The 288,358-nt window shown below is 47.8% G+C and overlaps 3 protein-coding genes across 7 annotated transcripts in view; 2 read left to right on the top strand and 1 right to left on the bottom strand.

The window, feature by feature from the left end:
• Positions 1-6,934, top strand: part of CALCB (calcitonin related polypeptide beta) — a 14,336-nt gene extending 7,402 nt beyond the window's left edge. The window contains exons 4-5 of one of the 2 annotated variants that reach the window (XM_089662059.1): positions 3,425-3,609; positions 6,686-6,934. In XM_089662059.1, the coding sequence (XP_089518185.1) occupies positions 3,425-3,584 (160 nt within the window). In that variant the 3' untranslated portion in view covers positions 3,585-3,609; positions 6,686-6,934. Of the gene's footprint in view, positions 1-979; positions 1,510-3,424; positions 3,610-6,685 lie in introns of those variants that run through there. The other variant, XM_089662058.1, reaches the window with a different exon arrangement.
• Positions 6,935-47,138: 40,204 nt separating this feature from the next.
• Positions 47,139-279,586, top strand: INSC (INSC spindle orientation adaptor protein). 4 transcript variants are annotated; one of them, XM_089662061.1, is made up of 13 exons: positions 47,139-47,288; positions 121,067-121,155; positions 159,914-160,259; positions 172,852-172,904; positions 174,053-174,176; positions 189,220-189,333; positions 197,857-197,982; positions 250,647-250,818; positions 256,411-256,589; positions 262,607-262,673; positions 269,619-269,774; positions 273,259-273,335; positions 279,145-279,586. In XM_089662061.1, exons 2-13 carry the CDS (start codon positions 121,109-121,111, stop codon positions 279,271-279,273), a joined length of 1,590 nt encoding a protein of 529 aa, XP_089518187.1. In that variant the 5' UTR covers positions 47,139-47,288; positions 121,067-121,108; the 3' UTR covers positions 279,274-279,586. The 4 variants fall into 4 exon arrangements, with proteins under 4 accessions (XP_089518187.1, XP_089518190.1, XP_089518186.1 ...); XM_089662060.1 differs by lacking the exon at positions 47,139-47,288 and adding an exon at positions 76,177-76,649; XM_089662062.1 differs by lacking the exon at positions 47,139-47,288 and adding an exon at positions 85,338-85,481.
• LOC149436093 (uncharacterized) lies at positions 165,152-172,529 on the bottom strand. Its single transcript, XM_089662057.1, has 3 exons — positions 172,400-172,529; positions 168,234-168,944; positions 165,152-165,444 (listed from the first exon to the last, which is right to left on the bottom strand). The coding sequence occupies exons 1-3, from the start codon at positions 172,527-172,529 to the stop codon at positions 165,152-165,154; spliced, it is 1,134 nt and encodes a 377-aa protein (XP_089518183.1).
• Positions 279,587-288,358: the final 8,772 nt, after the last annotated feature.

Genomic DNA, 288,358 nt, shown 5'->3' with positions numbered 1-288,358 from the left:
CCCCCAGCACAGGTTCCCCCAGCACATCTTCCCCCAGCACACCTTCCCCCAGCACAGGTTCCCCCAGCACAGGTTCCCCCAGCACATCTTCCCCCAGCACATCTTCCCCCAGCACAGGTTCCCCCAGCACATCTTCCCCCAGCACAGCTCCCCCAGCACAGCTTCCCCCAGCCCAGGTTCCCCCAGCACAGGTTCCCCCAGCACAGCTTCTCCCAGCACATCTTCCCCCAGCACAGGTTCCCCCAGCACCACGATGGACTGACATCAGATCAGTAAATGATTCATTCTGATTGGTTGCTGCACTTGGTCCTTATCCTGTCTGTCAGTTGCGGCCTCCTGCAGATCCATTAACTCATTCCCTGCCACAGGTGTGTATCGGGGGGTTCATTGTGTTTTAGAAAGGGAGCGAGTGACACCCGCCACCTCCCGCCACCCCCGGGAGGACAGATTGGATGATGTAAGGGTGAGGTAGGAAGGCCTGGGGATGGGGATGGGGGGTGTGGGGAGGGATGGGGGGATGGGGAGGGATGGGGGGTTCTTGTGGGGTCCTATACTGTGTTTTGCATGATGGCCGGTGTGTCTGCAGTAAGAGCATCACTAGGAGCTGGGCGTTCACACTGAGCGGTGACTTCATTCTCTGAGCGCACTGATCAATGGATGCATGCCCTGCATTAAAATACCCCTCCCCCCCCCCTGCAGCCAGCACTACCGCATGACGAAGCCAGAGCAGCATGCCAGCAGCTCTGGACCGCTCCCCCCCCCCCCCAGCAAGGCATGGGCACCACTCACTGTGAGCAGCATGACACACTAACAGGGCGAGGTGGTGGTGGATGGGCCAGCACGGGCTGAGATTGTCGGGGGATGCAAGCTGCATGAAGGCGCATGCGTGTGACGATCTCGTTTCATTTAGTTTTTTTGGGGTTTTTTTGGTCTGGTTTTGGTTGTTGGCATGTTCTTCTCTTCTGTCTCCCCCTTGCAGCTTGGATAACAGGCCCGTGTCCAAACGTTGCTCGGGCCTCAGCACGTGCACGCTGTGGAAACTGTCTCAGGACTTGCACAAATTAAGCTCCTACCCTCGCACCGACGTGGGCGCCGGGACCCCCGGCAAGAAGAGGAGCGCCCTGGGGGCCCTGGACAATGAACACTACTATGGCGACCAGCTTGACATTAATAACTAGGAGTCTCCAGCGGCGCCATGCATGCGGGGCTCATGTGTAGACAAGTGACTTCTAGCCAATGGGCAGGGTACCCCAGCTGGATCTGAAATGCCCAAGACCCCCCCACCCCCACCCCCTAAGATAGATAGACGCAACAAGCAGCCCCCCCCCCTCCTTCCCCTTATCCCCTTCCCCCCCAAACATAAGCACAATGATTTATTTTACCAAAAATATCACAAAAAAAGAATAAAAAAATAGCGATTTTGTCCCTTTTTTTTCCATCATTGCTTCTACAATGTACAATAAAGTCGTCTTCTCTCCCGGCCTAATTAATAAACCTATTTTTCTACGAGGTTAAGCATTGTCTTTAATTAAATTGCTGGAAGGAGTCCCCATTAATGGACTCCCGCGGTGTCACTGACACCAGTCTGCCGTGTAACCGCATTCGGTGATTTCCTGCGCTAATCTCTGCATGACTTCATTGCTAGAAATGCTGACTTGCATGTGACTTTGCATGTGACCGGTCCAGGTAAGAAAAACCTTTTTGTTTTAAATTCCCGCACTTTAGAGACAGCGAGATTCATTTTCCAGATCCGAAGTATTGGCAGTTAGGAAAGATTTTAGATTTGTATCATTTATTTTTTTTTCTAAACAAAAAAAATTTATATTTTATTTATTTTCTAATTAGAGGTGGAAACAGTTTAAGCAATTTTTGGGGCCACAAAATTAGTATTTATGTATTATATCATTGTGTTATTATTATTTTTTTTTTTTAGATGTAACCGAGATGCAGCAGCTTATGCTATAGAGTTCAAATTAGTTTTAGTATGAATTTGTATAACAGTATTTTTTAATATTTAATTTTTTCTTGCAAGCAGTTATGTGCAAAAAGTCAAATTCAAAGTTAGGGAGGTGAGTTTAGGAAGGTGAAGCTCATATTATGAAAAAAATATAAATGGTAATACTACTACTACTGCTACTAATAATAATAATTTATTAGTATTATTATTTCATTATTCAATTATTATTGTTATATTTTATAAATAATAAGAAAAATGATAATATTTGTTATAATTTTTTGTTCTTATTCTTATTTTTATTGTTGAAAATATAAATTATTATTATTATTATTATTATTATTAATAATACATAATATAATGATAGTAATAATAATGATAATATTTGTTATAATTTTTTGTTCTTATTCTTATTTTTATTGTTGAAAATATAAATTATTATTATTAATAATACATAATATAATGATAGTAATAATAATGATAATATTTGTTATAATTTTTTGTTCTTATTCTTATTTTTATTGTTGAAAATATAAATTATTATTATTAATAATAATACATAATATAATGATAGTAATAATAATGATAATATTTGTTATAATTTTTTGTTCTTATTCTTATTTTTATTGTTGAAAATATGAAATATTATTATTAATAATAATACATAATATTATAATAATGATAATATTTGTTATATTTTTTTTGTTCTTATTATTATTTTTATTGTTGAAAATATGAAATATTATTATTATTATTAATAATACATAATATTATAATAATGATAATATTTGTTATATTGTTCTTATTCTTATGTGTATTGTTGAAAAGATGAAATATTATTATTATTATTATTATTATTATTGTTAATACATAATATGAAATAATATTTTTTTGTTATTATTATCATTAATAATAATATAATATTAATATGTCATATTTTCAACAATAAAAATAAGACTAAGAACAAAAAATATAACAAATATTATTATTCATTATTCATATAATATAAAATATAAATATAATAATAATTAAATAACTGTTATTATAATAATAATATTTGTTATAATTTTTTGTTCTTATTCTTATTTGTATTGTTGGAAATATGAAATATCATTATTTTATTAATATTATTATTATTAATAATATTAATAGTAATAATACATAATATATTAATAATAATAACAATAATAATAATAAATAATAATTCATATTTCCAACAATAAAAATAAGACTAAGAACAAAAATTATAACAAATATTATCATTATTATTATTTATAAAAATATAATAATAATTGAATAACTGTTATAATAATAATAATTGTTAATATTTTTATTAGTAATAATATTATAATCATCTTTATTATTATTATTATCAATATTACTCTTTGTCATTTTTATTGTATTAGGTATTTGATAGTCATTGCGTGTCAATGTTAGTTCTATCCTGTAATTATTGTTTTGCACCTCCAGCGTGACCACCCAGAAACGAGCGTGCAACACAGCCACTTGCGTCACCCACCGCCTGGCCGACTTTCTCAGCAGGTCAGGAGGAATGGCGAAGAACAATTTTGTACCCACCAATGTCGGCTCCAAGGCTTTTGGCAGGCGAAGACGAAGCGTTCACGTCTAAACTTAGCGATGACATCAGGAATATGGTAATTGTCTCGCAGCCTACGGCACCTCTCCCCCCCTCTCCCACCATCTCTCCCCCTCTCCCCTTCCTCCCCCCCTCTCCCCCCTCTACCCTTCCTCACCCCCCTCTCTCCCCCTCTCTCCCCCCCATTCTCACAAACCTTTTTTCGGGTCCCTGGTATCTCCTTGTGATATTTGTGATCTTTGGGATCAGCAGCAATCTTTTACTATCAGCCCTTAATACAACAGCAAAAAAAAAAAAAAAAAAAAGCAACAATGTAACAAATCTAGTTATTATTTATTTATTTTGTAGCCGTTGTCTGTCCTTCAGTGGAGATCCAGCACTTAGGAATGAGTGTAGTTATTACCAGATTGCCCGCCGTGGAGTCTGAATCCCCCAGAGAGATGGCTGTAGATCCCAGACGGGAAAACGATTTGTGTTCGCCGGGTGCAGCTCAGCTTCACTGCCGCGTGAAGCATCCAGCAGGTCTAAGTGCTGCGCTTCCATTACAGCAGAACACGGAATAGAATTGCATCACCGAGGAATAGAATAGTTTCAGTATATATCTTTTTTTTTGCTATAATAAAATATTTAACTGTTAATATTATACTATTTAAATATTATTAATATTAATTGTAATTAATGTATTACTCTTTAATATTTATACAGATATTAATTATTAATATTAATAATATTTTCTTCGGGCATCAGCCTGGCAATATAATTATATATTGTGGGAAACTGTAGAAAAATTAATTTATCGCTGGGAAAAAAAGAATGAAATTGACCCCAAATGGTCATCATCTACGAGGCGGAACAATGAGTTGCAACATTGAAACTGATTCCTCTTTGAGCGCATCGAACTTTTGAGCGAATAATAAGGATCCCATTGCTTCTGCTGCATTTAAAAGGAGACTAAGGGGCTCAGAATAATAAAAGATTATGTTGAAAAGAAAAATATGAATATTAAATAATAATAACAATAAGTAATATTATTAATAATAAAAATTAATATGAATAGAAGGCGGAGTATCCTCAGAATAATAAAAGATTGTTTTGAAAAGAAAAATATGAATATTAAATAATAATAACAATAAGTATTATTATTAATAATAAACATTAATATGAATAGAAGGCAAAGTATCCTCAGAATAATAAAAGATTGTTTTGAAAAGAAAAATATGAATATTAAATAATAACAACAACAATAAGTATTATTATTAATAATAAAAATTAATATGAACAGAAGGCGGAGTATCCTCAGAATAATAAAAGATTGTTTTGAAAAGAAAAATATGAATATTAAATAATAATAACAATAAGTATTATTATTAATAATAAAAATTAATATGAACAGAAGGCGGAGTATCCTCAGAATAATAAAAGATTGTTTTGAAAAGAAAAATATGAATATTAAATAACAACAACAATAAGCATTATTATTAATAATGGACATTAATATGAATAGAAGGCGGAGTATCAGGAAGCCACCACAACAGCTGCGTGGATATGAATGGAGAAGAATGTAGCAGGGTCTGCTAAGAGATTAATTAATTAATCTGAAAAGAAAAATATTAATATTAAATAATAGTCCTATTAATATTAAATTATATTCTTCTTGTTTTTGCTATACGTAAAAGGAGGGGCTCAGGATAATAAAATATTTTTTCAAAAAGAAAAATATTAATATTAAAAATTGTTGTTTTTGTTATTATTATTATAATATAAAAATCAATATTAACAGAAGGTTGTACTTTATTGTGGAGGATTAGAAAGCCATCACAGTATCTGAGGAAAAAAATAGTAAGAAAAAATATTAATATTAAATAATAATAATTATTATTATTATTGTTATTAATATTACTATTTTTCCTTTTGAAATAATCTTTTATTATCCTGAGCCCCTTTTACATGTAACAGAAACAATGTGTTAATAATGTAATATTAATGGGACTATTATTTTAGTAATTCTATTTTTATTATTATATAAAAATCAATATTAACAGAAGGTTGTACTTTTTTGTGGAGGATTAGAAAGCCATCACAGTATCTGAGAAAAAAAAATGTAAGAAAAAATATTAATATTAAATAATAATTATTATTGTTTTTATTATTATTATTAGTAATATTACTATTTTTATTTTTGAAATAATGTTTTAATATTCTGAGCCCATTAGTTTCCTTTTACATGTAGCAGAAACAATGTGTTTATAATGTAATATTAATGGGACTATTATTATTATTTTAATAAAATTATTATTATTATATAAAAATCAATATTAACAGAAGGTTGTACTTTTTTGTGGAGGATTAGAAAGCCATCACAGTATCTGAGAAAAAAAATAGTAAGAAAAAATATTAATATTAAATAATAATTATTATTTTTATTATTAATATTTTTTTTTTTTTTAAATAATCTTTTAATATTCTGAGCCCGTTAGTCTCCTTTTACATGTAGCAGAAACAATGTGTTTATAATGTAATATTAATGGGACTATTATTATTATTTTACTAATGTTGTTATTATTATTATTATTATTATATAAAAATCAATATTAACAGAAGGTTGTAGTTTTTTGTGGAGGATTAGAAAGCCATCACAGTATCTGAGAAAGAAAAGAGTAAGAAAAAATATTAATATTAAATAATAATATTTATTATTTTTATTATTATTAATATTACTATTTTTATTTTTGAAATAATCTTTTAATATTCTGAGCCCGTTAGTCTCCTTTTACATGTAGCAGAAACAATGTGTTTAGAATTTAATATGAATGGGACTATTATTATTATTTTACTAATGTTATTATTATTATTATTATTATTATATGAAAATTCATATTAATAGAAGGTTGTATATTTTCTTGGGGGGTGAAGGATTAGGAAGCCAGCAGCTGTATGGCTATGAATGGAGGAGCATGTAGGAGGGTCCACTGAGAAATGTAATTAATTAATTTGTAACCTATAAAAAAGGGGCAGGACTCTGACACCCCAGACAACTTATAGGCTATAGGCTGAAAACAGGAGGGCAAAAATTTTTTTTACACCCACAGTGACCTATACAAATAAATTAATGATTTTTACATTTTTTTTTTCAGATTGCCATGAAAATGACGTCAACTTTCTTCCAGACACATCAAGAAGGCCAAACTTAAACCTTTTGCATCTTAGAAGACCGATCCATGTTTATTTATTTATTTATTTAAAATGATTAACGTATTATTTTTTCATTTAACATTGCTATTGCACTTCTGTTTTTTATTTATTGTAAAAAAAAAAAGAGGTATTTATTACAATAAAAAGATCTATTCTTTTTATATTATATTTCAAAATAAAATGTGACGGCATCCCCTGATTCTTTATATTCCTCGCACCGCGTGACTCATGGCGCTTGTCATAGCGACTTTGCAGTTCTTGGGGTGCAATGTAAGAGGGACGCCTCAGGTATTGGGGGGGAGGGGGTTAGGGAAGGGGGGTTGATGATGAGCTGGAGTTTGGTGTGCCGTGCCTTGTTGTAAAACTGTTGGACTGACATGATTGTACAGTATGTTATAGAAAAAAAAAAAAAAAAAAGAAACCAAAAAAAAAAAAAAAACATAAAAATTTAACATTGTATCAATTGTGAATTTCAGCAAGATTAAAAAAAGTATTTTAGATACACCCTGATTTTTCACGGCTTTTCTTTGCTTTTGCCTGTAGTTGTTTTTTTAATTATGTTTTACATTGTACATAAAATTCACATCATTCACAGGTAAAGGATACATTTTCTAGGAAAAGTGAGGCGTCATTAAAAATCGAAGCTATCGATATGATATTCATTTTTTTTATATATAGATAGATATACACACATATATTAATTTTATTTTAATTATATATATATATATATATAAAAGACAATTAAAAAAATAAAATGCATATATGTGTGTATATCTATCTATATATAAAAAAATTGTTTTTTATTTTATATATATATATATATATATATATACATTTATATATATATATATATATATATATATAATGTACAGCGCTGAGCAAAGGTGTTGGCACTATATAAATACTGTATAATAATATTTATATATATATATAATGAAACAGAAAAAATTCAGGGGACAACTTTAAAAATAATGGCACCCCTTACAATTTGATTAAACAAATTAAATAAGTGAGATATTTTTATATTAGCTGTCTTGCCTAATTGGTTAAATGTGTGAGCGCGCCGCACTTCGCAGCTCTGACGGTGTCACATTTCAGGTTCTGGAGTTGGCGGTGAGTAAGGGATGTTGTGGGACACTAAGTAGAGGACATTTTTTGGAGTTCTGAACACGTCGTCCCGTCAATCAGAAGGTTCTTGTACCCCCAACCATCGACTCAATCAAATTATCCGTGATGCAAAATAAATTAAAATCTACATTTGTATCCCTGAATTAAGAAATCTTAAAAAAAAAAAAAAAAGAAAATCAAGGATTTTATTTTCACATCCATAAGCCCCTGTTCACACTGGGGCGACGGTTCCAAATCGCATAACAAGTCGAACCCAATTTCCGGCACTAGAACCGATCGTATCCCCGCGTGTCACGTTGCAGCGGTTATGGAAGCGGCTCCTGCGCTGCTTTCTGCAGATTCCATCGCGACTCGCACAGATCTCTGTTATATGAAGTCACAAAGAAATAGGTAGAGAAGTTCCACTGATATTTGTGCTGAAATAACGCGACTTCAACGCCGCGCCATTGTGAACTGGGGCTCAAGGAAACTATGTGCCTGTGTGTGCCCCTCCCCCTTCATCCGTTTATTACTCGTGCCGCAGATAACATTTGTTAAAGAAAAAACCCAAAAGAGCGAAATTGTTACAGTGACCAGAGATCATGGAAACTTCCGAAATCTGCGTTCCCCGAAGCAGAGGGAGGAGACGGGCCGAGGAACGCCGGATTCACAGAGACGAGACGCTGCAACACCAGACACTAACGGGGGGCAGAGACTATTGTATATACACTGTATACTATCTGTTATCAATACATCCATCCATCATCCATCCATCCATCTATCATCCACCTATCATCCATCCATCCATCTATCATCCATCTATCATCCATCTATCATCCATCTATCTATCTATCTATTATCTATCTATCTATCTATTATCTATCTATTATCTATCTATCTATTATTTATCTATCTATTATCTATCTATTATCTATCTATTATCTATCTATCTATCTATCTATCTATCTATTATCTATCTATCTATTATCTATCTATCTATTATCTATCTATTATCTATTATCTATCTATTATCTATCTATCTATTATCTATCTATCTATCTATCTATCTATCTATCTATCTATCTATCTATCTATCTATCTATCTATTATCTATCTATCTATTATCTATCTATTATCTATCTATCTATCTATCTATTATCTATCTATCTATTATCTATCTATCTATCTATCTATTATCTATCTATCTATTATCTATCTATCTATCTATCTATTATCTATCTATCTATCTATCTATCTATCTATCTATCTATTATCTATCTATCTATTATCTATCTATTATCTATCTATCTATCTATCTATCTATCTATCTATCTATCTATCTATTATCTATCTATTATCTATCTATTATCTATCTATTATTTATCTATCTATCTATCTATCTATTATCGATCTATTATCTATCTATCTATCTATCTATCTATCTATCTATCTATCTATCTATTATCTATCTATTATCTATCTATCTATTATCTATCTATCTATCTATCTATCTATCTATTATCTATCTATCTATTATCTATCTATCTATTATCTATCTATTATCTATCTATCTATCTATCTATCTATCTATCTATCTATCTATCTATTATCTATCTATCTATTATCTATCTATCTATTATCTATCTATCTATTATCTATCTATCTATCTATCTATTATCTATCTATCTATTATCTATCTATCTATCTATCTATCTATCTATCTATCTATCTATCATCTATCTATTATCTATCTATCTATTATCTATCTATCTATCTATTATCTATCAGTCTATCTATCTATTATCTATCTATCTATCTATCTATCTATCTATCTATCTATCTATCTATCTATCTATTATCTATCTATCTATTTATCTATTATCTATCTATCTATCTATCTATCTATCTATTATTTATCTATCTATCTATCTATCTATCTATCTATCTATCTATCTATCTATTATCTATCTATTATCTATCTATCTATTATCTATCTATCTATCTATCTATCTATCTATCTATCTATCTATTATCTATCTATCTATTATCTATCTACAATCTATCTATCTATCTATCTATCTATCTATTATCTATCTATCTATCTATCTATCTATCTATCTATCTATTATCTATCTATCTATTATCTATCTATCTATCTATCTATCTATCTATCTATCTATCTATCTATCTATCTATTATCTATCTATCTATTATCTATCTATTATCTATCTATCTATCTATCTATCTATCTATCTATCTATCTATCTATCTATCTATTATCTATCTATCTATCTATCTATTATCTATCTATTTATCTATCTATAATCTATCACCAAAACGTAAGCGTGATCATCGCACTATGAAGAGATTTGTGGCTGATTCAGAGCACAGACGGGTTGGTGCAGATAAAGGCACATTGAGGAAGATTTCTGCCAGATCCATGCATCGGATCAAGAGAGCAGCTGCTAAAATCCCATTACATAGCAGCAAACATATTTGAAGCTGCTGGTGCCTCTGGAGTCCCACGGACATCAAGGTGTAGAGTCCTCCAGAGTCCTGCAACTGTGCAGAAACCTTCTATTCGGCCACCACTAACCAATGCTCACAGGCAGAAACGGCTGCATTGGGCAGAAAAATACATGAAGACTCATTTTCAAACAGTCCTGTTCACTGATGAGTGCCGTGCAACCCTGGATGGTCCAGATGGATGGAGTAGTGGATGGTTGGTGGACGGCCACCCTGTTCCAACAAGGCTGCGACGTCAGCAAGGCGGTGGTGGAGTCATGTTTTGGGCCGGAATCATGGGAACAGAGCTGGTCGGCCCCTTTAGGGTCCCCGAAGGTGTAAAGATGACCTCTGCAAAGTATGTGGAGTTTATGACTGACCACTTTCTTCCCTGGTACAGAAGGAAGAACTATGCTTTCCGTAATAAAATCATCTTCATGCATGACAATGCACCATCTCATGCTGCAAAGAATACCTCTGCATCAATGGCTGCTATGAGGATAAAAGGAGAGAAAGTCATGGTGTGGCCTCCATCCTCCCCTGACCTCCATCCTATTGAGAACCTTTGGAGCATCCTCAAGCAAAAGATCTATGAGGGTGGGAGGCAGTTTACATCCAAACAGCAGCTCCGGGAGGCGATTCTGACATCTTGTAAACAAATTCAAGCAGAAACTGTCCAAAAACTCCCAAGTTCAATGGATGCCAGACTTGTGATCTGCTATCAGATAAGGGCTCCTATGTTACAATGTAACGTGACCGCTTCAAATGTTTACAAAGTTACAATGTTGGGAAAAGTTGGATTGAAATAGCTTTTGATTTCAGTAAATTTGCTGCAAACACAACAAATGACGATTTTCAGTTCTTTACAACCTAGAAAGTGTTTGGAAACTTCCTGTGCGGAATAATCCGGAACACAAATCCTGTTATCATTAGGAGGTTTGTTCAATAAAATGTGAATTGTCCTCTTCTAGTTGTCACCTGAGAATTCTGCCGACTGATATTTACATCAATTATTGAGGGAAATGAGAAAAATATAATTTGCAGAATCATTTGTAACACGGTGTAGTTACATAGTTATATAGTTACATAGTTATATAGTTATAAAGTTACATAGTTATATAGTTACATAGTTATATAGTTATATAGTTACATAGTTACATAGTTATATAGTTACACAGTCACATAAATACATAGTTAGTCTGGCTGAAAAGAGACAAAAGTCCATCCAGTTCAACCAATAGAAATAAATAATTAGAATAACCAGGGCTTTTTTTTCCGGGGGGACACATTTCTGGCACTTGACCCCTTGTGTCATGGCAAGGGGTGCAGGGGAGTGCTGGAGGATCTATTATCACTGGGGCTATCTTCTGTTGCTGGGAGGGATCTACTGTTGATGGAGGGGTCTATTGTTACTGGCTGCTGGGAGATCTATTGTTGCTGGGAGGAGAACTATGTTGCTGGGGTGGAGCTATTGTTGCGGGGGGGGGGATTTTGTTGTGAGGGGTCTATCTTTGCTGTGTGATCTATTGTTGCTGGGAGGAGAACTTTGTTGCTGGGGTGGAGCTATTGTTGCTGGGGGGGGGGGAATTTTGTTGCTGGGTGATCTATTGTTGCAGGGGGGGTATTTTGTTGTGAGGGGTCTATCTTTGCTGGGTGATCTATTGTTGCGGGGGGGGGTATTTTGTTGTGAGGGGTCTATCTTTGCTGGGTGATCTATTGTTGCGGGTGGTATTTTGTTGTGAGGGGTCTATCTTTGCTGTGTGATCTATTGTTGCTGGGGGGGGGGTTGTGGGGATCTATTGTTGCTGGCTGCAGGGGATCTAATTTACTGCTTTATTGTTATCATTAACAGATTCCATACAAATTTCTTGGCACCTCAAAACGATACTTTGTTGTGTATTCTCTAATCGGTACCGAGAGATGAGTAGGGAGAGGAACCATGAGACAGTGCTCACAGGTGCATAGGGGAGGAACCAAGGGACAGTGCTCACAGGTGCATAGGGGAGGAACCAAGGGACAGTGCTCACAGGTGCATAGGGGAGGAACCAAGGGACAGTGCTCACAGGTGCATAGGGGAGGAACCAAGGGACAGTGCTTGGAGGTGGGTAGGGTGAGGAACCAAGTGACAGTGTTCAGACGTGGGTAGGGGGAGGAACCAAGGGACAGTGCTCAGGGGTGGGTAGGGGGAGGAATCAAGTGACAGTGCTCAGAGGTGGGTAGGGTGAGGAACCAAGGGACAGTGCTCAGGGGTGGGTAGGGGGAGGAACCAAGTGACAGTTCTCGGAGGTAGGTAGGGGGAGGAACCAAGAGACAGTTCTCGGAGGTGGGTAGGGGGAGGAACCAAGGGACAGTGCTCAGGGGTGGGTAGGGTGAGGAACCAAGTGACAGTTCTCGGAGGTGGGTAGGGGGAGGAACCAAGGGACAGTGCTCAGAGGTGGGTAGGGTGAGGAACCAAGGGACAGTTCTCGGTGGTGGTTAGGGTGAGGAACCAAGGGACAGTGCTCAAAGGTGGGTAGGGTGAGGAACCAAAGGACAGTTCTCGGAGGTGGGTAGGGTGAGGAACCATGCAACAGTTCTCAGAGGTGGGTAGGGGGTGGGGACAAGGGGTGACTTGGAAGGAGGAGTTTCTGCACCTATTCTCTGAGAATAAATAGATAGAAAACCTCCATACAGAATCCTAAATCCACAAATGGTCTGGAGGATGGCAACAGAACCAATCTATAAAGCATTATTGGATAAGCAATTGGGAGAAAATAAAATGTGAATTTTACTGACGCGTTTCATACCTCTCTAAATGTGAAATGCGTAGGAATTTGCATTTCGTTTGCCGCGTTGTAAAACAATAGATTGCATAGAAATTGCACCGGTTGTGCAGTAATCCTTCTGTGGTGTTGTAATTCTGGCAGGAATCGGACCAGCACCAACGAGGAGCAGATAGCATGGACCAAGTCGGAGTTGTGTTGTTTCCTCATAAAAAACGTTTTTACTGAACTTTAGAATCCGGTGACAGTTTTGTGCTCGAGGCAGACAAATGGGACCTATACATCGGCCTTGTCAGGTAACGATGTCCACATAGAAGAGCCAGCTCTGCAGCAGATCTATAGATGACTTCTATCTTGCCCACCAAGATTGGCCCTTTATAAATACCGCACAATTTTGCAGGTACCTAAAGGGATCCTTCACCCCCACAGAGCTACGAGTGTCTATGGACACCTGACCATCACACCTATATGAGCTTAGTGAACATCTCATTTCAAAACCATGGGCAATAATATGGAATCCCCCCCCCCCCCCCCGCCATGGCCATTAATATAGAGTAGCTCCACTTTTGCATCTATATCATCCTTTACAAGATTTTGGAGGGTGTCTGTGGGAATTTGTAAAATTTTGGAGGTCAGGTACTAATGGATGAAAAGGGTGGCTCCAACCTTGGGCTCTATGTTGGGTGCCAAAACATAAGGCCTGACTCACAATTTCCATTCCATTTCACTCCAAAGGTGTTCAATAGGGTTGAGGTCAGGGCTCTGTGTTCTTCCAAATTGGTCAACCCATGTCTTTATGGAGTTGGTCCAATCTGGTCAACCCACGTCTTTATGGAATTGGTCCAGACTGGTCAACCCATGTCTTTATGGAGCTGGTCCAAACTGGTCAACCCATGTCTTTATGGAATTGGTCCTGACTGGTCAACCCATGTCTTTATGGAGCTGGTCTAAACTGGTCAACCCATGTCTTTATGGAACTGGTTCACACTGGTCCACCCATGCCTTTATGGAGCCGGTCCAGACTGGTCAACCCATGTGTTTATGGACCTGGTCCAAACTGATCAACTCATGTGTTTATGGAGCTGGTCCAGACTGGTCAACCCATGTCTTTATGGAGCTGGTCTAAACTGGTCAACCCATATCTTTATGGAGCTGGTTCACACTGGCCAACCCATGTCTCTATGGAGCTTGCCCATACTGGTCAACTCATGTCATTACGAATCTGGTCCAAACTGGTCAACCCATGTCTTTATGGAACTGGTCCAAACTGGGCAACCCATCTCTTTATGAAGTTATGGAGTTGGTCCAAACTGGTCAACCCATGTCATTATTGAGCTGGTCTAACCTGGTCAACCCATGTCTTCATGGATCTGGTCCAAACTGGTCAACCCATGTGTTTATGGAGCTGGTTCAAACTGGCTAACCCATGTCCTTATGGAACCGGTTTAAACTGGTCAACCCATGTATTTTTGGAGCCGGTCCAAACTGGCTAACCCATGTCTTTATGGAGCTGGTTTAAACTTATCAACCCATGTCTTTATGGAGCTGGTTCACACTGGTCCACCCATGCCTTTATGGAGCCGGTCCAGACTAGTCAACCCATGTGTTTATGGATCTGGTCCAAACTGGTCAACCCTTGTCTGAAGGGAGCTGATTCAAACTGGGCAACCCACGTCTTTATGGAGATGGTCCAGACTGGTCAACCCATGTCTTTATATAGTTGGCTTTGTACACAGGGGACAGTCATGCTGGGACAGAAAAGAATCTTTACTAAACTGTTACCACACGGTTGGAAGAGCACAATTGCCTACAATGTCTTTGTATGATGGAGTATTACCGGGACCCTTCACTGGAGACTCCTGGACAGTCATTTAGAGGAGGTTAATCCAACCATACAATGTACGTCCATGCATGGCAAAGCACATTCGCTTGACACTTGACAACACATGCGCTTTGATGTCAATGAGCCCTCATCAGAAGAATCTGTATGATTTTCATCCTATCACCTTTATCTTTGAGCATGGTCATGTGATAAAAACAAATTTGTGCATCCAACAACAGGGCACCATGAGAAGAAATAGAATGGTGGCCTTGTCGGTTCATCTGCTTTATCCTCTTGCTGGCCAGTCATGACCAGGAGCGGACTGACAACTCATGGGGCCCCGGGCAATAGGGGATCATGGGGCCCCTGTGTCCTTGCCCAAACTCAAAAAAGCCTATGAAAAAGGTACCAGGGGCATCTCATGGGGCCCCCTACGGACCCCGGGCCCTCGGGCAGTGCCCAAGTTTCCAAATGGTCAGTCCGCCCCTGGTCATGACTGTAAGTTTTTCTGTCATGAGAACTTCTTGACAGAGATCTGTGAAGTGATTCCTTCCATGGAGCCGTTACTTCATGTCAGCATCCGGAATTCTGCTTTTTGTATCATTGGCTGGATAATGGCAAACACAACAAATCCCGGATGGATGATTACAATTACCGCCGTTTATATACATTTAGGCTGCAGCAGAGTGGCCAGTGCTCATGGTATAGTTGCATCCATATGACTGTAAAGTGATTATGGGACCCGTCATGTGCCCAGCGCTCCGCTCTATTAGTTTATGTCTGATTTCAGGAAGGGGAAAAGTTTTGGTTCTTGGAAATGTAACGATGTTACTCTGCAATCTCATCGGATATTCGGAGGCAGCAAAACGCAGCAAAGAGGTCTGGAGGTTCCATAACCAGATTCCCAGAGGCCTGATTTTATTTCAAGGAAAGCTGAATGTTTTCTCCTCCAGTCACTGTCAGCAACAGATGAGAGACGCAGCACTGCAAACGCCTTCCCCAAATCACTCCGTCACATTTCTATATTGTGTACTGAAAAATATCAGTGTATTATTATTATTATTCATTTATATAGCTCTGACATATACCACAGCGCTGTACAGAGAACACTGAGCCAGTCACATCAGTCTCTGTACCAGAGGAGCTTACACTCTAATGTCCCCTCCCCCCACAGTCACATCAGTCTCTGTACCAGAGGAGCTTACACTCTAATGTCCCCTCCCCCCACAGTCACATCAGTCTCTGTACCAGAGGAGCTTACACTCTAATGCCCCCCCCCCACAGTCACATCAGTCTCTGTACCAGAGGAGCTTACACTCTAATGTCCCCTCCCCCCACAGTCACATCAGTCTCTGTACCAGAGGAGCTTACACTCTAATGTCCCCTCCCCCCACAGTCACATCAGTCTCTGTACCAGAGGAGCTTACACTCTAATGCCCCCCCCCCCCACAGTCACATCAGTCACTGTACAGAGGAGCTTACACTCTAATGTCCCCTCCCCCACAGTCACATCAGTCTCTGTACAGAGGAGCTTATACTCTAATGTCCCCTCCCCCACAGTCACATCAGTCACTGTACAGAGGAGCTTACACTCTAATGTCCCCTCCCCCACAGTCCCATCAGTCTCTGTACAGAGGAGCTTACACTCTAATGTCCCCTCCCCCACAGTCCCATCAGTCTCTGTACAGAGGAGCTTACACTCTAATGTCCCCTCCCCCCCACAGTCCCATCAGTCTCTGTACCAGAGGAGCTTACGCTCTAATGCCCCCTCCCCCACAGTCACATCAGTCTCTGTACCGGAGGAGCTTACACTCTAATGTCCCCTCCCCCACAGTCCCATCAGTCTCTGTACTAGAGGAACTTACACTCTAATGTCCCCTCTCAACAGTCCCATCAGTCTCTGTGCCAGAGGAGCTTACACTCTAATGTCCCTTCCCCCACAATCACATCAGTCTCTGTACAGAGGAGCTTACACTTTAATGTCCCCTCCCCCACAGTCCCATCTGTCTCTGTGCCAGAGGAGCTTACACTCTAATGTCCCCTCCCCCACAGTCCCATCAGTCTCTGTACAGAGGAGCTTACGCTCTAATGTCCCCTCCCCCACAGTCCCATCACTCTCTGTACCAGAGGAGCTGACACTCTAATGTCCCCTCCCCCGCAGTCCCATCAGTCTCTGTACCAGAGGAGCTTACACTCTAATGTCCCCTCCCCCACAGTCCCATCAGTCTCTGTACAGAGGAGCTCACACTCTGATGTCGCCTCCCCCACAGTCCCATCACTCTCTGTACCAGAGGAGCTGACACTCTAATGTCCCCTCCCCCCAGTCCCATCACTCTCTGTACCAGAGGAGCTTACACTCTAATGTCCCCTCCCCCACAGTCCCATCAGTCTCTGTACAGAGGAGCTCACACTCTGATGTCGCCTCCCCCACAGTCCCATCACTCTCTGTACCAGAGGAGCTTACACTCTAATGTCCCCTCAAAGGCCCCCAGCACACATTCTATGAGGATATCTTGTATACAGGACAGTGTGATGCTTTGTGGGGATTTGTTAGTTCAGTAAATAGAACTTCTGTATAATAATAACATTTTCAGCCGCTCTCATAACATTCAAAGCTGATAGGATTACCGGGAGCCGAGGACTGCGGCGGAGAGGAAAATTTGGGTCTTTTTCTTAGAAAAAGAAAATCTCAGCTGCTAATCCTGTGTCCCTGAGTGAGATATTACAATATTTCTCATAAAAGCTGCTGGATTCAGATATTGTTATTGTTGCAGGAAAAATATTGGGACACCACCTGCCCCACCAGGATCTAGAAGTACACTATATTGCCAAAAGTATTGGCCCCGCCCTCCAAATCATGTGATTCAGGTGTTCCAATCCCCTCCATATCATGTGATTCAGGTGTTCCAATCTCCTCCCAATCATGTGATTCAGGTGTTACAATCCCCTCCATATCATGTGATTCAGGTGTTCCAATCTCCTCCATATCATGTGATTCAGGTGTCCCAATCCCCTCCATATCATATGATTCAGGTGTTCCAATCCCCTCCATATCATGTGATTCAGGTGTTCCAATCCCCTCCATATCATGTGATTCAGGTATTCCAATCCCCTCCATATCATGTGATTCAGGTGTTCCAATCCCCTCCCAATCATGTGATTCAGGTGTTCCAATCCCCTCCATGGACACAGGTGTATACAATCAAGCCCCTAGGCATGCAGACGGCTTCTACAAACATTGGTGAAAGAATGGGTCGCTCTCAGGAGCTCAGTGACTCCAAGCGTGGTCCCGTGATAGGTGGCCACCTGGGCAATAAGTCCATCCGTGACATTTCCTGGCTACTAAATATTCCACGCTCAACTGTTAGTGGGATTATAACAAAGTGGAAGCCACTGGGAACAACAGCCACTCAGCCACCAAGTGGTAGGCCACGTCACATGACAGGGCGGGGTCAGCGCATGCTGAAGCGCACAGTGCGCAGAAGTCACCAACTGTCTGCAGAGTCAATAGCTAAAGACCTCCAAACTTGGTGTGGCCTTCAGATGAGCCCAACAACAGTGCGTAGAGAGCTTCATGGAATGGGTTTCCATGGCCGAGCAGCTGCATCCAAGCCTTCCATCACCAAGTGCAGTGCAAAGCATCGGATGCCGTGGTGTAAAGCACGCCGCCACTGGACTCTAGAGTGGTGGAGATGTGTTCTCTGGAGCGACCAATCACGCTTCTCTGTCTGGCAATCCAATGGATGGGTCTGGGTTTGGCGGGTGCCAGGAGAACGGTACTTGCCTGACTGCATTGTGCCAAGTGTCTTCCTACCCAATGAATCTCTGATGGTGCCTAAATTCCAGACAGGGTCCCTGGACTGAGGAACTCATCGATGGAATTGTCTCAGTTTTTGGTTTTTGTCTAATGTTACAATTTCCTGCATTAGATTCCATTCTTCTTCTTTCCTATGGAAGTGTTTCCATTCCTGAACACACCTCAACGTTTTGGACATCTTGAGGAGCATTGCACTCAGAAACGATCGGTAGGACATCACCCGCCTGTCATTGTATCAGGAACTCCGGAGTCCTATGTCAGGGGGGAGTACAGCGAGTCCTTTCTGATCTGATGGCTGGCTGACCCTTGGTGAGTCTATCGTTGGTAGGTTGGACCTCGCTCTGACAATTTTCTGGAAGATTCTTTCTTCTACCCCCTCATACCAGCTCACCTCCCACCAGTGATGTATTTAGGTTTTTTGCTACCCTAGGTAAGGCCCCCCCCGGCAGAGAGAGCCTGACACCGACCAACACCAGACCCCCTATGGGGTCCAGAGACCCCAACAACCACTAGCCAGGGTTCCCCTCATCAACATGGGGACAATGTGCTTTGCTGGGTGGTCCCCCATACCACGCCCATTTTCTGTTGCAGTCCCTCCACCAAAAATATTCGAGAAATGCCCCCTTAGCTAATACCCTTAGTTAATGTGCATGATGCCGGGACACAACACCATCAGGACGGAGGTCGGAGAGGTGGGACTGTGCCGAGAATTCCGGGACACAACACCATCAGAACGGAGGTCGGAGAGGTGGGACCGTCCCGGGAATTCCGGGACACACCACCATCAGGACAGAGTCTGGAGAGGTGGGACCGTGCCGTGAATTGCGGGACACAACACCATCAGGACGGAGGTCGGAGAGGTGGGACTGTGCCGAGAATTCCGGGACACAACACCATCAGAACGGAGGTCGGAGAGGTGGGACTGTGCCGGGAATTCCGGGACACACCACCATCAGGACGGAGGCCGGAGAGGTGGGACCGTGCCGGGAATTGCGGGACACACCACCATCAGGACAGAGTCTGGAGAGGTGGGACCGTGCCGTGAATTGCGGGACACAACACCATCAGGACGGAGGCCGGAGAGGTGGGACTGTGCCGGGAATTCCGGGACACACCACCATCAGGACGGAGGTCGGAGAGGTGGGACCGTGCCGGGAATTGCGGGACACAACACCATCAGGACGGAGGCCGGAGAGGTGGGACCGTGCCGGGAATTCTGGGACACACCACCATCAGGACGGAGGCCGGAGAGGTGGGACCGTGCCGGGAATTCCGGGACACACCACCAGCAGGACGGAGGCCGGAGAGGTGGGACCGTGCCGGGAATTCCGGGACACACCACCATCAGGACGGAGGTCGGAGAGGTGGGACCGTGCCGGGAATTCCGGGACACACCCCCATCAGGACGGAGGCCGGAGAGGTGGGACCGTGTTGGGATTTCCGGGACACACCACCATCAGGACGGAGGCCGGAGAGGTGGGACCGTGCCGGGAATTCCGGGACACACCCCCATCAGGACGGAGGCCGGAGAGGTGGGACTGTGTTGGGATTTCCGGGACACACCCCCATCAGGACGGAGGTCGGAGAGGTGGGACTGTGTTGGGATTTCCGGGACACACCACCATCAGGACGGAGGCCGGAGAGGTGGGACCGTGCCGGGAATTTCGGGACACACCCCCATCAGGACGGAGGCCGGAGAGGTGGGACTGTGTTGGGATTTCCGGGACACACCACCATCAGGACGGAGGCTGGAGAGGTGGGACTGTGTTGGGAATTCCGGGACAAGCTATGCGATTGGTTGTGACACAATACACAGAGCAGAAGACATTTCATCCATTTAGGTTTTCATTTATAAATCATCCATCTGAGGCTCGGAAGGGAGACTCACTGTGCCTCATAGGAGTCCCCCAGGGGGCCCCCAGTTCAGACTGCCCTCCCCGGAGCCCCGTCTAGTACCTATTGGCTGTAGCTCTTCACCCTCTGGCCAGCACAGAGAATCTTCTAGAAGAGACGGAAGGTAAGGTTCCCCGCGGACGCCCCTCCATATAAATCATCGGCTTACATTACATCATACAATAAAACCGCAGGAATCCACAAATGGCGGCTCAATCAATATTGCCTCCTGATCTCCAACCAAGATTTGGCATCAGCGGGTGAATGAATCACTCCACAAGGAAAATATGAAAGTCGCTAGAGATTGGGCCGTGTCTCCAGGGGGAGGGGGGATGGGGCGGGGGGGGACAAGAAATTCTGCTTCCCCCCCTGAATTGTCAGGCAGCATTCATGTTGCAGATTGCAGGACATTGAGCAGACAGGATTTGTGAGTATTGAACATTCCCCCATGATTCCCTCATCAGGGAGGGTGACAACGCGCCTGCAGAGTTCTTGCAGCTGCCCCTCCCACAGCCTCCTACTGGTGATGCTGATTCTTTCCCCTCCCTATAAGCTTTCAAAGCCCCTCCCAGTCCATTCGCTTACAGAGGAAGCAGTCCTAACGCAAGCCTGATTTTAACTTTCAGCTGATGTGTAGCAACCTAATATATAGATAGAAGACATGGAATGATAGCAGCTGACTTGAGAAATGATTTCCTGAAACATCGAGAGATTAATATATTGACTACCATAAGCGTGCGCACAGTGAAGGCAAGTCCTCGATCACCGTCTACCGGTTCATCAGGGGCAGGTGACAGGTAGAATGTGATCCTTCCTTGAAGATGCCTGGAACCTGAAAGCTGGAACCTGAAAGCTGGCACCTGGAAGCTGGCACCTGGAAGCTGGAACCTGGAAGCTGGCACCTGGAAGCTGGCACCTGGAAACTGGAAGATGGAACCAGGAACCTGGAAGCTGGAAAATGGAACCTGGAAGCTGGAAGCAGGAACCTGGCACCTGGAACCTGGAAGCTTGAAGCTGGAACCTGGAAGCTTGAAGAAGGAACCTGGAAGCTTAAGCTGGCACCTGGAAGCTGGCACCTGGAAGCTTGAAGCTGGAACCTGAAAGCTGTTGGGGGCGCTCTTATCATCATGATCACATAACCAGTAAGACCCCTCAGCCACGTCACCTTCCCCATCCCACTTCCCTCTCTCCCTTTTCTTTACCCCCAATCAGCTGGAAGCCTTCCAAGTCCTCAGAAGACGCCCATCTCCATGTAAATGGCGAGAGATTAAATTACTCGGGCTATTCACAACATAGCAGTACATTGGAGTCGGCAGATTCCTAGAGTGCCATCTGCTGGCCACAAGTGGCAAATATGGAATATTTGTACACCAAATTTTCTATATACTTGACCGAAAATAAAATGAATATTTTAAAATGTTTTAGTCCTTTGAATAAAGGACATATACACAAAAAAAACGCAATTTGTTCCCACGAATCCTCAGATGGTTCAGGAGGACCACAGAAGTCACAGCGCCCTCAAAGCCTCTTTAAAGACAGGAAATTGTCTCGTGTGTTCAAAGATTTTTCCCTGCAGACAGATCACATAATCAATAATTACAGCTTGTCGTGAAATTTTACCGCGTTAAATTCTACGTCTTAAAAAAATAAATCGCCAATAAAACTCCGCGGTGTCGGGTTATGGGCACCGGAGGACCTGCTCAGGACAGGGAAGACTGGAAATCTGATGGGGTTTTTTTCATGAGAATTTCTGTTTCTTATTATTTTTTTAAAAATCTGCTTGTTTTCTGATTAAACTTTAGCAAAGCGATCAAACAGAAAAAAACCCCCTGAAATCGGGTAGGTGGATGGAGCCTTGGAAAAATATTTATCAGCAATTGGGTCCATCCGAAATCTGGAGTCCTCTGCTGAATTTGATGGAGAGACACTGGAGACGAGACTGGCCTCTGGGAATCATTTTTAACCTTTTTATATCAACTTGTTTCAGTATTTTAGCTTTATTTTGACCCAATAAAGGGGGTGCCCAATTTTAGTCTTGCCTAGGGATGTCCACGATGTATGGGATATACTGGATGGATGGGATGTGCGGGGTGTATGGGATGTACGGGATTTACAGGATGTATGGGGATGTATGGGATGTACAGGGTGTACGGGATGTACAGGATGTTCGGGGTATACGGGATGTATGGGATGTACAGGGTGTACGGGATGTATAAGATGTTCGGGGTATACGGGATGTATGGGATGTACAGGGTGTACGGGATGTACAGGATGTTCGGGGTATACGGGATGTATGGGATGTACAGGGTGTACGGGATGTATAGGATGTTCAGGGTGTACGGGATGTACGGGATGTATAGGATGTTCAGGGTGTACGGGATGTACAGGATGTATGGGATGTACAGGATGTATGGGATGTATGGGGTATATTGGATGTATGAGATATGAGGGATGTACGGGGTGTACAGGATGTTAGGGATGTATGGGGATGTACGGGATCTATGGGATGTACTGGATGTATGGGGTGTACGGGATGTACAGGATGTATGGGGATGTACGGAGATGTATGGGGTGTACAGGGTGTACAAGATGTATGGGGTGTAGGGGATGAATAGGGTCTACAGGATGTATGAAGTGTATGGGATGTATGGGGTGTACAGGATGTACAGGATGTTCGGGGTGTATGGGATGTATGGGGTATATTGGATATATGTGATATACATTATATGAGGGATGTACGGGATGTACAGGGTGTACTGGATGTACAGGAATGTATGGGGATGTACGGGATGTACGGGAATGTACGGGATGTATGGGATGTACTGGAAGTACAGGATGTACGGGATGTACGGGGTGTACGGGATGTACAGGGTGTACAGGATGTACGGGATGTACAGGATGTACGGGATGTACAGGATGTACGGGATGTATGGGGTGTACGGGATGTATGGAGTGTATGGGATGTACAGGATGTACGAGATGTATGGGGTGTACGGGATGTATGGGGTGTACGGGATTTATGGAGTGTATGGGATGTACAGGATGTACGAGATGTATGGGGTGTACGGGATGTATGGGGTGTACGGGATGTACAGGATGTACGGGATGTATGGGGTGTACGGGATGTATGGGGTGTATGGGATGTACAGGGTGTATAGGATGTATGAGATATACGGGGTGTACGGCCATTGAGAAATACTGTGTGAGCTGTGATTGGTCACAGCCTATCACATGGTACAAGGATTCTGTGAATGGCCCTTTACCATGTGATCTCTGTGATCATTCACAGATTTCAAAAGTAGTAAGCAATGATGAGTTGGTGGTTGAACTGGATGGATTTTTGTCTTTTTTCAGCCAGACTAACTATGTCAGGAAGTGACATCTTGTTTACTACTATTCATTACTACTGATTGGCCAAACCACTGATCACATGAATCGGGACCTCACACAGCGGTCCAGTATATCGAACTGTGATTGCGGCGTCCGCAGTCTCTGGTCATCTCCTGTACTGTGTCTGCAGTCTCTGGTCATCTCCTGTACTATGTCCGCAGTCTCTGGTCATCTCCTGTACTGTATCCGCAGTCTCTGGTCATCCCTGTACTATGTCCGCAGTCTCTGGTCATCCCCTGTACTGTGTCCGCAGTCTCTGATCATCTCCTGTCCGCAGTCTCCGGTCATCTCATGTCCGCAGTCTCTGGTCATCCCCTGTACTGTGTCCGCAGTCTCTGGTCATCTCCTGTCCGCAGTCTCTGGTCATCCCCTGTACTGGGTCCGCAGTCTCTGATCATCTCCTGTCCGCAGTCTCTCATCATCTCATGTCCGCAGTCTCTGGTCATCTCCTGTACTATGTTCGCAGTCTCTGGTCATCTCCTGTACCGTGTCTGCAGTCTCCGGTCATCTCCTGTACCGTGTCTGCAGTCTCCGGTCATCTCCTGTACCGTGTCCGCAGTCTCTGGTCATCCCCTGTAATGTGTCCGCAGTCTCTGGTCATCTCCTGTACTGTGTCTGCAGTCTCTGGTCATCCCTGTACTATGTCCGCAGTCTCTGGTCATCTCCTGTACTGTGTCCGCAGTCTCTGGTCATCTCCTGTACTGTGTCTGCAGTCTCTGGTCATCTCCTGTACTGTGTCCGCAGTCTCTGGTCATCTCCTGTGCTGTGTCCGCAGTCTCTGGTCATCTCCTGTACTATGTCCGCAGTCTCTGGTCATCTCCTGTACTGTGTCTGCAGTCTCTGGTCATCTCCTGTACTGTGTCCGCAGTCTCTGGTCATCTCCTGTACTGTGTCTGCAGTCTCTGGTCATCTCCTGTACTGTGTCCGCAGTCTCTGGTCATCTCCTGTACTGTGTCCGCAGTCTCTGGTCATCCCCTGTACTGTCCGCAGTCTCTGGTCATCTCCTGTACTGTGTCCGCAGTCTCTGGTCATCTCCTGTACTGTGTCTGCAGTCTCTGGTCATCTCCTGTACTGTGTCCGCAGTCTCTGGTCATCTCCTGTACTATGTCCGCAGTCTCTGGTCATCTCCTGTACTGTGTCTGCAGTCTCTGGTCATCTCCTGTACTGTCCGCAGTCTCCGGTCATCTCCTGTACTGTGTCTGCAGTCTCTGGTCATCTCCTGTACTGTGTCTGCAGTCTCTGGTCATCTCCTGTACTGTCCGCAGTCTCCGGTCATCTCCTGTACTGTGTCCGCAGTCTCTGGTCATCTCCTGTACTATGTCTGCAGTCTCTGGTCATCTCCTGTACTGTCCGCAGTCTCTGGTCATCTCCTGTACTATGTCTGCAGTCTCTGGTCATCTCCTGTACTGTGTCCGCAGTCTCTGGTCATCTCCTGTACTATGTCCGCAGTCTCTGGTCATCTCCTGTACTGTGTCCGCAGTCTCTGGTCATCTCCTGTACTGTGTCCGCAGTCTCTGGTCATCTCCTGTACTGTGTCCGCAGTCTCTGGTCATCTCCTGTACTGTGTCTGCAGTCTCTGGTCATCTCCTGTACTATGTCCGCAGTCTCTGGTCATCTCCTGTACTGTGTCCGCAGTCTCTGGTCATCTCCTGTACTGTCCGCAGTCTCTGGTCATCTCCTGTACTATGTCCGCAGTCTCTGGTCATCTCCTGTACTGTGTCTGCAGTCTCTGGTCATCTCCTGTACTGTGTCTGCAGTCTCTGGTCATCTCCTGTACTGTGTCTGCAGTCTATTGGTTCAGAATATTTTTTTCTTGTTTTCCTCCTCTAAAACCTAGGTGCGTCTTATGAAGCGAAAAATACGGTAAATCAGTTTTGGCGAACCCACCCGGCTACTCCCGATCCTGGAACCTCCTCAGCACATCGTTGTACAAGTCCTCACTCCTGCATGTCCGACATTTTGTCATCATTTTGTCATCATTTTGTCATTATTTTGTCATCATTTTGTCATCATTTTGTCATCATTTTGTCATCATTTTGTCATTATTTTGTCATTCTCCTTTACGTATTTATTTTTTTTTTAATTCTATTTCATTCTGATGAAGAAAAGTAACGGCCTCTGCTGGTGGTGAAGGTGCAGAAAGTTTATTTAAAAAAGAGATACAAAGGAACTAACGTGTGGGGGCAGGGGCAGACTGACAACTCCTGGGGCCCCCAGGCAATAGGGGATCATGGGGCCCCTGTGTCCTCTCCCACTCCCAAAAAAGCCTATGAAAGGTACCAGGGGCATCTCATGGGGCCCCCTACTGACCCCGGGCCCTCGGGCAGTGCCCGAGTACCCGAATGGTCAGTCCAGCCCTGGTGTGGAGATCCCCAGACACAGCAATCATCAGGGAATATCTGCTAGCCGGTTGCAAACATGTGTAACACCCTCCTAGTTAGCTAGGGGGAGCTCTAGTTCAATTCTTAGCTAGGAGGGCTGAGTAGCGGCCTGGGTGTAATATCCAGGTGGGTCAAATTTAGGTCAGGGGTTGAGAGGCTCTGCAGAACAGCTCTCTGAGACTTCCCCATGCATTAGATCTTTGGAGAAAGTTCTAGCAGCAGTGGGAGGAGGTAAGCTGTGGCTAGTCTGTACTCTTAGAGGATCCTGGCCAATCCCCAACAGGAGGCTTGGAAAGGGTCCAGGACAGCCTTTAAGAGTAGCCGAGCCTGCTTGCTCAGTAAGGGGGGGTGGGGGGAGGAGGAGAGTTCGGGTGGAAGATGAGGAAGTGAGGCTGAAGAGCAGGAGCCTGGGAGGGGCCCAGGTGGAAGAAGGGCTCACCTCCAGGCAGGAACCTTGGAAGGAGGAAAGCTTGGGACTTCACCGGCTGCCTGAGAGGACCACCTGTGTGATAGAGAAGGAGCCACTCAGCTGGAAGGCCTGGTAGCAGCCACCAACCCATCAGCAACACGGGAGAAGGACTAATTGAGTAGACCTGCACCCCCTGGGCTAGATAGGGGAGGAACTACTCTGGTGGGAAACTAGGTTAGCAACTACCTGGGACTGTTTTACTTTAACCCCTCGCCTACCCGGCACTTCTACCCCCTTCCTTACCAGGCCAATTTTCAGCTTTCAGCGCTGCCGCACTTTGATTGACAATTGCGCGGTCATGCAACATTGTACCCATATGAAATTTTGATCATTTTTTTCTCACAAATAGAGCTTTCTTTTGGTGGTATTTAATCGCCGCTGGGCGCTTTACTTTTTGCGCTATAAATTAAAAAAAGTGCAAAAAATTTGAAAAAAAAAAAAAAGTTTATTTGTTTCTTTTATAAAATTTTTCAAACAGGTATTTTTTCTCCTTCACTGATTTGCGTTGATGAGGCGGCACTGATGGGCACTGATAGGCGGCACTGATAGGCAGCACTAAAGGGCACTGATAGGCAGTACTAATGAGGTGGCACGGATAGGCGGCACTGATAGACAGCACTAATTAGGGGTCACGGATAGGCGGCACTGATATGCAGCACTGATAGGCGGCACTGATAGGTGACACTGATGATGGGTACTGATAGACGGCACTGACTGGCATCACTTCTGGGCACTGACTGGCGGCACTGACTGGCACAACCCCTGGGCACTGACTGGTGGCACTGACTGGCAGCACTGCTGGGCTGCACTGGTGGGTGGCACTGGTGGGCAGCACTGGTGGGTGGGCACAGGTGGGTGGCACTGGGGGGCACAGGTGGGTGGCACTGGTGGGTGGGCACAGGTGGGTGGCACTGCTGGGCACATGTAGGTGGCACTTCTGGGCACAGGTAGGTGGCACTTCTGGGCACAGGTAGGTGGCACTGCAGAGTGGCACAGGTGGGGGCACTGCTGGGCACAGGTGGGGGCACTGCTGGGCACAGGTGGGGGCACTGCTGGGAACGGGTGGGCGGGGCTAGTGGGCGCACTGCTGGGCGGAACTTGCGGGTGTCACTGCTGGGCACCGATCATCAGGGCACTGATCATCAGTGCCCTGATGATCGGTGCCGATCCCGGCTCTGACAACTGCCGGTTCTCGGCAGTACTTTCCTCACGATCTGACAGCGTGAGGAAAGTGCAGCCGAGAACCGGCACTTGCATTTCCCTGTGATCAGCGTGTCATTGGACACCGCTGATCACGTGGTAAAAGGCCGGTGGGATCGGCCTTTCACCACATCACGTGATCAGCTGTGTCCGTAGGACACAGCGATCACGGAGATCGCCGGGTGCGCGCCCCCTGGGGCGCGCAGGAGAGCGCGTTCTGGGAGGACGTCATATGACGTCCACTTAGAACTGGCCAGCCGCGGTGAAGCCGTCATTCGGCTATGCGCGGTCGGCAAGAAGTTAAAGTGGCAGGCACTGGATCCCCTCCTCGGGGATTCCCCCAGAACAGCTGGATTAAGAGAGTCTGGGGTCCGGGGTGGTACTACTGAAGGCTAGCTTTCCAAAAGAGACTGTTTGCTGTAAAGACTTGTATATAGTTCCAGGAAGTTGTCCTCGGTTTCACAGTTTTATTGGGCATTCCATACAACCCCTTACCCCATCCAAGGTCAAGTCCCCTAATAAAACGTCAAAAAACAAGCTCAAGGACTGGTTACTATCTCCTGGATGCAAGCCTGTGTGAAGGAATTGCGTGTTGCCTGGCTGTCCTGGACTATAGGGGGACCCAAATCTCTAGAGATTTCTAAGGGGGTGGTCCTACACATGCATATACGTTTGCTCACGGCTCATCACATAGAAGGATGGACGCACACGGCTACGCACACCCATGGCCATTATTAGTGCCAGACAGTCTAAAGGATTCCCTAACTCGCTGTCAGTGCTGAGTGGTCCTCAGCTTGTTCTTTGTGTCCTGACCTGGATCCTGCTTATGATTCCCCTGACCTGATTTTGGATTCTGCTCTGTAACGCTGCCTACTAGTTCCTGACCCGGCTTTATCCACCACCTTCATTCGGCTGGTGATTTTGTACCGCATTGCCCACTCGTTGCAACGCCTCCACTGTCTCTGATTCTATTCCATTCAATCAGCTCCTTCCAGCTCTGGTCTAAACTAGAATCAGCTAAAGTTTTCTATGAGTATTTCTGCTGCCTACTGGGATTACTAGTAGGCTCTATTATCCTGAACCGGCGGCCCAACCAGAGTTCCACTTTAACTTCTGCTGTTTTCCTCTGTTGTCCTGATGATCATTCAGCTGACACTTCTGGCTCTGCCAGATTGTCCTAGCCGCCATCTCCAGTCCAGGGTTCTGCAAGCAGCATCTTCCAGCACTTATGTTCCCCTCGTCCCTGTCTGTTCCATTTCCAGAGGTTGCTGGACAGGAGATACTAGAGAGGCCCCCCTCATCATTTTAGCCTCCTATCAAGTACGTGACCACAAATGTATGTGGACCTGATCTCTTGATCAAAATGGGAGGACAGTTGCCATGTAGGACCTCCCAATGTACCACGGGCCTGATCTCTTGATCAAAATAGGAGGACTGTTGCCATGTAGGACTTCCCAATGTACCATGGACCTGATCTTTTGAACAAAATGGGAGGAGAGTTGCCATGTAGGACCTCCCAATGTACCATAGACCTAATCTCTTGATCAGAATGGGAGGACAATTGCCACGTAGGGCCTTCTAATGTACCATGGACCTGATCTCTTGATCAAAATGGGAGTACAGTTGATGTGTATGACCTTCCAATGCGCCACAGTCCTGATCTCGTGATCAAAATTGGAGGACAGTTGCCATATAGGACCTCCCAATGTACCTAATCTCTTGATCAAAATGGGAGGACAGTTGCCATGTAGAACCTCCAAATGTATCATGGACCTGATCTCTTGGTCAAAATGGGAGAAAAATTGTCATGTAGGGCCTTTCAGTGTACCATGGACATTATTATTATTATTACTACGAGTTTATATAGCGCCAAAGGGTTTGCTCAGCGCTGTACAATCTCTTGATCAAAATGGGAGGGGAGTTGCCATGTAGGACCTCCCAATGTACCACAGACCTGATCTCTTGATCAAAATGGGAGAACAGTTGCCATGTAGGACCTCCCAATGTACCATGGACCTGATTGGGAGGACAGTTGCCATGTATGACCTCCCAATGTACAATGGACTTCATCTCTTGATCAAAATGGGGGGATGGTTTCCATGTAGGACCTCCCAATGTACCACAGACCTGATCTCTTGATCAAAATGGGAGAACAGTTGCCATGTAGGACCTCCCAATGTACCATGGACCTGGTCTCTTGATCAAAATGGGAGGACTGTTGCCATGGACCTATCTCTTGATGACAATATGAAGACAGTTACCATATAGGACCTCCTAACGTACTATGGAACTGAGCTTTTGGTCAAAATGAGAGGACAATTGCCATGTAGGGCCTTCTAATGTGCCACGGACCTAATCTCTTGATCAGAATGGGAGGATGGTTGTCATGTATGACCTCCCAATGCTCTATGAACCTGTTTGGAGGTCAATTCCCATGTAGTACCTCCCAATGTACCATGGACATGATCTCTTGGTCAAATTGGGAGGACAATTGCCATGTAGGGCCTTTCAATGTGCCATGGACCTAATTTCTGGATCAAAATGGGAGGACAGTTGCCATGTAGGGCCTCCCAATGCTCCATGACCTGTTTGGAGGACAATTCCCTTGTAGAATCTCCCAATGTACCATGGACCTGATCTCTTGATCAAAAAAGGAGGACAGTTACCATGTAGGACCTCCCAATGTATTATGGACCTAATCTCATGATCAAAATTGGAAGAAAGTTGCCTTGTAGGACTTCCCAAACATAAACATTTTGCATCATTCACTTAAGAATTTGCACAAGCAGCACGGAATTAATTACAAGATATACTCATACCTGTTAAATCAGAACAACGAAGCAGCCAACCTCCAGACCTCTAAGTACCTCATTGTAGAGCAAGGGGACCAGCTGCCTCAACCACAAGACATTCCAAGAACATGGAGGAGAACAATTTGTCCCAATAACATCTTTCTTCAAAGTCATTCTAGCAGATGACTCTCTTACTATATGAAGAACCTGACATAGCCATACACTGTACATGTGCAATATTGTCATGAAATCATTAGTAATATGAATTATAATCATTATTTTCTTTATTACTTCAAAATTCCACTTTGATAACATTTGGTAGGAAACTTCAGAGCCCTCGGTTCAGGTTTGAAATTTCTGGGATTTCTTGTTGAGAAGGAGGATGACCGAGTTTGACGTCACGGAAGGTGAGATGGAGACAACCTGTGGAAGAACAGAAATCGCATCTGACATCTCATTTTATACAGTTCCCGACCGCCAGAACCGGCAGCCTGAAGTGCGGGGGTGTCAGACATGGGGGTGGGGGGGGGGGGAGATTAATTGGACTTCTGCAAACAAAAATAACTTTTGTTTCAGAACTTTTAAACGCATCCATCAGCGGTTCTCCTGAAACACCGAGGAATGTGTCAGGGCCGGGAACGTAATCCGATATATGGGTGACAACGTATCACATACTCCATGCATCCGTGTATGATACGTGACATGGCAATACACCTAATTATATCCCCGTAGACATCGCTACATTCCCAAACTGACACATCGGCATCAACAAGGAAAGGATCTGCGAAAACACCTTTTGCTTTTCTTTCTTTTTGGCATTCCATTTAAAGTACATGAAAGCAAAACTACGGGCAAAAGCAAAAAAATACCAATTATGTTTTTATTAACCCCCCCCCCCAAAAAAAAAACCACAGAAAATTATGTGTTTAAAATACTACCACTGTACCATAATCAGTTTTTGTATTACCTGATCCTCTTCAGAAATCAGACTCAAAACCAGATCAAATGATTTCTTATCTCCGCCCCCTACCCACCTCTGAGCACCGTCCCTTGATTCCAACACCTACCTACCTCTGAGCACCGTCTCTTGGTTCCACCCTCTACCCACCTCTGAGCACCATCCCTTGGTTTCAACTCCTATCCACCTCTGAGCACCATCCCTTGATTCCAACACCTACCTACCTCTGAGCACCTACCTCTTGGTTCCACCCTTTACCCACCTATGAGCACCGTCCCTTGGTTCCACCCCTCACCCACTTCTGAGCACCGTCCCTTGGTTCCACCCCCTACCCACCTCTGAGCACTGTCCCTTGGTTCTATCCCCCCACCCACCTCCGAGCACTGTCCCTTGGTTCTATCCCCCCACCCACCTCCGAGCACTGTCCCTTGGTTCCACCCCCTACCCACCTCTGAGCACTGTCCCTTGGTTCTATCCCCCCACCCACCTCCGAGCACTGTCCCTTGGTTCCACTCCCTACCCACCTCTGAGCACTGTCCCTTGGTTCTATCCCCCCACCCACCTCCGAGCACTGTCCCTTGGTTCCACCCACTACCCACCTCTGAGCACCGTCCCTTGCTTCCACCCCCTACCCACCTCTGAGCACCGTCCCTTGGTTCTACCCCCCACCCACCTCCGAGCACTGTCCCTTGGTTCTACCCCCCACCCACCTCCGAGCACTGTCCCTTGGTTCCAACTCCTACCCACCTCTGAGCACCGTCCCTTGGTTCCACCCTCTACCCACCTCTGAGCCTCATCCCTTGGTTCCACCCCCTACCCACCTCTGAGCACTGTCCCTTGGTTCCAACTCCTACCCACCTCTGAGCACCGTCCCTTGGTTCCACCCTCTACCCACCTCTGAGCACCGTCCCTTGGTTCCACCCTCTACCCACCTCTGAGCACCGTCCCTTGGTTCCACCCTCTACCCACCTCTGAGCACCGTCCCTTGGTTCCACCCCCTACCCACCTCTGAGCACCGTCCCTTGGTTCCACCCCCTACCCACCTCTGAGCACCGTCCCTTGGTTCCACCCCCTACCCACCTCTGAGCACCGTCCCTTGGTTCCACCCCCTACCTATTGCTTCTTATAGAGAATACACAGCCAAGTATCATTATTAGTATAGAATTTGTTAATGATAACAAGAAAAGCAGTAAAATAGATCCCCCACAGTCAGTAGCAATAGACCCCCCCCCCAACAATAATAGATTCCCCCAACAACAATGTACCCCAGTGTGACGGGAGCCACTTTGGGTGGGGGGCCCATGGAACACAGCTCACTTTGGAGAGGTGGGGAGACCCCTGTCTCAGCTCCCCATATCCCTCTTATGTGTAAGTCACCCTGTGCCTGTTAGGGGTACAATAGGCCGTACCGCAGAAGTAATAGATTCCCCCAGCAACAATGGACCCCAGTAACAAAATACCACCGCAGTAACATTAGACCCCCAGCAGCAACAACAGATCTCCCAGCAGCCAGCATCAATAGACTCTCCAGAAGCCAGCAACAATAAATCCCTTTCTCAACAGTAGATCCCTTCCAGTAATGACGATAAATACCCCATTAGCAACAATAGACCTCCATGGAAGAAATAGATCCCCTCCAATGCCAATAGATCCCCCAGCAGCCAGCATCAATAGACCTTTCCAGCGCACCGCAGCACCCCTTGCCATTACATACATTCAGTGCTGGAGGTGCCAGAACTGTGCCCCCCCCCCCCGTGTTCCCGCTGAGAAAATCCCTGGAGCCTGGATTCTGGAGAGCTGTGTTGGGGAGTCTCTCCCGGGTGGGGGGTGGGGGGTGCGGGTGGTTGCCTGGGCCAACATAAAAATCCTAAATACAGCGTTGACTTTTACCCAGTTTGCACAGAATGAATGTAAATGCAGATTCACGGCTTTGGCGATTTATTTTCTAAATAGACCCCTTGGAGTTGGTTGGGTTATGTTTAGCAATGTATCGAACGCACGGCAGAAGAGAACTACAAACTTCGACCTTCCCTGTGCCGTCCCGGCTCTGGGGAACCTGGGAAATGTTTTTGTTTCCTTTCTGGTCAGCGGGAGAACATTGGGGCCATTATGTGCAGAAAGTGCGGAATGACGAGATTACAATTACGAGACAACGCCGAGCTCTTCCTGCACACGGCTGGGACGAATTTTGCTTTTCTCACCAGACGCCGTCTGTGTCTCGCCGCTCCTCCCTCTGCGGTTACAATGTTTTCTTGGCTCCTGTAATGTTTGGATACAAATGAGACTCTTTGGCTGAAACAGACGAGACCTCGAACGGTCTGCAGTGGCCCGGCGCGGCCCGGAGTGGCTCAGTACATTCTACCAACCTTTTAAGATTATTAAGTTAAAACATAAAATGTAGTCTGACCTCAGTGTGTATACGGCGTACGCTGATCCCGGCCCCCATCCCGCCTGACAAACATCTCCCAGCGCCGGTCCCGTGTACCGCGCTCAACGGAATAAATCAGGACGCCAAATCTGCCCAACTAAACGTGGAGAAGAGTCACCCCGCTGACAGAAGCTCTGAATTCAGGGGAAACAGTGCTAGTGGGGGGACCTCAGGTCACGGCTTTGTAGGGAAGACGTGGCATGGCTTGCAGTGGTGTCGCTTCTGTTGGTGTCACCTGGTGCGGTAAAACATGGTGTCACCCCCCCCTCCGGAGGACAGACAGTAGGGCACTGAGCAGACTAGTGCATTGGTGTGGCTCTCCCCCCATTAATGTCCTCAGCAACCCAATTAATGTCTTCATTCCCCCCTGACAATGTCCTCAGTTACCCCACTACTGTCCTCAGACCCCCACTACTGTCCTCAGACCCCCACTACTGTCCTCAGACCCCCATTACTGTCCTCAGACCCCCATTACTGTCCTTATGCCCTTAATTACTGTCCTCAGGTCCCTTTCTGTACCCGGTCCCCAATTACTGTGCTCAATATCCCTGCATTAATGTCCTCAGCCCCCCATTTTTTCCCTCAGTCTCCCCATCACTATCCCCCCCACAGCACCCCAATTACTGTCAGCTCCCTCCCACAGCACCCCATTACTGTCCTTAGCTCCTCCCCCCACAGCACCCTGTTACTTTCCTCATCTCCCCCCCCACAGTACCCCACTACTGTCCTCCTCGCCCCCCCTAACAGAGCCCCATTACTGTCCTCAGTGCCCTCTCTCAGCACCCCATTACTGTCCTCAGCTCCCCCCCCCTAACAAGCCCCATTACAAATCCTTAGCTCCCCCCATAGAGCCCCATTTCTGTCCTCAGCTACCCCCACAGCACCCCATTAATGTCCTCAGCTTCCCCCCCAACAGCACCCTATTACTGTCCTCAGCTCCCCCCACAGCACCCCATTACTGTCCTCAGCTCCCCCCCCCCCCACAGCGCCCATTACTCACCCCCCCCCACAGCGCCACATTACTGTCCTCAGATCTCCCCCCCACCGCACCTCCCCCCACAGTGCCACATTACTGTCCTCAGCTTCCCCCCCCCACAGTACCCCATTACTGTCCTCGGTTCCTCCCCCCACAGCACCCTATTACTGTTCTCAGCTCCCCCCCACAGTGCCCCATTACTGTTCTCAGCTCCCCCCCACAGCGCCCTATTACTGTTCTCAGCTCCCCCCCACAGTGCCCCATTACTGTTCTCAGATCCCCCCCACAGCACCCCATTACTGGTCTCAGCTCCCCCCCACAGTGCCCCATTACTGTCCTCGGTTCCTCCCCCCACAGCGCCCTATTACTGTTCTCAGCTCCCCCCCACAGTGCCCCATTACTGTTCTCAGATCCCGCCCACAGCACCCCATTACTGTTCTCAGCTCCCCCCCACAGTGCCCCATTACTGTCCTCAGTTCCTCCCCCCACAGCACCCCATTACTGTTCTCAGCTCCCCCCCCACAGCACCCCATTACTGTCCTCAGATCCCCCCCCACAGTGCACCACTACTGTCCTTAGCTCCCCCCCCATAGCGCCCCATTACTATCTTCAGCTCCTACCTCCACAGTGCCCCATTACTGTCCTCAACCCCCCCCCCACTCACACACAGTGCCCTATTACTGTCCTCAGATATCCCCTCCCACACCGCCACAGCACCCCATTACTGTTCTCAGCTCCCCCCCACAGTGCCCCATTACTGTCCTCAGTTCCTCCCCCCACAGCACCCCATTACTGTTCTCAGCTCCCCCCCCACAGCACCCCATTACTGTCCTCAGATCCCCCCCCACAGTGCACCACTACTGTCCTTAGCTCCCCCCCCATAGCGCCCCATTACTATCTTCAGCTCCTACCTCCACAGTGCCCCATTACTGTCCTCAACCCCCCCCCCCCACTCACACACAGTGCCCTATTACTGTCCTCAGATATCCCCTCCCACACCGCCCCTCCTCCTATTTTACCTTACAGTGTGGAGGGCTGGAGACACCGTGGGTCTGGACGGAGGGTGGGAGCTGCAAGCTGGTGATTGGTTGCTAGGACCACTCTGCATCCTAACAACCAATCACCTGCTGTTAACTTGGGTAGCTCCACCCTCTATCCAGAGCTCCCACAGATGGCTCTCTGAGACAATGACAACAGTGGCTCGTCAATGGCTGAACTGGTGTCACCCCTCTGGCGCACCCCGTGTACCCCCATAGTGACGCTACTGATCTTTTGGCGCCAATGCCAATATGAAGATCTTTTGGCTTTTTCTTAGATTAAAGGTCAATTTAGGGATGTGGTATACTTTGACAGAGGGGTGGCGGTGAACGTGGTATACTTGGACAGAGGGGTGGCTGTGGACGTGGTATACTTGAACAGAGGGGTGGCTGTGGATGTGGTATACTTGGACAGAGGGGTGGTGGTGGAAGTGGTATACTTGGAAAGAGGGGTGGCTGTGGACGTGGTATACTTGGACAGAGGGGTGGCTGTGGATGTGGTATACTTGGACAGAGGGGTGGCTGTGGACGTGGTATACTTGAACAGAGGGGTGGCTGTGGATGTGGTATACTTGGACAGAGGGGTGGTGGTGGACATGGTATACTTGGACAGAGGGGTGGTGGTGGAAGTGGTATACTTGGAAAGAGGGGTGGCTGTGGACGTGGTATACTTGGACAGAGGGGTGGCTGTGGATGTGGTATACTTGGACAGAGGGGTGGCTGTGGACGTGGTATACTTGGACAGAGGGGTGGCTGTGGACATGGTATACTTGGACAGAGGGGTGGTGGTGGAAGTGGTATACTTGGACAGAGAGGTGGTGGTGGAAGTGGTATACTTGGACAGAGGGGTGGCTGTGGACGTGGTATACTTGGACAGAGGGGTGGCTGTGGATGTGGTATACTTGGACAGAGGGGTGGCTGTGGACGTGGTATACTTGGACAGAGGGGTGGCTGTGGACGTGGTATACTTTGACAGAGGGGTGGCGGTGAACGTGGTATACTTGGACAGAGGGGTGGCTGTGGACGTGGTATACTTGGACAGAGGGGTGGCTGTGGACGTGGTATACTTGAACAGAGGGGTGGCTGTGGATGTGGTATACTTGGACAGAGGGGTGGCGGTGAACGTGGTATACTTGGACAGAGGGGTGGCTGTGGACGTGGTATACTTGAACAGAGGGGTGGCTGTGGATGTGGTATACTTGGACAGAGGGGTGGTGGTGGACATGGTATACTTGGACAGAGGGGTGGTGGTGGAAGTGGTATACTTGGAAAGAGGGGTGGCTGTGGACGTGGTATACTTGGACAGAGGGGTGGCTGTGGATGTGGTATACTTGGACAGAGGGGTGGCTGTGGACGTGGTATACTTGGACAGAGGGGTGGCTGTGGACATGGTATACTTGGACAGAGGGGTGGTGGTGGAAGTGGTATACTTGGACAGAGGGGTGGTGGTGGAAGTGGTATACTTGGACAGAGGGGTGGCTGTGGACGTGGTATACTTGGACAGAGGGGTGGCTGTGGATGTGGTATACTTGGACAGAGGGGTGGCGGTGGACGTGGTATACTTGGACAGAGGGGTGGCTGTGGACGTGGTATACTTGGACAGAGGGGTGGCTGTGGACGTGGTATACTTGGACAGAGGGGTGGCTGTGGACGTGGTATACTTGGACAGAGGGGTGGCTGTGGACGTGGTATACTTGGACAGAGGGGTGGTGGTGGACGTGGTATACTTGGACAGAGGAGTGGCGGTGGACGTGGTATACTTGGACAGAGGGGTGGCTGTGGACGTGGTATACTTGGACAGAGGGGTGGTGGTGGACGTGGTATACTTGGACAGAGGAGTGGCGGTGGACGTGGTATACTTGGACAGAGGGGTGGCGGTGGACGTGGTATACTTGGACACAGTTCCCCACACACGGCTGTGTAAGGTAAAGTCTATGGGCTGGAAAAATCTGAATGTAAATGGATAGAAAACTGGCTAAAATATTGTATTCAAAGAGTAGTGGTTAATGATTCATACTCTTAATGGTCCACGGGTGTCATTGTGGTACCCCAAGGTTCAGTGTTGGGACCCTTGCTTTGTAATCTATATATACGATATAGGGTCTGAGATTATAAATCCCATTTCAGTCTTTGCAGATGACACCAAGCTGTGCCGGGGAATAACGTCCTTACAGGATGTCTCCAACTGCAGGAGCAAATTAGATCGTGCCTTCCTCTGGATCTACTGTGGGTTTCAGATTATAATTGTTTTTATGGTTGAACTGGGTGGATGGCCCTTTGCTTGTCCTTGGGGCACTATTTCTCCTTCTGATTAGACGCGCTATTCCTCCCACTGACACCGATGATGGGGCACTAGTCCTCCCACTGACACTGATGTTGGGGCACTATTCCTCCCACTGACACCAATGATGGGGCACTATTCCTCCCGCTGACACCAATGATGGGGCACTATTCCTCCCACTGACACCAGTGATGGGGCACTATTCCTCCCACTGACACCGATGATGGGGCACTATTCCTCCCACTGACACCGATGATGGAGCACTATTCCTCCCACTGACACCGATGTTGGGGCACTATTCCTCCCACTGACACTGATGTTGGGGCACTATTCCTCCCACTGACACTGATGTTGGGGCACTATTCCTCCCACTGACACCGATGTTGGGGCACTATTCCTCCCACTGACACCAATGATGGGGCACTATTCCTCCCACTGACACCAATGATGGGGCACTATTCCTCCCACTGACACCAATGCTGGGGCACTATTCCTCCCACTGACACCAATGATGGGGCACTATTCCTCCCACTGACACCAATGATGGGGCACTATTCCTCCCACTGACACCAATGATGGGGCACTATTCCTCCCACTGACACCAATGATGGGGCACTATTCCTCCCACTGACACCAATGATGGGACACTATTCCTCCCACTGACACCAATGATGGGGCACTATTCCTCCCACTGACACCAATGATGGGGCACTATTCCTCCCACTGACACCAATGATGGGGCACTATTCCTCCCACTGACAAGAATGATGGGGCACTATTCCTACCTCTGACACCAATGATGGGGCGCTATTCCTCCCACTGATACCAATGATGGGGCGCTATTCCTCCCACTGACACCAACAATGGGGCACTATTCCTCCTACTGACACCAATGATGGGGCACTATTCCTTCCACTGACACCAATGATGGGGCACTATTCCTCCTACTGACACCAATGATGGAGCACTATTCCTCCCACTGACATGAATGATGGGGCACTATTCCTCCCACTGACACCAATGATGGGGCACTATTCCTTCCACTGTCACCAATGATGGGGCACTATTCCTCCCACTGACACCAATGATGGGGCACTATTCCTCCCACTGACACCAATGATGGGGCACTATTCCCTCCACTGACACCAATGATGGGGCACTATTCCTCCCACTGACAAGAATGATGGGGCACTATTCCTACCACTGACACCAATGATGGGGCGCTATTCCTCCCACTGATACCAATGATGGGGCGCTATTCCTCCCACTGACACCAACGATGGGGCACTATTCCTCCTACTGACACCAATGATGGGGCACTATTCCTTCCACTGACACCAATGATGGGGCACTATTCCTCCTACTGACACCAATGATGGGGCACTATTCCTCCCACTGACACGAATGATGGGGCACTATTCCTTCCACTGACACCAATGATGGGGCACTATTCCTCCCACTGACACGAATGATGGGGCACTATTCCTCCTACTGACACCAATGATGGGGCACTATTCCTCCCACTGACACCAATGATGGGGCGCTATTCCTCCCACTGACACCAATGATGGGGCACTATTCCTCCACTGATACCAATGATGGGGCGCTATTCCTCCCACTGACACCAATGATGGGGCACTATTCCTCCTACTGACAACAATGATGGGGCACTATTCCTCCCACTGACACCAATGATGGGGCACTATTCCTCCCACTGACACCAATGATGGGGCACTATTCCTCCTACTGACACCAATGATGGGGCACTATTCCTCTCACTGACACCAATGATGGGGCACTATTCCTCCCACTGACACCAATGATGGGGCACTATTCCTCCCACTGACAAGAATGATGGGGCACTATTCCTACCACTGACACCAATGATGGGGCGCTATTCCTCCCACTGATACCAATGATGGGGCACTATTCCTCCCACTGACACCAATGATGGGGCACTATTCCTCCACTGACACCAATGATGGGGCACTATTCCTCCACTGATACCAATGATGGGGCGCTATTCCTCCCACTGACACCAATGATGGGACACTATTCCTCCTACTGACACCAATGATGGGGCACTATTCCTCCCACTGACACCAATGATGGGGCACTATTCCTCCTACTGACACCAATGATGGGCCACTATTCCTCCCACTGACACGAATGATGTGGCGCTATTCCTCCCACTGACACCAATGATGGGGCACTATTCCTCTCACTGACACCAATGATGGGGCACTATTACTCCCACTGACACCTATGATGGGGCACTATTCCTCCCACTGACAAGAATGATGGGGCACTATTCCTACCACTGACACCAATGATGGGGCGCTATTCCTCCCACTGATACCAATGATGGGGCGCTATTCCTCCCACTGACACCAACGATGGGGCACTATTCCTCCTACTGACACCAATGATGGGGCACTATTCCTTCCACTGACACCAATGATGGGGCACTATTCCTCCTACTGACACCAATGATGGGGCACTATTCCTCCCACTGACACGAATGATGCGGCGCTATTCCTCCCACTGACACCAATGATAGGGCACTATTCCTCCACTGATACCAATGATGGGGCGCTATTCCTCCCACTGACACCAATGATGGGGCACTATTCCTCCTACTGACAACAATGATGGGGCACTATTCCTCCCACAGACACCAATGATGGGACACTATTCCTCCTACTGACACCAATGATGAGGCACTATTCCTCCTACTGACACCAATGATGGGGCACTATTCCTCTCACTGACACCAATGATGGGGCACTATTCCTCCCACTGACACCAATGATGGGGCACTATTCCTCCCACTGACAAGAATGATGGGGCACTATTCCTACCACTGACACCAATGATGGGGCGCTATTCCTCCCACTGATACCAATGATGGGACACTATTCCTCCCACTGACACCAACAATGGGGCACTATTCCTCCTACTGACACCAATGATGGGGCACTATTCCTCCCACTGACACCAATGATGGGGCACTATTCCTCCTACTGACACCAATGATGGGCCACTATTCCTCCCACTGACACGAATGATGTGGCGCTATTCCTCCCACTGACACCAATGATGGGGCACTATTCCTCTCACTGACACCAATGATGGGGCACTATTCCTCCCACTGACACCTATGATGGGGCACTATTCCTCCCACTGACACCAATGATGGGGCACTATTCCTCCCAATGAATGAAATCTGGTATGGATTTTTGGAGGGAAACCCCATACAAAATGACATTGGGTTGAACGACAAGTGTACAGAATCTTGTCAGGGAGGCTGGAGGAGGGGGTGGAGGGATCCTATCAGAGTCCTGTTGAAAGCTAGGTGTAAATCCAGATCTACGATGTCTCTTTGGATGACACCACAATTGTCCAACCACCGAACCCTGTGGATGGCTCTCAATATGGCGGAAGCTGATTAGGGGATGTTATTGGCAGAAGAACAGATCCAAGATACCAGAGCTGGAGCTTCCATAACCCCCCAGGAGAAATTTACAAGCCCAGTGTACCCAGAAACCACCAAACACCATCCTAATTGCACCTCCCCCATGGACTCCGATGTATTTCACCAAAATGGCAAAAATTTGTCTCAAATTTTATACAAAATTTTAGAAAAATAAAAATTCACAATTTTTCTCCCCATTAATAAATATACAGTCAGGTCCATAAATATTGGGACATGGACACAATTCTAACATTTTTGGCTCTATACACCACAATGGATTTGAAATGAAACGAACAAGATGTGCTTTAACTGCAGACTGTCAGCTTTAATTTGAGGGTATTTACATCCAAATCAGGTGAACGGTGTAGGAATTACAACAGTTTGCATATGTGCCTCCCACTTGTTAAGGGACCAAAAGTAATGGGACAATTGGCTTCTCAGCTGTTCCATGGCCAGGTGTGTGTTATTTCCTCATTATCCCAATTACAATGAGCAGATAAAAGGTCCAGAGTTCATTTCAAGGGTGCTATTTGCATTTGGAATCTGTTGCTGTCAACTCTCAAGATGAGACCCAAAGAGCTGTCACTATCAGTGAAGCCATCATTAGGCTGAAAAAACAAAACAAACCCATCAGAGAGATAGCAAAAACATTAGGCGTGGCCAAAACAACTGTTTGGAACATTCTTAAAAAGAAGGAACGCACCGGTGAGCTCAGCAACACCAAAAGACCCGGAAGACCACGGAAAACAACTGTGGTGGATGAGCGAAGAATTCTTTCCCTGGTGAAGAAAACACCCTTCACAACAGTTGGCCGGATCAAGAACACCCTCCAGGAGGTAGGTGTATGTGTGTCAAAGTCACCAATCAAGAGAAGACTTCACCAGAGTGAATACAGAGGGTTCACCACAAGATGGAAACCATTGGTGAGCCTCAAACACAGGAAGGCCAGATTAGAGTTTGCCAAACGACATGTAAAAAAGCCTTCACAGTTCTGGAACAACATCCTATGGACAGATGAGACCGACATCAACTTGTACCAGAGTGATGGGAAGAGAAGAGTATGGAGAAGGAACTGCTCATGGTCCTCAGCATACCACCTCATCAGTGATCATGGTGGTGGTAGTGTCATGGCGTGGGCATGTATGGCTGCCGATGGAACTGCTTCTCTTGTATTTATTGATGATGTGACGGCTGACAGAAGCAGCCGGATGAATTGTGAAGTGTTTCGGGAATATTATCGGCTCATATTCAGCCAAATGCTTCACAACTCATTGGACGCTTCACAGTGCAGATGGACAATGACCCAAAGCAGACTGCAAAAGACACCAAAGAAGTGGAATGTTCTGCAATGGCCAATCACCTGACCTGAATCCGATGGAGCATTTCACTTGCTGAAGACAAAACTGAAGGGAAAATGCCCCAAGAACAAGCAGGAACTGAAGACAGTTGCAGTAAAGGCCTGGCAGAGCATCACCAGGGATGACACCCAGTGTCTGCTGATGTCTATGCGTTCCACACTTCAGGCTGTCATTGACTGCAAAGGATTTGTAACCAAGTATTAAAAAGTGAAAGTTTGATTTATGATTATTATTCTGTCCCATTACTTTTGGTCCCTTAACAAGTGGGAGGCACCTATGCAAACTGTTGTCATTCCTACACCGTTCACCTGATTTGGATGTAAATACCCTCAAATTAAAGCTGACAGTCTGCAGTTAAAGCTCATCTTGTTCATTTCATTTCAAATCCATTGTGGTGTATAGAGCCAAAAATGTTAGAATCGTGTCCATGTCCCAATATTTATGGATCTGACTGTATGTCTGTCCTCCGTTATATGGATTTAAAAAAACTGAACACGGGGTGTCTGCGTTACACTATTCACGCAATAACGACACGTACACTGACACCGTCATATTCACTACAATAAAGATCGGGATATTTCCAGACATAGCAAAAGAGAAATAATAAAAAGACACACGAAGAAGAAACACGTCACAAGAGGAACTCAATATATTTTGTGTTTGTTTTTTCTCAGAGATAATTGAATGTAGACGGGATATTCGTAGGACTGCGGTCCAGTCCATGGAGCTGGCGTCGATGTGTACACAATGAGCGTCCGTCATACCGATCCCCTCATATACAGGAGCGCAGGAATACCCACCTCTGCTTTATTTCCAGAGACGGCATTATGGAACAACCGGCCCAGAAACAAGTGTGGGGGCTTTCCACACCGCCCGTCTTCACAAATATTGAAGTTTTACCATCTCTACCCCCTGGTGATCTGACAACAATTCACACCTTTGGCCACGTAAATCAAAGGATTAACACCTATGCAGACTCGCTGACACCAAGGATGAGGTTATGTACCTAGAACAGAGGGGTTCCGTGACTTTCTCATCCTGATCTTGGACAATCAACATCTGCCTTGACACGTTTTCCGTGGTGATTGGAGGAAGGTGTCGGTGCTTCCTGTGCGTTTATAAATGTATCTTCCTGACACTCATTAGAACTGAAGAAGAGATTTGGAGGATCTATGAACTGTGACCACCTACTGCGAGACCTACCGTGACCCAGAGAAATGAAGACCTCCACAGACAATGAAGGTTTTCTGTATTCTGGGGTTGGACTCAGAAGTCATATGCAGAATATATTCGGGGGGGGGGGTGGATTATTTTAAATTGCTTCTGTCTTGCTTTGATTTACACCCCTGACCAACTGTAATCCAACATTTTTCCTTTTTTTTTTCATACAGTATAACTAAACCTTAAAGAGGAACTTTTGAAGCAGTTATTTGGCTAATTTTGGTTTCATTTTACCATGGAAGGATGAGAGGGATTTCGTATGATTTAATTCAAGCCTGAAAAAGCCTTGTCCGGAAAACTGCCATTTTCTTGAGTACGAACTGCCATTTCCTAAAATTGCAAGATAGAATGGGGGGGGGGGGGGCGTAAGGTCCCACACTATTTTTCTGCTGGTAGCCATATCAGTTGTTCATCCAGGGTGGCTGTCCTGCCCTTCTTCAATGCAGATGTCCTGTCTTTAGTGGCTCCTCCCCCTTCTAGCACCACTATTATAGTGTGTGCACCAGGGGCAGACTGACAACTCATGGGGCCCCCCGGCGATAGGGGATCATGGGACCCCTGTGTCCTTGCCCAAACTCAAAAAAGCCTATGAAAAAGGTACCAGGGGCATCTCATGGGGCCCCCTACTGACCCCGGGCCCTCGGGCAGTGCCTGAGTTTCCAAATGGTCACTCCGCCCCTGGTGTGCACCGATGTGCTGAAGGATCCTGCCTGGCCTTTGGGTCCTCCCAGAGCCCTGCGGCACATGTGCGGGAGATTTTCTGCACATGTGCAAAGATGGCAAAGGTTCAGGACTGGCACCATAGCCATCTTTGCGCATACTTGGGGAACATGGCCGGATCTAGGTGGTTGCTGGGGTGGGCTATGCCCCCCATTTTTTAGTTGAGCCCCCCCAAAGCCAACCCTAATCTGCCACTATACTGCCCTAAATTGACACAATACCACCCTAATCTGATACTTTACCGCCCCTGTTTGACATTATACCGCCCTTGCCTCACACTGTACTGATCTCAGGTATGCGCTGTGTGGGGGGAGGAGCTCTGCTGCCTGTGCTCAGGCTGTGTGCAGTGCAGGGATAGGGGAAGGAGCTGTGCCCTTGTATTCTGCCCAGCTGACCTCCCATCCACTGCCCCCCGACATTTTTACTGCACCCCCACATTAGACAGGGTGGGGATGGGTCATAACCCCTGTCAGGTATTTTTTTACCATCTGTGTCCCTTTGAAGAGGTTTCTTTTCACTTCCTGTCCCATAGCCATGACCAGGGGTCTAATGATGGTTTGTAAGTCACCGACTCGGAGACACCACTGCAGACACCCCCACCAGAACAACTGGCAGCCGTACCTCAGACGGGTCCCTACAAAGGGCCTTTTCTTGTGCCCACCTTAACCAACAAGGACCTTGCACCCCGCCGGTCGTTCCTTAACACCAATATGGCACAACCACCACCCAGACAAACCATCAAACAACGGGCGGGTGGGAGAGAAGATTGCCTTGTGAAAACTCTCTCCAGACTGAAAACCCGCCCCCTGCCACACCCTGTAAGACCCCCCCTGCCACACCCTGTAAGACCACCCCTGCCACACCCTGTAAGACCACCCCTGCCACACCGTGTAAGACCACCCCTGCCACGCCCTGTAAGACCACCCATGCCATGCCCTGTAAGACCACCCCTGCCACGCCCTGTAAGACCACCTCTGCCACACCCTGTAAGACCACCCCTCGTTGCCCCCCCACTCCTTCCTTAACTATCTTGACTCCCCCTTATGCTAATAGGACTCTGCCTCTCCCAACCCCCGTCATGCCGGCCCTTCCATCAGGTCTTTCTTCTTACCCCAGGCCTTCCTAAACAGGCAGTTCTGCATCCTTGCCCCGGGCACTACAAGAACTTGCCCCGGTACTGGTTGCACTACTGGCAGAATTCCATCCAAAAGGAGGTTCGGCAGACATGGCCCCTATGAAAGGGAGTTTGGTTGCCCCGAAACGCGTTAGTTGTTTTTCTGCGATGGCATTATGAACAGTTGAGGTGCTGTGAACAGTTAAAGGCACTTTGGACTCTTTCACTTTGTGGTTTGAACCCTTTAAGTTGTCTCCAGGTGCTCATTGAGGGAGATCTGCGTGTTTGGGGGCCGCCTCACTGGAGCCAGTGAGCTGCTGTGAAGATCTCGCCATGTCAGTACCATTGGAATACCATGGAAATCCCAACACCTCATGTTATTTCTGGAGTGCCATGTTTCAGGCACTGGGCGAGGGTGGGAGAGGTATTTAGGCAGCACAAAGGGGGCTGGTGCAGAATGATTTCGGTGGGGGGGATTCTTCAGACAGTGATATAGTCAGGAGGACACTAAGGGAAGTAAGGAAACAAAAGGCCGAGAGCGGCAGAGATACCTGCCTGGAATGGCTGAACTGACAATATATGAAACATAAGAAATGAGCGATGAGAAGAGGAGATGAGGACAAGGTGGTCGGCCCGTTTCCCCCCATTGGTGTCTTTTAGGAGGAAATGGAAATGTGATCCAGGCTGCCTCTTCAAAGGCTGGAAACTTCTGCAGCAGATGTCTGGAAATCCATCTGGAGGGATGAGAGCCGGCCGGACCCAACTTTCCAGACCGATGGAAGACGAGCGAAGGATGGCGGAGAGGAGATCCGGGCCAATCACCAGACGGGAGGAATCCAGTAAGAGAAATCATTTCATTGTCAGATGATTAGGAGGTGCAAACATCTACAAATATATATATATATACAGTCTATAGGAATATATATACACAGTCTATAGGAATATATATATATACAGTCTATAGGAATATATATATATACAGTCTATAGGAATATATATATACAGTCTATAGGAATATATATATATACAGTCTATAGGAATATATATATATACACAGTCTATAGGAATATATATACACAGTCTATAGGAATATATATATATATACAGTCTATAGGAATATATATATATACAGTCTATAGGAATATATATATACAGTCTATAGGAATATATATATATACAGTCTATAGGAATATATATACACAGTCTATAGGAATATATATATACAGTCTATAGGAATATATATATATACAGTCTATAGGAATACATATATATACAGTCTATAGGAATATATATACACAGTCTATAGGAATACATATATATACAGTCTATAGGAATACATATATACACAGTCTATAGGAATATATATATATATATACAGTCTATAGGAATATATATATACAGTCTATAGGAATATATATATACAGTCTATAGGAATATATATACACAGTCTATAGGAATACATATATATACAGTCTATAGGAATACATATATACACAGTCTATAGGAATACATATATATACAGTCTATAGGAATACATATATACACAGTCTATAGGAATATATATATATATATACAGTCTATAGGAATATATATATACAGTCTATAGGAATATATATATACAGTCTATAGGAATATATATACACAGTCTATAGGAATACATATATATACAGTCTATAGGAATACATATATACAGTCTATAGGAATATATATATATACAGTCTATAGGAATACATATATACAGTCTATAGGAATATATATACACAGTCTATAGGAATATATATATATATATACAGTCTATAGGAATATATATATACAGTCTATAGGAATATATATATACAGTCTATAGGAATATATATACACAGTCTATAGGAATACATATATATACAGTCTATAGGAATACATATATACAGTCTATAGGAATACATATATATACAGTCTATAGGAATACATATATATATACAGTCTATAGGAATATATATATACAGTCTATAGGAATACATATATATATACAGTCTATAGGAATATATATACACAGTCTATAGGAATATATATATATACAGTCTATAGGAATACATATATACAGTCTATAGGAATATATATACACAGTCTATAGGAATACATATATATATACAGTCTATAGGAATATATATACACAGTCTATAGGAATATATATACACAGTCTATAGGAATACATATATATATACACAGTCTATAGGAATATATATACACAGTCTATAGCAGTGATGGCGAACCCGTGGCACGCCGAGCCTTATCTGTGGGCACGCCAGGAGAATCCAGCGGCGCGCTGTCTTCCCGGCTGTAGTGTGCGTGACAGCCGGGTCCCAAGTGCGCATGCACAAGAAGCAGTGCTCTTTGTGAATGGTAAGGCGGTACCTGGGACACATGACAGATCCCAGAAGCCGCCGGACCAATCACAAAGCGCAGCGCTTCTCGCGCATGCGCACTTGGGACCCGGCTGTCCGACGAGCGCCCACACTACAGAAGCCGGGAAGACAGCGCGCGGCTGGATAAAGGAACAGGTAAGATAAAAAAAAAACTCTGCGGAAGTAAGAGCGGGTATCTGTCAAATTCAGGTACCCGCTCCCCCCCCCCTCCCCAAAGGTCAGCAGTCATCTCTGTACTGTCCGCAGTCTCTGGTCATCCCTGTACTGTCCGCAGTCTCTGGTCATCCCTGTACTGTCCGCAGTCTCTGGTCATCCCTGTACTGTCCGCAGTCTCTGGTCATCCCTGTACTGTGTCCGCAGTCACTGGTCATCCCTGTACTGTCCGCAGTCTCTGGTCATCCCCTGTACTGTCCGCAGTCTCTGGTCATCCCTGTACTGTCCGCAGTCTCTGGTCATCCCTGTACTGTCCGCAGTCTCTGGTCATCCCTGTACTGTCCGCAGTCTCTGGTCATCCCTGTACTGTCCGCAGTCTCTGGTCATCCCTGTACTGTGTCCGCAGTCTCTGGTCATCCCCTGTACTATGTCCGCAGTCTCTGGTCATCCCTGTACTGTCCGCAGTCTCTGGTCATCTCCTGTACTGTGTCCGCAGTCACTGGTCATCCCTGTACTGTCCGCAGTCTCTGGTCATCCCCTGTACTGTCCGCAGTCTCTGGTCATCCCTGTACTGTCCGCAGTCTCTGGTCATCCCTGTACTGTCCGCAGTCTCTGGTCATCCCTGTACTGTCCGCAGTCTCTGGTCATCCCTGTACTGTGTCCGCAGTCTCTGGTCATCCCTGTACTGTCCGCAGTCTCTGGTCATCCCTGTACTGTGTCCGCAGTCTCTGGTCATCCCTGTACTGTCCGCAGTCTCTGGTCATCCCTGTACTGTGTCTGCAGTCTCTGGTCATCCCTGTACTGTGTCTGCAGTCTCTGGTCATCCCTGTACTGTGTCTGCAGTCTCTGGTCATCTCCTGTACTATGTCCGCAGTCTCTGGTCATCCCTGTACTGTCCGCAGTCTCTGGTCATCCCTGTACTGTCCGCAGTCTCTGGTCATCTCCTGTACTGTTCGCAGTCTCTGGTCATCTCCTGTACTGTGTCCGCAGTCTCTGGTCATCTCCTGTACTGTGTCCGCAGTCTCTGGTCATCTCCTGTACCGTGTCCGCAGTCTCTGGTCATCTCCTGTACCGTGTCCGCAGTCTCTGGTCATCTCCTGTACCGTGTCCGCAGTCTCTGGTCATCTCCTGTACCGTGTCCGCAGTCTCTGGTCATCTCCTGTACCGTGTCCGCAGTCTCTGGTCATCTCCTGTACCGTGTCCGCAGTCTCTGGTCATCTCCTGTACCGTGTCCGCAGTCTCTGGTCATCTCCTGTACTGTGTCCGCAGTCTCTGGTCATCTCCTGTACTGTCCGCAGTCTCTGGTCATCCCTGTACTGTGTCCGCAGTCTCTGGTCATCCCTGTACTGTGTCCGCAGTCTCTGGTCATCCCTGTACTGTGTCCGCAGTCTCTGGTCATCCCTGTACTGTGTCCGCAGTCTCTGGTCATCCCTGTACTGTGTCCGCAGTCTCTGGTCATCTCCTGTACTGTGTCCGCAGTCTCTGGTCATCCCTGTACTGTCCGAAGTCTCTGGTCATCTCCTGTACTGTGTCAGCAGTCTCTGGTCATCTCCTGTACTGTGTCCGCAGTCTCTGGTCATCCCTGTACTGTGTCCGCAGTCCCTGGTCATCTCCTGTACTGTGTCCGCAGTCTCTGGTCATCCCTGTACTGTCCGCAGTCTCTGGTCATCTCCTGTACTGTGTCCGCAGTCTCTGGTCATCTCCTGTACTGTCCGCAGTCTCTGGTCATCCCTGTACTGTGTCCGCAGTCTCTGGTCATCCCTGTACTGTCCGCAGTCTCTGGTCATCTCCTGTACTGTGTCCGCAGTCTCTGGTCATCCCTGTACTGTGTCCGCAGTCTCTGGTCATCCCTGTACTGTCCGCAGTCTCTGGTCATCTCCTGTACCGAGTCCGCAGTCTCTGGTCATCTCCTGTACTGTGTCCGCAGTCTCTGGTCATCTCCTGTACTGTCCGCAGTCTCTGGTCATCTCCTGTACTGTGTCCGCAGTCTCTGGTCATCTCCTGTACTGTCCGCAGTCTCTGGTCATCTCCTGTACTGTGTCCGCAGTCTCTGGTCATCTCCTGTACTGTCCGCAGTCTCTGGTCATCTCCTGTACTGTGTCCGCAGTCTCTGGTCATCTCCTGTACTGTGTCTGCAGTCTCTGGTCATCTCCTGTACTGTGTCTGCAGTCTCTGGTCATCTCCTGTACTATGTCCGCAGTCTCTGGTCATCCCTGTACTGTCCGCAGTCTCTGGTCATCTCCTGTACTGTGTCCGCAGTCTCTGGTCATCTCCTGTACTGTGTCCGCAGTCTCTGGTCATCTCCTGTACTGTGTCCGCAGTCTCTGGTCATCCCTGTACTGTGTCCGCAGTCTCTGGTCATCCCTGTACTATGTCCGCAGTCTCTGGTCATCCCTGTACTGTGTCCGCAGTCTCTGGTCATCCCTGTACTGTGTCCGCAGTCTCTGGTCATCCCTGTACTGTCCGAAGTCTCTGGTCATCTCCTGTACTGTGTCAGCAGTCTCTGGTCATCTCCTGTACTGTGTCCGCAGTCTCTGGTCATCCCTGTACTGTGTCCGCAGTCCCTGGTCATCTCCTGTACTGTGTCCGCAGTCTCTGGTCATCCCTGTACTGTTCGCAGTCTCTGGTCATCTCCTGTACTGTGTCCGCAGTCTCTAGTCATCCCTGTACTGTGTCCGCAGTCTCTGGTCATCTCCTGTACTGTCCGCAGTCTCTGGTCATCTCCTGTACTGTGTCCGCAGTCTCTGGTCATCCCTGTACTGTCCGCAGTCTCTGGTCATCTCCTGTACTGTGTCCGCAGTCTCTGGTCATCCCTGTACTGTCCGCAGTCTCTGGTCATCCCTGTACTGTCCGCAGTCTCTGGTCATCTCCTGTACTGTGTCCGCAGTCTCTGGTCATCTCCTGTACTGTGTCCGCAGTCTCTGGTCATCCCTGTACTGTCCGCAGTCTCTGGTCATCCCCTGTACTGTGTCCGCAGTCTCTGGTCATCTCCTGTACTGTGTCCGCAGTCTCTGGTCATCTCCTGTACTGTCCGCAGTCTCTGGTCATCTCCTGTACTGTGTCCGCAGTCTCTGGTCATCTCCTGTACTGTGTCCGCAGTCTCTGGTCATCTCCTGTACTGTGTCCGCAGTCTCTGGTCATCTCCTGTACTATGTCCGCAGTCTCTGGTCATCTCCTGTACTATGTCCGCAGTCTCTGGTCATCTCCTGTACTGTGTCCGCAGTCTCTGGTCATCTCCTGTACTGTGTCCGCAGTCTCTGGTCATCTCCTGTACTGTGTCCGCAGTCTCTGGTCATCCCTGTACTGTGTCCGCAGTCTCTGGTCATCCCTGTACTATGTCCGCAGTCTCTGGTCATCCCTGTACTGTGTCCGCAGTCTCTGGTCATCCCTGTACTGTGTCCGCAGTCTCTGGTCATCCCTGTACTGTCCGAAGTCTCTGGTCATCTCCTGTACTGTGTCAGCAGTCTCTGGTCATCTCCTGTACTGTGTCCGCAGTCTCTGGTCATCCCTGTACTGTGTCCGCAGTCCCTGGTCATCTCCTGTACTGTGTCCGCAGTCTCTGGTCATCCCTGTACTGTTCGCAGTCTCTGGTCATCTCCTGTACTGTGTCCGCAGTCTCTAGTCATCCCTGTACTGTGTCCGCAGTCTCTGGTCATCTCCTGTACTGTCCGCAGTCTCTGGTCATCTCCTGTACTGTGTCCGCAGTCTCTGGTCATCCCTGTACTGTCCGCAGTCTCTGGTCATCTCCTGTACTGTGTCCGCAGTCTCTGGTCATCCCTGTACTGTCCGCAGTCTCTGGTCATCCCTGTACTGTCCGCAGTCTCTGGTCATCTCCTGTACTGTGTCCGCAGTCTCTGGTCATCTCCTGTACTGTGTCCGCAGTCTCTGGTCATCCCTGTACTGTCCGCAGTCTCTGGTCATCCCCTGTACTGTGTCCGCAGTCTCTGGTCATCTCCTGTACTGTGTCCGCAGTCTCTGGTCATCTCCTGTACTGTGTCCGCAGTCTCTGGTCATCTCCTGTACTGTCCGCAGTCTCTGGTCATCTCCTGTACTGTGTCCGCAGTCTCTGGTCATCTCCTGTACTGTGTCCGCAGTCTCTGGTCATCTCCTGTACTGTGTCCGCAGTCTCTGGTCATCTCCTGTACTGTGTCCACAGTCTCTGGTCATCTCCTGTACTATGTCCGCAGTCTCTGGTCATCTCCTGTACTATGTCCGCAGTCTCTGGTCATCTCCTGTACTGTGTCCGCAGTCTCTGGTCATCTCCTGTACTGTGTCCGCAGTCTCTGGTCATCTCCTGTACTGTGTCCACAGTCTCTGGTCATCCCCTGTACTGTGTCCGCAGTCTCTGGTCATCCCTGTACTATGTCCGCAGTCTCTGGTCATCCCTGTACTGTGTCCGCAGTCTCTGGTCATCTCCTGTACTATGTTGGCAGTCTCTGGTCATCCCTGTACTGTGTCTGCAGTCTCTGGTCATCCCTGTACTGTGTCTGCAGTCTCTGGTCATCCCTGTACTATGTCCGCAGTCTCTGGTCATCCCTGTACTGTGTCTGCAGTCTCTGGTCATCTCCTGTACTGTGTCTGCAGTCTCTGGTCATCCCTGTACTGTTAATTAGTTTGCACTTCTGTACGAGTTGTTTTTTCTAAACCAAAAGCTCGATATTCAGGTTTCATTGCAGTGTTGGCACTTTGAAAGAAATAAGTTGGTTTTGGGTTGCAGTTTGGGCACTCGGGCTCAAAAAGGTTCGCCATCACTGGTATAGGAATACATATATATATATACACAGTCTATAGGAATACATATATATACAGTCTATAGGAATATATATATACAGCAGGGGGATCTCTCATGGGGCCCCTGTGTCCTTGCCCAAACTCAAAAAATCCTATGAAAAAGGTACCAGGGGCATCTCATGGGGCCCCCTACTGACCCCGGGCCCTCGGGCAGTGCCCGAGTTTCCAAATGGTCAGTCCGCCCCTGATATACAGTGTATAGGAATCAGCACTTGTACCTTACAGGCCAATAGTGTGTCCACCCAACAGGAGGATCACCAACCTCCACCTCCTGTATATAGGAATCCAAAACCAGCAGCCACAGCACATTCTGTATTTTATTTATTTATTTCAGGTACTTCTATATCGCCGTCAATGTACGCAGCGCCTTTACATATATATTGTACATTCACATCAGTCCCCACCCCCGAGGAGCGTACAATCTAAGGTCCCTAACTCACATTCATACACATACTGGGGCCAATTTAGACAGGAGACAATTCACCTCCCAGCATGTCTTTGGAGTGTGGGAGGAAACTGGAGTACCCGGAGGAAGTCCACGCAGGCACAGGGAGAACATGCAAACTCCAGGCAGGTGGTGCCGTGGTTGGGATTTGAATCGGTGACCCGAGTACCGCCAGGCGGAAGTGCCAACCACTGAGCCGCTGTGTATTTTATTTTATTCATCAGATACAAAGTAACAGAAACATACTTTGTCTTCATCAGACTCATCCTGGAAACTGTCTCTCTTACTTTGCATCTGCTGAAAAAAATGAAATACAGAATGTGATGTGTCTGCAGGTTTTGTATTCCAATATAAATATATGCTAACTACATATATATATACACAATATCTAATATCTGGTGATGTCACTCTGTATAATATATCTTATATCTGGAGGGAGGTGATGTCACTCTGTATAATATATCTTATATCCGGAGAGCGGTGATGTCACTCTGTATAATATATCTTATATCTGGAGTGAGGTGATGTCACTCTGTATAATATATCTTATATCTGGAGGGCGGTGATGTCACTCTGTATAATATATCTTATATCTGGAGGGCGGTGATGTCACTCTGTATAATATATCTTATATCTGGGGGGCGGTGATGTCACTCTGTATAATATATCTTATATCTGGAGGGCGGTGATGTCACTCTGTATAATATATCTTATATCTGGAGGGCGGTGATGTCACTCTGTATAATATATCTTATATCCGGAGGTCGGTGATGTCACTCTGTATAATATATCTTATATCTGGAGGGCGGTGAGGTCACTCCTTCATAATATATCTTATATCTGGGGGGCGGTGATGTCACTCTGTATAATATATCTTATATCCGGAGGGCGGTGATGTCACTCCTTCATAATATATCTTATATCTGGGGGGCGGTGATGTCACTCTGTATAATATATCTTATATCTGGAGGGCGGTGATGTCACTCTGTATAATATATCTTATATCCGGAGGGCGGTGATGTCACTCTGTATAATATATCTTATATCTGGAGGGCGGTGAGGTCACTCTGTATAATATATCTTATATCTGGAGGGCGGTGATGTCACTCTGTATAATATATCTTATATCTGGAGGGCGGTGATGTCACTCCTGTATAATATATCTTATATCTGGAGGGCGGTGATGTCACTCTGTATAATATATCTTATATCTGGGGGGCGGTGATGTCACTCTGTATAATATATCTTATATCTGGAGAGCGGTGATGTCACTCTGTATAATATATCTTATATCTGGAGGGCGGTGATGTCACTCTGTATAATATATCTTATATCTGGAGGGCGGTGATGTCACTCTGTATAATATATCTTATATCTGGAGGGCGGTGATGTCACTCTGTATAATATACCTTATATCTGGAGGGCGGTGATGTCACTCCTTCATAATATATCTTATATCTGGGGGGCGGTGATGTCACTCTGTATAATATATCTTATATCTGGAGGGCGGTGATGTCACTCTGTATAATATATCTTATATCTGGAGGGCGGTGATGTCACTCTGTATAATATATCTTATATCCGGAGGGCGGTGATGTCACTCTGTATAATATATCTTATATCCGGAGGGCGGTGATGTCACTCTGTATAATATATCTTATATCTGGAGGGCGGTGATGTCACTCTGTATAATATATCTTATATCTGGAGGGCGGTGATGTCACTCTGTATAATATATCTTATATCTGGGGGGCGGTGATGTCACTCTGCATAATATATCTTATATCTGGGGGGCGGTGATGTCACTCTGTATAATATATCTTATATCTGGAGAGCGGTGATGTCACTCTGTATAATATATCTTATATCTGGGGGGCGGTGATGTCACTCTGTATAATATATCTTATATCTGGAGGGCGGTGATGTCACTCTGTATAATATATCTTATATCTGGGGGGCGGTGATGTCACTCTGTATAATATATCTTATATCCGGAGGGCGGTGATGTCACTCTGTATAATATATCTTATATCTGGAGGGCGGTGATGTCACTCTGTATAATATATCTTATATCTGGAGGGCGGTGATGTCACTCCTGTATAATATATCTTATATCTGGAGGGCGGTGATGTCACTCCGTATAATATATCTTATATCTGGAGGGCGGTGATGTCACTCCTGCATAATATATCTTATATCTGGAGAGCGGTGATGTCACTCTGTATAATATATCTTATATCTGGAGGGCGGTGATGTCACTCTGTATAATATATCTTATATCCGGAGGGCGGTGATGTCACTCCTGTATAATATATCTTATATCCGGAGGGCGGTGATGTCACTCTGTATAATATATCTTATATCCGGAGGGCGGTGATGTCACTCTGTATAATATATCTTATATCTGGAGGGCGGTGATGTCACTCTGTATAATATATCTTATATCTGGAGGGCGGTGATGTCACTCTGTATAATATATCTTATATCCGGAGGGCGGTGATGTCACTCTGTATAATATATCTTATATCCGGAGGGCGGTGATGTCACTCTGTATAATATATCTTATATCTGGAGGGCGGTGATGTCACTCTGTGTAATATATCTTATATCTGGGGGGCGGTGATGTCACTCTGTATAATATATCTTATATCTGGAGGGCGGTGATGTCACTCTGTATAATATATCTTATATCTGGAGAGCGGTGATGTCACTCTGTATAATATATCTTATATCTGGAGGGCGGTGATGTCACTCTGTATAATATATCTTATATCTGGAGGGCGGTGATGTCACTCTGTATAATATATCTTATATCTGGAGGGCGGTGATGTCACTCTGTATAATATATATAATGCCTGGTGAGGCGTGTACCATGGTTTGTCTGTATTGGCGTATTTTTGGTTTTCTGGTTCAGCTTTTCACTGGTTGGAGGTCGTTGGATTTCCGCTCTGACATGCTGGACTTTATAGTTCTCTCGCATTCACAGATAATTGATCATTGATGAGTTTATCAACCATTTTCTTTTTTTTTCCTAAATGTGACCTGTAACAGGAACCTTCACTGAGCTCTGTCTTTATACTGCTGAATGTTGAAATCAGGCTTCCAGTAGGCGTGTTTGCTCTGAAGATTGAAATCAGGCTTGTAGTGGGAGTGGCTGATCTGTGAAATTGATGGGTGGGAAAGAGGTGGAGTTGCAGAGTGGGCGGTACTAGAGCATCCTCTAGAGCAGATAGGTTGACGTGGATGGACTTGTATGTCTGTATGTAACGATCAGGGGCAGACTGACCATTTGGGTACTCGGGCACTGCCCAAAGGCCCGGGGTCAGTAGGGGGCCCCATGAAATGCCCCTGGTACCTTTTATAGGCTTTTTTGAGTGTGCTTTGAGTGTGGGCAACCTCACAGGGGCCCCCAGATCCCCTATTGCCCGGGGGCCCCATGAGTTATCAGTCCGTCCCTGGTAACGATGTAAGAAAGGAGGGGTGGGGCAAGGGGTGGAGCCTGTACAACTGCAGTCTCTGAAAAGTGTTGTCACCCTCCCTGTATTAAGCAGCCTCACGGGAATCACACTGGAACAGAAAGGACTTTGCGGATCTTCTGGCAGGTTTAGCGCAGCTCATATTCCGGTCCCCCCCCCCCCCCCCCCAGCGTGGCGGCACCTCTCCCAGCACTCAATTAAAATTTCCGAAAAGTTTCTGAACTCCAATTTCTCCTCTGTGGCCCGTCAGAGCATCTGTTCTCTATTCCTCCGCGGCTGAATGTGCTCCATGTGGCGGGTCTGGCACGCGGCTCTCAATAAACCTCATCAAAGAGGAGACTTTCCTATATTAAATCTCACTAAGAATAGAGGATCCCCACCCCTCCTGCGGAGTTCCTCCGCAATAATCTGCAGGGGAGCAGAGACACGTGGCATTTGTACGTCAGAACGCGGAATTCTCTGACAAGTAGTCATGTGACCTCTTAGCGCCAACATTTGAATGTTGAACCAGCTCGGAGATGGCGGCTCATATAAAACAAGACTCCCCTCCAGTGGGTACCCCAAAAAGTTCAAAGCATAAGACGTACCACAGGAGCACCCGGCCAAATGGTGAGGGATCCAAACTGGTTTAATTGTTCTTCACGAGATCACATAGAACAAATGACGCGTTTCAGGGGGCCAACACTCCCCTTCATCAGGGAATAGAGGATTCCCGCCCCTCCTGCGGAGTTCCTCCGCAATAATCTGCAGGGGAGCAGAGACACGTGGCATTTGTACATCAGAACGCGGAATTCTCTGACAAGTAGTCATGTGACCTCTTAGCACCAACATTTGAATGCATAAGACACGCCCCTTCCACACCCACCCCAGCCACACCTTCATCATTAGAAGGCCATCTCTAGAAGAAGACTCCTTGGATTCAATGAAACTGACGGCGGGCTTAGACTGGGATTTATTACATTTGCGCAACCAGCTGACGCGCTCGGGAATGGTGGCTCTCTTAGATTGTAAACTCCCAGGATCAGCCCCTCCCTCTTAGATTGTAATCTCCCAGGATCAGCCCCTCCCTCTTAGATTGTAAGCTCCCAGGATCAGCCCCTCCCTCTTAGATTGTAAACTCCCAGGATCAGCCCCTCCTTCTTAGATTAAAATCTCCCAGGATCAGCCCCTCCCTCTTAGATTGTAATCTCCCAGGATCAGCCCCTCCCTCTTAGATTGTAAGCTCCCAGGATCAGCCCCTCCCTCTTAGATTGTAATCTCCCAGGATCAGGCCCTCCCTCTTAGATTGTAAGCTCCCAGGATCAGCCCCTCCCTCTTAGAGTGTAAACTCCCAGGATCAGCCCCTCCCTCCTAGATTGTAAGCTCCCAGGATCAGGCCCTCCCTCTTAGATTGTAAGCTCCCAGGATCAGCCCCTCCCTCTTAGATTGTATGCTCCCAGGATCGGGCCCTCCCTCTTAGATTGTAATCTCCCAGGATCAGGCCCTCCCTCTTAGATTGTAAGCTCCCAGGATCAGGCCCTCCCTCTTAGATTGTAAACTCCCAGGATCAGCCCCTCCCTCTTAGATTGTAAACTCCCAGGATCAGCCCCTCCCTCTTAGATTGTAATCTCCCAGGATCAGGCCCTCCCTCTTAGATTGTAAGCTCCCAGGATCAGCCCCTCCCTCTTACAGTGTAAGCTCCCAGGATCAGCCCCTCCCTCTTAGATTGTAATCTCCCAGGATCAGCCCCTCCCTCTTAGATTGTAATCTCCCAGGATCAGCCCCTCCCTCTTAGATTGTAATCTCCCAGGATCAGGCCCTCCCTCTTAGATTGTAATCTCCCAGGATCAGGCCCTCCCTCTTAGATTGTAATCTCCCAGGATCAGCCCCTCCCTCTTACAGTGTAAGCTCCCAGGATCAGCCCCTCCCTCTTAGATTGTAATCTCCCAGGATCAGCCCCTCCCTCTTAGAGTGTAATCTCCCAGGATCAGGCCCTCCCTCTTAGATTGTAAGCTCCCAGGATCAGCCCCTCCCTCTTAGAGTGTAAGCTCCCAGGATCAGGGCCCTCCTATCCCTCTTGTATTGATCTCTATTGTTTCTGTATTGTCTCCCTATATATTGTAAAGCGCTGAGCAAACTGTTGGCGCCATAAATCCTGTATAATAATAACCAGCTGACGCGCTCTGGAATGGCGGCTCATATAAAACAAGACTCCCCTCCAGTGGGTACCCCAAAAAGGTTCAAAGCATAAAACGTACCACAGGAGCACCCGGCCAAATGGTGAGGGATCCAAACTGGTTTAATTGTTCTTCACGAGATCACATAGAACAAACGACGCGTTTCGGGGGCCAACACTCCCCTTCATCAGGGCTCAGTGAACTATGATAAGTCCTGGATGGTAAAATGAAGAATTGAATAGACCTTCAGTATGACGGGAAACGATGAGAACAATTGTGCCGCATATGAGAGACAACACCTTACAGGCTTAGATATGACTTTGGCTCCAGTTTGTAACTTCTTTTTACCATCCCCCCTTTATTTGTCAGAAAGCTAACCATCTGAGAACACCAATGGCTGAGCTCTGTGAACGTGTCAATTGAGGCTCCTTGTTTGTAGTCAGTTAATACAATCATGTAAGCAATATGTTAATTACACTGTTCAACAAATTTTTATTTTTTGCCAGTTTTGGAAACAAAAGGATCCATTTCTTAATGAATTTCACATTCTGAGTTCAAATATAACAATGAAATTTGTCAATTGGCTGTAGTTTTTCTGTAAACGGAAAGTTTTCTACTATAGGCGTAATGACTACATAATGCACAATAATTCTATAGATAGATGTCTTTCCACAAATATAAAGCAAGTGATATGACTACATAACAAAGCCTAAATGGCAGAATATATTGCATAGGATTACCAAGAAAAATTATAGCCATAAGCTAAGTTGAATCATTTTAATACTTCGGATTCTCACTAGTTTTGTCTTCAGTTTGTGTCGGTTTTGCTTCTCTTGGCTTTTCTCTTGTATTCGAGGAAAGGGCTATCTCTTACAACTGCACGTGACGACACGCTTCAGGTTCTTCCTCACTTGACTCAACCACGAAGGATTCTGGTGCTTTAGGAATTGGTAGCCCCTCTCCATGAGGAACTGGACGTATTGCCGATGGAATATTTGGATAGCGCACAGATCACTTTTTCTTCTTATTTAGCCCTTTTACAATTGGAGGCACCATACAAAAGTAACAATTACTAACATGATCTGTTGGCTCTCTCCAAATCATTGGCACAGCGAAAGGCATAGATGCCTTTTTTCCATTCAACCATTGCTCCAGTGCCGTCCCACAAGAATTGCAGCATATATGTGGTGCCCAGCTCTTGTCCTGGTCTCCTATCTTGCAGCCAAAATACAAGTTGTAGGCTTTCTTAATCATTCCTGTTATCCTCCTTTTTTGTGAGATAAAAGTTATTTCACCGCAGATATAGCAGAAATTATCTGCTTTATTCACACAAGTTCGAGGCATTACTGAGTAGCCTATATAAGCAGAAAACCAAATGTAAAGACGAACTCCAAGCAGCTACAGATACTGCAGCTTTTATGCAGTGAAGTGATGCAATTAAAGGCTAATATTGCATCATCTCAGTATACATGACATTTTCTATTGGTCACCAGTATCAATTGCGCAATATGCAGCTGAAGTTGCATCATAATTTTGAATGGCTTACGTCATTAGATGGGTGAATATATCATGGAAACTAGAGCCAATCAACATTTTTTAGGGTCATTTTCGTTTTCAGCACCCCAAAATTATGTAAGATTAGCTAATTTTATGCCCAAAACTTTTTACCTGTTGAACAGTGTTATTGATGAGCCGATGGTTCAGTCTGCCGCTCAACCTAGCTTGAGACCCAATGTTTGCTTTTGCAGACTCCCTGCTTGGTGGGGGCCATATAGAGAAGCAATATTTCTACCACTTATATACTGTATATGATAGCTTCCCGTTGTCAATACTTCATAAGGAAGCAACGGGTGCAGGCGATCTCCGCGTCTCTAGCAACCACCGGTATCACTGGGAATCCCCGGCCATGCAAGCCTCACTGCCATTGACCAACTACGGCCAGATTGCCAAAAATCCTCTACCTCCAGACCCCCACAACCACCAGGCCAGGGTTGTGGAGATGACAACCTTGTCCTTATCGACATATAGGGACAAGGTGATGGCCATGGGGGTCCCCTTGGCAAGGTCTCCCCCTGTGTTGGGGGTATGTGGCTGTAACGGAATCGAACCCAGACTGCACTTGGGTTCTTCCGTTAGAATACCCATTCCCCGTCCGAACACCGACCACTGACACCACAGCTGACCATACGAGACTAGATGACACCAGACTTGAAGTAAACCAGGAAGTAGACTAGTTTATTTGAACACAGATACAAGATATATAAACTCAGGGGACAATCCCCCCTCCTTGCATAATGACACAGGGCGGGGCAATCCCCCCTCCCTGCATAATGACACAGGGCGGGGCAATCTACCTTTAGTAACAAGAGACACACCAGCAGACAGTCCCATCAGGAGGGAGGGCTGCTGGAGACACCCCCCACCAAGTTAATACACATAAACACATACATCCCATAATAGTTTGCTCCCAAGCAAGACACACAATAGAACAATGGGATGCAACCACATGGCATTAAACAATCAACAACCCCTCACCCCAATATTAGGACAGATCACCCGGTACCCCTAACAGGCACAGGGTGACTTACACATAAGAGGGATATGGGGAGCTGAGACAGGGGTCTCCCCACCTCTCCAAAGTGGGCTGTGTTCCATGGGCCCCCCACCCAAAGTCACTCCCGTCACAGTGGCATCCTATGGTTCAGAAGAAGGGTGGGGAGCACACGCCACTCTCCCCCTTTCCTGGATAGCCAAGCTACATAGTCAGATTAAAGTGATATTAAAAAACATCATACTTAGCTGCTCTGTGTAATGGTTTTGCACAGAGCAGCCCCGATCCTCCCATTCACGGGTCCCCCCACTGGGTTCTCGGGTCCCCCACTGACTTTTGGATTTTTCTCTCATTCTTGCTGTATTATACTATATTGCCAAAATTATTGTCCCAAATCATGTGATTCAGGTGTTCCAATCCCCTCCATATCATGTGATTCAGGTGTTCCAATCCCCTCCATATCATGTGATTCAGGTGTTCCAATCCCCTCCCAATCATGTGATTCAGGTGTTCCAATCCCCTCCCAATCATGTGATTCAGGTGTTCCAATCCCCTCCATATCATGTGATTCAGGTGTTCCAATCCCCTCCATATCATGTGATTCAGGTGTTCCAATCCCCTCCATATCATGTGATTCAGGTGTTCCAATCCCCTCCATATCATGTGATTCAGGTGTTCCAATCCCCTCCATGGACACAGGTGTATACAATCAAGCCCCTAGGCATGCAGACGGCTTCTACAAATATTGGTGAAAGAATGGGTCGCTCTCAGGAGCTCAGTGACTCCAAGCGTGGTCCCGTGATAGGTGGCCACCTGGGCAATAAGTCCATCCGTGACATTTCCTGGCTACTAAATATTCCACGCTCAACTGTTAGTGGGATTATAAGAAAGTGGAAGCAACTGGGAACAACAGCCACTCAGCCACCAAGTGGTAGGCCACGTCACATGACAGGGCGGGGTCAGCGCATGCTGAAGCGCACAGTGCGCAGAAGTCGCCAACTGTCTGCAGAGTCAATAGCTAAAGACCTCCAAACTTGGTGTGGCCTTCAGATGAGCCCAACAACAGTGCGTAGAGAGCTTCATGGAATGGGTTTCCATGGCCGAGCAGCTGCATCCAAGCCTTCCATCACCAAGTGCAATGCAAAGCGTCGGATACCGTGGTGTAATGCACGCTGCCACTGGACTCTAGAGCATGGAGACGTGTTCTCTGGAGTGACCAATCACGCTTCTCTGTCTGGCAATCCGATGGACGTGTCTGGGTTTGACGGTGGCCAAGAGAACGGTACTTGCCTGACTGCATTGTACCAAGTGTAAAGTTTGGTGGAGGGGGGATTATGGTGTGGGGTTGCTTTTCAGGGGTTGGGCTTGGCCCCCTAGTTTCAGTGAAGGGAACTCTGTGGGAAGAGTTTGGGGATGGCCCCTTCCTGTTCCAACATGACTGCCCACCAGTGCACAAAGCAAGGTCTATAAAGACATGGAGGAGCCAGTTTGGGGTGGAGGAACTTGACTGTCCTGCACAGAGTCCTGACCTCAACCCCATAGAACACCTTTGGGATGAATTAGAGCGGAGACTGCGAGCCAGGCCCCCTCCCCCGACATCAGTGCCTCCTCCCCCGACATCAGTGCCTGACCTGACAAATGTGCTTCTGGAAGAATGGTCCAACCTTCCCATAGACACCCTCCTAAACCTTGTGGACGGCCTTCCCAGAAGAATTGAAGCTGTTATAGCTGCAAAGGGCGGGGCCAACTCAATATTGAACCCTACGGACTAAGACTGGGGGGCCATTAAAGGTCATGTGCGTGGAAAGGGCGGGGCCAACTCAATATTGAACCCTACGGACCAAGACTGGGGGGCCATTAAAGGTCAGGTGCGTGGAAAGGGCGGGGCCAACTCAATATTGAACCCTACGGACTAAGACTGGGGGGCCATTAAAGGTCATGTGCGTGGAAAGGGCGGGGCCAACTCAATATTGAACCCTACGGACTAAGACTGGGGGGCCATTAAAGGTCATGTGTGTGGGAAGGGTGGGGCCAACTCAGTATTGAACCCTACGGACTAAGACTGGGGGGCCATTAAAGGTCATGTGTGTGGGAAGTCCAGCGGCCCAATACTTGGGGCAATATAGTGTATATATGGGGGGGGCGGGGACAATACTTGGGGCAATATAGTGTATATACAGGGGGGGTGGGGACAATACTTGGGGCAATATAGTGTATATACAGGGGGGGGCGGGGACAATACTTGGGGCAATATAGTGTATATACAGGGGGGGGCGGGGACAATACTTGGGGCAATATAGTGTATATACGGGGGGGGCGGGGACAATACTTGGGGCAATATAGTGTATATACAGGGGGGGCGGGGAAAATACTTGGGGCAATATAGTGTATATACAGGGGGGGCGGGGACAATACTTGGGGCAATATAGTGTATATACGGGGGGCGGGGACAATACTTGGGGCAATATAGTGTATATACGGGGGGGGGGTGGCGGGGGCAATACTTGGGGCAATATAGTGTATATACGGGGGAGGGGACAATACTTGGGGCAATATAGTGTATATACGGGGGGGCGGGGACAATACTTGGGGCAATATAGTGTATATACGGGGGGGGGGGACAATACTTGGGGCAATATAGTGTATATAAAGGGGGCGGGGACAATACTTGGGGCAATATAGTGTATATACGGGGGGGACGGACAATACTTGGGGCAATATAGTGTATATACAGGGGGGGCGAGGACAATACTTGGGGCAATATAGTGTATATACAGGGGGGGCGGGGACAATACTTGGGGCAATATAGTGTATATACAGGGGGGGCGGGGACAATACTTGGGGCAATATAGTGTATATACAGGGGGGGCGGGGACAATACTTGGGGCAATATAGTGTATATACGGGGGGGGGCGGGGACAATACTTGGGGCAATATAGTGTATGTACGGGGGGCGGGGACAATACTTGGGGCAATATAGTGTATATACGGTGGGGGTGGCGGGGGCAATACTTGGGGCAATATAGTGTATATACGGGGGAGGGGACAATACTTGGGGCAATATAGGGTATATACGGGGGGGCGGGGACAATACTTGGGGCAATATAGTGTATATACGGGGGGGCGGGGACAATACTTGGGGCAATATAGTGTATATACGGGGAGGGACAATACTTGGGGCAATATAGTGTATATACAGGGGGGCGGGGACAATACTTGGGGCAATATAGTGTATATAAAGGGGGCGGGGACAATACTTGGGGCAATATAGTGTATATAAAGGGGGCGGGGACCATACTTGGGGCAATATAGTGTATATACAGGGGGGGCGGGGACAATACTTGGGGCAATATAGTGTATATACAGGCGGGGGGCGGGGACAATACTTGGGGCAATACAGTGTATATACAGGGGGGGGGCGGGGACAATACTTGGGGCAATATAGTGTATATACAGGGGGGGGGGCGGGGACAACACTGGGGGCAATATAGTGTATATACAGGGGGGGGCGGGGACAACACTTGGGGCAATATAGTGTATATACAGGGGGGGGGCGGGGACAACACTTGGGGCAATATAGTGTATATACAGGGGGGGGGGGACAACACTGGGGGCAATATAGTGTATATACAGGGGGGGGTGGGGGCGGGGACAACACTTGGGGCAATATAGTGTATATACAGGGGGGGGGGGCGGGGACAACACTTGGGGCAATATAGTGTATATACAGGGGGGGGGGGGACAACACTTGGGGCAATATAGTGTATATACGGGGGGGGCGGGGACAACACTTGGGGCAATATAGTGTATATACAGGGGGGGGGCGGGGACAATACTTGGGGCAATATAGTGTATATACAGGGGGGGGCGGGGACAACACTGGGGGCAATATAGTGTATATACAGGGGGGGGGCGGGGACAACACTTGGGGCAATATAGTGTATATACAGGGGGGGGCGGGGACAACACTTGGGGCAATATAGTGTATATACAGGGGGGGGGGACAACACTTGGGGCAATATAGTGTATATACAGGGGGGGGGGCGGGGACAATACTTGGGGCAATATAGTGTATATACAGGGGGGGGGGGGCGGGGACAACACTTGGGGCAATATAGTGTATATACAGGGGGGGGGCGGGGACAACACTGGGGGCAATATAGTGTATATACAGGGGGGGGGGCGGGGACAACACTGGGGGCAATATAGTGTATATACAGGGGGGGGGCGGGGACAACACTGGGGGCAATATAGTGTATATACAGGGGGGGGGCGGGGACAACACTGGGGGCAATATAGTGTATATACAGGGGGGGGGCGGGGACAACACTGGGGGCAATATAGTGTATATATGGGGGGGGGGCGGGGACAATACTTGGGGCAATATAGTGTATGTACAGGGGGGGGGGGGGGGACAACACTGGGGGCAATATAGTGTATATACAGGGGGGGGGGACAACACTGGGGGCAATATAGTGTATATATAAGGGGGGGGTGGGGACAATACTTGGGGCAATATAGTGTATATATAAGGGGGGGCGGGGACAACACTGGGGGCAATATTGTGTATATATAAGGGGGGGGTGGGGACAATACTTGGGGCAATATAGTGTATATATAAGGGGGGGCGGGGACAACACTGGTGGCAATATAGTGTATATATAAGGGGGGGCGGGGACAACACTGGGGGCAATATTGTGTATATATAAGGGGGGGGTGGGGACAATACTTGGGGCAATATAGTGTATATATAAGGGGGGGCGGGGACAACACTGGGGGCAATATAGTGTATGTAGAACAGCAAACATGAAATTTTAAAAGAAATAAAAATGTTAGTGTAAATTGCTGGCAAATGACATTTCTTGGGCAGTTTATTAGTTTTTAATGAAAAAATATTAAAATAATAATCATAAATAAATATAATAATACATGAAATAAAATGACCTTCGGAAGGGTCTGTGCGCCATTTTCTTTTTATAGAAGCAAGAAGAGAAATGTCATTTGCCGGCAATTTAAAACCACTTTTCCTGGAAATGTCTGCTTTACAAAAAAAAATAAAAAAAAAAATAAAAAAGAAATCCCCGCTGTCAGCCAAATGGAATATTTTTAACCACTTGTGGACTGCGGTCAGTCAACCCAAACGGGCGCATTCCTGTATGTCGCTGGTCTCCTCTGGGGCTCCTCTGTGCATGCTCCTGTTGGTGTACGCAGCGGGAGTTTTCCAGCACTTCCTGGCTCATGGTTCAAGGCCGGCACCAGCTGATCACAATCAACACGCAGCTCTGTAGGGGGGGAGGGGTGGGGGGGGGCAGAGAGATTTTTAGTAAAAAGGAGCACACATTAACACTTGTTGGGGACACACTTAACCCCTTGATTGCCCCTAGATGTTAACCCCTTCCCAGCCAGTGTCATTGGGATTATCACTGATCACTGTATGAGTGTCACTGGTGATGTCAGTTCCCACCCAGTGTCAGTTAGTGTCAGATTGCCTGCCACAATATCAAATGTAGTATAAAACAATCCATTATATATACTATAGTTCGAAGACTCTATACCTTTCAAGCCAACCAATCGATTGGAATTTTTTTTTAACCAAAAATATGTAGCAGAATATACTTTGGCCTAAACTTATGAAGAAATTTGTTTTTTCAAATGTTTTATAGCAGAAAGTAAAAAATATAGTTTTTTTTTTTTCAAAATGTTCTGTGTTTTTTTCGTTTATATATTAAATAGACCCGGTGGTGATCAAATACCTTTCAAATGTTTCTTTTTCATTTTAAACTTTTTAAATTTGTTGCAATTATTTCCACATCTCTAAGTGTTCTATGTGTTAAAACAGAACCATCTGTTACGTTGTGTCTTTGTATCCTCTGTAATCAGACGAGCAGCGACTGCACACGGGGTGGAGAGAGCTGCCCGAGGTGAAACCGGCTATTTCCCTTGATGAGGGGTTCAGTTTTCATCTCCATGCCGGCTACATATGTGCAGAATTTCTGTGGATTGGAGAGGATTTGGTTTTTCCTGGGCTGGATTCAGCCAACATTTTAAAGTGGACCTGTCATCAGATATTTTTTTTTTATGTTAAATCCTTCCTCTGGCCTTCCCCTCAGTCTTGCACAGGTGGACCGGCTCCTCCCCTTCAGTCTTGCACAGGTGTACCGGCTCCTCCCCTTCAGTCTTGCACAGGTGTACTGGCTCCTCCCCTTCAGTCTTGCACAGGTGTAGCGGCTCCTCCTTTCAGGTCTTGCACAGTTATACTGGCTCCTCCCCCTCAGTCTTGCACAAGTGTACTGGCTCCTCCCCTTCTGCCCTGCACAGGTGTAATGGCTCCTCCCCCTCAGTCTTGCACAAGTGTACTGGCTCCTCCCCTTCTGCCCTGCACAGGTGTTCCGGCTCCTCCCCTTTAGTCTTGCACAGGTGTACCGGCTCCTCCCCTTCAGTCTTGCACAGGTGTACCGGCTCCTCTCCTTCAGTCTTGCACAGGTGTGCCGGCTCCTCCCCTTCAGTCTTGCACAGGTGTACTGGCTCCTCCCCTTCAGTCTTGCACAGGTGTTCCAGCTCCTCCGCTTCAGTCTTGCACAGGTGTTCCGGCTCCTCCCCTTCAGTCTTGCACAGGTTTTCCAGCTCCTCCCCTTCAGTCTTGCACAGGTTTTCCAGCTCCTCCCCTTCAGTCTTGCACAGGTGTTCCGGCTCCCCTCCTTCAGTCTTGCACAGGTGTGGCGGCTCCTCCCCTTCAGTCTTGCACAGGTGTACCGGCTCCTCCCCTTCAGTCTTGCACAGGTGTATGGCTCCCCTCCTTCAGTCTTGCACAGGTGTGGCGGCTCCTCCCCTTCAGTCTTGCACAGGTGTACCGGCTCCTCCCCTTCAGTCTTGCACAGGTGTACCGGCTCCTCCCCTTCAGTCTTGCACAGGTGTTCCGGCTCCTCCCCTTCAGTCTTGCACAGGTGTACCGGCTCCTCCCCTTCAGTCTTGCACAGGTGTTCCGGCTCCTCCCCTTCAGTCTTGCACTGGTGTTCCGGCTCCTCCCCTTCAGTCTTGCACTGGTGTTCCGGCTCCCCCCCTTCAGTCTTGCACAGGTGTACCGGCTCCTCCCCTTCAGTCTTGCACAGGTGTTCCGGCTCCTCCCCTTCAGTCTTGCACAGGTGTTCCGGCTCCTCCCCTTCAGTCTTGCACTGGTGTTCTGGCTCCTCCCCTTCAGTCTTGCACTGGTGTTCTGGCTCCTCCCCTTCAGTCTTGCACAGGTGTTCCGGCTCCCCCCCTGGACTGAATTAGCTTAATCTGCTTTCATGGCACACTGGGATCTTGCATAGAAACCAATCAGCTTCCAGGTTTTATTGTGAACGTTTCAATGAAGAAACTGAAGCTAGAAGCTGATTGGCTCCCATGCACAGTTGCACCAGATTCTGCACTCTCCAGTTTTAGTAAATCCCCCCCAATGTATACTTCCCATAGATCTAATGATGCAATGGGATTTGTTTACTCAGACTGGAGAGTGCAGAATCTGGAGAAGCTGTGTATGGGAGCCAATCAGCTTCTAGCTTCAGCTTCTTCATTGAGGCTCTGACAATAAAACCTGGAAGCTGATTGGTTTCTATGCAGAGCTGCACCAGATGTTGCACTCTCTAGTCCCCAATGTATCCTTCCTCTAGATATAATGATACAATGTATCCTTCCTACATATGTGTTACTATGTATACTGCATCTCTGTCTGTTCTCAGCATGTTGGCTGTCGGTGGAGTTGTGTTCAAGCAGGGAGTTGGCGGGGAAGCCTCCCCACTGCCAGAATACAATGGCACAGCGGGAGGATTCCCCATCCACATTGAATGTGTTGATGGGGGAATTGGTTCTTTTTTTTTGTTGTTTAACCCGCAGGCTTAATACCAGAAACCCGGCGCTGTGTGTGTCCAGAGTAAGGGATTCCATACATTCTATTACTCCAGTAAGGAGGCTGAAGGTGGAGGCTGTGAGTGATGGTGGCACCCTGCTGGCTGTACAGTACGGTGGGGGAGGGGGTGTAAATCGCAAAGCTGGCTGAAGTTCTGATCAGAATTGGGAACATTTGGGCCGGTACCGGCGGATTCGTGTCTACAGATCCCATCCGTCTGCTGGGAAGTGAAAAGCATCAAATAAAAGGCAGCAAAGTCTCCTCCTGGATGATGTGGGAATGTTGGCAGCCATGTCGGTGACCCGCGGCTGACCTGAGCGCCGCTGGAAATGCTGGAAGCAGCAGAAAAGAAGATTCTAGTGTTTGCACGGAACTCCTGGCAGGAAACCACATGGGTTCACCTCTCCGAAAGAGGGGCCCACCGCCGGCCAGACATTTCCAGACACTCAGAGAGGAGGAATGAGCAGAAACATCGCAAGGAACCACCTGCGTGCTGAGGCACCGCCGAACGCTGCTCCACGCCGAATGCTGCTCCACGCCGAACGCTGCTCCACGCCGAACGCTGCTCCACGCCGAATGCTGCTCCACGCCGAACGCTGCTCCACGCCAGCCGCTGCTCCACGCCGAATGCTGCTCCACACCGAACGCTGCTCCACGCCGAACGCTGCTCCACGCCGAATGCTGCTCCACGCCGAACGCTGCTCCACGCCAGCCGCTGCTCCACGCCGAACGCTGCTCCACGCCGAATGCTGCTCCACGCCGAACGCTGCTCCACGCCAGCCGCTGCTCCACGCCGAACGCTGCTCCACGCCGAACGCTGCTCCACGCCGAACGCTGCTCCACGCCAGCCGCTGCTCCACGCCGAACGCTGCTCCACACCGAACGCTGCTCCACGCCGAACGCTGCTCCACGCCGAATGCTGCTCCACGCCGAACGCTGCTCCACGCCAGCCGCTGCTCCACGCCGAACGCTGCTCCACGCCAGCCGCTGCTCCACGCCGAACGCTGCTCCACGCCGAACGCTGCTCCACGCCGAATGCTGCTCCACGCCGAACGCTGCTCCACGCCAGCCGCTGCTCCACGCCGAACGCTGCTCCACGCCGAATGCTGCTCCACGCCGAACGCTGCTCCACGCCAGCCGCTGCTCCACGCCGAACGCTGCTCCACGCCGAACGCTGCTCCACGCCGAACGCTGCTCCACGCCGAATGCTGCTCCACGCCGAACGCTGCTCCACGCCAGCCGCTGCTCCACGCCGAATGCTGCTCCACGCCGAACGCTGCTCCACGCCGAATGCTGCTCCACGCCAGCCGCTGCTCCACGCCGAACACTGCTCCACGCCAGCCGCTGCTCCACGCCGAACGCTGCTCCACGCCGAATGCTGCTCCACGCCGAACGCTGCTCCACGCCGAATGCTGCTCCACGCCAGCCGCTGCTCCACGCCGAACACTGCTCCACGCCAGCCGCTGCTCCACGCCGAACACTGCTCCACGCCGAATGCTGCTCCACGCCGAACGCTGCTCCACGCCAGCTGCTGCTCCACGCCAGCTGCTGCTCCACGCCAGCCGCTGCTCCACGCCGAACGCTGCTCCACGCCGAACGCTGCTCCACGCCGAACGCTGCTCCACGCCAGCTGCTGCTCCACGCCAGCTGCTGCTCCACGCCAGCCGCTGCTCCACGCCGAACGCTGCTCCACGCCAGCTGCTGCTCCACGCCAGCTGCTGCTCCACGCCAGCCGCTGCTCCACGCCGAACGCTGCTCCACGCCGAACGCTGCTCCACGCCAGCTGCTGCTCCACGCCAGCTGCTGCTCCACGCCAGCCGCTGCTCCACGCCGAACGCTGCTCCACGCCAGCTGCTGCTCCACGCCAGCCGCTGCTCCACGCCAAACGCTGCTCCACGCCGAATGCTGCTCCACGCCAGCTGCTGCTCCACGCCAGCCGCTGCTCCACGCCGAACGCTGCTCCATGCCAGCCGCTGCTCCACGCCAGCCGCTGCTCCACGCCGAACGCTGCTCCACGCCAGCCGCTGCTCCACGCCGAACGCTGCTCCACGCCAGCCGCTGCTCCACGCCAGCCGCTGCTCCACGCCGAATGCTGCTCATCGCCAGCCGCTGCTCCACGCCAGCCGCTGCTCCACGCCGAACGCTGCTCCACGCCAGCCGCTGCTCCACGCCGAACGCTGCTCCACGCCAGCCGCTGCTCCACGCCGAACGCTGCTCCACGCCAGCCACTGCTCCACGCCAGCCGCTGCTCCACGCCAAACGCTGCTCCACGCCGAACGCTGCTCCACGCCAGCTGCTGCTCCACGCCAGCTGCTGCTCCACGCCAGCCGCTGCTCCACGCCGAACGCTGCTCCACACCAGCCACTGCTCCACGCCAGCCGCTGCTCCACGCCGAACGCTGCTCCACGCCGAATGCTGCTCCACGCCAGCCACTGCTCCACGCCGAACGCTGCTCCACGCCAGCCGCTGCTCCACGCCAGCCGCTGCTCCACGCCAGCCGCTGCTCCACGCCGAACGCTGCTCCACGCCAGCCGCTGCTCCACGCCAGCCGCTGCTCCACGCCAGCCGCTGCTCCACGCCGAATGCTGCTCCACGCCAGCCGCTGCTCCACGCCAGCCGCTGCTCCACGCCGAACGCTGCTCCACGCCAGCCGCTGCTCCACGCCAGCCGCTGCTCCACGCCGAACGTTGCTCCACGCCGAACGCTGCTCCACGCCGAACGCTGCTCCACGCCAGCCACTGCTCCACGCCAGCCACTGCTCCACGCCAGCCGCTGCTCCACGCCGAACGCTGCTCCACGCCAGCCGCTGCTCCACGCCGAACGTTGCTCCACGCCGAACGCTGCTCCACGCCGAACGCTGCTCCACGCCAGCCACTGCTCCACGCCAGCCACTGCTCCACGCCAGCCGCTGCTCCACGCCGAACGCTGCTCCACGCCAGCCGCTGCTCCACGCCGAACGCTGCTCCACGCCAGCCACTGCTCCACGCCGAACGCTGCTCCTCGCCAGCCGCTGCTCCACGCCAGCCGCTGCTCCACGCCGAACGCTGCTCCACGCCGATTGCTGCTCCACGCCAGCTGCTGCTCCACGCCAGCTGCTGCTCCACGCCAGCTGCTGCTCCACGCCAGCCGCTGCTCCACGCCGAACGCTGCTCCACGCCAGCTGCTGCTCCACGCCAGCCGCTGCTCCACGCCGAACGCTGCTCCACGCCGAATGCTGCTCCACGCCAGCCGCTGCTCCACGCCGAACGCTGCTCCACGCCAGCCGCTGCTCCACGCCGAACGCTGCTCCACGCCAGCCGCTGCTCCACGCCGAACGCTGCTCCACGCCAGCCGCTGCTCCACGCCAGCCGCTGCTCCACGCCGAACGCTGCTCCACGCCGAATGCTGCTCCACGCCAGCCGCTGCTCCACGCCAGCCGCTGCTCCACGCCGAACGCTGCTCCACGCCGAACGCTGCTCCACGCCGAACGCTGCTCCACGCCGAATGCTGCTCCACGCCAGCCGCTGCTCCACGCCGAACGCTGCTCCACGCCGAACGCTGCTCCACGCCGAACGCTGCTCCACGCCAGCCACTGCTCCACGCCAGCCGCTGTTTAGTCTGCAGAATGTCAAAATGTTCATATAGAAAGTTCCGGTCAGGGGCAGACTGACCATTAGAGCACTTGGGCACTGCCCGAGGGCCCGGGGTCAGTAGGGGGCCCCATGAAATGCCCCTGGTACCTTTTTATAGGCTTTTTTGAGTTTGGGCAAGGACACAGGGGCCCCATGATCCCCTATTGCCCGGGAGCCCCATGAGTTGTCAGTCCGCCCCTGGTTCGGGACATCGATATCAGACAGTTCACCTCTCACATCTGCACACCCCTCCCCCACAGAGCACATCTGCTGGGGGCCACCTGTACACCCCTCCCCCACAGAGCACATCTGCTGGAGGCCACCTGTACACCCCTCCCCCACAGAGCACATCTGCTGGGGGCCACCTGTACACCCCTCCCCCACAGAGCACATCTGCTGGGGGCCACCTGTACACCCCTCCCCCACACAGCACATCTGCTGGGGGCCACCTGTACACCCCTCCCCCACACAGCACATCTGCTGGGGGCCACCTGCACACCCCTCCCCCAAGGAGCACATCTGCTGAAGGCCACCTATACACCCCTCCCCCACGGAGCACATCTGCTGGGGGGCCACCTGTACACCCCTCCCCCACAGAGTACATCTGCTGGGGGCCACCTGTAAACCCTTCCCCCACGGAGCACATCTGCTGAAAGCCACCTGTACACCCCTCTACTTTGTATCTCTCCATCTCCCGTCTGATCGATGTTTATAAACAATGTTACTTTGTATCTCCATCTCCCGTCTGATCGATGTTTATAAACAATGTTACTTTGTATCTCTCTATCTCCCGTCTGATCGATGTTTATAAACAATGTTACTTTGTATCTCTCCATCTCCCGTCTGATCGATGTTTATAAACAATGTTACTTTGTATCTCTCTATCTCCCGTCTGATCGATGTTTATAAACAATGTTACTTTGTATCTCTCCATCTCCCGTCTGATCGATGTTTATAAACAATGTTACTTTGTATCTCTATCTCCCATCTGATCGATGTTTATAAACAATGTTACTTTGTATCTCTCCATCCCCCGTCTGATCGATGTTTATAAACAATGTTACTTTGTATCTCTCCATCCCCCGTCTGATCGATGTTTATAAACAATGTTACTTTGTATCTCTCCATCTCCCGTCTGATCGATGTTTATAAACAATGTTACTTTGTATCTCTCCATCTCCCGTCTGATCGATGTTTATAAACAATGTTACTTTGTATCTCTCTATCTCCCGTCTGATCGATGTTTATAAACAATGTTACTTTGTATCTCTCCATCTCCCGTCTGATCGATGTTTATAAACAATGTTACTTTGTATCTCTCTATCTCCCGTCTGATCGATGTTTATAAACAATGTTACTTTGTATCTCTATCTCCCGTCTGATCGATGTTTATAAACAATGTTACTTTGTATCTCTCCATCTCCCGTCTGATCGATGTTTATAAACAATGTTACTTTGTATCTCTCCATCTCCCGTCTGATCGATGTTTATAAACAATGTTACTTTGTATCTCTCTATCTCCCGTCTGATCGATGTTTATAAACAATGTTACTTTGCATCTCTCTATCTCCCGTCTGATCGATGTTTATAAACAATGTTACTTTGTATCTCTCCATCTCCCGTCTGATCGATGTTTATAAACAATGTTACTTTGTATCTCTCCATCTCCCGTCTGATCGATGTTTATAAACAATGTTACTTTGTATCTCTCCATGTCCCGTCTGATCGATGTTTATAAACAATGTTACTTTGTATCTCTCCATCTCCCGTCTGATCGATGTTTATAAACAATGTTACTTTGTATCTCTCTATTTCCATCTGTACAATGCTGAATTTTGGGTACAATAATACTTTTTTATGATTAGTTTCCTGATACTTTGATGTCTCCATGTTTTCAATCTTAGCCTCATGCTGAAATACCGCCTTCCTGAACCTTTCGTGTATTTAAAGGTTTCAGTCATGTCCATCCTTTCCCTCCTTTCCTTCATACTGTACATATTAAAGAAAACGGTTTTTCTTCATTTTGGATAGAGTAACGGAGGATTAATACCCCTGTCATTTTTTTTTGCCATCTGTGTCCCCTTTGAGGATATTTCCCTTCACTTCCTGACCCACAGCCAAAACAGGAAGTGAGAGGAAATCCCTCCAAAGAGGGAATCCCCGGTTGTCACCAGAACCAGCGTCCCAAGTGAAATATTTCCAATGGAGACGCTTCCAAAATGTGGGATTTTCTTTATTTTCAGTCTTGCTGATAACGGTCACCAGGACAAATTGGGGGATTCTCCCTAACGGGGCCACAGACAGCAATACAAACCTTCATTCTGGATGCGTCCCGTTCTGGAGACCTCACATCCAAGAATCTTGGGGGGAGGACGAGCCCCCCGGAGCCGGCACACAAACATTCGGCTCCTCTGTTATTTTCCCCGATGATTGCAGCTTTTCCCTCCCAGCCTCACGTTACCCTCCAAGTCTCTAATTACCGTCCTCAAAGTTTCACCGCCATGCCCGTCCCTGGGCCTCACCGCAAATCTGTGAAAATATTTCCTCTGAGATGGCAGACAAAAATAGACGGAGAGCCGAGCCCTGCGTGAAAGTATGCGAAGTCTGGCGGAGCCGAGCGAGGAGTCTTTTCATCCTCCAGAACCTCCAGGAGAAGAGGGAGAGAGGAGCGAGCTGCGTGTTCCCTCCACCATAGAGGCTCAGCTGATGAGACTGCGCTACTACCAGGTGAGTGACATAACTGTCCATGATCCCGCCAATGGCACTGCAAGCGGCCACACATGGCCAGATCTCTCTCCGATATTAGTGATGGCCAGGGGCGGGCTGACCATTTGGAAACTCAGGCACTGCCCGAGGGCCCGGGGTCAGTAGGGGGCCCCATGAGATGCCCCTGGTACCTTTTTCATAGGCTTTTTTGAGTTTGGGCAAGGACACAGGGGCCCCATGATCCAATATTGCCCCAGGGGCCCCATGAGTTGTCAGTCTGCCCCTGGTGATGGCGCTGAAATCTCCGACACCGCCGCGTCATTTCCCTCAGATTCATCGACCTGAGGATGCAGAGCAGCGCATTTGGGGACGCAATTGTTCCCTTGTCTGCGTCCCAGAAATCCAGAACTTCATACTTCCCAACTGTCACTTCTGGAACCCAATCCCTCCATCCACCAGACTTCCTGAAAGTGTACTCAGTGCCAGTTTTTTCTCTTGTTTTTGATGGAGCGTGGAAGATTGAAATTTTACTTTAGTTGGGTTTTTACTTCTGTCTGTGTCCCCTTTAGGGAGATTCCCCCTTTGTGTCCCCGCTGAGGAGATTCCCCCTCTGTGTTTCCGCTGAGGAGATTCCCCCTCTGTGACTCCGCTGAGGAGATTCCCCATCTCTGTCCCCGCTGAGGAGATTCCCCCTCTGTGTCCCCGCTGAGAAGATTCCCCATCTGTGCTCCTACTGAGGTGATTCCTCCTCTGTGTCTCCACTGAGGAGATTCCCCGTCTCTGTCCCCACTGAGGAGATTCCCCCTCTGTGTCTCCGCTGAGGAGATTCCCCGTCTCTGTCCCCACTGAGGAGATTCCCCCTCTGTGTCTCCGCTGAGGAGATTCCCCCATCTCTGTCCCCACTGAGGAGATTCCCCATCTGTGTCCCCGCTGAGGAGATTCCCCCTCTGTGTCTCCGCTGAGGAGATTCCCCATCTGTGCTCCTACTGAGGAGATTCCCCCTATGTGTCCCCGCTGAGGAGATTCCTCTTTCTGTGTCTCCACTGAGGAGATTCCCCCTCTGTGTCTCCGCTGAGGAGATTCCCCCTCTGTGTCTCCGCTGAGGAGATTCCCCATCTGTGCTCCTACTGAGGAGATTCCCCGTCTGTGTCCCCACTAAGGAGATTACATTTCTGTGTGCCAGCTGAGGAGATTCCCTGAGCCCACTTTAGGGAGATTCCCTGTCTGAGTTCCCACTAGGGAGATTCATTCTCTGTGTCCCCTCTGAGAAGATTCCACCTCTGTGTCCCTGCTGAGGAGATTCCCCCTTTGTATCTTTGCTGAGGAGATTCCACCTCTCTGCCCCTGCTGAGGAGATTCCCCCTCTGTGTCTCCGCTGAGGAGATTCCCCCTCTCTGCCCCTGCTGAGGAGATTCCCCCTCTCTGCCCCTGCTGAGGAGATTCCCCATCTCTGCCCCTGCTGAGGAGATTCCCCCTCTCTGCCTCTGCTGAGGAGATTCCCCCTTTGTGTCCCCGCTGACTAGATTCCATTTATGTGTGCCTGCTGAGGAGATTCCCCCTTTATGTGCCTGCTGGGGAAGATTCCCCCTTTGAATCACCACTTTACCACCATTTGAATGTTTCTGAATGGAATTCCCTCATATTGGTCATTCGAATGACTCCACAAAGACATTCGTCTGACAAATCCGCCCATCTAAATGCCGGGGGCGGGGGTAGGCTTTCTGATAGACTGTCACAGGGGTCACATGATTGGAAGCTACCAAGCACAGGTACGCATCAAAAGCTGCCCAATGGCAGCAGTGAGAAAAGTCGCTCCCATTGGCCCACTTGCCCAACCGCCACATATCTGGGTACGGCCAATGGGAATGTCTTTTCTAAATTCATTTTCCGCCTTTGTAAGCCTCTTATGAAAATAATACCCGGTGATCCTGCCATGAAGGTTCTTCCAGGCACTTCACGTTAGAGGGTGACAACGTCCTGTCCCTGCCTTTGCATCGTGCTCCTGCGTTGTCACCTTGTCACATAGGCTTCCAATGGAGACTACAACACGCATGACACAGACGTGGTCCACTATTGTCTCCATCAGGAAACCCGTCCTGAGAAATGCTGGGCCACCATTGCCGGATTGTCTGGAGACACAATGCAAAAGAGGCTGCATGAGATCCGCAGAACATAGATGGAAAAGGGGTGAAAAAAGGGGCATTGAAATGACAGTTGTAAATGACAGTTGAGGAAAGTGGAAAGATAGGGCTGGACCCACAGGGTTATCCTGATGGTATTGTTATGGCATTGATGTTGGTGTAAATGATCTGGTTCCTGGGCGGCTTCTACACCCCGAACTTCTCCAACGTTTCCTTGGCTTGGTAGAGTAATGTAACGAGAATCGAAATTAAAGTGCCACACCGCTGTTAAGGGGTCCAGATACAACTTTATTCCATGAAAAGTCAGAGGTGCGATCCGAAAAATATCCAATGCGTTTCGAGGGTCCAAGCACCCCCTGTAGCAATTGTGCCCACAGAGAAGGACGCAGTCCTCCATTTTGTTAAGAATTGTCCATGTTGTCCCATCATCCCCCCTTCCTCTCTGTTCATACACCGTGACATGTGGTCATGTGTGTTGGTAATGTCACAGGCAGGCCAGAACACAGCAGGAAGCTCCGAGCTATAACACCCCCAAGGGAGCTGGGGCCTCACTGTCTAAAGAACCTGTGCAAGCTGGCACATCGTAAAAAGATAACCCAAGCCTTCCCCGGAGTCCAAAGACATTCCAGAGGAGTAGGAGACTAGATAACACTTTTAAAATCCATTTTCCCCTATGTCTCATATCTTGGAATATGAGAGACTTACATAAAAACCAGGTATATCTTCGGATTGGTCACGATCAGACAAATCGTTTGATAGGTCACACTCCCAGACTGGAATACCTAGGAAAGCAGAAAATCACATCTCTTGAACCCTTCCAGTATGTATTTCATATTTCATATCTAACCGTTCCTCAGATCCGTCTGCCTACTAATCTACCTGCGGGTGGAATGTTACTTGTGCCTAGGAAAAGTTATGAACCAAAATATGAACTAGGAGAGATTTTGGTTCTAGTTTGGGTCTCCGCCCAGACAATCCCTCCCCAAAATGAGGCATTGGTCCTTGGCTTCAGAGACACCCCCTACTGGGGGACTACAAAATAGGCTGTCAGGCCTAAGAGTGTAAGTTGAAGAATTCTCCCGTCAGAACCAACCTGGGAGACCCTTTCGCTCTGAAACTTGATCTGCTTAACCCAAGGCTGATTGGCAAGTACTTTAACCCTTTACCCTCCTTTCTGTTACCTCTTTGCTGCGCTGTTGTTCTCTGTATATTTATATGTATATTGGTTACATCTTTTCTCTGTAAATATTTTATTGCACCCTTTTGACCTTTTAGTAATAAATCTTTCTTTCTGAAAGTGCTGAACTGTTTCTATAGCTCGTTAATGTAACTTACGATTCCTGCCTCTAAAAGAGCGCTACTGTGTTTGTTTAACCCTCTGTATAACCTGTCTGCGGTGACCGTGCTATACAGACGATTTTCGCAACCATCCTAGTGTTATCGCTGATATCGCCGAGTTTCCTCTTTCTCTGTACAAAAAGGAGGGGGTGGCAGTGTGAAGGGTTAATTGCGTAATTAACCTGACCCAGTAACAACCGCATTCAGGCTGCCGGTACATCGATTGGTGGTCCATTAGCTGGAAAATCGTTGTGCAGGGTGCAGCTGCAGCTGGGCATGGCATTGTTACGCACGTGACATCGCAGTTTCAGATCGGCTAGTCCTTCGGTCACGAGTTTGGTGAGAAGGTCTGACGCGCGATCGTCACACCCCCTTCATCAGGGCAAGAAATAACAGAAGATTTCCATATCAATCTGACATCGATATAATATCTCCTCCATGAGGTCAGAATGACAACCAAATAGACAATAGTAAAGGGAGTGTCCAAATGAACACATAAAAATGAGAACATGAAAGCTGAACTGTATCATTTATACAAAAAAGAGAGAAATACCAACAATAATAATAATAATTATGACTGTTAATAAAATGATACATTCTGGGCGATATATTCACCTAATCAGCATAAAAAGTGGGTAAAATATACCTGAAAACAGGTCCGTGTATAATTTGAATTTCTATGTCCCTGCTGAGGAGATTCCCCCTCTGTGTCTCTGTTGAGGAGATTCCCCCTCTGTGTCCCCGCTATGGATATTTCCCCTCTGTGTCCCCGCTAAGGTGATTCACTCTTTGTCACCCTGCTATGGAGATTCCCCATCTGTGTCCCTACTGAGGAGATTCCCCTTTCTGTTTCCCCGCTGAGGAGATTCTTCCTTTATGTCTCTGCTGGTGAGATTCCCTCCCTGCATCCTTCTTTTGGAGATTCCCTCCTTATGTCCCTGTTGAGGAGATTCCACCTCTGTGTCTCCACAGAGGAGATTCCCCTTCTGTGTCCCCACTGAGGAGATTCTTCCTTTATGTCTCTGCTGAGATTTCCCTTTCTGTGTCCCCACTGAGGAGATTCCCCCTCTGTGTCCTTGCTGAGGAGATTCCCCTTTCTGTGTCCTTGCTGTGGAGATTCCTCTTTCTGTGTCCTTGCTGTGGAGATTCCTCTTTCTGTGTCCTTGCTGTGGAGATTCCCCTTTCTGTGTCCTTGCTGTGGAGATTCCTCTTTCTGTGTCCTTGCTGAGGAGATTCCCCTTTCTGTGTCCTTGCTGAGGAGATTCCCCTTTCTGTGTCCTTGCTGTGGAGATTCCTCTTTCTGTGTCCTTGCTGTGGAGATTCCCCTTTCTGTGTCCTTGCTGTGGAGATTCCTCTTTCTGTGTCCTTGCTGAGGAGATTCCCCTTTCTGTGTCCTTGCTGTGGAGATTCCTCTTTCTGTGTCCTTGCTGAGGAGATTCCCCTTTCTGTGTCCTTGCTGTGGAGATTCCCCTTTCTGTGTCCTTGCTGTGGAGATTCCTCTTTCTGTGTCCATGCTGTGGAGATTCCCTCCCTATGTCCTTGCTGTGGAGATTCCCCTTTCTGTGTCCTTGCTGAGGAGATTCCCTCCCTGTGTCCCTGCTGAGGAGATTCCCTCCCTGTGTCCCTGCTGAGGAGATTCCATCTTTGTGTCTCCACAGAGGAGATTCCTCCTCTGTATAATTTGAACAAAGTGATTGTATGAGGGGAAAATAATAATAATAATAATAAATATTACAAAGTATAATTGTATAAAAAATGAAGTAACATGATATCTGTATAACTTGATCCCAACATCACACAATTGGAAAGTTTTGCAAAAAACCCCCCAAACAATTATATAATAATAATCACTATCGTTAAATAGATACATTCTGGATAAAAGTCGACCTAAAAGGCAGAAATGTATGAAAATATGAATAAAATGCGTACAAATTGAACCGCACAGTCCTGTGATTGGTAGGAAAACTTGCAATTCTGCATGCATTCCCAACACTCACAGATGTGAACCACGGGCAATTCCAAATGGCGCCCCCACCCATTGGCAAAGATGCACACCTGTGCGCAGCAAAGCACGTCATCCCGCAGCAAAGCACGTCATCCCGCAGCAAAGCACGTCATCCCGCAGCACCATGCGATTTGGTATTTCACAATTTTACAGAAGGGGGACTTCTTTTCCTTGTGTTTTTCATGGGTAGGGTAGCCCATTGAAAGGAATAGACTGCCACAATGGGAACATGCGAAAAGCGCATGGAACTGCACGGGAGCTGGGTGGCCCCATCCTGAGTGTGCGTCCGTGGTGGAAATTGCGCTTAGATTGGAAATAGCCATAAACAGGAATAAAATATTTATACATATAATAGAGAAATCCCAAAACTAGTTCTGCAGCCCAGATATCGTCACCAATCACCACAACCTGACACCGAGACATACATACAGCAATAAGACATGGGGGGGGGTCACTGTCAGAGGCGTAGCTGGGGGGGGGCAGGGGGGTACATATGTACCCGGGCGCCAAGGTACAGGGGCACCAAAATGAGGCTTACAACCAGGGGTGTATTTGCCATGAGGCAAACAAGGCGTTTGCCTAGGGCGGCCCTTTTTAAGGGGGGCGGCGCGGTGCCGCCACCCCCCCCTTCCAACGGAAGGGACACTTAGTACAGGGGCGGGCAGCGGGCTGCTGTGTCTTACCTGGCTCCGCATCCCAGTCCCACGATGATCCAGTCCAGGAGGCGCTGCTGGAGGAGGGTAGAGAGGTCCGCAGGTCCGGTGTCTTCTTTTCCCTGGACGCGATATGTGGGCGGGATGACATGCCGCCCCTGTCATCTGGCCACACCCTCGGGATCACTGGACAGCCTATGGCAGCTTGTACCTCCCTCTGCAAGCTCCCGGTGATTGGGCGCCAGAACTGTAGCTCAGGAAAGGCACACAGGCGGCCAATCACCTACGAGGAGGCGCAGCTTGTAGAGGACGAGCCGAGAGGCAGCGCGAAAATCGAGTGAGGGAGCGACCGGAGCAAGTGAAGAAGACAGCTGACCGGTAAGTGTGCCGTGCGGATGGTGCTGCTCCAACCAGGTATGCTGGCTGTGGATGGGAGAGGGAAGCAGCCTAGGCTGGTGCAGGGGTCAGCAAGGTAAGTGTCATTGGTGTCATTGGGAGGAATAGTGCCCCATCATTGGTGTCAGTGGGAGGAATAGTGCCCCATCATTGGTGTCAGTGGGAGGAATAGTGCCCCATCACTGGTATCAGTGGGAGGAATAGTGTCCCATCATTGGTGTCAGTGGGAGGAATAGTGCCCCATCGTTGGTGTCAGTGGGAGGAATAGTGCCCCATCATTGGTGTCAGTGGGGAGGAATAGTGCCACATCATTGGTGTCAGTGGGAGGAATAGTGCCCCATCATTGGTGTCAGTGAGAGGAATAGTGCCCCATCATTGGTGTCAGTGGGAGGAATAGTGCCCCATCATTGGTGTCAGTGGGAGGAATAGTGCCCCATCATTGGTGTCAGTGGGAGGAATAGTGCCCCATCATTGGTGTCAGTGGGAGGAATAGTGCCCCATCATTGGTGTCAGCGGGAGGAATAGTGCCCCATCACTGGTATCAGTGGGAGGAATAGTGTCCCATCATTGGTGTCAGTGGGAGGAATAGTGCCCCATCGTTGGTGTCAGTGGGAGGAATAGTGCCCCATCATTGGTGTCAGTGGGGAGGAATAGTGCCCCATCATTGGTGTCAGTGGGAGGAATAGTGTCCCATCATTGGTGTCAGTAGGAGGAATAGTGCCCCATCATTGGTATCAGTGGGAGGAATAGTGCCCCATCATTGGTGTCAGTGGAGGAATAGTGCCCCATCATTGGTGTCAGTGGGAGGAATAGTGTCCCATCATTGGTGTCGGTGGAGGAATAGTCCTCCATCATTGGTGTCAGTGGGAGGAATAGTGCCCCATCATTGGTATCAGTGGGAGGAATAGTGCCCCATCATTGGTGTCAGTGGGAGGAATAGTGTCCCATCATTGGTGTCGGTGGAGGAATAGTCCTCCATCATTGGTGTCAGTGGGAGGAATAGTGCCCCATCATTGGTGTCAGTGGGAGGAATAGTGCCCCATCATTGGTGTCAGTGGGAGGAATAGCACCCCATCATTGGTGTCAGTGGGAGGAATAGTGCCCCATCATTGGGGTCAGTGGGAGGAATAGTGCCCCATCGTTGGTGTCAGTGGGAGGAATAGTGCCCCATCATTGGTGTCAGTGGAGGAATAGTGCCTCATCATTGGTGTCAGTGGGAGGAATAGTTCCCCATCATTGGTGTCAGTGGGAGGAATAGTGCCCCATCATTGGGGTCAGAGGGAGGAATAGTGCCCCATCATTGGTGTCAGTGGGAGGAATAGTGCCCCATCATTGGTGTCAGTGGGAGGAATAGTGCCCCATCATTGGTGTCAGTGGGAGGAATAGTGTCCCATCATTGGTGTCAGTGCGAGGAATAGTGCCCCATCATTGGTGTCAGTGCGAGGAATAGTGCCCCATCATTGGTGTCAGTGGGAGGAATAGTGCCCCATCATTGGTGTCAGTGGGAGGAATAGTGCCCCATCATTGGTGTCAGTGGGAGGAATAGTGCCCCATCATTGGTATCAGTGGGAGGAATAGATGCCCCATCATTGGTGTCAGTGGGAGGAATAGTGCCCCATCATTGGTGTCAGTGGGAGGAATAGTGCCCCATCATTGGTGTCAGTGGGAGGAATAGTGCCCCATCATTGGTGTCAGTGGGAGGAATAGTGCCCCATCATTGGTGTCAGTGGGAGGAATAGATGCCCCATCATTGGTGTCACTGATGTTAATAAACGGGGAGGGGGGCCGGGGCACCAGTTTTATAGTTCATCCCCGGGTGTAAAATATCCTAGCTACGCCTCTGGTCACTGTCATGTACACTGATCACATGACAACCCTCCACTGCGACATCTGTGAATGCAGCGAGAATTCCAGAGCGACATTCCAGGCCATCGCCTGCGACAGCAGCGTCCCGTGAATGGGGCTGAGGAATGTGCGGTGACAATGGACCATTGTGCAGGACCGGCCGGGGACAAGGATGACTTGTCATTTATAAAATGTTTACAGCAAGTGTGACACAAGTGTGACGAATGTAAAGGAATCCCTCTGTGGAACTACAAGTTCCAGCAATGGGCCGCCAGTCTGCTGCGCCTTTCAGGGCACGTGATTTCAATCCCCCCAGACAGGTCCGCTGATGTGCGTTTACAAGGCATTTTTGAATTTAGGATTTGGAATGGAGAGAGTTACCAGCCCTGGACTGAGGGCATCGAAATGAATGTTACATGGATTGCCATTGACTGCTATGGGCCCCAAGGAAAGCTGTGCGCAGAGCCTTGATGAGGTCAGTAGGCGCTTCATATAGTTTGGTTCCTGTATTAGATGTGCAAAATCCTGAACAGTGCTCAGGGTGACCGAAAAATAGGATAACAGAACGTCCATCTGGAAAATGCAGGAGACAGGAAGAGGTCAGGGCAGGTGGTGTGCAGGCAGAGACAGGAAGAGGTCAGGGCAGGTGGTGTGCAGGCAGAGACAAGAAGAGGTCAGGGCAGGTGGTGTGCAGGCAGAGACAGGAAGAGGTCAGGGCAGGTGGTGTGCAGGTAGACACAGGAAGAGGTCAGGGCTGGGGGTGTGCAGGCAGAGACAGGAAGAGGTCAGGGCAGGTGGTGTGCAGGCAGAGACAAGAAGAGGTCAGGGCAGGTGGTGTGCAGGCAGAGACAGGAAGAGGTCAGGGCAGGTGGTGTGCAGGCAGAGACAAGAAGAGGTCAGGGCAGGTGGTGTGCAGGCAGAGACAGGAAGAGGTCAGGGCAGGTGGTGTGCAGGCAGAGACAAGAAGAGGTCAGGGCAGGTGGTGTGCAGGCAGAGGCAGGAAGAGGTCAGGGCAGGTGATGTGCAGGCAGAGACAGGAAGAGGTCAGGGCAGGTGGTGTGCAGGCAGAGACAGGAAGAGGTCAGGGCAGGTGGTGTGCAGGCAGAGAGAGGAAGAAGTCAGGGCAGGTGATGTGCAGGCAGAGACAGGAAGAGGTCAGGGCAGGTGGTGTGAAGGCAGAGGCAGGATGAGGTCAGGGCAGGTGGTGTGCAGGCAGAGACAAGAAGAGGTCAGGGCAGGTGATGTGCAGGCAGAGACAGGAAGAGGTCAGGGCAGGTGGTGTGAAGGCAGAGGCAGGATGAGGTCAGGGCAGGTGGTGTGAAGGCAGAGAGAGGAAGAAGTCAGGGCAGGTGATGTGCAGGCAGAGACAGGAAGAGGTCAGGGCAGGTGGTGTGCAGGCAGAGACAGGAAGAGATTAATGCAGGCTGTCTGGGCACAGAGCTCCTCTTCGGCAAGGTGGAGGTGGTGTGGAGGTGGTGTGGAGGTGGTGTGGAGGTGGGGTACTGATATGGGCTGCTATTAGGTAGATGAGCTAGTTGGAACTTTTCCGGTTGAAGATGGACTCAAAGTCAACTCCCAAACCTCCTGCCAGCTTTTGGAAGACACTTTCCCTTTCTTCAAGCGTTGGTACAGGAAAGTCTGCATCTTTCAAGGAGACCATGATATGTATGCAGGACAACGCTCCATCGCACGCATCAATGTCCTCCACTGCGCGGTCAGCCAGTGAAGGCCTTAAAGATGAAAGAATAATGACGTGGCCCCTTCCTCACCTGACCTAAACCCTATGCAGGACTTGTAGGCTCTTCATAAATGGGAGATTTACAGCCAAGGAAAGCAGTGTTCCTCTCTGATCAGTGTCTGGGAGGCTGTGGTTGCTGCTGCACAAAATGTTGCTAGTCAGCAAATCAATAAACTGACGGACTCCATGAATGGGAGGGTTGTGACTGTTACTGAAAAGAAGTCTGGCTGGACTGGTCACTGAATGTTTATTTGTACATTTTGAGTTGTTTGTTACTTATTGTCACTTTAACAGATGAAAATGAACAAATGAAATGGGAACACTTTTGTTTTTTGTTGCATAATAATTCTGCGCAAATAGTCGCCCAATACCTGAGAACACAGAAATATCAGAAACCTCACCTTTACTTTCCTAAATATTCAGGTTTGAGATTTATTAACCACTTCCAGTCCGGACACTTCCCCCCCCTTCCAGTCCGGACACTTCCCCCCCCTTCCAGTCCGGACACTTCCCCCCCTTCCAGTCCGGACACTTCCCCCCCTTCCAGTCCGGACACTTTCCCCCCTTCCAGTCCGGACACTTTCCCCCCTTCCAGTCCGGACGCTTTCCCCCCCTTCCAGTCCGGACGCTTTCCCCCCCTTCCAGTCCGGACACTTCCCCCCCTTCCAGTCCGGACACTTTCCCCCCTTCCAGTCCGGACACTTTCCCCCCCCCTTCCAGTCCAGACACTTTCCCCCCTTCCAGGACACTTTCCCCCCTTCCAGTCCGGACACTTTCCCCCCCCTTCCAGTCCAGACACTTTCCCCCCTTCCAGGACACTTTCCCCCCCTTCCAGTCCGGACACTTTCCCCCCCCTTCCAGTCCAGACACTTTCCCCCCTTCCAGGACACTTTCCCCCCCTTCCAGTCCGGACACTTCCCCCCCCTTCCAGTCTGGACACTTCCCCCCCCTACCAGTCCGGACACTTCCCCCCCCCCTTCCAGTCCGGACACTTCCCCCCCTTCCAGTCCGGACACTTCCCCCCTTCCAGTCCGGACACTTCCCCCCCCCTTCCAGTCCGGACACTTCCCCCCCCTTCCAGTCCGGACACTTTCCCCCCTTCCAGTCCGGACACTTTCCCCCCTTCCAGGACACTTTCCCCCCCTTCCAGTCCGGACACTTCCCCCCCCTTCCAGTCTGGACACTTCCCCCCCCTACCAGTCCGGACACTTCCCCCCCCCCTTCCAGTCCGGACACTTCCCCCCCTTCCAGTCCGGACACTTCCCCCCCTTCCAGTCCGGACACTTCCCCCCCCCTTCCAGTCCGGACACTTCCCCCCCCTTCCAGTCCGGACACTTTCCCCCCTTCCAGTCCGGACACTTTCCCCCCTTCCAGGACACTTTCCCCCCCTTCCAGTCCGGACACTCCCCCCCCTTCCAGTCCGGACACTCCCCCCCCTTCCTGTCTGGACTCTTCCCCCCTTCCAGTCCAGATACTTTCACCCCCTTCCAGTCCGGACACTTCCCCCTTCCAGGACACTTTCCCCCCTTCCAGTCCGGACACTTCCCCCTTCCAGGACACTTTCCCCCCCTTCCAGTCCGGACACTCCCCCCCTTCCAGTCCGGACACTTTCCCCCCTTCCTGTCTGGACTCTTCCCCCCTTCCAGTCCGGATACTTCCCCCCCCCCTTCCAGTCCGGACACTTCCCCCCCCTTCCAGTCCGGACATTTCTCCCCCCCCTTCCAGTCTGGACACTTTCACTTCCTTCCAGTCCGGACACTTTCCCCCCCCCCCTTCCAGTCCGGACGCTTTCCCCCCCTTCCAGTCCGGACGCTTTCCCCCCCTTCCAGTCCGGACACTTTCACCCCCTTCCAGTCCGGACACTTTCCCCCCTTCCAGTCCGGACACTCCCCCCCCTTCCAGTCCGGACACTTTCCCCCCCTTCCAGTCCGGACACTTTCCCCCCCTTCCAGTCCGGACACTTCCCCCCCTTCCAGTCCGGACACTTTCCCCCCCTTCCAGTCCGGACACTTTCCCCCCCTTCCAGTCCGGACGCTTTCCCCCCCTTCCAGTCCGGACGCTTTCCCCCCCTTCCAGTCCGGACACTTTCCCCCCCTTCCAGTCCGGACACTTTCCCCTCCTTCCAGTCTGGACATTTCCCCCCCCCTTCCAGTCCGGACACTTTCCCCCCCTTCTAGTCCGGACACTTTCCCCCTCTTCCAGTCCGGAAACTTTCCCCCCCCTTCCAGTCCGGACACTTTCACCCCCCTTCCAGTCCGGACACTTTCCCCCCTTCCAGTCCGGACGCTTTCCCCCCCCTTCCAGTCCGGACGCTTTCCCCCCCTTCCAGTCCGGATGCTTTCACCCCCTTCGAGTCTGGACACTTCCCCCCCTTCCAGTCCGGACACTTTCCCCCCCTTCCAGTCCGGACACTTTCCCCCCCTTCCAGTCCGGACACTTTCCCCCCTTCCCCCCAGGCCAATTTTCATCTTTCAGCGCTATCACACTCTGAAAGACAATTGCGCGGTCATGCAACACTGTACCCGTATGAATTTTTTAGCATTTTTTTGAGACAGATAAAGCTTTATTTTGGTGGTATTTATTCACCGCTGGGATTTTTATATTTTTTTTGCTATATAAATGAAACGTCCAAAAATTAAAAAAAAAGTGTTTTTCTTATACAATTTTGCAAATAAATAATCTTTCTTCATAAATCTCAGCCAAAATTTATTCTGTTATCTTTTTAGTAAAAAAAAAAAAATAACCCAAATTAGTTTATAAGCAAAATTTATAATTTTTCAAAAATAGTTTTTTTACATTTTTATTTTTATTTATATTAGTATTTATGTTTTTTTTTCTTTCTACATCCTGTCACCCTAGCAGTAGTGTCACCATGGTAACACTGTACTACTTGTGGGGGGTGATGAAGATTTTTTTTTACACTGATTGCTTTTACACCCATAAAGGCTGTAAAAGCAATCATTTCTCCTTCACTCTGGCTGCATTCCTGCAGCCATTGAGAACTACTGTGAGAGCTGTGATTGGTCACAGCTCGTCACATGGTACAGGGCTGTTGTGAATGGCCCTGTACCATGTGATCTGTGTGATAATTCACAGATTTCACATGTAGTAAGAGATGATGTCAGAAGTGACATCTTGCTTACTCCTATTCATGTGATCACTGATTGGCCAATCAGTGATCACATGATCGAGAGCTCACACAGACGTCCAGTACAGCGATCGGTGTCCGGACACAGGGGGCACCGGATCGCGGTGTTGCACGCTCCCAGGAAATGCGCACAATCCACAATGGCGTGCACCGTTTATGAACAGCAACCCGCCCTGCACTGCCACTGTCCTGCCGTTTCTATACATGGGGCGGACAGGAAGTGGTTAACATTTTGGATTGGCTGACAACACTGTAGCTCTTCAGTAGTGAAATGAATCTTCAAAAATACAACTTCCGTAATAATTGCGCACACAGCGCGGATGTGCTGGACGCCGGAGAGTCTTCCCACATTCATTTGTGTTCCTCTGACCGCCGTCTAAGTGGCCGCAGATATATTTTCGTCGCTCAGGGAGAAGATTTGGCGGATTTAGCGCCATGTTAATGAGCCCATTAGGTCGTCGCAGATGCGTTGATGATTATGGTCAGAATAATTATCAGAAGACGTGACAGTGATCATCGCCTTCCATCATCGTGTGCCTCAGGGGGGCGCCGTCTGCTTCTCAGAAACAAAACCTGGATTTCTGCCATCATGAATGTTGGCGACACAGAGATCTGGGATCGGATGGATTCGGGGCAACATCACTGAAGTTGGGGTACCGAATTCGAACCCCATTTAAGTCAGTGGGAGCCCAACATGAAAAATCAGTTCTAGCCATTTTGCGCACTGTGCGCTCTAGCATGCGCTGACGCCGCCCTGTCATGTGACGTGGCCTACCACTTGGTGGCTGAGTGGCTGTTGTTCCCAGTTGCTTCCACTTTGTTACAATCCCACTAACAGTTGAGCGTGGAATATTTAGTAGCCAGGAAATGTCACGGATGGACTTATTGCCCAGGTGGCCACCTATCACGGGACCACGCTTGGAGTCACTGAGCTCCTGAGAGCGACCCATTATTGCCCGGGTGACCACCAATCACAGGACCACGTTTGGAGTCTGAGCTCCTAAGTGCGACCCATTCTTTCACCAATGTTTGTAGAAGTAGTCTGCATGTCTAGGGGCTTGATTGTATACACCTGTGTCCATGGAGGGGATTGGAGCACCTGAATCACATGATATGGAGGGGATTGGGACACCTGAATCACATGATATGGAGGGGATTGGAACACCTGAATCACATGATTGGGAGGGCGGGGCCAATACTTGGGGCAATAGAGTGTACATGGTATCGCTGCGATCGTCAGGAGGAGGAGGATTTATTTTGGGATGCTCTTCGGTGATAGGTTATGGTAGTAACAAGAAATATACAGTGAAATCTGATTGAGCTAAATCATTTCGAGCTTAAAATAGATTGTTTCTTCTATTTTGGGACACTTTTCCTTTGATAATAAAAAAAAATCCAGAAATATCCATTTCCTTTTATCATTAATGAAGGTGAAATTTGTCCTGAACACAACGCAGTGCAGTCCACGTGGGTGCGCAATGAGGGTGCGATGATATGTACAGATCTGCAAAATTGTGTTCAGGCGATAATATCTGTTACCCTTAGTCACTAAGGGGTTAATGACCCTGCTGTGTGTGACGTCACCCCGTCCATTTTCTGCCTCCTCTGGGCTGTTGCACTTTGTGCTCTCTCATTATTGGAGGGTCACATTGTATCTGCTGAGTGTATGACGTCACCCCGTCCATTGTCCACTTTCCCTGGGCTGTTGCACTTTGCGCTCTCTCGTTATTGGAGGGTCACATTGTATCTGCTGTGTGTGTGACGTCACCCCATCTATTGTCCGCTTGCTCTGGGCTGTTGCACTTTGCGCTCTCTCATTATTGGAGGGTCACATTGTATCTGCTGTGTGTGTGACGTCACCCCGTCCATTGTCCGCTTGCTCTGGGCTGTTGCACTTTGCGCTCTCTCATTATTGGAGGGTCACATTGTATCTGCTGTGTGTGTGACGTCACCCCGTCCATTGTCCGCTTGCTCTGGGCTGTTGCACTTTGCGCTCTCTCGTTATTGGAGGGTCACATTGTATCTGCTGTGTGTGTGACGTCACCCCGTCCATTGTCCGCTTGCTCTGGGCTGTTGCACTTTGCGCTCTCTCATTATTGGAGGGTCACATTGTATCTGCTCTGTGTGTGACGTCACCCCGTTCATTGTCCACTTCCTCTGGGCTGTTGCACTTTGCGCTCTCTCATTATTGGAGGGTCACATTGTATCTACTGAGTGTGTGACGTCACCCCATCTATTGTCCGCTTGCTCTGGGCTGTTGCACTTTGCGCTCTCTCATTATTGGAGGGTCACATTGTATCTGCTGTGTGTGTGACGTCACCCCGTCCATTGTCTGCTGCGGGAGAGGCCCCAGTGACTCTGAACAGTGGCGATCTGGTTACACCTGATGGCTAATAAAAGTTTCATGAGACAACTCAGCCGCCCCGTCACATCTCTCCTCCTCGCCCGTCCATGACCACATCCTCCTCCTCTCTCCTCCATCTTCCGGGGCCTCAGTCACCGTCCGGTGAGAGATGACCGCCACCCCAATGGGTGCCACCGGCCCTGTCCACCGATGACCTCTCACTCCAGGTAAATCCATCGCGACACTTTCCCTGTAATGAGCACAGTGTCTGGAAGTCTGGCAATGACAGCTTCAGTCGGTGGCTTCTCACACAGGCACTTTGCTCTGTCACAGGTTCCCTTTAATCTGTTGCCAGCCATAATGTGATTGGGCATCGCTCTTCCGGCGTGGCCCCAAATCGTACGATCCGATGATTAGGTTTCCTGGGGACCGATCATTGGAACATATCAGCCGGATACAAGCAGAGAATCACACAGAACGTGGATTGGATGAGACATTCGTCCATCAGATTGTAGTGTGTGTGGTGCTTTTGTTCAATTTACGGTTGGGATGATTTTTCTGTATCGTGCGACACGGAAATTATTATCTTCTGAAGAAACAATGTGGTCAGAAATGAGATACAATTATAGATTGTGGGAGGAAAGAGTAACAATTGTAACATACACTGATCAGCCAGAACATTATGACCCCCCCGCTTTGGACCCCCAACCCTGCCATGGACCCCACTAGACCTCAGAGGGTACGCCGTGCCATTGGCCTCCGAGCCGCCAGTCATGTGATATTAACCCCTCGCCTACAGGGCACTGTCACCCCCTTCCTGCCTACAGGGCACTGTCACCCCCTTCCTTCCTACCGGACACTTCTACCCCCTTCCTGCCTACCAGACACTTCTACCCCCTTCCTGCCTACAGGGCACTGTCACCCCCTTCCTTCCTACCGGACACTTCTACCCCCTTCCTGCCTACCAGACACTTCTACCCCCTTCCTGCCTACCGGGCACTTCTACCCCCTTCCTGCCTACAGGACACTTCTACCCCCTTCCTGCCTACAGGACACTTCTACCCCCTTCCTGCCTACAGGACACTTCTACCCCCTTCCTGCCTACTGAGCACTTCTACCCCCTTCCTGCCTACCAGACACTTCTACCCCCTTCCTGCCTACAGGACACTTCTACCCCCTTCCTGCCTACAGGACACTTCTACCCCCTTCCTGCCTACCGGACACTTCTACCCCCTTCCTGCCTACCGGACACTTCTACCCCCTTCCTGCCTACTGAGCACTTCTACCCCCTTCCTTCCTACAGGACACTTCTACCCCCTTCCTGCCTACAGGGCACTTCTATCCCCTTCCTGCCTACCGGACACTTCTACCCCCTTCCTGCCTACAGGGCACTTCTACCCCCTTCCTGCCTACCGGGCACTTCTACCCCCTTCCTGCCTGCTGAGCACTTCTACCCCCTTCCTGCCCGCCGGGCACTTCTACCCCCTTCCTGCCTACAGGGCACATCTACCCCCTTCCTGCCTACAGGGCACTTCTACCCCCTTCCTGCCCGCCGGGCACTTCTACCCCCTTCCTGCCTACAGGGCACTTCTACCCCCTTCCTGCCTACCAGGAACTTCTACCCCCTTCCTGCCTACAGGACACTTCTACCCCCTTCCTGCCTACTGAGCACTTCTACCCCCTTCCTGCCTACAGGACACTTCTACCCCCTTCCTGCCTACAGGGCACTTCTACCCCCTTCCTGCCTACAGGGCACTTCTACCCCCTTCCTGCCTATTGGGCACTTCTACCCCCTTCCTGCCTATTGGGCACTTCTACCCCCTTCCTGCCTACCGTGCACTTCTACTCCCTTCCTGCCCACAGGGCACTTCTACCCCCTTCCTGCCTCCCGGGCACTTCTACCCCCTTCCTGCCTACCGAGCACTTCTACCCCCTTCCTGCCTACCGGGCACTTCTACCCCCTTCCTGCCTACCGGGCACTTCTACCCCCTTCCTGTCTACTGGACACTTCTACCCCCTTCCTGCCTACAGGGCACTTCTACCCCCTTCCTGCCTACCGGACACTTCTACCCCCTTCCTGCCTATTGGACACTTCTACCCCCTTCCTGCCTACAGGACACTTCTACCCCCTTCCTGCCTACCGGGCACTTCTACCCCCTTCCTGCCTACCGGACACTTCTACCCCCTTCCTGCCTACCGGGCACTTCTACCCCCTTCCTGCCTACAGGACACTTCTACCCCCTTCCTGCCTACAGGGCACTTCTACCCCCTTCCTGCCTACAGGACACTTCTACCCCCTTCCTGCCTACAGGACACTTCTACCCCCTTCCTGCCTACAGGGCACTTCTACCCCCTTCCTGCCTACAGGACACTTCTACCCCCTTCCTGCCCAGGCCAATTTTCTGCTTTCAGCACTGTCACACTTTGAATGACAATTGCGCGGTCATGCAACACTGCAACCGTATGACATTTTTATCTTTTTTTTAGACAGATAAAGATTTATTTTGGTGGTATTTATTCAACTCGGGGGGGATTTTATTTTTTGCGAAACAAACCAAAAACCACTGAAAATTTGTTATAAAATTTTGTAAATTAGTGATTTTTCTCCTTCACTGATGTGCGCTAATGATGGACACTGATAAGTGGCACTGATGAGCACTGATGAGGAGGAACTGGTAGGTGGCACTTATGGGCATTGACAATCATCACTAATGGGCACTGGCAGCACTGACTGGCACTGATGGGTGACACTGAAAGGCAGCTCAGATGGACACTGAAATGTGGCATTGATGGACACTGACAGGTGGCACTGCTGGGGCTACACTGATGATCAGTGTACATGACCCCTCTGAGGAATGCCGATCACCGGCTCTCCGCTCCTCTCCTCTGTCAGCGTGACGGCTCGTGAGGAGAGAAATGCCGATAACCGGCAATTCCTTGTTTACATGTGATCAGCTGTGATTGGACACAGCTGATCACATGACCGAGCCGACATCTTTGGCTCTTTCCATTGATCAGTGATCCGCTGCGTCCGAGGGACACAATGCACCACCGATGGCCGCGCTGTGCGCTCCCGGAGCCACGCATGCGCGGTGAGAATGGGAGACGTCATATGACTCCTCCCAGAACGAGAGAACCGCCTTGCGCCCGTCATTACTTTATATGGCGGGTGGGAGGCGGTTAAAGGTTTGCACAGAGTGGCCCGGATCCTCCTCTTCTTGGGTCCCCCACCGGCTCTTCTGGCTCCTCCCCCTTGACCAGTGCCCCCAATAGCAAGCTGCTGAGATAAGGCACCGAGAACCACACCTGCTTGCATAAGACCCCTCAGCCCTGCCCCCTTGCTCTCTCCTCATTGGCTCACTAGCTGTGATTGACAGTAGCGGGAGCCAATGCTTCCCACTGCTGTGTCTCAGTCAATGAGGAAATAGATACCTGGGACCACAGCAACTCCTGTGCACATCCCTGGATCGAGAGGGGGCCACACAGAAGGTTTTTTGTTGGTGTTGCCCCACAGCAGGGTTTTGGTTTTTCCCTCCGTTCTCTGTATCCTCTACAGCAGTGGTCTCCAAACTGCAGTCCAGGGGCCAGATGTGGCCCTTTCCTTGCTTTTGTCTTGAGACACTATTCCTCCCACTGACACCAATGATGGGGCACTATTCCTCCCACTGACACCAATGATGGGGCACTATTCCTCCCACTGACACCAATGATGGGACACTATTCCTCCCACTGATACCAATGATGGGGCACTATTCCTCCCACTGATACCAATGATGGGGCACTATTCCTCTCACTGACACCAATGATGGGGCACTATTCCTCCCACTGACACCAATGATGGGGCACTATTCCTCCCACTGACACCAATGATGGGGCGCTATTCCTCCCACTGACACCAATGATGGGGCGCTATTCCTCCCACTGACACCAATGATGGGGCACTATTCCTCCCACTAATACCAATGATGGGGCGCTACTCATCCCACTGATACCAATGATGAGGCACTATTCCTCCCACTGACACCAATGATGGGGCACTATTCCTCTCACTGACACCAATGATGGGGCACTATTCCTCCCACTGATACCAATGATGAGGCACTATTCCTCCCACTGACACCAATGATGGGGCACTATTCCTCTCACTGACACCAATGATGGGGCAATATTCCTTCACTGACACCAATGATGGGGCGCTATTCCTCCCACTGACACCAATGATGGGGCACTATTCCTCCCACTGACACCAATGATGGGGCACTATTCCTCCCACTGACACCAATGATGGGGCACTATTCCTCCCACTGACACCAATGATGGGGCACTATTCCTCCCACTGACACCAATGATGGGGCACTATTCCTCCCACTGACACCAATGATGGGGCACTATTCCTCCCACTGACACCAATGATGGGGCACTATTCCTCCCACTGACACCAATGATGGGGCACTATTCCTCCCACTGACACCAATGATGGGGCACTATTCCCCCCACTAACACCAATGATGGGGCACTATTCCTCCCACTGACACCAATGATGGGGCACTATTCCAACCACTGTAACTATACCACAGCACTGTACAGAGATCATTAAGCCAGTCACATCGGTCTCTGTACCAGAGGAGCTTACACTCTAATGTCCCCTCCCCCACAGTCCCATCAGTCTCTGTACCAGAGGAGCTTACACTCTAATGTCCCCTCCCCTACAGTCCCATCAGTCTCTGCACCAGAGGAGCTGACACTCTAATGTCCCCTCCCCCGCAGTCCCATCAGTCTCTGCACCGGAGGAGCTGACACTCTAATGTCCCCTCCCCCCCAGTCCCATCAGTCTCTGCACCGGAGGAGCTGACACTCTAATGTCCCCTCCCCCACAGTCACATCAGTCTCTGTATCGGAGGAGCTGACACTCTAATGTCCCCTCCCCCACAGTCCCATCAGTCTCTGTACCAGAGGAGCTGACACTCTAATGTCCCCTCCCCCACAGTCCCATCAGTCTCTGTACCAGAGGAGCTTACACTCTAATGTCCCCTCCCCCACAGTCCCATCAGTCTCTGTACCAGAGGAGCTTACACTCTAATGTCCCCTCCCCCACAGTCCCATCAGTCTCTGTACCAGAGGAGCTGACACTCTAATGTGTGCAGTGTAGTCACAGAGATGCAGAACTTGGTTGGTTGCTAAAGACAGTTTCGTGTGCCCTAATGCTGGGATGGGGGTGAGGGGGGGAGGGGCAGTCAGTTGTACATTTTGATTCCTGTATATACATCCAGTACCGGACGCGTGTCGTCCTCAGTGAATCGCTCGCGTCCCGCAGTAACGTCTTTGAACTCGGAACGAACGTCACAAGCGATGAACTCGTCTCGCAGCTTTCCCGATGTCTCAATTAGTTGCGCGGAGTTTCCTTCCGATTGTAACTTTATTTTTCTGTCCCCGAAGTCACATCCGTCATTAAAATCACTCCGCTCCAGCGCACGCATTACGCCATTTACATTTCGGATCGCAGTTCACCGTCCGCGACGTCAAAAGGATTTAAATAAATGCAGGAAGTAAAAATACATTTGAAGACTTGCTTGAACCTTCCGAGTTGACTGGCCTTCATAAATTTTAACGTGATATTTTATTACCGCCCCCCCCCCTTCCCACCACTTCCCCCGCTGACCCCTTTAAAATAAAATGGCTGCTGATAATGAGGAAATATTTTTAGTGAACAGTCCTTCATGTTGAAAGCTTTGGAGTCAGAGGGACGCGTCTGTCCGTGCAGGACACTGTCCTCTTAAAGGGGCACTACCCCGGAGGATGGCGATGACACCATGATAAATGTTCTTTGTGTCTATAGTAAGGCCCAGAAACATTAAGACGCATTTTTCTTTTTATTATTTTGTCTTCATAAACACCCCGACACTAAAAGGAGCAAATTGGATCATTCTTTGCTGGTTTTTTTGCCTTCCTCTGGATCAACTGTGGATATATTACTTTTTTTATAACTTTTTTTTTTTAATGGTTGAACTGGATGGACTTTTGTCCTTTTTTTTTTCAGCCATACTAACTATGTAATATGTTTATATGTAAACTGTACAAAATATTTTGTTTCCCTTGTATTTTATTTTTCTTGGTATTGTTTTTTTTTTTGCTTGATTTTTAGATATGGGGATATACAGTAATTATCCTCAAAAAAAAGTTAGGTTAATAATTTAAGCTTTTTTTTTTGTGAAAGGCAATTGTCATAATCTTAAAATGATACATTTTGTAAGTTCTCTAAAAGAAAATCATTAGTGACATCAGCCAGATATGACATATTAATGTGAGAATGGTCCTAATTAATGGCAGTTGTGCCTTTTTTCATCTTCTTCTATATTTTCTTTATATTTTGTTTTGCAAAATTTGTTTTGAAAAAGTTACATTTTACTAATTTACAAATTACAACCGTGGGTGGAGGATTATAACTTTTTATTTTTTTAGTGGTTGAACTGGATGGACTTTTGTTTTTTTTCAGCCAGACTAACTATGTAACTATGTAATATGTTTCTATGTAAACTATATCAAATATTTTGTTTTCCTTTTATTTTATTTTTCTTGGTATTTTTTTTTTTATGTTTTATTTTTTATTTTTTTGCTTGATTTATTAGATATGGGCATATACAGTCAGTCTCCTCAAAAATAAGATAGGTTAACAATTTAAGCATTTTTTTGTGAAAGGCAATTGTAATAATCTTAAAATGATACATTTTGTAAGTTCTCTAAAAAAAAATCATTAGTGACATCAGCCAGCTATGAAATATTAACCACTTGCCCCCCAGGCACTTATACCCCCTTATTTACCAGGCCAATTTTCAGCTTTCAGCACTGTCGCACTTTGATTGACAATTGCGCGGTCATGCAAGATTGTACCCATATGAAATTTTTATCATTTTTTTCTCACAAATAGAGCTTTCTTTTGGTGGTATTTAATCGCCACTGGGCGCTTTACTTTTTGTGCTATAAGCAAAAAAAGTGAAAAAAAAATTGAAAAAAAAAAAAAGTTTTTTTGTTTCTATTATAAAATTTTTCAAACAGGTAATTTTTCTCCTTCACTGATGTGCGTTGATGAGGCAGCACTGATGGGCACTGATAGGCGGCACTGATGGGCACTGATAGACAGCACTAAAGGGCACTGATAGGCGGCACTAATGAGGTGGCACGGATAGGTGGCACTGATAGGCAGCACTAATGAGGCGTCACTAATGAGGTGGCACTGATATGCGGCACTGATAGGCGACACTGATAATGGGTACTGATAGACAGCACTGATAGGTGGCACTGACTGGCACAACCGCTGGGCACTGACTGGTGGCACTGCTGGGCTGCACTGATGGGCACTGGTGGGTGGCACTGGTGGGCACAGGTGGGTGGCACTGGTGGGCACAGGTGGGTGGCACTACTGGGCACAGGTAGATGGCACTTCTGGACACAGGTAGTGACACTGCTGGGTGACACAGGTGGGCGCACTGCTGGGCACATGTGGGTGCATTGCTGGGCACAGGTGGGCGGAACTTGTGTGTGGCACTGCTGGGCACTGATCATCAGGGCACTGGTGATCAGTGACCCCGATGATCGGTGCCGATCCCCGCTCTGACAACTGCCGGTTTTCGGCAGTACTTTCCTCACGATCTGACAGCGTGAGGAAAGTGCAGCCGAGAACCGGCATTTGCATTTTCCCGGTGATCAGCGTGTCATTGGACACGTCTGATCACATGGTAAAAGGCCGCTGTGATTGGCCTTTTACCACGTCACGTGATCAGCTGTGTCCGTAGGACACAGCGATCACGGAGATCGCCGGGTGCGCGCCTCGGGGGGCACGCAGGAGAGCGTGTTCTGGGAGGACGTCATATGACGTCCACTCAGAACTGGCCGGCCGCAGTGCAGCCGTCATTCGGCTATCTGCGGTTGGCAATTAGTTAATGTGAGAATGGTCCTAATTAATGGCCGTTGTGCCTTTTTTCATCTTCTTCTTCTATATTTTCTTTATATTTTGTTTTGTAAAATTTGTTTTGTAAATTTAAATTTTACTAATTTACAAATTACAACCGTGGGTGGAGGATTATAACTTTTTTTTTTTTAATAGTTGCACTGGATGGATTTTTGTCTTTTTTCAGCCAGACTAACTATGTAACTATGTAATATGTTTAAATGTAAACTATACAAAATATTTAATTTCTCCTTTATTTTATTTTTCTTGGTATTGTTTTTTTTAATTAATTATTTATTGCTCGATTTATTAGATATGGGTATATACAGTAATTCTCCTCAAAAATAAGATTACTAATTTACAAATTACAACTGTGGGTGGAGGATTATAACTTTTTTTTAATAGTTGAACTGGATGGACTTTTGTCTTTTTTTTCAGCCAGACTAACTATGTAACATTGAAAATAATAGAAATTTATGAAAAAGAAAAGACTTTCTTTACAAGTTACCAGTTTAGAGCTACACGGGAAGTCTGGCGCTAGAATGTTTGTTTTTTGTGGGGGAGGGGTCTAGCGGGCGGTACATGAGGCGTGCAACATGGGAATGCTATAGTGCAAGGGTCTCCAAACTATGACCCTTCAGGTGTGGAGGAACTGCAAGTCCCATGAGGCCTTGCAAGACTCTGACAGCCACAGGCAAGACTCCCAGAGGCAGAGGCAGGATGGGTCTTGTAGTACTTTGACAGCTGGAGGGTCATAGTTTGGAGACCCCTGCTATAGTGGAAGGTGAGCGGGGACCAGAGAGAGAACAATGAGCAGCAGAGGATCAGCCAAGCTGGGGGACTGGAGCAGGAGAAAGTAGCACACATGGTGTGCAGCATGGCAGCAATATAGAGGTGTAAGAGGTGAGAGAGAAGGAACAGCAAACCAGAGGATAAGCAGAGCTGGGGTACAATTGAGAGGGGGATCAGCAGAGCTGGGGGTTACTACTGAATGGGAGATCAGCAGATCTGGGGGTTAGTACTGAGTGGAAGATTAGCAGGGCTGGGGGTTACTACTGAGCGGGGGATGAGCAGAGCTGGAGGTTACTACTGAGTGGGGGATCAGCAGAGCTGGGGGTTACTACTGAGTGGGGGATCAGCAGAGCTGGGGGTTACTACTGAGTGGGGTTCAGCAGTGCTGGGGGTTACTACTGAGCGGGGGATGAGCAGAGCTGGAGGTTACTACTGAGTGGGGGATCAGCAGAGCTGGATGTTACTACTGAGCTGGGGATCAGCAGAGTTGGGGGTTACTACTGAGTGGGGGAGCTGGGGGACTGGAGCAGGAGAAACTAGCATACATGGTGTGCAGCATGGGAGTAATATAGTAAGAGGTGAGCGAGAATCAGAGAGAGAGAAGGAACAGCAAACCAGAGGATAAGCAGAGCTGGGGTACAATTGAGAGGGGGATCAGCAGAGCTGGGGGTACTATTGATTGGGGGATCAGCAGAGCTGGGGGTTACTACTGAGTGGGAGATCAGCAGAGCTGGGGGTCACTACTGAGCGGGGGATCAGCAGAGCTGGGGGTTACTACTGAGTGGAAGATCAGCAGATCTGGGGGTTACTACTGAGCGGGGGATCAGCAGAGCTGGAGGTTACTACTGGGCAAGGGATCTGTTGAACGAGGGTACTGCTGAGCTGGGAATCAACACACACAGGACATCTGCCGAGCTTCATTGAAACTTCACGCTCCCCAAAGCATCACAAACGCATGTTGCAGTGGTAAACGTTTAATGTGTGTTATAGCTGAAGTGTAAATGATCCCCTAATGCATATATGGGGCCCCCAGGGAGGAAGCCCGCCTCCTATACAGCCTGTGTGATGGGGTCATAAAGAGGTCCATATTGTATGTTCATTGAAGAAGTTGGCTAGTGATTGGACGCTGACACGGGTTCCATACGGGCTCAGCTGAGGCGTCCCGCGGTACTGACCGGGGTGTGATCCTGCATCCCGCGCCAATGTATAACTTCCTCTGTCTTCAGTCAACCTGTGACCCGCCTCGGCCATGTCGCCAGGCCTCATTCCGCGCTCTGCACTCCGGGGTCCCACGCACCAGGCCTCATTCCTTGCGCTGCGCTCCGGGGTCCCACCATCCCTGTGCTGAGTTCCCGGGTCTGTACACCCGCTGTGCCCATTACAAGGGGTTTCCACCATCCCTGTGGTGAGTTCCCAGGTCTGTATGCACGCTGTGCCCATTATGAGGGGTTCCCACCATCCCTGTGCTGAGTTTCTGGGTCTGTATGCCCCCTGTGCCCATTATAAGAGGTTCCCACCATCCCTGTGCTGAGTTTCCGGGTCTGTACGCCCGTTGTGCCCATTATGAAGGGTTCCCACCATCCCTGTGCCGAGTTTCCGGGTCTGTACACCCAATGTGACCATTATGAGGGGTTCCCACCATCCCTGTGCTGATTTCCCGGGTCTGTACACCCGCTGTGCCCATTATGAGGGGTTCCCACCATCGCTGTGCTGAGGTGTGAATGATGTTGGGAGGTCCCACTGTATATCAGACTCCGGGGCCCCCTCTGCCCCCTCGGCCCCCCAGTGCCCATCTAGAACTAAATCATGACTTGTAAGTGGAGTTTCTCTTAAAAGTGATCTTGTACTTCAGTTCTGAAAGGTCCATTTGAATTTGTCAGAACTTTATTCAGCGCCGTTCTTGCTGCTGAATGTACAATAATGAGCGCAAAACTGCACTAATGACTAATTAACGGTCCCTGTGGGAGGAACCAAAGTGGGTTTAGATCCCATCCCCCCCCCCTCCCCCCTCCATCATTTTGAAGAAAGCAAATTCTTCGAAACACTTTGCGGTTGAGCGAACCTCCCATCAGATTATAGACTTTACTGGCAATGGTCTTATGTGCAAATCCGCACGGGCCCCTGGGACGGGCCCTAAGCCTTCATAAGCCCCAGGATAGGGAACAGTTAGAGCTCCAGGTGGAGAACAGAAGGAAGAGGAGGAAATGGAGCTGAAATAAATATTCTGATAAAAAAAACAAAAAGATGAAAAAGCCATTCGTGGTAAAGCTGAACTCCGGGCACAAAAAAGCCTATAAATCCACTTTGTACAGCAAGTTACTAGGCGTGTCACCACGAGCCCTAAAAACCCTGATATGTTGGCCCCAAATATGCCACCACGCGTGTACTCCATGTGCAGCATCTCAGGCCTACGAGAGTACAAACCTTCCTAGGTATGTATATAAGTTGCACTTTCCTATTGGACTAACCATCCCAAACCAAAGGTGGGGTGGGATTCACTTTGATACAGGAATTTGTTGCTGAGGTGTCCACGTGTGGTGAGAGTTTTTGGGTAGACCATCCGCAAGGTCAACCAAATAAAAATGACCACCCCATATATAGCTGGAGTGCAGGAAAAACCCAGAAGGATCTTGGACCGACATCCCGTTCTTGTGTACTTCAAGCCCAACAATACATTGAGACTAAAGCTTGGACCCAACAGACCCAACATAAAGACACAACCGAAATACCCATCATAGGATCAACACAAATACCCAACATAAAGATAAAGACCCAACACAAAGACCCAACACACAGACCCAACACACAGACCCAACACACAGACCCAACACACAGACCCAACACAAAGACCCAACACACAGACCAAACACAAAGACCCAACACAAAGACCCAACACAAAGACCCAACACACAGACCCAACACAAAGACCCAACACACAGACCAAACACAAAGACCCAACACAAAGACCCAATATCAAGACCCAACATAAAGACACAACTGAAATACCCATCATAAGATCAACACAAATACCCAACATAAAGATAAAGACCCAACACACAGACCCAACACACAGACCCAACACACAGACCCAACACACAGACCCAACACACAGACCCAACACAAAGACCCAACACACAGACCAAACACAAAGACCCAACACAAAGACCCAACACAAAGACCCAACACACAGACCCAACACAAAGACCCAACACACAGACCAAACACAAAGACCCAACACAAAGACCCAATATCAAGACCCAACATAAAGACACAACTGAAATACCCATCATAAGATCAACACAAATACCCAACATAAAGATAAAGACCCAACACACAGACCCAACACACAGACCCAACACACAGACCCAACACAAACACCCAACACACAGACCCAACACAAACACCCAACACACAGACCCAACACAAAGACCCAACACAAAGACCCAATATCAAGACCCAACATAAAGATCCAATATCAAGACCCAACATAAAAACCCAACACAAAGACCCAATATCAAGACCCAACACAAAGACCCAATATCAAGACCCAACATAAAGATCCAATATCAAGACCCAACACACAGACCCAACACAAAGACCCAACACACAGACCAAACACAAAGACCCAACACAAAGACCCAACATAAAGACCCAACACAAAGACCCAACACACAGACCAAACACAAAGACCCAACACAAAGACCCAACATAAAGACCCAACACAAAGACCCAACACAAAGACCCAACACACAGACCCAACACAAAGACCCAACACACAGACCAAACACAAAGACCCAACACAAAGACCCAATATCAAGACCCAACATAAAGACACAACTGAAATACCCATCATAAGATCAACACAAATACCCAACATAAAGATAAAGACCCAACACACAGACCCAACACACAGACCCAACACAAAGACCCAACACACAGACCCAACACAAAGACCCAACACAAAGACCCAACATAAAGACACAACTGAAATACCCATCATAAGATCAACACAAATACCCAACCTAAAGACCCAACCTAAAGACCCAACATAAAGACCCCAAATCAAGACCCAACACAAAGACCCAACATCAAGACCCAACATAAAGACCCCAAATCAAGACCCAACACAAAGACCCAATATCAAGACCCAACACAAAGACCCAACACAAAGACCCAACATAAATACCCAACCTTAAGACCCAACCTAAATACCCAACCTTAAGACCCAACACAAAGACACAACTTAAATACCCAACATAAAGACCCAAACTAAATACCCAACATAAAGACCCAACATAATGACCCAACACAATGGAAGGAACTTGGTATATGCAGTGCAGTCAGGAATACAAAGACCTGTACGTTGGACAGAAGAGGCAACCACTCATCAAACGAATGGCCCAACAAGGCAAGTTCTACAGGTTGGGACTCTACAGTGAGGTGATATTTAGGACAACTGGTGTCCAAGAAACAAAAAAGAGGCCATCTACATTACACTAGAGCCAGCATCATTGAACAGGTTTGTTGACCTCCAACACCATCTGTCTTCCACGTATAATGCCATTTGAACATACAGTATCTACTCTGGTTGTAGACAGGTGCAGTCCGTTTTCTGTAGGAGGCGCTCGACTCAGATGGTACCGCAGGCTGAAGAGGAAGTCCAAGGGAAACTTGGGTCAAATGAAGCATCATTCCGGTTGGCTACGTGTCATGTGTGTGGAAAGGCCAGCGGCCCAATACTTTTGACAATATAGTGTAGCTCATAATCTCAGAGAAAAGTGTGACCTACCTGGTACAGCCCCTTGGCTGACCTAAGTGTCACTGGCCTATCAGTAGTAAACTCTAAATAGTGAATCAAATCCCCCAAGAGGGTCCACCATTCACCGTTGGGCACCATCTATTGGAAGGAACTTCTTCCTCTTTGGCCTCACAATGGCCCACCCATGACCTCTGACTATCCCAATCGATCCATCACGGTCTCCAGCACAAACCAGAGATTGTCTCATGCTTGGAACCTTAGGGTAGAGTATTCCTCATCCTCACAGCCCATTGGCTGGCCTTGCTTTCACTCACATGCCAGGGATCGACTTCCAATACTGGCCCCTGTACTCCCCCGTTCCCCCTGGTGCTTCCATTATGTTGTGTTAAGCCGGCCATACATGGACCGAAATTTTGCTGGTTCAGCAGGGACTAAACAAATTTCGACCCATAGAGCAGTTCCCATTGTAATGTAATGAGAGCCCAGGGGCGGACTGACAACTCATGGGGCCCCCGGGCAATAGGGGATCATGGGGCCCCTGTGTCCTTGCCCAAACTCAAAAAAGCCTATGAAAAAGATAACAGGGGTATCGCATGGGGCCCCCTACTGACCCCGGGCCCTCGGGCAGTGCCCCAGTTTTCAAATGATCAGTCCACCCATGAGAGCCGCATGTTGGGTTGCATGTCCTCCACGTGTACAGCTAGCCATGTGGTGGGGGAGTCTCTTTAATTCACTCCTACCCAGGTATAGGTTGGTTCCCTAGACTCATCACGGTACTATGGGCATGGGATGCTCCAGGGTACCCACTGGAACTTGCCATTGTATGAGCACACCCTGGGAAGCTCCTGACCTGGCCTAACCAGCACCCCAGGTAGACCACCCCAAACCTTCTACATGCCTTATGGCAATGGACCCCCAGTATAAGCCTCGCCCAGCACCATCGTTATCCAGGGGACATCCCCATTTTGATGGGATGCCTTCAGTAGAGAGAACACAGATGAAAGGAGGAGCGGATGAAAGGAAAGTCGAGAGGCCAATACTAGAGATGAGCGAATTATTCAAAAATTCGATTCGGCTGATTCGCCGAATTTGCGGGAGAAATTCGATTCGATGCGAATTTATTCGCTGCGAATTTAACTTATTAAAAGGGTTTCTAGGCTTCAGAGAGCCTTTATATTAGTGCAGAACACTGTACCTTTAATTTAAATGCCCTTGGAGTCTGCTGGGGAAGAGAAATAATACTGTCAGTCAGTATGACATGCAGATGAGTGCCGTCCATCTTAGAATCACCGCACACTTCACTCATTTGGGCAGTCACGGGGCACGACGAAGAAGAAGAAGAAGAAGAAGATGAAGAAGAAGAAGAAGATGAAGAAGATGAAGAAGAAGAAGATGATGATGAAGAAGAAGATGATGAAGAATGAAAAGAAGAATGAAAAGAAGAAGAAGAATGAAAAGAAGAAGAAGAAGAATGAAAAGAAGAATGAAAAGAATGAAAAGAAGAAGAAAAAGAATGAAAAGAAGAAGAAGAAGAATGAAAAGAAGAAAAAGAAGAATGAAAAGAAGAATGAAAAGAAGAAGAAGAAGAATGAAAAGAAGAAGAAGAATGAAAAGAAGAATGAAAAGAAGAAGAAGAAGAATGAAAAGAAGAAGAAGAAGAATGAAAAGAAGAATGAAAAGAAGAAGAAGAATGAAAAGAAGAAGAAGAAGAATGAAAAGAAGAATGAAAAGAAGAAGAAGAAGAATGAAAAGAAGAATGAAAAGAAGAAGAAGAATGAAAAGAAGAATGAAAAGAAGAAGAAGAAGAATGAAAAGAAGAAGAAGAAAAAGAATGAAAAGAAGAATGAAAAGAAGAAGAAGAATGAAAAGAAGAAGAATGAAAAGAAGAATGAAAAGAAGAAGAAGAATGAAAAGAAGAAGAAGAAGAATGAAAAGAAGAAGAAGAAGAATGAAAAGAAGAATGAAAAGAAGAAGAAGAAGAATGAAAAGAAGAAGAAGAATGAAAAGAAGAAGAAGAAGAATGAAAAGAAGAATGAAAAGAAGAAGAAGAAGAATGAAAAGAAGAAGAAGAAGAATGAAAAGAAGAAGAAGAAGAATGAAAATAAGAATGAGAAGAAGAATGAAAATAAGAATGAAAAGAAGAATGAGAAGAATGAAAAGAAGAATGAAAAGAAGAAGAAGAAGAATGAAAAGAAGAATGAAAAGAAGAAGAAGAATGAAAAGAAGAAGAAGAAGAATGAAAAGAAGAATGAAAAGAAGAAGAAGAAGAATGAAAAGAAGAAGAATGAAAAGAAGAATGAGAAGAAGAATGAAAAGAAGAATGAAAAGAAGAAGAATGAAAAGAAGAAGAAGAAGAATGAAAAGAAGAATGAAAAGAAGAAGAAGAAGAATGAAAAGATGAAGAAGAAGAATGAAAAGAAGAAGAAGAATGAAAAGAAGAATGAGAAGAAGAATGAAAAGAAGAATGAAAAGAAGAATGAAAAGAAAAATGAAAAGAAGAAGAATGAAAAGAAGAAGAAGAATGAAAAGAAGAATGAAAAGAAGAAGAAAAAGAATGAAAAGAAGAAGAAGAAGAATGAAAAGAAGAAGAAGAAGAAGAATGAAAAGAAGAAGAAGAAGAATGAAAAGAAGAAGAAGAATGAAAAGAAGAAGAAGAAGAAGAAGAATGAAAAGAAGCAGAATTCCAGTACAGCAAAAAGTGTATCTGCAGAGAGCTCCGCTATTTCTGACAGTTCTCTGACAGTTCCTTCACATTTACAGCGGTTGAAACATTGTATCTATTTGTTTCCGAATAAAAACATCTGTATCCTAAATGGAAACAAATAGATACAATGTTTCAACCGCTGTAAATGTGAAGGAACTGTCAGAGAACTGTCAGAAATAGCGGAGCTCTCTGCAGTGACACTTTTTGCCGGCTGATCGGGGAAAATTCGATTCGTGCACCCGAAGTTTGCTAAAATTCGGATTCGGTGCGAATCAAATTTTTCCTAATATTCGAAACGAATTCCACTTCGCCAAGTTCGATTCGCTCATCTCTAGCCAATACCTTCAAGGGGGGGGGGGGGGTACTAGAGTCCAGCTTCCCGTGCAAAGGGGATGTGAATAGTCACAATAGATCCTGTCCCCCCCCCTCCTTCCCCAAGGGGAAAACCTCACAGACCACATCTTTGCCATGACTTGGTCTTCTAGACACTTCCCACGATGACCCCTGTGGACCCCCAAGACTATTTATATATCTTAGCTTCACTTCCCAAGATGCCCCAATCTGACAGGGGCAGGGCTGGCACTTCCTAGAGTCACACCCCACTGCCACTGCAGAGACCTCTAGTGGCTGTCTAGGAAACTACACCCAATGGGGTCCCTAGAGGTCATATATAAGACAGCTTTGAGCAGCTTAGAGGGAATGGTTACCCCTAGGAATGGTGGCTGATGGGCGGCACTTACCTGGTTCTGCTGCCGGGACACAGACAGCAAAAGGACCTTATGAAGGAAGATTTTTATAATTGCGTTTTCCTGTCCTGGTGACAACTGCTTCTCATTTCTTGCTTGGGGTCACTAGAAGTCAGAAAACCCTCCTCTATGTATAATAATAATAGTGTGTGACTGTGGGGGAGGGGACATTAGAGTGTCAGCTTCTCTGGTACTGAGACTGGTGGGACTGCGGGGGAGGGGACATTAGAGTGTCAGCTCCTCTGGTACTGAGACTGGTGGGACTGCGGGGGAGGGGACATTAGAGGGTCAGCTCCTCTGGTACAGAGACCGATGGGACTGTGGGGGAGGGGACATTAGAGCGTCAGCTGCTCTGGTACAGAGACCGATGGGACTGTGGGGGAGGGGACATTAGAGCGTCAGCTCCTCTGGTACAGAGACCGATGGGACTGTGGGGGAGGGGACATTAGAGTGTAAGCTCCTCTGTACAGAGACTGATGTGACTGTGGGGGAGGGGACATTAGAGCGTAAGCTCCTCTGGTAAAGAGACTGATGGGACTGTGGGGGAGGGGACATTAGAGTGTAAGCTCCTCTGGTAAAGAGACTGATGGGACTGTGGGGGAGGGGACATTAGAGCGTAAGCTCCTCTGGTAAAGAGACTGATGGGACTGTGGGGGAGGGGACATTAGAGTGTAAGCTCCTGTGCACAGAGACTGATGTGACTGTGGGGGAGGGGACATTAGAGCGTAAGCTCCTCTGGTACACAGACTGATGTGACGGTGGGGGAGGGGACATTAGAGCGTAAGCTCCTCTGGTACACAGACTGATGTGACTGTGGGGGAGGGGACATTAGAGCGTAAACTCCTCTGGTACAGAGACTGATGGGACTGTGGGGGAGGGGACATTAGAGTGTAAGCTCCTCTGGTACACAGACTGATGTGACTGCGGGGGAGGGGACATTAGAGCGTCAGCTCCTCTGGTACACAGACTGATGTGACTGCGGGGGAGGGGACATTAGAGCGTCAGCTCCTCTGGTACACAGACTGATGTGACTGCGGGGGAGGGGACATTAGAGCGTCAGCTCCTCTGGTACAGAGACTGATGTGACTGTGGGGGAGGGGACATTAGAGCGTAAGCTCCTCTGGTACACAGACTGATGTGACTGTGGGGGAGGGGACATTAGAGTGTAAGCTCCTCTGGTACACAGACTGATGTGACTGTGGGGGAGGGGACATTAGAGTGTAAGCTCCTCTGGTACACAGACTGATGGGACTGGCTCAGTGATCTCTGTACAGCGCTGCGGTATATGTCAGCCATATACATGTGTCTGTGGATATGCAGCGCTGGGTCCAGCACATGGAATTGATCTTCTTCTTGCTGACTCTATAATTTGTTGGCTTTCCTTCTCCTTGCGGTTTTCTGTCTCGGAAACATCACTTTGCGGAATGTGGCGCGGTGTAGCGCGGTGTCATCGGATTCGCTGTGTTTTCCCTCCGGTTGCTCGGCTCTGATTCGCAGGTTGTTATGATTACTCGCCGTGGATGGAAGTTTCACAGAAGCTTCTGCTGGGTTTTGCCGGAACCTCTTTCATCCGAAGTGTTCGCTCCTCTGCTGACCACAGAAGCCTGCGGCGGCGTGCTGGGAGGGGCTGGGAGGGGCTGGGAGATTTGTTTGGGACGAGTTGCATGTCCTCCATTATTGTGAAAGGTTTGTGGACAGCCGGGGCTCCGGTTATAGGATTCATTATTCATGTGTTTGGATTGTCAGCTCTTGGGATCACGGTGTCAGAGGGTCTTCTGGGTGCGGCTCGGGGAGAACAAGGAGGAATGAAGAAAATGTGTTTAATGACAAGAGGCCGGATGGAAGCCATAGATGTGATGAAAGGGCCGGACACAAAGGTGACGCTGAACGCGGCACATCGGAAATATATAGAAAATCACCTCTTCTGTCTATAAGAAGGACTCATATTTCATGTATTCGGTTAAAAAAAGGGGCCCCTAACCTTCTATACAAAGGGCCAGTTTATTGTCTTCTACACTTTCTGGGGGCCAGACTGTGCGCAGTGGGAATCGGTAATAGCTCAGTCCTGGTGGTCAGTGGGAGGAATAGTGACCCATCATTGGTGTCAGTGGGAGGAATAGTGTCCCATCATTGGTGTCAGTGGGAGGAATAGTGCCCCATCGTTGGTGTCAGTGGGAGGAATAGTGACCCATCGTTGGTGTCAGTGGGAGGAATAGTGTCCCATCATTGGTGTCAGTGGGAGGAATAGTGACCCATCGTTGGTGTCAGTGGGAGGAATAGTGACCCATCGTTGGTGTCAGTGGGAGGAATAGTGTCCCATCATTGGTGTCAGTGGGAGGAATAGTGCCCCATCATTGGTGTCAGTGGGAGGAATAGTGCCCCATCATTGGTGTCAGTGGGAGGAATAGCGCCCCATCATTGGTGTCAGTGGGAGGAATAGTGCCCCATCATTGGTGTCAGTGGGAGGAATAGCGCCCCATCATTGGTGTCATTGAGAGGAATAGTGCCCCATCATTGGTGTCAGTGGGAGGAATAGCGCCCCATCATTGGTGTCAGTGGGAGGAATAGTGCCCCATCATTGGTGTCAGTGGGAGGAATAGCGCCCCATCATTGGTGTCATTGAGAGGAATAGTACCCCATCATTGGTGTCAGTGGGGGGAATAGTGCCCCATCATTGGTGTCAGTGGCAGGAATAGTGCCCCATCATTGGTGTCAGTGGGAGGAATAGTGCCCCATCATTGGTGTCAGTGGGAGGAATAGTGCCCCATCATTGGTGTCAGTGGGGGGGATAGTGCCCCATCATTGGTGTCAGTGGGAGGAATATTGCATTTTTTGATGTTCAGTGATGTAAGGTTGTAACTCTTCTCCCTTCAAATCTCCCCTTCTAACACAAATCCCAGCTTCTAGCACCCCCCATCCCCCCTCCTAGAATATTCCCCCCCCCAAATCCCTCCTCTTATCACTAACCTCCCTGCCCCCAAATCCTCACTCCTAGTACAAACCTTGCCTCAACCCCCCCCCCCCATCCCCTCTCCCAGTACAACTCCTTCAAATGCTCCCTCCTAACACAAATCCCCCACCAAATCCTTTCTCCAAGCAACCCCCCCAAATTCCTCCTCCTAACATGAACCCCCCAAATCCCCACTCCTAGCACAAACTCCAGTCCAAACCCCCCAATCCCCTCTCTCAGCACTATCTCCTCAAATCCCCCACCCCCCAAATTTCTCCCTCCTAGCACAAATGTGGGCTGTGCTCATTTCCTGCAAATCCACCCCCTCAAATCGCCCCACTTAGCACAACACCCCCCACCCCCCAATAGGTAAGACACGGGTGGGGGGGGTACCTGTAGGTGCAAGGAGGAGAAAGCTGGGGGGGGGGGCTGTGATCTCTCTCCTCACAGAGTCGCAGTGCACGGGAGTTAACAAAGTAGCGTTCAGACCTGGATGTTGCCGCGTTACCCCTGAGGACTCTTTGCGGCACTCCTGAGGACTCTTTGCGGCACCCCGGAGGACTCTTTGCGGCACCCCGGAGGACTCTTTGCGGCACCCCGGAGGACTCTTTTCGGCACCCCTGAGGACTCTGCGGCACCCCAGAGGACTCTTTGCGGCACCCCTGAGGACTCTTTGCGGCACCCTGGAGGACTCTTTTCGGCACCCCTGAGGACTCTTTTCGGCACCCCTGAGGACTCTTTACGGCACCCCGGAGGACTCTTTGCGGCACTTCTGAGGACTCTTTGCGGCACCCCTGAGGACTCTGCGGCACCCCTGAGGACTCTTTGTGGCACCTCGGAGGACTCTTTGCGGCACCCCGGAGGACTCTTTGCGGCACCCCGGAGGACTCTTTGCGGCACCCCCGAGGACTCTTTGCGGCACCCCTGAGGACTCTGAGGCACTCCTGAGGACTCTTTGCGGCACCTCTGAGGACTCTGAGGCACTCCTGAGGACTCTTTTCGGCACCCCAGAGGACTCTTTGCGGCACCTCTGAGGACTCTTTGTGGCACCCCTGAGGACTCTTTGCGGCACCCCTGAGGACTCTTTGCGGCACTCCTGAGGACTCTTTGCGGCACCCCTGAGGACTCTTTGCGGCACCCCTGAGGACTCTTCGCGGCACTCCTGAGGACTCTTTGAGGCACCCCGGAGGACTCTTTGCGGCACCCCTGAGGACTCTTTGCGGCACCCCTGAGGACTCTTTGCGGCACCCCGGAGGACTCTTTGCGGCACCTCTGAGGACTCTTTGCGGCACCCCTGAGGACTCTTTGCGGCACCCCGGAGGACACTTTGCGGCACCCCTGAGGACACTTTGCGGCACCCCGGAGGACACTTTGCGGCACCCCTGAGGACTCTTCGCGGCTCCCCGGAGGACTCTTTGCGGCACCCTGGAGGACTCTTTGTGGCACCTTTGAGGACTCTTTGCGGCACCCCTGAGGACTCTGCGGCACCCCTGAGGACTCTTTGCGGCACCCCTGAGGACTCTTTGCGGCACCCCGGAGGACTCTTTGCGGCACCCCAGAGGACTCTTTGCGGCACCCCTGAGGACTCTGAGGCACTCCTGAGGACTCTTTGCGGCACCCCTGAGGACTCTTTTCGGCACCCCGGAGGACTCTTTGCGGCACCTCTGAGGACTCTTTGCGGCACCCCTGAGGACTCTTTGCGGCACCCCTGAGGACTCTTTGCGGCACCCCGGAGGACACTTTGCGGCACCCCTGAGGACTCTTCGTGGCACCCCTGAGGACTCTTCGCGGCACTCCTGAGGACTCTTTGCGGCACCCCTGAGGACTCTTTGCGGCACCCCTGAGGACTCTTTGCGGCACTCCTGAGGACTCTTTGCGGCACTCCTGAGGACTCTTTGCGGCACCCTGGAGGACTCTTTGTGGCACCTCTGAGGACTCTTTGCGGCACCCCTGAGGACTCTGCGGCACCCATGAGGACTCTGCGGCACCCCTGAGGACTCTTTGCGGCACCCCTGAGAACTCTTTGCGGCACCCCGGAGGAAGCACCATGCACTAGCGGCTGTTGTCACCTCCAAAGAAATCTGCTGAAGAAACATTCTTTTCTAGATGACTGCTGACTGGACCAATTGTTTACCGGAACGCTGCGCAGTATCTGAGTCTCAGCATTCCGGATGTCTGGAATGTCACCAATTCTGTGTTCTTTTTTAGGCATTTTGTCGCAGGGTGCCAAGTCAGGGAAATAAGGCGGTTGGCCAAGTTTCGGTGGTCAAGTGTGACGTGTCACGTGCAGGAGCATTGTCGCGGTGGAGAATCCACTTGTCAGGCCAGAGTTCCGGTCTTTTCCTCCAGATTCCCGGAACCTTTTCATTTTCCACATTTGCATCCTTCCTTTGCCTTTTTGGTCGCCCACTCCTTGCGCCATCGCTGCCTACGCCATTCAGAAACACAGGATTTCTTCATGGCCTGCTGTAACACAGCTAAAGTTTCCTAATTTTGTCAGTTTTCACACAAAATCCGATATTATTCCGCAGCTCCAGGTTCCTGTCCCTCATTTTCCAGCAACGGCGCAACGCACACGCCTGTTATTTCCTCTACTACTCCGTGAAGACCTAGTCCACCGATCTGCGACCCCGGAGAGCGTGAGTTAGAACGCGTCAGAACTCGCTCGAGTGCGAATGGCTGTGTGACACCATAGGGCTACGCCGGGGGCATTCCGGGAATTAAATTGTCACCTCGTACATAGGAAACATCACTAAATAAATCAATAAAACTGTTACAACTAAAACAAAATGGTCTCATTGGACTGGGGAGTGGATGGACCCCCATCATTGGCTGGCATGAGAGAAGCCGCAGCGGCACGTGACGCACAGGACCGTGCGAAAGTCCCAGATACGCCCTAAATAGAAAGATTCCCAGCATTCCAAAAATGTCAATTTCAGCCAATTAGCATCATCCTTCTTGAGTGGAGTACTGGGGCGGGGCGCTGTGGGCTATGTACACGCCCTGCCGGCCCCTCCCACCGGCCAAAGGGAACGCCCACTCCTCCAGACGGACCCATTAAGATGTATTGATATTTGCATAACTCCTCCCAGGGGCGTCCCTAGGGTTGGTGTCACCTGGAGCGGTACCACTTAGTGACACCCCCTCCGACGATCCCCGCAGGATGGATTGAGCATAGTAGATCGAACTCCGATCCATTATGCTCCTGATCCGCAGATCCGATCCATCCTGCGGGGATCGTCGGCTTTCTTTACAACTTACCTTTTCTTGGAGCGGGTCGGTGTCACCCGTATAGGTTGTTTGCCGATGATCCCCGCAGGATGGATCGGATCTGCGGATCAGGAGCATAATGGATCCGACTCCGGTCCATTATGCTCCCCAATCCGCAGATCTGATCCATCCTGCGGGGATCCTCGGCATGCAACCTATACGGGTGACACCGACCGCACTGGGTGACACCATTCACATGGGGTGACACCGGACCCGCTCCACGAAAAGGTAAATTGTAAAGAAAGCCGACGATCCCCGCAGGATGGATCGGATCTGCGGATTGAACATAATGGACCGGACTCAGTCTGCAGATCCGATCCATCCTGCGGGGATTGTCGGCTTTCTTTACAACTCACCTTTTCATGGAGCAGGTCCGGTGTCACCCCGTGTGGTTGGTGTCACCCAGTGCGGTCGGTGTCACCCAGTATAGGCTGCATGCTGATGATCCCCGCAGGATGGATCGGATCTGCGGATTGAACATAATGGACCAGACTCAGTCTGCAGATCCGATCCATCCTGCGGGGATTGTCGGCTTTCTTTACAACTCACCTTTTCATGGAGCAGGTCCGGTGTCACCCCGTGTGGTTGGTGTCACCCAGTGCGGTCGGTGTCACCCAGTATAGGCTGCATGCTGATGATCCCCGCAGGATGGATCGGATCTGCGGATTGAACATAATGGATTGGAGTCCGATCCCAACTTACCTTTTCGTGGAGCAGGTCCGGTGTCACCCTGTGTGGTCGGTGTCACCCAGCGCGGGCTGCACCCCCTGCACCTACCTCGGGTTGCCACTGACTCCTCCCACTGCTTGCATCAGGAATGAGGGCTCTCAAGAGGAGCACTGAGGCAGGGTGCTGTGATGTTTTCAGGAAGGTATGTACAGCCCCCTGCTGGCCCCTCCCAGCAGCCATGATATGCCTGCATTGCATAGAGAAGAATAGAGACCCAGCGATGACAAAACAAGATGTGTATTGAATATGGAATGGTTTTATTTAAAAATTCCAATAGCATGTTAATGAAGGGGGGGGGGGGGCAATAAAGGCTGGGCACCTGCACTGGTGAGTGCGGAGTAAATGCCCTTTGTGCCCCCTTCTGCCCCTCCATCAGATATATTCGAGCCCTAAAAACCAGCATCAATAAAGAAGCAAATGTAGAACGATCCTCTGCTGCCTCAGATAATAACGACACCATGAAATCATCTTCTGTTGTTTGTTTTCCCTCCGATATTAATAATTGTGTTCGATGTCGGGAAATCGCTCGCAGGCGAATCTCGCTAAATCTACGCCGGGAAATGTAAAAGATAATATTAAAGATTATTTGAATGGTAAAAATAAAGAAACATTGCGGAGCAGAGCTTTGTGGGCAGGGTGGGGGTGGGGGGGGCGGTATTGTTAAGCTGTCGGTGAGGATGACCTTCACAGCTAATAACGTCTCAGGGATGGGACCGCGAGTGGCGGACGCATTCCTGCGCTGAGACGACGGCGTTTTTCAAAGCAGATAACGTTCTCTTCAGCGGAGATGAGGAGCGAAGTTTGTGTCGTCTCTGTTCTTCGTAATCATTTATTGGACGCACACGGCACCCAGCTCGCCGCCAGCCTGTAGACGTATCAGTTGTGTGTGGAGACGGAGAACGAACGAATATTGTCATGTGACGCGTTCTATGGAAGGGAAATAAAATGGCGGATTGTTCAACTTTTCATCGTAACATTGATGATCCGCTTACTGGTGGAGAATAAATCATTTCCGGCAGAAAAAGGGAAAATAAGGAACTAAATACGACAAATTGAAACTTTATTTATAAAGTTTATAAACATCGATCAGACGGGAGATAGAGAGATACAAAGTAACATTGTTTATAAACATCGATCAGACGGGAGATAGAGAGATACAAAGTAACATTGTTTATAAACATCGATCAGACGGGAGATAGAGAGATACAAAGTAACATTGTTTATAAACATCGATCAGACGGGAGATAGAGAGATACAAAGTAACATTGTTTATAAACATCGATCAGACGGGGGATGGAGAGATACAAAGTAACATTGTTTATAAACATCGATCAGATGGGGGATGGAGAGATACAAAGTAACATTGTTTATAAACATCGATCAGATGGGGGATGGAGAGATACAAAGTAACATTGTTTATAAACATCGATCAGACGGGGGATAGAGAGATACAAAGTAACATTGTTTATAAACATCGATCAGATGGGGGATGGAGAGATACAAAGTAACATTGTTTATAAACATCGATCAGATGGGAGATAGAGGGATACAAAGTAACATTGTTTATAAACATCGATCAGATGGGGGATAGAGATACAAAGTAACATTGTTTATAAACATTGATCAGACGGAAGATGGAGAGATACAAAGTAACATTGTTTATAAACATCGATCAGACGGGGGATGGAGAGATACAAAGTAACATTGTTTATAAACATCGATCAGACGGGAGATAGAGATACAAAGTAACATTGTTTATAAACATTGATCAGACGGAAGATGGAGAGATACAAAGTAACATTGTTTATAAACATCGATCAGACGGAAGATGGAGAGATACAAAGTAACATTGTTTATAAACATCGATCAGACGGAAGACGGAGAGATACAAAGTAACATTGTTTATAAACATCGATCAGACGGGAGATAGATACAAAGTAACATTGTTTATAAACATCGATCAGACGGGGGATAGAGATACAAAGTAACATTGTTTATAAACATCGATCAGACGGGAGATAGAGATACAAAGTAACATTGTTTATAAACATCGATCAGACGGGAGATAGAGATACAAAGTAACATTGTTTATAAACATCGATCAGACGGGAGATAGAGAGATACAAAGTAACATTGTTTATAAACATCGATCAGACGGAAGACGGAGAGATACAAAGTAACATTGTTTATAAACATCGATCAGACGGGAGATAGATACAAAGTAACATTGTTTATAAACATCGATCAGACGGGGGATAGAGATACAAAGTAACATTGTTTATAAACATCGATCAGACGGGAGATAGAGATACAAAGTAACATTGTTTATAAACATCGATCAGACGGGAGATAGAGATACAAAGTAACATTGTTTATAAACATCGATCAGACGGGAGATAGAGAGATACAAAGTAACATTGTTTATAAACATCGATCAGACGGGAGATAGAGAGATACAAAGTAACATTGTTTATAAACATCGATCAGACGGGAGATAGAGAGATACAAAGTAACATTGTTTATAAACATCGATCAGACGGGAGATGGAGATACAAAGTAACATTGTTTATAATCCCAGCCTTGCTGGTTTGCTGTGATCTGTGATGATGAATGAGGGGAATTATCAGCGGAGATGGAATGCTGCGGAATGATTGGGGGGGGAGGAGCTTTGATGGGAGATGACTTCAGATTGGTATTTATGGGGAATAATTGTTGGGGGGTTAATGATTCGGCACTCTCCTTCCCAATGAAGATTTCAAGAGGAAAAATGAGAAATCTTCTTGATGGTTTTGTAATTGTTTGCAGAAAGCCATCTATGTATCATTTCTGGTCCTCAGGGTTGGATTTCTGATAACAGAGGTCATGGCCCAGCAGGGGGGGTCTCACCTTATCTGGGGGGGTGCATTATATAAAGTCGGGGGGCATAATGGGAACAGGGAGGCAGAGATGCCGGGAGCCAGCATTCCCCAACCACTCAGCCGGCTTCTGTACCAAGAGTCACGACCAGGAAATAACATCTGACAGACAGAGGTGCGCCGGGGTGAGCAGGGAACACTCGTATGTATTAGGTTGGGGGGGTATGTATTGGGCCAGGGGGGGTTATGTATCGGGTCGTCAAGGTATGTATTGGGCCGGGGGGGTATGTATTGGGTCGTCAGGGTATGTATTGGGCCAGGGGGGGTTATGTATCGGGTCGTCAAGGTATGTATTGGGCCGGGGGGGTATGTATCGGGTCGTCAAGGTATGTATTGGGCCGGGGGGGTATGTATTGGGTCGTCAGGGTATGTATTGGGCCGGGGGGGTTATGTATTGGGTCGTCAGGGTATGTATTGGGCCAGGGGGGGTTATGTATTGGGTCGTCAGGGTATGTATTGGGCCAGGGGGGGTTATGTATTGGGTCATCAGGGTATGTATTGGGCCGGGGGGGTATGTATTGGGTCGTCAGGGTATGTATTGGGCTGGGGGGGGGTTATGTATTGGGCCGGGGGGGTTATGTATTGGGTTGTCAGGGAATATATTGGGCCGGGGGGTATGTATTGGGCCGGGGGGGGGGGGGGTATGTATCGGGTCGTCTTTCTTTACTTCAGAATGATTAAACAAAACCCATAGCTGCTTATAGCAAGTGTCCCTGTCAGAGTCCCCTCTTTACAATACGTGTCCCCATCAGAGTGCCCCCTTGAATCAGAGTACCTCCTTACATCAACTATCCACATCGGAGATCCCTCTTACATTGACTGCTCCATTAGAATACCCCGTTACATTACTTGTCCCCATCAGAGTGCCCCCATACATCAGTTGTCCCTATCAAAGCCCCCCTTACATCAAATGTCCCCATCAGAGTCCCCCAATACATCAGTTGTCCCTATCAGAGTTCTCCTTGCATCAAGTGTCCCCATCAGAGCACCCCCATACATCATTTGTTCCTAACAAAGCCCCCCTTACATTAAATGTCCCCATCAGAGTGCCCCTATTCATCAGTTGTCGCTATAAAAGCCCCCCTTACATTAAATGTCCCCATCAGAGTGCCCCCATACATCACTTGTCCCTATAAAAGCCCCCCTTACATTAAATGTCCCCATCAGAGTGCCCCCATACATCACTTGTCCCTATAAAAGCCCCCCTTACATCAAATGTCCCCATCAGAGTGCCCCCATACATCACTTGTCCCTATAAAAGCCCCGGCATGAAGGGGGTAAACATGTTTCTATTGGTACGTGAGTCTCCCGGCGGCGGTGCCCCTCCCCCTATGCCCTTTGTTTGGCAGTCCCTTGCTTATTAAATTTGAAAATGGCCAAAACAGTTTTTTTCAATATTTGCCTCCCGATTACAGACGGGATCACATGAACAATGTCCTGGTTCCATTTTTAAAAAGGGGTAGAAATTGTTAGTCCATGGCATGCCGAATTCATGTGGACGGGCACTGCATGTGTTCTGTTGGTGCAAATGTTGGGGATGTGGGGGGGGGGGGGGACATCTTCCCTGGGCTCAATGGTTTACTCTAGGGAAGCTTGTGACTGGTGGATGTATGATCCCCTAAGCAGGGGCGGACTGTCAACTCATGGGGCCCCGGGCAATAGGGATCATGGAGCCCCCGGGCAATAGGGGATCATGGGGCCCCTGTGTGCTTGCCGAAACTCAAAAAAGCCTATGAAAAAGGTACCAGGGGCATCTCATGGGGCCCCCTACTGACCCCGGGCCCTCGGGCAGTGCCCGAGTTTTACAAATGATCAGTCCGCCCCTGCCCCTAAGCCTTCACATTATGAACGGGGGGGGGGGGGCACAGTTTGGCATCTTGGTCCCGGCACTGGGAGGGCAATATTTAGGCGGGGGTGTCACACGGTCACCGGCCCAGTAATCCAGAGTTACTTCCATGATTGGACGACGTGTAATAACTGTGTTGTATCTCTTACCTTTCTCTCTTCATTTTCCTTCTAGACGGAATCAGATGAATAATAGAAGAATCTGTTGCCAATACAAATGGCCGTCCACAATGGGAGCCTGCTGAACGTTCTGCCCTTCCATCGGTAAGACAACACGGGTTGTACGAAATATCTGAGGATTTCCTTCCCTCCTCCAACCTGTTCTCAGATCTCATTCATCTTTATTTGGGGGTTGTGACTCCATTTGCACAGCTTAATCCAACCATTATGGATGATGTCAAGGCAGATGCTGATTGTCCAAGAACAGGATGGGAGGTGTAAAGTTTGTAGAACCATCCCATCCTTGGTGTCATTGGAATCCGCATTGGTGTGGATCATTCAAGTCACATGACTGAAGGTGTGAATTGTGGGCAGATCCCTGGGGCAGGCGTGTTAAAGGACATCATATGTGTAGAACTGATGGTGTTGAAGGGCCACACCCTGTTCTATGGTTACATAGTTAGTCTGGCTGAAAAAAGACAAAAGTCCATCCAGTTCAACCATTAACCACCTCCCGTCCGGCCGTTGTATATAAACGGTGGCAGTGCAGGGTCGGGTGACCGTTTATAAATGGCCCCTCCTCCCCCTGCTTGTGCGCGGTCCCTGGGAGCGCGCAGCACCACGATCCGGTGGCCACTGCGTCCTCCGGACACAGTGGAACACTGATCGTCATACGGGACCTCTGTGTGAGGTACCGATCATGTGATCACTGATTGGCCAATCAGTGATCACATGCAGAGTAGTAAGCAAGATGTCACTTCTGACATCATTGCTTATTTCGTGTGAAATCTGTGACTGATCACAGAGGTCACATGGTACAGGGCCATTCACAACAGCTTTGTACCATGTGACAAGCTGTGACCAATCACAGCTCACACAGTATTTCTCAATGGCTGCAGGAATGCAGCCAGACAGAAGGAGAAATGATTCCTCTTACAGCCTTTATGGGTGTAAAAGCAATCAGTGTAAAAAAAAAAATCTTCATCACCCCCCACAAGTAGTACAGTGTCACCATGGTAACTGTACTGCTAGGGTGACAGTATGTAAAAAAAAAACACATAAATAATAATATAAAAAAAAAAGTTTAAACATTATAATTTTTGGTTATAAACTCATTTGGGTTATTTTTTTTTTTTTACTAAAAAGATAACGGAATAAATTTTGGCTGAGATTTATGATGAAATAATATTTATTTGCACAATTTTATAAGAAAAACACTTTTTTTCAAACTTTTTGGACGTTTTCATATACATAGCAAAAAAAATAAAAATCCCAGCGGTGAATAAATACCACCAAAATACAGCTTTATCTGTCTCAAAAAAATGGTATACAATTCATATGGGTACAATGTTGCATGACCGCGCAATTGTCATTCAAAGTGTGATAGCACTGAAAGCTGAAAATTGGCCTGGACAGGAAGGGGGGGAAAGTGTCCGGACTGGAAGGGGGGGAAAGTGTCCGAACTGGAAGGGGGAGAAAGTGTCCGGACTGGAAGGGGGTGACAGTGTCCGGACTGGAAGGGGGGGAAGTGTCCGGACTGGAAGGGGGTAAAAGTGTCCGGACTGGAAGGGGATGAAAGTGTCCGGACTGGAAGGGGGGAAAGTGTCCGGACTGGAAGAGGGGGAAAGTGTCCGGACTGGAAGGGGGGGAAACTGTCCGGACTGGAAGGGGGGGAAGTGTCCGGACTGGAAGGGGGGAAAGTGTCCGGACTGGAAGGGGGGGAAAGTGTCCGGACTGGAAGGGGGGGAAAGTGTCCGGACTGGAAGGGGGGGAAAGTGTCCGGACTGGAAGGGGGTGAAAGTGTCCGGACTGGAAGGGGGGAAAGTGTCCGGACTGGAAGGGGGGGAAAGTGTCCGGACTGGAAGGGGGGGAAAGTGTCCGGACTGGAAGGGGGTAAAAGTGTCCGGACTGGAAGGGGTGAAAGTGTCCGGACTGGAAGGGGGGAAAGTGTCCGGACTGGAAGAGGGGGAAAGTGTCCGGACTGGAAGGGGGGTGTCAGGGATCTCCTCGATCCCTGCCGCGATGGTCCCGGCGCAGGCGCAGTGCACCGCCCTGTGCAGGGACACGGGCACTAGGTCCGGGCCGGCCGCGGCGTTCGAGTTCGCGCATGCGCAGTAGAAGCCGCGGCCGCCCGCTGGGCACCAATGGCAGCGCAGGGCGGGATATTTAAATGGCCCTGAGCTGTCATTCAGTGCCTTCTGGTCTTCCCTGCATCCTGTGAACCTGTGATCCTGTACCCCTTGTAAGTTTTGACCCGGATTGAACCTGACCTTGCTGCTTTCTCCTGCTCTGACCCTTGCTTTGCCTGACCTCTCTCCTGGATGCCCCCTATTGGATTTGACCTGCTGTTGCTGACCTGGCGTGTGACCCGACCATTCTATGCCCACTGCCTTGTACCTTGCCGTCCTCTCTGTTACCGACCCGGCCCGTCTGACCTTGCTCATCCATCCATCCATCCCTTGCAGTGGGGTCTTCCGACCTCCTCACATCAGACTCTTCCCCGTGGGAGCCCCTTGCGCATACTACTACCACTGACGGGCGCACCCAGTAGTCACGACCTGGTCTCAGGGAGCTCCAAGTCCATCCCCACCATCAGGGGCCCTGGTGAACAAGCACCCTGGGACTTAGATGCGCTGGGGACGCCTACTCAGTGGAGTGCTAGTAGTACCGCCGGGCGGTCCCTTACAGTACCAGAAGGCCATGACTGAGTCTAGAGGAGGTCCCTCGCCGCTGGAGGAGATCTGCAGGCACCTGTCTAATTTGACACAGACCGTATCGGCCCTGCAGGATAGATGTCAGCAGATTGAAACCCAATTCCAGACCTGCACTATATCCGTTCCCGTCCCACAGGCCGCGGTCCCCGCACCTCCAGCCGTAGCAGCCCCTGTGCTGGTGTCTGGGGCATCCGCACCACTCCCGGCGGCCGACCCCCGAGTACCCTTACCGGAACGTTTCCACGGGGACCGCACACGGTTCAGATCATTCTGCGAGTCCTGCCTCCTCTATTTTGAGCTACAACCCCGAACCTTCGTGACTGAATCCGTGAAGGTGGGGTTCGTCATCTCCCTCCTGCAGGGTGAACCCCAAGACTGGGCCCATCGATTACGGGGAAAAAATGACCCTCACCTCAGTTCGGTTGACAGTTTTTTTGATGCAATGGCCATCCTTTATGATGATCCGCAGCGGGCAGCTTCTGCTGAAGCTACTCTGTACACACTCCGGCAAGGCCGCCGAGCGGCGGAGGAGTACGCAGCTGAGTTTAGGCGGTGGATGGGGGATACTCGCTGGAACAAGTTCGCACTCCTGCATCAGTTCCGTGTTGGCCTATCAGACGGCCTGAAAGACGAGCTCGCCCGGGTGGAGGTACCTGAGACTTTAGAGGACTTAATAGCACTGACCATTAAAATTGACCGTAGACTGCGGGAACGCAGGTTTGAGAGGTCCGGCCAGGGTCATGGAAATCCCTGGGGATCATTTCAAGGTCCCAGTCAAACACCTAGGCCAATCATCCAAAACCGGCCACCTGGAGATATCCCTGAACCTATGCAACTCGGCCTGGCACGGCCTAAACTATCCCCAGAGGAACATCTGCGCAGACGATCCCAGAACCTGTGCCTCTATTGTGGCGAAGCTGGTCATATGGTACGTTCCTGCCCGCAGAAACTGAGTAAGTGCACCTCTTCTTCCTTATCCATTGGCAATGTTGGTCCATCCCAATACTTAGTGGTACCCCTTTCCTTTCAGCTTCCAGAAAGGACCGTGGAAGTATCGGCCATAATTGACTCTGGGGCATGCAGCTGCTTCTTGGATATTAATTTTGCTCACCAGCAGGGTATTCCCCTTCAATTGAAACAGAAGGGGTTCAATATTTATTTGGCCGACGGTTCCCGAATAAAATCGGGGGTAGTGAACCAGGAAACCCCCTCCATCACCACTGTCATTGCCGGCCAGCACCAGGAACTCCTCCGCCTGGATGCTATAGCTTCACCCCTCTTCCCAGTCATTCTGGGGCTCCCATGGTTACGGGCCCATAACCCCCAGATTGACTGGGAAACCGGAGTAATCACGTTCCCTTCCCCATACTGTCGGGTATACTGCCGCACTTCGGGCCCGGGGGCCCCCCAAATCCTCCTGTGCTCTGAGGGGGAAGCTGAATTAAAACAAGTAATCCCTGCAGTCTACCATGGGTTTCTAGATGTGTTCAGCAAACGGGGAGCCGATACTCTACCCCCCCACCGCCCTTATGACTGTCCCATTGACCTGTTACCCGGCTCAGAAATTCCTTTTGGGCGAATCTTCCCCCTTTCAGAGCCCGAATTGGGGGCCCTAAAGGAATATATCGAGGACAGCCTCCAGAAGGGGTTCATCCGCCACTCCACTTCACCGGCGGGGGCGGGAATCTTCTTTGTTGAAAAGAAAGACAAAACCTTAAGGCCATGTATCGATTACAGGGAATTGAACAGGGTCACGATAAAGAACCGTTACCCACTACCGTTAGTACCAGAGCTGTTCCAAAGTTTAAAGTCAGCAGTAGTTTTTACCAAGCTGGATCTGAGGGGGGCGTACAACTTGATTCGCATAAGGGAGGGGGACGAGTGGAAGACGGCCTTCCGCACCCGCTTCGGTCATTTTGAATATCTGGTCATGCCGTTCGGGTTGTGCAATGCTCCGGCCACTTTTCAACACTTTGTGAATGATATTTTTAGGGACTTTCTGGATGTCTTTGTGATCGTTTATTTAGACGACATTCTGATTTTTTCCCCGTCTCTGGGGGAACACAGAATACATGTAGCAAAAGTATTGGGGCGGTTGCGGCAGCATGGGTTGTACGCCAAGGCAGAGAAATGTTGTTTTGAACAATCCAGCATTGCCTTCTTGGGCCTGATTATCTCCACCGCGGGGGTCGCGATGGATCCCCAGAAGGTCGCTGCAATACTGGATTGGCCTGAACCCACAGACAGGAAGGGCGTCCAACGATTCATCGGCTTTGCAAATTTTTACCGGAAGTTCATCAAGAACTTCTCGGGTCTGGTCTCCCCCATTACTCAGCTAACCAAGCTGGGAACCCGATTCAGATGGACACCAGAAGCGCAGGGAGCTTTCGAAGCCTTGAAGAAGCTGTTCACTTCGGCACCCATTTTGGGTCACCCAGACGCCGCCCTGCCCTATATCTTGGAGGTAGATGCATCGGAGAATGCGGTAGGCTCCATCCTCTCCCAACGAAAAGGCACCAAGGAACTGCTCCACCCTGTAGCGTTCTTCTCACGGAAGCTTACCCCAGCGGAGAGGAACTATGATATCAGTGATCGAGAGCTACTAGCGATCAAAACGGCGTTAGAGGAATGGAGGTACCTGCTGGAAGGTGCGGTGCACCCCATCTTAATATTTACTGACCACAAGAACTTAGAGTATCTGAGAACTGCCAAGCGCCTACGCCCGCGACAGGCGAGATGGGCACTATTCTTTTCAAGATTCAACTTCCACATTACGTACCGGCCGGGATCAAAGAACACTAAGCCGGATGCGTTATCACGGATGTACGAAGACGCCAAGGAGATCCCAGTACACGACACCATCCTATCCTCGGGTAACTTCTTGGTCCTTCAGTCGGACCTTCGTTCCAGGCTAATGGAGGCATCCACAAACTTCTCTACCTCAGGCGGAGGGCCGCTCCAGAACAAGGGGGGACTCCTATGGAGGGAAGATCGAATTGTGGTGCCGGAAGAAGCCCGAACCCTGGTCTTGGGGCATTGCCACGACCACCCGATGGCGGGGCACTTTGGCCCAGAAAAGACCCTGGAACTTCTCCGACGCTCATTCTAGTGGCCAGACATGGCTAAGGATTGTAAGGGCTATGTAAGGTCCTGTGTCACCTGCCAGAAGAACAAGCCATCAAGAAACAAGGTTTGGGGTCTGCTGCGACCCTTACCTATTCCTGAACGGCCTTGGCAAAAGATCTCATTAGACTTTATAGTCGAGCTTCCGCCATCCCTAGACCACACGGCAATCCTGGTGGTCGTGGACCGCTTGTCCAAGATGGCCCACTTCATCCCGTTGAAGAAAACCCCCTCGGCGGCCGAGACCACGCGAGTCTTCATTCGTGAGGTAGTCAGGTTGCATGGGGTCCCCGAAGACATTGTCTCGGACCGAGGGGTCCAGTTCACGTCCAGATTCTGGAGGGCACTGTGCAAAGCCCTGGACATCAAATTATCTCTCTCCTCTGCGTTCCACCCTCAAACTAACGGTCAAACCGAAAGGACCAATCAGACCTTAGAGCAATACTTAAGATGCTATACTTCGTTTACTCAAGATGACTGGCTGCCACTTCTACCTCTAGCGGAATTTGCGTATAACAACGCCCGCCACTCAGCAACAGGGCAGTCCCCGTTCTTTGCCAACTATGGCTTTCACCCAGTCTTCCTCCCGGATTTGGTTTTGGAATGCCCAGTACCAGCAACACAAGATGTGGTAACGTTCTTCGCTGCGAACAATAAGAAGCTTCAAGAGGCCATCAGTCGGGCCCAGGAAGACTACAGGAAAGCATTCAACAGGAAACGGAGAGGAGATCTGGTATTGCGGCCTGGGGAGAAGGTTTGGCTGGCGACGTCCAATTTAAAGATGCTTTGCCCGTCAAAGAAATTGGGACCCAAATTTATAGGCCCCTTCTGCATTAAACGGATGGCTAACGAAGTAGCCTACGAACTCGTCCTTCCTGACACACTCAAGATCCACCCGGTCTTCCATGTGTCCCTGCTGAAGCCAGTGGTCCCAGATGCCTTCCCTGACCGGGAATCAAGACCCCCGGAAGCGGTAACGGTCGAGGGAGAAGAAGAGTTTGAGGTTGAAACAATCCTGAAGTGTCGAAGGAGGGGAGGCCAGACCCAATTCCTTATCAAATGGAAGGGCTATGGCCCTGAGGACAATTCCTGGGAACCAGCCCATAATGTCCATGCACCCAGACTTGTCCGGAGGTTTTTTCGCGATCACCCGTGGTGGAGAGATCGGGTGGGCATCCGGAGGCTGCCCGTAGGGGGGGGCAATGTCAGGGATCTCCTCAATCCCTGCCGCGATGGTCCCGGCGCAGGCGCAGTGCACCGCCCTGTGCAGGGACACGGGCACTAGGTCCGGGCCGGCCACGGCGTTCGAGTTCGCGCATGCGCAGTAGAAGCCGCGGCCGCCCGCTGGGCACCAATGGCAGCGCAGGGCGGGATATTTAAATGGCCCTGAGCTGTCATTCAGTGCCTTCTGGTCTTCCCTGCATCCTGTGAACCTGTGATCCTGTACCCCTTGTAAGTTTTGACCCGGATTGAACCTGACCTTGCTGCTTTCTCCTGCTCTGACCCTTGCTTTGCCTGACCTCTCTCCTGGATGCCCCCTATTGGATTTGACCTGCTGTTGCTGACCTGGCGTGTGACCCGACCATTCTATGCCCACTGCCTTGTACCTTGCCGTCCTCTCTGTTACCGACCCGGCCCGTCTGACCTTGCTCATCCATCCATCCATCCCTTGCAGTGGGGTCTTCCGACCTCCTCACATCAGACTCTTCCCCGTGGGAGCCCCTTGCGCATACTACTACCACTGACGGGCGCACCCAGTAGTCACGACCTGGTCTCAGGGAGCTCCAAGTCCATCCCCACCATCAGGGGCCCTGGTGAACAAGCACCCTGGGACTTAGATTCCGTGCGCTGGGGATGCCTATTCAGTGGAGTGCTAGTAGTACCGCCGGGCGGTCCCTTACAGGGGGGAAAGTGTCCGGACTGGAAGGGGGGGGAAGTGTCCGGACTGGAAGGGGTGGGAAAGTGTCTGGACTGGAAGAGGGGGGAAGTGTCCGGACTGGAAGGGGGGGAAAGTGTCTGGACTGGAAGAGGGGGGAAGTGTCCGGACTGGAAGGGGGGGGAAGTGTCCGGACTGGAAGGGGGGGGAAAGTGTCCAGACTGGAAGGGGATGAAAGTGTCCAGACTGGAAGGGGGTGAAAGTGTCCGGAATGGAAGGGGGGGGAAGTGTCCGGACTGGAAGGGGGGGAAAGTGTCTGGACTGGAAGAGGGGGGAAGTGTCCGGACTGGAAGGGGGGGAAAGTGTCCGGACTGGAAGGGGGGAAAGTGTCCGGACTGGAAGGGGGTGAAAGTGTCCGGACTGGAAGGGGGTGAAAGTGTCCGGACTGGAAGGGGGGGAAAGTGTCCGGACTGGAAGGGGGTGAAAGTGTCCGGACTGGAAGGGGGGGAAAGTGTCCGGACTGGAAGGGGGTGAAAGTGTCTAGACTGGAAGGGGGTGACAGTGTCTTGACTGGTAGGGGGTGAAAGTGTCCGGACTGGAAGGGGGGGGGGGAAGTGTCCAGACTGGAAGGGGGTGACAGTGTCTTGACTGGTAGGGGGTGAAAGTGTCCAGACTGGAAGGGTGTGACAGTGTCTTGACTGGTAGGGGGTGAAAGTGTCCGGACTGGAAGGGGGGGGGGGAAGTGTCCAGACTGGAAGGGGGTGACAGTGTCTTGACTGGTAGGGGGTGAAAGTGTCCGGACTGGAAGGGGGTGAAAGTGTCCGGACTGGAAGGGGGTGAAAGTGTCCGGACTGGAAGGGGGGGAAAGTGTCGGGACTGGAAGGGGGTGAAAGTGTCCGGACTGGAAGGGTGTGACAGTGTCTTGACTGGTAGGGGGTGAAAGTGTCCGGACTGGAAGGGGGTGAAAGTGTCCGGACTGGAAGGGGGGGAAAGTGTCTGGACTGGAAGAGGGGGGAAGTGTCCGGACTGGAAGGGGGGGAAAGTGTCCGGACTGGAAGGGGGGAAAGTGTCCGGACTGGAAGGGGGTGAAAGTGTCCGGACTGGAAGGGGGTGAAAGTGTCCGGACTGGAAGGGGGGGAAAGTGTCCGGACTGGAAGGGGGTGAAAGTGTCCGGACTGGAAGGGGGTGAAAGTGTCCGGACTGGAAGGGGGGGAAAGTGTCCGGACTGGAAGGGGGTGAAAGTGTCTAGACTGGAAGGGGGTGACAGTGTCTTGACTGGTAGGGGGTGAAAGTGTCCGGACTGGAAGGGGGGGGGGGAAGTGTCCAGACTGGAAGGGGGTGACAGTGTCTTGACTGGTAGGGGGTGAAAGTGTCCGGACTGGAAGGGTGTGACAGTGTCTTGACTGGTAGGGGGTGAAAGTGTCCGGACTGGAAGGGGGGGGGGGAAGTGTCCAGACTGGAAGGGGGTGACAGTGTCTTGACTGGTAGGGGGTGAAAGTGTCCGGACTGGAAGGGGGTGAAAGTGTCTGGACTGGAAGGGGGTGAAAGTGTCCGGACTGGAAGGGGGGGAAAGTGTCGGGACTGGAAGGGGGTGAAAGTGTCCGGACTGGAAGGGTGTGACAGTGTCTTGACTGGTAGGGGGTGAAAGTGTCCGGACTGGAAGGGGGTGAAAGTGTCTGGACTGGAAGGGGGTGAAAGTGTCCGGACTGGAAGGGGGTGAAAGTGTCTGGACTGGAAGGGGGGGAAAGTGTCGGGACTGGAAGGGGGTAAAAGTGTCCGGACTGGAAGGGGGTGAAAGTGTCCGGACTGGAAGGGGGTGAAAGTGTCCGGACTGGAAGGGGGTGAAAGTGTCCGGACTGGAAGGGGGGAAAGTGTCCGGACTGGAAGGGGGTGAAAGTGTCCGGACTGGAAGGGGGGGAAAGTGTCTTGACTGGAAGGGGGGGAAAGTGTCTTGACTGGAAGGGGGTGAAAGTGTCCGGACTGGAAGGGGGTGAAAGTGTCCGGACTGGAAGGGGGTGAAAGTGTCCGGACTGGAAGGGGGGGAAAGTGTCGGGACTGGAAGGGGGTGAAAGTGTCCGGACTGGAAGGGGGGGAAAGTGTCCGGACTGGAAGGGGGGGAAAGTGTCGGGACTGGAAGGGGGTGAAAGTGTCCGGACTGGAAGGGGGGGAAAGTGTCGGGACTGGAAGGGGGTGAAAGTGTCCGGACTGGAAGGGGGTGACAGTGTCTTGACTGGTAGGGGGTGAAAGTGTCCGGACTGGAAGGGGGTGAAAGTGTCTGGACTGGAAGGGGGGGAAAGTGTCCGGACTGGAAGGGGGTGAAAGTGTCTGGACTGGAAGGGGGGGAAAGTGTCGGGACTGGAAGGGGGTAAAAGTGTCCGGACTGGAAGGGGGTGAAAGTGTCCGGACTGGAAGGGGGTGAAAGTGTCCGGACTGGAAGGGGGTGAAAGTGTCTTGACTGGAAGGGGGTGAAAGTGTCCGGACTGGAAGGGGGGGAAAGTGTCCGGACTGGAAGGGGGTGAAAGTGTCCGGAGTGGAAGGGGGGGAAAGTGTCCGGACTGGAAGGGTGGGAAAGTGTCGGGACTAGAAGGGGGTAAAAGTGTCCGGACTTGAAGTGGTCAAAAAAAAAAAAAAGTTATAATCCTCCACCCACAGTTGATCCACAGGAATGCAAAAAACCCATCAAAGTACGATCCAATTGGCTCCTGCAGGGGAAAAATTCCTTCCTGATCCCCCGAGAGGCAATCGGATATTCTCTGGATCAACATTACCTATAAATGTTCAATGATGGTTGTTCCATGGATAGCTTCTCTCACACCAGTTGTCCTCCCTGTCCACAATGTCACCTCACCGTCCTCGAAAGAATGTCTTCATTCCATAAGGTGTAGGAGAACTGATGAGCCCTGACGTGTAGAATTTGTGCTCATTTGTCTGGCCATACATTTGTTGAGAGGTCGCCCCTTCTCTCCAACGTATAAGTCTTTGTATTTGTCACAAACCTGGTTGGAGGCCAAAGTAACAAGAGGGTTTCCCCCTGGCTAAGCTCCAAGCACCCCTGGAGGTGATGACAGGGAGTGCAGGGCTCAGAGAAGCACGGTTTGCCTGCAGGAGAATCCTCATGGTGACGTCTGGCTGGAGAGTTGCTGGATAGGATGTCCAGATGGTCAGCTGTAGTATTGGAGCCACTAGTGGTGGTGCAGGCCGGGGACAGCAGCAGGAGGTAGGTAGTATCCGTGACAGGCAAAAGGTCGGGCTGGCAGAGCAGAACTGAAGGGAAGCAGTCAGGATCACAGCCAAGGTCAAACTCAAGCAGGCATGGTAGCAGGAGCATCGTCAAGACAGAGCCAGGGTCATGCACAGGAGGGAGATGCGTGGTCTAAAGAGTGGTCAGGAGAGCAGGTTAGGGTCATACCCGAGCAATCAGAGGAGGCAGAGTCCATAAGAGTGAGCCAAGTTCAGAACCAGGAATCAGGTAGAAGGTGGGTCCACAAGCAAGCTGGGTCAGTAATGGGAAGTCCAAGGAACACATGAAACACAAGAACACAGAGGAACCGAAGATCAACCAGCAATCTCTGAATGTTGTTGTCCTCCTTATAAAGCGTGTTTGGCACCAGTCTTGGATGAGGACATGTGCGGGTGTGCACCAGTGTACATCCATGCATCGGCGTGTGTGACGGGAGACACTTTGGGTGGGGGGCCCATGGAACACAGCTCACTTTGGAGAGGTGAGGAGACCCCTGTCTCAGCTCCCCATATCCCTCTTATGTGTAAATCACCCTGTGCCTGTTAGGGGTACAGGGTGATCTGTCCTAATATTGGGTGGGCTTTGTCTCAGACTGTGTAGACATGTTTAGGAGATAGTGGGGGGTGTCTCCAGCAGCCCTCCCTCCTGATGGAACTGCTGGTATGACATTTGAATACCTGTGGGTCTCTTGTTACTAAATGTAGATTGCCTCGCCCTGTGTTATTATGCAGGGAGGGGGGATTGTCCCCTGAGTGTATATATCTTGTATCTGTGTTCAAATAATGTAGTCTACTTCCTGGTTCACTTTGAAACTGATGTCATCTAATCTCATATGGCCGGCTGTGGTGTCTGTTGTCGGTGTTTGGACGGGGAAGCTGTAGTCTAATGGAAGTACTCAGCACAGTCTGGGTCGGTTCCGTTACAGCGTGCATTCCCAATACGCCTGCGTGCATTCCTGTGCAAACGAGCACGGCCATGCAGGGTACCGGCACGGCCATGCAGGGTACCGGCAATGGTGCCAGGTCTTTACTTCAGCGCTCACACACCAAGTAGCTCCCTGACAGTATTCCCCACTACGCTGCACAGTATATATCAAGTCACTTCCTTCGTGTTGGGTGTCGGGTCTTCTGGATTTCCATCATCTGTCTCAGTGTATTGCTGGGATGGAAGGACACACGGATAAGATGTTTGTCAAGGATCCTTCAGTGTTTTCTCTGGCACTCCGGCTACATGCAGGATGATTATATTACTTTGTGTGTTCTGCGTCTCCCTCGATGGTTATGTGTTTTTACTTGACTTGTAGACAGGGGCGGAATGACAACTCATGGGGCCCCTGTGTCCTTGCCCAAACTCAAAAAAGCCTATGAAAAAGGTACCAGGGGCATCTCATGGGGCCCCCTACTGACCCCGGGCCCCCCGGGCAGTGCCTGAGTTTCCAAATGGTCAGTCCACCCCTGGTTGGGTCTTTGTGTTGGGTATATGTGTTGGGTCTTGATGTTGGGTCTTTAGGTTGGGTATTTGTGTTGATCTTATGATGGGTATTTCAGTTGTGTCTTTATGTTGGGTCTTTGTGTTGGGTCTTTGTGTTGGGTCTTGATGTTGGGTCTTTATGTTGGGTCTTTGTGTTTGGTGTTTGCATTGGGTCTTTGTGTTGGCTCTTTATGTTGGGTCTTGAGGTTGGGTCTTTATGTTGGGTCTTTGTGTTGGGTCTTTGTGTTGGGTCTTTATGTTGGGTCTTTGTGTTGGGTCTTTATGTTGGGTCTTTATGTTGGGTCTTTGTGTTTGGTGTTTGCGTTGGGTCTTTGCGTTGGGTCTTTGCATTGGGTCTATTTGTTGGGTCTTTGTGTTGGGTCTTTGTGTTGGCTCTTTATGTTGGGTCTTTGTGTTGGGTCTTTGTGTTGGGTCTTGATGTTGGGTCTTTATGTTGGGTCTTTGTGTTGGGTCTTTATGTTGGGTCTTTGTGTTGGGTCTTTGTGTTGGGTCTTTATGTTGGGTCTTTATGTTGGGTCTTTGTGTTTGGTGTTTGCGTTGGGTCTTTGCATTGGGTCTTTGTGTTGGCTCTTTATGTTGGGTCTTGAGGTTGGGTCTTTATGTTGGGTCTTTGTGTTGGGTCTTTGTGTTGGGTCTTTATGTTGGGTCTTTGTGTTGGGTCTTTATGTTGGGTCTTTGTGTTGGGTCTTTATGTTGGGTCTTTATGTTGGGTCTTTGTGTTTGGTCTTTGCGTTGGGTCTTTGCGTTGGGTCTTTGCATTGGGTCTATTTGTTGGGTCTTTGTGTTGGGTCTTTGTGTTGGCTCTTTATGTTGGGTCTTTGTGTTGGGTCTTTGTGTTGGGTCTTGATGTTGGGTCTTTATGTTGGGTCTTTGTGTTGGGTCTTTATGTTGGGTCTTTGTGTTGGGTCTTTGTGTTGGGTCTTTATGTTGGGTCTTTATGTTGGGTCTTTGTGTTTGGTGTTTGCGTTGGGTCTTTGCGTTGGGTCTTTGCATTGGGTCTATTTGTTGGGTCTTTGTGTTGGGTCTTTGTGTTGGCTCTTTATGTTGGGTCTTTGTGTTGGGTCTTTGTGTTGGGTCTTGATGTTGGGTCTTGATGTGGGGTCTTGATGTTGGGTCTTTATGTTGGGTCTTTGTGTTGGGTCTTTGTGTTGGGTATATGTGTTGGGTCTTGATGTTGGGTCTTTAGGTTGGGTATTTGTGTTGATCTTATGATGGGTATTTCAGTTGTGTCTTTATGTTGGGTCTTTGTGTTGGGTCTTGATGTTGGGTCTTTGTGTTGGGTCTTTGTGTTGGGTCTTTGTGTTGGGTCTTTATGTTGGGTCTTTGTGTTTGGTGTTTGCGTTGGGTCTTTGCGTTGGGTCTTTGCATTGGGTCTATTTGTTGGGTCTTTGTATTGGGTCTTTGTGTTGGCTCTTTATGTTGGGTCTTTGTGTTGGGTCTTTGTGTTGGGTATTTGTGTTGGGTCTTGATGTTGGGTCTTGATGTGGGGTCTTGATGTTGGGTCTTTATGTTGGGTCTTTATGTTGGGTATTTGTCTTGACCCCGGGCCTCCGGGCAGTGCCCAAGTTTCCAAATGGTCAGTCCGCCCCTGCTTGTAGATGTTTTACCTACACCATGATCTGGTAGGCATACCTTGACCTGGATAAATGACATTGTTTCCCTCTCCTTCTCCTTTGACTCCTGTGCATGTTGTTGATATTTTGAAATGTCAGAAATTCATATGATGCAAAAGCTTCCAACTCCTCTCAGACCTGCTCAGAAAATCAAACCCCAGTGGAAGAAACACACAGGATAGTCTAAGACGCAATAAATTCATAGATTTGTTCTAAACAGGTACATGAATCTGGGGCACACGCCACGTGCGGCAGCATGCAGAGACCGGAGTGTCCATGTGGATGCAGCTGTCAGACAATACAGCAGCCAGGGAATTTTGGTAGCCTGCCATTTTTATTGACAGCAGTCAGTGGGCGGACTCATATCCTTTAGACAACCTGCTATTGGCTGGACAATCTGCCCACTGCCTGCTGTCAATGATGAGGAGAGAGCAGAACTGATAGGGAACTAGTGTCTCAGCTTGTCCATCAGCCTCCACCCACTCTCAGCATCACTGGTTGCTAGGTGGCTGTCGGCAGTGAAGTCAAAAGCATCCTTAGCAACCAGTGAAAGCCACGGAGGGGAGGGGGTAGTGGCAACAAACATGCAGCCTGTTACACAGCGTACAGAGATAGGCACTCTGCCTGTCTCTGTATGCCAGCTTAGAGTTGGTCATACTCCCCTCAAGTTTTGATATCTCTAAGTTGGAGGTATTCCATTTTGAATTTGGTGCACTGGTAGCGCCACTGTGCCGCTCTTAACCACTTGCTGACCAATGTGCATAACAAAACGTTCTGTCCCAATGGATGATGTCCGATGTGGAGGGAAGTCCTGGCTATGTGTTTGAGGGGGTTCTTGCCTTTTTTTCAAGCCTCATGTTATACGGCTTGACAGAGAGGCCGGAACTCCTAGGACCGCATAGCCTGAGCCCTAGAACATCCTCTGGCGTTTGACATAGTCCTTTGGGTTCCTCTGGAGTCTCCTTGCAACCAAACAGTGCTCTGAACCCCCTAGGCCTACCCAGCCAGCAGCAGTGCTGCACAGTCCCTGGACTGGATGGCTCTGCTGCTGGGTCCCCTGGAGGTCCTTATGCTCCGCATGCCTTCACAAACTTACTGAGTTGCCAATTAGTTTTTATCACACAATCGATGTTTCATTGCTGTACTTAGATGGCGCCCTCCACTGTGTGCGTGTTTATGTCTCGATTCAGGGGTCTCTTCCATCTCTCTGGGGTTGCTGCATCTTGTGAAAGGAAGGTTATCGGAGTCAACCCCTGACATACCTGGTACAGACGGGTTTATTGGGTGCATGGTTGTGCCTCCCAGTGTGCCATAAAGAGTGAGATCCGGACTCTTTATGCTCTAAGTATCAAATTTCAAAAGTTTTTCAACCATTCCTCTTCAGAGGTGAACAGTCATCCCCATCCTTCACTTCACTTCACCCCCATCTACCCTCCTCCACCGGCTGTCATGTCTGCAGATGATAGTTCACTGAAACCCGAACGAAGCTGCTGTAGGGAATATTGTGTGTCGGTGACGCCGTACATTACCGCCTCCTGGTTACACCGATGTGCCAACACCTCCGCGCTGCTACTGATCTGGGAAATGGCATTGGTGATATTTGTGTAGAGCGCAGTTTATATTATTGTCTGTTCATATGGAAGCGATAACACTTGTGATGCAACAACAAAGTGCTGCATGACTGTCATGTGCTGAAAAATAGCAAAATATAATCTTAAATCTGATCTCTGGCTTCCCCTTCAGTCTTGCACAGGTGTCCTGGCTCCTCCCCTTCATTATTGTACAGGTGCACCGGCCCCTCCCCTTCAGTCTTGCACAGGTGTATCGGCTCCTCCCCTTCATTATTGTACAGGTGCACCGGCCCCTCCCCTTCAGTCTTGCACAGGTGCACCGGCTCATCCCCTTTAGTCTTGCACAGGTGTACCGGCTCCTCCCCTTCAGTCTTGAACAGGTGTACTAGCTCCTCCCCTTCATTATTATATAGGCGCACCGGCTCGTCCCCTTTAGTCTTGCACAGGTGTACCGGCTCCTCCCCTTCAGTCTTGCACAGGTGTACCGGCTCCTCCCTTTCAGTATTCCACAGGTGTACTTGCTCCTCCCCTCCAGTTTTGCACAGGTGTACTGGCTCCTCCCCTCCAGTCTTGCACAGGTGTACCGGCTCCTCCCCTTCAGTCTTGCACAGGTGTCCCGGCTCCTCCCCTTCATTATTGTACAGGTGCACCAGCCCCTCTCCTTCAGTCTTGCACAGGTGTACTGACTCCTCCCCTTCAGTCTTGCACAGGTGTACCGGATCCTCCCCTTCAGTCTGGCACAGGTGTACCTGCTCCTCCCCTTCAGTCTTGCACAGGTGTCCCGGCTCCTCCCCTTCAGTCTTGCACAGGTGTACCGGCTCCTCCCCTTCAGTCTTGCACAGGTGTACCGGCTCCTCCCCTTCAGTCTTGCACAGGTGTACCGGCTCCTCCCCTGGACTGGAATGTCTTCCTATGATGTCACTGCACATGGGGAGCTTCTCACAATGTGAATTAGAGGCTGCAGCAAGTCAGATAGAGCTCCGCCTCATTTCCTGTATGGAGGACGTCCGGTATCATCTAGCGGAGGAACCGGGAAAGGAAAAAGGATGAATTCATTTCAGTTTTAAATCTTATATGTCTCTTATAATCAGTAAAAAGATACATAAAATAATGAATGATATTTATTATTGATACTTCTATCCAGCTCAATAGATTACTTTAAACATCGATGTGTTTCTATATCACAAGATATAAATGTCTACTAATATCTACCAGAGGCATCACTGTGGATTGTTGATCCAGAAAGTATCCAATTGTCTCAGGGGATCAGGAGGAAAAGTTTCCTGGTTGCAACCATCTGGATCGTGTCTTATCTGCCTTCTTCTGGATCATGTCTTCTACTCCTTCTTCTGGATCGTGTCATGGGCCCCTGGGCAAAGTAATGCAGTGGAGACCCTATCAGTCTGCATCAGGTGTCCCCATCACAGTGTCTCCTTACATCAGGTGTCCCCATCACAGTGTCTCCTTACATCAGGTGTCCCCATCACAGTGTCTCCTTACATTAGGTGTCCCCATCACAGTGTCTCCTTACATTAGGTGTCCCCATCACAGTGTCTCCTTACAATAGGTGTCCCCATCACAGTGTCTCCTTACATTAGGTGTCCCCATCACAGTGTCTCCTTACATTAGGTGTCCCCATCACAGTGTTTCCATCCATAAGGTGTCCCAGGGGCGGGCTGACAACTCATGGGGCCCCCGGGCAATAGGTGATCATGGGGCCCCTGTGTCCTTCCTCAAACTCAAAAAAGTCTATGAAAAAGGTACCAGGGGCATCTCATGGGGCCCCCCACTGACCCCGGGCCCTCGGGCAGTGCCCAAGTTTCCAAATGGTCAGTCTGCCCCTGAGGTGTCCCCATCACCGTGTCCCCATCCATCAGGTGCCCCCATCACAGTGTCCCCATCCATCAGGTGCCCCCATCACAGTGTCCCCATCCATCAGGTGTCCCCATCACTGTGTCCCCATCCATCAGGTGTCCCCATCCATCAGGTGTCCCCATCCATCAGGTGTCCCCATCACTGTGTCCCCATCCATCAGGTGTCCCCATCCATCAGGTGTCCCCATCACTGTGTCCCCATCCATCAGGTGTCCCCATCCATCAGGTGTCCCCATCCATCATGTGTCCCTGACATCAGAGTTGTGCTCCTCTCCCCCTTGTATTCACAGATCCCAAGTGCTGTTTCCTTCTTGAATGAAGTCATCTCCTCCTTACTCCCCCGTGCTGAGACTGAGGTGAGTAACTCGAAGTCAGTCCCATTGCGGCCTCACTTACGCCTCCTGCAGGTGGGAGGAGAAAGCTGAATTCTTCCTCCAGCATCAGCCAACTGCTTGTTCTTACTGGAGGAACAGTCACTCCTGTCAAAGAAAATCGGCACAAGCGGCCGAACCACCAGTGCAACCCCAACACAGCGCCTTGGTTTACCCCTTGTCCTACCCCTGATCATGGGGCCCCCATGCACCTGGGGCCCCTGGGCAGTGCCCAGTCCTGCCTCTGGATCTTGTCTTATTTGCCTTCCTCTGGATAAGCTGTGTGTCCAAGTTCAGCCCTTTTTTTTACTGATTTTATTCTTCTGATTGATTTTGATGTGACTTCCCCCCCCCCCCCCCAGACTATATGAGTATATAGACACCATCCTCTTCAAGGTTCTGTCTGGAAGGCAGAGGCTGGACTTGCTGAGACTTGTAGTTCATCAGCAGCTGCAGAGAGGGACAGTAACAGACTAAAGAAGATCCGTCTTCCCAACGGCAATGACATTTTCTGGTCTGGATGTGAGAATTGGAAATGCGCTTTAATACAACACATCCCGAACGTGTCACCGGAGAGCGGCTTCTATCCAGAGCTGGGATCAGTGTGCCCAATGGGGGGGGGGGGGGATTATTTGCATTTCATCATCTTCTATCCTTAAAGAGGAACTCTACTCCAACTAAGAGCTTATTGTGGACCTTCAGCCATTAAAGTAACTTTCTTCCTTTTGGCTCCTCCCCCTTCCCACTCCGATAATTGGAGCGTATTACTTTCCTTTTAAATGCATTCTGAAGTTTTTTATTGCTGCACTTTCCTCTTCCCTCTAGGTGAGGATGACGTTGTCTCCTGGGATGTCTACGTAACGTACAGGGGCAAACTGACCATTCGAGTACTCGGGCAGTGCCCGAGGGCCCGGGTTCAGTAGGGGGCCCCATGTAATGCCTCTGGTACCTTTTTATAGGCTTTTTTGAGTGTGGGCAAGGACACAGGGGCCCCATGACCCCCTATTGCCTGGGGCCCCATGAGTTGTCAGTCTTCCCCTGGTAACGTACATATATATACATACAATATTGCCCCAAGTATTGGGCCGCCGGACTTCCCACACACATGACCTTTAATGGCCCCCCAGTCTTAGTCCGTAGGGTTCAATATTGAGTTGGCCCCGCCCTTTCCACGCACATGACCTTTAATGGCCCCCCAGTCTTAGTCCGTAGGGTTCAACATTGAGTTGGCCCCGCCCTTTCCACACACATGACCGTTAATGGCACCCCCAGTCTTAGTCCGTAGGGTTCAATATTGAGTTGGCCCCGCCCTTTCCACACACATGACCTTTAATGGCCCCCCAGTCTTAGTCCGTAGGGTTCAATATTGAGTTGGCCCCGCCCTTTCCACGCACATGACCTTTAATGGCCCCCCAGTCTTAGTCCGTAGGGTTCAACATTGAGTTGGCCCCGCCCTTTCCACACACATGACCGTTAATGGCACCCCCAGTCTTAGTCCGTAGGGTTCAATATTGAGTTGGCCCCGCCCTTTCCACGCACATGACCTTTAATGGCCCCCCAGTCTTAGTCCGTAGGGTTCAATATTGAGTTGGCCCCGCCCTTTCCACACACATGACCTTTAATGGCCCCCCAGTCTTAGTCCGTAGGGTTCAACATTGAGTTGGCCCCGCCCTTTCCACACACATGACCGTTAATGGCACCCCCAGTCTTAGTCCGTAGGGTTCAATATTGAGTTGGCCCCGCCCTTTCCAGCTATAACAGCTTCAACTCTTCTGGGAAGGCCGTCCACAAGGTTTAGGAGGGTGTCTATGGGAAGGTTGGACCATTCTTCCAGAAGCACATTTGTCAGGTCAGGCACTGATGTCGGGGGAGGAGGCCTGGCTCACAGTCTCCGCTCTAATTCATCCCAAAGGTGTTCTATGGGGTTGAGGTCAGGACTCTGTGCAGGACAGTCAAGTTCCTCCACCCCAAACTGGCTCCTCCATGTCTTTATGGACCTTGCTTTGTGCACTGGTGCGCAGTCATGTTGGAACAGGAAGGGGCCATCCCCAAACTCTTCCCACAAAGTTGGGAGCATAAAATTGTCCAAAATGTCGCCTTAAGAGTTCCCTTCACTGGAACTAGGGGGCCAAGCCCAACCCCTGAAAACCACCCCCACACCATAATCCCCCCTCCACCAAACTTTACACTTGGCACAATGCAGTCAGGCAAGTACCGTTCTCCTGGCATCTGCCAAACCCAGACACGTCCATCGGATGGCCAGACAGAGAAGCGTGATTGGTCCCTCCAGAGAACACGTCTCCTCTGCTCTAGAGTCCAGTGGCAGTGTGCTTTACACCACGGCATCCGACGCTTTGCATTGCACTTGGTGATGGAAGGCTTGGATGCAGCTGCTCGGCCATGGAAACCCATTCCATGAAGCTCTCTATGCACTGTTGTTGGGCTCATCTGAGGGCCACACCAAGTTTGGAGGTCTTTAGCTATTGACTCTGCAGACAGTTGGCGACTTCTGCGCACTGTGCGCTTCAGCATGCGCTGACCCCGCCCTGTCATGTGACGTGGCCTACCACTTGGTGGCTCTTGAGAGCGACCCATTCTTTCACCAAAGTTTGTAGAAGCAGTCTGCATGCCTAGGGGCTTGATTGTATACACCTGTGTCCATGGAGGGGATTGGAATACCTGAATCACATGATATGGAGGGGATTGGAACACCTGAATCACATGAAATGGAGGGGATTGGAACACCTGAATCACATGATATGGAGGGGATTGGAACACCTGAATCACATGATATGGAGGGGATTGGAACACCTGAATCACATGATATGAAGGGGAATGGAACACCTGAATCACATGATATGGAGGGGATTGGAACACCTGAATCACATGATATGGAGTGGATTGGAGCACCTGAATCACATGATTGGGAGGGGATTGGAACACTTGAATCACATGATTGGGAGGGGATTGGAACACCTGAATCACATGATATGGAGGGGATTGGAAAACCTAATCACATGATATGGAGGGGATTGGAATACCTGAATCACATGATATGGAGTATGGAGGGGATTGGAACACCTGAATCACATGATATGGAGGGGATTGGAACACCTGAATCACATGATATGGAGTGGATTGGAGCACCTGAATCACATGATTGGGAGGGGATTGGAACACTTGAATCACATGATTGGGAGGGGATTGGAACACCTGAATCACATGATATGGAGGGGATTGGAAAACCTAATCACATGATATGGAGGGGATTGGAATACCTGAATCACATGATATGGAGTATGGAGGGGATTGGAACACCTGAATCACATGATATGGAGGGGATTGGAATACCTGAATCACATGATACGGAGTGGATTGGAGCACCTGAATCACATGATTGGGAGGGGATTGGAACACTTGAATCACATGATTGGGAGGGGATTGGAACACCTGAATCACATGATATGGAGGGGATTGGAAAACCTGAATCACATGATTGGGAGGGGATTGGAACACCTGAATCACATGATATGGAGGGGATTGGAAAACCTGAATCACATGATATGGAGGGGATTGGAACACCTGAATCACATGATATGGAGGGGACAATACTTTTGGCAATAAAGTGTATCTTAGGGGGCAGGTTTACTGATGAAAGCCCGTCATGGGATGAGGGATGGGAGAAGGTTTAGGATTTGTTAGTTCTAGACTGGAATTTGTGAATTAGTTCCTCATCCTGAAATAAAAAAACCTGACGAGATTTAGAAAACGTTGTCACCCTCGAAGGTCCTCCTTACACCGACCGTCGCCATGTCATATCGGTGGTGGGATCGTAGTATGAATGGGCATCTGGTGACTGACATAGAAGAACAGCGAAGCACAGTCACTAGTCATCAGCACCCAGTAAGCAGCAGAGCCGTCCTATGTCATTAGTGGAACAGACTGGAAAGAGAAGATAATTAATAACATAATGCGGCCGTGTGATCCAATTATCTGAAATGAGTTTCAGTCCAAACATCCTTGTTAGAATATTCTGTATTAATGAATGTGACGGAGCGCCGGCACCTCTGCGCCCCCATCTATTACACCGCCGGCTCTATGAATACCATGTCACAGGTTACCCGGCTGAACCAGCTGAGGCGCCATTGAAGTGCCCGCCTATCCGCTGCGTCCCCATTCCCGGATTCCCAGAGAAGAGATCGGGAGATGCAAATAATAGACAATCATCCTCTTGTCTGCGAATAAAGAGACCCATTTATCGTCACCAAATCCATCAATGAGGGAGAGAGACACATATTACCAGTGCAGGCGCCGAACATTATTTGTGTTTATTATTTACAGCTCTGACATATACCGCAGCGCTGTACAGAGAACACGGAGCCGGTCCCATCAGTCTCTGTACCAGAGGAGCTTACACTCTAATGTCCCCTCCCCCACAGTCACATCAGTCTCTGTACCAGAGGAGCTTACACTCTAATGTCCCCTCCCCCACAGTCCCATCAGTCTCTGTACCAGAGGAGCTTACGCTCTAATGTCCCCTCCCCCACAGTCACATCAGTCTCTGTACCAGAGGAGCTTACACTCTAATGTCCCCTCCCCCCACAGTCCCATCCGCCTCTGTACCAGAGGAGCTTACACTCTAATGCCCCCTCCCCCACAGTCATACACAAGGTGATGATATTAATATGATGACGATGGTGGCAATGATGGCGATGATGATGATGGTGGTGGCGATGATGATGATGGTGGTGGCGATGATGGTGATAATGGTGGTGGCGATGATGATGATGGTGGTGGCGATGATGATGATGGTGGTGGCGATGATGGTGATAATGGTGGTGGCGATGATGATGATGGTGGTGGCGATGATGATGATGGTGGTGGCGATGATGGTGATAATGGTGGTGGCGATGATGATGATGGTGGTGGTGATGATGGTGGTGGCGATGATGATGATGGTGGTGATGGTGATGATGGTGATGATGATGATGACGATGATGATGATGGTGATGATGACGATGATGATGATGGCGATGATGATGATGGCTATGTTGATGGTGATGATGATGATGGCGATGATGATGATGGCTATGTTGATGGTGATGATGATGATGGCGATGATGATGATGATGGCGATGATGATGATGATGATGATGATGATGGCGATGATGATGATGGCTATGTTGATGGTGATGATGGTGATGATGATGATGATGGTGAAGATGACGATGATGGTGATGATGATGGTGGCGGCGATCATGATGATGGCGATGATGATGATGGCTATGTTGATGGTGATGATGATGATGGCGATGATGACGATGATGATGATGGCGATGATGATGATGGCTATGTTGATGGTGATGATGATGGTGATGATGGTGATGATGATGATGAAGATGATGGTGATGATGGTGATGATGATGGTGATGATGATGAAGATGATGGTGATGATGGTGATGATGATGATGAAGATGATGGTGACGATGATGATGATGATGATGGTGATGATGGTGATGATGATGGTGATGATGATGGTGATGATGGTGATGATGATGGTGATGATGATGGTGATGATGATGATGGTGATGATGGTGATGATGATGATGAAGATGATGGTGATGATGGTGATGATGATGATGAAGATGATGGTGACGATGATGATGATGATTCAGGATTTATATTTATTATTACTGGCAGTACCCCTCTCTTCCTGTATCCTGACTTTTCTTTCTCATTCCTCATGTATTTAGTTTTGTTTGTCGCAGGAAATGTGGGGCGGTAATTGTTTGCTCTCTGCGGTTGGAGGAGACGCAGTTCGCCGCCGTTCTTTTGCCGGGTTAAACGCTTCCTAAATGTAAACATCCCACAAACCCTATTTGGGGCCCATTGCCCTTTACGGAGATAGTTCAGCCAATCGAGAAATGGAATTTTATTGCGGCGGCTGCCTTAATCGGTGATGGCGGCGGAGCGCTCCCGGCGCGGTAATGCGGAGTGCTGCTGTTTCTGGCCTCATATTTCTCTGTCACCTTTACTAAGCGCCGGCTCTTTACGGAAATGGATCGACGTCTTGGACGCGTATCGACTTTTCAGGAGTTCTTGGAAGAAATGTCCGCCGCCCATTAGAAAGGCCGCTGAGCCTCCACTGCGCTGATTTCTATTGACTCAATTACCTAATCAGATCCGACTGGAAGCCGCGGCGCAGTTAAAGATTGTGGGATTCTAATCATATAATTACATTGGTGGGAACCTCCGGCATCCCTGCTCGGTGCTAACGCCGGAGCCGCACTGTTAACCCTTCCTGGGGATGGCTGGGACTTCATTGACGGCAGAACCGCCCAATCAGGCGCACGCAATGTTACTCTATGGGGATAAACCTGCAATATGGGCAGCACAGTGGCTAAGTGGTTAGCACTGGCAGTACTCGGGTCGCAGGTTCAAATCCCAACCACGGCACCAGCTGCCTGGAGTTTGCATGTTCTCCCTGTGCCTGCGTGGGATTCCTCCAGGTTCTCCGGTTTCCTCCCACACTCCAAAGACATGCTGGTAGGATAATTGGCTCCTGTCTAAATTGGCCCTAGTATATGAATGTGAGTTAGGGACCTTAGATTGTATGCTCCTCGGGGGCGGGGCCTGATGTGAATGTACAATATATATGTAAAGTGCTGCATAAATTATTGGCGCTATATAAGTACCTGAAATAAAAACAATAACATATAAATATATCGAATATAATCTAATCTTCCCCTATAAAGATCGGTGAAAATATTGCGCCGCGCCGGAAATCCTTCACGTTCCTTCCTTAGCTTTTCTAAAGTCTGGAATTCTCAAACTAGAAACAAATGCTGAAAACTGTTCTGATTGGTCAGGAAAATGTGAACATTTTGGGAAAATAAAAATAATTTGTCTTTAAAGCTGGAGTTTAATCTGCTTATACTATTAAAATAAATAAATAAATAAAACCTCTTTTTTTTTGTATGATTTATCTTATTATAGGCCTGGTGATGTCATCACTGGGTCCCTGTTCTACTCTATGCAAAGCAGGCAGATCATGGCTGGTGGGAGGGGCCGGCACATAGCCTCCTGTCAACATCACAGCCCCCTGCCTCAGTGCTCCTCTCAAGGGCCCTCAGTCCTGATGAAAGCAGTGGGAGGAGTTATGCAAACATCAAAATGCCTTGATGGGTGGGTGTCAGTGAGGAGGAGTGGGCGTTCCTAGACAGGCTGTATTAGCATAGGTAACACCCACATGTGATGCTGAGCTTCCATGATTGACACAACTGAAATCCAATGAATAAAAGGGGTGGGGCCAGGCAGGGGCGGACTGACCATTCGAGCACTCTGGCACTGGTCGAGAGCCCGAGGTCAGTAGGGGGCCCCATGAGATGCCCCTGGTACCTTTCATTGGCTTTTTCATAGGCTTTTTTGGTTGTTGGTGAGGACACAGGGGCCCCATGATCCCCTATTGCCCGGGGGCCCCATGAGTTGTCAGTCCACCCCTGGGGCCAGGGACTTAGAACGAAAGAGCTAGATGATGCCGGATGGATCGGAGCCTCTGTCTCCTATTCATTCCTCTGCAGTGCAGCTGCAATGGAAACGCTGCAGAAAAGCATATATTACGTTTTTGCCATGTTTTGATGTGTTTTAAATTAGTCAAAAACGCAAAATGTAACGCAAAACGCAATGCAGAAATGGCTCAAACGCAACCTCCATAGGTGTGAACCGAGGCTAAAGGTAGATTGGTATAGTACTGAACTTGCCTGCATGTTGCTAAGCCAGGTTCACTGACCTGACTACCCTTGCCTGCCTGCCCTGACCACTGCCTGGACCTGACTACCCTTGCCTGCCTGCCCTGACCACTGCCTGGACCTGACTACCCTTGCCTGCCTGTCCTGACCACTGCCTGGACCTGACTACCCTTGCCTGCCTGCCCTGACCACTGCCTGGACCTTACTACCCTTGCCTGCCTGCCCTGACCACTGCCTGGACCAGACTACCCTTTCCTGCCTGCCCTGACCACTGCCTGGACCTGACTACCCTTGCCTGCCTGCCCTGACCACTGCCTGGACCTGACTACCCTTGCCTGCCTGCCCTGACCACTGCCTGGACCTGACTACCCTTGCCTGCCTGTCCTGACCACTGCCTGGACCTGACTACCCTTGCCTGCCTGCCCTGACCACTGCCTGGACCAGACTACCCTTTCCTGCCTGCCCTGACCACTCCCTGGACCTGACTACCCTTGCCTGCTTGCCCTGACCACTGCCTGGACCAGACTACCCTTGCCTGCCTGCCCTGCCCATTGCCTGGACCTGCTTACCCTTGCCTGCCTGCCCTGACCATTGCCTGTACCTGACTACCCTTGCCTGCCTGCCCTGACCACTCCCTGGACCTGACTACCCTTGCCTGTCTGCCCTGACCACTGCCTGGACCTGACTACCCTTGCCTGCCTGCCCCGACCACTGCCTGGACCTGACTACCCTTGCCTGCCTGCTCTGACCACTGCCTGGACCTGACTACCCTTGCCTGCCTGCCCTGACCACTGCCTGGACCTGACTACCCTTGCCTGCCTGCCCTGACCACTGCCTGGACCTGACTACCCTTGCCTGCCTGCTTTGACCACTGCCTGGACCTGACTACCCTTGCCTGCCTGCTCTGACCACTGCCTGGACCTGACTACCCTTGCCTGCCTGCTTTGACCACTGCCTGGACCTGACTACCCTTGCCTGCCTGCCCTGACCACTGCCTGGACCTGACTACCCTTGCCTGCCTGCCCTGACCACTGCCTGGACCGGACTACTCTCTTTTCTCCTTGTGATCCGTCCTCACACCATCACCCTGCTGTCTCTGCACTCCCTTGGTGGGGCAATTCTGGTGCCAGCACAGGAACCCAGGGGCGGAATGACCATTTGGGCACTTGGGCACCGAGGGCCCGGGGTCAGTAGGGCGCCCCATGAGATGCCCCATGTACCTTTCATAGGCTTTTTTGGGTGTGGTTTGAGTATGGGCGAGTTGTCAGTCCGCCCCTGCAGGAACCATGAGTGTTTCCAGCCCCTTGCTCTGGTGAAGACCACATGCCATTTAGATGTCACGCCTTGGGTGAGCCCACATCACCGGCCAGGGGCTACCATAACCGAGACCCCTTATCCAAGAAACCAAAAATGTACCCTCTTCCTGCGCAGCCCCAACAGCCTTGGGGGGGGGGAGGCTTGGCCAATCACGTGACTACTGTCATTGGCTGTCACAGTGGTCACCTGACCAGGAGCCGGTGCCACCTCTGACAGCTCAGTCACTGCGCAGTGAGCATGCTCTTAGCCAGGGGTGTCAAACTGGTGGCCCTCCAGCTGTTGCCAAACTACAAGTCCCATCATGCCTCTGCCTTCGGGAGTCATGCTTGTAACTGTCAGTCTTGCAATGCCTCCTGGGACTTGTAGTTTGGCAGCAGCTGGAGGGGCCGGCAGTTTGACACCCGTGATCTAAGCACAGAAAGCTCTGCTGCCCATGGACACGTATGCGTGACGTGTGGGTGTTAGAGCCCGCCCACTTTGCCGTATGCGTTATATGGGCACTTATACTAATGACTGGACCGCCGATCTAAGAATCCAAAATCTTCTAATAGGCGTGTTCGCTCATAACACGGAAACATGACATAGTCAACGCGTTTCACCAAAACTCCTCCCCCAATCAGGTTTTCCCATGACCTCTTTTTACTGCTTCTGGTTATATAGAAGTCCGTTGGGGTTGAAATTAGTTTTGATATATTTGCCGTCTTTCGTGATCGTTCCAAGGATTTCCAGTTTGGTTTTCTTGCTTTTGCTGCGGCCCTGATGAAGGGGAAGTGTAGGTTCCGCTGAAACGTGTCGGAGGATTTTGTCTTTTCCGCTGAAACACATCAGAGGTTTTCGTCTTTTTTTGCTGAAACGCGTCGCGAGTTTTTGGTCTTTTTAGCTGAAACGCGTCAATGGGTTTTTGTCTTTTCCACTGAAATGCGACTAAGTTTTTTAGGTTTTTTCCGCTGAAACGCATTGCGGGTTTTTGGTCTTTTCCGCTGAAACGTGGCTGTGTTTTTTGTCTTTTCTGCTGAAACGCATCAGAGTTTTTCGTCTTTTCAGCTGAAACGTTTCATAGGTTTTTGGTCTTTTCCGCTGAAATTCGTTGGAGGTTTTTGTCTTTTCAGCTAAAATGTATCGCAGGTTTTCAGTCTTTTCCGCTGAAACGTGTCGGAGGTTTTCATCTTTTCAGCTGAAACGTGTTGCGGGTTTTCAGTCTTTTCCAATAAAGCACGTCACGGGTTTTTAGTCTTTTCTGCTGAAACGCATCAGATGTTTTTTGGTCTTTTCCACTGAAATACGTCGGAGGTTTTCGTCTTTTCTCCTGAAACGCGTCACGTGGTTTTGGTCTTTTCCGCTGAAACACGTCAGAGGTTTTTTTGGTCTTTTCTGCTGAAACGTGCCGCAGATTTTTTGTCATTTCCACTGAAACACGTCAAAGGATTTTGTCTTTTCCGCTGAAACGCGCCAAATTGTTTTTTTTTTTCCGCTGAAACGCATCAGGTTTTTTCGCTTTGAGTATACACAACCCCGTACAGATCTTTGGTCCAAGGTTTTTCTTGCTGCCTGCATCCCTCTTGAGGGGGCGGGGTTCACCTGTTTGCCCCTCTATATTTGTACTGGTGTCTTCGGTGCAGAAAGTGAGGGAAATCCGAAATGTTTGAGTTGTCACCAGACAAATCATCCAACATGGAGACGTGTCCTGGGGGGGGGGGGGATTTCCGATCACTTCCTGTTGTCTCCAGTACAGGTTAGATCCTATATAACATCTACAGACCAGTGATGGGGCTGAAGTGGGCCGCCCACCGAAAGCCCTGCTTAATCTGCCTGCACAGCATTGCTGGGGAATCCAATACAACGTGTGTTCCCGGTAAACTGAGCGAACTTTAGCGCAGCTGCAGTGTTTTCTGGGCAGAAGTGGCAGTTGAGAGCCTCTTTCTCCATATTTACCCATTGAGGCCCCCAAAGGCTGGCCATACACGGGTCGATTTCCAAACGATTTTTCATTAGAAAATCAGACCTAAGAATGATCGGCCAATTTTCGCTCTGTTAGTGGGGCGATGGCACCGGACGATTTTCATGGTTCCTTCCCATTTCGTTTATCAGGCGTGCTGGAAAATTCATGAAAAATGACAGATTTTCAAAATCATTGGTGGCACCATCGGATTACAGAACGAACGATGTTTTTCTTTTTCGATCGAAAATCGTTCGGAATTCGACCCGTGTATGGCCTGCTTAAAGGTGAGGTCTAGGCAGAGCTTACTCAGGGCTAAGAACCCACCCCCCGCTCGCTCCCCCATGACTGTAAACCACAGAGCTCAATACAGCCAACCTGACAGCCCCCCCCCCCCCCACAAAAAATGGAAACAAGTTATGAATGAACACAGTGAGTGATCAGTATCGATCACTCATTGTGTTCATTCAGGAAAGGAGGGAGTTGGTAAATGTGACCCTTCCCCCACTCTCCTATTGTGGCTTGCAGCTGCCGGTGGGAAGGAGAGGATGGAACGCGGCAGCATTGAGGGGGAGGGGGCACACAGGGGGTCCTGGGGGAAACGTATGGTGAAGGAGGGGATGGAACCCGGCAGCATTGAGGGGGTGGGGGCACACAGGGGGTCCTGGGGGAAACGTATGGTGCACAGGGAGGGTGATGGGTGTGGCAGAGGGGGTGGGGGCACACAGGGGGTCCTGGGGGAAACGTATGGTGAAGGAGGGGATGGAACCCGGCAGCATTGAGGGGGTGGGGGCACACAGGGGGTCCTGGGGGAAACGTATGGTGCACAGGGAGGGTGATGGGTGTGGCAGAGGGGGTGGGGGCACACAGGGGGTCCTGGGGGAAACGTATGGTGCACAGGGAGGGTGATGGGCGTGGCAGAGGGGGTGGGGCACACAGGGGGTCCTGGGGGAAACGTATGGTGCACTGGGAGGGTGATGGGCGTGGCAGAGGGGGTGGGGGCACACAGGGGGTCCTGGGGGAAACGTATGGTGCACAGGGAGGGTGATGGGTGTGGCAGAGGGGGTGGGGGCACACAGGGGGTCCTGGGGGAAACGTATGGTGCACAGGGAGGGTGATGAACGTGGCAGAGGGGGTGGGGGCACACAGGGGGTCCTGGGGGAAACGTATGGTGCACAGGGAGGGTGATGGGTGTGGCAGAGGGGGTGGGGGCTCACAGGGGGTCCTGGGGGAAACGTATGGTGCACAGGGAGGGTGATGGGCGTGGCAGAGGGGGTGGGGGCACACAGGGGGTCCTGGGGGAAACGTATGGTGCACAGGGAGGGTGATGGGCGTGGCAGAGGGGGTGGGGGCACACAGGGGGTCCTGGGGGAAACGTATGGTGCACAGGGAGGGTGATGAACGTGGCAGAGGGGGTGGGGGCACACAGGGGGTCCTGGGGGAAACGTATGGTGCACAGGGAGGGTGATGGGCGTGGCAGAGGGGGTGGGGGCACACAGGAGGTCCTGGGGGAAACGTATGGTGCACAGGGAGGGTGATGGGCGTGGCAGAGGGGGTGGGGGCACACAGGGGGTCCTGGGGGAAACGTATGGTGCACAGGGAGGGTGATGGGCGTGGCAGAGGGGGTGGGGGCACACAGGGGGTCCTGGGGGAAACGTATGGTGCACAGGGAGGGTGATGGGTGTGGCAGAGGGGGTGGGGCAAATGCTGGAACTGATCCCCTGTATGGGTCCCTCTGCAGCAGCTGAAAGCCAGCGGGAGGGAGAGAAGAAGTCAGATTTCAGCTGCTGCAGAGAGACCCGTACAGGAGATCAGTTCCAGTAACTGCACCCCCCTCCCTCACCACACCAATAACTCTCCCTCCCCCTGGGCCCCCCTACTGGCCGGGGCCCTGTACAGGAGGACTGGCGGTACCTCCTTATCCACAGCCCTGGCTGTATTCAGACTGGTGATTGGCTGCTGAAGCACAGAGGGCTGGAATCATCGCCAACGAAGTGAACGGCGGCAAATCCGAGCACCAGAGGGGGTGACCTGGCTATGCCGTTACCTACTGACCACAGGCGGACTGACAACTCATGGGGCCCCCGGGCAATAGGGGATCATGGGGCCCTTGTGTCCTCACCCACACCCTACTGACCCTGGCCCCTTGGGTAGTGCCTGAGTGCCCAAATGGTCAGTCGCCCCTGGTACTGACCCATCCAGAGGCGGACTGACCATTCGAGAACTCAGGCACTGCCCGAGGGCCTGGGGGCAGTAGGGGGCCCCATGAGATGCCCCTTGTACCTTTTCATAGGCTTTTTTGGGTGTGGTTTGAGTGTGGGTGGGGACACAGGGGCCCCATGATCCCCTATTGCCCGGGGGCCCCATGAGTTGTCAGTCCGCCCCTGGACCCATCAATGGGAAAATACTGGTTCCCTTTACCATCGCCCGTCTCTGCGTCTTTAAAAGATCCCTGGCAGGCGGTCGCGGCGAGCGCGGTGATGTCATTCTCACACTACGGAGGATTCCAGGATTAACTGTTTCCCCACTTACAGTGTATCCCGAACGTTACTGGAAGCATAAATCACAAAGCAATCGGGTGTGTGGCCCCCGCAGGTCATTAACCGCAGATCGCCATTACTCATGGATCAATCCATCACCCCAGAATGCCGAGGAAGGGAAATTCGCCGACTCTCCGGATATGTCCATCAAAGACACTCCGACGCTCAGTCATCGCCGATCACTTTTCAAGCCGCTCCAGCATTAAATCGATCACATTCATTGCATCGGCTCAAAATCAAATTCTCATTTCACGACCGACCCCCCCCCCCCCCCCCCCCCAACAATTTTTTTGGGGGGAATTCAATTGAAATGAATGCAAAAAGTATTTTCTTTTTTTCTTTTTTTTCCCCAGCCACATCCGCCATATCAGATTGGTGTGGAATCAGTTTGTGAGCTCCTGGTATGGCTTCCCAACCAGGGGTGGACTGACAACTCATGGGGCCCCCAGGCAATAGGGGATCATGGGGCCCCTGTGTCCTTGAACAAACTCAAAAAAGCCTATGAAAAAGGTACCAGGGGCATCTCATGGGGCCCCCTACTGACCCCGGGCCCTCAGGCAGTGCCCGAGTTTCCAAATGGTCAGTCCGCCCCTGTTCCCGACAGTAATGCTGCAGAACGGTTGCACCTTATGGAACCTCTTATTTCCCTTCTCATCCTCCACACGGGGTCTGTCTGAATGAAAACAACAGGCGATCTGCAGTCTTGAATGAGGTGAACAACCCACAATGCTCCAGACATCCAGTCATCAGGTGATCTAGGCTGCCTTGGCTTGAGGTCTCACAAGGGAGCTCTGGAGAAGGGATTTGTAGGACAGGTTATGATAAACCCCTTCAAATGTTTATCTGGGAATCGGGCGGACTGACCATTTGGAAACTTAGGCACTGCCCGAGGGCCCGGGGTCAGTAGGGGGCCCCATGAGATGCCCCTGGTACCTTTTTCATAGGCTTTTTTGAGTTTGGGCAAGGACACAGGGGCCCCATGATCCCCTAATGTCCGGGGGCCCCATGAATTGTCAGTCCGCCCCTGCTGGGAATATTATACCTCCCTGTTTTGTATGGAAGTATTTGCTATCCAGTTGTACACGGATCAAAAAAAATGAGAGGAAGACTCTGAGAACCCATCAGACCTCAATGGGGAGGAATCTCCTGCTGGATCTCTATGCTGACATGGACGGGGGATGGGTGAGGAATGTAAGGACGCCCCACCGTTGGATGGAAATGAAAATGATCGACCTACAGAGGGCTGAATTCACAGACACCCCGAAAATCAAAGGGTAAAAAATGATGCAGGAGGCTAGTCTATTTGGCTGAAATGTCATTGCAGGAACTCAGAATGGTCCTCAGTAGTCTGTGTGGCCCCCACGTGCTTGTATGCATGTCTGACAACATCAGGGGAGGGCCCTAATGAGACCACGGATGGTGTCCTGGGGGATTTCCTCCCAGATCTGGACCAGGGCATCACTGAGCTCCTGGACAGCCTGAGGTGTAACCTGGCGGCATCGGATGGACCGAAACATGACATCCCAGAGGGGTTCTATTGGATTTAGGTCAGGTGAGCGTCGGGGCCATTCAATGGTATCAATTCCTTCATCTTCCAGGAACTGCCTGCATACTCTCCCTACATGAGCCCGGGCATTTTCGTGCACCAGGAGGAACCCAGGACCCACTGCACCAGGAGGAACCCAGGACCCACCGCACCAGGAGGAACCCAGGACCCACTACGCCAGGAGGAACCCAGGACCCACCGCACCAGGAGGAACCCAAGATCCACTGCACCAGGAGGAACCCAGGACCCCCTGCACCAGGAGGAACCCAGGACCCACTACGCCAGGAGGAACCCAGGACCCACCGCACCAGGAGGAACCCAGGATCCACCACACCAGGAGGAACCCAGGACCCACTGCACCAGGAGAAACCCAGGACCCACTGCACCAAAAGAAACCCAAGACCCACTGCACCAGGAGGAACCCAGGATCCACTGCACCAGTAGGAACCCAGGACCCGCTGCACCAGGAGGAACCCAGGACCCCCTGCACCAGCGTAGGGTGACGGGTATGCACAATGGGTCCAAGGACTACTAATGGCAGTCAGGGTGCCATTGTCTAGCCTGTAGAGGTCTGTGTGTCCCTCCATGGAGATGCCTCCCCAGACCATCACTGACCCACCACCACAACGGTCATGCTGAACCATGTTACAGGCAGGAGAACGTTCTCCACGGCTTCTCCAGACCCTTTCACGTCTGTCACATGTGCTCAGGGGGAACCTGCTCTCATCTGTGAAAAGCACAGGGTGCCAGTGGTTGACCGGCCAATTCTGGTGTTCAATGGCAAATGCCAATCCAGATCAATGGTGCTGGGCAGTGAGCACAGGGCCCACTAGAGGACGTCGGGCCCTCAGGCCACCCTCATGAAGTCTGTTTCTGATTGTTTGGTCAGAGACATTCCCACCAGTGGCCTGCAGGAGGTCATTTTGTAGGGCTCTGGCAGGGCTCCTCCTGTTCCTCCTTGCACAAAAGAGCAGATACCGGTCCTGCTGAGGGGTTAAAGACCTTCTACGGCCCTGTCCATCTCTCTTAGAGGAACTGCCTGTCTCCTGGAATCTCCTCCATGCTCTTGTCTCCTGGAATCTCCTCCATGCTCTTGTCTCCTGGAATCTCCTCTGTGCTCTTGTCTCCTGGAATCTCCTCCATGCTCTCGTCTCCTGGAACCTCCTCCATGCTCTCGTCTCCTGGAATCTCCTCCGTGCTCTTGTCTCCTGGAATCTCCTCCATGCTCTTGTCTCCTGGAATCTCCTCCATGCTCTTGTCTCCTGGAATCTCCTCCATGCTCCTGTCTCCTGGAATCTCCTCCATGCTCTTGTCTTCTGGAATCTCCTCCGTGCTCTTGTCTCCTGGAATCTCCTCCGTGCTCTCATCTCCTGGAATCTCCTCCATGCTCTTGTCTTCTGGAATCTCCTCCGTGCTCTTGTCTCCTGGAATATCCTCCGTGCTCTTGTCTCCTGGAATCTCCTCCATGCTCTTGTCTTCTGGAATCTCCTCCGTGCTCTTGTCTCCTGGAATCTCCTCCATGCTCCTGTCTCCTGGAATCTCCTCCGTGCTCTTGTCTCCTGGAATCTCCTCCGTGCTCTTGTCTCCTGGAATCTCCTCCGTGCTCTCGTCTCCTGGAATCTCCTCCGTGCTCTTGTCTCCTGGAATATCCTCCGTGCTTTTGTCTCCTGGAATCTCCTCCATGCTCCTGTCTCCTGGAATCTCCTCCATGCTCCTGTCTCCTGGAATCTCCTCCGTGCTCTTGTCTCCTGGAATCTCCTGGAATCTCCTGGAATCTCCTCCGTGCTCTTGTCTCCTGGAATCTCCTCCGTGCTCTTGTCTCCTGGAATCTCATCCGTGCTCTCGTCTCCTGGAATCTCCTCCATGCTCTTGTCTCCTGGAATCTCATCCGTGCTCTCGTCTCCTGGAATCTCCTCCATGCTCCTGTCTCCTGGAATCTCCTCCGTGCTCTTGTCTCCTGGAATCTCCTGGAATCTCCTCCGTGCTCTTGTCTCCTGGAATCTCATCCGTGCTCTCGTCTCCTGGAATCTCCTCCATGCTCTTGTCTCCTGGAATCTCCTCCATGCTCTTGTCTTCTGGAATCTCCTCCGTGCTCTTGTCTCCTGGAATATCCTCCGTGCTCTTGTCTCCTGGAATCTCCTCCATGCTCTTGTCTTCTGGAATCTCCTCCGTGCTCTTGTCTCCTGGAATCTCCTCCATGCTCTTGTCTTCTGGAATCTCCTCCATGCTCCTGTCTCCTGGAATCTCCTCCATGCTCTTGTCTCCTGGAATCTCCTCCATGCTCCTGTCTCCTGGAATCTCCTCCGTGCTCTTGTCTCCTGGAATCTCCTCTGTGCTCTTGTCTCCTGGAATATCCTCCGTGCTCTCGTCTCCTGGAATCTCCTCCGTGCTCTTGTCTCCTGGAATATCCTCCGTGCTTTTGTCTCCTGGAATCTCCTCCATGCTCCTGTCTCCTGGAATCTCCTCCGTGCTCTCGTCTCCTGGAATCTCCTCCATGCTCCTGTCTCCTGGAATCTCCTCCGTGCTCTTGTCTCCTGGAATCTCCTGGAATCTCCTCCGTGCTCTTGTCTCCTGGAATCTCCTCCATGCTCCTGTCTCCTGGAATCTCCTCCGTGCTCTTGTCTCCTGGAATCTCCTGGAATCTCCTCCGTGCTCTCGTCTCCTGGAATCTCCTCCGTGCTCTTGTCTCCTGGAATCTCATCCGTGCTCTCGTCTCCTGGAATCTCCTCCGTGCTCTCGTCTCCTGGAATCTCCTCCATGCTCTTGTCTCCTGGAATCTTCTCCGTGCTCCTGTCTCCTGGAATCTCCTCCGTGCTCTTGTCTCCTGGAATCTCCTGGAATCTCCTGGAATCTCCTCCATGCTGTTGTCTCCTGGAGTTAAAAAGTGTTCCTTTTATTTTTTTTGTAGCAGTGTAAATTCCCCTCCTTGAACTCCATGGGGTTGATTTACTACAGGCAAATAGACTGGACACTTTGCAAGTGCAGTTCCTCCAGAGCTTAGTAAATGAGGGGGTGTGCTGGTTGGCTTCCATCATCCAATCACCTGCAAACAAAAATGCTGTTTTCCTTACTTTCCTTTGCACGTGATCGGATATTCTTTGCATAAGCTTGCATTTTTCAAGCTCCGCAGCAGCTGCACCTGCAAAGTGCACAGTCCATTGTCCTATGGGGTTTGATTTCCTAAAGGCAAATAGACTGTGCACCATACAAGGTGAAGTTGCGCTCTGCAAGTGCAATTTCTCCAGAGCTTTGTAAATGAGATAAAGATTCACTTTGCCAGGAATACCCAATCACCTGCAAGGAAAATTGAAAAAAAAAACACTTGTGCTTGCACATGATTGGATGATAGAGGTCAGCAGAGCTTCTGCCCATTTACTAAGCCCTGGAGCAACTGCGCTTTGCAGAGTGCACCGTCTATTTGCCTTTAGTAAATCATCCCCTATGCGTATTTATCAACTGTTTTATTTTTTACCAGGTGAGAAAGGGTGTCCCTGCCGCTGTTGGCGAACTACAAGTCCCAGCACTTTGCAGTAGCATTAGACCCGGCAATAAATCCAGCTGAGCCATTAGGCTGATTTGCGGACGGCTGTGCTCAGTGTTTTCAGTTGTTTGGATCTTGTAGAAAGTACAAAGTGTTTCCATCCGAGAACACCGCAATTATCACTCAGGACAAACCGTTACCGGGAAAAGTACCATGGTGATGATGTGTGGGGAGACTGGGGTCATCCATACCCACAGGAGAGATTTAAAGGATAAGTTCCCCTTTCAACGAAAAGTAATAAATCAACATCGCTTTTTTTTTAGGTAAAAAAAAATGTACATTTACTTTGTGTTTATTAGGAGCCTGGAAAGCATTGCACCTGCAACCAGCAGATCGCTGGTGCCATGCAGGTCTCCTGCAGACCTGTCAGTGTATCTGTCTGCTTGTAGCTTGTAGGAACAGACGGTTCTGCCAATGGTGCACACTGGCCTGCACATCAGTTCCCACACTCAGGGGCGTATTTAGCAGGACGCAAACAAGGCGTTTGCCATGGGTGGCATTTTTTAGGGGGGCGGCACTGCCCCCCAGAGGAAGGGACCCACGTAGCATCTGGCAGGAGACAGAGGATCAATCCGCTGCCGCTGGCTGTGGATGAGGATCTGCTGGTTCTGCATGATTCTGGTCAGCCCTACCTGGGTTCTCCTGGAAGTTCTCCATCCTGGGACCCGGACAGCCCAAAGCTGACTGCTCTGTAGCGGCAACTGACAGCACCACCCGCCAGGGGGAGGAGGAAGAGGAGGAGAGAGATGGCGCCAGCATCACCACATCATACTGTATACAGACATATCATATAGAGTGTCAGCTCTGGGGGTGCAGAGAGGAGAGGGGTGGAGCCAGCATCACCACATCATACCGTATACAGACATATCATATAGAGTGTCAGCTCTGGGGGTGCAGAGAGGAGAGGGGTGGAGCCAGCATCACCACATCATACTGTATACAGACATACAGAGTGTCAGCTCTGGGGGTTCAGAGAGGAGAGGGGTGGAGCCGGCATCACACATCATACTATATACAGACATATAGAGTGTCAGCTCCGGGGGTGCAGAGAGGAGAGGGGTGGAGCCGGCATCACACATCATACTATATATGGACATATAGAGTGTCAGCTCCGGGGGTGCAGAGAGGAGAGGGGTGGAGCCGGCATCACCGATCATACTATATACGGACATATAGAGTGTCAGCTCCGGGGGTGCAGAGAGGAGAGGGGTGGAGCCGGCATCACACATCATACTGTATACGGACATATAGAGTGTCAGCTCCGGGGGTGCAGAGAGGAGAGGGGTGGAGCCGGCATCACCACATCATACTGTATACGGACATATAGAGTGTCAGCTCCGGGGGTTCAGAGAGGAGAGGGGTGGAGCCGGCATCACACATCATACTGTATACGGACATATAGAGTGTCAGCTCCGGGGGTACAGAGAGGAGAGAGGTGGAGCCGGCATCACACATCATACTGTATACGGACATATAGAGTGTCAGCTCCGGGGGTGCAGAGAGGAGAGGGGTGGAGCCGGCATCACCACATCATACTGTATACGGACATATAGAGTGTCAGCTCCGGGGGTGCAGAGAGGAGGGGGGTGGAGCCAGCATCACACATCATACTGTATACGGACATATAGAGTGTCAGCTCCGGGGGTGCAGAGAGGAGAGGGGTGGAGCCGGCATCACCACATCATACTGTATACGGACATATAGAGTGTCAGCTCCGGGGGTGCAGAGAGGAGAGGGGTGGAGCCGGCATCACACATCATACTATATACGGACATATAGAGTGTCAGCTCCGGGGGTACAGAGAGGAGAGGGGTGGAGCCGGCATCACACATCATACTATATACAGACATATAGAGTGTCAGCTCCGGGGGTTCAGAGAGGAGAGGGGTGGAGCCAGCATCACCACATCACACCGTGTACGGACATATAGAGTGTCAGCTCCGGGGGTTCAGAGAGGAGAGGGGTGGAGCCAGCATCACCACATCACACTGTGTATGGACATATAGAGTGTCAGCTCCGGGGGTTCAGAGAGGAGGGGGGTGGAGCCGGCATCACCACATCATACCGTGTACGGACATATAGAGTGTCAGCTCCGGGGGTTCAGAGAGGAGAGGGGTGGAGCCAGCATCACCACATCATACTGTATACAGACATTTTGTGCAGTTGGTGGGGGGAGAAGATCCCCACTAGATGTCAAATTGGGGAATCAGAGGCGAGCGGGGGCCGGTAACATTCTACGAAAGGTGAACTTATCCTTTATATATATATACTGTATATATACACTGAGATGATGTCATCAGTCTGCTTAGCTGATTGGTTGGAGTTCCCCCTTAATATGGCACAATGTGGTGTATTTTGCAGCATGAACCTGATGCAGGTGGACTCGGTCCAGCGGTGGATGGACGATCTGATGGTGATGACGGAGTGCGAGTGTATGTGCATCCTCCAATCCAAAGCCATCAGTGTGGAAGATGATTCCCAGAGTGACCTCATGCTGTCCACGGCGGAGAGTTCCCAGAACTGCCTGGAGATGCTCCTCCGCCGAGCCTGGATCATCAGCACCGAGCTAACCAAGATCGTCCAGAAGTTGGAGAAGAACCGCTGGAGACGGGTCCACACCATGACCATCAAAACCAACTGCCACGTTCACTCCATGATCAAAGAGTACAATGCACATGCCAAGACCTCTACCAACCACATGCATCAGGTACCGATCTTTTCCTTCGTATGACAGGAAGTGCGGGTATAATGCCAGGAGAGCCCAGGGAGTAATGAGGTGTCTGCTGAGGGGGCACAGGGGTACATTAGGAGACACTGAGGAGTGCTGATGGCACCAGGGTACATTAGGAGACACTGAGGAGTGCTGGTGGCACAGGGGTACACTTGGAGACACTGAGGGGTGCTGGTGGCACAGGGGTACATTAGGAGACACTGAGGGGTGCTGGTGGCACTGGGGTACACTTGGAGACACTGAGGGGTGCTGGTGGCACAGGGGTACACTTGGAGACACTGAGGGGTGCTGGTGGCACCGGGGTACACTTGGAGACACTGAAGAGTGCTGGTGGCACCAGGGTACACTTGGAGACACTGAAGAGTGCTGGTGGCACCGGGGTACACTTGGAGACACTGAGGGGTGTTGGTGGCACAGGGGTACACTTGGAGACACTGAAGAGTGCTGGTGGCACCGGGGTACACTTGGAGACACTGAGGGGTGTTGGTGGCACAGGGGTACACTTGGAGACATTGAGGAGTGCTGGTGGCACCAGGGTACACTTGGAGACACTGAGGAGTGCTGGTGGCACCGAGGTACACTTGGAGACACTGAAGAGTGCTGGTGGCACAGGGGTACACTTGGAGACACTGAGGGGTGCTGGTGGCACAGGGGTACACTTGGAGACACTGAGGGGTGCTGGTGGCACAGGGGTACATTAGGCGACACTGAGGAGTGCTGGTGGCACTGGGGTACACTTGGAGACACTGAGGGGTGCTGGTGGCACAGGGGTACACTTGGAGACACTGAGGGGTGCTGGTGGCACAGGGGTACACTTGGAGACACTGAAGAGTGCTGGTGGCACCAGGGTACACTTGGAGACACTGAAGAGTGCTGGTGGCACCGGGGTACACTTGGAGACACTGAGGAGTGCTGGTGGCACAGAGGTACACTTGGAGACACTGAGGGGTGTTGGTGGCACAGGGGTACACTTGGAGACATTGAGGAGTGCTGGTGGCACCAGGGTACACTTGGAGACACTGAGGAGTGCTGGTGGCACCGGGGTACACTTGGAGACACTGAAGAGTGCTGGTGGCACAGGGGTACACTTGGAGACACTGAGGAGTGCTGGTGGCACAGGGGTACACTTGGAGACACTGAGGGGTGCTGGTGGCACAGGGGTACACTTGGAGACATTGAGGAGTGCTGGTGGCACCGGGGTACACTTGGAGACACTGAGGAGTGCTGGTGGCACAGGGGTACACTTAGAGACATTGAGGAGTGCTGGTGGCACCGGGGTACACTTGGAGACACTGAGGAGTGCTGGTGGCACAGGGGTACACTTGGAGACACTGAGGGGTGTTGGTGGCACCGGGGTACACTTGGAGACACTGAGGAGTGCTGGTGGCACAGGGGTACACTTAGAGACATTGAGGAGTGCTGGTGGCACCGGGGTACACTTGGAGACACTGAGGAGTGCTGGTGGCACAGGGGTACACTTGGAGACACTGAGGGGTGCTGGTGGCACAGGGGTACACTTGGAGACATTGAGGAGTGCTGGTGGCACCGGGGTACACTTGGAGACACTGAGGGGTGCTGGTGGCACAGGGGTCCACTTGGAGACACTGAAGAGTGCTGGTGGCACCAGGGTACACTTGGAGACACTGAAGAGTGCTGGTGGAACCGGGGTACACTTGGAGACACTGAGGGGTGCTGGTGGCACTGTGATACACTTGGAGACACTGAGGGGTGCTAGTGGCACAGGGGTACACTTGGAGACACTGAGGAGTGCTGGTGGCACCGGGGTACACTTGGAGACACTGAGGGGTGCTGGTGGCACCAGGGTACACTTGGAGACACTGAGGGGTGCTGGTGGCACAGGGGTACACTTGGAGACAATGAGGGGTTCTGGTGGCACAGGGGTACACTTGGAGACACTGAGGAGTGCTGGTGGCACCGGGGTACACTTGGAGACACTGAGGGGTGCTTGTGGCACCGGGGTACACTTGGAGACACTGAGGGGTGCTGGTGGCACAGGGGTACACTTGGAGACACTGAGGAGTGCTGGTGACACCGGGGTACACTTGGAGACACTGAGGGGTGCTGGTGGCACAGGGGTAGACTTGGAGACACTGAGGGGTGCTGGTGGCACCGGGGTCCACTTGGAGACACTGAGGGGTGCTGGTGGCACCGGGGTACACTTGGAGACACTGAAGAGTGCTGGTGGCACTGGGGTACACTTGGAGACACTGAGGAGTGCTGGTGGCACCGGGTACACTTGGAGACACTGAGGAGTGCTGGTGGCACTGGGATACACTTGGAGACACTGAGGGGTGCTGGTGGCACTGGGGTACACTTGGAGACACTGAGGAGTGCTGGTGGCACCGGGGTACACTTGGAGACACTGAGGGGTGCTGGTGGCACTGGGATACACTTGGAGACACTGAGGGGTGCTGGTGGCACTGGGGTACACTTGGAGACACTGAGGAGTGCTGGGGGCACCGGGGTACACTTGGAGACACTGAGGAGTGCTGGTGGCACCGGGGTACACTTGGAGACACTGAGGGGTGCTTGTGGCACCGGGGTACACTTGGAGACACTGAGGGGTGCTGGTGGCACAGGGGTACACTTGGAGACACTGAGGAGTGCTGGTGGCACCGGGGTACACTTGGAGACACTGAGGGGTGCTGGTGGCACAGGGGTAGACTTGGAGACACTGAGGGGTGCTGGTGGCACCGGGGTCAACTTGGAGACACTGAGGGGTGCTGGTGGCACCGGGGTACACTTGGAGACACTGAAGAGTGCTGGTGGCACTGGGGTACACTTGGAGACACTGAGGAGTGCTGGTGGCACCGGGGTACACTTGGAGACACTGAGGAGTGCTGGTGGCACTGGGATACACTTGGAGACACTGAGGGGTGCTGGTGGCACTGGGGTACACTTGGAGACACTGAGGAGTGCTGGTGGCACCGGGGTACACTTGGAGACACTGAGGGGTGCTGGTGGCACTGGGATACACTTGGAGACACTGAGGGGTGCTGGTGGCACTGGGGTACACTTGGAGACACTGAGGAGTGCTGGGGGCACCGGGGTACACTTGGAGACACTGAGGGGTGCTGGTGGCACCGGGGTACACTTGGAGACACTGAGAAGTGATGGTGGCACAGGGATACACTTGGAGACATTGAGGAGTGCTGGTGGCACCGGGGTACACTTGGAGACACTGAGGGGTGCTGGTGGCACCGGGGTACACTTGGAGACACTGAGGGGTGCTGGTGGCACAGGGGTACACTTGGAGACATTGAGGGGTGCTTGTGGCACCGGGGTACACTTGGAGACACTGAGGGGTGCTGGTGGCACAGGGGTACACTTGGAGACACTGAGGAGTGCTGGTGGCACCGGGGTACACTTGGAGACACTGAGGGGTGCTGGTGGCACAGGGGTAGACTTGGAGACACTGAGGGGTGCTGGTGGCACCGGGGTCCACTTGGAGACACTGAGGGGTGCTGGTGGCACCGGGGTACACTTGGAGACACTGAAGAGTGCTGGTGGCACTGGGGTACACTTGGAGACACTGAGGAGTGCTGGTGGCACCGGGGTACACTTGGAGACACTGAGGAGTGCTGGTGGCACTGGGATACACTTGGAGACACTGAGGGGTGCTGGTGGCACTGGGGTACACTTGGAGACACTGAGGAGTGCTGGTGGCACCGGGGTACACTTGGAGACACTGAGGGGTGCTGGTGGCACTGGGATACACTTGGAGACACTGAGGGGTGCTGGTGGCACTGGGGTACACTTGGAGACACTGAGGAGTGCTGGGGGCACCGGGGTACACTTGGAGACACTGAGGGGTGCTGGTGGCACCGGGGTACACTTGGAGACACTGAGAAGTGATGGTGGCACAGGGATACACTTGGAGACATTGAGGAGTGCTGGTGGCACCGGGGTACACTTGGAGACACTGAGGGGTGCTGGTGGCACAGGGGTCCACTTGGAGACACTGAAGAGTGCTGGTGGCACCGGGGTACACTGGAGACACTGAGGGGTGCTGGTGGCACTGTGATACACTTGGAGACACTGAGGGGTGCTGGTGGCACCGGGGTGCACTTGGAGACACTGAGGAGTGCTGGTGGCACCGGGGTACACTTGGAGACACTGAGGGGTGCTGGTGGCACAGGGGTACACTTGGAGACACTGAGGGGTGCTGGTGGCACCGGGGTACACTTGGAGACACTGAAGAGTGCTGGTGGCACCAGGGTACACTTGGAGACACTGAAGAGTGCTGGTGGCACCGGGGTACACTTGGAGACACTGAGGGGTGTTGGTGGCACAGGGGTACACTTGGAGACACTGAAGAGTGCTGGTGGCACCAGGGTACACTTGGAGACATTGAAGAGTGCTGGTGGCACCGGGGTACACTTGGAGACACTGAGGGGTGTTGGTGGCACAGGGGTACACTTGGAGACATTGAGGAGTGCTGGTGGCACCAGGGTACACTTGGAGACACTGAGGAGTGCTGGTGGCACCGGGGTACACTTGGAGACACTGAAGAGTGCTGGTGGCACAGGGGTACACTTGGAGACACTGAGGGGTGCTGGTGGCACCGGGGTACACTTGGAGACACTGAGGGGTGCTGGTGGCACAGGGGTACATTAGGTGACACTGAGGGGTGCTGGTGGCACTGGGGTACACTTGGAGACACTGAGGGGTGCTGGTGGCACAGGGGTACACTTGGAGACACTGAGGGGTGCTGGTGGCACAGGGGTACACTTGGAGACACTGAAGAGTGCTGGTGGCACCAGGGTACACTTGGAGACACTGAAGAGTGCTGGTGGCACCGGGGTACACTTGGAGACACTGAGGAGTGCTGGTGGCACCGGGGTACATTAGGAGACACTGAGGGGTGCTGGTGGCACCAGGGTACACTTGGAGACACTGAGGAGTGCTGGTGGCACCGGGGTACACTTGGAGACACTGAGGGGTGTTGGTGGCACAGGGGTACACTTGGAGACACTGAGGAGTGCTGGTGGCACCGGGGTACACTTGGAGACACTGAGGGGTGTTGGTGGCACAGGGGTACACTTGGAGACATTGAGGAGTGCTGGTGGCACCAGGGTACACTTGGAGACACTGAGGAGTGCTGGTGGCACCGGGGTACACTTGGAGACACTGAAGAGTGCTGGTGGCACAGGGGTACACTTGGAGACACTGAGGGGTGCTGGTGGCACAGGGGTACACTTGGAGACACTGAGGGGTGCTGGTGGCACAGGGGTACACTTGGAGACATTGAGGAGTGCTGGTGGCACCGGGGTACACTTGGAGACACTGAGGAGTGCTGGTGGCACAGGGGTACACTTGGAGACACTGAGGGGTGCTGGTGGCACAGGGGTAAACTTGGAGACACTGAGGGGTGCTGGTGGCACCGGGGTACACTTGGAGACACTGAGGGGTGCTGGTGGCACAGGGGTACACTTGGAGACATTGAGGGGTGCTTGTGGCACCGGGGTACACTTCGAGACACTGAGGGGTGCTGGTGGCACAGGGGTACACTTGGAGACACTGAGGAGTGCTGGTGGCACCGGGGTACACTTGGAGACACTGAGGGGTGCTGGTGGCACTGTGATACACTTGGAGACACTGAGGGGTGCTAGTGGCACAGGGGTACACTTGGAGACACTGAGGAGTGCTGGTGGCACCGGGGTACACTTGGAGACACTGAGGGGTGCTGGTGGCACCGGGGTACACTTGGAGACATTGAGGGGTGTTGGTGGCACAGGGGTACACTTGGAGACAATGAGGGGTTCTGGTGGCACAGGGGTACACTTGGAGACACTGGGGAGTGCTGGTGGCACCGGGGTACACTTGGAGACACTGAGGGGTGCTGGTGGCACAGGGGTAGACTTGGAGACACTGAGGGGTGCTGGTGGCACTGGGGTAAACTTGGAGACACTGAGGGGTGCTGGTGGCACCGGGGTACACTTGGAGACACTGAGGGGTGCTGGTGGCACAGGGGTACACTTGGAGACATTGAGGGGTGCTTGTGGCACCGGGGTACACTTGGAGACACTGAGGGGTGCTGGTGGCACAGGGGTACACTTGGAGACACTGAGGAGTGCTGGTGGCACCGGGGTACACTTGGAGACACTGAGGGGTGCTGGTGGCACAGGGGTAGACTTGGAGACACTGAGGGGTGCTGGTGGCACCGGGGTCCACTTGGAGACACTGAGGGGTGCTGGTGGCACTGGGGTACACTTGGAGACACTGAGGAGTGCTGGTGGCACCGGGGTACACTTGGAGACACTGAGGAGTGCTGGTGGCACTGGGATACACTTGGAGACACTGAGGGGTGCTGGTGGCACTGGGGTACACTTGGAGACACTGAGGAGTGCTGATGGCACCGGGGTACACTTGGAGACACTGAGGGGTGCTGGTGGCACTGGGATACACTTGGAGACACCGAGGGGTGCTGGTGGCACTGGGGTACACTTGGAGACACTGAGGAGTGCTGGGGGCACCGGGGTACACTTGGAGACACTGAGGGGTGCTGGTGGCACCGGGGTACACTTGGAGACACTGAGAAGTGATGGTGGCACAGGGATACACTTGGAGACATTGAGGAGTGCTGGTGGCACCGGGGTACACTTGGAGACACTGAGGGGTGCTGGTGGCACAGGGGTCCACTTGGAGACACTGAAGAGTGCTGGTGGCACCAGGGTACACTTGGAGACACTGAAGAGTGCTGGTGGCACCGGGGTACACTTGGAGACACTGAGGGGTGCTGGTGGCACTGTGATACACTTGGAGACACTGAGGGGTGCTGGTGGCACCGGGGTGCACTTGGAGACACTGAGCAGTGCTGGTGGCACCGGGGTACACTTGGAGACACTGAGGGGTGCTGGTGGCACAAGGGTACACTTGGAGACACTGAGAAGTGATGGTGGCACAGGGGTAAACTTGGAGACACTGAGGGGTGCTGGTGGCACAGGGGTACACTTGGAGACAATGAGGGGTGCTGGTGGCACAGGGGTACACTTGGAGACACTGAGGAGTGCTGGTGGCACCGGGGTACGCTTGGAGACACTGAGGGGTGCTGGTGGCACAGGGGTAGACTTGGAGCCACTGAGGGGTGCTGGTGGCACTGGGGTACACTTGGAGACACTGAGGGGTGCTGGTGGCACCGGGGTACACTTGGAGACACTGAAGAGTGCTGGTGGCACTGGGGTACACTTGGAGACACTGAGGAGTGCTGGTGGCACCGGGGTACACTTGGAGACACTGAGGAGTGCTGGTGGCACTGGGATACACTTGGAGACACTGAGGGGTGCTGGTGGCACTGGGGTACACTTGGAGACACTGAGGAGTGCTGGTGGCACAGGGGTACACTTGGAGACACTGAGGAGTGCTGGGGGCACCGGGGTACACTTGGAGACACTGAGGGGTGCTGGTGGCACTGGGGTACACTTGGAGACACTGAGGAGTGCTGGGGGCACCGGGGTACACTTGGAGACACTGAGGGGTGCTGGTGGCACCGGGGTACACTTGGAGACACTGAAGAGTGCTGGTGGCACCAGGGTACACTTGGAGACACTGAAGAGTGCTGGTGGCACCGGGGTACACTTGGAGACACTGAGGGGTGCTGGTGGCACTGTGATACACTTGGAGACACTGAGGGGTGCTGGTGGCACCGGGGTGCACTTGGAGACACTGAGGAGTGCTGGTGGCACCGGGGTACACTTGGAGACACTGAGGGGTGCTGGTGGCACAAGGGTACACTTGGAGACACTGAGAAGTGATGGTGGCACAGGGGTAAACTTGGAGACACTGAGGGGTGCTGGTGGCACAGGGGTACACTTGGAGACAATGAGGGGTGCTGGTGGCACAGGGGTACACTTGGAGACACTGAGGAGTGCTGGTGGCACCGGGGTACGCTTGGAGACACTGAGGGGTGCTGGTGGCACAGGGGTAGACTTGGAGCCACTGAGGGGTGCTGGTTGCACTGGGGTACACTTGGAGACACTGAGGGGTGCTGGTGGCACCGGGGTACACTTGGAGACACTGAAGAGTGCTGGTGGCACTGGGGTACACTTGGAGACACTGAGGAGTGCTGGTGGCACCGGGGTACACTTGGAGACACTGAGGAGTGCTGGTGGCACTGGGATACACTTGGAGACACTGAGGGGTGCTGGTGGCACTGGGGTACACTTGGAGACACTGAGGAGTGCTGGTGGCACAGGGGTACACTTGGAGACACTGAGGAGTGCTGGGGGCACCGGGGTACACTTGGAGATACTGAGGGGTGCTGGTGGCACTGGGGTACACTTGGAGACACTGAGGAGTGCTGGGGGCACCGGGGTACACTTGGAGACACTGAGGGGTGCTGGTGGCACCGGGGTACACTTGGAGACACTGAGGGGTGCTGGTGGCACAGGGGTCCACTTGGAGACACTGAAGAGTGCTGGTGGCACCAGGGTACACTTGGAGACACTGAAGAGTGCTGGTGGCACCGGGGTACACTTGGAGACACTGAGGGGTGCTGGTGGCACTGTGATACACTTGGAGACACTGAGGGGTGCTGGTGGCACCGGGGTGCACTTGGAGACACTGAGGAGTGCTGGTGGCACCGGGGTACACTTGGAGACACTGAGGGGTGCTGGTGGCACAAGGGTACACTTGGAGACACTGAGAAGTGATGGTGGCACAGGGGTAAACTTGGAGACACTGAGGGGTGCTGGTGGCACCGGGGTACACTTGGAGACAATGAGGGGTGCTGGTGGCACAGGGGTACACTTGGAGACACTGAGGAGTGCTGGTGGCACCGGGGTACGCTTGGAGACACTGAGGGGTGCTGGTGGCACAGGGGTAGACTTGGAGCCACTGAGGGGTGCTGGTGGCACTGGGGTACACTTGGAGACAGTGAGGGGTGCTGGTGGCACCGGGGTACACTTGGAGACACTGAGGGGTGCTGGTGGCACAGGGGTACACTTGGAGACATTGAGGGGTGCTGGTGGCACCGGGGTACACTTGGAGACACTGAGGGGTGCTGGTGGCACAGGGGTACACTTGGAGACACTGAGGAGTGCTGGTTGCACTGGGGTACACTTGGAGACACTGAGGGGTGCTGGTGGCACCGGGGTACTCTTGGAGACACTGAGGAGTGCTGGTGGCACTGGGGTACACTTGGAGACACTGAGGGGTGCTGGTGGCACCGGGGTACACTTGGAGACACTGAGGAGTGCTGGTGGCACCGGGGTACACTTGGAGACACTGAGGGGTGCTGGTGGCACTGGGGTACACTTGGAGACACTGAGGGGTGCTGGTGGCACCGGGGTACACTTGGAGACACTGAGGGGTGCTGGTGGCACCGGGGTACACTTGGAGACACTGAGGAGTGCTGGTGGCACCGGGGTACACTTGGAGACACTGAGGGGTGCTGGTGGCACAGGGGTACACTTGGAGACACTGAGGAGTGCTGGTGGCACCGGGGTACACTTGGAGACACTGAGGAGTGCTGGTGACACAGGGGTACACTTGGAGACACTGAGGGGTGCTGGTGGTACAGGGGTACACTTGGAGACACTGAGGGGTGCTGGTGGCACCGGGGTACACTTGGAGGTACACAGATGCATAAGCTGGAGGCACGATTTTTGGGAAAATGCTGGAACTTGGGAGGCATGGAGAAGGGAGAAACTTGGGGTGCAACAAGACACTGGTAGCACGAGGTCAGTTGATGGCCCCACACGGGGCATTTTCACAGCCACTTTTAGGGGTGTCAGGCATTTTTTTTTACGGCTTCCAAATGGCCCTCCATGGTATCCCGTGTCTCCATGCGCACATAGACTTCTGGAAGCTTTTAGCAGCATTTACCAGCAGGAAATCCCGGGTCCAGTGCGTCCCGGAGCAGAAATCGCTTGACGCGGCCAAACGCATCGAACGCTAATTATCATTCTGGCCAATGAAACGCTTGTAAAAGCCTTAGATACAGAAACTCTGCAGCCAGGAGGGCGGCTTCTAGGAGAGTCATGTGTGAGGCTGAAGTGTCGCAATGCGTTGCTGGAGTGTCAAGCCACGTGTGGCCTCATCACTTCAACTCAGCGGAGATACTTTCTGCTTGGCTGTGGCCCTGACTGCCACGTTCTCTTTTGTGGGAGGGGCAGAGACACAAATTACTGCAGGAAATCTCCCCATTGTGGGAGGGGCAGAGACACAAACTACTGGGGGAAATCTCCCCATTGTGGGAGGGGCAGAGACACAAACTACTGCAGGAAATCTCCCCATTGTGGGAGGGGCAGAGACACAAACTACTGGGGGAAACCTCCCCATTGTGGGAGGGGCAGAGACACAAACTACTGCAGGAAATCTCCCCATTGTGGGAGGGGCAGAGACACAAACTACTGGGGGAAATCTCCCCATTGTGGGAGGGGCAGAGACACAAACTACTGCGGGAAAGCTCCCCAATGTGGGAGGGGCAGAGACACAAACTACTGGGGGAAACCTCCCCATTGTGGGAGGGGCAGAGACACAAATTACTGCAGGAAATCTCCCCATTGTGGGAGGGGCAGAGACACAAATTACTACAGGAAATCTCCCCATTGTGGGAGGGGCAGAGACACAAACTACTGGGGGAAATCTCCCCATTGTGGGAGGGGCAGAGACACAAATTACTACAGGAAATCTCCCCATTGTGGGAGGGGCAGAGACACAAACTACTGCGGGAAAGCTCCCCAATGTGGGAGGGGCAGAGACACAAACTACTGGGGGAAACCTCCCCATTGTGGGAGGGGCAGAGACACAAACTACTGCAGGAAAGCTCCCCATTGTGGGAGGGGCAGAGACACAAACTACTGGGGGAAATCTCCCCATTGTGGGAGGGGCAGAGCCACAAACTACTGGGTGAAATCTCCCCATTGTGGGAGGGGCAGAGACACAAACTATCGAAGGGAAATCTCCCCATTGTGGGAGGAGCAGAGACACCAACTACTGCAGGAAATCTCCCCATTGTGGGAGGGGCAGAGACACAACTACTGCAGGAAATCTCCCCATTGTGGGAGGGGCAGAGACACAAACTATCGAAGGGAAATCTCCCCATTGTGGGAGGAGCAGAGACACCAACTACTGCAGGAAATCTCCCCATTGTGGGAGGGGCAGAGACACCAACTACTGCAGGAAATCTCCCCATTGTGGGAGGGGCAGAGACACAACTACTGCAGGAAATCTCCCCATTGTGGGAGGGGCAGAGACACAACTACTGCAGGAAATCTCCCCATTGTGGTAGGGGCAGAGATGCAAACTACTGCAGGAAATCTCCCCATTGTGGGAGGGGCAGAGACACAAACTACTGCAGGAAATCTCCCCATTGTAGGAGGGGCAGAGACACAAACTACTGCAGGAAATCTCCCCATTGTAGGAGGGGCAGAGACACAAACTACTGCAGGAAATCTCCCCATTGTGGGAGGGGCAGAGACACAAACTACTGCAGGAAATCTCCCCATTGTAGGAGGGGCAGAGACACAAACTACTGCAGGAAATCTCCCCATTGTGGGAGGGGCAGAGACACAAACTACTGGAGGGAAATCTCCTCATTGTGGAAGGGACAGAGACACAAGCTAGTGCAGGGAAATCTCCCCATTGTGGGAGGGGCTGGGACACAAGCTAGTGCAGGGAAATCTCCCCATTGTGGGAGGGGCTGGGACACAAACTACTGGAGAAAATCTCCCCATTGTGGGAGGGGCAGAGACACAAACTACTGTGGGGAAACCTCCCCATTGTGGGAGGGGCAGAGACACAAACTACCGCAGGGAAATCTCCTCATTGTGGGAGGGGCATAGACACAAACTACTGGGGGAAATCTCCCCATTGTGGGAGGGGCAGAGGCATCCTAGGGTGAGGAAGTTTTACCACTGGATGCTGTAGGTGTCATAAACCAGTTTTACTTACAAAACATCTGGAGCTGCTCTTTAATGTTCTTTTTTAGGCAATTATTATATTTGACAAAACTGATGATTAATAAACAATTGTAGCTTTAGTTGTGACATTTGATACAATTACATTTTTTTGTCTGATTTCTGAGGCCGGGTAGGTGTCGACCAATGACGCGTTGCGGGAGCAGAAGATTGCTGAGGCGATAATGGAATTACTTTGGATTGTTTTGTGGTTTTTCTGATGCAAACATAAAACAAAAGCCGAATTATCCGCCTGTAATTTCAGAGGTCGAACATGCGGCGTCTCAGCTGCGTGGAATGGCGACCCTCGTCTCTGCGCTCGCATTACGCCAGTAATGGCTGCCTGCAAACGGCGTCAATAATGGGAGAAATAATGTGTTATCGGCTCTCAGAGACGCCTAATAACTTTTAATGAAGTAATTCTGCAGAAAAGTGCGAGCAATCATCAGAAATGACGGCCGGATATCAACAATTGACTTGTTGGTGTCTAATGTGGTTGTTTTGCCGGGCGGAGAGCTGACACCACAATCTGCCTATTTATAGGTCCAGGAGGAACGGATATTTCTGGGCTGAATGTTTATGTATCCGAAAAACATAATTCACCCGACCCCTAATGATGGCAATGTTTCCCTCTAATGTCTCCGCAGTATCAGACCTTATTACTGGATAAATGTTCTGAGCTCACCGAACTCACCGAGAGGTAAGATGGCCCCGCAAATGCTGCAAGATTTCATTCATTATCGGCCATTATTCCAATTATTATACATTTATATAGCTGACATATACCGAAGCGCTGTACAGAGAACACTGAGCCGGTCACATCAGTCTCTGTACCAGAGGAGCTTGCGCTCTAATGTCCCCTCCCCCACAGTCACATCAGTATCTGTACCACAGGAGCTTACGCTCTAATGTCCCCTCCCCCGCAGTCACATCAGTCTCTGTACCAGAGGAGCTTACGCTCTAATGTACCCTCCCCCACAGTCACATCACTCTCTGTACCGGAGGAGCTTACGCTCTAATGTCCCCTCCCCCGCAGTCACATCAGTCTCTGTACCGGAGGAGCTTACGCTCTAATGTCCCCTCCCCCGCAGTCACATCAGTCTCTGTACCGGAGGAGCTTACGCTCTAATGTCCCCTCCCCCGCAGTCACATCAGTCTCTGCACCAGAGGAGCTTACGCTCTAATGTCCCCTCCCCCTCAGTCACATCAGTCTCTGTACCGGAGGAGCTTACGCTCTAATGTCCCCTCCCCCGCAGTCCCATCAGTATCTGTACCAGAGGAGCTTACGCTCTAATGTCCCCTCCCCCACAGTCACATCAGTCTCTGCACCAGAGGAGCTTACGCTCTAATGTCCCCTCCCCCTCAGTCGCATCCGTCTCTGTACCAGAGGAGCTTACGCTCTAATGTCCCCTCCCCCACAGTCCCATCAGTCTCTGTACCAGAGGAGCTTACACTCTAATGTCCCCTCCCCCACAGTCCCATCAGTCTCTGTACCAGAGGAGCTTACGCTCTAATGTCCCCTCCCCCACAGTCCCATCAGTCTCTGTACCAGAGGAGCTTACACTCTAACGTCCCCTCCCCCACAGTCCCATTGGTCCCTGTACCAGAGGAGCTTACACTCTAATGTCCCCTCCCCCACAGTCCCATCAGTCTCTGCACCAGAGGAGCTTACACTCCAATGTCCCCTCCCCCCCAGTCACACACTATGATTTCTATAGATATGACAGGTTGGTCCCCAGTTGTCTGTCTGTGCTGCGATTGTACAGATTTCTGGATATTATTTCGGGGACGTTGCCCCTGTGGGATATGAGGGCCTCCATGACGGTTGTTGTTGGATTTTTCGGTCAGGTGCAGCCAGACGGAGGAGGAGGACGATCTGACGGCGATGAAATTCTGCATTAACGAAACGCTGACAGCGGTTGGTCAGAACTTCAGTCAGCTGATCAATCTCGCCTTACTGCAGGAGGTGAAGGTAACAAAAACGCCAAAATAAATGTAAAAAAATGATTGAATGTATAAATCTCATGTCTGTAGATCCATAAAAGGAACGAGAAGATCAATCCAATCCTTGTATGGTGTGTGTCTGAAGGGCGGCTCGGGGGGCGGAGCATACGTATCACCGACGATTCCCACATACACATGGTGCTGGGCTCCCGGGTTCACGATCGAATCTTACGGTCCCATTCACACATCTCTGTAATTCCGTCCTAGGGTGACAACAACTTCTGAAGATACAGAGTGGTGAGCAAAGTGTTGTCACCCTGAGACAGGAAGTGTGTTGCTGGCCGGATCACAGGTAGGAAAAGAAGCATCTAAAAGGAAACCGAAGGCAGCCGACACATCTCAGGGTGAGTCAGCCGCAATACAGGACCAGGGGCGGACTGACCTTTCAATCACTCGGGCACTGCCCGAGGGCCCGGGGTCAGTAGGGGGCCCCATGAGATGCCCCTGGTACCTTTTATAGGCCTTTTTGGGTGTGATTTGAGTATGGGCGAGGATACAGGGGCCCCATGATCCCCTATTGCCAGGGGGCCCCATGAGTTGTCAGTCCGCCCCTGGGGAAGGATGATCATCCCCGGGTGCAGAATGTTCATACAGCACAGAAAAGGTAACTGTGGATCCTGCCAGAAATCTTGTCCTGCGCTCTCTGCCTGTGCTATCGCTTACATTGCTCCCAGGACTACATAACACCTCCCTCTTATATTATGGAGAGGGGGAGGTGTTCTGTAATTCCGTCCTAGGGTGACAACAACCTCCAAAGATACAGAGTGGTGAGGAAAGTGTTGTCACCCTGAGACAGGAAGTGTGTTGCTGGTAGGAAAAGAAGCATCTAACAGGAAAACTAAGGCAGCCGGCACATCTCAGGGTGAGTCAGCCGCAATACAGGACCAGGGGCGGACTGACCATTCAAGCACTCGGGCACTGCTCGAGGGCCCGGGGTCAGTAGGGGGCCCTATGAGATGCCCCTGGTACCTTTTATAGGCTTTTTTGGGTGTGCTTTGAGTGTGGGTGAGGATACAGGGGCCCCATGATCCCCTATTGCCCGGGGGCCCCATGAGTTGTCAGTCCACCCCTGTACAGGACATTCATCTCATTTTGTCTTCCCCATTGACTTCAATGCTTTGATCGCTTTCCTTTCCCTCGCTGCGCGCTAATTCATCAATGAATGAAGTCAATGAGGGAGAGGCAGAGACGGGCTCATCGTGAGAGACGGAACGCCGGAGTCCCCGGACAGGAAGATCCCGCGGCGCGATCACAGCGGATGATGTCATCTCACCATGATGTAATGCTGTGCGGCGGTGTCAGGCTGCGGCAGGACAGGCGCCTGTTATCGCCATCCTCCTCCATTATTCCTGCTGCCCCCCCTCCCCCCCCTCCCGAAATAAAATCAGAGCCATTCCACAGAGTGAGCGCCACAAAATAAATCATCAGGATCCTTCCCACAGGTCCCGCAACGCGGCCAGGAAACCACCTTCCCTGAGTCACCGCGTGTTACATTGTATCAGAGAAAATACAAAATGGCGGAAACTCTGATCTGTGCGAAACCAGCGAAGGAAAATACAGAAAGAAGAAGGGAATCCGACCTGCAGAGGGCGAGAAATCCTCCGACCATCTACACACTGTCACCTCTGACATTAGAGCGTCAGCTCCTCTGCACAGAGACTGATGGGACCGTGGGGGAGGGGACATTAGAGCGTCAGCTCCTCTTGTACAGAGACTGATGTGACTGTGGGGGAGGGGACATTAGAGCGTCAGCTCCTCTGTACAGAGACTGATGTGACTGTGGGGGAGGGGACATTAGAGTGTAAGCTCCTCTGGTACAGAGACTGATGGGGCTGTGGGGGAGGGGACATTAGAGTGTAAGCTCCTCTGGTACACAGACTGATGGGACTGCGGGGGGAGGGGACATTAGAGCGTAAGCTCCTCTGGTACAGAGACTGATGTGACTGCGGGGGAGGGGACATTAGAGCGTCAGCTCCTCTGGTACAGAGACTGATGGGACTGCGGGGGAGGGGACATTAGAGCGTAAGCTCCTCTGTACAGAGACTGATGGGACTGCGGGGGAGGGGGCATTAGAGCGTAAGCTCCTCTGGTACAGAGACTGATGGGACTGCGGGGGAGGGGACATTAGAGCGTAAGCTCCTCTGGTACAGAGACTGATGGGACTTTGGGGGAGGGGACATTAGAGCGTAAGCTCCTCTGTACAGAGACTGATGGGACTTTGGGGGAGGGGACATTAGAGCGTAAGCTCCTCTGGTACAGAGACTGATGGGACTTTGGGGGAGGGGACATTTGAGCGTAAGCTCCTCTGTACAGAGACTGATGGGACTTTGGGGGAGGGGACATTAGAGCGTAAGCTCCTCTGTACAGAGACTGATGGGACTTTGGGGGAGGGGACATTAGAGCGTAAGCTCCTCTGGTACAGAGACTGATGGGACTTTGGGGGAGGGGACATTAGAGTGTAAGCTCCTCTGGTACAGCCCAGTAAAAGTGGTCTGCCAAGTCTTTCTATCCCACAATATCAGGCTGACCGTCATACGGAGCCCATCCCCCACATCACACTATACAGATCCGGCATATATACACTGCTGTGCACAAGTCTTAGGCAGGTCGCTGGAAATGAAGAATTCGTTCAGAAACCGAAGTGTTAATAGTTCATTTTTATTAATTAAGAGAATGAAGAGAAATCCAAATCCAGTCAATATTTGGTGTGCCCCCCTCCCCCCAAGTCCTGTGATCAGTATTGGTGTGCCCCCCCCCCCAAGTCCTGTGATCAGTATTGGTGTGCCCCCCTCCCCCAAGTCCTGTGATCAGTATTGGTGTGCCCCCCTCCCCCCAAGTCCTGTGATCAGTATTGGGGTGCCCCCCTCCCCCCAAGTCCTGTGATCAGTATTGGTGTGCCCCCCCCCAAGTCCTGTGATCAGTATTGGGGTGCCCCCTCCCCCCAAGTCCTGTGATCAGTATTGGTGTGCCCCCCTCCCCCCAAGTCCTGTGATCAGTATTGGTGTGCCCCCCTCCCCCCAAGTCCTGTGATCAGTATTGGTGTGCCCCCCTCCCCCCAAGTCCTGTGATCAGTATTGGTGTGCCCCCCTCCCCCCAAGTCCTGTGATCAGTATTGGGGTGACCCCCCCCCCAAGTCCTGTGATCAGTATTGGGGTGCCCCCCTCCCCCAAGTCCTGTGATCAGTATTGGGGTGACCCCCCTTTGCCTTGCACCCAGTGAAGAAAGTCGATCGGTAGGTCGTTCTCTGTCCATCTCGGAGGACTCAGCCCAGATCTTCTGTGGATGTCGGCCGCCTCCAATCCTTCTGTCTCTTCATGTCATCCCAGACAGACTCCATGATGGGGAGATCAGGGCTCTGTGGGGGCCAAACCATCACTTCCAGGGCCCCTTGTTCTTCTTTACACTGAAGATAGGTCCTAATGACATTGGCTGGATGTTGGGGGTGGTTGTCCTGCTGCAGAATACATCTGTGGCCAATCACACGCCTCCCTGGTGGCATGATGGAGAAGTATCTGCCTGTATGTCTCAGGATTGAGGACACCATTGATCCCGACCAAATCTCCAACTTCAAAGCCCCCCCCACCACGCCTCACCACAGTTGGCTGCAGACACTCATTGCTGTACGGCTCTCCAGCCCTTCACCAGCTGACTGCCCCCTACTACAGCCAAATATTTCACACTGTGACTCCCCAGCCCAGAGCACCTGCTGCCATTTCCCTGCACCCAGTTCCTGTGTTTTCCTGCATAGTTGGGTCCCTTAGCCTTGTTTCCATGTCGGAAGCTTTTTTGGTGGCAATTCTTCCATGAAGACCACTTCTGGGCAGACTTCTCCGGACAGTAGATGGGTGTTCCCGGGTCCCACTGGATTCCTCCAGTTCTGTGCTGATGGCAGTGCTGGACGTCTTCCGATATGGAAGGGAAGTAACCATGATGTGTCTTTCATCTGCTGCATTACGTTTCCTGCGTCTACACCCCTCAACATTACCTGACCACTGCATCTACACCCCTCAACATTACCCGACCACTGCGTCTACACCCCTCAACATTACCCGACCACTGCGTCTACACCCCTCAACATTACCCGACCACTGCGTCTACACCCCTCAACATTACCCGACCACTGCATCTACACCCCTCAACATTACCCGACCACTGCGTCTACACCCCTCAACATTACCTGACCACTGCGTCTACACCCCTCAACATTACCCAACCACTGCATCTACACCCCTCAACATTACCTGACCACTGCGTCTACACCCCTCAACATTACCCGACCACTGCATCTACACCCCTGAACATTACCCGACCACTGCGTCTACACCCCTCAACATTACCTGACCACTGCGTCTACACCCCTCAACATTACCCAACCACTGCATCTACACCCCTCAACATTACCCGACCACTGCGTCTACACCCCTCAACATTACCCGACCACTGCATCTACACCCCTGAACATTACCTGACCACTGCGTCTACACCCCTGAACATTACCTGACCACTGCGTCTACACCCCTCAACATTACCCGACCACTGCATCTACACCCCTGAACATTACCTGACCACTGCGTCTACACCCCTGAACATTACCTGACCACTGCGTCTACACCCCTCAACATTACCCGACCACTGCATCTACACCCCTCAACATTACCCGACCACTGCATCTACGCTCCTCAACATTACCTGACCACTGCATCTACACCCCTGAACATTACCCGACCACTGCATCTACACCCCTCAACATTACCTGACCACTGCATCTACACCCCTGAACATTACCCGACCACTGCATCTACACCCCTCAACATTACCCGACCACTGCGTCTACACCCCTGAACATTACCTGACCACTGCGTCTACACCCCTCAACATTACCTGACCACTGCGTCTACACCCCTCAACATTACCCGACCACTGCGTCTACACCCCTGAACATTACCTGACCACTGCATCTACACTCCTCAACATTACCCAACCACAGTGTTTATGCTCCTCAGCTTTACACGACCACTGCATCTACACCCCTCAACATTACCCAACCACTGCATCTACACCCCTGAACCTTACCCAACCACTGCATCTACATCCCTGAACATTACCCGACCACTGCGTCTACACCCCTGAACATTACCCAACCACTGCGTCTACACTACCCAACTACTGCGTCTACACCCCTCAACATTACCCAACCACTGCATCTACGCTCCTCAACATTACCCAACCACTGCATCTACACCCCTGAACATTACCCAACCACTGCATCTACGCTCCTCAACATTACCCAACCACTGCATCTACACCCCTGAACATTACCCAACCACTGCGTTTATGCTCCTCAGCTTTACATGACCACTGCATCTACAATTCTCAACATTACCCAACCACTGCATCTACACCCCTCAGCATTACCCCACCACTGCATCTACACCCCTCAGCATTACCCCACCACTGCGTCTACACCCCTGAACATTACCCAACCACTGAGTCTACGCTCCTCAATGTTACCCAACCACTGTATCTACACCCCTCAACATTACGTGACCACTGCATCTACACCCCTCAGCATTGTATGATTCTTTGTCCTTCTTCAAAAGATCTTGCTGAACTGAATTGATGGTCTGAAGCCAAAGGATGGCCACACCAAATATTGATTTGATTTAGATTTTTCTTCCATTTGCTCGCCTTGCATTTTGTAAATTGATAAAAAATAAACAATTCAAATATATAAAAAGCATTCATAGTTTATATAGACTGTATATCCCAGGGAATATACACTGACCATACAATCACCCCGTACTGACCCCGCAGACATCCTATATACAGTATACACATCATGTACAGGTATATATATATATATACACATTAGTCAGAGTCCCCCCCATGTGTTGGGTCATTCATATAACAATTGTCTGTTTCCGGTTGCCTTCATCTCGTGGTTGATCCTACAATCTCGCCCTCCTGTTGGGGGTCTAGCAGGTGGCCTTGCCTTTACGTAATACTTATTGCGTCCCTGAATGTTTCTAATGCAAATGTACTAATATTTATGTTTTTTAAAAGCTAAAAAAATATCTCAGCGACGTTGCTGTCCAAAGCCCACCATTAATGGGAACTCATTATTATTATACAGGATTTATGGCGCCAACAGTGTCCTCAGTGCTGTACAATATAACGGGAGACAATACAGATCAATACAAGAGGGGTAGGAGGGACTGATCCTGGGAGCTTACAATCTAGGAGGGAGGGGCTGATCCTGGGAGCTTACAATCTAAGAGGGAGGGGCTGATCCTGGGAGCTTACAATCTAGGAGGGAGGGGCTGATCCTGGGAGCTTACGATCTAAGAGGGAGGGCTGATTCTGGGAGCTTACGATCTAAGAGGGAGGGGCTGATCCTGGGAATTTTAGGATCTAAGAGGGAGGGGCTGATCCTGGGAGTTTACGATGTAAGAGGGAGGGGCTGATCCTGGGAGCTTACAATCTAGGAGGGAGGGGCTGATCCTGGGAGCTTACAATCTAAGAGGGAGGGACTAATCCTGGGAGCTTACAATCTAAGAGGGAGGGGCTGATCCTGGGAGCTTACAATCTAAGAGGGAGGGGCTCATCCTGGGAGCTTACAATCTAGGAGGGAGGGGCTGATCCTGGGAGCTTACGATCTAAGAGGGAGGGCTGATCCTGGGAGCTTACGATCTAAGAGGGAGGGGCTGATCCTGGGAGCTTACGATCTAGGAGGGAGGGGCTGATCCTGGGAGCTTACGATCTAAGAGGGAGGGGCTGATCCTGGGAGCTTACGATCTAAGAGGGAGGGCTGATCCTGGGAGCTTACGATCTAAGAGGGAGGGGCTGATCCTGGGAGTTTACGATCTAAGAGGGAGGGGCTGATCCTGGGAGTTTACGATCTAAGAGGGGGGGGCTGATCCTGGGAGCTTACAATCTAAGAGGGAGGGGCTGATCCTGGGAGCTTACAATCTAGGAGGGAGGGGCTGATCCTGGGAGCTTACAATCTAAGAGGGAGGGCTGATCCTGGGAGCTTACAATCTAAGAGGGAGGGGCTCATCCTGGGAGCTTACAATCTAGGAGGGAGGGGCTGATCCTGGGAGCTTACGATCTAAGAGGGAGGGCTGATCCTGGGAGCTTACGATCTAAGAGGGAGGGGCTGATCCTGGGAGCTTACGATCTAGGAGGGAGGGGCTGATCCTGGGAGCTTACGATCTAAGAGGGAGGGCTGATCCTGGGAGCTTACGATCTAAGAGGGAGGGGCTGATCCTGGGAGCTTACAATCTAAGAGGGAGGGACTGATCCTGGGAGCTTACAATCTAAGAGGGAGGGGCTCATCCTGGGAGCTTACAATCTAGGAGGGAGGGGCTGATCCTGGGAGCTTACGATCTAAGAGGGAGGGCTGATCCTGGGAGCTTACAATCTAAGAGGGAGGGGCTCATCCTGGGAGCTTACAATCTAGGAGGGAGGGGCTGATCCTGGGAGCTTACGATCTAAGAGGGAGGGCTGATCCTGGGAGCTTACGATCTAAGAGGGAGGGGCTGATCCTGGGAGCTTACGATCTAGGAGGGAGGGGCTGATCCTGGGAGCTTACGATCTAAGAGGGAGGGCTGATCCTGGGAGCTTACGATCTAAGAGGGAGGGGCTGATCCTGGGAGCTTACGATCTAAGAGGGAGGGGCTGATCCTGGGAGTTTACGATCTAAGAGGGAGGGGCCGATCCTGGGAGTTTACGATCTAAGAGGGAGGGGCTGATCCTGGGAGCTTACGATCTAAGAGGGAGGGGCTGATCCTGGGAGTTTACGATCTAAGAGGGAGGGGCCGATCCTGGGAGTTTACGATCTAAGAGGGAGGGGCTTTTCCTGGGAGTTTACGATCTAAGAGGGAGGGGCCGATCCTGGGAGCTTACGATCTAAGAGGGAGGGGCTGATCCTGGGAGCTTACGATCTAAGAGGGAGGGGCCGATCCTGGGAGCTTACGATCTAAGAGGGAGGGGCTGATCCTGGGAGCTTACGATCTAAGAGGGAGGGGCCGATCCTCGGAGCTTACGATCTAAGAGGGAGGGGCTGATCCTGGGAGCTTACGATCTAAGAGGGAGGGGCCGATCCTGGGAGCTTACGATCTAAGAGGGAGGGGCTGATCCTGGGAGCTTACGATCTAAGAGGGAGGGACTGATCCTGGGAGCTTACGATCTAAGAGGGAGGGACTGATCCTGGGAGCTTACAATCTAAGAGGGAGGGGCTGATCCTGGGAGCTTACACTGTAAGAGGGAGGGGCTGATCCTGGGAGCTTACAATCTAAGAGGGAGGGGCTGATCCTGGGAGCTTACAATCTAAGAGGGAGGGGCCTGATCCTGGGAGCTTACAATCTAAGAGGGAGGGGCTGATCCTGGGAGCTTACAATCTAAAAGGGAGGGGCTAGTGGTACAAAAGGTAGTAACTGTGGGGGATGGACTTGTTGGAAGAGTAGAAGATTCCATTATTAGCTGAGGGCAGGATAGGCTTCCCTGAAGAGATCGATTTTCAGAGATCGCCTAAAAGTGAGCAGAGTAGGCGATAGTCTGATAAATTGGGGTAGAGAATTCCAGAGGATGGGGGAAGCTCTGGAGAAGTCCTGGAGACAAGCATGGGAGGAGGAGATAAGGGAGCTAGAGAGCAGGAGGTTGTGCGAGGAGCGGAGAGGACGGTTTGGGTGATATTTGGAGACAAGATCGGTGATGTTGCACATTCCAGTTCACCTACAAAGGAATGAAGATCAGGATTTGCTGACATTAAAATACATATAAAAAAGTTGAAGGAAACATTGCAAGAAAAGTGGAGGCGATAAACGACGCTCACTGTCACTCTCCCCATTTGCTGGCATTGGGGGGGGGGGGTAAAATGGTTCTTCGGCTTTCTTCGCTTTGCTGTTTCTTATTTTGCTTGAATAAATCGTTGTATAATCAGGAAATCGTCCAAAAAGCAGATAAAAGGCCGTTCCAGCCATTAACAGGCATCTTCCCGCTAACCTCATTCCTGATCCCGCGCACTCCCCAGCCCCCCCTCCTGATATCTTTAATTATTGTTTTTCTTGTTTTCTGCACAGTTATGTAAAAGTCTAATTATGGGATTAATTATTTTTACTGTAATAATTGGGGGCAGAGAAGGACAAAAGCAGGGAAGCATGGACAGGGATGGTCAGGGATGGGGACCTTGTATTGTGTTGGTGACTCAATCCTCTTCATCTACGGAGAATTCTTTATACACAATTATCTTTTATCTCTTCTACAGAAACATTATAGTAACACTATTTTTAGTATCTTTGTCTGTGAAGAAATATACAAATTCTGTTTAAAACTGGAAGAAAAACAAATCAGTTCATCTCATATCATGTTTACCACGGGACTATCATTCTCCACCATTTTAAATCCGCTCCCCTTCAGTCTTGTACAGGTGTACCGGCTCCTCCCCTTCAGTCTTGCACAGGTGTACCGGCTCCTCCCCTTCAGTCTTGCACAAGTGTACCGGCTCCTCCCCTTCAGTCTTGCACAGGTGTACCGGCTCCTCCCCTTCAGTCTTGCACAGGTGTACCGGCTCCTCCCCTTCAGTCTTGCACAGGTGTACCGGCTCCTCCCCTTCATTCTTGCACAGGTGTTCCGGCTCCTCCCCTTCAGTCTTGCACAGGTGTACCGGCTCCTCCCCTTCAGTCTTGCACAAGTGTACCGGCTCCTCCCCTTCAGTCTTGCACAGGTGTACCGGCTCCTCCCCTTCAGTCTTGCACAGGTGTACCGGCTCCTCCCCTTCAGTCTTGCACAGGTGTACCGGCTCCTCCCCTTCAGTCTTGCACATGTGTACCGGCTCCTCCCCTTCAGTCTTGCACAGGTGTACCGGCTCCTCCCCTTCTGTCTTGCACAGGTGTACTGGCTCCTCCCCTTCAGTCTTGCACAGGTGTACCGGCTCCTCCCCTTCATTCTTGCACAGGTGTTCCGGCTCCTCCCCTTCATTCTTGCACAGGTGTTCCGGCTCCTCCCCTTCAGTCTTGCACAGGTGTACCGGCTCCTCCCCTTCAGTCTTGCACAAGTGTACCGGCTCCTCCCCTTCAGTCTTGCACAGGTGTACCGGCTCCTCCCCTTCAGTCTTGCACAGGTGTACCGGCTCCTCCCCTTCAGTCTTGCACAGGTGTACCGGCTCCTCCCATTCAGTCTTGCACAGGTGTACCGGCTCCTCCCCTTCAGTCTTGCACAGGTGTACCGGCTCCTCCCCTTCAGTCTTGCACAGGTATACCGGCTCCTCCCCTTCAGTCTTGCACAGGTGTACCGGCTCCTCCCCTTCATTCTTGCACAGGTGTTCCGGCTCCTCCCCTTCATTCTTGCACAGGTGTTCCGGCTCCTCCCCTTCAGTCTTGCACAGGTGTACCGGCTCCTCCCCTTCAGTCTTGCACAAGTGTACCGGCTCCTCCCCTTCAGTCTTGCACAGGTGTACCGGCTCCTCCCCTTCAGTCTTGCACAGGTGTACCGGCTCCTCCCCTTCAGTCTTGCACAGGTGTACCGGCTCCTCCCCTTCAGTCTTGCACAGGGGTACCGACTCCTCCCCTTCAGTCTTGCACAGGTGTACCGGCTCCTCCCCTTCAGTCTTGCACAAGTGTACCGGCTCCTCCCCTTCAGTCTTGCACAGGTGTACCAGCTCCTCCCCTTCAGTCTTGCACAGGTGTTCCGGCTCCTCCCCTTCAGTCTTGCACAGGTGTACAGGCTCCTCCCCTTCAGTCTTGCACAAGTGTACCGCCTCCTCCCCTTCAGTCTTGCACAGGTGTACCGTCTCCACCCCTTCAGTCTTGCACAGGTGTACCAGCTCCTCCCCTTCAGTCTTGCACAGGTGTTCCAGCTCCTCCCCTTCAGTCTTGCACAGGTGTACAGGCTCCTCCCCTTCAGTCTTGCACAAGTGTACCGGCTCCTCCCCTTCAGTCTTGCACAGGTGTACCGTCTCCTCCCCTTCAGTCTTGCACAGGTGTACCGGCTCCTCCCCTTCAGTCTTGCACAAGTATACCGGCTCCTCCCCTTCAGTCTTGCACAGGTGTACCGGCTCCTCCCCTTCAGTCTTGCACAGGTGTACCGGCTCCTCCCCTTCAGTCTTGCACAGGTGTACCAGCTCCTCCCCTTCAGTCTTGCACAGGTGTTCCGGCTCCTCCCCTTCAGTCTTGCACAGGTGTACAGGCTCCTCCCCTTCAGTCTTGCACAAGTGTACCTGCTCCTCCCCTTCAGTCTTGCACAGGTGTACCGTCTCCTCCCCTTCAGTCTTGCACAGGTGTACCGGCTCCTCCCCTTCAGTCTTGCACAGGTGTACCAGCTCCTCCCCTTCAGTCTTGCACAGGTGTTCCAGCTCCTCCCCTTCAGTCTTGCACAGGTGTACAGGCTCCTCTCCTTCAGTCTTGCACAGGTGTACTGGCTCCTCCCCTTCAGTCTTGCACAGGTGTACCGGCTCCTCCCCTTCAGTCTTGCGCAGGTGTACCGGCTCCTCCCCTTCAGTCTTGCGCAAGTGTACCGGCTCCTCCCCTTCAGTCTTTCACAGGATTCTCAGCTCCTCCCCTTCAGTCTTTCACAGGTGTCTCGGCTCCTCCCTTTCAGTCTTGCACAGGTGTACCGACTCCTCCCCTTCAGTCTTGCACAGGTGTACCTGCTCCTCCCCTTCAGTCGTGCACAGGTATACCAGCTCCTCCCCTTCAGTCTTGCACAGGTGTACCCCAAGTATTGTCCCCGCCCCCCCATATATACACTATATTGCCCCAAGTATTGGGCTGCCGGCCTTTCCACACACATGACCTTTAATGGCCCCCCAGTCTTAGTCCGTAGGGTTCAATATTGAGTTGACCCCGCCCTTTCCACACACATGACCTTTAATTGTCCTCCAGTCTTAGTCCGTAGGGTTCAATATTGAGTTGGCCCCGCCCTTTCCACACACATGACCTTTAATGGCCCCCCCAGTCTTAGTCCGTAGGGTTCAATATTGAGTTGGCCCCGCCCTTTGCAGCTATAACAGCTTCAACTCTTCTGGGAAGGCCCCCCACAAGGTTTAGGAGGGTGTCTATGGGAAGGTTGGACCATTCTTCCAGAAGCACATTTGTCAGGTCAGGCACTGATGTCGGGGGAGGGGGCCTGGCTCGCAGTCTCCGCCCTAATTCATCCCAAAGGTGTTCTATGGGGTTGAGGTCAGGACTCTGTGCAGGACAGTCAAGTTCCTCCACCCCAAACTGGCTCCTCCATGTCTTTATGGACCTTGCTTTGTGCACTGGTGGGCAGTCATGTTGGAACAGGAAGGGGCCATCCCCAAACTCTTCCCACAAAGTTGGGAGCATGAAATTGTCCAAAATGTCACCTTAAGAGTTCCCTTCACTGGAACTAGGGGGCCAAGCCCAACCCCTGAAAAACAACCCCACACCATAATCCCCCCTCCACCAAACTTTACACTTGGCACAATGCAGTCAGGCAAGTACCGTTCTCCTGGCAACCACCAAACCCAGACACGGCCATCGGATTGCCAGACAGAGAAGCGTGATTGGTCACTCCAGAGGACACGTCTCCTCTGCTCTAGAGTCCAGTGGCGGCGTGCTTTACACCACGGCATCCGACGCTTTGCATTGCACTTGGTGATGGAAGGCTTGGATGCAGCTGCTCGGCCATGGAAACCCATTCCATGAAGCTCTCTACACACTGTTGTTGGGCTCATCTGAAGGCCACACCAAGTTTGGAGGTCTTTAGCTATTGACTCTGCAGACAGTTGGTGACTTCTGCGCACTGTGCGCTTCAGCATGCGCTGACCCCGCCCTGTCATGTGACGTGACCTACCACTTGGTGGCTGAGTGGCTGTTGTTCCCAGTTGCTTCCACTTTGTTATAATCCCACTAACAGTTGAGCGTGGAATATTTAGTAGCCAGGAAATGTCACGGATGGACTTATTGCCCAGGTGGCCACCTATCACGGGACCACGCTTGGAGTCACTGAGCTCCTGAGAGCGACCCATTCTTTCACCAATGTTTGTAGAAGCCGTCTGCATGCCTAGGGGCTTGATTGTATACACCTGTGTCCATGGAGGGGATTGGAACACCTGAATCACATGATATGGAGGGGATTGGAACACCTGAATCACATGATATGGAGGGGATTGGGACACCTGAATCACATGATATGGAGGGGATTGGAACACCTGAATCACATGATATGGAAGGGGTTGGAACACCTGAATCACATGATTGGGAGGGGATTGGAACACCTGAATCACATGATTGGGAGGGAATTGGAACACCTGAATCACATGATATGTAGGGGATTGGAACACCTGAATCACGTGATATGGAGGGGATTGGAACACCTAAATCATGTGATATGGAGGGGATTGGAACACATGTATCACATGATTGGGAGGGGATTGGAACACCTGAATCACATGATATGGAGGGGATTGGAACACCTGAATCACATGATTGGGAGGGGATTGGAACACCCGAATCACATGATTGGGAGGGGATTGGAACACCTGAATCACATGATTGGGAGGGGATTGGAACACCTGAATCACATGATTGGGAGGGCAGGACCAAAACTTGGGATAATATAGTTTTGGTCTATTTGATATTCGGAAGGTTATATTCTGTTTTATTCTATACTATTGTTTAATTCGCTTTTGGAATTAATTTCTTTTATTCATTTCCTAATTCGATTCTAATTCAGTTCGACTGAATTCTGAAAATTCTTATCAGTATTCAAATTTATTCTATTCAGAATTTGAAAGATGATTTTGTTCCCTCTATTTTATTATATTATATTATTTTCTATTCTTTTCACATGTATTCTATTCCAAATTCGACTTCTGTAAAATGATTATATTCTGCTTTACTCTATTCTATTGTTTTGTTTCCTATTCCATCCTTTTCTAGTCTCATGTAATCTATTCTATCCGAAATTCAAATTTCAGAAGGTTACATTCTATTTTATTCTATTGTTTTTTTTTTCTATTCTATTCTCTTTTTTTCTATTCTTTTATGTTCTACTGTTTTTGTTTTGGAATTCGAGTTGAATTGCATTAGAATCCCAGTCAGATTCAAATTTTGTTTCATTGTTTGGATTCCTTACTATTGTAATTCGGATACATCTGAATTTTTGAATAACAAAAAATTTGTCCGAATTTCGATTCAGAAAGAAACAAACCGCATGTGTCCCGTATTCCGAAATGTACAAAATATAACTGAATACTGACATGTATAGGTAATACCGCCAGGGGTAGGTGATCCCGGGAATATCTGGTTGTAGGTGATCCCGGGAATATCTGGTTGTAGGTGATCCCGGGAATATCTGGTTGCAGGTGATCCCGGGAATATCTGGTTGTAGGTGATCCCGGGAATGTCTGGTTGCAGGTGATCCCGGGAATGTCTGGTTGCAGTTGATCCCGGGAATATCTGGTTGCAGGTGATCCCGGGAATATCTGGTTGTAGGTGATCCCGGGAATATCTGGTTGCAGGTGATCCCGGGAATATCTGGTTGCAGGTGATCCCGGGAATATCTGGTTGCAGGAGATCCCGGGAATATCTGGTTGTAGGTGATCCCGGGAATATCTGGTTGTAGGTGATCCCGGGAATATCTGGTTGCAGTTGATCCCGGGAATATCTGGTTGTAGGTGATCCCGGGAATATCTGGTTGCAGGTGATCCCGGGAATATCTGGTTGTAGGTGATCCCGGGAATATCTGGTTGTAGGTGATCCCGGGAATATCTGGTGGCAGGTGATCCCGGGAATATCTGGTTGCAGGTGATCCCGGGAATATCTGGTTGCAGGTGATCCCGGGAATATCTGGTTGTCTCCCGGGGGGATCAGGGAAGAAGTTACTTCCCCCCATAGGAGTGAATTGGATCATGTTTTATTGGGGGAGGGGCTTCCTCTGGATGGACTGTGGGTGGAGGATTGTGTATATGGAGGTTTTTCTCGTTTTTTTCCTGTATATATCCTGTAGAAAGCTGGATTTAGTGAACGTGTCGCCTCCTTTGTCCGCAGGGTCTGGTGGAGCAACTGGAAGCGTCTGACAACATACACAGCGTAGAATCGGCAATACGGAGCCTGTTCGGTCTGACCCAGGAAGGAGCCCGGCTCTGCCATCTGGTAGCTCAGGTGAGATCAGCCAATCAGTTCATCTGAGAAATGCGTCCTGAACACAAGGCTGCATGGGGGGGGGGGCAGATGTCTTGTCAAAATTATCATTATCTTCTCAAATCTGCAGCTTTCAATAAAATAATCCCTTCTGATCCCGCCATAGAGGCACTTCCTGTTATAGGGTGACAACGCTCTGTCCCTGCCTCCCAATTATGCTCCTGCGTTGTCACCCGGACACACAGGCTTCCCATGGAGTTGTCTGAAGTTTCATTAGGAAAACATTAAAAAATATAAATAATATAAAAAAGAAATGTAAATGATGCCGCTGGGGGGGGGGGGGGGGGCTGGGATCCTATTCATTTCTAGATTGGTGTCTGAAGAGATGGAAGTATCAGATTGCTTTTTGTGGTTATTAACTAGATGGATGGATGGACGGATGGAGGGATGGATGGATGGACGGATGGAGGGATGGATGGATGGACGGATGGAGGGATGGATGGAGGGATGGAAGGAAGGATGGATGGAAGGACGGATGGATGGATGGATGGAAGGATAGACCAATGGATGGATGGATAGACGGCTGAATGGATGGACAGCTGGATGGATGGACGGCTGGATGGATGGACGGCTGGATGGATGGATGGATGGACGGATAGATGGATGGATGGACGGATGGATGGACGGATGGATGGATGGACGGCTGGATGGATGGACGGATAGATGGATGGATGGACGGATGGATGGACGGATGGATAGACGGCTGGATGGATAGATGGATGGATGGATGGATGGGTGGACGGATAGATGGAAGGATGGATGGATGGAAGGATGGATGGATGGATGGATGGACAGACGGATGGATGGACGGATAGACGGATAGATGGAAGGATGGATGGATGGAAGGATGGATGGATGGACAGACGGATGGATGGACGGATAGACGGATAGATGGAAGGACGGAAGGATGGGTAGATATATATTGATATAGATGATGGACAGATTCCCAGCATGTATCCAGTGAAGATATAAGCCCTTCATGGGGCGGGAGACTTGCTGAAATAAAAGGTCATTCTCTCTGCAGACGGCGGCTGAGCGTTTGAGTGATTTAGCGTGTAATACCGCGGAGAGCGGATCGGCGAGCCTTTGGCGGCGCGGGACACGACAGTGCGCTGACCCAACATTTAGAAACAGATTATACCCGGCGGGGTCAGCAATGAAATGATCTTTGAACAACTCTCTGTGTGAAGACGTCTTCAGACGGATATTTCTCATCATCCTCCGGGGGAGCCGAGACGAAGGAAGAAATGTAACAATCTGTAGCTGAGGAGAGTCATGTGATGGCGGCGGATGTCTGCCGTGTGATTGGCGCAGGAAGACGTTCGCCCCGGGCGGGTTATATCGACAGAATTCAGGAAGAATACGAACATTTCAGTAACTATAAAGTCGTATTAAACCCCAAAGCAAACATTTATTATTTACCGATCCTTAGGTGTGGCGGCTGCATTAGTTTTCTTTTTAGGCTTTCTTCCCTTGAAGCTTCCCGAGAGCCATGTTTGCGCATTCACAGGAAACCACACGCTAAGTGATGATGGGCTGCGTGTTCAAGTTGAATGTGAGTGCGACTTGAACATGGGTCATTCCTGTGTTCACCGAGCACACGGACAATACATTCGGCAGGCTGTTCGCTCATCGCGCCCCATGATGCATTGCATCCTGACAGTGCATTCTGATTGGCCAAAGCATTGCATCTGTCACAGGGCATGATGACATCACAAGGGGGTGGGGTGATCCAGCCTCTGATCACAGGGCATGACATCACAAGGGGGCGGGGTGATCCAGCCCCCGATCACAGAGCATGACATTACGAGGGGGCGGGGTTATCCAGCCCCCGATCACAGGGCATGACATCACAAGGGGGCGGGGTGATCCAGCCCCTTTTCACAGGGTATGATGACATCTCAAGAGGGCGGGATGATCCAGCCACTGGTCACAGGGCATGACATCACAAGGGGGCGGGGTGATCCAGCCCCCGATCACAGGGCATGACATCACGAGGGGGCGGGGTGATTCAGTCCCTGATCACAGGGCATGACATCACGAGGGGGTGGGGTGATCCAGCCCCTGATCACAGGACATGACATCACAAGGGGGCGGGGTGATCCAGCCCCTGATCACAGGGCATGATGACATCACAAGGGGGCGGGGTGATCCACCCCTGATCACAGGACATGACATCACAAGGGGGCGGGGTGATCCACCCCTGATCACAGGACATGACATCACAAGGGGGCGGGGTGATCCAGCCCCTGATCACAGGGCATGATGACATCACAAGGGGGCAGAGTGATCCAGCCCCTGATCACAGGGCATGGTGACATCACAAGGGGGCAGAGTGATCCAGCCCCTGATCACAGGGCATGATGACATCACAAGGGGGCAGAGTGATCCAGCCCCTGATCACAGGGCATGATGACATCACAAGGGGGCAGAGTGATCCAGCCCCCCTTGTGCCATCATCACCCTATTTAAGAACTGTCATCACAGCGCAGTTGTCAGATGGTTGCCAGCGTCGAGGGCGGAGCAGATTTTTTTATTTTTGTGGGGGGGAGGGGGATGGTTAGGCAGGGCAAAATGACATGACCTTTAACCCTGGTTCACACCGTTGCAACTCGTCATACGATTCAACAGTTTTAAATCACATGACAAGCCGCACCAGGGGCGGACTGACCGAGGGCCCGGGGTCAGTAGGGGCCCCATGAGATGCCCATGGTACCTTTTTCATAGGCTTTTTTGAGTTTGGGCAAGGACACAGGGGCCCCATGATCCCCTATTGCCCGGGGGCCCCATGAGTTGTCAGTCCGCCCCTGACCCGCACCCTATTATTCGCAATGGAACCGTTCAAATTGGTGCAACTCTGACTTTGCGGGAAAAAAATGTTCCTGCGCTTTTTTTTTTTGCGATTTCAGGAGCACCTTCCATAGACATCTGTGCAGGAAGTTAGGACGTTGGGCAAGTCGCACTAACATGCGGTTTTACCATCGTGCGACTTCACATGATTTCAACATTGGATTCAGTGTGAATCGTCAGTTCAGTGCACCCTCCGTGCGCTTCATTTGCTTTTTTCCCGCATCCAAAACGCACAGAAAGTCGGTGATATGGTGGTCGATGTCATAGTTCACATCAGCGCTTGCAGTTCCGGATGCAGAAAACAGTAGAACTGGCTGCATTTTTTCTGCGCAGAACTGCAACGCAGTAAAACGCATCAAAAATGCACTGGAACGCACCAAAAATGCACTGGAACGCACCAAAAATGCACCGGAACGCACCAAAAACGCACTGGAAAGCACATGTCCCTACTTAATTGAAGAAAAGGAAAAAGGGGAAAAAATTAACTGGAATACATAAAACACGCACTGGAACACGTCAAAAACACGCATGCAACAACGCACTGGAACGCATCTGGCCTGCGTTTCTATAGTGTGCACCTTAGGGTGAAGGTCGGCTTCCAGCCCACCTGGGGAACGAGCGATCGTTTTGCCTTTAGACCGCCACAAATTCGTCAGCTTCGGCGTCCGTTAGGCGAGGGCTCTTTGGAAAGTCTAAGCGCCGTCTGTTCGATCGGTAAACAGGAAATTGCGCGGTTTGTTGGCACTGGCAGCGCGCTCGGAAGACGATCGAATTGCTTTGTAAATATTTTGCCCTTTGAATGGCGCTGCGGCCCAGGTAACGCCATACTGCCCCTTTGTCTGCGGCTGGCACAGCCGACGTCTCTGAATGGAGGATGTAATAGAACGCTCACCGTGGGCGCCGCGCCCACCTCCGGCTTTGTCGTGTCTGTTGGGGGGCTGTTATGACTTTTGGGGGGGGGGGGAGGACACCGCCACGTGTTACACGGGAATCCCGGATCCTGTTCCACGTCTCGTATTTCTCTCCGTCAATAAGTTTGTCTCATTCATTAGAAAGTAAACAGAAGTGATAATGTCTTCTTCACAATAGAGCGCGATCAGTGGCGGGCGTGGTGGACGCGGGGCGGGCGTGGTGGACGCGGGGCGCGCAGAGGCCACGGAGGTAAATAAACAGTTCGGGATTCTCTTTGTAACATTTCTACTATAGAGATGAACTATCCGGACATTGGGATAGGCCGCTACAGACCCGCGCCAGAGAAATACAGCGTGACCACGGAGAGGTACATGAAGTAGGGGGATGACGTTCCTGGAGAAAGTGCAGCTCCGGGTTCCCCACAGTACTGGCCGCAGAATGAAGAACCCAAGCATTTGGTCACAAAGTCCTCACTACACGCTCACCTCACCGAGGATCCCGCATCAGACCTCTCCTCCGCCACGTGGCTAGCGGCGGGTTTCTGCCAGAGTGCCAACACTGACCAATCAGGAGCCAGATCTCCAGAGTGGTGCCACCTGAAGTTGGGAGGGGACACGCGGCTCAAGGAGGAATGACCACACTTCATCCAAGCTGCTGCTCGTACCTCAATCTTCATGCTTCCCTGTTTCAGCCTCTGGGGACCCCGTGTGTTCTAATGTGCGTCATCTAGTGACCCCTGTGCACCCCATGACCCCTGTGCACCCCATGACCCCTGTGTACCCCATGATTCCTGTGTAATCTAGTGACCCCAGTGCACCCCATGACCCCTGTGCACCCCAGACCATCCTGTGTAATCTAGTGACCCCTGTGCACTCCATGACCCCTGTGCACTCCATGACCCCTGTGCACCCCATGACCCCTGTGTACCCCATGATTCCTGTGTAATCTAGTGACCCCAGTGCACCCCATGACCCCTGTGCACCCCAGATCATCCTGTGTAATCTAGTGACCCCAGTGTACCCCATGACCCCAGTGCACCCCATGACCCCTGTGTACCCCAGACCATCCTGTGTAATCTAGTGACCCCAGTGCACCCCATGACCCCTGTGCACCCTATGACTCCTGTGTACCCAGGACCATCTTGTGTAATCTAGTGACCCCAGTGCACCCCATGACTCCTGTGCACCCTATGACTCCTGTGTAATCTAGTGACCCCTGTGTACCCCATGACCCCTGTGCACCCCATGACTCCTGTGTACCCCAGACCATCCTGTGTAATCTAGTGACCCCAGTGCACCCCATGACCCCTGTGCACCCCATGACCCCTGTGTACCCCAGACCATCCTGTGTAATCTAGTGACCCCAGTGCACCCCATGACTCCTGTGCACCCTATGACTCCTGTGTAATCTAGTGACCCCTGTGTACCCCATGACCCCTGTGCACCCCATGACTCCTGTGTACCCCATGACTCCTGTGTAATCTAGTGACCCCAGTGCACCCCATGACCCCTGTGTACCCCATGACTCCTGTGTAATCTAGTGACCCCTGTGTACCCCATGACCCCTGTGTACCCCATGACCCCTGTGTACCCCAGACCATCCTGTGTAATCTAGTGACCCCAGTGCACCCCATGACCCCTGTGCACCCCATGACTCCTGTGTACCCCAGAGCAGAGGGAGAGGAACTCTGAGCTCCGATTCCCCCTATCCACAGAGAACATTTGACTTTTTGTTGCATGGTCAGCACTGTAGGGAATTTGTGGCAGCTTTCATCCCAAGAAAAGTAAATAATTCAACTCATAAAATTACTTATTCAGGAGGTGACTAACATAATGTTGGACATTTCAGTAGAATCTGCATAGATCGCTGTACATATTAGGTAGGAAGCAGAACCTGCATAGATCGCTGTACATATTAGGTAGGAAGCAGAACCTGCATAGATCGCTGTACATATTAGGTAGGAAGCAGAACCTGCATAGATCACTGTACATATTAGGTAGGAAGCAGAACCTGCATAGATCACTGTACATATTAGGTAGGAAGCAGAACCTGCATAGATCATTGTACATATTAGGTAGGAAGCAGAACCTGCATAGATCGCTGTACATATTAGGTAGGAAGCAGAACCTGCATATATAACAAACCATTATGGATTGCCAGACGTATAGATTACGCAGCACACACATCGAGAGGATTGATCTCTTTCATGTATTTCCAATCAATAATAATTCGATTGATCGAGTTTATTTTTGCTGCCTCCTTATGTTTCCTCCGTGTGGTTTTCTGCACAATTCGCATTCCACGCGCACTTCCCCCTCCCCCCCCCCCGCGCCACGCTCGCTGTCAGTCAGCGGTTAGCCTTCCCGCCCAATCAGCGTAGAGGTTCTGCTCGGGCGCGGGGACACATTCCGGGTACCTCCTGCTAATTGCAGCCAGCGGCGTCTGACCGCGATGACGGTCAGATAATGAGGCAGCGCTGACTCCCCGGCACACAGCGACTTTTGCTACCGTGACCGCGCGTCTGACTCCTTCGTCAGTTTTAATTACATTGGTATTTACAGATGTGAAAAGTCAATTGTGTTAATAATGGGAGTGCGCCCACGTAGGGGGCGTTTCATCGCCGGGGGTCGCGTTCTACATCGGGCGCTGGCGGTTTGTCTGTCGGAGACGGTGGGTGGGCCGTCTTTAGCGTGGAGAGAGATATGGGGGGAAAAATGTTTTTGGTGTAAAGCTGAATACGCAGATAAAATACGCGCATGGAGTCGGCACGCCAGCCGAGCGGTTTGTATTCCTGTCCATCCAATGCGACACGAAGGGGACAGGCTGCTGACCTGACTCTTCTCTGCTCCAGTAATTACATAGAACTTGGTCACTTCCCGGCCCCCGCGCTCTGATTGGACAGTGAAGGAGCAGCAGGATACTGATGAGTCATCCTCTCTGCTTGTAAGGGGGTGTTAGAGCATTCCTCAGTTTAGCCACTAGGTGGCACCCTCTTAAAAATACTGTGTAGTGAGCAGAGGAGGAGGGGTGGAGTAGTCATTGCATGGTAAGGGACTTTACATGTGAGGGGAGGATGGGGGGTGGAGTAGTCCTTGCCTGGTAAGGGACTTTACATGTGAGGGGAGGATGGGGGGTGGAGTAGTCCTTGCCTGGTAAGGGACTGTACATGTGAGTGGAGGATGGGAGGTGGAGTAGTCATTGCATGATAAGGGACTGTACATGTGAGGGGAGGATGGGGGGTGTAGTAGTCATTGCATGGTAAGGGACTGTACATGTGAGGGGAGGATGGGGGGAGGAGTAATCATTGCATGGTAAGGGACTGTACATGTGAGGGGAGGATGGGGGGAGGAGTAGTCATTGCTTAGTAAGGGCTGTACATGTGAGTGGAGGATGGGAGGTGGAGTAGTCCTTGCCTGGTAAGGGACTGTACATGTGAGGGGAGGATGGGGGGTGTAGTAGTCATTGCTTAGTAAGGGACTTTACATGTGAGGGGAGGATGGGGGGTGGAGTAGTCCTTGCCTGGTAAGGGACTGTACATGTGAGAGGGTGGGGGGTGGAGTAGTCCTTGCCTGGTAAGGGACTGTACATGTGAGGGGAGGATGGGGGGTGGAGTAGTCATTGCATGGTAAGGAACTGTACATGTGAGTGGAGGATGGGGGGTGGAGTAGTCACTGCTTAGTAAGGGACTTTACATGTGAGGGGAGGATGGGGGGTGGAGTAGTCATTGCTTAGTAAGGGACTGTACATGTGAGGGGAGGATGGGAGGTGGAGTAGTCATTGCTTAGTAAGGGACTGTACATGTGAGGGGAGGATGGGGGGAGGAGTAGTCATTGCTTAGTAAGGGACTGTACATGTGAGGGGAGGATGGGGGGCAGGGGCGGACTGACCATTTGGGAACTTGGGCACTGCCCAAAGGCCCGGGGTCAGTAGGGGGCCCCATGAGATGCCCCTGGTACCTTTTTCATAGGCCTTTTTGAGTTTGGGCAAGGACACAGGGGTCCCATTATCCCCTATTGCCTGGGGGGCCCCATGAGTTGTCAGTCCGCCCCTGATGGGCGGTGTAGTCATTGCTTAGTAAGGGACTGTACATGTGAGGGGAGGATGGGGGGTGGAGTAGTCATTGCATGGTAAGGGACTGAACATGTAAGTGGAGGATGGGAGGTGGAGTAGTCCTTGCATGGTAAGGGACTGTACATGTGAGGGGAGGATGGGGGGTGGAGTAGTCATTGCATGGTAAGGGACTGTACATGTGAGTGGAGGATGGGAGGTGGAGTAGTCCTTGCATGGTAAGGGACTGTACATGTGAGTGGAGGATGGGGGGTGGAGTAGTCCTTGCCTGGTAAGGGACTGTATATGTGAGGGAAGGATGGGAGGTGGAGTAGTCCTTGCCTGGTAAGCAATCACACAGAGAAAAGAAAAAGATCGACATCATGACCTGTGATATGATTATCTCCTATGATTGTTAGCTCCATCTAGTGGCCACAATGTGGTATTTTTCTGAAATATCTTAATACCAAAAAAAATCCCATTATGGCCACTAGATGGAGCTGACTGGGGGGGGGGGGGATAGCAGCGTTATTACTGTCTGCCTCCCTTTGATATCAATAAAGTTGATTTAAAAAAGAAATAAGGGTTTTAAAAAATTAAATGTAATAATTTATATACATATTTTTTTTAAGCCGCCATGTACACGAGGTAATATTTCCCACAAATGTTTTTCAGGAAGAGGCCGTCGTGGGTCTGTTTAAAGTTCTGCGCCAGGATCAGTTCAAGTGCTTGTACCCGGCGTCGCTGCGGACGCTGGCCTCTCTGTGCTCCATGGAGGAGGCCATCCAGCAGCTGGAGAAGGTGAGGTCCCCTCAGATGGGTGCGCAGCGCCCCCAACTGCCATTTGTATGTGTTTGCTGTCCCATATTTTGTTTTTCTTGTATAGAGTTTTCTAAGAAGTCCCTCTAGTGGCCATGTCGGGGAATGTGATTGGGACCGGGCGGAGCTAAGCTCGGCTCCAGCCCCGCCTTCCCTATAGAGAGTAGATGGTGAAGGGAATTCTGGGAGGATTTCTGTTCTCATTCATGATTGGATACATTACACAACTGGAAATATCGTTTAGTAGGAGGGTGACACCGCTATCCAGAAACTGCAGCTCTGCAAAATTCTATGACACCCCCTCCCCCCTCACATCCATCCTGGCCATTGGTCTATCACTAGTCATCAATGCACTGCTGGGATCTTCCTGTTAGATTTCTCACTGCCCCCCCCCCGACCAGCCCCCAGTGCCTGAAATGTGAGGACTCACGTGTCATGATATACAGAGACGGCATCGTGTTCAATGTAAGCTCCGCCTGTAGGCGGTACTCACACCTGAGCGACGCATGTTCAATGTAAGCTCCGCCTGTAGGCGGTACTCACACCTGAGCGACGCATGTTCAATGTAAGCTCCGCCTGTAGGCGGTACTCGCACCTGAGCGACGCGTGTTCAATGTAAGCTCCACCCGTAGGCAGTATTCACACCTCCGCGACGCGTGTTCAATGTAAGCTCCGCCTGTAGGCGGTATTCACACCTCCGCGACGCGTGTTCAAATGTAAGCTCCGCCCGTAGACGGTATTCACACCTGAGCGACTCTTGTTCAATGTAAGCTCCGCCTATAGGCGGTATTCACACCTGAGCGACACGTGTTCATTGTAAGCTCCGCCCGTAGGCGGTATTCACACCTCCGCAACGCGTGTTCAATGTAAGCTCCGCCTGTAGGCGGTATTCACACCTCCGCAACGCGTGTTCAATGTAAGCTCCGCCTATAGGTGGTACTCACACCTGAGCGACACGTGTTCATTGTAAGCTCCGCCCGTAGGCGGTATTCACACCTCCGCAACGCGTGTTCAATGTAAGCTCCGCCTGTAGGCGGTATTCACACCTCCGCAACGCGTGTTCAATGTAAGCTCCGCCTGTAGGCGGTATTCACACCTCCGCAACGCGTGTTCAATGTAAGCTCCGCCTGTAGGCGGTATTCACACCTGAGCGACGCATGTTCAATGTAAGCTCCGCCCATAGGTGGTACTCACACCTGAGCAACGCGTTTCATCACCTTTTTCACATGACTTCCCATTGACTTGAATAGGAAGCTCGTGGCAAACGCACCAAAGGAGCTCAAGTACTGATTTTTGGCACCGGGATAACTGCGATTGGTGAAGCGCTCAGAAAACACGCGACAAAATGCGCAACTGATACCCGCGTGTGGGCGCTATTAAGAGATAATGGTACCGCAGGTACAATGTGCATTTTAGAGCATTTTCCCCCATTTCTGTGCTGCTCAGGTGTGAATGCAACCTTCATCATTAAAAGTCGTCCTTGGCCTTCAGTCAGTGACTCTGCCTAGGATGAGATGATGTCATCAGTCTGCTGCAGGCAGGAGGAAGCATTTCCTCAGTCCCCTCCCCAAGTGATCAGACTGTACATTGTAACTTTGTAGAAGGAGGAGGAAGCGTTTCCTCAGTCTCCCCTCCCCCAGTGATCAGACCGTACATTGTACCTTTGTAGAAGGGGGAGGTGGCATTTCCTCAGTCTCCCCTCCCTCAGTGATCAGACTGTACATTGTAACTTTCTAGAAGGAGGAAGAGGCATTTCCTCAGTCTCCCCTCCCCCAGTGATCAGACTGCACATTGTAACTTTGGCTATAATAAGACAAGATTTAGGTTATAATAGGTGTATTGTTGGGTGTTTTGTTTTTCCATTTTCTTGGATTTCTTCATCCGTTTTCTCTGATGATTTTCACGTTGCTCCATACTGGAGTTTGTGGCGCCGAGTCACGCAACAATCTCCCTTGGAAGGATTCTCAGCTCGGAAATGTCAGTTGTGCGGGGGGCGGGGGGAAGGTGTGCGGGGGGAAGAGAGGAGGGGTGGCGGCATTTTGCATCACGCCGGGATTCGGGGGTCACTCGGTGAATCCACATAATGCATTTTATCCTCATATCCTCACCGAACGCCTGGCGCTGTGATGACGCTCCGCGCTGCTAATCAGCATTTATTTGTTCCCTCTTAGATTGTAATCTCCCAGGATCAGCCCCTCCCTCTTAGATTGTAAACTCCCAGGATCAGCCCCTCCCTCTTAGATTGTAGACTCCCAGGATCAGCCCCTCCCTCTTAGATTGTAAGCTCCCAGGATCAGCCCCTCCCTCTTAGATTGTAAGCTCCCAGGATCAGCCCCTCCCTCTTAGATTGTAAACTCCCAGGATCAGCTCCTCCCTCTTAGATTGTAAACTCCCAGGATCAGCCCCTCCCTCTTAGATTGTAAACTCCCAGGATCAGCCGCTCCCTCTTAGATTGTAAGGTCCTAGGATTAGGCCCTCCCTCTTAGATTGTAAACTCCCAGGATCAGGCCCCTCCCTCTTAGATTGTAAGCTCCCAGGATCAGCCCCTCCCTCTTAGATTGTAAGCTCCCAGGATCAGCCCCTCCCTCTTAGAGTGTAAGCTCCCAGGATCAGCCCATCCCTCTTAGATTGTAAACTCCCAGGATCAGCCCCTCCCTCTTAGATTGTAAGCTCCCAGGATCAGTCCTAATCAAAGTCATTTTAATCCCGAAGTCAGTGTGAACAGTAAGCTTCGACAAAGCATTTGCAGAGCGTTCAGCAAGCGTTTAAAGGGCCCTTCAGCTCCGGTTTGTAAATGTTGAACACAGATCCTAATGAGAGTGCTGATTGCCACTTTAAGCAAGCTGCTAGCAGGCTTCAGCAGACTTTCAACAAGCTTCAAGAAGTTCTGAAGCCTGCTAGCAGCTGGCTCAAAGTGACAATCAGCACTCCCATTAGAGACCACTTTGAACCAAGTGCTTGCAGTCTTCAGAACTTCTTGAAGCTTGTTGAAAGTCTGCTGAAGCCTGCTAGCAGCTTGCTTAAAGTGGCAATCAGCACTCCCATTAGGATCTGTGTTCAACATTTACAAACTGGAACGGAAGGGTTCTTTAAACGCTTGCTGAACGCTCTGCGAATGCTTTGTCGAAGCTTACTGTTCACACTGCTCTTTACAAGCTAAAGCTCGTGTGGAAGATGTACACATTTATTTTTCATATTTTTTAATCATTATTTTAGTTTTATTATTTTAATATTTATTGTATTATTTTTAGTATTTTTTAAATCATGATTTTATTTTAATTATTTTGATATATATATTGTATTATTTTAGTATTATTTTATTAAATATTTTTTTAGTTATTATTTGGGGAATGATTGTATTATTTTATTTTTTTTATTAGTTTGATATTTTTTGTATTATTTTTGGAATTTTTTTAATACTATTTTGTTAGATTTAGTAATTATTATTTTATTTTTTATTTTCATATTTAATTTTTTTTTAATTTTGCATCATTATTTTATTATTTTGATATTTATTGCATTATTATTATTTTTATCATTATTTTGTTTTTATTGTTGTAATATTTGTTGCATTTTTAGTATTTCTTTTTTATAGTTATTTTTTTTAATTATTGGTATTTATTGTACTTTTTCTTATTGTTTTGTTATTTCTTCTATTATTGTTGAATAATTTTTTTTATTACTATTTTGTTAGATTTTTCCTTACTTTAGTATTTTTCATATTTCCATATTGGGAAAGTTTTGATTTTTTTTTTTCTTTTGTTCTTTAGTAAAAATTGTATGGAAGAAAAAGTGTTACTTAGTCCCCAATGTGTCCATCACATCTGGAAATATTTATAACATTTCCTTTGGTGGCTATTTTTTCTTTTATATCTTTCTTTTATGGGATCGCAGACAATAGACTTCCTGCCCTCCACCCGTAATGAGATATTCCGGCCAAATCCATCCCATAAAATAAAGACGGAAAATATCCTGCTGTGGAAAGCCTCTTTTGTGAAATTGCGATTTTTATTAGGCGGTTTGCATTTCCTCGAAGAACCTCATAAAAGGATTTTTTATGATTTTTGGGTATAAATGGAGGAATATTGACAGTTTGGTAAACAGAAATGACATTTTTTGGACGGAGTGTTGAGGCGGAGAGTGCAGGGAAGGAAACCACAGAGGAGAAAAGTAGAGCTAAGGCAGGGGAGGGAACTGCAGGGGAGGGAAGTAGGGCTAATGCAGGGGAGGGAACTGCAGGGGAGGGAAGTAGGGCTAATGCAGGGGTGGGAACTGCAGGAGAAGGTTTTTGGGGTATTGCAGGGAAGGGAACTGGGAAAAGTGCAGGGTAGGGATCTTCAGAGGAGGGAACTGGGGATAATGCAGGGGATGGAACTGAAGATAACATAGGGGAGGGAACTCGGGATAATGCAGAGAAGGAAACTACAGAGGAGGGAAATGGGGCTAATGCAGGGGAGGGACCTGATGAAGCAGATTTTGGGAGTATTGCAGGGGAGGGGACTGAGAAAAGTACAGGGGAGGGATCTTCAGAGGAGGGAACTGGGGATAATGCAGGGGATGGAAATGAAAGTAATGCAGGGGAGGGAACTTGGTAGAATGCAGGGAAGGAAACCGCAGAGGAGGGAAGTGGGGCTAATGCAGGGGAGGGACCTGATGAAGAATGTTTTGGGAGTATTGCAGGGAAGAGGACTGGGAAAAGTGCAGGGGAGGGAACTGGGAAGAGTGCAGGGGAGGGATCTGCAAAGGGGAGAAATGGGGATAAAGCAGGGAATGGAACTGAAGGTAATGTAAGGGAGGGAACTCAAGAGAATGCAAAGAAGGAAACCGCAGAGGAGGGAAGTAGGGCTAATGCAGGGGAGGGACCTGATGAAGAAGGTTTTGGGAGTATTGCAGGGAAGGGGACTGGAAAAAGTGCAGGGGAGGAACTGGGGATAATGCAGGGGATGGAACTGAAAGTAATTCAGGGGAGGGAACTTGGTAGAATGCAGGGAAGGAAACCGCAGAGGAGGGAAGTAGGGCTAATGCTGGGGAGGGACCTGATGAAGAAGATTTTGGTGGTATTGCAGGGGAGGGAACTGGGAAAAGTGCAGGGGAGGGATCTGCAAAGGAGAGAACTGGGGATAATGCAGGGGATGGAAATGAAACTAATGTAAGGGAGGGAACTGGGGAGAATTCAGGGAAGGAAACCGCAGAGGAGGGAAGTAGGGCTAATGCAGGGGAGAGAACTGCCGGAGAAGGTTTTTGGGGTAAGGCAAAGGAAGGACCTGGGAAAAGTGCAGGGGAGGGAAGTAGGGCTAATGCAGGGGTGGGATATCCAGGTAAAGGTTTTGGGGATATTGCAGGGGAGGGGACTTGGAAAAGTGCAGGGGAGGGATCTTCAGAGGAGGGAACTTGGGATAATGCAGGGGATAGAACTGGAGGTAATGTAGGGGAGGGAACTTGGGAGAACGTAGGAGAATGCAGCACAGGGAACCGCAGAGGAGGGAACTAGATGTAATGCAGAAGAGGGATTTGGGAGTAATGCAAGGGGCGGAACTTGTGCCAATGTACAGGATGGAACTTGGAAGAGTGCAGGAGAGGGAACTGCAGAGGAGTGAACAAGGGGTAGTGCAGGGGAGGGAACTGGAGGTATGTAGGGGTGTAAAGGAGGAAACTTCAGGATGTGCAGAGGGAGGAAATTGCTTTGGAATGCACAGAAGGAAACTACAGGGAGTGCGGGGGAGGGAACGGCAAAAGAAGGAGCTGGAGGTAATGCAAGGGAGATCACTGTGAGTAATGTGGGGGAGGGATCTGGGAAAAGTGCAGGGGAGGGATCTGCAGAGCAGAGAGCTGGGGATAATGCATGGGATGGAATTGGAGGTAAAGTAAGGGAGGGAACTTGGGAGAATGCAACCTCAGAGGAGGAAATTAGCGGTAATGCAGGGGAGGGAACTGGAGGCAATGTAGGGGATGGAACTTGGATGAGTGTAAAAGAGGGAACCTCAGAGGAGGGAACTAGTTGTAATGCAGGGGAGGGAACTGGAGGCAATGTAGGGGATGGAACTTGGATGAGTGTAAAAGAGGGAACCTCAGAGGAGGGAACTAGTTGTAATGCAGGGGAGGGAACTGGAGGCAATGTAGGGGATGGAACTTGGATGAGTGTTAAAGAGGGAACCTCAGAGGAGGGAACTAGTTGTAATGCAGGGGAGGGAACTGGAGGCAATGTAGGGGATGGAACTTGGATGAGTGTAAAAGAGGGAACCTCGGAGGAGGGAACTAGTGGTAATGCAGGGGAGGGAACTGGAGGAAATGTAGGAAAAGGGAACTTGGATGAGTGTAAAAGAGGGAACCTCAGAGGAGGGAACTAGCGGTAATGCAGGGGAGGGAACTGGAGGTAGTGCAGGGAAGGGAACTATAGTGGGTGTAGGGGAGAAAATTGGAGGATGTTTAGGGGGCAGAACCCCTCTTTCCCAAGGGCACAGAATTGGATGACATTTAGGGGTGGGCGGAGCTTGGAATAGCAGGAAGCAATTTAGATCCAATAAGATATGGTGTTCACAGGACTGAATTTCTGCCACTGAGGAATTCTTTGGGGGTAGGAGGGCTGAAACATGGCAGCCATGTCTGGATGGACACCAGGAACCCAAGGCAGATAGATTGTGGCCCTGGATATACCTGTCCAGAGAAAATCAGGGGCCCCCATTGCTGACCCTTTCTGGAAATGCTGGTCACCTGACTGTTGGATGAACTTCTGCTCCAGTGGCCCTTGCGGGCACATCCGGGGCCTCCATACATTCTGCTGGCTGGGAGCTGCAGCGGCTCCTGCACTGGAGGTTGCAATTCGGTTTCTAGCAATTCCAAGCAGAGCGGGCCCCGGAGGGGTGGGAATGCGTTTTGTGCAATGGTAGCTTTGAGATGCGGAGTTGTGAACTTCACTGGCCACTTGCTTGTTCCCTGAGTTGCTGACCCCGGAGACATCGGGCGTCCTGGCATCTTGAGTGCTGGCTCACGGTTAGACGGGTTCTCTTGTTTTCCGAGGATCGTGGAACGCTGCAATCGGCAGCTTTAATTGGAATGTTAGGAAACAAAACGCATCTCCGCTCCTAATTGGTGAACAGATCAGCCCGGAGGAGGCGGCTGGTTCTACCGCGATGTGTGCGGAGCCCCGCGGAGCTTTCCGGCGACCGCGCGCGTCGGAGGTTATTAAAAACCGCGGCAGCAGATGTTCCTAACGGATTCTATCAATAAATGGCCGGCAGGTACAATATCAGAGAAGGAGAGCTCCGCCCACCGCGGTACGTCTCTACTGCGCGGGTCACCAACTTAACCCCTCGGTGCCCACTGGCTGCAGCGTCTCCATCAAATCCTTCTCCTATGGAAAGTGGACCTGTCATGAGAGATATATTTCATCCGGAGGAACGAGTCAGTGACACCCTTCCAGGGATTTATTCCCTCTCACCGAGATCTCAGGAGTCCCCCTGACAATCATCTGATCTCCTCTCCAGGAGGGCGGCGCCATCTTTGTTCAGGCATCATCCGGGGTCACCAGCTACTTCCGGGACTGAGATGCCGGCTCAGAGATGACACCATCATGGAAATCCTGGTGCCTGTGCAGTTCTTGGTGTGTTCACAAATGTCTGACACAGATCAGCCCCTGGCTACAAAGTTACAATGTACAGTCTGATCACTGGGCGAGGGGAGACTGAGGAAATGCCTCCTCCTCCTTCTACAAAGTTACAATGTACAGTCTGATCACTGGGGGAGGGGAGACTGAGGAAATGCCTCCTCCTCCTTCTACAAAGTTACAATGTACAGTCCGACCACTGGGGGAGGGGAGACTGAGGAAATGCCGCCTCCTCCTTCTACAAAGTTACAATGTACAGTCTGATCACTGGGGGAGGGGGGAGAGTGAGGAAATGCCCCCTCCTCCTTATACAAAGTTACAATGTACAGTCTGATCACTGGGGGAGGAGAAACTGAGGAAATGCCTCCTCCCCCTTCTACAAAGTTACAATGTACGGTCTGATCACTGGGGGAGGAGACCGAGGAAATGCCCCCTCCTCCTTCTACAGAGTTACAATGTACAGTCTGATCACTGGGGGAGGAGAAACTGAGGAAATGCCTCCTCCCCCTTCTACAAAGTTACAATGTACGGTCTGATCACTGGGGGAGGAGACTGAGGAAATGCTTCCTCCTGCCTTCCAGATATTTATTCCCTCTCACCGAGATCTCAGGACTCCCCCCTGACAATGTCCTCATCTTCTTTTCTCTCCAGAAGGGCGGCGCCATCTTTCTTCAGGCATCGTCCAGGGTCACCATCTACTTCCTGGACTGAGATGCCGGCTCAGAGATGAACCAATCATGTAAATCCTGGTGTTGTTTGGGGCTGGCTATGAAAAGAACACCTTCCCCTTCATCTAAATCCGATCACAGCCATACATGTAGCAATTTTCAGTTTGGCGTCGCCCCTCCCCCCAAGGCAATTAATATGAAGTTACCACCCCTTCCCTATTGCCATTATTATTGAGTTGCCCCAGATTTGAATTCAGACCTAATTAATCCCAAAGGTGTTCAGTACTGGTGTTGGGTGAGAAGACCTGGTTCACTATCAGCGTTCCAAATCATCAGTTCAGTAGATTTGAGGTCAGAGCTCTGTACTGGAGTTCCTCCACACCAAACTGGTCATCCATGTCTTTATGGAGCCAGCTTTGTACACGGGGGGCAGTCATGGTGGAGCAGAAAAGGGTCTTCACCAAACTGTTACCACAAGGTTGGAGGAGCACAATTGTCTCCAATCTTTGAGCGGATTACCGGGACCCTTCAGGTACTGATGTTGGATGAGAAGACTTGGCTCACAAGAAATGTTCTAACTCATCCCAAAGGTGTTCAGTAGAGTTGAGATCAGGGCTCGGTGTAGGACACTTGAGTTCCTCCATGACCTCAAGACTACTGAGCACCTTTGGGGTGAGAAAACCTCATACCAGAAGTGTTCCCTGGCGTTAAGGGCAGGTAGAGATGATGGATGAGAAGACCTTACACCAAAGGTCTTCCAAAAGTAGGGTACAGGACACTGGAGTTCCTCCACACCAATCTGGTCATCCATGTCTTTATGGAGCTGGCTTTGTACACAGGGGACAGTCATGGGGGACAGAAAAGGGTCTTCACCAAAATGTTACCTCAAGGCTGGAAGAGCACCATTGTCTCCAATGTCTTTGATTGATGGAGGATTACCGAGACCCTTCACTGGGGACCCCCATGCCCATGCAGTAGATGTAACAGTCAGGTGTCCACATATGTTTGGGCATGTATTGTACATATCGGAGTATTTGATACAATGTAACTTTTACTTATTACCCTCGTAGAATACACTGGGATTGGCTATGCCCTGTACAGATATGATTGGCAGATCCATTGTAGTAATACCTTCCACAGGGGGGCAGTTAGACACCTAGTCACAATCTGACCCCACTCAGGCACTTATACTGACCCCAAGGGCCCCGAACATGTACAGGTCATAGTTATTGTGTGATGTCACCATTGTCACCTAAAGTCACCATTGTCATCAATTTGTCATCAGGGAAAATCAACAGTAAATGGACCTGATGTTCTAGTCTGTCTCCTCCCTTCATGAACCTTGGTGTGGTCTGCTGGTGCCATAGACATCAGATCAGTGCTGGTGCCCATAGACGTCAAATCGGCACTGGTGCGTATAGACATCAGATCAGTGCTGTGCCCATAGACGTCAAATCAGTGCTGGTGCCCATAGACATCAGGTCAGTGCTGGTGCCCATAGACATCAGGTCAGTGCTGGTGCCCATAGACATCAGATCAGTACTGGTGCCCATAGACATCAGATAAGTACTGGTGCCCATAGACATCAGATCAGTACTGATGCCCATAGACATCAGATCAGCGCTGGTGCCCATAGACATCAGAGCAGCGCTGGTGCCCATAAACATCAGATTAGTGCTGGTGCACACAGACATCAGATCAGCGCTGGCGGCCATAGAAATCAGAGCAGCGCTGGTGCCCATAGACATCAGAGCAGCGCTGGTGCCTCATAGACTTCGGATCAGCGCTGGTGCCCATAGACATCAGAGCAGCGCTGGTGCCCATAGACTTCGGATCAGCGCTGGTGCCCATAGACATCGGATCAGCGCTGGTGCCCATAGACATCGGATCAGCGCTGGTGCCCATAGACATCGGATCAGGGCTGGTGCCCATAGACATCAGAGCAGCGCTGGTGCCCATAGATCAGTACTGTCATCCCGGGATGTATTTATAAAGCAATGAAGGTGACGATCACCAAACATTCACTTGTGAATCAATTACTGGTATTTAAAATGCAATCACCAGGAATGGTCACCTGCAGTGAATGTTCGGTGAATGTCAGATTCACAGCTTTATAAATCCCCCCCCCAATCCTCCTGATAGTGACTTGCAATGACTGAATGTGAGACAGATGTGATGCAATGCTGCCCCCTCATGGTGAGATCCCTGAATTCATTCTGGGCGCTCTGAGATTTCCGTTTCCACAACAAACCCCAGCAAAACCCCCCCCCCCCCCCCCCTTGGAATCCATAGATTTTTTTTTTCTAGTTTTGCATGAAGTGTGGAAGGGTTAAAGAAAAAAAAAAAAAGGTTAATATTTCTAGAAATAGGTAAATTGAAAGGTTAATATTTTGTAATCAGTGCAACAAAAGGTTAATCAATGCCATTTATATTTATTACAACTCCGCAAGGCGGGGCGGCTCCCTTCAGTGCTGCTTACAGTCCGGCTGTGCCGGGTCACTCTATAACTAGATCATCAGAATTATTATTACCTCTTACCACATACAATTGTGTCATCCGAAGGAACCCTCATATTCTGTAGTGCTGTACAATAAGGTACAGAACATAACAGAGAGAGGAGAGCTGTGGGGGTCCTCCGCCTCAATGGGGGTCCTCCGCCTCAATGGGGGTCCTCCGCCTCAATGGGGGTCCTCCACCTCACAGCCCGGACCCCAAGAAGAAGAGCAGATTCAGAACCGGCACAACGCAGTCACATGACTTCTACTGTATGAGCGTAGCGCCACTGAACCATCATGGATGCAACAACAGCAATTTTTCCCATAATCCTCAACTGCCGCAGACCTGGAGCTGCCGCTATTCCTATATTAGCCACACTGAATGCATTCTTTCCCATAATCCTCCGCAGCCGCAGACCTGGAGCCTTCTGCTGTTCTTATAGTAGCTGCATTGAAGCATTATTTCCCATAATGCTCTGCTGCCGCAGACCTGGAGCTGCCGCTATTCCTATATTAGCCACACTGAATGCATTCTTTCCCATAATCCTCCGCAGCCGCAGACCTGGAGCTGCTGCTGTTCCTATATTAGCCACACTGAATGCATTATTTCCCATGATCCTCCGCTGCCGCAGACCTGGAGCTGCCGATGTTCCTATATTAAGTGCATTGAATGCATTCTTTCCCATGATCCTCCGCTGCCGCAGACCTGGAGCTGCTGCTGTTCCTATATTAGCCACACTGAATGCATTATTTCCCATGATCCTCCGCTGCCGCAGACCTGGAGCTGCCGCTGTTCCTATATTAACTGCATTGAATGCATTATTTCCCATAATCCTCCGCTGCTGCAGACCTGGAGCTGCCGCTGTTCCTATATTAACTGCATTGAATGCATTTATTTCCCATAATCCTCCGCTGCTGCAGACCTGGAGCTGCTGCTGTTCCTCTATTAGCTGCATTGAGTGCATTCTTTCCCATGATCCTCCGCTGCCGCAGACCTGGAGCTGCCGCTGTTCCTATATTAGCCACACTGAATGCATTATTTCCCATAATTCTCCGCAGCCGCAGACCTGGAGCTGCTGCTGTTCCTATATTAAGTGCATTGAATGCATTATTTCCCATGATCCTCCGCAGACCTGGAGCTGCCGCTGTTCCTATATTAAGTGCATTGAATGCATTATTTCCCATAATCCTCTGCTGCCGCAGACCTGCTGCTGTTCCTATATTAGCTGCATTGTATGCCTTATTATTTACAGTGCTTAACTGTAAGCATGCTGCTTGTATGGCTGTCCTATGCAGAGCCATGCAAAGCAGTGTGCATGAGCTGACAGGGAGGAGAACTGTTTTGTTTACAAACAGTTCTCCCCCCCTTTCGGAGATGCTCGGCAATCAGAACCGGGACCCGGTGATTGACAGCCGTGGCTATGAATGGCGGTGTGGGTAGGTGTGCAAGCCTACCCGGAAATGCAAAATCAACGCATATATACACGTGATTTTGTGCACCCGTGCCGCCCTTTAGCAGTACCCTCTGGTGTACACCCCAACAACGGGCGGGTGGATGCACCTCTAGGGGATGGGGTACCCCTGAATGTATCTGAAAGTACTGGGCACCTAGAACTTACTATTGCCAAGGTTTTGGTGGGGCCCTTCTTTCGTTGGTGCACTTAAGAGTGTGTGCGTGACTGGTGCTCACCCCTTCCCGGCGGGCAGCCTGGCTACACGGGGTTAAAACAGAAGATGAGGAGGTGACCTATCAACTCCCCTCTGAAAAGCGATCAACTGCTAACTGCCTTTCGGAGAGGCAGCAAGGGCTGCTGCGGATCTAATCGAGTCCTTAGTAAACGGGATTCCAGCTTTAATAAGACTTTAACGAGTCCATGCGGCCTTAGAAAACGATTTCCATTACAGACAATCCGGCCGCTGTGTGCGCTTTAATATACGGCGGCGGCATCATCTGCGTACAGCAAGCGGTGCCGTGTCCCGGCAGCAGCACGAGAGCCTTGAGAGTCGGCTTCTCCACCATTCAGGAGTCCTGTATTTTTTTATCGCAAAATACAAAGCTTCCTCTGACTGGTCGAGATGGGAATAAAAAATGTCGCCCATTCACCCCTCCATCGGAGCTGGCCGAACAAAATATTTAAAGCGACATTGAAGTTGGAATCCTACTTTAGGGGTTCGTTCTGCAAGATGATTTCTTTCATTCGGAGGTGTGGTGCTGCCCTCTTCTGGTCACATTCAGCATTGCTGCAGACGGCTCACCAGGCAGTTACAGTTCGGTTGGGAAACGACTCCGGTCCATCCACTCCATCCCGTGTGTGGCAGCTCCAGGTCTCTGTATGTATCCCTGTATATTGTGTCCATCGCGGAAAAGAAGATCTGGAATCCTGTCCGTGCTTCCAGCTGATGCCTTTACCTGGGGAAAGGAGTTCCACATTTTTGCTGCTCTGGCCGCAAAGACCCCCTCCCCCCCAATCCCCCCACAAATTCAGATGTCAGTTCATATGATTTGCTGGTCTAGTGCAGGAAGCGTTCATTCTGGTCTGATTCTATCCCATCAAAGTCGACATAAACCCAATCACTACGAACTCGCATCACCCTCACCCCCCCCCCCCCCCCCCGCCCTCCGGAGGATCCCCCCCCCCCCTCCTGACCTGGCCAGTTATTGCAATACAGCGCTGCGTTACTTTCACTCTTTTACTTTCTATTCCTTTATTTTCTATTTTGTTCTGTTTTACTCTGTTATTTTCTTCTGTATCCTGTTCTGTTCTTTTATTTTCTATTCTGATCTTTTCTATTCTATTCTAATCGATTCTATCCGTTTCTATTCTTTGATTTTCTATTCTAATCGATTCTATCCTCTTCTATTCTATTCTTTGATTTCTATTCTAATCGATTCTATCCTCTTCTATTCTTTGATTTTCTATTCTAATCGATTCTATCCTCTTCTATTCTATTCTTTGATTTTCCTATTCTAATCGATTCTATCCATTTCTATTCTTTGATTTTCTATTCTAATCGATTCTATCCTCTTCTATTCTATTCTTTGATTTTCTATTCTAATCGATTCTATCCATTCTATTCTTTGATTTTCTATTCTAATCGATTCTATCCTCTTCTATTCTATTCTTTGATTTTCTATTCTAATCGATTCTATCCATTTCTATTCTTTGATTTTTCTATTCTAATCGATTCTATCCTCTTCTATTCTATTCTTTGATTTTCTATTCTAATCGATTCTATCCATTTCTATTCTTTGATTTTCTATTCTAATCGATTCTATCCTTTTCTATTCTATCTTTGATTTTCTATTCTATTCTAATGGACTCTTTTCTATTCCTTTATATTCTATTTTGTTCTGTTTTACTCTATTCTTTTCTATTCTATTCTTTTAGTTTCTTCTGTATCTTGTTCTATTCTATTATTTTCTATTCTGTTCTTTTTCCCTCTATTCTTTTCTATTCTAGTCTTTTATTTTCTATTCTATTCTTTTATTTTGGAATAATGGAAAATTCGTCCGAATTTCGATTCGGAACGAATCTTGATGCACACGTCTACTGACAATTCGGCGGTCATGCAGCGCTGTACGTAGATGAAATTTCTATATTTTTTCCCCACAAACACATCTTTCTTTTGGTGGTGTTTCTGCTCTCCACCTTCATTCCTGTGATTTTCGCAGCAGAAACAACTCAGCAACATGTTATTTCCTACAACCAGGAACAAGTCAGTATTGATGATCCGTGCGCAGTGGGTAGAAACTGATGGACTAACACCCCCTCCCCCCCACCCCCCGAGACACATGAAGCCCGACTTTTAAATCATGTGACTTACAGTGAAGTTGCACGATTGCAGAGTCTGTTGAGATGCCGAAATCAAGAGATGTGCAAGAGATCTGACACGGAGGACTATGCGAATCGCACCAAAAGTAGAAGTTTAGAAATCGCTGTCATACAGGGACATTCTGATGCAGGAGATAAACAGATACAAAGTAACATTGTTTATAAACATCGATCAGACGGGAGATAGAGATACAAAGTAACATTGTTTATAAACATCGATCAGACGGGAGATAGAGATACAAAGTAACATTGTTTATAAACATCGATCAGACGGGAGATAAAGATACAAAGTAACATTGTTTATAAACATCGATCAGACGGGGGATAGAGATACAAAGTAACATTGTTTATAAACATCGATCAGACGGGAGATAGAGAGATACAAAGTAACATTGTTTATAAACATCGATCAGCCGGGGGATGGAGAGATACAAAGTAACATTGTTTGTAAACATCGATCAGCCGGGGGATGGAGAGATACAAAGTAACATTGTTTGTAAACATTGATCAGACGGGAGATAGAGAGATACAAAGTAACATTGTTTAGAAACATCGATCAGACATAGAGAGATACAAAGTAACATTGTTTGTAAACATTGATCAGACGGGAGATAGAGAGATACAAAGTAACATTGTTTAGAAACATCGATCAGATGGGAGATAAAGAGATACAAAGTAACATTGTTTATAAACATCGATCAGACGGGAGATAGAGATACAAAGTAACATTGTTTATAAACATCGATCAGACATAGAGAGATACAAAGTAACATTGTTTATAAACATCGATCAGATGGAGAGATAGAGAGATACAAAGTAACATTGTTTATAAACATCGATCAGACGGGAGATAGAGATACAAAGTAACATTGTTTATAAACATCGATCAGACGGGAGATAGAGATACAAAGTAACATTGTTTATAAACATCGATCAGACGGGAGATGAGATACAAAGTAACATTGTTTATAAACATCAATCAGACGGGAGATAGAGATACAAAGTAACATTGTTTATAAACATTGATCAGACGGGAGATAGAGACACAAAGTAACATTGTTTATAAACATCGATCAGACGGGAGATAGAGATACAAAGTAACATTGTTTATAAACATCGATCAGACGGGAGATAGAGATACAAAGTAACATTGTTTATAAACATCGATCAGACGGGAGATAGAGATACAAAGTAACATTGTTTATAAACATCGATCAGACGGGAGATGGAGAGATACAAAGTAACATTGTTTATAAACATCGATCAGACGGGAGATAAAGATACAAAGTAACATTGTTTATAAACATCGATCAGACAGGAGATAAAGATACAAAGTAACATTGTTTATAAACATCGATCAGACGGGAGATAGAGATACAAAGTAACATTGTTTATAAACATCGATCAGACGGGAGATAGAGATACAAAGTAACATTGTTTATAAACATCGATCAGATGGGGGATAGAGATACAAAGTAACATTGTTTATAAACATCGATCGGACGGGGATACAAAGTAACATTGTTTATAAACATCGATCAGACGGGAGATAGAGATACAAAGTAACATTGTTTATAAACATCGATCAGACGGGAGATGGAGATACAAAGTAACATTGTTTATAAACATCGATCAGACAGGAGATAAAGATACAAAGTACATTGTTTATAGACATCGATCAGACGGGAGATAGAGATACAAAGTAACATTGTTTATAAACATCGATCAGACGGGAGATAGAGATACAAAGTAACATTGTTTATAAACATCGATCAGACGGGGGATAGAGATACAAAGTAACATTGTTTATAAACATCGATCGGACGGGGGATACAAAGTAACATTGTTTATAAACATCGATCAGACGGGAGATAGAGAGATACAAAGTAACATTGTTTGTAAACATTGATCAGACGGGAGATAGAGAGATACAAAGTAACATTGTTTGTAAACATTGATCAGACGGGAGATAGAGAGATACAAAGTAACATTGTTTAGAAACATCGATCAGACATAGAGAGATACAAAGTAACATTGTTTATAAACATCGATCAGATGGAGAGATAGAGAGATACAAAGTAACATTGTTTATAAACATCGATCAGACGGGAGATAGAGATACAAAGTAACATTGTTTATAAACATCGATCAGACAGGAGATAAAGATACAAAGTAACATTGTTTATAGACATCGATCAGACGGGAGATAGAGATACAAAGTAACATTGTTTATAAACATCGATCAGACGGGAGATAGAGATACAAAGTAACATTGTTTATAAACATCGATCAGACGGGGGATAGAGATACAAAGTAACATTGTTTATAAACATCGATCGGACGGGGGATACAAAGTAACATTGTTTATAAACATCGATCAGACGGGAGATAGAGAGATACAAAGTAACATTGTTTGTAAACATTGATCAGACGGGAGATAGAGAGATACAAAGTAACATTGTTTGTAAACATTGATCAGACGGGAGATAGAGAGATACAAAGTAACATTGTTTAGAAACATCGATCAGACATAGAGAGATACAAAGTAACATTGTTTATAAACATCGATCAGATGGAGAGATAGAGAGATACAAAGTAACATTGTTTATAAACATCGATCAGACGGGAGATAGAGATACAAAGTAACATTGTTTATAAACATCGATCAGACGGGAGATAGAGAGATACAAAGTAACATTGTTTATAAACATCGATCAGACGGGAGATAGAGAGATACAAAGTAACATTGTTTATAAACATCGATCAGACGGGAGATAGAGAGATACAAAGTAACATTGTTTATAAACATCGATCAGACGGGAGATAGAGATACAAAGTAACATTGTTTATAAACATCGATCAGACGGGGGATACAAAGTAACATTGTTTATAAACATCGATCAGACGGGAGATAGAGAGATACAAAGTAACATTGTTTGTAAACATTGATCAGACGGGAGATAGAGAGATACAAAGTAACATTGTTTGTAAACATTGATCAGACGGGAGATAGAGAGATACAAAGTAACATTGTTTAGAAACATCGATCAGATGGGAGATAAAGAGATACAAAGTAACATTGTTTATAAACATCAATCAGACGGGAGATAGAGAGATACAAAGTAACATTGTTTGTAAACATCGATCAGACGAGAGACAGAGAGATACAAAGTAACATTGTTTATAAACATCGATCAGACGGGAGATAGAGATACAAAGTAACATTGTTTATAAACATTGATCAGACGAGAGACAGAGAGATACAAAGTAACATTGTTTATAAACATCGATCAGATGGAGAGATAGAGAGATACAAAGTAACATTGTTTATAAACATCGATCAGACGGGAGATAGAGAGATACAAAGTAACATTGTTTGTAAACATTGATCAGACGGGAGATAGAGAGATACAAAGTAACATTGTTTGTAAACATTGATCAGACGGGAGATAGAGAGATACAAAGTAACATTGTTTAGAAACATCGATCAGACATAGAGAGATACAAAGTAACATTGTTTATAAACATCGATCAGATGGAGAGATAGAGAGATACAAAGTAACATTGTTTATAAACATCGATCAGACGGGAGATAGAGATACAAAGTAACATTGTTTATAAACATCGATCAGACGGGAGATAGAGAGATACAAAGTAACATTGTTTATAAACATCGATCAGACGGGAGATAGAGAGATACAAAGTAACATTGTTTATAAACATCGATCAGACGGGAGATAGAGAGATACAAAGTAACATTGTTTATAAACATCGATCAGACGGGAGATAGAGAGATACAAAGTAACATTGTTTGTAAACATTGATCAGACGGGAGATAGAGAGATACAAAGTAACATTGTTTGTAAACATTGATCAGACGGGAGATAGAGAGATACAAAGTAACATTGTTTAGAAACATCGATCAGATGGGAGATAAAGAGATACAAAGTAACATTGTTTATAAACATCAATCAGACGGGAGATAGAGAGATACAAAGTAACATTGTTTGTAAACATCGATCAGACGAGAGACAGAGAGATACAAAGTAACATTGTTTATAAACATCGATCAGATGGAGAGATAGAGAGATACAAAGTAACATTGTTTATAAACATCGATCAGACGGGAGATAGAGATACAAAGTAACATTGTTTATAAACATTGATCAGACGAGAGACAGAGAGATACAAAGTAACATTGTTTATAAACATCGATCAGATGGAGAGATAGAGAGATACAAAGTAACATTGTTTATAAACATCGATCAGACGGGAGATAGAGATACAAAGTAACATTGTTTATAAACATTGATCAGACATAGAGAGATACAAAGTAACATTGTTTATAAACATCGATCAGATGGAGAGATAGAGAGATACAAAGTAACATTGTTTATAAACATCGATCAGACGGGAGATAGATACAAAGTAACATTGTTTATAAACATCGATCAGATGGGAGACAGAGAGATACAAAGTAACATTGTTTATAAACATCGATCAGATGGAGAGATAGAGAGATACAAAGTAACATTGTTTATAAACATCGATCAGACGGGAGATAGAGATACAAAGTAACATTGTTTATAAACATCGATCAGACGGGAGATAGAGAGATACAAAGTAACATTGTTTATAAACATTGATCAGACGGGAGATAGAGAGATACAAAGTAACATTGTTTATAAACATCGATCAGACGGGAGATAGAGAGATACAAAGTAACATTGTTTATAAACATCGATCAGACGGGAGATAGAGAGATACAAAGTAACATTGTTTATAAACATCGATCAGACGGGAGATAGAGATACAAAGTAACATTGTTTATAAACATCGATCAGACGGGAGATGGAGAGATACAAAGTAACATTGTTTATAAACATCGATCAGACGGGAGATAGAGAGATACAAAGTAACATTGTTTATAAACATCGATCAGACGGGAGATGGAGAGATACAAAGTAACATTGTTTATAAACATCAATCATACGTGAGATAGAGATACAAAGTAACATTGTTTATAAACATCGATCAGACGGGAGATGGAGAGATACAAAGTAACATTGTTTATAAACATCGCTCAGACGGGAGATAGAGAGATACAAAGTAACATTGTTTATAAACATCGATCAGACGGGAGATAGAGAGATACAAAGTAACATTGTTTATAAACATCGATCAGATGGAGAGATAGAGAGATACAAAGTAACATTGTTTATAAACATCGATCAGACGGGAGATAGATACAAAGTAACATTGTTTATAAACATCGATCAGATGGGAGACAGAGAGATACAAAGTAACATTGTTTATAAACATCGATCAGATGGAAAGATAGAGAGATACAAAGTAACATTGTTTATAAACATCGATCAGACGGGAGATAGAGATACAAAGTAACATTGTTTATAAACATCGATCAGACGGGAGATAGAGAGATACAAAGTAACATTGTTTATAAACATTGATCAGACGGGAGATAGAGAGATACAAAGTAACATTGTTTATAAACATCGATCAGACGGGAGATAGAGAGATACAAAGTAACATTGTTTATAAACATCGATCAGACGGGAGATAGAGAGATACAAAGTAACATTGTTTATAAACATCGATCAGACGGGAGATAGAGATACAAAGTAACATTGTTTATAAACATCGATCAGACGGGAGATGGAGAGATACAAAGTAACATTGTTTATAAACATCGATCAGACGGGAGATAGAGAGATACAAAGTAACATTGTTTATAAACATCGATCAGACGGGAGATGGAGAGATACAAAGTAACATTGTTTATAAACATCAATCAGACGGGAGATAGAGATACAAAGTAACATTGTTTATAAACATCGATCAGACGGGAGATGGAGAGATACAAAGTAACATTGTTTATAAACATCGCTCAGACGGGAGATAGAGAGATACAAAGTAACATTGTTTATAAACATCGATCAGACGGGAGATAGAGAGATACAAAGTAACATTGTTTATAAACATCAATCAGACGGGAGATAGAGATACAAAGTAACATTGTTTATAAACATCGATCAGACGGGAGATAGAGAGATACAAAGTAACATTGTTTATAAACATCGATCAGACGGGAGATAGAGAGATACAAAGTAACATTGTTTATAAACATCGATCAGACGGGAGATAGAGAGATACAAAGTAACATTGTTTATAAACATCGATCAGACGGGAGATGGAGAGATACAAAGTAACATTGTTTATAAACATCGATCAGACGGGAGATGGAGAGATACAAAGTAACATTGTTTATAAACATCGATCAGACGGGGGATAGAGATACAAAGTAACATTGTTTATAAACATCGATCAGACGGGAGATAGAGAGATACAAAGTAAAAGATAGAGGTATAAAGAAACAATGTTAATTTTTACTTTGTATCTCTTCTGCTTCATTTACCTGCAGATGATGTTAGTTAAAGCGACCTAAAAAGTATTTTTTTTTTTAACAAACAAAATGTATTCCTACTTACCCCTTAGTTTTCTATATATATACTGAATGTTGAAATGCATATTTTTTATATTACATAATATATGAAAAATATTTTTTTAAATATATATTTTTTTAAATATATTCTTCAGATTTTTTTTTTACATATAAAAAAGTCATTTTAACGTATATTTTTACCAATATTTGTTAATGCGTTCGAAAAATGAAGATTTGTATTTTGAAAGACATGCAGTATATTTGAAATGTATTTTTAAAATATTTTTCATATATTTTGTAATAAAAACGCATTTCAACATGCAGTATATATATATATATATTTATTCATTGAAATATATTTTAAAATATATTGCATACGGCCAAAATTGTACCATTTCAAATATATGTCAATATATTTGGGAAGAATATTTTTAAAATCGATTTCAAATATATTTTTCTTCCGTGTGGGAAGCATCTTTGCTGACGGGATACAAAATCGTTGTGTGACGGCGCCCCCTGCTGGGCCAGTACAGAACCACCCTCACACATTGCAGTTGCTGGGTTTCTATGTGGTGAATACAGAATCACCAGAAGCAAGTCGGAGGAACGATCTTGATTTTGTTTTTGGTGGAGATGCACATTGCTGTCCTCGCTTCTAAATCTTCCAGCAGCTGCAAACCGGCAGTTGATAGCGGGGCTGCATGCAGTTCCCGTGTTAAAGTCATCATGCCACCAATTCGCGTTCCCCCGATTTTGCAGCCATGCGCTCACACCCTAGATCAGCCAATCTCAACATTTACAGCACAGGGGAACCCTTGATATCATTTTCTGTCCTCAGGGAACCCCTACCCATCTACAGCTCATGATACATTGGTGTGATCCTCGGTGGGAAGAACGCTCCTTACACTCGGGGTCATTGGAAAGAATTACCCCCTTATAGATGGCTGAACAGATCAATGGTGTCAGTGGGATCTTGTGTTAGAGGCAGAAATTGCTCAAAGAACCCCCTAGCAGCCCATGGAGGAACCCTGGTTGAGAACCCGTGCCCCAGATCCTTTGAAGCCTTCATTTCTTGCCCCATCATCTTTAATCACCTTCAACCCCCTCGTACTTTTGTTGCACACCGCTCACAGCTATTAACATTCTCTGCCTTCAATTACTTTGTTTGCTTATTACATTAAAAAAAAACACATCTCCAGCGTCCCTTTGGACATGCATTCTTGAGAAACTGATCAGCAGATTGCACAGATCAATCTGAAGCACGCAATGGCAGAGAGGAACATGCACAGCTAAAGGGATGCCAGGGATATGTTCTTTCATATTATGCTCTTGGAAAAAAAAAAAAGATCCAAAGCAGGGTGCTGTGATGTTTACAGGAGCCTACTAGCCCACCCCACCAAACTCAGTGCAGAGACTAGCAGCCAGACCCAGAGATGATGTCACTGGGTCTAAAAAGGGGTATTTCATGAAAGCCAAATGATTGGATTAGAATATTTAAATTGCGTGTTGATTGGGGGTAGGAAGGAGGAGCAAAGGGAAGGTATCATATATGAACATTCCCATATGGAAGAAAAATATATTTGAAATGCTACAATTTTAGCCATATTCAATATATTTTAAAATATATTTCAATAAATATATATATACTGTATGTTGAAATGCGTTTTTATTACAAAATATATGAAAAAATATTTTTAAAAATACATTTCAAATATACTAGATGTCTTTAAAAATACAAATCTGCATTTCTGGACCGCATTTACAAATATATGTAAAAATATATGTTAAAAAAAACTTTTTAATTTGTTAAAAACAATCTGAAGAATATATTTAAAATATATATTTAAAAAAATATTTTCATACATTTTGTAATATATAAAAAAAACGCATCACCAGACACCAGGGAAAATAGGAGCACAAAAACCTCCTGACACCAGGGAAAATAGGAGCACAAAACCACCTGACACCAGGGAGAATAGGGGCACAAAAACCACCTGACACCAGGGAAAATAGGGGCACAAAAACCACCTGCGACCAGGGAGAATAGGGTCACAAAAACCACCAGACACCAGGGAGAATTGGGGCACAAAATCCACCTGACACCAGAAATAATAGGGGCACAAAAACCACCTGACACCAGGGAGAATAGGGGCACAAAAACCACCTGACACCAGAGAGAATAGGGGCAAAAAAACCACCTGACACCAGGGAGAATAGGGGCACAAAAACCACCTGACACCAGGGAGAATAGGGGCACAAAAACCACCTGACACCAGGGAGAATAGGGGCACAAAAACCACCTGACACCAGGGAGAATAGGGGCACAAAGACCACCTGACACCAGGGAGAATAGGGGCACAAAAACCACCTGACACCAGGGAGAATAGGGGCACAAAGACTACCTGACACCAGGGAGAATAGGGGCACAAAAACCACCAGACACCAGGGAGAATAGGGGCACAAAAACCACCAGACACCAGGGAGAATAGGGGCACAAAAACCACCTGACACCAGGGAGAATAGGGGCACAAAGACCACCTGACACCAGAGAGAATAGGGGTACAAAAACCACCAGATGCCATCCTTGTGGTAACAGTTTGGTGAAGACCCTTTTCTGTTCCAGCATGACTGTCCCCTGTGTACAAAGCCAGCTCCATGAACATATGGATCACCAGTTTTGTGTGCAGAAACTCCAGTGTCCTGTACAGATCCCTGACCTCAACCCTACTTTTGGAAGACTTTTGGTAGAAGGTCTTCTCATCCTAAACGTGTTCATTAGGTTTGAGGTCACTGGAGGAACTCGTGTCCTGTACAGAGCCCTGACCTCAACCCTGCTGAACACTTTTGGGATGAACTGGAACGCTGATGGTGAGACAGGTCTTCTCATCCAACATCAGTACCTGACCTCACAAATGGGTACAAATTCACATAGAAAACCTCCAAAATCCTGTGGAAAGTCTTCTCAGAATAGTGGTGCCGGCTCCAAAAAGACATGATTTGACCAGTTTGGCATGGAGGAACTCGAGTGTCCTGTACAGAGCCCTGACCTCAGCCCTACTAAACACTTTTGGGGTGAATTAGACCTGACTTCAAATCTGAGGCAACTTCACATTAATGGCCATAGAGGGAGGGGTACTTCATACCACTTCAATACCGATGGTGAGCCAGGTTGTCTCATTCGATATCAGTCCTATCCTTGGGGTTCATGATGAGAGAACCCTACCAATAATGGTAATAGTGTCATCCCACTCCTTCCGGATACACTATATGATCCAAAGGATGTAGACACCCCTTCAAATGATGAGTTCAGGTGTCCCCAGTAAAGGGTCCTGGTAATATTCCATCATACAAAGACATTGTAGACAATTCCAACCTTGTGGTAACAGTTTGGTGAAGACCCTTTTCTGTTCCACTGTAACTGTGCCCTGTATACAAAGCCAACTCCATAAAGACATGATTTGACCAGCTTGGTGTGGAGGAACTCGGGTGTCCTGTGCAGAGTCCTGACCTCAACCCTACTGAACACCTTTGGGATGAATTAGACCTGACTTCAAACCTGATGCAACTCCACATTAATGGTCATAGAGGGAGGGGAACTTCATACCACTTTAACACCGATGGTGAGCCAGGTTGTCTCATTCGATATCAGTCCTATCCTTGGGGTTCATGATGAAAGAACCCTACCAATAATGGTAATAGTGTCATCCCATCCTAACTGTGCCCTGTGTACAAAGCCAGCTCCATAAAGTCATGGTTTGACTAGTTTGGTGTGGTGGAACTCGGGTATCCTGTACAGGCCCTGACCTCAACCCTACTGAACACCCTTGGGATGAATTTCTCTGGCACCCAACGTGGGGCGCAAGGTCTGATCCAGCTCTTCATATCCAGCATCAGTACCTGACCTCACAAACAGGAACAAATTCCTACACACACCCTCTAAAAACTTGTGGAAAGTCTTTCCAGAAGAGTGGAGGATGTTATAGCCTCAAATGTGGACAACATCATTTTATTTTTTTTGGCCATGGTTTTAGATGTCCACCAAGCCCATGTAGAGGAAACAGTCACAGCCAGGACTATATTGCAGGAGGCTCCTGACCTCTCATGGCTACCACATCTCTAGTCTTGGTCACTCGGTTCTGTCCTACCATGGGGTATGTAGACCCCAGCAGGTTCTAAGGATCATTCCTTGCTCCCGTTTCCATCCCTTTGTTGACAATGTTCTCAGCCTCTAGTTCTTTTATCTCGACCACAAGACATTTTACTGAACCGCGGTGCTGAGTCTTGAAGGAGATGATTCTATCAGCCGAGGGTTCAGCTCCATCACAATGATAAATGGAGAATAAACACGAAACACTCCCTGTCCACCACAAAGCTGCACTTTGGATATCACAAACATTGTTAAAGATCCCTCATCCTAATGAAATAAAAAATCCTTTAAATTATTCATGCAAAACAAATAACAGGAGGAAAAAAATTACTTTTTTAAAAAAATGTATTTGTTTCTATTATTCATCTTTTATATGAAAATCGATGACATGAAAGCCGAGTCTTACGGAATATAGGTGTGGGGGATGGGATGGCCAACTGCTTGTTGATGGGAAGGCTGTAATGTTTGGTTAGTTGTTCTGGCATCGTCTGCCCACCAAATATTTATCATGGAAAATGTAGGGGGAGGGGGAAGTGCGGGTGGGCCAAATGAACATGTACCCTATGCTAGCTTCTTGGGTTCCATTAGCCCATTTCCACCTTTGTTAATGTGAACCCCTATTTCCTGAAGGAGTCAATGTACCACGCAGGACCTGAGAATAGGTGCAGGAACCCCGCCCATCCTTCTGAGTCACCCTTGTCTCCGCCCCCTACCCACCTCTGATTACCATCCCTAGGTTACACTTCCTACCTACCAACCAATACTGAATACAGAACCAAATATCATATTGGTCATTTGTTAGTGAAAACAAGAAAAAGCCCCACACGGAAGAAAAATATATTTTAAATATATTTTAAAAATACATTCTTAATATATTCTTCCCAAATATATTGACATATATTTCAAATACTACAATTTTGGCCACATTCAATATATTTCAATAATATATTTCAATACATTTGGGAATATATTATTAAAAATATATTCAGAACACACGCTGCGATATATATCAAAGTGTAACTTGGAATGCATTTACAAGTATGTTTATAAATATACGCTTTTTTATATATATATTTATAAATATATTTATAAATGTTTAAATGCATTTTTTTAGATGTTCAAAAATAGCTGGAAAATATATTTTGACAAATATATTTTTAAATATAGGCCTTGGAAAATATATTTTAATTTACATTTTGAAATGTTTTTTAAAAATATTTTTCATACATTTTATAATTTTTTTTAAAAATATTGAATATGGCCAATATTGTAGTATTTCAAATATATTTTTCTTCCATATGGGCCATTAGATATATCCAGTGCTGGAGGCGCGTTCCCCCTGTGTACCTGGTACCATGTGTTCTCATAGAACAGGGGTGGCTAACCTGTGGCTCTCCAGCTGTTGTGGAACTACATTTCCCATGAGGCATTGCAAAGATGGGAAGTTACTGACTTGCAGAGGCATGATGGAACTTGTAGTCCTGCAGCAGCTGGAGAGCCGCAGGTTGGCCACCCCTGTCATAGAACAAAGTATAGGCACCATCATCTTCTGCCTCCCCCACCTCTGGAAGATCCAGAGGCCTACTTGACTCTCCATTTTCCAGGTTTCCTGAATAACAGGAGAAATTCAGACTTCTTCAGCATTATAAAAGGGTAAAATCTCAGGTTCCTTTTAGGACATCTGGGATCAGCCACAGCCGGTAACCAACTCTCTTCCAGTTCTCCAATGGTAGTAGAAGGATACTGTCCCAGTCAAGGTGTCAGGCTCCGAGAGTGGTAGCTATAGCAGTAGAGAGGTTTCCACCAACCAGCAGGATACATACATGAGCAGGTCACCCTGGTGGATGATGTGGGCTCACCTGAGGAGGAAGGTCTAAGCACTAAACCATCTTCACTATGGCTACTGATGGTGGAGATGGGTTTTGCTGCATGCTAGTGCCAGTTCACAGGATCACACCACCAAGAGATGGCCAAGCTGGGGTCCAAGCTGGGGTCCAGAAGCGGATATAACCGGTAGGGATCAAACAGAAGTTTTTGGGTTGAACTGGATAGACTTTTGTCTTTTTTAAGCCAGACTAACTATGTAACTATGTAAGCGTAGTCAGTAAACAAACCAAAGTTTGGTGGCAAGCGGTTGCAGGTTGGGGTAAAGCAGAAGCATAATCAAGGAATGAGCCAAAGTCCAGTAACGAAGATGCGGACAGCAGCAGGAACATAAGGAGCAAGGTATTGGCTGAAGAATGCACAAATAATCTGGCAATCGGGAAGCCCAAAGGTATGGCCTAAATAGGAGGTTCATGGGAGGAGCAAGGAGGTCATGGGAGGAGCAAGGAGTTCATGGTTCACCAGAAACAAGATAGAAAGTAAGTGTGTCCAAGAGATCAGGGAGATGTTCAGCATTTCTGGTGGCTCAGCAGGAATAGATTTTACCGGACGCAGCAGAGGTCCTCCTTTCTGATGCTTTGCCTAAAGTCTGAAACCCATGGACATGACCAAAGACTGGGTTTCCTCCTTTCTGATGCTTTGCCTGAAGTCTGGAACCTATGGACATGACCAGAGACCGGGTTTCCTCCTTTCTGATGCCTTTCCTGAAGTCTGGAACCCATGGACATGACCAAAGACTGGGTTTCCTCCTTTCTGATGCTTTGCCTGATGTCTGGAACCCATGGACATGACCAAAGACTGGGTTTCCTCCTTTCTGATGCTTTGCCTGATGTCTGGAACCCATGGACATGACCAAAGACTGGGTTTCCTCCTTTCTGATGCTTTGCCTGAAGTCTGAAACCCATGGACATGACCAAAGACTGGGTTTCCTCCTTTCTGATGCTTTGCCTGATGTCTGGAAACAATGGACATGACCAAAGATTGGGTTTCCTCCTTTCTGATGCTTTGCCTGAAGTCTGGAACCCATGGACATGACCAAAGACTGGGTTTCCTCCTTTCTGATGCTTTGCCTGATGTCTGGAACCCATGGACATGACCAAAGACTGGGTTTCCTCCTTTCTGATGCTTTGCCTGAAGTCTGAAACCCATGGACATGACCAAAGACTGGGTTTCCTCCTTTCTGATGCTTTGCCTGATGTCTGGAAACAATGGACATGACCAAAGATTGGGTTTCCTCCTTTCTGATGCTTTGCCTGAAGTCTGGAACCCATGGACATTACCAAAGACTGGGTTTCCTCCTTTCTGATGCTTTGCCTGATGTCTGGAACCCATGGACATGACCAAAGACTGGGTTTCCTCCTTTCTGATGCTTTTCCTGAAGTCTGAAACCCATGGACATGACCAAAGACTGGGTTTCCTCCTTTCTGATGCTTTGCCTGATGTATGGAACAACATAGTTCTCTCTGTATTTTAAAATCAGCTGCCACTTGTTACGACATAATCATGCCATGGCTGGAGTCCTTAGGACCCTGTCAATGGATAACCAATGGGAAGTGTCTATGTCACCAGGCAATGACATGGACACCCAAAGAGGGACCATCCTACTCTGCAGTTCATAAGAGGGAAGTCTCTGGATCTGGTGCATTTTTATTCTGATGGGGGATTAGCTGGAAGTGGGCGTGGGTGGGTCTGTTTAATGGGGTGGGTCCCCAACCAGAGATCAGCTTAAAAGCAAACGTCCTCTAGGTGCCTTCAGCAGCCAATTGGGGTTAGATGGCATTTGAATCTAAAGTTTCTTTTTCTCAACGGTACTTACAGTAGAACTTATGGTGGCCATACACATGGTCGAACTTTGAATACATTTTCTTTAGAAAAGCAGAAATTTTGTGCATTTTGTAACCCGATGGCACCACCATTGATTTCGAAATTTGACCAACAAAGCCTTTTATGGCCAAAATTGTAGCATTTCAAATATATTTTTCTTCCATATGGAATCTTAAAATGGACCTGAAGCCAGAACAAAAGCAGTGGCCACCTGAACACCAAGTAACTCCCAGTGGTGCATTTAGTTCTTGTGCTGCCCCCCCCGTCCACGCCATTGTCCGTCAACCACCCCCCTCCCCTGTCCCACCCTCAGAGAGAGCACTACCCCTAACCTCTCTGGAAAGATGCCATCCCCAGAGCCAAGCCCAGTATCTTACTTCCTTGTTTCTTCCTTGTGTAGGAAACTTACACCCTCCAGCACGAAGCCTCCTCAGATTCCATGACAGAACTTCACCAGGTTCCTGGGCCTGCCACACTTCTTCCTTCTTCCGGGAGGCGGCACCGCCCCCCCCCCCCTTCCTGAAAATTGATGCCTTAGGCAACCGCCTTGTTTGCCTCGCATTAAATTTGCTACTGGTAACTCCTCCCCCTCACTCAAGGGATGTATATGTCAGGGGTCAGACTGACATATTTCAATGTAACAAAAATAGAGATTAAAGTGCATAACCACTACTAAAAGTATAGTCATTTAACAAGTCGAGGACACTATGGAGATCCTTTGGGGTGTAGAAGCCACCTGGCCAGGAACCTGACCATTTACCAATCCAAGGAGACCATCTGGAGTGTAGAGGCCATCTACCCTGGAACCAGTCCCTTTTTCCAAGCCAGGGAGACTGTGGAGATCCTCAGGGGTGTAGAGGCCACCTGCCCAGAAACCAGCCCATTTGCCAAGCCAAGTAGACTATGGAGATCCTCTGGGATGTAGAGGCCACCTGCCTGGGAACCAGATCAGTTAGCAAGCCAAGAAGACTGTGGAGATCATCTGAGGCATTGAGGCCATTTACCTAGGAACCAGATCTTTTACAAAGCCAAGGAGATAGAAGAGATCCTCTGGGGTGTAGAAGCCACCTACTCGGGAACCAGACCATTTACGAATCCAAGGAGACCATGGAGATCATCTGGGGTTTAGAGGCCATCTACATGGGAACCAGTCCCTTTACCAAGCCAAGGAGACTGTGGAGATCCTCAGGGGTGTAGAGGCCACCTGCATGGAAACCAGACCATTTTCCAAGCCAAGGAGACTGTGGAGATCCTCTGGGATGTAGAGGCCACCTGCCTGGGAACCAGATTATTTAGCAAGCCAAGAAGACTGTGGAGATCATCTGAGACGTTGAGGCCATTTACCTAGGAACCAGATCTTTTACCAAGCCAAGGAGACTGAGGAGATCCTCTGGGGTGTAGAAGCCACCTACTCAGGAACCAGACCATTAAACAAGCCAAGAACATTGTGAATATCCTCTGGGGAAGCCACCTACCCAGGAACTAGATCATTTAGCAAGCCAAGGAGAGTGTGGAGATCCTCTGGGGTGTAGAAGCCACCTACCCGTGAACAAGATCATTTAGCAAGCCAAGGAGACTGTGGAGATCTTCTGGGGTGTAGAAGCCACCTGCCCACAAATCAGATGATTTACATCAACGTCAATACTTTAAGATAGCAATACCAATACGTTTACCTGGTCCAGAACTAATATTTCACTTTCCTCAACTTGACCTTTCTAATGGAGGCAACAAGGAAGGCTGGTGAGCAGGCAACTTTATAATTTTAGGTTTGCTTTAAATGAATTGATTTGACCTTTGGACTTCAGTGCCTTTTTCATTTTTAGAAGATGGAGCTCATCACCCAACATACACTATGTTGCCAAAAGCATTGGACCAGCTCTCCAAATCATGTGATTCAGGTGTTCCAATCCCCTCCATGGCCACAGGACCAAACCAAATTAACCTGTCTAGCAGCATGCGTTAAAACCCGAGGGTTAGTTAACACACATTTGCAAATACATGCGTAAGCTGCAGAGCCGCGTCATGGAACCCCGATATTCTCTAGTCCTAACTCTACAAATGTTGAGAGCCCCCATAGTAGAGGCACGTGTATTTAATGGATAGACCAAGGTGTCCGGTGAGCTCCTGTACCTTTGAGAAGGGGTGGGCTCCCTCAGGTCCACCTGCCCTTGGTCTAGCCATTAAATACACGTGCCTCTACTGTGGGGGGCTCTCAAAATCTGTTAGGACTACAGAATATCAGGGTGCCGTGACATGGCTCTGTAGCTTACGCATGTATTTGCAAATGTGTGCTAACTAAACCCAAATCGGTTTGTTTGCAGGCTGGCTGGCAAGTTAGGCCGGGAACTTTTCTCTTTTGTTGCTTGACATGCGTCGCCCTTCCATGTGTTCCTTGCTGTGAAGGCCAGTTATAGACTGGGGCAGCGTCCATTTTTTTGTACCATATAAAATCAAGCCCCTAGGCATGCAGACTGCTTCTACAAACAATTGTGAAAGAATGGGTCGCTCTCAGGAGCTCAGTGACTCCAAGCAACCACCTTTGTGGGAAGAGATTGGGGATGGCCCCTCCCTGTTCCAACATGACTGCCCACCAGTGCACAAAGCAAGGTCCATAAAGACATGGAGGAGCCAGTTTGGGGTGGAGGAACTTGACTGTCCTGCACAGATTCCTGACCTCAACCCCATAGAACACCTTTGGGATGAATTAGAGCGGAGACTGTGAGCCAGGCCTCCTCCCCCGACATCAGTGCCTGACCTGACAAATGTGCTTCTGGAAGAATGGTCCAACCTTCCCATAGACACCCTCCTAAACCTTGTGGACGGCCTTCCCAGAAGAGGCAAAGGGCAGGGCCAACTCAATATTGAGCCCTACGGACTAAGACTGGGAGGCCATTAAAGGTCATGTGTGTGGGAAGGCCGGCGGCCCAATACTTGGGGCAATACAGTGTATATTAAAATCCACTGTATATAAATGTAAAACAAAAATGTATCATACAGTCATCCACAATATATGAAAATTCTCACAAACATGACTGTATGATCCAATGGTTTAACATTTACAGTCAGGTCCATAAATATTGGGACGTGGACAAAATTCTAACATTTTTGGCTCTATACACCACCACAATGGATTTGAAATGAAATGAACAAGATGTGCTTTAACTGAAGACTGTCAGCTTTAATTTGAGGGTATTTACATCCAAATCAGGTGAACGGTGTAGGAATTACAACCGTTTGCATATGTGCCTCCCACTTGTTAAGGGACCAAAAGTAATGGGACAGAATAATAATCATAAATCAAACTTTCACTTTTTAATACTTGGTTACAAATCCTTTGCAGTCAATGACAGCCTGAAGTGTGGAACGCATAGACATCACCAGACGCTGGGTTTCATCCCTGGTGATGCTCTGCCAGGCCTTTACTGCAACTGTCTTCAGTTTCTGCTTGTTCTTGGGGCATTTTCCCTTCAGTTTTGTCTTCAGCAAGTGAAATGCTCAATCGGATTCAAGTCAGGTGATGGACTTGGCCATTGCAGAACATTCCACTTCTTTGGTGTCTTTTGCAGTCTGCTTTGGGTCATTGTCCATCTGCACTGTGAAGCGTCCAATGAGTTGTGAAGCATTTGGCTGAATATGAGCAGATAATATTCCCGAAACACTTCACAATTCATCCGGCTGCTTCTGTCAGCCGTCACATCATCAATAAATACAAGAGAAGCAGTTCCATTGGCAGCCATACATGCCCACGCCATGACACTACCACCACCATGATCACTGATGAGGTGGTATGCTGAGGACCATGAGCAGTTCCTTCTCCATACTCTTCTCTTCCCATCACTCTGGTACAAGTTGATGTCGGTCTCATCTGTCCATAGGATGTTGTTCCAGAACTGTGAAGGCTTTTTTACATGTCGTTTGGCAAACTCTAATCTGGCCTTCCTGTGTTTGAGGCTCACCAATGGTTTCCATCTTGTGGTGAACCCTCTGTATTCACTCTGGTGAAGTCTTCTCTTGATTGGTGACTTTGACACACATACACCTACCTCCTGGAGGGTGTTCTTGATCTGGCCAACTGTTGTGAAGGGTGTTTTCTTCACCAGGGAAAGAATTCTTCGCTCATCCACCACAGTTGTTTTCCGTGGTCTTCCGGGTCTTTTGGTGTTGCTGAGCTCACCGGTGCGTTCCTTCTTTTTAAGAATGTTCCAAACAGTTGTTTTGGCCACGCCTAATGTTTTTGCTATCTCTCTGATGGGTTTGTTTTGTTTTTTCAGCCTAATGATGGCTTCACTGATAGTGACAGCTCTTTGGATCTCATCTTGAGAGTTGACAGCAACAGATTCCAAATGCAAATAGCACACTTGAGGTGAACTCTGGACCTTTTATCTGCTCATTGTAATTGGGATAATGAGGGAATAACACACACCTGGCCATGGAACAGCTGAGAAGCCAATTGTCCCATTACTTTTGGTCCCTTAACAAGTGGGAGGCACATATGCAAACTGTTGTAATTCCTACACCGTTCACCTGATTTGGATGTAAATACCCTCAAATTAAAGCTGACAGTCTGCAGTTAAAGCACATCTTGTTTGTTTCATTTCAAATCCATTGTGGTGTATAGAGCCAAAAATGTTAGAATTGTGTCCATGTCCCAATATTTATGGACCTGACTGTATGTACAGTGGATTAGTTAGTATATGTGTTAGGAGGGGGGAGGGAGCAGCTTTATGATTATTTAGATCAGGGTTCCTCAACCAAGGTTCCATGGAAGTCTAGGGTTCCTTAAACAAGGTTCCATGCAAGTCTAGACTTCCTCAAACAAGGTTCCATGGAAGTCTAGGGTTCCTCAACCAAGGTTCCATGCAAGTCTAGACTTCCTCAAACAAGGTTCCATGCAAGTCTAGACTTCCTCAAACAAGGTTCCATGCAAGTCTAGACTTCCTCAAACAAGGTTCCATGCAAGTCTAGACTTCCTCAACCAAGGTTCCATGGAAGTCTAGGGTTCCTCAAACAAGGTTCCATGGAAGTCTAGGGTTCCTCACACAAGGTTCCATGGAAGTTTAGGGTTTCTCAACCAAGGTTCCATGGAAGTCTAGGGTTCCTCAGCCAAGGTTCCATGGAAGTTTAGGGTTCCTCAACCAAGGTTCCATGGAAGTTTAGGGTTCCTCAAACAAGGTTCCATGGAAGTCTAGGGTTCCTCAAACAAGGTTCCATGGAAGTCTAGGGTTCCTCAACCAAGGTTCCATGGAAGTCTAGGGATCCTCAAGCAAGGTTCCATGGAATTCTAGGGTTCCTCCAGAGGTGGTAAGGGTTCCTTGAGAGATGGACAATTTCTGCCTCTTAGATAAGTTCCCCCTGACCTCATTGATCTTTTGAGCTATCTGTAGGGGGATAATTCCTCCCAGTGACCACAAGTGTAAGGACCATTCTTCCTGACCTCAACCCCATAGAACACCTTTGGGATGAATTAGAGCGGAGACTGCGAGCCAGGCCTCCTCCCCCGACATCAGTGCCTGACCTGACAAATGTGCTTCTGGAAGAATGGTCCAACCTTCCCATAGACACCCTCCTAAACCTTGTGGGGGGCCTTCCCAGAAGAGTTGAAGCTGTTATAGGTGCAAAGGGCGGGGCCAACTCAGTATTGAACCCTACGGACTAAGACTGGGGGGCCATTAAAGGTCATGTGCGTGGAAAGGGCGGGGCCAACTCAATATTGAACCCTACGGACTAAGACTGGGGGGGCCATTAAAGGTCATGTGTGTGGAAAGGGTGGGGCCAACTCAATATTGAACCCTACGGACTAAGACTGGGGGGCCATTAAAGGTCATGTGCGTGGAAAGGGCGGGGCCAACTCAATATTGAACCCTACGGACTAAAACTGGGGGGCATTAAAGGTCATGTGTGTGGAAAGGGCAGGGCCAACTCAATATTGAACCCTACGGACTAAGACGGGGGGGCCATTAAAGGTCATGTGCGTGGAAAGGGCGGGGCCAACTCAATATTGAACCCTACGGACTAAGACTGGGGGGGCCATTAAAGGTCATGTGCGTGGAAAGGGCGGGGCCAACTCAATATTGAACCCTACGGACTAAGACTGGGGGGCCATTAAAGGTCATGTGCGTGGCGGCGGCCCAATACTTGGGACAATATCGTGTATCTACTGGAATCCTTTTGCGGTTGTCATCCATGAAGCCAAAATTGGCTGAAAGTTTCTTTTTTTTTTCTTGAACTGAAAACTTTGTTTCTGCAACCTTGCCCGTCACGGAGACCAATCAGAGAAGTTGCAAGGTCACCATTTTTTTTTTTTAAGTACCTTCCTCATCATAATGAAAAAACAAAAATTGCCAGGAAGCCATATTTGTTTACCTCTGATCATCACCCAATACATTATTTATTTAGTAGCCAATATTCGGAGACATTTTCCTGATTTTAGTCCTTTTTTTTCTCCTTTATCGCTGCGGATGAATCAAATTCCTGACACAACAAACCTGTCCGCCGTTTGTTTTATGTGGCCTGGGACCCCGAGGTAAATAAAATTCACCTTTCCACAGAATATTTTTGTTTTATCTCTCGGCCTTGTTTTTTTAACGGCAAGTTTTCCCAACAAGCAATTTGTCATTATTATTACATAAATTGACAGCTCCTCTGCTGCGTTCGCTCCGTCTGCCTTCCAGATTTTTTTTTATTTTTTAATGAAATCAAGAGACGTCATGTCCGCGGAGATCCATCAATTATTTAAAGATCTCAGTAATTTGCGAGCTTTGTAATTGAAATGGCTTTGATTATAATAAAGATACTAAGGAGTACAGACATGGTCAGCAATCAGTATTCTGGGTATTTTTTTTTATTTTTATTTTTTTCTGGGAAGCATCTTGTAAATAAAATACATGGTGATGTTTTAACATGTTTTATTTATCAACACTCATAAACATTGAAACATTTTTTTTTTATAAAAGAAAATAGTTTTCTAAATAAAACTGCTATATAAAAAATTAATCGTTTTATTTAATAGTTGATTGTTTATCGACACTCATCAACATTGAAATGTTTTTTTTTATAAAAGAAAATAATTTTCTAAATAAAACTGCTATATAAAAAAATAAATTGTTTTATTTAATAGTTAAAGAAAATAATTTTCTAAATAAAACTGCTATATAAAAAATAAATCATTTTATTTAATAGTTAATTGTTTATCGACACTCATCAATATTGAATCTTTTTTTTATAAAAGAAAATAGTTTTCTAAATAAAACTGCTATATAAAAAAATAAATCGTTTTAATTAATAGTTAATTGTTTATTGACACTCATCAACATTGAAATGTTTTTTTTTTATAAAATAAAATAATTTTCTAAATAAAACTGCTATATAAAAAAATAAATCGTTTTAATTAATAGTTAATTGTTTATTGACACTCATCAACATTGAAATGTTTTTTTTTTATAAAAGAAAATAATTTTCTAAATAAAACTGCTATATAAAAAATAAATAGTTTTATTTAATAGTTGATTGTTTATCGACACTCATCAACATTGAAATGTTTTTTTTTTTATAAAAGAAAATAATTTTCTAAATAAAACTGCTATATAAAAAAATAAATTGTTTTATTTAATAGTTAAAGAAAATAATTTTCTAAATAAAACTGCTATATAAAAAATAAATCATTTTATTTAATAGTTAATTGTTTATCGACACTCATCAATATTGAATCTTTTTTTTATAAAAGAAAATAGTTTTCTAAATAAAACTGCTATATAAAAAAATAAATCGTTTTAATTAATAGTTAATTGTTTATTGACACTCATCAACATTGAAATGTTTTTTTTTTATAAAAGAAAATAATTTTCTAAATAAAACTGCTATATAAAAAAATAAATCGTTTTAATTAATAGTTAATTGTTTATTGACACTCATCAACATTGAAATGTTTTTTTTTTTATAAAAGAAAATAATTTTCTAAATAAAACTGCTATATAAAAAATAAATAGTTTTATTTAATTGTTGATTGTTTATCGACACTCATCAACATTGAAATGTTTTTTTTTTATAAAAGAAAATAATTTTCTAAATAAAACTGCTATATAAAAAAATAAATTGTTTTATTTAATAGTTAAAGAAAATAATTTTCTAAATAAAACTGCTATATAAAAAATAAATCATTTTATTTAATAGTTAATTGTTTATCGACACTCATCAATATTGAATCTTTTTTTTATAAAAGAAAATAGTTTTCTAAATAAAACTGCTATATAAAAAAATAAATCGTTTTAATTAATAGTTAATTGTTTATCGACACTCATCAACATTGAATCGGTTTTTTTTTATAAAAGAAAATAATTTTCTAAATAAAACTGCTATATAAAAAATAAATCATTTTATTTCATAGTTAATTGTTTATCGACACTCATCAACATTGAATGGTTTTTTTTTTATAAAAGAAAATAGTTTTCTAAATAAAACTGCTATATAAAAAAAATAAATTGTTTAATTTAATAGTTAATTGTTTATCGACACTCATCAACATTGAATCGTTTTTTTTTTATAAAAGAAAATAGTTTTCTAAATAAAACTGCTATATAAAAAAATAAATAATTTTATTTAATAGTTAATTGTTTATCGACACTCATCAACATTGAAATGTTTTTTTTTTTATAAAAGAAAATAATTTTCTAAATAAAACTGCTAAATAAAAAATTAATTGTTTTATTTAATAGTTGATTGTTTATCAACACTCATCAACATTGAAATGTTTTTTTTTTTTATAAAAGAAAATAGTTTTTTAAATAAAACTGCTATATAAAAAATGTAATCGTTTTATTTAATAGTTAATTGTTTATCGACACTCATCAACATTGAAACTTTTTTTTTTTAATAAAAGAAAATAGTTTTTTAAATAAAACTGCTATATAAAAAATAAATAGTTTTATTTAATAGTGACCAAATAAATATTTTGAAAATCCCAAAATATAAAGCACTCTATATTTTGGGATTTTCTAAATATTTATTTGGTCACAATTTTATATAGAAGAAATCAGCAGCTTTATATACCGTTATTTATTATTATTTTATTATATTTTTTACACTATTAGGAGCGCAGTTTATGTTCAGAGAGTGGACTATACATACATACCAGCACCGCATGTATATATTTTCCACTCATGGATATACCGTTTGAGAGTTTTATTAATTAGTTAATTGTTTATCGACACTCATCAACATTGAAACGTTTTTTTTTCTATAAAAGGAAATAATTTTCGAAATAAAACTGCTATATTATTATTATACAGTATTTATATAGCGCCAAAAGGTTTGCTCAGCGCTGTACAATATAGTGGGGGACAGAACATGAGACAATACAGTAACAAAACAGAACACGAGGGGTTCAAGGGCCCTGCTCTTTCGAGCTGCTATATAAAAAATAAATTGTTTTATTTAATAGTTAATTGTTTATCGACACTCATAAACATTGAAAGTTCTTTTTTATAAAAGAAAATAATTTTCTAAATAAAACTGCTATATAAAAAATAAATCGTTTTATTCAATAGTTAATTGTTTATCGACACTCATAAACATTGAAAGTTTTTTTTTATAAAAGAAAATAATTTTCTAAATAAAACTGCTATATAAAAAATAGTTTCATTTAATATTTAATTGTTTATCGACACTCATAAACATCGAAATGTTTTATTTCATAAAAGAAAATAATTTTCTAAATAAAACTGCTATATAAAAAATAAATCGTTTTATTCAATAGTTAATTGTTTATGGACACTCATAAACATTGAAAGTTTTTTTTTATAAAAGAAAATAATTTTCTAAATAAAACTGCTATATAAAAAATAGTTTCATTTAATATTTAATTGTTTATTGACACTCATAAACATTGAAAGTTTTTTTTTTATAAAAGAAAATAATTTTCTAAATAAAACTGCTATATAAAAAATAGTTTCATTTAATATTTAATTGTTTATTGACACTCATCAACATTGAAATGTTTTTTTTTTTATAAAAGAAAATAGTTTTCTAAATAAAACTGCTATATATAAATTAAATAGTTTTATTTAATAGTTAATTGTTTATCGACACTCATCAACATTGAAATGGTTTTTTTTTTTATAAAAGAAAATAATTTTCTAAATAAAACTGCTATATAAAAAATAACTTGTTTTATTCAATAGTTAATTGTTATAATTTTATTACCGGTATGAATATTAGTGAAATGTTTGCGCTCCCCTCGCAGTACATATGCCATCAACTATATTCTCATTTACTTTTATTTAAAACGTCGGTAAATTTTCCTGAACCATCTGCTTCTCTCCCAGACCATAAGAAGCATCCTCGAAAATTAGTTCACTCACATACGATCCTCGCCCCGAGGCTTTTAGAAAAACTCTTGCTGCTTTTTTTTGTAGTCTTTTTTGTTCATGGCTGGCAGTTTTGTAAACGTGTCACGCTACAGGAAATATTTACTTACATGCATTAAAAAAATTATTTGCTGGCGACTCATTTGTCTTTCTTGTTTTATTATCTAATGAAGTATTTTTTTAAGGCAACCAATAAAAAATAAATAAAATGAATAAATAAAATAATAAATCAAATAAAATAATAAAATAAAGTGAATAATAATAAAAATAAACATAATAATATACAATAAATTAATTAAATAATATTAATAAATAAATGATAAATTAGAAGGCCTTAGCATTATTACGGGATTGTTAAGGAAAATAAAATATTGGTCACTAAAGTATATGTGACATTCAGGGAAAGCGGGATTTTAAGGGTGCCAACACATTAAACCACATTGAAGTATAAAAACTATGTGTTTTTTTTAATTTAAAAAATGTTCATTAAAATCATTCTAAAAGAATTAAAAACAAAAAATCATAAGCAACTCTTTGATTAAGTATATGTACAATTATGCCTGAAGGATAATGTTAGATGTATTTTTTTCACATATTGAACATTTTTTTTTATTTGCTATGATTCAAAAAAAGTTACCTCTTTTAAGGAGGTTTTTAAAAATAGATAAATTAGTAGTAAATACAATAATTGTAAGAAACACAAATTTCTCTTCATTTCAGAAAATAACTTTTTTTCCTTACAAATATTAAATAGCACAGTCCTACAAACTTATGTAAAGTAAACACCATATTTAACTTAAAGAAATATTTTAGCGGCCAAGTATTTAAAATATGATAAAATAAAAATAATAAAAATGGTTCCTTCCAGTGTATAACAATAAATTAAACAATTGAAAAAATGGCTTCAAGCCCGTAAATGTCAAAAATGCTTTCTGCAATTTTTTTTCTATACGATATAATGCATTTTAGGGAATTTTAATAGATTTCTAAAATAATGCATTATATTATATTATATTATATTACATTATATTATATTACATTATATTTCATTATATTATATTACATTATATATTATATTACATTATATTATATTACATTATATATTATATTACATTATATATTATATTACATTATATTATATTACATTATATATTATATTACATTATATTATATTACATTATATTACATTATATATTATATTACATTATATTACATTATATATTATATTACATTATATTATATTACATTATATATTATATTACATTATATTATATTACATTATATTACATTATATTATATTACATTATATTACATTATATTATATTACATTATATTATATTATGTGATATTATAGAATATTATATATTATTATATTATGATAGGATATTATATTATATTATATTACAGGATATTATATTATATTAAAATATATTATTTTAAAATATATTATATTCACGCAAAACTGAATGCAGTCAGTTTGTTGCAATTTTTTTTCCCAAACTTTTTCTTAGGTTCTGTTAGAAGTTCTGGATCTTCAGGTAGCAGCATGTGTGTCAATTAGTAACAGTTATTCATTTTTTCTTCTCCACCCCCCCCCCCCCAATCCCAATCAGACTGTGAAGGGGGTGGGCACTTTATCATTAAACATCAACGCTAGGGGGCCGCAGTCACAACCGATTTCCCTATAAGTCAGTTAGCTGCAAAGTATTTGAAATATGATAAAATAAAAATAATAAAAACTGTTCCTTCCAGTGTATAACAATAAATGAAATAATTGTAAAAATGGCTTCAGGTCTGTAAATGTCAAAAATGCTTTCTGCTATTTTTTTCTATATGGTGTAATGCATTTTAGGAAATTTTGATAGATTTCTAAAAGAATGCATTATATTATATTATATTATAGATTATATAACATTATATTATATTACATTATATTACATTATATTATATTACATTATGTTACATTATATATTATATTACATTATGTTACATTATATATTATATTACATTATATTATATTACATTATATATTATATTACATTATGTTACATTATATATTATATTACATTATATTATATTACATTATATATTATATTACATTATATTACATTATATATTATATTACATTATATTATATTACATTATATATTATATTACATTATGTTACATTATATATTATATTACATTACATTATATTACATTATATTATATTATATTATATTACATTATATTATATTACATTATATTATATTATGTGATATTATAGAATATTATATATTATTATATTATGATAGGATATTATATTATATTACAGGATATTATATTATATTAAAATATATTATATTCACGCAAAACTGAATGCAGTCAGTTTGTTGGAATTTTTTTTCTTAAACTTTTTCTTAGGTTCTGTTAGAAGTTCTGGATCTTCAGGTAGCAGCATGTGTGTCAATTAGTAACAGTTATTAATTTTTTCTTCTCCACCCCCCCCCCCCCAACCCCAATCAGACTGTGAAGGGGGTGGGCACTTTATCAATAAACATCAACGCTAGGGGGCCGCAGTTACAACCGATTTCCCTAAAAGTCAGTTAGCTGCCAAGTATTTAAAATATGATAAAATAAAAATAATAAAAATTGTTCCTTCCAGTGTATAACAATAAATGAAATAATTGTAAAAATGGCTTCAGGTCTGTAAATGTCAAAAATGCTTTCTGCTATTTTTGCTATATGGTGAAATGCATTTTAGGAAATTTTGATAGATTTCTAAAAGAATGCATTATATTATATTATATTATATTGTATTACATTACATTATATTATATTATGTGATATTACAGAATATTATTGTGATGGGAGTGACTTTTGGGGGTGGGGAGACCCCTGTATCATCTTCCCAAATCCCTTTTATGTGTAAGTCACCCTGTGCCTGTTAGGGGGTACAGGGTAAAATGTTCTAATATTGGTGGGGGGGTTGTTCATTGTTCACTGCCATATGCTGCATCCCATTGTTCTTTGTCTTGGTTTCGTGGGGGGCGTTTCCGGCAGCCCTTCCCCCTGATGGGACGGCCCGATGATGTGTTTCCTGTTCCTGGTTGTATTTCCCCGCCCTGTGTATATATCTTGTGTTTGTGTAAAAATAAAGGAGTTGACTTCCTGTCTTAAGAAGAGTCTGGTGCTGTCTATTTCCTGTATGGTCAGCGGTGGTGTCCGTGGATCTGTGTTCGGATGGGGAAGCGGGAGTCTTAACGGAAATACCCTGGTACAGTTGGGGTCTGGTTCCATTACATTGGTGCAGTCGGGGTCCGGTTCCGTTACATTGGTGCAGTCGGGATCCGGTTCCGTTACATTGGTGCAGTCGGGATCCGATTCCGTTACATTGGTCCAGTCGGGGTCTGGTTCCGTTACATTGGTGCAGTCGGGGTCTGGTTCTGTTACATTGGTGCAGTCGGGTCCGGTTCCATTACATTGGTGAAGTCAGGGTCCGGTTCTGTTACATTGGTGCAGTCGGGGTCCGGTTCCGTTACATTGGTGCAGTCGGGGTCTGGTTCTGTTACATTGGTGCAGTCGGGTCCGGTTCCGTTACATTGGTGCAGTCAGGGTCCGGTTCCGTTACATTGGTGCAGTCAGGGTCCGGTTCCGTTACATTGGTGCAGTCGGGGTCCGGTTCCGTTACATTGGTGCAGTCGGGATCCGATTCCGTTACATTGGTGCAGTCGGGTTCCGGTTCCATTACATTGGTGCAGTCGGGGTCTGGTTCCGTTACATTGGTGCAGTCGGGTCCGGTTCCGTTACATTGGTGGCAGCGGTGGGATTGTACTTCCAAACTGTGAACACATCCAAACCACCACCGGGATCCAAGATCAGGAAAGTAGACGTCGGTCACCCCAGTGGAGATATGGACCTGGCATCAGAGTTCCCGGGGGTGCTGCGGATCGTTCTCCTGGAGCTCAGGCAGCGGATTTTGGAGGTGCTTTGGAGAGGAGCCCTCCAGGTTGCTGGTACGTACAAGGACAAGTGCTATCCAACCCCAGGGGAACGGTCCAGGGACCATCGGAAGTTACGGATGCCGTTCCTGGGAGAGCGACCCCAGGAGCAATGGGTGACTGAGTTGGACAGGCTGGTCCAGCAGGAGATAGAACTGGAGAACCGATATCAGGCTCTGCAATGGTACGCAGAGCAGAAATATTTAGGGGTGTCAACAGAATGCTCTCCGGAGGGATATGATTTTGGTGGCCCTGGATTGCTGTGGGAGAGCCTTACAGATCACTTTGTGTTTGGTGATGAAGGAGAACCTACCCTGGAGGACCTGCGAGAAGACAGAGAGGCTATGTTCGGTCTCACAGGGGTCTCGGAGCTTGAACCAGATCTGGAATACCTGCTGATGAAAGAACAGGATCTGGAAAGGGCATACAGGCAACTCCTAAAACATGTTCGGCAGCATGCCCAAGAATCGGCAGTGGAAATTCCAGAGACTGGAGATTTGATAGACTTCTCTGCTGAGGAGGAACCAGCAGAAGACCTGGCAACAGGGCCAAACATTAGTGAACTCTGCCCAGCACTGGTAACGTCTTCTGGGTTCCATAGACAGGAGATGGTGAACCCCTATCCCCAGACACCAGTTCCAGAGACTGGGGATTTGATGGACTTTTCTACTGAGGAGAAACCAGCTGGCGAGCCTCCAGCTGAAGCGCTGTCAACCGGACAGAGGGTCCAGGACCTATGCTCCACACCTGTGGTAGTTTCAGAGGCCCAGGGTGAGAAGGGAGAGGAGGTTGTTGTCCTCTCTCCCCCACAGTCAGCCAGAGTGGAGGAAGCCACCCCCCCTCCCCTACGGTTAGCCGGAGCAGATGTGGGGTCCCCAGCAGAAGTGCTGGCACCAGGGCAGAGCGCCGCTGGCCTCTGCCTAGAGACTACAGTCGCCACCTGGATACCCCAGGGATGCTGGGCAGTCGTCCCAGATCCCCCACCGCATGATGGAGCCGGCCCAGCCACCCTGTCTTCTCTCCAGCGGCTGAAAGGACTTCAGGGAGAAGGACCAGTCCGTACTTCTCCACAGCAGTGGGTATGTTCTACGGGAGAGGCAGAGGTTGGCTGGGTGAGTAATGCTTTGTGTGGGACCATTTGTTTGGGGTACTGTGTGGGTTCTGGCATTGGGGGACTGGGAGTACAGACTAACTTTGGAGCCCATCCGTCTGGGGTCTCCTCCTGCGTTAGTCTCTGTGGCGGAACCGTTCCGCCTCGGCTTCCTCGTGCGGAGCGATGCGTCTCAGCCAATGGTCCCCTTGTCCTTCAAGTCTTCCAACGCTCTGCCAAGGCAGGTATTAGAGCTCAAAACCAATCCTTCCCTGCTACCCCAAACCACGAGTCGGAACTTTGTGTCGGGTGAAATGAATCAATCAATATTAAACACAGCTCGGTATATACAGCTTCACCCCCAGCAGACAGCCTGGCACCGGGTTTTTCCCGCCCACAACAAACCCTACAACCAACAATACAGTATGAACTCTATAGAAGGGAAAGACTATAAGGTCACATATTCCTAAACAAACCGTGTAGAATGTCCGTCTACATAACAAATGCTACACATATACAGCTCTACCGAGGGGAGAAAACTGGAACACAAAGGGCAAAATGTGATCACAAAGGGACGGTTCGTCACAATTATATTATGTGATATTATAGAATATTTTATCTTATTTTACTATATAATGTGATATTAAAGAATTTTTTATCTTATTATATTTTATTATATTATAGGATATTGTATTCTATTCTATTCTATTATGTGATATTATAGAATATTTTATCTTATTATTTTGTATTATATTATATTATGTGATATTATAGAAAATAATATTATATTATATTATAGGATATTATATTATATTATATTTTGTGATATTATAGAATACTATATAATATTTTATCTTATTATATATTTTTTTATTTTATTATATTATAGGATATTCTTTTCTATTCTATTCTATTATGTGATATTATAGAATATTTTATCTTATTATTTTGTATTATATTATATTATATTTTGTGATATTATCGAATACTATATAATATTTTATCTTATTATATTATAGGATATTGTATTCTATTCCATTCTATTCTATTCTATTATGTGATATTATAGAATATTATAGAATAGTTTATCTTATTATATTTTTTTTAATTTTATTATATTATAGGATATTCTATTCTATTATGTGATATTATAGAATATTTTATCTTATTATATTTTATTATATTATATTATGTGATATTATAGAATATTTTATCTTATTATATTTTATTATATTATATTATGTGATATTATAGAATATTTTATCTTATTATATTTTATTATTTTATATTATGTGATATTAGATTATATTATGTGATATTATAGAATATTATAGAATAGTTTATCTTATTTTATTATAGTATGTGATATTAAAGAATATTTTATCTTATTAGATTTTATTATATTATGTGATATTATAGAATATTTTATCTTATTATATTATAATATATTATAGGATATTGTATTCTATTCTATTATGTGATATTATAGAATATTTTATCTTATTATTTTATATTATATTTTGTGATATTATAGAATACTATATAATATTTTATCTTATTATATTATAGGATATTGTATTCTATTCCATTCTATTCTATTATGTGATATTATAGAATATTATAGAATAGTTTATCTTATTATATATTTTTTTTTTTATTATGTTATAGGATATTCTATTCTGTTCTATTATGTGATATTATAGAATATTTTATTTTATTATATTTTATTATATTATATTATGTGATATTATAGAATATTTTATCTTATTATATTTTATTATTTTATATTATGTGATATTAGATTATATTATGTGATATTATAGAATATTATAGAATAGTTTATCTTATTTTATTATAGTATGTGATATTAAAGAATATTTTATCTTATTAGATTTTATTATATTATGTGATATTATAGAATATTTTATCTTATTATATTATAATATATTATAGGATATTGTATTCTATTCTATTATGTGATATTATAGAATATTTTATCTTATTATTTTATATTATATTATATTTTGTGATATTATAGAATACTATATAATATTTTATCTTATTATATTATAGGATATTGTATTCTATTCCATTCTATTCTATTATGTGATATTATAGAATATTATAGAATAGTTTATCTTATTATATATATTTTTTTTATTATGTTATAGGATATTCTATTCTGTTCTATTATGTGATATTATAGAATATTTTATTTTATTATATTTTATTATATTATATTATGTGATATTATAGAATATTTTATCTTATTATATTTTATTATATTATATTATGTGATATTATAGAATATTTTATCTTATTAGATTTTATTATTTTATATTATGTGATATTAGATTATATTATGTGATATTATAGAATATTATAGAATAGTTTACCTTATTTTATTATAGTATGTGATATTAAAGAATATTTTATCTTATTAGATTTTATTATATTATGTGATATTATAGAATATTTTATCTTATTATTTTATATTATATTATATTTTGTGATATTATAGAATACTATATAATATTTTATCTTATTATATTATAGGATATTGTATTCTATTCCATTCTATTCTATTATGTGATATTATAGAATATTATAGAATAGTTTATCTTATTATATATTTTTTTTTTTATTATGTTATAGGATATTCTATTCTGTTCTATTATGTGATATTATAGAATATTTTATCTAATTATATTGTATTAAATTATAGGATATTGTATTGTATTCTATTCTATTCTGTTTTGTGATATTATAGAATATTATATAATATTTTATCTTATTATATTAGATTAGAAATGAATACAATTCGTTGCAATTTGTTCCCTAACTTTTTCTTAGGTCCTGATAGAAGTCCTGGATCTTCAGGTAGCAGCATGTGTGTCAATTAGTAACAGTTATTAATTTATTCTTCTCCACCCCCCCCCCCCCCAATCAGACTGTGAAGGGGGTGGGCACTACGTCTTTACCCATCAACGCTAGGGGGCCAGAGTCGCAGTGGATTTCCCTGGAAGTCAGTCCCCCCCCCACCACCACTTGTCGGGGGGCAGCCGGGGAAATGTTAAACAAACCTGTGAATAACACTTAGAATCCCACCAGGAATATCAGTCACATCGATTCCGAGTCTCTCAGAAAGCCAACACTAATTAATCTTGACATAATTAAAAACAAAACAACCGTGACTAATGAATCAATTAAATGGTTATTAATTTGAATTTATTTAATTTAGAGGCATGGGGGAAAATAATCCAATTTAAAAAGAAAGTGAAGTCACACAACACCCGAGTCTCAGATTTCAAGAAGAATGCGTCCGTCTAATCATTTTATAGAATTGGAGAAGTATTACAAAATGTAACTATTCGCCATCGTCTGGGGTTCAAACAGATTTATTTATTTTTTATATATATATAAAGTTGAAGTTATGCGTCACCGTTTTGGGGTGGCTCGGTTATATTATTCGTCCAGCTGGTCCTTCGGTCAGCTTAGGGGGGGCCAGTGGGAAAGCGGACGTTGAGGAGTAACACATTTCTGGTAAAATAGAATAAATTAAAAATTAAATTAATTTAAATTAAATTAAATAAAAAAAAAAATTAAAGGCCGAGGTCGATTTTTTGCAAAGACCCCACTGAGCGGGAAATTCTACGAGCCTGAATGTGACAATGAGACCCACATGATGTGAAATTCTACTGTTTTTAAAAATCGGCAGAATCCTTCCTGCTCTCCTCCTGGAAGTATTTCAAGCACCGTTTTGCTCTGATCTACTGAACTTTTTCAAAATGAGAGTGTCCCGGTCAGGGGTCAGGGGTCATGCTTGGAGACCACTAGCTATATCAGTCATGAAGCTTCCACCGACCAGCAGGATGACCTGGCGGATGACGCGGGCTCACCTGAGGTGCGGGGTCTCAGCGCTAACCGGTGTTCACCAGAGCTCCTGACGCTGGGGATGGGTTTTGCTGCGCGTTAGGACCACCAGGTCACGGTCCTCAGGATCACCCCACCAAGAGGCGAGCAAGCCCGGGGGTCCAGTAGCAGAGATAGCAGGTAGGGATCAAGCAGAAGAGTAGTCAATAGGTGAAAGGACCTTTTTTTATGTTTGGGGCGCTTGAGGTGGAGCATTCACTTTTTACTGGTTAGTGCTGAGACCACGCACCTCGGGTGAGCCCGTGTCATCCACCAGGTCATCCTGCTAGTCGGTGGAAGCTTCTCTACTGATGTAGGTCTCCAAGCCTGTGTAGGTCTCCAATTACTGAGGTCACCAAGCCTGTGTAGATCTCCAAGTACTGAGGTCTCCAAGTACTGAGGTTTCCAAGTCTGTGTAGGTCTCCAAGTACTGAGGACTCCAAGCCTGTGTAGGTCTCCAAGTACTGAGGTCTCCAAGCCTGTGTAGGTCTCCAATTAGAGGTCTCTAAGCCTGTGTAGGTCTCCAAGTTCTGAGGTCTCCAAGCCTGTGTAGGTCTCCAAGTACTGAGGTCTCCAAGCCTGTGTAGGTCTCCAAGTACTGAGGTCTCCAAGCCTGTGTAGGTCTCCAAATTCTGAGGTCTCCAAGCCTGTTTAGGTCTCCAAGCCTGTGTAGGTCTCCAAGTACTGAGGTCTCCAAGTTCTGAGGTCTCCAAGCCTGTGTAGGTCTCCAAGTACTGAGGTCTCCAAGCCTGTGTAGGTCTGCAAGTACTGAGGTCTCCAAGCCTGTGTTGGTCTCCAAGTACTGAAGTCACCAAGCCTGTGTAGGTCTCCAAGTACTGAGGTCTCCAAGCCTGTGTAGGTCTCCAAGTACTGAGGTCTCCAAGCCTGTGTAGGTCTCCAAATTCTGAGGTCTCCAAGCCTGTTTAGGTCTCCAAGCCTGTGTAGGTCTCCAAGTACTGAGGTCTCCAAGTCTGTGTAGGTCTCCAAGTACTGAGGTCTCCAAGCCTGTGTAGGTCTCCAAGCCTGTGTAGGTCTCCAAGTACTGAGGTCTTCAAGCCTGTGTAGGTCTCCAAGTACTGAGGTCTCCAAGCCTGTGTAGGTCTCCAAGTACTGAGGTCTCCAAGCCTGTTTAGGTCTCCAAGTTCTCAGGTCTCCAAGCCTGTGTAGGTCTCCAAGTACTAAGGTCTCCAAGCCTGATCTGCTCTTTAGGCTGTCTTTTGTTGGCAGAACACCACTGCATTGCTTGTTAAGGAAAAAGGCAAGTGCAAGAAGAGTGTGCACCTAAAAAAAAAAAAAAGGTTTTGATCCTACACCCACAGTAGATCCAGAGGAAGGCAAAAAACACAGCATGATCCAATTTGCTCCTGCTAGGGGAAAAAAATTCCTTCCTGATCCCCTGAGAGGCAATCGGATATTCCCTGGATCAACATTCCCAATAAACGTTATATCCAGTTATATTCTGTGTATACAAGAAAGAATCCAGGACTTTCCTACAGCAATCCACTGAGCTGGCCACAACCAACTCTTGAGGGAGTCTATTCCACATTCTCATAGCTCTTACTGTGAAGAAACCTTTCCGTGTTTGGAGATGACATTTCTTTTCCTCCAGACGTAAAGAGCGCCCCCTTGTCCTCTGGGACGAGTTAGGCCTATTATCCCCGGGTTAAAGCCACTGCTGGCCGAGTTTATGATGCTGCATCCCCTGTAATATTTTATTTCTTGTAGCAGAACACTCGATCTGTGCTCTTTGTCTCTAGAAATTTGGACCAAGCCTTGGTCATTGAAGTAGAGTTCGGGAATATATATCTAACTCAGCCTTTCTCAACCTTTAAGACACAGGGGAACCCTTGAAAAAACATTCCTGTCTCAGGGAACCCCTGCTAAAAACGACTATACAGTATCTACAAATCACGGTACATTAGTGTGATGGTCAGCGGGAAGAATGGTCCTTACACTTGTGGTCACTGCGAAGAATTATCCCCCTACAGATAGACAGAGACAGAAATTGTCCATCGCTCAAGGAACCCCTAGCAACCTCTGGAGGAACCCTAGACTTCCATGGAAGCTTCTTTGAGGAACCCTAGACTTCCATGAAACCTTGTTTGAGGAACCCTAGACTGCCATGGAACCTTGTTTGAGGAACCCTAGACTGCCATGGAACCTTGTTTGAGGAACCCTAGACTGCCATGGAACCTTGTTTGAGGAACCCTAGACTTCCATGTTTGAGGAACCCTAGACTTCCATGGAACCTTAGTTGAGGAACCCTAGACTTCCATAGAACCTTGTTTGAGGAACCCTAGACTTCCATGGAACCTTGTTTGAGGAACCCTAGACTTCCATGGAACCTTGTTGGAGGAACCCTAGACTTCCATGGAACCTTGTTTGGAGAACCCTAGACTACCATTGAACCTTGTTTGAGGAACCCTAGAATTCCACGGAACCTTGTTTGAGGAATCCTAGACTTCCATGGAACCTTGTTTGAGGAACCCTAGACTTCCACGGAACCTTGTTTGAGGAACCCTAGACTTCCATGGAACCTTGTTTGAGGAATACTAGACTTCCATGGAACCTTGTTTGAGGAACCCTAGACTTCCATGGAACCATGTTTGAGGAACACTAGACTTCCATGGAACCTTGTTTGAGGAACCGTAGACTTCCATGGAACATTGTTTGAGGAACCATAGACTTCCATGGAACCTTGTTTTAGGAACCTTAGACGTCCATGGAACCTTGGGTGAGGAACCCTAGACTTCCATGGAACATTGTTTGAGGAACCCTAGACTTCCATGGAACCTTTGTTTTAGGAACCCTAGAATTCCATGGAACCTTGTTTGAGGAACCCTGATCTAAATATTCATAAAGCTGCTCCCTCCCCCTTCCTAACACATATACTAACTAATCCACTGTACATAAATGTTAAAAAAAAACATTGGATCATACAGTCATGTATGTGAGAATGTTCATATATTGTGCATGACTGTATGATACAACATTTTTGTTTTACATTTATATACAGTGGATTTTAATATACACTACATTGCCCCACGTATTGGGCCGCCGGCCTTTCCACACACATGACCTTTAATGACCCCCCAGTCTTAGTCCGTAGGGTTCAATATTGAGTTGTCCCCGCCCTTTCCACGCACATGACCTTTAATGGCCCCCCAGTCTTAGTCCGTAGGGTTCAATATTGAGTTGGCCCCGCCCTTTCCACACACATGACCTTTAATGGCCCCCCAGTCTTAGTCCGTAGGGTTCAATATTGAGTTGGCCCCGCCCTTTCCACACACATGACCTTTAATGGCCTCCTAGTCTTAGTCCGTAGGGTCCAATATTGAGTTGGCCCCGCCCTTTGCAGCTATAACAGCTTCAACTCTTCTGGGAAGGCCGTCCACAAGGTTTAGGAGGGTGTCTATGGGAAGGTTGGACCATTCTTCCAGAAGCACATTTGTCAGGTCAGGCACTGATGTCGGGGGAGGAGGCCTGGCTCGCAGTCTCCGCTCTAATTCATCCCAAAGGTGTTCTATGGGGTTGAGGTCAGGACTTTGTGCAGGACAGTCAAGTTCCTCCACCCCAAACTAGCTCCTCCATGTCTTTATGGACCTTGCTTTGTGCACTGGTGCGCAGTCATGTTGGAACAGGAAGGGGCCATCCCCAAACTCCTTCCACAAAGTTGGGGGCATGAAATTGTCCAAAATGTTGCCTTTAGAGTTCCCTTCACTGGAACTAGGGGGCCAAGTCCAACCCCTGAAAAACACCCCCACACCATCATCCCCCCTCCACCGAACATACATATGTAATATTATGTATCATGTATGTTTACCTACTTTATATAGTTATAAAATAAAGTAACTCTATAAACCAACATTATACATTAATCACAATTATAACATTAATAAATATATTTTTGTACTTTATGATCGACCAATTGCGTCACAAGTACATCTCGATCTGTACAGATATCAGCGAATGTGGAGATGTATACTGAAAGGAGACAAAAAGATTGGGCAGCACAGTGGTTGAATGGTTGGCACTTCTGCCTGGCAGTACTCGGGTTGTTGGTTCAAATCCCAACCACGGCACCACCTGCCTGGAGTTTGCATGTTCTCCCTGTGCCTGTGTGGGTTTCCTCCAGGTACTCCGGTTTCCTTCCACACTCCAAAGACATGCTGGGAGGTGAATTGGCCCTAGTATGTGTATGTATGGATATACGATAGGGATCTTAGATTGTACGCTCCTCGGGGGCGGGGACTGATGAAGGTACAATATACATGTGAAGTGCTGCGTAAATTGACGGCGCTGTATAAGTACCTGAAATACATAAATAGTAAAATAAAAGAAATTAAACTTTTGAAATTGACGGCGCGTTTTCCCTCATCGTTTCAGGTGGATGGAATTCTGTGTTTGACGGAAATCCTAACGGACGATTCTCATTCAGAGGCCACCAAGGCGGAGGTCGCGGCGGTGATTGCGCAGATCACATCTCCTCACCTGACCTTCACGCAGCACCTCAGCAGTTTCCTGGAAAACATGGAGGAGATCGTCACCGCCCTGCTGAGTGAGTTCGTTTTGGAAACATCAACTTTTAGCAGACCTTTGGACAAATGCAGAAAAAAAAAATATATATAAAAAAAATAAAATATATATATATATATATTAAAAAAAATATATATATAAATATACTATATATATATATATAAATATTATATATATATATATATATATATATATAAAATAAATAAATAAATATATATACAGTCAGGTCCATAAATATTGGGACATGGACACAATTCTAATATTTTTGGCTCTATACACCACAATGGATTTGAAATGAAACGAACAAGAAGTGCTTTAACTGCAGACTGTCAGCTTTAATTTGAGGGTATTTACATCCAAATCAGGTGAACGGTGTAGGAATTACAACAGTTTGCATATGTGCCTCCCACTTGTTAAGGGACCAAAAGTAATGGGACAATTGGCTTCTCAGCTGTTCCATGGCCAGGTGTGTGTTATTCCCTCATTATCCCAATTACAATGAGCAGATAAAAGGTCCAGAGTTCATTTCAAGTGTGCTATTTGCATTTGGAATCTGTTGCTGTCAACTCTCAAGATGAGACCCAAAGAGGTGTCACTATCAGTGAAGCCATCATTAGGCTGAAAAAACAAAACAAACCCATCAGAGAGATAGCAAAAACATTAGGTGGCCAAAACAACTGTTTGGAACATTCTTAAAAAGAAGGAACGCACCGGTGAGCTCAGCAACACCAAAAGACCCGGAAGACCACGGAAAACAACTGTGGTGGATGAGCGAAGAATTCTTTCCCTGGTGAAGAAAACACCCTTCACAACAGTTGGCCAGATCAAGAACACTCTCCAGGAGGTAGGTGTATGTGTGTCAAAGTCACCAATCAAGAGAAGACTTCACCAGAGTGAATACAGAGGGTTCACCACAAGATGGAAACCATTGGTGAGCCTCAAACACAGGAAGGCCAGATTAGAGTTTGCCAAACGACATGTAAAAAAGCCTTCACAGTTCTGGAACAACATCCTATGGACAGATGAGACCGACATCAACTTGTACCAGAGTGATGGGAAGAGAAGAGGATGGAGAAGGAACTGCTCATGGTCCTCAGCATACCACCTCATCAGTGATCATGGTGGTGGTAGTGTCATGGCGTGGGCATGTATGGCTGCCAATGGAACTGCTTCTCTTGTATTTATTGATGATGTGACTGCTGACAGAAGCAGCCGGATGAATTGTGAAGTGTTTCGGGAATATTATCGGCTCATATTCAGCCAAATGCTTCACAACTCATTGGACGCTTCACAGTGCAGATGGACAATGACCCAAAGCAGACTGCAAAAGACACCAAAGAAGTGGAATGTTCTGCAATGGCCAATCACCTGACCTGAATCCGATTGAGCATTTCACTTGCTGAAGACAAAACTGAAGGGAAAATGCCCCAAGAACAAGCAGGAACTGAAGACAGTTGTAGTAAAGGCCTGGCAGAGCATCACCAGGGATGACACCCAGCGTCTGGTGATGTCTATGCGTTCCACACTTCAGGCTGTCATTGACTGCAAAGGATTTGCAATCAAGTATTAAAAAGTGAAAGTTTGATTTATGATTATTATTATGTCCCATTACTTTTGGTCCCTTAACAAGTGGGAGGCACATATGCAAACTGTTGTAATTCCTACACCGTTCACCTGATTTGGATGTAAATACCCTCAAATTAAAGCTGACAGTCTGCAGTTAAAGCACATCTTGTTCATTTCATTTCAAATCCATTGTGGTGTATAGAGCCAAAAATGTTAGAGTTGCATTGATGTCCCAATATTTATGGACCTGACTGTATATATATACACACATACAAATGATAATATGGGAGTCTCTCTAGAACGTAAAAAAAAAAGACAAAAGTCCATCTAGTTCAGCCAATCAAAAATACATAAATAGAAAACCTCCATAAACACAGTACTATATCCAAAGTTGATCCAGAGGAAGGCAAAAAAAAAACCCTATGATGGTCCAATTTACTCCAGCAGGGTAGGGGGGAATTGCTCCCTGATCCCCCAGGAGAACGTCAAAAAAATTGGAACCCGTCAACTGTGTAACAGTTAAAGAGGTTCTTTGGAGTAACTGACCATTCCCTTTGGGGGTGTTGCGAAGCTCCAACTTGTGGAGCAAAATTCTAATAGAAGAGGGAGGGTCTTCCTTTTTATGTATTTTATCATTACTTTTATAATGTCACTTTAATTGTTTCATTTTCTTTTTTTTTTACCTGTAATATTTTTTCCTTTTTCTTGGAGGGAAGGGTGTTGCGTTTAGGGTAAATTCATTTATTTAATTTAGTGTTCTTTGTTTCTGTTTCTTTTTCCTCTTTTTTTTGTCTATATTATCATTACTTTTATATTGTCGCTTTAATTGTTTAATTCTTTTTTTTTCTGTAAACCTTTTTCTTTTTTTTTTTTTTAGGATAATTTAGTTTGATTTAGTGTTCTTTGTGTCTGTTTTTTCTACTTACTTTTTGTGTATTTTATTATTATTTATATATTGTCACTTTAGTTTTTTAATTTTTTTTTGCAAAAAAAAAAAATCAAATAAAATGATGAAGGGCAATTTTTAGCAACATAATTGGTCCAGGATAGGCAAAAAGAGCTTTTGCATTCCTCAAGAAGAAAAGCTCATTGTATCCTTCAAAATCATTAAAAAAAAAAAACATTTTTCCTTCTACTTAGTTTCAATGCATTTCAGCAAAATGGCAACATTTTGCCAAACTCTTCCGATTTTCCCCAAAATCTGGGGAGAATTTAACCACTTCCTGTCCGGACACTTTTACCCCCTTCCTGTCCAGGCAATTTTCAGCTTTCAGCGCTATCACACTTGGAATGACAATTGCGCGGTCATGCAACACTGTACCGATATGAATTTTTTACCATTTTTTTTAGACAGATAAAGCTTTATTTTGGTGGTATTTATTCACCGCTGGGATTTTTATTTTTTTTACTATGTAAATGAAAAAGTCCAAAAATTTAGAAAAAAAGTGTTTTTTTTTATAAAATTTTGCAAATAAATAATATTTCATCCTAAATCTTGGCCAAAATTTATTCCGTTATTTTTTTAGTAAAAAAAAAATCCAAATTAGTTTATAACCAAACATTACAATTTTAAACATTTTTTTTTACATTTTTATTTTTTTTTTTTATATTATTATTATTATTATTATTATTTTTTTTTTTTTTACATACTGTCACCCTAGCAGTACAGTGTCACCACGGTGACACTGTACTACTTGTGGGGGGTGATGAAGATTTTTTTTTTTTTTTTTTTACACTGATTGCTTTTACACCCATATAGGATGTAAAAGCAATCATTTCTCTCTCTCTCTGTCTGCATTCTTGCAGTCATTGAGAAATACTGAGTGAGCTGTGATTGGTCACAGCTTGTCACATGGTACAAGGCTGTTGTGAATAGCCTTGTACCATGTGACCTCTGTGATCATTCACAGATTTCACACGTAGTAAGCAATGATGTCACAAGTGACATCTTGCTTACTACTTTGCATGTGATCACTGATTCGCCAATCAGTGATCACATGACCGGGACCTCGTACAGAGGTCCCGTCCGACGATCGGTGTTTCACTGTGTCCGGAGGACACAGCGGACACCGGATCGCGGTGGTGCGCGCTCCTAGGGAGCGCGCACAGCTAGAAAAGGCGGGTGCCGTTTAGGAACGGCAACCCGACCTTGGACTGCCACCGTCCTGACGTTTATAAACAGCAGGCGGACAGCAAGAGGTTAAAGCTCTCATTTTTTCTCCAACCCTACCCAGCACATATAAGAATAATTGTATATCGGGTGTCAAAATAAAGACCTGCTATAGTCAAATACATAAAGGTAAGGCTACTTTCACACTGATCTGCCGCAAAAACACATAGGCGTTTTTACCGCGCTTTTGCGGCGCTTTCTGAGCGTTTATAATATTACATATTGCTTCAAAACAATTTAACTATAGAGAAATCCTGTTGCATAAGGTATCTCGTAGTGAAGGTGTCTTCTCCTGGCCTCCAGTGGTTTCCATGAGGTAGATAACCAGCTTCTCACAATACTAAAGGCCAGGGAGTGTGGTCCATGGCCTTCACAGTGTACAATTAGACCCGCCCCTGAGGAGCCTTCTGGAAATGTTCTATAGGTGTGTGAGGCCAGGGATGATTATGTTTGTTTGCTCACTTCCTTTATGCCCAAATACCCAATAAAGTTGCTTCATCTGTTGAGGAGAGTCATCTGCCCAATCACCCTCCGTAAAGTATATTATTTCCTCAATGGGTAAAGGATGTCCTAATAATAATGGCAAAGGGCCCCTTGACCAGGCTGCATGATTAATTATAGGGAAATCCTGTTGCATAAGGTATCTTGTTTGAAGGTGTCTTCTCCTGGCCTCCAGTGGTTTCCATGAGGTAGATAACCAGCTTCTCACAATACTAAAGGCCAGGGAGGGTGGTCCATGGCCTTCACAGTGTACAATTAGACCCGCCCCTAAGGAGCCTTCTGGAAATGTTCTATAGGTGTGTGAGGCCAGGGATGATTATGTTTGTTTGCTCACTTCCTTTATGCCCAAATACCCAATAAAGTTGCTTCATCTGTTGAGGAGAGTCATCTGCCCAATCACCCTCCGTAAAGTATATTATTTCCTCAATGGGTAAATGATGTCCTAATAATAATGGCAAAGGGCCCCTTGACCAGGCTGCATGATTAATTATAGGGAAATCCTGTTGCATAAGGTATCTTGTACGAAGGTGTCTTCTCCTGGCCTCCAGTGGTTTCCATGAGGTAGATAACCAGCTTCTCACAAGACTAAAGGCTAGGGAGGATGGTCCACGGTCTTCACAGTGTACAATTAGACCCGCCCCTGAGGAGCCTTCTGGAAATGTTCTATAGGTGTGAGGCCAGGGATGATTACGTTTGTTTGCTCAAGCCGAGGTTTCACTTTCTTTATGCCCAAATACCCATTAAAGTTGCTTCATCTGTCGAGAAGAATCATCTGCCCAATCACCCTCCTGAAAGTATATTATTTCCTCAACGGGTAAATGATGTCCTAATAATAATGGCAGAGGGCCCCTTAAACAGGCGGCATGATTAACTTTTAAAACGAAGAAAATACTTTGGTGAACCCCAAACACCTGAACCGGTGAAAAGGATTCAGGTAACGACGATGCGCTAGGTTAGTCAAGATAAATGTCAGAGGATAAAAAAATTTGTTGAAGGGATACCAGCTTATGGAGCTCTAAATCTAATATTTTGGGAATTCTGACAAATAAAATGCTTTGGGGTTCTTTTTAAAATTGCCAATATTTTTCTTGTGGATAGTATACATATGCTCAGACCCCATTTTTAATTTTTCAGGAGGCAATAAAATTGTGTAACATTCAGGAAACCGAAAAAAAAATAAGTAAAAGAAAAAAAAAAAAGAAAAAGGATCAAAAATGTTCCACGCAAAGTTCACGTCCAAAGACTGAGTTAGTGTTTTATACGGTCCCAATCTTGTATATGTAAAACTTATTATAAAATGTAAAATGCTTGAAGGTTGGATGTGTGTTAGATGCCTTCTCAGAGGGTTCAAGGAGCAATAATGTGCTCTGTTTGTAGAATTGTGTGAAGAGGCGTCCACGGGGGAGTCATGTCTGCTGGCTTCTGCTGCGTTGGCCAATATCACGTTTTTCGACAGTCTGGCCTGCGAGATGATCTTACAGATGGGTGCTGTGAAAATTCTGCTGAATGCATGTTCAGACAAGCAAAGAGTCAATACCGCCTACGCTCGGGACCAGGTAAGAGTTGTCCAACAAGTGGTTTGTGTGTGTGATACCACGGAACCGATAGATGTGGGATGTTGGTGCTTTTGGATTTGATCCCGAATGAGTCCTCCTTGAGTCCTCCTTCAAAGGGGCTGGCAAACCTTGAATGAGCGATGTAGACTCAACCTCGTTCTGGTCTTGGGCTGCTGCCACTCTCAAAAGTGGACATACGGGAGGCGTAAAGCTTTGGGTTGAGTGTTGAGGAGAGCCAGTTAGACGTTTCCAAGAAGACTGATCCAACAACTCAAATCCAACCTCATTTCAGGTATCTCAATTCAAGTCAATTCAAGTCAATTCAAGTCTCACAGCTAGTCCAATTGTATCCACGGCCTGAAGAAGCCGAAGGCAGCTCCCCCTAAAATGCACAGTCTTTTCTTGATTCTATATAGCAGAGGTCTTCAAACTGCGACCCGAGGGCCGAATGTGGCCCTTTTCTACCCTTTTTCTTGCCATTGGGACACTATTTCTCCTTCTGAGACCAACAATGGGGCAGCACTTCGTCCATAGATACCAATGATGGGGCACTATTCTTCCCACTAATAGCAATGATGGGGCACTATTCCTCCCACTGATACCAATGATGGGGCACTATTCCTCCCACTGACACCAATGATGGGGCACTATTCCTCCCACTGATACCAATGATGGGGCACTATTCCTCCCACTGATACCAATGATGGGGCACTATTCCTCCCACTGATACCAATGATGGGGCACTATTCCTCCCACAGACACCAATGATGGGGCACTATTCCTCCCACTGACACCAATGATGGGGCACTATTCCTCCGACCAATACCAATGATGGGGCACTCCTCCTCCTACTGACCATCAACCCTGAGGCCATGTTTATTCTCGCTGATGCTGGGGCCAGGATATTTTCTATCCTCCCTAAAATGCACTGACTTTTCTTGATTCTCTATAGCAGAGGTCTTCAAACTGCGACCCAAGGGCCGGATCTGATCCTTTGCTACCATTTATCTGGCCATTGGGGCACTATTTCTCCCTCTGAGACCAACAATGGGGCAGCACTTCGTCCATTGAAACCAATGATGGGGCACTATTCTTCCCACTAATACCAATGATGAGGCACTACTCCTTTGTCCGGCCCTTGGGGCACTATTCCACCTTCTGAGACCAACAATGGGGCAGCACTTCGTCCATTGAAACCAATGATGGTGTACTATTCTTCCCACTAATACCAATGATGGTGTACTAGTCTTCCCACTAATGATGGGCACTACTCCTCCTTCTACAGACCACCTACCCTGAGGCCATGTTGATTCTCGCTGATGCTGGGGCCAGGACATTTTCTATCCTCACTGGCCCCAACCTGGCCCTTCTAAAGTCTGAAGGATAGTATACTGACCCTTTGTTTGGAAAGTTTGGGGACCCCTGCTCTATAGCAACAAAAATTTGAACCAAACTTCCTCAACAACAATAACTTTTCTCTTCGACACTCAGCCCAAAGTTCTATCCAACAACTGGTCATACATGGTCACCAGCACCACCTAAATTTCTTTAAAGAAGCAAGCGCCCCTTATATATCTCTTCCGGGAAGGGTTTTCACCTTCTATGGGAAGTGCACAGAAATAATTATGTACACGCAGCGCTACACCTGTAAAGGGCCCTGATCCTGGGAGCTTACAATCTAGGAGGAAGGGTTGAGTGATACAAAAGGTAATAGCTGTGGGGGGGATGGGCGGATGGAGGAAATAAATGGCAGTTTACTAGCTAGAAGCAGGATTGGCTTCCTTAAATAGAGGTTTTCAGGGATCGTCTAAAGGTGGATAGATTAGGAGACAGCCGGACAGTTTGGGGTAGGGAGTTCCATAGGATGGGAGAAGCTTGGGAGAAGTCCTGGCGTGGGAGGAGGTGACAGGGGAACTAGAGAGCAGAAGGTCTTGGGAGGATGGAAGAGCGCGGTTTGGTGATGTAGCCGGGGGGCAGAGTTGTGGATGGCTTTGTAAGTTGTTAATATTTTGAATTTTATTCATTGGGGCGAGTGGAAGCCAATGGAGGGATCGGCAGAGAGGGGTGGAGGCCAGTGGAGGGATCGGCAGAGAGGGGTGGAGGACACTGAGTGGAGGCCAGTGGAGGGATTGGCAGAGATGGGTGGAGGACACTGAATGGAGGCCAGTGGAGGGATTAGCAGAGAGAGGTAGAGGACACTGAGTGGAGGCCAGTGGAGGGATTGGCGAGGGGGGTGGAGGACACTGAGTGGAGGGATTGGCAGAGAGGGGTGGAGGACACTGAGTGGAGGTCAGTGGAGGGATTGGCAGAGAGGGGTGGAGGACAATGAATGGAGGCCAGTAGAGGGATTGGCAGAGGGGGGTGGAGGACACTGAATGGAGGCCAGTGGAGGGATTAGCAGAGGGGGGGTGGAGGACACTGAGTGGAGACCAGTGGAGGGATTAGCAGAGAGGGGTGGAGGACACTGAATGAGCCTGGCAGCAGTGTTCATGATGGACTGGAGGGGGTGTGTGGCCTATGTAAAGGTCATCCAATGAGGAGAGTTGCAGTAGTCGAGGCGGGAGATGACCCGGGAGTGAATTAGGACCATTGTGGTGTCACTGGTTATAAAGGGGCGTGTTCTGGAGATGTTGGTGGTTGAGGTGCCATGATTTGAACAGGGATTGGATGTGGGCCTGGAAGGAGAGTTCAGAATCCGGGGTTCCCCCTCGCACCCTGGCATGGGGGGATGGGCTAATAGTGGTGCCATTGATCCTGACCGAGAAATTGGAGGAAATGATGGGAACAAATAATGGAAGTGCCACAAATTACCCCAAATTGTGATCCTTTTGTTGACCAACCCCCCCCTCCCCCCAATGAATTTTGCAAAGTGGTTCCTCCACCACCTTCCCGCACCTCCATCACCTTCCCGCACCTCCATCACCTTCCCGCACCTCCACCACCTTCCGGCACCTCCATCCATCTCTTCCTGGTTCCCCGCTGGATGGAAGTTGCAGAGAGAAGTGGCGCGGTGAAGTTGGGATGGAAGTCACGAGGGGGACGTTTTGCGGCTGATAACTGCATGTTTTACTCCTAAAAGATAATGAAATCACAACCGCGGCTGAATCCCTCCGAGGTAGCATCGCCGCGCTCCATAATTAGGGAGATGTAATTGAAACATTTATGATAACCTCGCAATCACATTTATATTTTTTTGCATTTGAAATTTGATGATTATATTGATGAAAACCTTCAGTCATCGGGCGCCGTTCGGCGGTAATGAACGCGTCTGGTGCATCTCGTTACGGCGTCACCTTGCGGGATTCAAGAAGGTTTCGGGGTTTTTTTTTCCCTCTTTAGCTAAATTCTATTTATGAGTGACAGAGAGACGCCATAATGACACTTCCGACTACTTCCCAAATCACTCACAAGTGCCAACAGTTTACCACTTTTTACCGATTTGTTTTTTGTAAGTTTAGAAATAGAGAGATTGGAATTGCTGTGTGAGGGGGGAAACTGTGAGATGGGGGGCCGAGATCGAGGGGGGGGTGAGGAGGGAAACCTGTGAGATGGGGGGGCGAGATCGAGGGGGGGGGTGAGGAGGGAAAACTGTGAGATGTGGGGGCCAAGATCGAGGGGGGGGGGTGAGGAGGGAAAACTGTGAGATGGGAGAGCCGAGATCGAGGGGGGGGGTGAGGAGGGAAAACTGTGAGATGGGGGGGGGCCGAGATCGAGGGGGGGTGAGGAGGGAAAACTGTGACATGGGGGGGCTGAGATCGAGGGGGGGGGGTGAGGAGGGAAAACTGTGAGATGGGGGGGCCGAGATCGAGGGGGGGGTGAGGAGGGAAAACTGTGAGATGAGGGGGCGAGATTGAGGGGGGGGGGGGTGAGGGGAGAAAACTGTGAGATGCGAGGGCCAAGATTGAGGGGGGGTGAGGAGGGAAAACTGTGAGATGGGGGGGCAAGATTGAAGGGGGGATGAGGAGGGAAAACTGTGAGATGGGGGGGCCAAAATCGAGGGGGGTGAGCAGGGAAAACTGTGAGATGGGGGGGCGAGATTGGGGGGGTGAGGAGGGAAACTGTGAGATGGGGGAGCGAGATCGAGGGGGGGTGAGGAGGGAAAACTGTGAGATGGGGGGGCCGAGATCAAGGGGGTGTGAGGAGGGAAAACTGTGAGATGGGGGGGCCGAGATCAAGGGGGTGTGAGGAGGGAAAACTGTGAGATGGGGGGGCAAATCGGGGGGTGGTGAGAAAGGAAACTGTGAGATGGGGGGGCCGAGATCAAGGGGGTGTGAGGAGGGAAAACTGTGAGATGGGGGGGCGAGATCGAGGGGGGGGTGAGGAGGGAAACTGTGAGATGGGGGGGCCGAGATCAAGGGGGTGTGAGGAGGGAAAACTCTGAGATGGGGGGGCGAGATTGAGGGGGGGGGTGAGGAGGGAAACTGTGAGATGGGGGGGGGGCGAGATCGGGGGGGGTGAGGAGGGAAACTGTGAGATGGGGGGCGAGATCGAGGGGGGGTGAGGAGGGAAAACTGTGAGATAGGGGGGCCGAGATCAAGGGGGTGTGAGGAGGGAAAACTGTGAGATGGGGGGGCCGAGATCAAGGGGGTGTGAGGAGGGAAAACTGTGAGATGGGGGGGGCAAATCGGGGGGTGGTGAGAAAGGAAACTGTGAGATGGGGGGGGGGGGCGAGATCAAGGGGGTGCGAGGAGGGAAAATTGTGAGATGGGGGGGCAAGATCGAGGGGGGGGGATGGGCACCCCGATTGTCCTATCACATTTCTCTTGTGGCTGAGTTTGGTCGCGCAGAATATTTAGCTGTGGTCCATCGGACTTTGGACTGCTGCCTTCACCCACATGGAGGAAAAATATATTTTAAAAATATTCCTCCCAAATGTACTGACAGATATTTGAAATGCTACAATTTTGGCCATATTCAATATATTTAAAAAAAAAAAGAAAGAAAAATACTCTATATATAATATTTCAACATACAGTATATATATATATATATATTTTTTTTTTGACTGCATACAGTCAAAATTGTAGTATTTCAAATATCTGTCAATACATTTGGGAAGAATATATATATATATACTAAATGTTGAAATGCGTTTTTTATATATTACAAAATATATGAAAAATATTTTTAGAAATATATTTTTTAAAATACATTCTTCAAATTTTTTTTAACATGTAAAATAGTTATTTATGTATATTTTTACATATATTTGTAAACTCATTCCAAAAATGTAGATTGAATCTATTTTTAAAGACATACAGTATATATATATATAAATATATTTTGAAATACAGTGAATGCGGCCAAAATTGTAGTATTTCAATATATGTCAATAACTTTGGGAAGAATATATATAAAATATTTCAACATACAGTATATATATATATATATATATACTTGTGCTGCTGCCAGGATGAAGCTGGGGGGTGGAGCCGGGAAGCAGAAAGTGCAGAGTCTGGAGGAGGACCAGAGGAGGGCTGGAATCAGATGCCAGAGTCTGCCGAATGCTGAGACCGGGGGGGTGCTGCAGCTGCACAGAGAAGCACAGGATCTACAGGATCTACAGGAGGTGTTCTGTCTTCCTCTCTGATGCTGACTGCTGAGACTAGGTGGGGGCGCAACCTCAGGTGAGGGCCACATGAAATGGCCTGGTGGGCTGGATTTGGCCCTCGGGTCTTGTGTTTGACACATGTGCTTTAGATCTTCTCCCAATGGTGGCTGGTCCTCCTCAGTGCTGAGACTGCTGTAGGTGTCATTACACCGTGAATGGAGGGCTGCCCTTAGGGTGGTGGGCCAGTGACACCCTGCACTCACTTGACTGTCCTGGGTGTCATTCAGCCTGGGAGACTGAGGACATCTTATGGTGCAGAAGAGGTACTGCGGGGGGTGGGACAGCTCCAGATTGAAGGTCAGTTTTTCACCCAGAGCAGTACCTATAAATCTGTATAAAACAATTACATTTACGTCGAGAAATCGAATCTAAACTCATGAATGTGCTTTTCTTACAAACTTTTCAGATTGTGACAATTTTAGCCAATTTATCGATCCTGGACCTGTGTGCTGCCGAGATCCTCCAGGAGAACGGTAAACCGTCTCATATTTCCTCCTCCTCCTTGTCTGTCCTTCTGAAATGACCCTTCTATAAAACTGTCGTCCGGCCTCCTGCTCACACCCACCTCAAAGATTAAAAAAGATTTCAATTAGATCTCCAGCAAAAAAATATTTTTTTAACCGATTTTGGAGGTGTAAATCTTTTTTTTTTTTTTTTTTTTTGTGTGTTTCTATTAGGAACATTTCTATGTGGTCACCAGGACAGGAAGTAAGCGGATATTTTCCCCCATGCAGGGAACAAAATCAGGTTCTATCCCTTCCACACCCTCCCAAAAAATCTTTGGTTGGGTTAAATTTTAATAATTTTAATAAATAATGACGTTTTCTATTATTACTATTTTTTTTTGCCATGATATTTTAATTCAGAGTAACCCTGGCCTGATTAAAACGGGAGAGTTTTTAACATAATATAGTATATATATTATGGAATATTACTATTTTAATACAATCAGTGGGAAAAAAATAAATAAATAAAATTAAATTTTATATATATATATATATATATATATATATATATATATTGTTTTTTTTCATTTTACTGATATATAGAATTCATTTTTTGCCTATTATTACTGATCTGGGTCTCTGTAACTTGTATGACATCCCAACCTTCACCGAGTTCAATGCATAAAGATGAGCTAAATTGAGTCAGTTTTTTAGAATTTCAGAATTTTAGAATTTCATTCAATTTTAATAATTTTAATAAATAATTATATTTTCTATTATTACTATTTTTTTGCCATGATATATTAATTCAGATTAACCCTGGTCTGATTAAAACGGGAGAGTTTTCTTGTAACATAATATAGTATATTAATACAATCAGTGAAAAAAAAAAAAAATTTAAAAAAAAATTATATATATATATATTTATTTTTTTTTTTACATTTTACTGATCGTAATAATATATTATCATATCATATATAGAATGCATTTTTTGCCTATTATTCCTGGGCTGGGTCTCTGTAACTTGTATGACATCCCAACCTTCACCGAGTTCAATGCATAAAGATGAGCTAAATTGAGTCAGTTTTTTAGAATTTCAGAATTTTAGAATTTCATTCAATTTTAATAATTTTAATAAATAATTATATTTTCTATTATTACTATTTTTTTGCCATGATATATTAATTCAGAATAACCCTGGTCTGATTAAAACGGGAGAGTTTTCTTGTAACATAATAAAGTATATTAATACAATCAGTGAAAAAAAAAAAAATTTAAAAAAAAATTATATATATATATATTTATTTTTTTTTTTACATTTTACTGATCGTAATAATATATTATCATATCATATATAGAATGCATTTTTTGCCTATTATTCCTGGGCTGGGTCTCTGTAACTTGTATGACATCCCAACCTTCACCGAGTTCAATGCATAAAGATGAGCTAAATTGAGTCAGTTTTTTAGAATTTTAGAATTTTAGAATTTCATTCAATTTTAATAATTTTAATAAATAATTATATTTTCTATTATTACTATTTTTTTTGCCATGATATATTAATTCAGATTAACCCTGGTCTGATTAAAACGGGAGAGTTTTCTTGTAACATAATAAAGTATATTAATACAATCAGTGGGAAAAAAATAAATAAATAAAATTAAATTTTATATATATATATATATTATTTTTTTTCATTTTACTGATATATAGAATGCATTTTTTGCCTATTATTCCTGGGCTGGGTCTCTGTAACTTGTATGACATCCCAACCTTCACCGAGTTCAATGCATAAAGATGAGCTAAATTGAGTCAGTTTTTTAGAATTTCAGAATTTTAGAATTTCATTCAGTTTTAATAATTTTAATAAATAATTATATTTTCTATTATTACTATTTTTTTTACTATTACTATTACTATTTTTACTATTTTCTATTATTACTATTTTTTTTGCCATGATATATTAATTCAGAGTAACCCTGGTCTGATTAAAACGGGAGAGTTTTCTTGTAACATAATAAAGTATATTAATACAATCAGTATTAATATCAATCAGTATTTTGTTCAATTTTAATAATTTTAATAAATAATTTTATTTTCTTTTATTACTATATTTTCTATTATTACTATTTTTTTTGCCATGATATATTAATTCAGATTAACCCTGGTCTGATTAAAACGGGAGAGTTTTCTTGTAACATAATAAAGTATATTAATACAATCAGTGAAAAAAAAAAAAATTTAAAAAAAAATTTATAAATATATATATATATATTTATTTATTTTTTTACATTTTACTGATCGTAATAATATATTATCATATCATATACAGAATGCATTTTTTGCCTATTATTACTGATCCGGGTCTCTGTAACTTGTATGACATCCCGACCTTCACCGAGTTCAATGCATAAAGATGAGTGAAGTTGAGTCAGTTGTTGTCAAACTCCTTTAAAAATTTGGCAAGCCTTTGAAATTTCAGAATTTTTTTGCCATAATACTTTAATTTAGGTTAACCCTGGTCTGATTAAAATGGGAGAGTTTTCTTTTGACATAATATAGTATATTAATACAATCAATGAAAAAAATAAAAATAAATAAATACATATATATACACACATACATACTGTATCTTATATATATATACACACACACACATATATATATATTTTACATTTTACTGATCGTATTAATATAGTACCATATATAGAATGCCTTTTTTGCCTATTATTCCTGGGTTGGGTCTCTGTAACTTGTATGACATCCCGACTTTCACTGAATTCAATGCATAAAGATGAGTGAAATAAAGTCGATTGTTGTCAAACTCCTTTAAAAATTTTGTAAGCCTTTGAAATTTTAGAATTTCATTCAATTTTAATAATTTTAATAAATAATTATATTTTCTATTATTACTATTTTTTTTGCCATGATATATTAATTCAGATTAACCCTGGCCTGATTAAAATGGGGGAGTTTTCTTGTAACATAATATAGTATATTAATACAATCAGTGAAAAAAAAAAAAAAAAAAAAAAAAAAAAAATATATATATATATATATATATATAAAGACACTGTATGTTTTATATATATATATATATATATATATATATATATATATATATATATATATATATATATATATTTATTTTTTTTTTTTTATTTTGCTGATCGTATTAATATAGTACCATATACAGAATGCATTTTTTGCCTATTATTCCTGGGTTGGGTCTCTGTAACTTGTATGACATCCCGACTTTCTCTGAATTCAATGCATAAAGATGAGTGAAATAAAGTCGATTGTTGTCAAACTCCTTTAAATATTTTGTAAGCCTTTGAAATTTTAGAATTTCATTCAGTTTTAATAATTTTAATAAATAATTATATTTTCTATTATTACTATTTTTTTTGCCATGATATATTAATTCAGATTAACCCTGGTCTGATTAAAATGGGGGAGTTTTCTTGTAACATAATATAGTATATTAATACAATCAGTGAAAAAAAAAAAAAAAAAAAAAAAAAATATATATATATATATATATATATAAAGACACTGTATGTTTTATATATATATATATATATATATATATATATATTTTTTTTTTTTTTTTTTTTTTTTTTTTTTATTTTGCTGATCGTATTAATATAGTACCATATACAGAATGCATTTTTTGCCTATTATTCCTGGGTTGGGTCTCTTTAACTTGTATGACATCCCGACCTTCACTGAATTCAATGCATAAAGATGAGTGAAATTGAGTCAGTTGTTGTCAAACTCCTTTAAAAATTTTGTAAGTCTTTGAAATTTTAGAATTTTGTTCAATTTTAATAATTTTAATAAATAATTTTATTTTCTTTTATTACTATTTTTTTTTTGCCATGATATATTAATTCAGATTAACCCTGGTCTGATTAAAATGGGGGAGTTTTCTTGTAACATAATATAGTATATTAATACAATCAGTGAAAAAAAAAAAAAAAATAATAATATATATATATATAAAGACACTGTATGTTTTATATATATATATATATATATATTTTTATTTTTTTATTTTGCTGATCGTATTAATATAGTACCATATACAGAATGCATTTTTTGCCTATTATTCCTGGGCCGGGTCTCTGTAACTTGTATGACATCCCGACTTTCACTGAATTCAATGCATAAAGATGAGTGAAATAAAGTCTATTGTTGTCAAACTCCTTTAAATATTTTGTAAGCCTTTGAAATTTTAGAATTTCATTCAATTTTAATAATTTTAATAAATAATTATATTTTCTATTATTACTATTTTTTTTGCCATGATATATTAATTCAGATTAACCCTGGCCTGATTAAAATGGGGGAGTTTTCTTGTAACATAATATAGTATATTAATACAATCAGTGAAAAAAAAAAAAAATAAAAAATATATATATATATATATATATATATATATATAAAGACACTGTATGTTTTATATATATATATATATATATATATATATATATATATTTTTATTTTTTTATTTTGCTGATCGTATTAATATAGTATCATATATAGAATGCATTGTTTGCCTATTATTCCTGGGTTGGGTCTCGTTAACTTGTATGACATCCCGACCTTCACTGAATTCAATGCATAAAGATGAGTGAAATTGAGTCAGTTGTTGTCAAACTCCTTTAAAAATTTTGTAAGTCTTTGAAATTTTAGAATTTTGTTCAATTTTAATAATTTTAATAAATAATTTTATTTTCTTTTATTACTATTTTTTTTTTGCCATGATATATTAATTCAGATTAACCCTGGTCTGATTAAAATGGGGGAGTTTTCTTGTAACATAATATAGTATATTAATACAATCAGTGAAAAAAAAAAAAAAATAATAATATATATATATATAAAGACACTGTATGTTTTATATATATATATATATATATATATATATATATATTTTTATTTTTTTATTTTGCTGATCGTATTAATATAGTACCATATACAGAATGCATTTTTTGCCTATTATTCCTGGGCCGGGTCTCTGTAACTTGTATGACATCCCGACTTTCACTGAATTCAATGCATAAAGATGAGTGAAATAAAGTCTATTGTTGTCAAACTCCTTTAAATATTTTGTAAGCCTTTGAAATTTTAGAATTTCATTCAATTTTAATAATTTTAATAAATAATTATATTTTCTATTATTACTATTTTTTTTGCCATGATATATTAATTCAGATTAACCCTGGTCTGATTAAAATGGGGGAGTTTTCTTGTAACATAATATAGTATATTAATACAATCAGTGAAAAAAAAAAAAAAAAAAAAAAAAAAATATATATATATATATATATATATAAAGACACTGTATGTTTTATATATATATATATATATATTTTTTTTTATTTTTTTTTTTATTTTGCTGATCGTATTAATATAGTACCATATACAGAATGCATTTTTTGCCTATTATTCCTGGGTTGGGTCTCTGTAACTTGTATGACATCCCGACTTTCACTGAATTCAATGCATAAAGATGAGTGAAATTGAGTCAGTTGTTGTCAAACTCCTTTAAAAATTTTGTAAGCCTTTGAAATTTTAGAATTTTGTTCAATTTTAATAATTTTAATAAATAATTTTATTTTCTTTTATTACTATTTTTTTTTTGCCATGATATATTAATTCAGATTAACCCTGGTCTGATTAAAATGGGGGAGTTTTCTTGTAACATAATATAGTATATTAATACAATCAGTGAAGAAAAAAAAAAAAAAAAAAAAAAAAAAATATATATATATATATATATATAAACACACTGTATGTTATATATATATATATTTTTTTTTGCTGATCGTATTAATATAGTACCATATACAGAATGCATTTTTTGCCTATTATTCCTGGGCCGGGTCTCTGTAATCTGTATGACATCCCGGCATTCACCGAGTTCAGTGAATAAAGATGAGTGAAGCTGAGTCAGTTGTTGTCCAACTCCTTTAAAAATTTGGCAAGCCTTTCAAATTTCAGCATTTCTGAACAGGAAATCCCATTGAAGTGAATGGAAGTCACAACCAGGCTCCAAAAAAAAAAAAAAAAAAAAAGTGTGTATTCCAATTTAGAAAAAAATTTATTAAAAAAAATATTTAAAAATATTAACAAATTAAAAAAAAAACGTTTAAAATGTCTGTACTGCAGTAAATGATTTTCAGTTTGTGCAGAATTTTTTGGGGAGCTCCCGGTGGCCCTTAATATTGAGATAATGGGGCCTCAAATCAGTCTTTAGTTATTTCCTTCACAAATTCTTCTAGGGATCCTGAGACAGAAGGGTGGGACCTGGTGGGACCTGTTGGGACTGGTGGGACCTGTTGGGACCTGGTGGGACTGGTGGGACCTGGTGGGACCTGGTGGGACTGGTGGGACCTGTTGGGACATGGTGGGACCTGGTGGGACTGGTGGGACCTGGTGGAACTGGTGGGACCTGGTGGGACCTGGTGGGAACTGTTGGGACTGGTGGGACCTGGTGGGACATGGTGGGACCTGGTGGTACTGGTGGGACCTGGTGGGACCTGATGGGACTGGTGGGACCTGGTGGGACCTGTTGAGACTGCCTTTGGAATGGTTAGAACCTCAACTAACCTCAATGGTTAGAACATCAGCTATTTTTTTTTGCTTGGAAAATTTTCTTTCACTTCCTGTCTTGGAGACTAAATTGGAAGTGTGAAGAAATCTCTCCAAGGTGACTTGATATCTCCACTCAGACAGTTGTCACCAGAATACGTGTCCTCATTGGAGGACTTTCCCTCATTTCCTGTCCTAGTGACGGCTGTACAATGTTGCTTTCCCTCCCCCAACAATGGTCACAAGGGTGAATCCCTCCAACAGACACCATATATATAGGAAGGAGGTCCTCACCTTCACCCTCTCCATCCCCCATGTTGGGTTCATTAATGGATACAAAGTTGGACTGACAACATGTTTGTGACTCCTCAGGGGTGGAGACTCTGGTGCAGATGTTGTCGGAGAAGCCTCTCACTGGGAGTTTAGCCGAAATGTCAGCCTGTGAGCGAGTCCTCCAGAAATCAGCCGTCACCCTCGCCCGCCTGGGCCGCCATGAGGACATCGCTGAAGCCGCCATAAAGTGGAACTGTACGTAGGACGTTCCGGGTGATATGCTGAGAATACACCGAGCTCACATCTGACCACTGTGCAGGAATTCTCAACACTTTTCTCGTTAGTGATAAAAATAAAAAAAAATCTATTTTTGAAAAATTGTAAAGCGGGTGAAAATATTCCAAAAATACAATTTATTGGAATATATTTAACCAGGGATTTTTTTTCAAAGAATAGGTACAAGCACCCCCCTCTTTCAAGTCACCCCTTGTCTCTGCCCTCTACCCACCCAGAGCACCATCCCTTGGTTCCACCCCCTAATCACCTCTGAGCACTATCTCTTGGCTCCACCCTCTACCCATCTCCAAGCACCATCCCTTGGTTGCACCCCCTACTCACCCAGAGCACTATCTCTTGTCTCCACCCCCTACCCACCTCTGAGCACCATCTCTTGTCTCCACCCCTACCCACCTCTGAGCACCATCCCTTGGTTCAACCCCCTACCCACCCAGAGCACCATCCCTTGGTTCAACCCCCTACCACCCAGAGCACCATCCCTTGGTTCAACCCCCTACCCACCCAGAGTACCATCCCTTGGTTCCACCCCCTACTCACCTCCGAGCACCATCTCTTGTCTCCACCCCCTACCACCCAGAGCACCATCCCTTGGTTCAACCCCCTACCCACCCAGAGCACCATCCCTTGGTTCAACCCCCTACCCACCCAGAGCACCATCCCTTGGTTCAACCCCCTACCCACCCAGAGTACCATCCCTTGGTTCCACCCCCTAATCACCTCTGAGCACTGTCCCTTGGCTCCACCCCCTACCCATCTCCAAGCACCATCCCTTGGTTGCACCCCCTACTCACCCAGAGCACCATCTCTTGTCCACCCCCTACCCACCCAGAGCACCATCCCTTGGTTCCACCCCCTACTCACCTCCGAGCACCATCTCTTGTCTCCACCCCCTACCACCCAGAGCACCATCCCTTGGTTCAACCCCCTACCCACCCAGAGCACCATCCCTTGGTTCAACCCCCTACCCACCCAGAGTACCATCCCTTGGTTCCACCCCCTAATCACCTCTGAGCACTGTCCCTTGGCTCCACCCCCTACCCATCTCCAAGCACCATCCCTTGGTTGCACCCCCTACTCACCCAGAGCACCATCTCTTGTCCACCCCATACCCACCCAGAGCACTATCCCTTGGTTCAACACCCTACCCACCCAGAGCACCATCCCTTGTTTCCACCCCCTACCTACCTTCAAGCACCATAACTTGTTTCCACCTCCTACCCACCTCCAAGTACCAGCCTTTGTCTCCACCCCCTACCCATCTCCGAGCACCATCTCTTGTCTCCACCCCCTACTCACCTCTGAGCACCATCTCTTGTCTCCACCCCCTACCCACCCAGAGCACCATCCCTTGGTTCCAACTCCTACCCACCCAGAGCACCATCCCTTGGTTCCAACTCCTACCCACCCAGAGCACCATCCCTTGGTTCCAACTCCTACCCACCCAGAGCACCATCCCTTGGTTCCACCCCGTACCCACCTCCAAGCACCGCCCCTTGGTTGCACCCCCTACCTACCTCCCAGTACCACCCCTTTTAAAGAATACTGAACCAAGTGTCATTTTGTGGTGACAAGTAATTTGTATGGAACTTGTTAACAATAACAAGAAAAGCAATAAAATAGATCCCCCACAGCCAGCAACAATAGACCCCTCAGAAACAATAGATTGTCCACCAGCAACAATGGATCCTCCCATCAACACTTGACCCCCCCGCAACACAATACCCCCAGCAACAACATATCCCTATCAGCAACAATAGACCCCCACCAGCAACAAAAGATCCCCCAGCAACATGACCCCCTCAACACAATACCCCACCAGCAACAATAGATACCCACCAGCCACAATAGATCCCCCAGCAACACTTGACCCCCACAACACAATACCCCACCAGCAACAATGGATACCCACCAGCCACAATAGATTCCGCAGCAACACTTGACCCCCACAACACAATACCCCACCAGCCACAATAGATCCCCCAGCAACACCTGACCCCCACAACACAATACCCCACCAGCCACAATAGATCCCCCAGCAACACTTGACCCCCACAAAACAATACCCCACCAGCCACAATAGATCACCCAGCAACACTTGACCCCCACAACACAATACCCCCAGCAACAATAGAGTCCCCACAAGCAACAATAGATCCACCAAAGCAACAATAGACCTCCGCCAGCAATAATAGCTCTCCCAATAGCCGGCACCAATAGACCCTGAAGAAGCCAGTAACAAAGACCCCTCTCTCAATAGTAGATCCCTCCCACCAACCTAAGTTCCCCCCCCTCGCAACAACAGATCCCCACCAGCAACAACAGATCTCCCTAGCAAAAATACAACCCCCCCACAATAGATCCCACCCATTGACTACACAGCATCCAGCATCAACAGACCCTCCAGTACAACCCACCACGCAGAGGTGCCGGAAGTGCGCCCCCCAATGTTCCTGCAGGAAGTGCGCCCCCCGGTGTTCCTGCCGAAAGTGCGCCCCCCGGTGTTCCTGCCGGAAGTGCGCCCCCCCGGTGTTCCTGCCGGAAGTGCGCCCCCCGGTGTTCCTGCCGGAAGTGCGCCCCCCGGTGTTCCTGCCGGAAGTGCGCCCCCCGGTTTTCCTGCCGGAAGTGCGCCCCCCGGTGTTCCTGCTGGAAGTGCGCCCCCCGGTGATCTAGCCAATATTAGGAAAAACAGAGAAATTCTCGGGGCTGATTTGTATTAAAAAGAAAAAAAAAATTAATTAATTATAAAGCAGTGAATTAACATTCACCGAACATTCACTGCAGGTGAATCAGTCGCTACCATTCAGAACACCAGGTCCAGGAATATACATCTGTGGTGAATATTCTGCGAATTCCACATTCCCTGCTCTATCAATACGCCCCTTAAAGGAGATGTACACCCCAACTGGATGGGCGTAATTATAAAGCAGTGAATGAGTCTTTCAGCAAACATTCACAGGTGATGAACCAATCAGCGACATGCCCCAGGAATATTCACCTGCAGTGAATGTTTGCTGAACGTCAGATTCACTGTTTTATCACCTGACCCCTGGTTTCATTTCCTATTGTCATTAAAAAACATTCTTGTTTTCACCTTTTTTTCCCCCTTCCCCCCATCTCGGAGCTGCTGATCTCCTGCAGCCTCTTTGCAGCCACTTCCTGTCTCCATACACCCCGGTGACAACGGCCGGGCATTTCTCAGGGGGGGTTCCCTGATAGTTACAACAGTGGTCCGTGTCTGTGTGGTGTGAGATGGAACGGCCACGTGTGGTCTCCATTAGAAGCCCATGTGACCGGGTGACAACGCAGGAGGAGAATTAGGAGAGAGGGACAGAGCGTTGTCACCCTACGACAGGAAGTGCCTTTCATGTCGGGATCCCCGGGGATTATTAGAAGGAAAGCTGCAGATTTTAGTGAATGTAATAGATGTCGCCTCTTCCCGCAGGCATCCCCCGCCTCATCGCTCTCTGCCGCCACCCAGAGGAGAGGTACAGCAGTGACGCCGTCCTTGTTGCTTGTCTGGTATGTAGAAAATCCTCTAAATAAAGTTTTTGTTTTTTCTGTAAAAATGTGCAAAACGACATAAACATCTATACAGATTTCACATAAAGCATCGCAATACAAATCCCCATCAAAAATGAGTGAATAAAGGAGACAATAATGACCAAAAGCAGCTCAAATACAAAAAATACACAGTGCCTGGGGTCAGTAGAGGAAGGAATAGTGCCCCATCATTGGTGTCAGTGGGAGGAATAGTGCCCCATCATTGGTGTCAGTGGGAGGAATAGTGCCCCATCATTGGTATCAGTGGGAGGAATAGTGCCCCATCATTGGTGTCAGTGGGAGGAATAGTGCCCCATCATTGGTATCAGTGGGAGGAATAGTGCCCCATCATTGGTGTCAGTGGGAGGAATAGTGCCCCATCATTGGTATCAGTGGGAGGAATAGTGCCCCATCATTGGTGTCAGTGGGAGGAATAGTGCCCCATCATTGGTGTCAGTGGGAGGAATAGTGCCCCATCATTGGTATCAGTGGGAGGAATAGTGCCCCATCATTGGTGTCAGTGGGAGGAATAGTGCCCCATCATTGGTGTCAGTGGGAGGAAGAGTGCCCCATCATTGGTGTCAGTGGGAGGAAGAATGCCCCATCATTGGTGTCAGTGGGAGGAAGAGTGCCCCATCATTGGTGTCAGTGGGGGGAATAGTGCCCCATCATTGGTGTCAGTGGGAGGAAGAGTGCCCCATCATTGGTATCAGTGGGGGGAATAGTGCCCCATCACTGGTGTCAGTGGGAGGAAGAGTGCCCCATCATTGGTGTCAGTGGGAGGAAGAGTGCCCCATCACTGGTATCAGTGGGAGGAATAGTGCCCCATCACTGGTGTCAGTGGGAGGAATAGTGCCCCATCATTGGTGTCAGTGGGAGGAAGAGTGCCCCATCATTGGTGTCAGTGGGAGGAATAGTGCCCCATCATTGGTGTCAGTGGGAGGAATAGTGCCCCATCATTGGTATCAGTGGGGGGAATAGTGCCCCATCATTGGTATCAGTGGGAGGAAGAGTACCCATCATTGGTGTCAGTGGGAGGAAGAGTGCCCCATCATTGGTGTCAGTGGGAGGAATAGTGCCCCATCATTGGTATCAGTGGGGGGAATAGTGCCCCATCATTGGTGTCAGTGGGAGGAAGAGTGCCCCATCATTGGTGTCAGTGGGAGGAAGAATGCCCCATCATTGGTGTCAGTGGGAGGAAGAGTGCCCCATCATTGGTGTCAGTGGGGGGAATAGTGCCCCATCATTGGTGTCAGTGGGAGGAAGAGTGCCCCATCATTGGTATCAGTGGGGGGAATAGTGCCCCATCACTGGTGTCAGTGGGAGGAAGAGTGCCCCATCATTGGTGTCAGTGGGAGGAAGAGTGCCCCATCACTGGTATCAGTGGGAGGAATAGTGCCCCATCACTGGTGTCAGTGGGAGGAATAGTGCCCCATCATTGGTGTCAGTGGGAGGAAGAGTGCCCCATCATTGGTGTCAGTGGGAGGAAGAGTGCCCTTTCATTGGTGTCAGTGGGAGGAAGAGTGCCCCATCATTGGTGTCAGTGGGAGGAAGAGTGCCCCATCATTGGTGTCAGTGAGAGGAATAGTGCCCCATCATTGGTGTCAGTGGGAGGAAGAGAGCTCCATCATTGGTGTCAGTGGGAGGAAGAGTGCCCCATCATTGGTGTCAGTGGGAGGAAGAGTGCCCCATCATTGGTGTCAGTGGGAGGAAGAGTGCCCCATCATTGGTGTCAGTGGGAGGAAGAGTGCCCCATCATTGGTATCAGTGGGGGGAATAGTGCCCCATCATTGGTGTCAGTGGGAGGAATAGTGCCCCATCATTGGTGTCAGTGGGAGGAAGAGTGCCCCATCATTGGTATCAGTGAGAGGAAAAGTGCCCCATCATTGGTGTCAGTGGGATGAAGAGTGCCCCATCATTGGTGTCAGTGGGAGGAAGAGTGCCCCATCATTGGTGTCAGTGGGAGGAAGAGTGCCCCATCATTGGTATCAGTGGGGGGAATAGTGCCCCATCATTGGTGTCAGTGGGAGGAAGAGTGCCCCATCATTGGTATCAGTGGGAGGAATAGTGCCCCATCACTGGTGTCAGTGAGAGGAATAGTGCCCCATCATTGGTGTCAGTGGGAGGAAGAGTGCCCCATCATTGGTGTCAGTGGGAGGAAGAGTGCCCCATCATTGGTGTCAGTGGGAGGAAGAGTGCCCCATCATTGGTGTCAGTGGGAGGAAGAGTGCCCCATCATTGGTGTCAGTGGGAGGAATAGTGCCCCATCACTGGTGTCAGTGAGAGGAATAGTGCCCCATCACTGGTGTCAGTGAGAGGAATAGTGCTCCATCATTTATATCAGTGGGAGGAATAGTGCCCCATCATTGGTGTCAGTGGGAGGAATAGTGTCCCATCATTGGTGTCAGTGGGGGGAATAGTGCCCCATCATTGGTGTCAGTGGGAGGAAGAGTGCCCCATCATTGGTGTCAGTGGGAGGAAGATTGCCCCATCATTGGTGTCAGTGGGAGGAATAGTGCTCATCATTGGTGTCAGTGGGAGGAATAGTGCTCCATCATTGATGTCAGTGGGAGGAATAGTGCCCCCATCATTGGTGTCAGTGGGAGGAATAGTGCACCATCATTGGTGTCAGTGGGAGAAATAGTGCCCCATCATTGGTGTCAGTGGGAGGAATAGTGCCCCATCATTGGTGTCAGTGGGAGGAATAGTGCCCCATCATTGGTGTCAGTGGGAGGAATAGTGCCCCATCATTGGTGTCAGTGGGAGGAATAGTGCCCCACCATTGGTGTCAGTGGGAGGAATAGTGTCCCATCATTGGTGTCAGTGGGAGGAATAGTGCCCCATCATTGGTGTCAGTGGGAGGAATAGTGCCCCATCATTGGTGTCAGTGGGAGGAATAGTGTCCCATCATTGGTATCAGTGGGGGGAATAGTGCCCCATCATTGGAGTCAGTGGGGGGAATAGTGCCCCTTCATTGGTGTCAGTGGGAGGAATAGTGCCCCATCATTGGTGTCAGTGGGGGGAAGAGTGCCCTATCATTGGTGTCAGTGGGAGGAATAGTGCCTCATCATTAGTGTCAGTGGGAGGAAGAGTGCCCCATCATTGGTGTCAGTGGGAGGAATAGTGCCCCATCATTGGTGTCAGTGGGATGAAGAGTGCCCCATCATTGGTGTCAGTGGGAGGAAGAGTGCCCCATCATTGGTGTCAGTGGGAGGAAGAGTGCCCCATCATTGGTATCAGTGGGGGGAATAGTGCCCCATCATTGGTGTCAGTGGGAGGAAGAGTGCCCCATCATTGGTGTCAGTGGGAGGAAGAGTGCCCCATCATTGGTATCAGTGGGAGGAATAGTGCCCCATCACTGGTGTCAGTGAGAGGAATAGTGCCCCATCATTGGTGTCAGTGGGAGGAAGAGTGCCCCATCATTGGTGTCAGTGGGAGGAAGAGTGCCCCATCATTGGTGTCAGTGGGAGGAATAGTGCCCCATCACTGGTGTCAGTGAGAGGAATAGTGCCCCATCACTGGTGTCAGTGAGAGGAATAGTGTCCCATCATTGGTGTCAGTGGGGGGAATAGTGCCCCATCATTGGTGTCAGTGGGAGGAAGAGTGCCCCATCATTGGTGTCAGTGGGAGGAAGAGTGCCCCATCATTGGTGTCAGTGGGAGGAAGAGTGCCCCATCATTGGTGTCAGTGGGATGAATAGTGCCCCATCATTGGTGTCAGTGAGAGGAAGAGTGCCCCATCATTGGTGCCAGTGGGAGGAAGAGTGCCCCATCATTGGTATCAGTGGGAGGAATAGTGCCCCATCATTGGTGTCAGTGGGAGGAAGAGTGCCCCATCATTGGTGTCAGTGGGAGGAATGGCGCCCCATCATTGGTGTCAGTGGAAGAGTGCCCCATCATTGGTGTCAGTGGGAGGAATAGTGCTCATCATTGGTGTCAGTGGGAGGAATAGCGCCCCATCATTGGTGTCAGTGGGAGGAATAGTGCTCCATCATTGGTGTCAGTGGGAGGAATAGTGCCCCATCATTGGTGTCAGTGGGAGGAATAGTGCCCCATCATTGGTGTCAGTGGGAGGAATAGTGCCCCATCATTGGTGTCAGTGAGAGGAATAGTGCTCCATCATTTATATCAGTGGGAGGAATAGTGCCCCATCATTGGTGTCAGTGGGAGGAATAGTGTCCCATCATTGGTGTCAGTGGGGGGAATAGTGCCCCATCATTGGTGTCAGTGGGAGGAAGAGTGCCCCATCATTGGTGTCAGTGGAAGGAATAGTGCCCCATCATTGGTGTCAGTGGGAGGAAGAGTGCCCCATCATTGGTGTCAGTGGGATGAATAGTGCCCCATCATTGGTGTCAGTGGGAGGAAGAGTGCCCCATCATTGGTGCCAGTGGGAGGAAGAGTGCCCCATCATTGGTATCAGTGGGAGGAATAGTGCCCCATCATTGGTGTCAGTGGGAGGAAGAGTGCCCCATCATTGGTGTCAGTGGGAGGAATGGCGCCCCATCATTGGTGTCAGTGGAAGAGTGCCCCATCATTGGTGTCAGTGGGAGGAATAGTGCTCATCATTGGTGTCAGTGGGAGGAATAGTGCCCCATCATTGGTGTCAGTGGGAGGAATAGTGCCCCATCATTGGTGTCAGTGGGAGGAATAGTGCCCCATCATTGGTGTCAGTGGGAGGAATAGTGCCCCATCATTGGTGTCAGTGGGAGGAATAGTGCCCCATCATTGGTGTCAGTGGGAGGGATAGTGTTCCATCATTTATATCAGTGGGAGGAATAGTGCCCCATCACTGGTGTCAGTGAGAGGAATAGTGCCCCATCATTGGTGTCAGTGGGAGGAAGAGTGCCCCATCATTGGTGTCAGTGGAAGGAATAGTGCCCCATCATTGGTGTCAGTGGGAAGAAGAGTGCCCCATCATTGGTGTCAGTGGGATGAATAGTGCCCCATCATTGGTGTCAGTGGGAGGAAGAGTGCCCCATCATTGGTGCCAGTGGGAGGAATAGTGCCCCATCATTGGTGTCAGTGGGAGGAATAGTGCCCCATCATTGGTGTCAGTGGGAGGAATAGTGCCCCATCATTGGTGTCAGTGGGAGGAATAGTGCCCCATCATTGGTGTCAGTGGGAGGAATAGTGCCCCATCATTGGTGTCAGTGGGAGGAATAGTGCCCCATCATTGGTGTCAGTGGGAGGAATAGTGCCCCATCATTGGTGCCAGTGGGGGGAATAGTGCCCCATCATTGGTGTCAGTGGGAGGAATAGTGCCCCATCATTGGTGTCAGTGGGGGGAATAGTGCCCCATCATTGGTGTCAGTGGGGGGAATAGTGCCCCATCATTGGTGTCAGTGGGGGGAATAGTGCCCCATCATTGGTGTCAGTGGGGGGAATAGTGCCCCATCATTGGTGTCAGTGGGAGGAATAGTGCCCCATCATTGGTGTCAGTGGGAGGAATAGTGCCCCATCATTGGTGTCAGTGGGAGGAATAGTGCCCCATCATTGGTGTCAGTGGGAGGAATAGTGCCCCAACATTGGTGTCAGTGGGAGGAATAGTGCCCCATCATTGGTGTCAGTGGGAGGAATAGTGCCCCATCATTGGTGTCAGTGGGAGGAATAGTGCCCCATCATTGGTGTCAGTGGGGGGAATAGTGCCCCATCATTGGTGTCAGTGGGAGGAATAGTGCCCCAACATTGGTGTCAGTGGGAGGAATAGTGCCCCATCATTGGTGTCAGTGGGAGGGATAGTCAGTAAATCTCCCCCTGTGTGTCTTGTAATGATTTTTGTGTCCTTTCAGGCGGCGTTGCGCAGGTTGGCGGCGGCGCACCCTGACGGCATCGAAGACTCCGACTTACAGCAGCTGGTGAAGCCCCGGCTGGTGGATTCCTTCCTTCTTTGCTCCAACATGGAGGAGAGCTTCGTATAGCCGAGGACTTCATTCCGAGGGAATCAAATATTATATACAAAGTATCCGAATTCTGCGATCGCTGCGTACGAAGTGCCACGCCCACCATCCGCAGGATCCATGTTTGTGTAGCAGAATCTCTGAGCCGCTTCTACAATCTGCTGATCCGAATATCCGAATTCAGCCGAATCAGCACTGCAGATATTTATGTGTCTTTTCTACCGAGATTTATTTTATAGCCAGGAAATGTTTTGATATCCAAGAAATAAATTTATACAAATTACATAACGAAGACGCGACGACCTGTAAATAAAGAGATCAGCAAAGCGCAAAATACGTCTCCGACGCGTTCTATTATTAGCATTTTATTTGAAGAAATTGATCATTTTCACATCTACACCTAAAAAGTGTAAAAATGGTGCACAGAGCGATAAACCGATCACATCAGTCTCTGTACCAGAGGAGCTTACGCTCTAATGTCCCCTCCCCCACAGTCCTATCAGTCTCTGTACCAGAGGAGCTTACACTCTAATGTCCCCTCCCCCACAATCACATCAGTCTCTGTACCAGAGGAGCTTACGCTCTAATGTCCCCTCCCCCACAGTCCTATCAGTCTCTGTACCAGAGGAGCTTACACTCTAATGTCCCCTCCCCCACAGTCCTATCAGTCTCTGTACCAGAGGAGCTTACACTCTAATGTCCCCTCCCCCACAATCACATCAGTCTCTGTACCAGAGGAGCTTACGCTCTAATGTCCCCTCCCCCTCAGTCACATCAGTCTTTACCAGAGGAGCTTACGCTCTAATGTCCCCTCCCCCACAATCACTTCAGTCTCTGTACCAGAGGAGCTTACGCTCTAATGTCCCCTCCCCCACAATCACATCAGTCTCTGTACCAGAGGAGCTTACGCTCTAATGTCCCCTCCCCCTCAGTCACATCAGTCTTTACCAGAGGAGCTTACGCTCTAATGTCCCCTCCCCCGCAGTCCCATCAGTCTCTGTACCAGAGGAGCTTACGCTCTAATGTCCCCTCCCCCTCAGTCACATCAGTCTGTACCAGAGGAGCTTACGGTCTAATGTCCCCTCCCCCGCAGTCCCATCAGTCTCTGTACCAGAGGAGCTTACGCTTTAATGTCCCCTCCCCCACAGTCACATCAGTCTCTGTACCAGAGGAGCTTACGCTCTAATGTCCCCTCCCCCGCAGTCCCATCAGTCTCTGTACCAGAGGAGCTTACACTCTAATGTCCCCTCCCCCACAGCCCCATCAGTCTCTGTACCAGAGGAGCTGACGCTCTAATGTCCCCTCCCCCCACAGTCCCATCAGTCTCTGTACCAGAGGAGCTTACGCTCTAATGTCCCCTCCCCCACAGTCACATCAGTCTCTGTACAGAGGAGCTTACACTCTAATGTCCCCTCCCCCACTGTCCCATCAGTCTCTGTACCAGAGGAGCTGACACTCTAATGTCCCCTCCCCCGCAGTCCCATCAGTCTCTGTACCAGAGGAGCTTACGCTCTAATGTCCCCTCCCCCACAGTCACATCAGTCTCTGTACCAGAGGAGCTTACGCTCTAATGTCCCCTCCCCCACAGTCACATCAGTCTCTGTACAGAGGAGCTTACACTCTAATGTCCCCTCCCCCGCAGTCCCATCAGTCTCTGTACCAGAGGAGATGACACTCTAATGTCCCCTCCCCCCACAGTCCCATCAGTCTCTGTACCAGAGGAGCTTACACTCTAATGTCCCCTCCCCCGCAGTCACATCAGTCTCTGTACCAGAGGAGCTTACGCTCTAATGTCCCCTCCCCCCACAGTCCCATCAATGTCTGTACCAGAGGAGCTTACACTCTAATGTCCCCTCCCCCCACAGTCCCATCAATGTCTGTACCAGAGGAGCTTACACTCTTATGTCCCCTCCCCCACAGTCACATCAGTCTCTGTACCAGAGGAGCTTACGCTCTAATGTCCCCTCCCCCACAGTCCCATCAGTCTCTGTACCAGAGGAGCTTACGCTCTAATGTCCCCTCCCCCACAGTCCCATCAGTCTGTACAGAGGAGCTTACACTCTAATGTCCCCTCCCCCACAGTCCCATCAGTCTGTACAGAGGAGCTTACACTCTAATGTCCCCTCCCCCACAGTCACACACTATTATTATACATGTATATAGCTCTGACATATACCGCAGCGCTGTACAGAGATCACTGGGCCAGTCGCAATCTTTTCCTCGATCACAGCCAAAAGTGTAGCGTACTCCTCCACCTCGTAGATGACAGACACTCAGCGCAGTTTCATGGCTTTCTGGTAACAGAACGGCTTATAGTGCCTAAACTAGAACCATCAAGCTATGCTCCTACGCGTTTCGTCATTTCTAACAGGAATCTCCAAAAGTCTAATGAGATGGTGGAACTGGGTGGACTTGTGTCTTTTATTGACCAAATTAACTATGTAACTATGATGTGTTCAAGCACTATCCAAAAAAAAGGTCATCTTTTCCTTGATCCCACCCAGAAGTGTAGTGTGCTCCGCTACCTCCCACACTCACCTTTCTGATAACGGAACATCTTGTAGTGCTTGTACCTAGGAGGGTTTCCGCGGTCCCTCTAGACAACTTTATGCTCAGAAGCTCCTTTTCATCTCCCAGCAGAATCAGCCTTGAAACTAGAAATGCCAAGCCATGACCCAACGCGTTTCGTCATCTCCGACAGGAAATGATGAATCGCGGTGGGGTATACCTTGGAGGTTCCCAGAAGTGACTTCAGGATCGGGCCGGCATGGTCAGGAGACATTACTGATAGAGGTGTTTTCTCAGATACTGGCATTTCGAGTTTATTACCCTCACCAAGCAGACTGAACATCCAGGGGGCAGTATACATTATATGCGGAGTTTCGTGATTTTTTGTATCCTTATGTAGCTCCCTCCTAGTATTGGATGAAAGGTAAATGTAGCTTTATTGCTGCTCAGTAATCATTGAAGATGCTGTTGGTTTCTTTCGGCTGGTCTGGATTTCACAGGCTGCAGGTTTGTTTGCTCAACGCTCCCCCCCCCCCCCACCACCACCAATGATTACAGAGGATCCATAAAGCTACATTTACCTTTCATCCTGCACTAGGAGGGAGCTACAGAAGGATGACAAAAATCACAAACTTCAATAAAACTCAGCTTATAACGAATACTTCCTCCAGGATCTCCGGTCTGACTAGTGCGGGTAATAAACTCAACCCTCGAGTTCTGGGAAAACATCGCTCTCAGTAGCGTCCCCTCACCATGCTGGCACAATCCTGAGACCATTTACGGGAACCACCAAACCATGCTCCAACACAATTCTTCATTTCCTGTCGGAGATGACGAAACGCGTTGGGTCGTGGCTTGGCTTTTCTAGTTTCAAGGCTGATTCTGCTGGGGGATGAAAAGGAGCATCTGAGCATAAAGCTCTAGAGGGACCTTCCTCCAGGATCTCCAGTCTGACTAGTGCAGGTAACAAACTCAACCCTCCAGTTTCTGGGAAAACATCGCTCTCAGTAGCGTCCCCTCACCACGCCAGCCAGATCCTGAGGTCATTTCCGGGAACCACCAAGGTATGCCCCAATGCGATTCGTCATTTTAAGTTGGAAATGACGAAACGCGTTGGATCGTGGCATGTCATTTCTAGTCTAGGCTGATTCTGCTGGGGGATGAAAAGGAGCATCTGAGCATAAAGCTCTAGAGGGACCTTCCTCCAGGATCTCCGGTCTGACTAGTGCGGGTAACAAACTCAACCCTCCAGTATCTGGGAAAACATTGCTCTCAGTAGTGTCCCCTCACCATGCCAGCCAGATCCTGAAGTCATTTCTGGGGACCACCAAACCATGCTCCAACAAAATTCTTAATTTCCTGTCGGAAATGATGAAACGCGTTGGGACGTGGCTTGGCTTTTCTAGTTTCAAGGCTGATTCTGCTGGGGGATGAAAAGGAGCATCTGATCATAAAGCGCTAGAGGGGCCCCGGAAACCTTCCTAGTTATAAGCACTATAAGCCGTTCTGTTGTCAGAAAGGTCAGTGTAGGAGGTGGGCGGAGCATGCGTTTGGGTGGGATCAAGGAAAAGATGACTGTTTGTGGACAGTGCTTGAACACATCATAGCTACATAGTTAATTTGACCAAAAAAAGACCCAAGTCCACCCAGTTCAACCATCACATAAGACTTTTGGAGATTCCCAGCCCACAGAAATCAACAGCATCTCCAATGATTACAGAGGATCCATAAAGTTACATTTACCTTACCCTCACCACGCCAGCCAGATCTTGAGGTCATTTCTGGGAACCACCAAACCATGCTCCAACACAATTCATCATTTCCTGACGGAGATGACAAAACGCGTTGGGACATGGCTTGGCTTGTCTAGTTTCAAGGCTGATTCTGGTGGGGGATGAAAAGGAGCTTCTGAGCATAAAGCTCTAGAGGGACCTTTCTCCAGGATCTCTGGTTTGACTAGTGCAGGTAACAAACTCAACCCTCCAGTATCTGAGAAAACATCACTCTCAGTAGAGTCCCCTCACCACGCCAGCCATATCCTGAGGTCATTTCTGGGAACCACCAAACCATGCTCCAACAAAATTCTTCATTTCCTGTTGGAAATGATGAAACGCGTTGGGACGTGGCTTGGCTTTTCTAGTTTCAAGGTTGATTCTGCTGGGAGATGAAAAGGAGCTTCTGAGCATAAAGCTCTAGAGGGGCCCCGGAACCCTTCCTAGTTATAAGCACTATAAGCCGTTCTGTTGTCAGAAAGGTCAGTGTAGGAGGTGGGCGGAGCACGTGTTTGGGTGGGATCAAGGAAAAGATGACTCCAGTCTGGACAGTGCTTGAACACATCATAGCTACATAGTTAATTTGACCAAAAAAAGACCCACGTCCACCCAGTTCAACCATCACATAAGACTTTTGGAGATTCCCAGCCCACAGAAATCAACAGCATCTCCAATGATTACAGAGGATCCATAAAGCTACATTTACCTTTCATCCTGTACCAGGAGGGAGCTACATAAAGATAGAAAAATCACAAACTTCAATAAAACTCAGATTATGACGAATACTTCCTCCAGGATCTCCGGTCTGCCTAGAGCGGGTAATAAACTCAACCCTCCAGTATCTGAGAAAACATCGCTCTCAGTAGCGTCCCCTCACCATGCCAGCCAGATCTTGAGGTCATTTCTGGGAACCACCAAGGTATGCCCCAATGCGATTCGTCATTTTATGTTGGAAATGACGAAACACGTTGGGTCGTGGCTTGTCATTTCTAGTCTAGGCTGATTCTGCTGGGGGATGAAAAGGAGCATCTGAGCATAAAGCTCTAGAGGGACCTTCCTCCAGGATCTCCGGTCTGACTAGTGCGGGTAACAAACTCAACCCTCCAGTATCTGAGAAAACATCGCTCTCAGTAGCGTCCCCTCACCACGCCAGCCAGATCCTGAGGTCATTTCTGGGAACCACCAAACCATGCTCCAACACAATTCATCATTTCCTGTCGGAGATGACGAAACGCGTTGGGACATGGCTTGGCTTTTCTAGTTTCAAGGCTGATTCTGCTGGGGGATGAAAAGGAGCTTCTGAGCATAAAGCTCTAGAGGGGCCCCGGAAACCTTCCTAGGTATGAGCACTACAAGCCGTTCCATTATCAGAATGTGAGTGTGGAAGGTGATGGATCACGCTACACTTTTGTGTGGGATCAAGGAAATTATGGCTTTTTGTGGACAATGTTTGAACACATCATAGTTACATAATCTCACCAAACACTTTATTGGGTCCACCTTGCTAGTGCCAAGAAAATTCCCCCCACACCGTGGACACCACCACCACCAGCCTGAACTGCTGATACTACTGGAAGGAACCACCAGAAGATGGGGACACTGGAGTCATAGAGGGATGGACATGTCAGCAACAATACTCAGGTAGGCCGTGGGGTTTAAATGATGCTCAGTTGGTACTAAGGGGCCCAAATTGTGCCAAGAAAATCCTCCCCACACCATGACACCACCAGCAGCCTGAACCATTGATACCACTGGAAGGAGCAATCAGAAGATGGGGACAATGGAGTCATAGAGGGATGGACATGGTCAGCAACAATACTCAGGTAGGCCGTGGGGTTTAAACGATGATCAGTTGGTACTAAAGGGCCCAAAGTGTGCCAAGAAAATATCCCCCACACCATGACACCACCAGCAGCCTGAACCATTGATACCACTGGAAGGAGCAATCAGAAGATGGGGACAATGGAGTCATAGAGGGATGGACATGGTCAGCAACAATACTCAGGTAGGCCGTGGGGTTTAAACGATGATCAGTTGGTACTAAAGGGCCCAAAGTGTGCCAAGAAAATATCCCCCACACCATGACACCACCACCACCAGCCTGAACCGCTGATACAAGGAAGGATGGATCCCCCACCACCAGCCTGAACCATTGATACAAGGCAGGATGGATCCCCCACACCATGACACCACCAGCTTGAACCGTTGATACAAGGAAGGATGGATCCCCCACACCATGACACCACCACCAGCCTGAACCATTGATACAAGGCAGGATGGATCCACCACACCATGACACCACCAGCTTGAACCGTTGATACAAGGCAGGATGGGTCCACCACACCATGACACCACCACCAGCTTGAACCGTTGATACAAGGAAGGATGGGTCCCCCACCACCAGCCTGAACCGCTGATACAAGGCAGGATGGATCCCCCACCACCAGCCTGAACCATTGATACAAGGCAGGATGGATCCCCCACACCATGACACCACCAGCTTGAACCGTTGATACAAGGAAGGATGGATCCCCCACACCATGACACCACCACCAGCCTGAACCATTGATACAAGGCAGGATGGATCCACCACACCATGACACCACCAGCTTGAACCGTTGATACAAGGCAGGATGGGTCCACCACACCATGACACCACCACCAGCTTGAACCGTTGATACAAGGAAGGATGGGTCCCCCACCACCAGCCTGAACCGCTGATACAAGGCAGGATGGATCCCCCACACCATGACACCACCACCAGCCTGAACCATTGATACAACGCAGGATGGGTCCACCACACCATGACACCACCACCAGCTTGAACCGTTGATACAAGGCAGGATGGATCCCCCACACCATGACACCCCCACCACCAGCCTGAACCATTGATACAACGTAAGATGGATCCCCCACACCATGACACCACCACCACCAGCCTGAACCGTTGATACAACGTAGGATGGATCCCCCACACCATGACACCACCACCAGCCTGAACCGTCGATACAAGGCAGGATGGATCCCCCACACCCTGACACCACCACCAGCCTGAACCATTGATACAAGGCAGGATGGATCCCCCACACCATGACACCACCACCACCAGCCTGAACCGTCGATACAAGGCAGGATGGATCCCCCACACCCTGACACCACCACCAGCCTGAACCATTGATACAAGGCAGGATGGATCCACCACACCATGACACCACCGCCACCAGCCTGAACCGTTGATACAAGGCAGGATGGATCCACCACACCATGACACCACCACCACCACCAGCCTGAACCATTGATACAAGGCAGGATGGATCCCCCACACCATGACACCACCACCACCAGCCTGAACCGTCGATACAAGGCAGGATGGATCCCCCACACCCTGACACCACCACCAGCCTGAACCATTGATACAAGGCAGGATGGATCCCCCACACCCTGACACCACCACCAGCCTGAACCATTGATACAAGGCAGGATGGATCCACCACACCATGACACCACCACCACCACCAGCCTGAACCATTGATACAAGGCAGGATGAATGCACCACACCATGACACCACCACCACCACCAGCCTGAACAGCTGATACAAGGCAGGATGGATCCATGCTTTCATGTTGTTTATGCCAAATTTCTGACCCTACCATCTGAATGTCGCAGCTGAAATCCAGACTCATCAGACCAGGCAGTTCTTCCAATCTTCTATTGTCCAATTTTGGTGAGCTTGTGCAAATTGTAGCCTCCGTTTCCTGTTTTTTGCTGACAGGAGAGACCTCTAGTGGGGTCTTCTGCTGCTGTAGCCCATCTGGTTCGAAGTTGGAGGTGTTGTGCGTTCAGAGATGGTATTCTGCATACCTTGGGTGTAACGAGGGGTTTTGGAGTTACTGTTGTCTTTCTATCATCTCCAACCAGTCTGCCCATTCTCCTCTGACCTCAACAAGGCATTTTCCTCCACACAACTGCCACTCACTGGATATTTTCTCTTTTTCGGACCATTCTCTGTAACCCCTAGAGATGGTTGTGCGGGAAAATCCCCGGAGATCGGCAGTTTTAGATATACTCAGACTGGCCCGTCTGGCACCAACAACCACGCCACGTTCTGAGGATCGGTTTGAACTTCAGCAAGTCATCTTCACCACGTCTAGAAGCCTAAATGCATTGAGTTGCTGCCGTGTGATTGGCTGAATGGTAACTTGTGTTACCAAGAGATTGAACAGGTGGACCCAATAAAGTGGCCGGTGAGGTAAAAAAAAAGACACAAGTCCACCCAGTTCAGCCATCACATGGGACTTCCGGAGATTCCTGGACGGGTGTTTCGTGAAGCGTTGACTTTGGATGCGTATTATACTTTATTATATTTTATTTCAGGTACTTCTATATCGCCATCAATTTACGCAGCGCCTTTACATATATATTGTACATTCCCATCAGTCCCCGCCCCCGAGGAGCGTACAGTCTAAGGTCCCTAACTCACATCCATACATACACATACTAGGGCCAATTTAGACAGAAGCCAGTTCACCTACCAGCATGTCTTTGGAGTGTGGGAGGAAACTGGAGTACCCGGAGGAAACCCACGCAGGCACGGGGAGAACATGCAAACTCCAGGCAGGTGGTGCCGTGGTAGGGATTAAAACCAACTACCCGAGTACTGCCAGGCGGAAGTGCTAACCATTTAGCCACTGTGCTGCCAATATTTTATTATACTTTTTTATACTTTATGATATTTTATTATATTTTAATATATTTTATTATACTTTATTATACTTTATTATATTTTAATATATTATATATTATATATTTATTATACTTTTTTATA

The sequence above is a fragment of the Staurois parvus genome, unplaced genomic scaffold, assembly GCF_062004578.1.
Source record: "Staurois parvus isolate SC_StPar_1 unplaced genomic scaffold, SC_StPar_1.0 ptg001421l, whole genome shotgun sequence".
NCBI classification, from domain to species: Eukaryota; Metazoa; Chordata; class Amphibia; order Anura; family Ranidae; genus Staurois; species Staurois parvus.
This window is presented reverse-complemented; position numbering and strand designations above follow the sequence as displayed.

What these genes read in the sequence shown, in the direction of transcription:
- LOC149436093 (XM_089662057.1), bottom strand. Translation starts at nt 172,529, where the DNA reads ATGCGAGCGCAGAGACGAGGGTCGCCATTCCACGCAGCTGAGACGCCG. An exon ending in AAACCACAAAACAATCCAAA is followed by an intron (nt 168,945 to 172,399) that starts GTAATTCCATTA and finishes ATCACTTCTCAG; the next exon opens with TGTCTCCAAGTGTACCCTTG. An exon ending in GCACCCCTCAGTGGCTCCAA is followed by an intron (nt 165,445 to 168,233) that starts GTCTACCCCTGT and finishes CTGTGCCACCAG; the next exon opens with CACTCTTCAGTGTCTCCAAG.
- INSC (XM_089662061.1), top strand. Translation starts at nt 121,109, where the DNA reads ATGGCCGTCCACAATGGGAGCCTGCTGAACGTTCTGCCCTTCCATCG. An exon ending in CCGCCTACGCTCGGGACCAG is followed by an intron (nt 256,590 to 262,606) that starts GTAAGAGTTGTC and finishes CAAACTTTTCAG; the next exon opens with ATTGTGACAATTTTAGCCAA. An exon ending in CGAGATCCTCCAGGAGAACG is followed by an intron (nt 262,674 to 269,618) that starts GTAAACCGTCTC and finishes GTGACTCCTCAG; the next exon opens with GGGTGGAGACTCTGGTGCAG.